The 288,358-nt window shown below is 39.5% G+C and overlaps 1 protein-coding gene across 1 annotated transcript; it reads left to right on the top strand.

The window, feature by feature from the left end:
* The first annotated feature begins 145,063 nt into the window (after window positions 1-145,063).
* On the top strand, window positions 145,064-269,637 carry SPTLC3 (serine palmitoyltransferase long chain base subunit 3). The gene is made up of 12 exons (XM_084889031.1): window positions 145,064-145,466; window positions 168,238-168,423; window positions 187,870-188,024; window positions 188,641-188,789; window positions 209,279-209,403; window positions 211,801-211,894; window positions 221,769-221,874; window positions 232,503-232,722; window positions 240,421-240,547; window positions 263,345-263,480; window positions 268,217-268,346; window positions 269,403-269,637. Exons 1-12 carry the CDS (start codon window positions 145,353-145,355, stop codon window positions 269,514-269,516), a joined length of 1,656 nt encoding a protein of 551 aa, XP_084745157.1. The 5' UTR covers window positions 145,064-145,352; the 3' UTR covers window positions 269,517-269,637.
* Window positions 269,638-288,358: the final 18,721 nt, after the last annotated feature.

The raw sequence follows: 288,358 nt of genomic DNA, 5'->3' as shown, positions 1-288,358 counted from the left end.
GTATATTACTCTGGCCTGGAATTCCTACCATCTACTCACTGCAGGTCCTCCTAGATTTCATTTAAGAAATGTATTTTGAAGCTTGTATTTATTTTATATCCAAATCTCTCCTTTTCAGGCATGGACAAGACTATTTTAAGACTTAACAATTGTCTGGGATTTATATGGTCAAATGGATTAAGCCTGTAGAGAAATCATTTGGCCTTCTTACAAACAAAACAAAACATCTTATTGTTTGTTTCATGCAACAAAAGAGTCTCCCCCCAAAAGATCTCAAAGGGCCCAAATAATTCCTAGAATAATAGTATGAGAGTTCTATAGGCCCAGATGAACACATCTGTATATGCTAAGCTGTCTAAGATAAGCCATTTAAAGTCTCTAAAGATTTAAAGTTTAGAATGTTGGTCACTCACGCTCTGTGTGAGCTGGAGAAAACTGTTTAGCCTCTCTGAATATTAAAGAGGGATAAATAGATTATGAATCACATGGCTAGTATCATAGGGTTATTGTGGTGATTAAATGAAACACAGTGAAATGTTCGAAACATTATCTGTTGCTTGGTTAATATGCACTCTCTATATACACTGCATATTGATTCATTTTCTATACATCATTCAAAATCTAGCTTAGATGAAGCTCCATTGTAAAGACTTTATTCAAATGTCAACTCATATTAAAATCCTTGTTTTCCCCTTTGTATTTATTCAACCAAATTGTCTGAGCCTGAGATAGGCCTAGGGAAACAGATATTAATGCCTGCTCTATGAAGAGATGTAAAATAAATGACATAGTCCAAGATTAATAAGTTCATCATGATGCAGGCTGCCCACTATCATTTGGAGACACTATGGGGATATAGAACAGAGATGAGTCAGAAGGCTTCTTAAGGAGGAGCCATTGAAGCCAGGATGGAAGTGAAAGCAGATATTAGCTACCAGGTAGAAAGAGCCAAGGACTATCTCTGCCTAGCTGAACTCTAACTTAAAATTTTCCCAAACATATTTGTTGGTGCTTCAACTTTATATTGGCCTACGAAATGTTCTAATATGTTCACTTGGCTTGTCTCTCTCCCCAATTAGTTTTTATACTCACATGTCATATTTTTTAAATTTTTCTCTTAAAGCGTAACAGTGTCAGGCAAATATTGGTGCTCAATAAATAGTTGACTAGTTAATTTTAAAAGGCTTTTAAATTATTTATAGTCACTGCCCTTGATTTTTAAGAATTCACAGTGACTTATCATCTAATTGCCACTTTTTAACTATAATTTTTGAACTAGAGCATACATACAGAAAAGAGCACAAAGCGTAAGTGTACAATTCAATGAATTTTCATGAAGTGAACGCGCATGTGAGCAGCACTTATTTCAGAGCATTGCCATCCTCCAGAATCCCTTGTGTTCCTCCAGAATCCATTGCCATCCTCCAGAATCCCTTGTGTTCCCTTCTAATGACCCCATTACTCTGAAATCTAACAACAGGTTTTTTGAAGTTTATATAAAGTAGGTACTCATTTGTGTTTAATTTTCTTTACTTAACATTTTGTTTTTGAGAATCATTCATGTAGGTGCATGTCATTATAGTTTTTTGTGTTTTTTTTTTTTAATTTTGGTTAGCTAGAATTAAATTCCATTAGAATATTCCATTGTGGGATTACCTACTATTTATTCATTTACTCTTGATAGTCATTGGGTATGCTGAGCTAAACATTCTTGTACATATATTTTATAAAGATATTCATTCATTTCTATTGGATATATACCCAGGAGATTTGCTGGGTCATAGGGTATATATGTCCTGTTTTTAGTAGAGATATGCTAAAAAGCTATCCAACTAATTGTATTAAGTTATGCTTTCACCAGCAGTATACTTTATTTTTAAAATATGGTCATCTTAAAAGTCAAAATATATCTTAGATCCACCACATTATTGAGCATAGAAGTTGTGCTCTTAGTGCCAAGTGGTTGTAAGGACACCTGTGCACGTACAGTTATGTGGACTTTTCATACTCAGCTCCTTATCTCCATCAGCCCCACCAACATCTTGGTAATCTTTGGTGCGAAAATGTAGCGGTTTCATAATAGTGAATAATAGTGAAACCCCAAGATGGAATGGGTTTTAAAAAGAGCTATTGCTTTTTTGGTGTGACTCAGAAAGACAAGCTCTTTCTCCATCATCTCTTCCATTTTTTTCTGTTAAGAAGAAAAATGCTTCTTTCTAGAACATGTAAAGATTAAAAGGCAAGCAGTCTAGGAAATCAGAGTCAAATGCATATGTGATATTTCCCCCAACTATGAAGTTGTATCTTCATTCTGTCTCTTCTCCCATCTTCCAACCAGATGCTTCTATTCAACCTCTGTCACCTAGAGCCAGGGAGAACCTTTGTTCCATTCCTCCTCTCTCACCAGCTGTGGCTGCACAGACTTCTGCCTCAGAGTGATGTTTACTGCCATCCTCAGAAACTTTCTGTTGCTGGTAGCCCATGTTGGCTGAATCAACAACACACTTATTTATTAAGTAAGATGCTGAAATTCTGTTGAGAAAAGAACATATTTTGAATTCTGACTTTGTGGCCTTTGAATTTTATAACCAGATACTTGAAAGCTGTATGTTTTTATGGTGCCTTGCACACAGTAGGAGCTAAGGAAGAGCTAATTGAATTGATGTCTTGCCCTTCTCACCTGGGGACCAGGATTACAGCCTAATGGCTTGAGAAAGATGCTGCACATTCCCTCTCTAGAATGTTAGCCTTCTGAGGGTAATGCCCCATGACATCCCTGGCATATAGCATAGGGTCTGGCATAAACAAAGACTCCTTAGATGTACATAAAATATCAATAATAATGGAATTAATGTCAAACAACAGAAAACCATAAAATGGTTCCAATGGCACAGCTAAACTGAAACACAGCTGGTGAGTTGCTTAAATGTTTTTCCATCTTCCAAGATGTTAGCTGGCATGCAGCCTTTGATTCTAATAGGGACACAGGGCTTACCTCCATGTATGTGTTTTTAAATAGAAGAACAGCCAGCAAATAATACACCTATTATACGATTTGCTTCTTAAAATAATATTGTCAGGCATGCTTTTTTGAGCAACATATATGCCAATTAGATAGGCTAGTATAACTCCTTCAAGGAAAAATTTTCCCCAATTAGTTTCTATCTACTATCCAATTGAACCAACTTACTCATACTCCAAAATCACCAACAATCAAATCACAATGGTCTCTTGACATATTTAAAGGTGAAAATATAATCACATATTATTTAATCAAGCTCATTTCAAGTTTATTGCTAAGAAATGTAAGGACTGGCCATTTTCTCCAGGCAGAGTCCAAAGATATCTTGGTCTTGGCTTGTGGGAAAGAAAAGCAAAACACAGAGGCTGCTTATGATGTCATGTCCTGAAAAATAATAAATATGTGCCTTAATTTCAGTTCCCTGGTTTCAACATTCTATTTGAGCTCTTCCCCTTTTTTCACCACCCAGATATTCTGTGAGTGGCATCAGTTGTTTGAACAAAGCCCAGAAGTATTTTTCTCTTTCCAATATTTATTGCTGCACTTGCCCTTTAAGATTACTTCAGATTATAACACCAAAACTGTTACATCTACAGCACTTCGGAATAGATAAAATAATAATAATAATAATAATAATAATAATAATAATAATAATACTTCCCTATGAGAAAACATAGGGACTTCAATCCCAGGTCTCCTTATTAGTTTATCACAAGTCATCAACCACCTATGGCCTATTTTCTGATCTTGTCTTGTAAAGTGATTTTTCCACAATTATTCATTAAGAATATTATCCTATCTAATGAAAGAGTAGTATGCAAATTAAATATCACTCCAAGACACAAGATGGATGCCCCCATGTGGACACAAGATGGCCATCACAAGTGGACAGCAGGGGAGGGCTATTGTGAACAGTTAGGGGTGACCAGGCCAGCAAGAGAGTGCAGTTATGAGGAGACCCAGGCCTACAGGGGAGAGTAGTTGGGGGGCGAGGGGGAACTAGGCCTGAAGGAGAGGGCAGTAATGGGAAATCAGGCAAGCAAGGAGGGCAGTTAGGGGTGACCGGGCTGGCAGAGGAGGACAGTTGGGGGAGACCAGGTCAGCAGGGGAGGGCAGTTGAGGGGACCAGGACTAAAGGGAAGGGCAGTTGGGGGGACCAGGCCTGCAGAGAGGGCAATTAGGGGTGACTGGGCCCACAGAGGAGGTTAGTTAGGGGCAATTGTTAGGAATTGGGGAGCAGTTAGGAATGGATCATACTGGCAAGGGAGTGTTTAGGGTATGATCAGGCTGACAGGCAGAAGAGGTTAGGGGCAATCAGACAGAGGCAGACAAGCAGTTGTGAGCCAGAAGTCCTGGATTGTGAGAGATGTCTGAACGCCCATTTAGGCGTTGACAATGGGCATTTGGACATCCCTCAAGGGGTCCCAGACTGGAGAGGGTGCAGGAACATCTCTCCCCCCTGTGCATGAATTTCTTGCACCGGACCTCTAGTATTATTTATATTTATTCAATGATAGCCTGCCTCCAAAAGTGACAGAAAAACAATATAATTTGTTCTCCTTCCTAAATATTTAAGGGGATAGAAAGATATTCTGCAAAGCGCCTTGAAATTCACAAATGAGGGAGGATAAGAATATCTGCAGAATTTATAAAGTCTGCAGGATACCTCTGATGTTGATGTATTACAATCCCATTCCCAATCTCCCATCTTCAGTGATGCCTTCAATATATTACTGTGCTGGCCTGACACACAACTCACAGTTTTAAACTGACAAACCTAAGAGCATAAATTTTCAGTGCTCTTTGCAAAACAGCAAGGCTGAGGACAGAGAGTGCATTCAGAGTATTATAGCCTGTTCTAATTCATGCCATTGTCACACTTTTCTCTCTCTGATGCTTTGGGGGCATATTTCAAACAAATATCAGTGCTTTGTGTTTATGCCATGTAATATAGAGTATCTGGGCTGTCTGTGGGAGAATATCTGTTTTCCCAATCATCTTGGTTATGGAGACAAATTGGATTTTATTTTGAGTCCAAATATAAGAGCGGCCCCACAAATAATCATTTAAAATCTGTTCGTTAGGGAATTGCTATGGGATTTCCAGCTTATTTATTACTAAAGTAGACTTCAGCCACAGATGGATGCAGTGGGATTGGGGAATACAAGAAAAGGTTGACTGCCTACAACATTTTCCTCTCTCCCCAACACCTCCTTCCCCCCTCCCCAGGCCTATGGGAGTATATGACATTCAACTATTAGGGAAGGTAGGTTAGATAGGACCATCTCTGGAGTTAATTCCCTACTATTGGGTCGGCAGCTAAGTAATTGCGGGTTTCACACATATATGGCTTCAGTTGAATTTTTAGTTTGCAGACGTAGTACAAATGTAAAACACATTTTGTTATTTGATAGTTGGCTATTCAGCTGTTAATCAGTAAAAAAAGTTTTTTGATCTGTTTTGTAGTTTTCGTTTGGCGTTCGTTGAAAAATGGAAAATCAAAAGGAACATTTTCGTCATATTTTGCTTTTTTATTTCCGCAAAGGGAAAACGCATCGCAAGCTCATAAAAAGTTATGTGCTGTTTATGGTGACGAAGCCTTAAAAGAACGGCAGTGTCAAAATTGGTTTGCCAAATTTCGTTCTGGTGATTTTTCACTCAAAGATGAAAAACGCTCTGGTCATCCAGTTGAAGTTGATGACGCCCTAATCAAAGCAATAATCAATTCAGACTGTCACAGTACAACACGTGAGATTGCAGAGAAGCTTCATGTATCACATACATGCATTGAAAATCACTTAAAACAACTTAGCTATGTTCAAAAACTCGATACATGGGTTCCTCACGAACTGAAAGAATCACAGTTAACGCAACGCATTAGCAGCTGCAATTTGCTAAAGAAACGTAATGAAAATGATCCATTTTTAAAACGACTGATAACTGGCTATGAAAAATGGGTTGTTTACAACAATATCAAGTGGAAAAGATCGTGGAGCAGGCCAGGTGAACCAACTCAAACAACATCAAAAGCTGATATTCATCAAAAGAAGGTTTTGTTATCAGTTTGGTGGGATTACAAAGGAATTGTCTACTTTGAACTCTTACCACCCAACCGAACGATCAATTCTGATGTCTACATTGAACAACTAACGAAATTAAACAATGCAGTTGAAGAAAAGCGGCCCGAATTGACAAATCGAAAAGGTGTTGTATTCCATCATGACAATGCAAGGCCACACACATCTTTGGTCACTCGGCAAAAATTAATGGAGCTTGGTTGGGATGTTTTGCCACATCCACCATATAGTCCTGACCTTGCACCATCTGATTACTTTTTGTTTCGATCTTTACAAAACTCCTTGAATGGTAAAAATTTCAATAATGATGATGATGTCAAATCGTACCTGATTCAGTTTTTTGCTAATAAAAACCAGAAGTTTTTTGAACGTGGGATTATGATGCTGCCTGAAAGATGGCAAAAGGTCATTGATCAAAATGGGCAATACATTACAGAATAAAGTTATTTAGTTCCATGAAAAAATTGTCTTTGATTTTCTTTAAAAAATCCGCAATTACTTAGTTGCCGACCCAATATAATGTCAGTCTCCCTGGTAAATTGTGACCTAGTCTTTATGACAATGGCTTAAGTTAGCTGAAAAGCAGCTTTCCTTTAAAGAAGATAGGAAAGGCCAGAGCCTGGGTGAGTAGGTGGGAATGACTCAGTTATTGGACACATAACTGAGTTATAGGACACATCTGAGTTATAGGAGTATAGTAAGTGTGAAAAGTAGAGATAAAAAATACGCGGGTATGTTGCCACCACCTCCCTCCCATGCCACTCCTCTCTAAGCTTTGATGTGCTCAGACTTGTGCCAACAGTCCCAGCTGTCACTACTGACCAGAGGGAGCTGGCAGGTGGTTGAAATTAGGTACCACCTCCAGTCATCGAAAATAGCTCTAGGGATATCAAGAGGGAACTTAAACAAGAAGTTAGACTTAAAAGTGAGCTTTGCTTCTTATTTACTGGGCAATGCTAATAAAAAACATGATCATGATAGTACTAACAGCTACCATTTATCAAATCCTTACCGTGTGCCTGACATTCTGCTGGATGCTTTGCTTAGTGCAGTAAAGTATGGTTATTAAATTGGCAGGCTTTAGAGTCAGACTATCAGAGTTTGAATCTCATCAGAAGAAGGTACCTAGAGATTTCAAGCCTTTTTCTCTCATCTGTAAAATGGAGATATTAACAGTCACCATATTTTGGGTGGTTGCAAAGATAAATAAGATAATGCTTCAAAATCCCTTGACATATTGTCTGGCTTTCAATCAGCATTAGCTTACTCCTGACACGTGATTAGCACTCTATAAAAGATTGCCATGTAGCAAAGTTATGTCTTAAATTATAAATCAGAGCATTTGCTGTTTTTTTTCTCCTTCCCCTCTTTTCCCATAGGTATTTTGACAGCAGAGATTTCTTCCTCAGGCACTGGAAACAGGGACAAGCATTTAACGACCTAAGTGCCTAGTGAATATCCTATTTACCAGAGTTTCCTCTCCCAGAAACAAGGTAAGCCTGGGGCTGCTAGAAAGTCAGAGCAGCATCTGTGCCACTTGAACAGGAAAGAAACTGGGCCAGAGGGATTAGGTGCACTGAAAGTGGGAAATAGAAAAGGAACCTTCCCTGAGGGGCCTGGGACAAAGAGTGGAAGGGATAATGAGGACGGACCTTTTTCATTCCCAAAAGTGTCCCTGCAGGGAGGTTGGGTAACTTGGATTCTGCTTGTGGAAGCTGAGACTAAGCAGCAAGAGCTGTACCATTTCTTCTTCTTCTTTTTTTTTTTTTTTTTTTTTTTTTTTTTTTTAGCTTTCACACAATGGGGCAAGCTGCTCAACCAATGTTGTACAGTGGTTGAATGTCCACCTATGAACCAGGAGGTCATGGTTTGATTCCTGGGTTGTGGGCTTGATCCCCAGATTTTTTTTGTTTTGCTGTTTCTTTTTGTGTGTGTGTGTTTTGTGTGTGTGTGTGTGTGTGTGTTTTGTTGTGTTTTTTTTTTTTTTTATGGGACAAGCAGAACTTTTTATGTTTCATGGGACAGTGATGAACTCTCAGCCATGGATATGGCTATTATCTTATATAATAAAAGCCTAATATGCAAATTGTCCCTTCAACCAGGAGTTCAACCAGGAGTTTTACCAGGTGGTGGGGCAGCCAGGGTAAGGGAGGTGCCCCGGCTGGCAGATGCTAGGGACCATACCCATGCATGAATTTTGTGACTTGGGCCTCTAGTAAGTTATAACTGATAAGAATGTTATCCAATAGAAATATGAGTTTCATACATCATTTGAAGTTTTTCTAATAGCCATATCCAATAAAGTAAAAAAGATACAAGTGGTATTAAATTTAATATTTTATTTAACCCAACATATCCAAATGGTATTATTTCAACATGTAATCAATATGAAGTTATTTGTACCAAGTCCTCAAAATCCAATATATAGGCCAAATTTACAGCACAACTCAATTTGGACAAGCCATATTTTAATTGCTCAATAATCATATGTGCCTAATGGCTGGCCTATTGGACATTTTTACAATCATAATCTCCAAAATCATCCAGAAAGGTTGAAGGAACCATCTCTATTTTTACAGACAAGAGTAATAGGGCATGGAAAAGTAGCATATATTGACGTATATGAATTAATCTTGAAATCCAGCCCTGCCTCTCTCCAACTTCTCTATGATTTTGTCAATATTTATTGATTCCTTGGTTTCTTCATGAAGAAGCAGGAACAACACATGCCTCTCTCAGGGGGTCAATATGAAGACAAGATAATTAAGGAAGCAAAATTCCACATAAATGTTCTACCACCATCACCTCCACATTTTATTTTTCACTCAGGATCTTCTTTGCCTTTTGGAAAATAATCTATAAATGTTAGTACCAATGTAGATGCTTGTTTTGGTGAGAAGATAGCAGCAGTCCTCTGCTTCAAGCCAAGCAGGAAGTGGCCAAGGCCACAGGTAAATGGTAAAGACACTAGGAGTCCAGTGCAGCAGGACTCAAAAAGGCCATTGTCATCCTAAATGGGAAGAAAATTTTCTTTAATAGGAATTCCTTCCTTGTACAGACTGTCCCCAACTTATGGTGGCTCAAGTTAATAAATACCTCAGTGAACATTTAGGGCAGGTATTATGCTGTGGTCACCCAGGCCCAGAAGTTCTGGTAAATATGATGCTCATATTTAGAACATTTCTTCTTTTCTTTCCTGTTGCCCAGAGCTCTTCTCCGGTTTCCAAACAAAAGTCTGCACCAGATATTTTGCACAGATGATGCAATAAACATTAGTTTTATTGCTCCATTTCCTATATCTTATATATAGAAAGGAATGTCAAAACAGCATTTAGAAAGGAGGCCAGCTTCAGCTTTGGGATTTTATAATCTTAACAATACCTCACGATGTTGTAAACACAAATGTCCTGGTGACAATATTTAAGAGAGCTCCCCTCCCTGGGGAAGTCTCTGCAGTGCTAAGACAATCCTCCGGGGTCTAGTTGAGAAGGCCTCCAACAGTGATAAGGCCTTTATATATCAACCAAAGAAGATCCTTGCAAGAAAAAAACTGACAGTGGTGGAATGATATTGAAGAGAATGAACTGACTTGTCCCCCATCTCCTTTTCCCACAATCCTTTCCTCATTCCTGACACTTAGATCATTTCTCCTGCATTGTTATTACTGTAAAATGAAGACAAAGAGAACAAGTTAATGCTCAACCACATGATTAAATTTACCCTGGGATTAAATTTAGCTGGGATTAATGGTGCTCTAACTAGAAATTAAATTTAATTATATAAAAGAATGAGTTACATCTTGCATAAGGGACCACTTAGCTCAGGAAAGTTACATGAGCTGCATGATCTAGGTGTGTTCCTATGTATATAAACATGCTTACTAGATAGATAGATAGATAGATAGATAGATAGATAGATAGATAGATTTCTAAAGATAAAGCTCAAGAGATACTGACATACAAAATAAAAGAATAAAAGCAATTTCAGTCTACATTTTCCTGCCTATTTGATGGGTCATATTGGATTTTTAATACTTTCTTCCCTGATTTTCCTGCTGCTGCTTCACCCCCCTGCTCTATACAAAGAGTCAGATCCTGAATCCTGTTCAAACTTTAGAGCATGTGCTTCCTCGGTTCAAAATAAAAACCTCAAACAAAAGCCCACACCCCTTGCAGGGAGGTCCAGCCCCTCAGGGTCTGTGTGTCTGTTCCCTCCATTCTCCTCCAGTCACTGAGCTTCTGCAACCCAGGGCTCTCCTGCCCATGTGGGCTTCCATACTTGCCGTTCCTTCACTTGCATTTACTCCAATAGCTTTCCCAAGGTTCCTTGCTCACGTCCTTTTTCATCTCATGAATGTACACTAATTACTAAAATTCTGCAGCACACCAAAAACTGTATTACTTTTTTTTTTTTTTTTTTTTTTTTTTTTGCAGATTCGACAAGAAAAAGAAGTATAATTTTGATTCATTCATACTGGATAGCTATAGTTGTGCTGACTGTTGTCATTTTTTTTTTATTTGACAATCTAAGGGGAAAGAGGTCAATGCCTCTGACTAAATAATCAGGTACTGCATGTTTTAAAAACTTTTGAGGCATACCAGTTGAAAATTGATGTCCTACTGATTAACTCAAAAGCCCTCTTTTCAAAAAAGCCTTCCTGCCACTTTTATATAGATTTCAAGTTCTGACACTCCTTCCTCTCCAAATAGATAGATAGTAGGTAGATGATAGATAGATGATAGATGATAGATGATAGATAGATGATAGATAGATAGATAGATAGATAGATAGATAGATAGATAGATAGATAATTTTTGGTCTAACTCCCTAGGCAGGATCAATGCCCTAGAAGGCCATAGTTTAGTGTTTGCTTTCATCGCTATTTTATCTCAGCAAGTAGTAGACTGCCCTCAGTAAATGTCTGTTGAGAGGATACAGTGACATATATTTTCCAGGTAGATGGGCACCCCACCAGTAGTGGGTATCTTCCCTTCCTCTAGGCAAGATTCCCTGGTAGGTGAATTACAATCTGTGGGAGGAGTTTTCTTGAAGCCCAAGATCTTACATCAAATTCAAAGGTAGATTAAGGCTCTGAGAGCCCTAAACACTGTCCCTACCCACGGTAGGATTTTGCCTACCTCTTCTGGTTGCACTCCTAAGTGGAGGTATCCCCTTCAGAGAAATCCTGAGCAGGTACCCTCACACTACCCTGGGCACCTCACCACCATCCCCAGCCAGCCACAGGGAGTGACTTCCAGATGGGGAGATCCACTGTACTTCCAACTTCGAGGATGGGATTGTGTGCTTGGTGCACATTGTTAAAGGAAACTCTCCCTTTTTTCCAAATGCACCAGCTCCCCTCTGGTAAATAATATCTTTTTTGGTTTGATTAAGTTTTAGTCTGGATATTATTACAATGCCTGAATCTCTCTACTCAAGCTCCTTATTGTAATTAGAGTTTAATTCTGGAAAGGCCTATTAACTTAAAACTTTTGGCTCTAGAGAACATTTCCTCTGACTACCAAGACACAAACCTGCCAATAATATTGGTGGGAAGCATGTACAGGGTCAATGAAAATAATAATAATTGAATTTAATCAGTTTCCACCATGAGCCAGAAAGTGCCCTGACACTGTACATGTAGTAACTTATTTAATATAGTAATTCTAACAGATAAGTGCTATTATCTAACCCACTTTACAGACAAGGAAACTGAGGCAAAGACAAATTAGGTGACTCACTAACATTGCCTAGTAATGGATGGCAAATCCATTTTTTGCATTATAAATAATAATGATAACAATTAGTAAAAACAAGAGCAATGGTTAAAATATTTAACAGCCAACATTGTAATATAAATTGCCATATTAATTAATGTATAAATAAAAATATAAAAACAACGTATTTCCTCTATTCCCTAATTTAACTAGCACTTTGTTTCAAGCAGAGAACAGCTGAATGTCCATTTTGACTCTGGAATTACCCACTTCCCTAGGCCCAAAGAACCAACACCTCAGCCCCCATCAGGCATTCCCCATCTACTACTACCTGTCCCTGAGTTGTGACCATTGTGCAGCAGGAGCAGGATTGACGAAGCCCCTACTGTGGTATAGTTTCAATGCATCACTGTATAAAGCTACTACACAAACATAAAAAGGTCTACAAAGATGCACATAAAGCTTGATCACAGTGGTCACTTCTGGAGATTAGGGGAGGTAGACAAAAAAAAAAAAAAGGCATCAGACCCCTCTAAAAACATTTGAAAGCCAATGCTTTTCCTGTATTACTTTTATACATAACTAGAGGCCCAGTGCATAAAATTTGTGTACTCAGGGAGGGAGTCCCTTAGTCTGGATTGCGAGAGGGTGCAGGCCAGGCCCAGGCACCTCACCAGTGCACAACTGGGGCTGGGAACGGATGTGGAAGGTGGCCAGACAAGGAGGGACCGCAGGAGGGCTCCAGGGTATGTCCAGCCTGTCTGGCTCAGTCCCAATCAGCTGGACCCCAGCAGCAAGTTAACCTATCTAACAGTTGGAGTATCTGCTCCCTAGTGGTTAGTGCATGTCATAGTGAGTGGTTGAGCTGCCTTAGCATATCATTAGCATATTATGCTTTGATTGGTTGAATGGCCAACCAGACCAGATGGCAAGACACTTAGCACATTAGACTTTTATTATATAGGATATTTCATAAATAAAAATAGTTGATACATTAAAACTTTCATTAAAATTACTTTTTAAAAGCTAGCTAGTTGGCTGGAGAAAAATCTATTTTCAAAAAGAAATGAATATTCTCTAACACTAAATTCTTCCCCTAGGCCCAAATTTTCTTCCTCTGATTTAAAATACTCTACTACAATGATCTGAATAACAATAGAACTTCAGCTCACAATGTTAGTGTGGAAGATTCTTTGCTGCACACAGTTATTGAATCATTTAGACATATTTTAATGAGCATCTAATATTACCAGGCATGCTGGGAGGGCATGTGGATTGGGAGTGAGCACCGCACACACAGCCCCTGCTCTCTGCATCATGAATAGAGATGGAGATTTTAGAAGTGAGAAGGAAAATTGTTTTCTTTTGCTTTTTTCTTTACTAGGGACTCACAAGCAATGGGATTAATGAATGGTAAGAATTAGGGGAAGGAGACTGACATGAACTCACAGGATGGTGCTGGCAGAGCAAGGATTCTAGACTAATTTAAAGAGCAGTGTGAAGCCACTGGTGACTTTCCAACAGTTAAGCCACTTGATCAGGTTTGTGTTATTTAAAAAACCACTGGCACAAGTGGATTGGAAGTCAGCAACCTACACCAACCCCACCTGGTTTCCTATCATCCAAGGATTAAAATGTAATAAAACACCATCAGATGGGAAATGACTTAATCCCCAACAATGAGGAAATAATGAACAAGGAACAGTTCTCATCTGTAGAGGCAGGTAACAGAGCTCACCATGGGTTTAATGTAAAATCATAGCAGCACCACTCCACCCAACATATTTTTGTTTTAACCAAAAGATAACTCAAAGAAAAGATTGATCCCATTTTAGCTTAGTCTTTGATTTATTCTTTGTAGGGATGTGGCTGATTGTTCCTGAGACCTCAAAGCTCGCCTACTGGCATCTTCAACCTCTACCTGCCTCCTGCAATGCATGTGATTTATCTTCTGCATGTTTTTACAGATGCTAGTCTCTGTGTTTTATTGATGAATCAAATTAGTATGATCTTTAGTAGTGTTATTTACCCACTGCAAGCTCCTGACTCTTTGGGTCTGACATCTAACCTTACATGTCTTTATTTTTAATGCAGTAACTCAGCCCGTTGTCATGTTTTCCCTTTTTATATTGCTGAGTATTCTTATAAAGGATCTCAGAAGACATCAAGCCCAGGATACCTGAATTATTACAAGCCAGGTTTCTAATTGGAGTGTGCTACCCGTGAGATGGAAATAATGTGCTTTTGTCTCACATCTGGCAGATGAAATATTGTGCTTGTTCTATAATAAATGGCAGACTTAAAACTTGAGGCATTTGCAGCTCTGAGGGGCAATAAGTTCTATTTGTTTACCTAAACACAATGCCTGTCTCATTTTCCTCTTTAATAAGAAGTCTATTGAAAAAGCTGCACTGTCTCCCTAAATCAACTACAACTGGAAAGCAGAGTGAATACACATACTTTTGTATTTTATTGCTTATTCCCATTTTCATTTTGCAAGCTTTACAAGAGATGAAAACAATGTAAACCTGAAGGGTCCCGAGTAACCACTGAGGACCTTCCTGTTTCCTAAAGCTGGAGTTTCTAATAAAAGTGTATTTGAGTCTGATCCCAGCATTGTCTTGATGGAGTGCCCACAGTGGTGCCAGGTGACATTCACAGAGGTGGCAGGTTGTCGGTGGTGGCTGAGGTAATGACCAAGACAGAGAAGGTGAGCCCAGGAACAGGACTGGTTACATAATTGATGGGCTCAGTGCAAAATGAAAAGGTGGGGTCCCTTATTTAGAAAATGATGAAGAATCTCAAGAGAGTAAATGAGAGGGCAGGGCGGGGCTAATTCCTGATCCTCCATTTTGTATGTCACTGTGTAACTAGATCATAGCCCTCACCCAACCAACCAGGGTCAGCCAAAACAGTGACATCACCACCCCTCCCCCAGACCCTTATAAAACCCTTTGATCTGTTGAACCTCACTCTCTTCTGCCTAGCCACTGTGTAGATGTAAGTGGGACAGAGCTCAGGCTAGCCTGATTAAACAGCTCTTTTGCTTTTGCATTGGACTCGGCTCCCTAGTGGTTTTGGGGAATCACAAAATTTGGGCATAACATAATAACAGAGCATTAAATCAAGCATGGGGCCTGGTGTGACAAATTGGCACTGCCTGGACATGTAGGACCAAGCTATGGAATTGCCTCGTGCAGGCAGCAGCTCTGCAGTGTCTGAATGGAGGAGTCCTGAGGAGATTCACAAATGGGCTTCCTTAAACAGCCTGGTCAGCCCTAAAGCCTTTATTTATTTTTCTTATTTTTATTTCATTAAAAGGAAGGCAGAACTCAGGAATACATTAAAATATATGCAGGGTCATGATCTAAAGTTATTTCTTTATTTTTAAAATTTTGTCTTTATTGTTGAAAGTATTACAGATGTCCCCCTTTTGTCCCATTGACCCCTTACAGCCTGAACCAGCCTCTCCCCAGGCCTCCACCACACTATTTCTGGGCCTATGGGTTATGCATATATGCATGAAAGTCCTTTGATTAATCTCCCCTCCCCCAACCCCTTCCTTAAGAGATAGATAATAATCAGCCAAATGGCTAAAACTAAGCCATCTGGGGGAAGGGAGCAGGAAGAGGTTGTAAACTGATTTTCTGTTGATATTAAGAATTGGAATAAGGCTTCCCTGGAAACAGCTGGTTGCCATGGTAAAATGATAAAGGGATTTTTTTCTGATTTGGAAACAGGAAAGGGAGGCGAGGGGCTTAGAGGGAACTTAAAGTAAAATAGTTGCCCTTTGACTTCCTGTAAAACAGCAAGAAATGATCTGAGAGGAGGGGTTAGCTGAGGTGTCCTGTTGGGAGCAAGGAAGAATGCAAAGCTAGGAGGAACCTCCAAAATTTGGGACAGGATTATAATCACTGCTTATTGAGCATGGATCCTGCACCAGAGATGTTAGAGACACCTTCCATATATCATCTCATTTCGTCTGCGTTTTTCTCACAGCATGCTAACACGGAGTGTGTTATTCTCCTCATTTTACAGAGGGAGAACCTGAGATTGGAGAGATCATTTGGCTAAGATTGTATTTCATTAAGTAGCAGACTAAAAGGTGTGACTCTTGATAGGAAATGGTCTGTAAAAAAAAGAGCAGAGGGGGCGGCAAGGATGGGGAGAAGGGGCAGGGAGGAAGTGCACAAGATGGGGACATGTTACAGAAATTGTGGATTTCATAGCAATAATACAAGTTTAATAAATAATGAGTGTAATAAATTAGGACAAGATTAAAAGATTAATTGGAGATAGTGCTTTGACATTAGCTTATATGCTTTAACTATTTTTGAATTGATATTTGTGTTTCTTTGTAACGCTTAGAAATGAGTTTTACAAAGTGTTTGTCAAAGCCTCATATATCAGTTTTTCATCAGAAGGAGAACTCTCTACTTTTCTGAAAGATAAAGAAGCAAATGCTTAAATAGCTAGATGAACAGATGTTAAAGATATATCATACTTTTAACCCACAGGTGGCAAAATACGGAGGTGTTCTTATTTTATGGCATATAGTAAATGTCTAATAAATACCAATTGAATGAATGCCCACAAAATGGGGCATGTGATAAAGAAAGGAATAAAAATGTTCCTGTGATAAGAAGATAATTTCCCCCTAATTTGTTAGTACTACGGTAATGCCAATTTGTACTTCAAAATTGATTGTTGTATACTAAGTAAGGGTTGTAAGTATTCACCAAAGATATGTGTTTCTCAACCAGGGTATATTTAAAAACTACCTTGGCCAAAACCGGTTTGGCTCAGTGGTAGATTGTCGGTCTGCGGACTAAAAGGTCCCAGGTTTGATTCCGGTCAGGGGCATGTACCTTGGTTGTGGACACATCCCCAGTGGAAGGTGTGCAAGAGGCAGCTGGTCGGTGTTTCTCTGTCATCGACATTTCTAGCTCTCTCTCTCCCTTCCTCTCTGTAAAAAATCAATAAAAAAATATTTTTAAAAAAACTACCTTGTCATGAGACTTGCATTTTTTGGTAAAGAGAAATTTGGCAACCCTGAATATTCATTGGAAAATGGGTCTTTACAATGGCCCTCTTTCTCCTGCCCCACTGTGCCTTTAAGCTTTCAGGGGAACTCATTATATTATAGTTGACTAAACAGCTCCCCTCAGAATGGTTGGGAATAGATAGCATAGTGCTTTGTCCATGGCACATGCCCAATGGATGTTAAATACTCTCATTTGTAGCCTTACTCTGTACACTGGCCCCTCTCTCCACCATCTCTCTGTCCATAGCTATAGTTTTGCAACTTATTCCCTTGAGTTCTGTTCTCTGGCACTGTCATAGTTGAAAAAGGAATTGTCAAGCTAATTCCCATTCAAGTGTTAATTGTTGACAATAGCATAATGTGTCATCTGCTCAGATATTTCCATATTATCATGGGGGATGGGGGGTGTCTTTGAAATAGCCAAGTGTTACCCGGTACATAATCTATGTTTCATGAACTATATTCAATGAATTGTTTCAACTTAATTCACCAAAAGAATAAATCCCTAATAGTAGGACTTTAGGTACCAATATAAGCAAGTACCAAAGACATTCATAGACAAAGAAATTTTCCAAAAGCAACTCAAGTCCCATGTAGAGCTAACTTCAATCCTGACTCTATGTTAAGCAAAACATCTCTACCCTACATCTGGATGAAATTCCTTCCAGCAAAATTTAACCTTAATCTTTTTCTAAACTGCTCTGTGGTGAATGAGCAAAATACATTGCTTTACTTCACACAAATGTTTTTCATATATTTGAGGTGTAGTAATGGGGAGAAGAGAGTTTAATTTATTACCCAAGTGAATTGTTTACCCACCAGATGTTCTTCTAAGACGTGTATGGAACAATCTAAATATACGAAGCTAATATTGCTTCAAATTAACTTCTATCACATATTTAATTGCTTATGCCTTCACACTAATTAACTGGTAGTAATTATAAAAAATTCCAATCTTCATTATATAATATGTTTCAAGAAAATGTGGGCACTTTGATTCTTTTTATTATTTTATTTATTTTTTAATTCAGGGAAATGAAACAAAAACATACTATACTTGGGTTCCAAAGAGCAACTTTCCAGTTCTGGAGTGAATTTAACCTCTTTTAGCTTTAGTTTCTTTGTTGGCAAGTTGGAGGGATTTAATTATTTAACATTATGTAGCACCTACTCTGGGCCATTCACCAGTCAGAGTACTTTGCAAATGTGAACTCACATAATCCTTATCACAACCTCAGAGGACAGCACTATTAACAGACTTGTTTTGCAGAAGAGGGAACTGAGAAAGAGAAATATTAAATAATGTGCCCAAGGTCATACAGCTGGAAAGTCATAGTTAGAACTTGAACCTGGACAGTCTGGCTCCAGAATTTGGAGCATTGCATTTCAGCGGGCCTCTCATAAGCTGGAATCTTGGGTCATAAAGCAGAAAGGGACTTTGGAGATGAACTGGTCCATATCCTTAACCAAGGCTTAGATTGTATGGGGTACGTGATCTGCATGACACACATAGGCCCTGAAAAACACATGAGGGATAGGGAGGAGGGCTTTTGTTGCATGTTTATGAGCATTTGGGTTCCCCTGGAAACAGTCTGTGAGCTAAGAATGCTGTTTATGTGGGAGGCTATCATAAGTAGATCCCTGGTAGAGAAGGAAAGTAGGAAAATAATACAGGGAAGAGGCCAATTGCTAGTATTGTGCATACCTAAGAGCATGACAAAAAACAAAGAAGAATTTCAAGGATTTATAACGTAATTCAATAAGTCTGTATTAAGTACCTCTATGAACCAGGAACTCCTCCAGGCACTGGGAATACAACAATAAAAAACATACACTGAGTGGCCATATTATTATGATCTCTGAATGCATAATAATATGGCCACTCAGTGTGTATCCTATATAATAAAAAGCTAATATACAAATTGTCCCCTCAACCAGGAGTTCAACCAGCAGGCAGGCCAGCCAACTGTCCACGTCCCCTCCTTCTGGCCATGCTGGCCGGGCCCCACCCATGCATGAATTCATGCACCAGGCCTCATAATATATACTGAGTGGCCAGATTACTATGCTTTCTGAAATCATAATAATCTGGCCACTCAGTGTATATGTATAGGCAAAAGTCCTTGCCCACATGGAACTACATTCTGGTAGAGGGATTTTCCTTTACATTTATGGATAAGTAGTAACATCTCAGTAAAGTATTGGAGTCTTCCCATGATGGTGCTTAATGGTACATGTACAGATGGGAAAGTCCTCACCATAATGAATAACATGCTCTGTTCTTTTTTTTCTTTGCCATTTCTCACAAATGTACCTAATAATGTTGATGGAGCTATTTGGCTGGTAGTAGAAAACTCTGCAAAAGAAAATGTTGGTTTCCCACACTTCTCACAAATCTATTTGGTATCAAAAGGAACCCTCTGCCAGCAATACCTCTATTTATATATTATATAAAAACCTCCTAAAAATACTGAAAGACTGAGCTTCCAATCAGATGGGTCTGAATTAAGGGCACTGGCTTTGGAATAAAGCCAAAGTAATTTGGAGAAAAGGCCATTTTTCCATCCCCCACTCCCTGACACCATTATGCATCCCTCTTCCCTCTCACTGGACACATTTTATTGGTGGGAGCACCAATTAATCACATGTAATTTTCCTTTGTGTGCCGAGTGCAATGTGTACAATTGTTTTACAAAATAGCTAAGATATCGGTTGGATTTTTGTTAGTATAGTAAAATAATCAGTTTGCATTCTCTGAGTATATCATCTACCAGCTAGCAGAAGCCTCCAGAAGCCTGCTGAGAGACAGGGAGAAGACTGTATTCTTGATGCAAAGCCAGCTTTCTTCATTCTTTAAAGCTGCTCAGTCAGCTTTTACAGTGACTTAAATATAGGGCCCATCTATGCCAAGTATTATTTTAAATACCACATTTTGTACCAAAGCCTCAGTCCCAGCGGCTCTCTCCAAACACTGATAACAGAGAAACAAACTCGAATCTACCAGCTTTTTCTAATTATTCTTTCCCATTGTTGCCTATAGCTCTGACACACTTGTCATCACGTTCTTTCTGGGAACTATGAAGTTGCCAAAGGTGTTTTTCTCGAGTTACGGGACACTGAATCCAGTGCTGCTGAAATCTAAAGTTGTATTTATTTCTTAAAACACAAATAATAAGCTTCCATCCTTATCTTCCACCCTTTACTCAACACCTAGAGAAAAAGTTCAAGGATGATTAGGCATCTCACATTTACCTCCACTGATAACAAATGCTTTTGGGACTAAGTAATGCCACATCTGCTTGGCTAACTCTTGATTAAGAGAAAGAAAACCAGAGGGATTCAGAAAAGATGTGCTAGAAAGTGGGAAGCATGCCCAGCCTCAACACGAAAAGTAATTTTGATGAGAGGAGTTTATGAATATGTGGGGGCAGAATCTGGATTTGAAAGTGACATGTTTACTGAGACATGAGATGCTCATGCCTGCTTAAATACGTTAGTGTGATTAGCAATCCTTCCCAAACATTACAAACTCACAAGGCACATGTATTGGCTACAGTGAAACCAAGTCACTGCATCATCAGACTGGATAACATGCAAAGATTATCCTGAGCAGCACAGTATTGTCAGGAAACAGCCAACCTTAGATAAGGGTGAGCAATGGTGCTGCTCAGTTCCCAGGAATCTGGCACTGAGAGGAGAAAATAAATTAAATTGCAGTCCAGGTGGATAATCATTCTGTCGGGTAGCAGGGTGAGCCCCAGAAGCAAGCATGTGCCGTAAGTCTGTGAAGCCCCAGCAGAGATTGGCTATGTTGCACTAAATGCTTCCAATAAGACAGATTTGTGACTCAAGATGGGGGAGGAGAGGACTTCAAGATGTTCACATGTTAGTGGCATTTTAAGCAGTTACCTCACCTGCCTTTGTGCCGGCTTCACACATTGCTCATGCACCACCACCCCCATTAGTGATCCTGCTCTTGGTTCAGCTTCTTTTTCTCAGAAAGTCCATTTACTAGTAAAATTAAGGAAGTTTTCTGAAAAACTGTGTCATATTCAACCATCATTACTTTAAGCAAAAATGGCACACTTAATGATCATCTCTGGTGAGCAGGAGAGTCTAGGCACTGATGATGACTCTTGACTCCAGTTCCTATGACACAAAATGTGGTCCCTGGACCAGCATCTACAAAGCCCCTGGGAGCTCATTTGAAATGTAAGATCTTAGGTCCACCCCAGACCTGCTCAGTCACAAAATGTATTTTAACAAGATCCTCAGTGGATTCACGTGTACAGTGAAGACTCAGAAGCAGTGTTCCAAGTGACATGGGATTGTTGGGCTCCAGAAAAACATCTTCATAAATGTGATGTTGGAAATTGCAGAAAACAAACTTATCTTACTTAATCTTTGATCTTCAGAGACAGACATCCATTTTCTATTGTCTCACTAAATGGCACTATCTCTGAAGAATCTTCTGGATGCAAAAGATAGGGGTAAAAATGAAAAGAATGAATGTAAGATAAAAATCATAAAAAGAGAAAAAATTAAATGGAGGAACATATGAGGTCCCATGAGAAAATGTCCGTGGGCATATGTCTTCCAGAACAGCTGCACCAAAATCGTCATTGGAAAATTGTCTTACCCTTTCTCTTGACCCTACTTTCTACACGAGCATCATTTGAAAGCAAACCCTCTCAAGAGGTAGTAAATGTGACCACCAGCAAGTCCAGGCTCACATACTAACACTTTTGCTGGATCGGCAGAGGAACAAATTTATTTTCCAATTTAAGGGAAAGAACTGGGATTCTCTTTACTAAACCCCAATTGGACAATGTATCCATCTCTGGAGCAATCATTATTAATCTGATTGACCAGGTCAAGTCACATGCATGCCCCTTGAAGAAAGGTCAGTCCCTGTGACCTTTAAGTTTGGAAGATGTGATTTCCAAATAAAAATTCATGTGCTTTACCCAAAAGAGAGAGAATGCATGCCAGGCAGGTAACAACAGCAGATACCCAGTTCTTCAGTGTCTTTCAACTTAATATTTCCATTATAATTTACTGGGATCCAACTCATGACAAGCAAATGGCTGAAAACTTTGAACTACACAAAGATGAATAGTGCTGGTGCTCAGGAGAGACCCCTAATTATTGTGCAAGCTACGTGGAAGCATAAGCCATATGCTATGGGTGTCAGAAGGAGGAACAATTGCTTCTGCTTCAGACACATGGAAAGCCTTTGTAGGCTTCAAGAATGGTGGGATGTCCAATGTATGGAGTCCAAAGAAAAGCAAGAGCTAAGGGTTGGAGACTGTGAGGTTCTCCCTCCTCCCAACTGGTGGGCAGAGTTATGATATTACTGGCATCTGTCACAGAGACATCCCCAAGACATTGAACCACCAATCAGCGTGTGCCAAAGTGTCCTGGAGCCCACCCCTTGCTGTTCCGCCCTGGGTCCAACCCTCTCCTGTTCCTCCCCTTAAAAAGACCCCCAGACCAGCCCACGTGCTGCTTTTGCCTCATGTCCATCTGGAGGAGCCCGGCTGGGTCTGCTCTCCCCTCCCCACTCCTTCAATTCTGATTTCTCTACCTCCATAATGAGTCCCACTCATTACTGGGGAATAAACTTTACTTTAAAGTTTGGTGGTCAGTTTCCTGCACCTCAAACCTTACAGAGACATGTGACAAAATCTTAGAGTTTAAAGAATAAATCAATGGGATATTGGATCCAGATTGCAAAGGGCATCTTTGAATGTGAACTTGCTGATGTTTACTAGTAGATGTCAATTAGAGGAGGGGAATTTGATAAAGCTCTGAAGAAGAAAATGATATCCACAGAAAGTTTAAGATCAGTTTAGTAGAAACATGTGGGATTATTAAAACAGTACATGTGGGATGAAGTTCATGAGTTAGATGAGCCTTCTGACAAATATATATATATATTCTATAACCTAAACACTCACTCAAAATCTAAACTAACTTCAGCTGGCCATAAGTGGATCCAAACAGGAATAGACTACGTAGTTAGCAGTTAAACATGGTTCTCTACTGGAGAAAAACTGGGAGAGTTAGTTAAGTCAGTATTCAATGCCTGCTAGTTGATTGGATCCATTTTATAACAAATCCTCTTTTAAACAACTAAACATCCAGCTGGTGTGGATTATATTTAAATAGAGGCTGACTATATAGTCTTCCTCCTGGAACACAATACAATAACTTTCTTGACCTTAATTTAAAAAAAAAAAAAACTGCACAGGAAGGAAAGGAGGATAAAAGAGCAGAAAGAGGAAGAAAGGAATGAAGGAAGAAAGGAAGAAAAGAAGGAAAAAAACAAAAAGGTGGGCAGAAATGCAAGAAAAAAGCAAGGGAACAGGCAAAGATGAGCAGGAAAGCTACTTAGGCTAGCAGGGTGCTCAGTGATTTCCATGAATTGATTTTCTGACAGAGCCGACTTTAGATAGCTCTTAAACTTGTGAAGTCAGATGTCACTCTAAGTTCAAACCTCCTCTGTGTTTGACCTTGACACTCACAGTTCTGACAGTGGTCTGCAGTATATTTAGAACTTTTCAGAAGGTGACACTGTAGAAAGTACGATTTCACTATAGGTGAGAGTATGTGCGACAGAACTGGAGGGAATGTCTGCCCTTCTGCTGAGGAGGTCTCTCGTAGTGTGTGGTGACACTTCTTTGAGCTGTTACAGGCACTGAGCTTGCTTCTGTCCTCCAGAGGGACCTATTGCCACTCCCAGTGATGAGGGCTCTTTTCTTCCTGTGAGCATCATTCCCGGCCATGCCTGTCCCCCAAACAATCAGTCCTTGGGAGGCTAGGAATCAAGCACAGCCCAGAAATACTGCAGAACAAGGGGGAGCCTGAGAATGAGAGCCACCCATTCTAGAAAGCATTTCCTGGAAGGACTGTCTTATCCGCCCCAGTAATGGACAACCACATCTTCAGAGAGATCCTTTTTTCTTTTCATAACACATGATATATTCACAATATATTCTGGAATCAATACTGCCCTCTGCCATCACTCCATAGATACTGATAAATATGTCTGTGTGTGAGTGTTGTGTGTTGGTCAGATACTTTGATTTCATTCTTGAACTGTTGGACTTGATCTTTCATTTCAATTGAGGAGGAATGGATCTGATTGTGTACATATAGGACCTAACCAACAAAGGAAAACCACTACTTGCCCCCAAAATCTGACTTTCTTGAAACTAACTAAATTTTCTGCAATAATTTTAAATTCTATTCCAAAACATATCCCATTATTTCCTAATGTACTTCTACTTTTGTTTATAACTTCTTTACTATTTTTTTCATCCTAACACCACTGTAATCATGTATGTGTGTGTGTTTGTGGTTTGTAGATCATGTGTTTACATCATGCATGCATGTAGAGTGTATGTATTCATGTATATGTGTTTATACTGTGTTTGAGGGAGAGTGGAATCTGTGTAATTATGGTGTGTGTATTTTAGATTGTAAGTATATATGTAGCATGGATGTGATTGTGTCTGTGTGGTACATGTGTTCAAGGGTGATATATGTGTGCTTTGTGCTTGCAAAACTGTTGGGGGATATATAATCAGTGTGGAGGATATACATATGTGGTGTGGAGTATGTGTAGAATGTGTATCTAAGTGCATTGTGATTGAGAGAGTGTATATGTGAAATTGTGTGTCTATGCACACACTGAGTTCCTTGAGCATTTTCTGAACTAATAAGAAATACTTTAGGAATATAAGAACACATTGTTCTATTTAAAAAATCTGTGTTTCAAGTAGACTTTGCATATTTGTTTTCCCACACAAAGCAATTATTCCGGTTCATAGCCAAAGGCAGCCATCTTGGACTTTTGGGAAATATGCCCAAAATAATATTTCCTAAAAGTAATTTAAAATTGGAATGGACATGCCATTTTTAGGTGTCCAAGGGGATGACAAAAGATAGTTGATGGTGTGTTATTTTAGAGGCAGAGAAACTATTAAAATGTTTCTGACTGTGGCAACAATGAAATACTAATGAACCAAAGGAACAGATGGAAATTGAAAAGCATGTGCAATGTCAAAATCCAAAATACAGTGATTTGTTAAATTACAGGGTTTCTTCTCCCGAGAGAGGAGCTGCAGTTTGCTGATAACTCAACGACAACAGTGATTATTACTGTAACACAGCAACACCATTTTCCGCCTGAAACCTGAAAGAACTAATTAATTATATAGGTTTGTTTACCAGGTTAGAATCAAGCTTTGCTGTCCAGTTTCCAAAAACTGAACTTCCTAAATTGTCAGAAGAAGTGCCTTTTTCTAATTGTCTGCTGACTATTATAAATACTTACAAACACTGCTATCAGTTGCTGTAAGGAAAATGCCTCATAGTAAATTCTGTTTGCTTTTTTTTTTTGACCATTTGGAAAGACTTTTCCTATAGCTCTTAAAATTCTTGACTCACCCAGACTTTTTTAGTGAACTGAAATTTGTCATGTTGAGTTGTTCCTCTAAGTATAATAAGAGCGTCAGAGGGGTGTGTGGCTCCCAAGAAGGGTTTTGTAATAGTACCAGCTGGGTCTACTATGTTAGATAGGCAGTGGGGAAAATATTACTTCTTCTACAGCCAAAGATCCTCATCTGTTTCCTAATAAAGAACTGAGAGTTAGAAGCTTCCTGAGCACAAATAGAAAATAACGTTATGTCCATTAAAAAAGAAAAAAAATTCCCCTTGTGTATTTTTCCCCCAGAAGTAGTTAGGAATTGGAAACAAACAAACAAACAAAATAGTTCAGGAATCCCAATGAAATTGTAAAGGAGCACACATTGGCTTGAGTTTCCCATGGTTCTCAGGGACACTTTCCTGTCCTCCCCACACCTTGTGATTCACCTCTCCTGCCCCTCCACAATTGCTGCATTCCTGATGCTGGGGAAGCCTACCAACCTCATGGCCAGTGAGAGCATGAACTGGTAGAGCCACACTGGGAGGCAGCTTGCTGGTATCTACTATAATTGTAATTGTACACTCTCAATGGCCCATCAAGTGTACTTCTCAGTATCTCCCCTGGAGAAACACCCATGCACACCAGAAAACTGTAGCAGGTGAGCTAATACATCATTGTTTGCAATATGGGACTTCGGAGGGAGCTTTGTTTACCAATAGTGTAAGAGCTAGATGATAGTATATTTAGGTTATGGAATTGTTTACCACACTTACATAAGATGGATTTATATTAGTGACACCAGAAGACTTCCAAAATATAACGCTGAGTTAAAGTAAGTAGAAGAACAAAATGTGGCTATAATATGATAGTATTTTAAAAAAGAGAACTGGCACACATATTCAAAACAATATTATACTTTTATGAATATGAGTATAAATACACAGGGGATGGTCTGAAATGAGTTCTATTGGATGGGTAAAGCAATTATTCTCTAAGAAGATGCTGAGTGTGAAGTTGATAGTCAAGATAAATTTAGTCTCATCTCACTAGTTGTATATTCCTGGAAAAGTTATGTATTCACTCTGCCTTGAATTCTTCAGTTATAATATGGAAATTATTCTTAAAAATGTCTACATAACAGAGTTGTTGTGAGGATTAAATGAGTTAACAATAAAATGGATCATATGTATCAAGCACTTACTGAAGGCCCAGTAAAGCTTTAAGCGCTTTACTCATATTACAAAATTTAATATGAACTAGGTAGAATTATTATGTCCATTTTACAGATCTAGAAACTGAGATACAGTGGGGTTAAGATAAGTTCCCAATAGCTCATAAGTGATAAAGTGAGAGATTGTGAGACAATGACAACCTTCAAAGGGAGGCAGTTAAATTCAGAATGAGAAAGTTTGGGAAAGTATTAAGATATTTCTTGAAACCCATACATTTTTTTTTGTATTGCAGAGAGATAAATTCAGACCCATTTATTATCTTTCTAGAACAAGACTCAGATACTTGATCTTTCATTTTTTTTTCTGATCAAATAAGTAAACAGAAGATGGACAGTTCAGTTAATCAGTTTCTAAATCTTAGGGTGAATTTGATTTCACTTTCTCTCAAAATCACTTCTACAGATCAATCATTGATGGGCAGAATGCAATTTTTCACTATGATAGTTAATTTTATCTGTTTTTTGACTGGCCCACACCGTGCCCAGATACTTTATCAAATAGTATTGTTTGGTTTGGTTTTGGATGGGATAACCATTTGAGTGAGTAGACAATAAAGCAGATTGCCCTCCCAAGTGTGGTGGGCCTCATCCAATCAGTGAAAAGCCTAAAGTTTACAAAATGGCCAACCCTCTGCAAAGAAGAGGAAACTCCTTATGCCTGACTGGGACATGAGGTTTTTTTCCTGCCTTCAAACTTGAACTGCTTTCCCTGGGTTCTGAGCATGCTGCCTTCTGGTCTAGAATTATACCATCCACTTTCCTGAGTCTCCAGCTTGCTGACTTCAGATTTGGGGACTTGTCAAGCTCCATAATCATGTGAGCCAACCCCTTATAGTAAGTAAATACCCTATTGGTTCTGTTACCCTGGAGAATCTTGACTTTGAGTTTGTCCATGTAAATTGCATTGTCCAATGGGGTGTCAGTAGCTGTGCGATGTGAGTCTTTCCAGGTGTTTGAATAGTTTGTTTTGACCTCTTGAACTTGTGCCTTTGTTATGAAAATAACACATTCTGAGTAATCACTATCCTTCCAGCCTAGGCCTCAGAAAGAGATCAGTAGAACAGACTTGAACTTGACCTACAGCCTAAAGCCAAGCCCTGCTGAACCCAATAAAGATCAGCCAAAGTTTAACTAACTGGTTGTCTCATGAGTGACAAAAATGATGTGTCTGTAAGGCACTGATTTTTTATAGTTTGTTGTTTTTGTGTCTGTTATGCAGCATTATTACAGCTACAGATGACAGACACACTCATTATATATAATGCTTTCTCTTACCTTGGGATAGACACTTGGACTCTGCATGAAGTCAATATGAGAAGAGAGCCTCATAGTGCTCTCCTTGTTTATAGCAATCTTTTATCTCAATCACGGATAAGTGCTGATGATCAATCACATAAACTTTCTATAGCCTAGTTCTGCTCCTATTATTCCCTTACTCCAAAATATTCAATGACTTCTTAAGTATAAAATAAGGAACTCTAGCCCTTGCCAGTACCTACTCTCTTATACTTCTGTACATTTTCCTATGCAATTTCCTCTGTGTACAATGTTCTACCCCTCTAACATTTTTATCTCCCCTTATTCAGCTGGTTAAATTTACTAATGATTTGAGATTCTACTAAAGCTTTAATTTCTCTATGAGACCTTCCCTCTTGGGATACCCCATTTTTAACATGCACCTCACCCCTACTCAAAATACAGAATAGAAGAAAAGTTTGCAGTTCTTTGAAAAATAATGCAATAATCTACACTAATAAAATAGAAAAATGCTAATTGAAGGTACCTTCACTACTCCCACAGCCTATCAGAGCAAATATGCAAATTAACCCAACAAATATAATGGTTAATTTGCATAATCAGGCACTGAGCGGCCTGGGTCCCGAGAACATCTTCCAGACCCAGGCTGCTCCTAGCCTGTAGGTCTGTGTTTAGGCCCTGAGCAGCAGGGGTCCCAGAACACCCCCTGGCCATTCTGAGCTTATGAGTACAGGCACCAAGCAGTTGAGGGCAGGTGCGTTCCCACCCAGCGTGCAGCTGCTTGCGAATGCTCCAGCACCAAGCAGCAGTTTGGGTCCATGCCCCAAGCCTGGGGTCTCAGGCTGGAAGTGGCACATGGACCCATGCAGTGATTGGGCCCCCACCCCAGCCTGGGGTCTCAGCCACTGAGTCACACCAGCCAGGCAGATATGGAGGAATCTTAAATGTTTCTTTTTTTTATATAGATTTTATTGATGTTTTACAAAGAGGAAGGGAAAGGGATAGAGAGCCAGAAACATCTATGAGAGATAAATATCAATCAACTGCCTTGTGCACAAAATCTCTGAATTTCTGAATCTCTTCTAAGGTACAAATATCCCATTGCACAATTAAGCCATACAGCCATATGGTATTTTCACAACACAGGTTCATTTTACACTCTTGTCATAGTGTGCTTCAGTGGGGCTTCAGCTCCTCATGGTCACTCAGAGATCCAGAGCATTTGAGCAAAGCAAGTGACTCCCCAGTCCACTTATTTAATCACTATTTTATATTCCCATCTACTCAAACCAGGGTATAGAAAAGGAATTACCAGTAATGAATAATATACAATTTTGCATTTTTTACATTTTTTTATTTAATTCTTATAGTGGTGCTAAAACAGAGGTATTTCCTTGAGGTTAAGTAATGTGCCAGTGTTCATATAACTAAATATATGCTAGAAGCAGGAAATAGCACTTAAGAATTTGAAGGGAAAAAAAACCTTTCCTACAAATCAAAAGTGGTAAGGAAACACCAGCATGTTGAGAACTCGTTAGGAGAGATACCAAATAAAAATATATATACTTCAAAAATATGCTTATATTAACCCTTCCCTTTGAAAGCATTAAAAATACTAATGAAATTTTTATTTGAATTACCAAGAGCTTGTGTATTAAGCATCAAGTAACAAGAATACACAATTGATCTTTATTACTCATAGGTTCTGTATTTGCAAATTCACCTACTCATTAAAATTTATTGTTAACTCCAAAATCAATACCCACAGAATATTCACAGACATGCACAGAGTGGTGAAAAATTGGCGCTGCCTGACACATAACTTTTCAGCCAGGTTAAGTAAAACAACTCTCTGCTTTCTTGTCTCACCTCTCATACTGTAAACAAGTGTCCATTGTCTATTTAGTGTCACATTTTCCACATTTTTGTACTTATTGTTTTGTTTGAAATGGTCCCAGCAAAGTGCTAAAGTGCTGACTAGTGTTTCTAAGTATAAGAAGGCTGTGCTGTCTCTTACAGAGCAAATGTGTGTGCTAGATGAGCTTCGTCCAGGTATGAGTTATAGAGCTGCTAGCTATGACTTCAAGGTTGGTTAATCAATAACATGGTACATCCAGAAAAGAAAAGAGAGGAAATTAGCTAATCTGTATGTGAAGACATTCTAGAAAGCGTTAACATAACATCTGTAGTATGCTATTGAAAAGATAGAAAAGCAGTAAAATTTGTGAATTCATGAGATGATGACCAATAAAAAATATATTGTGGATGGTATTGTTGTGAGGCTGGGAGCTAAGGAATTTATGGTTACGTTTCACAGGGTTAGGATAATGTCAAACTCCAGCTGGTTTGCATCTTTTAAAGAGCTATATGGCATGAAAAATCTTAAATTTGCAGGTTTTTCAGGTTCTGTAGGTCAAGAGGTTATGAAAGAATTTTTTAAAAATTTATTTTTTAAGTCTTATACTAGAAAAATAATTATGTGAAAAAGTGGGTTTTTTTTTTTTATTTGAACGTATTGGGTGACATTGGTTAATAAAACTACACAGGTTTAAGATATACAATTCTACAATACACCATCTGTATATTATATTATGTATTTATCACCCCAACTCAAGTCTCCTTCCATCACTATCTCAGCCACCAACCCTCTTGCCTTTGACAGCTGTCAGACTCTTCTCTATATCCATGGATCTATCTCCACTTTAATTATTATTTTATTTTGTTCAATTGATTCCATGTAAAATTAAATCATATGATAATTGTCTTTCTCTGACTGGCTTATTTCACTTAACATAGTACTCTCCTGGTCCATCCATGCTGTCACAAAAGGTACATTTAGCCTGGCCAGTGTGGCCAAATGGTTGAACCAGGAGCTTAAGGGGGCATGCAGAAGGCAGCTGGTCAGTGATTCTTTCTCATCATTGATGTTTCTATCTCTCTTTTTCTCTCTTTTCTGTTTTCTGAAAACAATAAAAAAGGTACATTTACACAATGGAATACTATTCAGACATCAAAAAAAGGAAATCTCATCTTTTATGAAAGAGAAGGTTTTAACAATGATAAGACTGGCTTATATTACAAGAATGTGTACAAACAAACCTATATAACATGAATGGGGTTCTGGTTAATTAAAATATTGTAACCAGAGCCATGCAGAAATATAATGCTGTATTTTATTTTATTTTTTATTATTTTTTTTAAATATATTTTATTGATTTTTCACAGAGAGGAGGAGAGAGGGATAGAGAGTTAGAAACATCGATGAGAGAGAATCATCGATTAGCTGCCTCTTGCACAACCCCCACTGGGGATGTGCCCGCAACCACGGTACATGCCCTTGACCAGAATCGAACCCGGGACCTTTCAGTACGCAGGCTGACGCTCTACCACTGAGCCAAACCGGTCCCGGCTAATGCTGTATTTTAATACTAGAGGCCTGGTGCACGAAATCTGTGCATTGGGGTGTCCCTCAGGCCAGCCAGCACCCTCTCCAATCTGAGACCTCTTGAGGATGTCTGACCACCCGCCAGGATCAGGCCTAAACGGGTGGTCAGACATTTCTCTCACAATCCAGGACTGCTGGCTCCCAACTGCTCATCTGCCTCTGCCTGATTGCCCCTAACCACTTCTGTCTGCCAGCCTGATCACCCCCTAACCACTCCCCTACCAGCCTGATCGACACCTAACTGCTCCCCAGCTGGCCTGATTGCCTCTAACTGCCCTCTTCTGCTGGCCCGGTTATCCCTAACTGCCCTTCTCTGCTGGCCTGATTGCCCACAACTGCCCTGCCCTATAGGCTCGGTCCCCTACAACTGCCCTCCCCTGATAACCTGGTCTCCTCTAACTGACCTCCCTGCTGGCCTGATTGCCCACAACTGCCCTCCCCTGCAGGCCTGATCCCCTCCAACTGTCCTCCACTGCAGTACTGGCTCCCCCATCCCAAATGCCCTCCCCTTGCTGTACTTGTCTCCCCCAACTGCCTTCCTCTGCTGGCCTGGTCACCCCAAAATGCCCTCCCCTGCTGGCCTTGTCTCCCCTAACTGCCCACAACTGCCCTTACCTATAGCCCTGATACCCCCCTACTGTCCTACCCTGCAGGCCTGTTCTCCTTGAACTGCTCTCCCCTGCAGGCCTTGGCTCCCCCAAACTGTCCTCCACTTCAGGCCTGGTCTCCCCCAACTTCTCTCCCCTGTAGGACTGGTCCCTCCCAACTTTTCTGCCCTGCAGGCCTGCCCCCCTCCCCCGCAACTACCCTTCCCTGTTGACCTGGTCTCCCACAACTGCCCTCCTTTACTGGCCCAGTCACCCCTAACTGCCCTCTCTGCTTGCCTAATAGCCCCCAAATGCCTTCCCTTGTAGGCCTGGTTCCCCAAATGCCTTCCCTGCTGGCCTGGTTCCCCCCCAACCGCCATCCTTTGCTGGCCTGGTCACCCCTAACTGCCCACTACTCCCCTCCCTTGCCAGTCATCTTATGGCAACCATCTTGTGTCCACATAGGGGCAGCCATCTTTGACCACATGGGGACGGTCATCTCTTGTCTTAGAGCAATGGTCAATTTGCATATTACTATTTTATTAGATAGAATTTGCTGATTCAGTGTTTATATTGACTTTATAGAATATAACTACTGTGAAGAATGAGAACCAACTTCGTGTGCACGTGTGTGTGTGTGTGTGTGTGTGTGTGTGTGTGTGTGTGTAAATATCTATTACTAACTGAACGTTATTCCTTAATGAGTTAGGTTCAGTTTAATTTATCTCAAATTATCCAATTGTACATGTTAGCCATATGGTATTTTCACAAGCTATTTTTGTTTTGGCTTGGTTTTAAATCTCTTAATCCTTTGTATTTTCAAATGAGTTTTTTAAATCAGCTAACATGGGAATCATGGCTAATGCTTTAGCTATTTCAGAGGTTTTTGGAGAGTTTGTTTTTAGATATATATAGCACTGACTATATCCTCTATTAGTTATCATAATTGGGACACATACACTCAAGTCTGAGGATGGTAAGAATTTATTATTCTAAATGAGAAATTGGACTTTCTCCTTCTGCAAAAATTTCATGGGACTCTGTCAAAGGGACCTCTTGCAACCTTTCTTGGAATTGTAGTATAGGTATTTTATTAATGCAAAAACTGATAAATAAGTAGGTCTCCTATTATTCACACAGATTCTATTATCTTCTAAGAATCTCAGAATTCTTTTTTTTTTAAATCACCTTGGAATATAAATTCAAAGTTGAAGAGCAATAAAGGAAAAAATAATTTGTACTTCACCTCTGCACAGATTTTCCATCTCCGGGCAACTCTCACTGCAGCTTAGGGGGCAGTACAGCAGTCTGATTGTTCTACTTGATTGCAAATCACAGGACATGTGAGAAGAAGAATCTATCTTGGAAAATATATTATTAAAATATTTTAAATAGGCTTGCACAGAAGCAAGGGAAATCTAACTGGATGGGTAGGAAATGAGGAAAGCTTCTCTTGCAGAGATGCTGGATTGTAATACATGATGGTTGCCATAAATATGCCATTATCCTTGCATGCTTGGTAAGGAGATAGTGGGAGGAAGGTGGATGGACCGGAAATGAGAGCAGCAGTTTCATATGCCAGAATATAAAGCAACAAACAGCCAGCTCTATGTGCTGAGGTGATAGGAGCCAGGATTCGGGTATATAGGATTCTAGGACTGGAGACCTGGGAGTAAACATAGCCTATGTTAATGTAGCTGCCACTGCTGGTACCTCATTTGTATTCTCCTTATCTTATTATACTACTGTTTACCTTCCAACTGTCAGCACCTGCTTCTATTTGCCTGAGAAATCCTCCAGAGCCCACTTGGCATGCACATATGGCAAGCTAGAAGTTATGGGGGGAGAACACAGCCCTACCCCAGCAAACAATGAATGGGGCTGCTTCCATGCATTCAGCTGAAAGACCTCTGAGATGGGTCCCACACTGGTTCCCATAGTTCCAAGTTGGAATTGACCTTCCTAAGATACAGATTCTTACACTTGGTACCACATTTCACTGGCCTCTTTTTCCCCCTGTCTCCCCCTCGCACTCCCCAACCTCATTTCCTAGAAACACTCCCCCCCAAAAAAAGTTAACTAACTACACCCACATCTTTATCTCAGGGTTTGCTTCCAATAAAACCCAAACCAAGAAAGTTGGTTTTCCAGGTTCTAGAATCCTTTAAATTAGTACTTGCAGGGCCCCTATATTCATCGTGATGTCTCATTAGTCACAAATGAAGAAAAGGAGAACCCAAAAACAAGAAATTATTGTCAGTGAGGGAAGCAACTGGTAGGGGACTGTGGTGAGCTACCAGTTAATGTAGGTGACATCATGTTGAACAAAAGAAGCTAGAACCAAGACTACCCAATGAGCTCCAGGTAGTTTTATTTCCTTTGGCAGTGTAACATTGGATTTGCCAAATCCTCTTATAGAAGATCTGGTTTTTAAAGATTGAGAACTAATTCAAACTTTTAAAAATACAAAGCATAGCCAAAACCGGTTTGGCTCAGTGGATAGAACGTCGGCCTGCGGACTGAAGGTTCCAGGTTCGATTCCGATCAGAGGCATGAACATTGGTTGCAGGCACTTCCCCAGCGGGGGGTGAGCAGGAGGTAGCTGATCAATGTTACTCTCTCATCGATGTTTCTGGTTCTCTGTCCCTCTCCCTTTCTCTCTGTGAAAAATCAATAAAATAATTTATTTAAAAAAATACAAAGCATAATACAACAAATTTGGGGAAAAATTTAGGTGGTGAGTATGTGACCCTATAATGTAGCAATTCCACTCCTATAGGGTCGGCAGCTAAGTAATTGCGGGTTTCACACATATATGGCTTCAGTTGAATTTTTAGGTTTGCAGACGTAGTACAAATGTAAAACACATTTTGTTATTTGATAGTTGGCTATTCAGCTGTTAATCAGTAAAAAAAGTTTTTTGATCTGTTTTGTAGTTTTCGTTTGGCGTTCGTTGAAAAATGGAAAATCAAAAGGAACATTTTCGTCATATTTTGCTTTTTTATTTCCGCAAAGGGAAAACGCATCGCAAGCTCATAAAAAGTTATGTGCTGTTTATGGTGACGAAGCCTTAAAAGAACGGCAGTGTCAAAATTGGTTTGCCAAATTTCGTTCTGGTGATTTTTCACTCAAAGATGAAAAACGCTCTGGTCGTCCAGTTGAAGTTGATGACGCCCTAATCAAAGCAATAATCAATTCAGACTGTCACAGTACAACACATGAGATTGCAGAGAAGCTTCATGTATCACATACATGCATTGAAAATCACTTAAAACAACTTGGCTATGTTCAAAAACTCAATACATGGGTTCCTCACAAACTGAAAGAATCACAGTTAACGCAACACATTAGCAGCTGCGATTTGCTAAAGAAACGTAATGAAAATGATCCATTTTTAAAACGACTGATAACTTGCGATGAAAAATGGGTTGTTTACAACAATATCAAGCGGAAAATATCGTGGAGCAGGCCAGGTGAACCAACTCAAACAACATCAAAAGCTGATATTCATCAAAAGAAGGTTTTGTTATCAGTTTGGTAGGATTACAAAGGAATTGTCTACTTTGAACTCTTACCACCCAACCGAACGATCAATTCTGATGTCTACATTGAACAACTAACGAAATTAAACAATGCAGTTGAAGAAAAGCGGCCCGAATTGACAAATCGAAAAGGTGTTGTATTCCATCATGACAATGCAAGGCCACACACATCTTTGGTCACTCGGCAAAAATTAATGGAGCTTGGTTGGGATGTTTTGCCACATCCACCATATAGTCCTGACCTTGCACCATCTGATTACTTTTTGTTTCGATCTTTACAAAACTCCTTGAATGGTAAAAATTTCAATAATGATGATGATGTCAAATCGTACCTGATTCAGTTTTTTGCTAATAAAAACCAGAAGTTTTTTGAACGTGGGATTATGATGCTGCCTGAAAGATGGCAAAAGGTCATTGATCAAAATGGGCAATACATTACAGAATAAAGTTATTTAGTTCCATGAAAAAATTGTCTTTGATTTTCTTTAAAAAATCCGCAATTACTTAGTTGCCGACCCAATACATAGATACTCTAGAGAACTGTATACTTATAAGGAGCAAAATACATATACTAAGCTGTTCATAGAAGCAAACTGGACAGCTTTTGGAGTTGCTCACAACTCCAAACTGGAAAGGACACAAATCCTCATGGGCAGTTGAGTTGATATCTCTGTGTATATCCACGTGATGGAATAACTAGCTATCCAGCAAGAAGAATGAGTGAATCATTGCTATACACCACAATATGAATTCTCTAAAGCATCATGTTGAACAAAAGAAGCTAGAATCAAGACTACCCTCTGTATTGATTCTACTCATATAAGCTATACAAGTACACAAAATTAGTCTATGCTATTGAGAGTCAGAATAAACACTTTTGTATTAAAATCAGCTCCCCACTCATCTGCCACACTGCCAGGATCCTGTGTATGAATATGTGCTTGGGCTTGAATCATTTTTGCTTTTTGTAAGGTGTCTTTCTCCTTTGAAGGGGTGATACCATGGACCTATAAGTGATTATTACTTTAGCATGAAATAGGGAGGGCCTGAGAGCTCCTACTTCTGCTAGGAACTATAGACACAGAAATGAACAAGTCAGAATTCCTGCCCTGTTGACTGGACAACAAGTCCTGAAGTCATACGATAATTTATATAGGTTTGTTAACCCCACCCAAGGATATTTTTCCATTGATTTTTAGAGAGAGTTGATGGGATTCGGAGAGACACACAGAGAGAAACATTGGTGTGAGAAAGACTCATGATTGATTGCCTCCTGCACCTGCCTTGACCAGAGCCCAGGATCGAGCTTGCAACTGAGGTACATGCCCTTGACCTAATTGAACCTACAGTCCTCAGTCCACGGGCTGACACTCTGACCACTAAGCAAACCCTCGAGGGCTATATAGATCTTGATTACTGTCACCCTTAAGCCAACTCCTGAAGAGGGGAACCTGAGATGATTTACTTGTGCCATTCAGTCACCACCTCTGAAATAAAAACTGAGACTTATCCCATGCAAAACATAGGACAGCTACTGTCTTACTTTGGATTCTCCTAGAAATATGTCCTTAAAACAGAGATTTAAATGCATTTAGCTTATTTTGGAGGACATTCTGAAAAACACCGGTAGAAGAGTGAGGAGGAAGAGAGAGAAAGGAAGGCTGAAGGACTAGGGAGCTGGTCTGTTTACATACCCATTTCTGTCAGTAATTAGGTGTGGTCCCAGAAGGCATGAAGACTTTGTAATTGCCTCTGTGACAAGAAAACATTCTAGAGGTCAAAGAGAATTCTCAGAATAAGAAATGTAGAAACTGACCAATGGAAGTCAGGCTAAATGCAATGTTAGGCAGCCAAAATCTAGAGTACATACAGTGGATGATAAGGGTGGAACATTGACAGTATCTTCTACAAGTACCCAAAGATAAGCAGTTCCTTAAATAAAAAATGGGATGCAGGCAATAGAAAAAAAAAAAAGATAAACCAGAAGTCAATCATCAAACAACAAAACAATCATGGTTTAAAACAGCATCCTCCTGTTTGTCTACACTCATTTTTAGACAGCTAGCTTTCCAATCTCATGGTTAATGTTTGAAAGAAAAGTGACTGCAGAATTTGCCTCACTGTGGGATGCCAACCCAAAATAATCTCCTCTTGTGGGAATGTAATCTTCAATGTGCTCCACAATGCCCCTGCAGCTCCTGTGATATTTCCAGCAACTGAGGCCACACTCTCTCACAAGGCAGCCACTTCTGTCTTCAGTAAGTCTTGCTTGCTATATAATGATGGTATTTAAATTAAATCCACATCCTCTCTCTTGCTCTCTGGCCCATCCTCCCTCCTGCACCCATCCTGGACTTGAATCCCAGCTCTGCAGTGTCATCTCAGACATACCCACAAGGGTCTTGGACCAGACACTGGCCACAGCATGGGAGGTGATGGGTGACTTTTTCTTTCATTTAATTTTCAGTTCAATGATTTTCAGATGAGGCCAATGAGACTCAGAAAGGTTAAATAACTTGGCCTGGGTCATACCCTGACAGGTGGGAGAAGTGAGGATAAAATACAGAATATTTGACTCCAATATAATACTTCACTCACAGAGTACCTTTGGGGAAAGTGAGTGAGTGTGTGTGTGTGTGTCCTCTTCCCTTACTCCACTCCCAGTCCCAAGTGCAGCAACCAGTTCTTTCTTTCCTGCAACTATTCCAGACCCCCAACCTCACTGCCTAATGTCATGAGACTAACCTCAAATTAGCAGCACTGATTCCCTCTTTTTCCTTCTATCAAATTACTTCTTTGGGGTCCCAGCCTCCAGATCCTTGTGATATGTCCCCCATAAGGACAATGGATTTTCCTAATGAAACAACAGAGGCCCATGTGATAAATAATTAGGATTCTTCTCCTGGTCATGACTCACCTTCAGAGGATGATGCTTTAATACAAAGGCAGCTAGGATGGGAATGTCTGTCATAGGAGAATTGAGGTTGCTATGGGGATGTGTGGTGCAACCACAATTATATCATCTAAATCTATGTCCACCTCTTAGCCTGTGGCTAGACCTAGCCTGGGTTCCCACATACAGGGAGAATGGTTTATATTAAGAAGCCAAAATGTCACTTCATAGTCAAGACTGCATGCCCTCAGTGCTCTGGGGGACATTTCAGAGCACGTCAGCCACAATGTTTGGGCTTTAGTGTTCTCTGTAGTTATTAGTATCTGTACAACCATAAGCCTACCTGTGTATGCCCCAGAAAGACTTCCTAACTGATCATTTCAGGTCAGTTGTCTCTTTTGAAAATGGCCATCCTTTCTGGAAATCAATGCAGAGTGGAAGAACCAGAGCTATTTCCACTGGCGGGTGATTGTTTTCAGAATAAGAGTAAGAAGTTTTAGTCAGACTGTTGGGTGCTCAGAACCAGGTTTTGTCTTAAATGACTGAGGGGACAGTGGGCAAGAGTATCAAACTCTCAGAGCACCATCTCCCATATATGAGAATGTCACCCCTTCACAGATGTTGTGAAGTTAAGTATTGTAATACCTATCGATGTTTCTTGCATGCTATGAGTGTCAATAAAATTCTTCTTCCATTTCTTGCTACCAAAGTACTCACTATCATTCTAGTGCCCAAAAAAGAAAAATTTGAAATCAATGCATTCTCTCTCTCTCTCTCTCTCTCTCTCTCTCTCTCTCTCTCTCTCTCTCTCTCTCTCTCTCTCTCTCTCTTTTCCCCCCCTCTCTTTCTTTCTCATGTATTTTTTCAAAAAGGTTGTATGATACAGAAATACAAACCTTCCTTGACATCTGCAGCTGGAGACAGCAACGTTTCATCAGGGCAGAGAACTCCCCAGTTTCCTCACCTTGTCCCCTATTAGGTATTAAGCGTTGTTTGTTTTGTGCTGTATCTGCCCATTCATGATCTACCAGGCTCTGCTGCAAAATCTGCCTTCATTCCTGCCAAAAATAATCATTGTCTCTTTCCTTTCTCCCCCATGGACTTTCATATACATGCCTGATACCAATTGAAAACTTATCTTTCCCTCCCCAATCTATTCATCTTAAATTCAATCTCCCACTGTTATGATTTTTCTTCAACATCTGGGTTGTTTAACTTACTTGGTGCCATGGGGGATACAGATGTGCAGCAGATGCCAGACTAAGTGGAAGGAACATTGTGTCAAATGGAAAATGTGTTCAGGTTGTCATGAGGATGGATGGTGCTGTTCTTTTCCTTAAGACCTTGGCCTTGAAACTTTGCTGAAAGTTAAAAAAAAATTAACAGCTTATCGAAGCATAACACACAAGAAGAAGAAAATGTACACATCATAAATATATGGCTTGATGACTTTTCAAAAGCTGAACACACCTGTCTAACCCAGATTTGGAGAATGTTACCAGAACTTCACTCACCTATCATTACCACTTCCCCCAGATATGAACACTATCCTGATTTCTAGAAGCATGAGTTTATTTTTTTTAATTTTATATAAATGAATTCATACAGGATATACTCTTTTCCGTCTGCCTTCATTCCTTACATATTATGTTTGTGAGATTTACTCATACAGCTTCATGTCATAGAAGTCCATGCTTTCTCATTGCTCGGTAGTGGTCCACTGTATAAATATGTCACTATACATTTATCTCTTCTACTGTCCATGAGCATTTGGAAAGTCTCCAAAGTGGGGCTCGTATAGGAAGTTATGCTATTAAAGTTCTTTTAAATCCTTTTGGGTGTACATATGTGTTCTTATACATATCTATCAGTGGAATTTTGGGATCATTGGGTATTCATATATTCAGCTTTAGTTAGTACACCACCAGTTTTCAAAAGTGGTGGGATTATCTTATGCTCCCACCATCACAGTATGTATTTTGGTTGTTCCATATCCTCACCAGCACTGGTATTGTTGGTGATGTATTTTTTTCCTTCATCTTGTTTTTGTATTTGGCCTTCTGCTGGGTGTGTAATTGTTCTTCAATATGGTTTCAATATGGATTTCCCAAATTACGAAGTTAAGCACCTTTCACAGATTTATTGGCCACCTGGGTATGTCCTCTTTTGTAAAATTTCTATTCAAATATTATGTATATATTTTAAATTTTGTTTCTTTTCTTATCAATTCAAAGATTTAAATTTTTTTGTAAGACTAGAATTAAAGGAGTTGGCCACACTTTGGACTTTCCTGCCATGCATCCTAATATATCACTAATGGTGTCTCAAATTGTGAGAAGTTTCTCCAAGCAATTCAATTTTATTCAAAAAACGTGTCCTATAACACTTTCAGAAGCAATATATGGAAAGTCATAAATCTTGTTTGGTTATTTCACTAAGCATCTGTAACTACATGCAAGTCTGGTTTCCCATCTAAAAAAATAAAAATATTGGATCTGAGACCTGCCAATTCTAAGATTTTCTAAAACACTAATAGGGTCTACAGTTTGGAGGGCTGAGGAACACTTGGAAAAAAAGATTATAAACTTAAACAACATCCACAAAATTATAATTTCTACTCTTAAATTAAGAAGACACCAAACATGCTAACCTTAATTTCACAATGTCTTCCATTCTCTTGCATGTCTTAATTTTTATCCGAATTGTGAATCTTCCATGTCAAAGGAGGAGAAATTTTTTAGCGTTAGGCTCTACTTACCCTTCTTATCTCTAGAAGAAATCATTTCATGGAAAACAGGACCCTGGATCAGAATTGACTAGACAATAAATTTTAAAACCCCTTTTTTATTTTATTTCTTTTCTTTCTTGTTTTTGTTTACTAGTAATGTGTGAGAGTGTCTGAAACGGAGATAAGAGAAAATATTTGCTGTCTTCCATGGCCCAAGCATAGACCTTCTCCTGAGACCATCCTATTGCATCTACCCTCCATTCTGTATACTTTTGCATCTACGTACACTCTTCAGCCTTCTAAGGTAAAATGTGTGCTACAAGCCTGAAATCTACATCTCCTTTCTCTCTCTCCTCACTAGCAGCTTAGCCCCCTCTGCCTGATAGTGAACGCTGACCACCAGGTTATATAAAATAATATCAAGTAACATCTTTACAACCACAGGGAAATGGAATATAAGGTACAAAAAGCTCTAAGCAAAGAAAAAAAGATTAATATATTGAACAATGTTAAACATAAAAATGTATGATCATCAAAGACACCATTAGGAGAATGAAAAGGCAAAACCCAAAGTGAGGGAAAATATTTGATATATACATACATAATCAGCAAAGGGCTTGTATCCAGATTACATTTTGAAAATTGTATAAATCAACGAGAAAAAGACAACCTAATAAAAATGGCCTATATAGCTTTAAACAAACACAAAAAACTATAAAAGAGGATAAATAAATTTGTAAACAGGTGCAACATATTTAAATGCATTTTAACACTTCAATGAGATACTAATTATTATTGCACACCATACTGGTTAATATTTAAACATATCATAATATTGAATTCTGGAAAAGGTATTGAACAATATAAAATCTCATATGTTGCTAGTGTGAATGTAATCAGAAGATTCACTTTTTAAAAACTTAGCAATATCTACTAGTTAAAGATACATATAAAACCTGCAACTCAGCACTGGACAACGTGGCTCATTTGGTTGGGTATTGTCCCATACACCAAAGGCTGCAGGTAAGATCCCCAGTAGGGAGCATGCAGGAGGAAGCCAATATTGATATGCTTCCTTCTCACATCAATATTTCTCTCTCACTCTCCAAAAATCAATAAAAATATTTGTTAAAAATATGTGACTCAGTAATTCCAACCTTATGTACATAACCTTCCTTATGTGTACTAAAACACGTGTTAATGCTACAAGGTTTAGATAAATTAATATATATTCATACAGCAGTAATACACATAAAGGACTAATGCTAATCTTACCCAGTGAATGTTGTTTTGATGTACTTTTTACCTATACTTTGAGCCTGAGCTGATTTGAACAATCAATGTTAATCAGCTGTACTGTTAGTATTCTCTTACTCTGCCTCTCAAAGCTCCCACCTACCAAAATAAAATAAACAAATAATAGAGAGAATAATCTAATTGAAAGATTTGGATATTGGGGTCAAGTGTAAGCAAGATGCCTATGCCCAACCCAGCCCAGTGTAACTGGAAGGAGCACAAAACATACATCTTTTTTTCATTGAAAGTTGATACAAAGCATTTTTTTTTTACTGCATCAGTCTGAGAAGTTAAAGTGCACAGCCTGGGAAATAAGGCTTATTCTCAGCCTGCTTCAATGGAAAACAGGACTATCTCGTATGTCTTCTGACAGAAGGACAGCAATTGGGAAGATTATGTCTATTATCAAGGAAAGCAATGAACTTTCCATTTACATTTGAACTTTTATAATCTGATGAGAGAAAGGTGCATTTATCTAGTCTTTTAAAAGGGGAAAGGGAATGCTACAAATCTGTCCATTATACCTGCCGAGAATCTAAAGTGAGGTCAAGACAAAAGCAGATTACTTTTGATAGTGTTAATAAGAGTTTATTGCAAGGCCTGCAAGCCAGATCTCCCTCAGGGATTTCTGAATGGCTTTGGGAGCAGGGCTATTCTTACAATAATGAGAAAAAGCTTATCTCACACCATAGGAAATTTAAAGGATTCCTAGACTTTAAAAGTCTTATGATGCACTTTAGTAGAACTGAAAACCAGGCTGCTACTCATTACAAATGCCTGTCCACTGGGGAGGTGGGATATAGGAGGAACCTTAGGAGGCATGGGCATTCTGCTCCCAATGTAGCATATTAATAACAGCCCCTGAAAGGACCTTCATGTGACTGTGGCTTTTTCCATGACTAAATCACTTTTTTATGAGTATTCACATGCTCATAGTATTACTGCTAGCGAATTAGGTTGAAAGGATCAGATATTGACTCTGATGTTTTTAACTAATAAAAATATATTGGAAAAATATTGCGAGCTCAAAGGATGGGTGGGCGCATTTTGGAGGAGAAATGAGCCAAGAGAGTAACAAAGAACATGAAGCAAGATGCACAGCAATAATTCTTTGTGTCTGGCTGAAACCGGTTTGACTGAAAGGTCCAGGGTTTGATTCTGGTCAAGGGCATGTACCTTGGTTGTGGGCGCAACCCCGGTGGGGGGCGTGCAGGAGGCAGCTGATAGATGACTCTCTCTCATCAATGTTTCTAGCTCTATCTCTCTCCCTTCCTCTCTGTAAAAAAAATGAATAAAACATATATATTTTTTAAAAAGAATAATTCCTTGTGTCTGGAAAACCCTACTCAGGATGCTACCTTTATCATGTGTGACCTACTGTCATCATGGTTTTGGGTCACTGTCTCAAGATTTAAAGTCCTGAAAGAGACCAACTGATTGTCTAACTTGGGATATAGGTAATCTCTATACCCCAAAACAAACTTATATGGGAGACAAAAAAGATGGGTACCTGCATTTCCTCGCCCATAAAGAGTACACACAGGCTCTTACAGAAAGAAATGAATGCTGTATTTATAAGGTGTTTTTTTTTTTTTTTCTTGGTTGTTTTTTGTTTTGTTTTGTTTTTTGGGGGGTTGTTTTCTTTTTTGCTTCAATAATGCAAATAACAAAAAGCATTTGAAAACCTAATGGCTTACAACTGGCATTTATTTTTCTTGCTCCTGGGTCCGCAAGTCAACTAAGATGGCTTTGCCTCAGATGAAAGACTGGCTGGGGTTGCCTTCATGCCATATCTGTGCCCCTGCCTCCATTGCCTCCATCCATCTACTTGACTCCTCAGTTCATGATCCAGGATACCTGCCCCACACTCTTCCCCAGAGGAACTCCTACAGCTGAGGCATGATTCTGGCCAGTGGTGATTGGAATGGAACTGTGAGATTTTCCATATCATCAAGAAGTTCCATACTCACTCCTACATTGATAAAAGGAACAAAATCCTTTAAGATCGCCTGCTTCCCCTCATATTAGAACTAGTGACCTGTTGCAGGAATATTCCTGCAAGATTTCTGGCAGGCTTCCCTCCTGCCACCTCCACATCTCCTGCCCCCCTACCTCTCCCACTGCAACAGGCAGAGCAGGGCCCTGCGGGATGGGCGGGCGGGCCCTGCCTGTCCTGCCCACCCCACCACGCCCACAGCCACCACAGCCACGTCTCAGAGGCCTTGCACGCTGCCACTACCACTGTGCTACTCGCCCTGCACACCCAAACCTCTGCACCCTCCGCTTCCCCGCCCCTTGCCTCCACCCTCGCCCCACCCCACCCCGCAGGTGAAGCCAGTGCTTTCTCTCCAGCAGCTGCAGCTGCCTTGCTTTCCATTTTCCCTCTCTCTTTCTTCTGTGCTGTCTTCAGTCTTTACTCCTCCCTCCCTACATGTATAATATGCAAATTAACCCCCATCTTTATTTGCTTAATTTCCATACTCGTGTTGATTGGTTTGTGGGTATGGTTGGTGGGCATGGCTTGTGGGTGTAGCAGAGTGGTGGTTAATTTGCATATTACTCTATTATTAGGTAGGATAGTTTTATTCATTCTCTTTAATTCAGCATCTGTCTAGAGAATAGTTAATTTTTTTTATTATGGATTTGATGGCTTAAGCCAGTTTTATATATTTTTTATTATGAAGTTAACTGATTAAAATTGTTGTTCTTAATTTTGGATCTTTCCCCTCATTTTCTTTATGAGAAAATCTAGGAATTATAGTTTTAATGCCATAGTAAGTAATATTAAAATAAATGACAAGCCACAGATTGGGGAATTAAAAACACCTAATAATTGGATTGGAGAAATATGAAAGAGCTGGATTCTGTGAACCGGTGCCAGTTGCATTTAAATATCTAATTAAAAGTTATTTGGAGGCACAGAATACACAAGTTGCATTGCAGTCTTCTATGGCTGAGAATGAAGCTTGATAACCAGAAGAAAAATCAGTATTGCATAAAGAAATGGGAATGGATTATAATCTTTAAGCATAGTGCTTCATTTTAATCAAGGCATGTCCAAATCTACATCCCATTACCACTTCATTAAAACACACTGTCCCTGGTGCTGAAACTGGTGTTAGCTGTTGAATAGCAGAGCAATCATGCTTCAAGACAGGAAAGGAGATAGTAATATCCAGATGGAGGTAGGAGCTTTTGTTAGCTGATGTACTATTTATCTAAAGTTGCCTGAGAGCCATGGATGAAGGAAAGGAAGAAGATTTTGTAGTTAGGCAAGTCAAAATTAGAACTGATTTGACAAGAACAAACCTGCCAGTCTGCAAGCTGATTCATACTGAGGGCTATTCATAGCAGAGGGCTATTTAGCACATTGTCAAATGTGACATTTCTAAAAGGCAACAGGAGCATTAACACAAATAGCTAATGAATAGAGACATATTTGGATTGGCTGCATAGAGGTGGTAGGGTGTGTGCTATTAAGCAAAAAGAACTCTATCATCAAATGGAAAACAACAATGACAAAAACCAACAGATAATGTCCAAAGTGAAATTCTAAGATTGGTTTTGTTTTTAGAAACTCATCAATTCTGGTACTCTCAGTTTGTCACTGTCACCATTTTCTCTTAATTTTCTTATCTGTAATATGGGATAACAACTATGCCTGCTTTGTGGCCTCATGAACATTAATTTGATATTATATAGGTTAAGACAGGTAATTAGGATTAAAACAAGGACAACAGTATGCTCTCATAAATGTTAGTTGTTATTGTTAGTGATGTTATTAGTGACAGTTGTTTTTTCACAACTAAGGATGTGGTATCATCATTTGTATAGATATTACCAAATTAAACGTAAATGCTAACTTAGTGTTAGTTAACTGATGTTACTGTTTCTGGAATATAGAATTTCTTTCTCTAAAGGTGTTCCTATGTTTAAGAGGTCAAAATAAGCTCTCTTCTTTCCAACACCTCCCACTTTTTCCTTCCCTCCCATTCTCTTAGCATCATCAGTTTAGTTCATTCCTTTACTTATTTAGGCACTTTTAAAAGCTCTTGTAATGTATTGAGCTTCTTTAATGAACCAGGCATTGTGCTCAATAGATGAAGTTGCTAAGAGATGTCCATCAAGGAGTTCAAACATCCTCTGTCATGAAAGAAAAAAAAACTATTTTAAACAAAACAATCTACACTATATGCTTATATTACCCAAACCACACATGTTACACAGGTTTACTATTTATCTCCATGATAAGATGAAGAAACTGAGACTTACAGGCGAGAGGTTTGCCTCACACTCTGCCTTCAGAACTCAATGCAGATATTGCAATGTGTCCTCACACGCCACTGCAGTGCAGCCCAGTGTCAAGGAGAGGCTGACCTTCTCTTCCCATTTCCCTTTCTCGGGGCTTTATGAAGGAAACAGTTCAGGGAAATTATGTGACTTCAGGACTCATATTACCCAGGGAAGGACCAAATGCCAGCCCCCTTCCCCCCCACCACCACCACCATGAGACACTCTGCCAATAGAGTGTGAACTAAGAAAAATCTCTGCAGTCAAAACAGGGTGAGCACAGCAGATGGATTGCCTCTTATCTTTCGTTCTGCTTCTCTTCCTAATGAATAAATGACTAAATCAATAGATCCCTAGGTCCTGTGAGCCTCTTTTTACTCCAAGCAAGTGTTACTTTTGTTTTTCTTTTCCTTTTTTTTTTTTTCAGCTAACCACCCTAAACAACCAGAGGCCCTTTTCACAGTTTACCATCTAACAAAGCACAGCAGTGGTAATTAAAACAATCTGGGGGCCAGAGAAAGATGGAAGGGAAATCTGTCACCACTGAGACTATCAAGTTAAAAAAAGGAGGAGGAGGAGAGGGTTCTGGGAAATGAAGCAGAAACATTGACAGTTTGTTAGATCTAACCCCAGACTAGCATGCAGTGAAAGAGTGATGCAGAGAGTGTTGCTGGGGGAAATGTCAGCTTTACATGAGAAGCCCCGGAAAAACTCAGAAAAGGTGTCCACAGTTTTTATCTTCTGCCAAGTTCAGAAAGGAGCGGAATTTTTGGTCCATGAGTGGGAATCAGCTATTCTGTATCATTTGCATATACCAGCTTTGGAAAGGAATGACCATGTATATTCACCTATGAGTTTAAAGTCACAGGTTAAAAAAAAAAAAAAGTCAGCCCATATTCAACTTTAAAGTATTTAAAATTTAGATTTAACTTGATTTTAAGAATACAGCAAGTCTTTCTGATTCATGGTTACCCTCCTTTTCCTTTTCTAAGATATTGCACCATCCACCCCCCATTCTACTACTGTATCTGAATCCTTTCACCACTCTGAGTGGGGTAAAATGGTTTAGTAACCCCCCACCTCCAACCTGAATTCGCTAAAGTAAAACCAACAAGAAAAACTCTGAAAAACATCTGACTGTGGCTGGGTTGTTGTTTTTGTTTTGTTTTGTTTTTGTTTGTTTTTTTTATTGATTCCAGAGAGGAAGAAAGAGGAAGAGAGAGATAGAAACATCAATGATGAGAGAGAATCATTGATTGGCTGCCACCTGCTTGCCCCACACGGGGGATCAAGTGTACAACCTAGGCATATGCCCTGTCTGAAAATCAAACTGTGGTCACCTGGCTCATAGGTTGATGTTCAACCACTGAGCCATATATATATATGTATATATATGGTTAGAAGAATATGCACCCAAGAAGTAAACTAAGTAACTATTGTGGGAATGAGAGGTGAAATTGTATATGCTCTTTTCCTATACTTTCTCTAAAGTTTTTGTTTGTTTTACAAAGATAAAAAAAATATAAAAGGGTTTAAAGTTTTCCAAGGAATTACATCTACTTGTGAATGTAGGGTTCATGCATTTAAATTCTACAATCTAGAATAAATACCTTTTGATCATGGTTTCCTCTCCATAACTATTCGCTCTAGGTGATTTAGAAATAATCTGTTGTTACTATTGCCACTACCCAATCTCCAGCCATCCAGTCCAGGCACCAAGCAGTACCAGGCCAGACAATCCTAATTGCATGTTTCAGAGAGATGAGTCCCAACTTCTGACCAGAGAGAAGGAGAACAATCCAAGGAGGAAGAGAGGTTATGACAAAGAGAGAAAGCAGTGAGAAACACGATACAAAATGAAGCAGAGGCAGAGAGAGACAGAGCTGTGAATTAAAGCAATTCAGGAGCAAATCTTGTAATGATAAGAGTCTAATAACTGGGTTTGGTGTGTCCCTAGTTGGGTTTGGATCTACTTTAATGTATCATATTCTTCAACCAAAGTGGCAAGAGATTCTAACATCTTGACCATCATTCTTATTTCTCAAAATAATCATCCTAACCTCCCCACTGATTGTTACTGCAGCAAAACATATGTTCTATATTATAATAGTTGAAAAAACAGTAGTAGTAGAAAAAAGAACATATTTAGTGAGAGCTTGCTGTGTGCTTGCACCGTTCTAAATGATTATCTTAGATTAACTCATTCAGTTATCACAACTCTGCTGTACCCATTTTGCAGAAAAGGAAATTGAGTCACAGAGGTAAGTTAATTGCCTAAAGATCTATAATTAGCACAGGTTGGAGCCAATATTGGAATCAAATTCTGAATAATGGACCATAATTTACCTTTTTAAAATGTAAATATGAGGACTTCATTTTCCAAAAGATAGCTTACACATTCTGTTCCATATTTCTTCTGCTAGATACAACTAAAATTTGTACCTAGATATTCCAAGATGTTATGTACAAAACAAACATAAAAGGTGGAGATAATAATGCAGATAAGCAAACAGTCTCAGAACCCATGAAACAAAATGGGGATAAGTTCCCTGAATCTTACTTTTGTCTCACATATCCCAGACTTGGAGCTGAAGAAGATGGTAACCTGGAAACATCAATGGACACATATATATTTTTTAAAAAGCCCCCCAAAAAGCCTGCATTCTCTAGCCAAAATTCCAGAAAAGGAAGGCTAGCAAGATAGATTTTTTTTTTTTTTGAAAATAAGCACATTTCAGCAGTAAAAAAATCCAGAAAGAAACATAACCCACCCATGGTAGATTGGTAGAGTGAATTAAAAATATTGCCTAGCTATATGCTATCTACTAAAAGCAATAACACTTAATATGCAACAATAAAGATAAATTAAAAAGCAAAATAATAGAAAAAGATATATCATACAAATATTCATTAAAAGAACCCAGGGATGGCTATATTAATATCCATAAAATAGACTTTAGAGAAAAAACTATATATATATGAAAAAAGGAGAGAAACATTATATAATAACAGAGGAGTCAATATACCAAAAAGGATATATAGCAATCTTAAATGTTTATGCACCAAAAAATAAATTTAAAATATATGAAGCAAAAAAAAAAAATGAGACCTGAAAAGATATATCGACAATTTTAGTTTGGAACTAAACTAAATATCCCTCTTTCAACAATTGATAAAACTATGAGACAAAAAATCAGTAAGGTTATAAAATACCTCAACAATACCATCAAACAGAATCTAATTGATATTGTTAAAACAACTCATTCAACATAGCATAATGTAGATTATTTTCAAACACTTATGGAACTTAAGCTAGACCATATTCTAGATCACAAAATAAAACTGAATACAGTATATTCTACCATCTCACAGGAGTCCAACTATAAATCAATACCAGAGAAATAAAAGGAGCATCTTCAAATATTTGGAAACTAACAACACACTTCTAATAATCTATATGTTAAAGAGTAAATCCCAAGGGAAATTTAAAAATACATTTAACTGAATGAAAATTAAAACATAACAAATGAAAAATTGTAAAACACTACTAAAGCATTTTGAAAGAAAAATTTATAACCCTAAACATATATATTAGAAAAGAATGAAAGACTGAAATTACAAACTATACTTCCATCTCCAGCACCAGAAAAAAATAAAAATGAAATACTAATAAACACTAAGTAAACAGAAGAAATAAAATAATAAAAATTATATGAGAAAACAATGTTAAACATAAAAATATAGAACAAATTCAATGAAACAAAAAGCTGGTTCTTTAAAAGATTAATAAATTGACAAACCTCCAGCTAGACCAGTGTTTTTCAACCTTTTTTGGGCAAAGGCACACTTGTTTCATGAAAAAAATCACGAGGCACACCACCATTAGAAAATGTTAAAAAATTTAACTCTGTGCCTATATTGACTATATATAAAGTAATTCTCTTGAATAGGAATCAAATAAACACAAAGAAAGTATTTTATAATTACTTTATTATGAAATATTAAGTAAACAAAATAGTGAAAAATTATAAAATTCTTGTCTTGTCTGCACCTACGGCACACCAGGCAACATCTCGCGGCACACTAGAGCGGTTGAAAAACGCTGAGCTAGACTAAAAAGGAAAAAAAGAAAGAGATACAAAATACCAATATCAAGAATGCTGCAGAAAATATGAATACTAATTCTTTGCAAAACATAAACTGTCATAATCAATGATTGCTAGACACTAGTAAAAGGGAAGGAATTATTGATATACTGAACAATGTAAATTAATTTCCAAAGAATTATGGTAAGTAAAAGAGTTGATCCAAAATGGATACAAACTGTATGATGCCATTTATATGACTTTCTTGAAATGATAAGATTATAGAAATGGAGAACAGGATAATCTTTGTCAACAGTTAAGAAGGGGTGATGACAGGAGGGAATTGGGTGTGTCTATAAATGAACAAAATGAATGATCCTTTGATGATTGAAATATTCTGTATTTTGACTGTGTCAATGTCAAGATTCTGGTTGTGATATTTTACTATTGCTTTACAAGACATTGTCATGGCGAGAAATCTCGGGTAAAGAATATATTGAATCATTGTTTGTTTTCCTTACAAGTATAATGTGCATATACATTTATCTCAAAATAAAGAAGTTTAATTTAAAAAGTCAACATGGGCTTCTTAGTCATAGGCCTGCAGCTAATATTCAAAACATGGAAGCTCAGTTCTAAGCTGTCAGGGAAGCTGCTCTTCTGTAAACTCACTTGGCACATGAAGGACATATTCTGCTATCTGTACATCACCCTCCTCCAGGCTGCCCACACTCTAATCTTCCCTCCAGACCCAGAAAGTTCTGACTCACCACTTTAATTTGATATTTCGCTTATCCTAAATATACACACACATGCCAAGTCATGGACACATACATACAAATGCTAAGTCATCACAATTTCTATTTTTCACTCAAATAAAGTTTGAAATCAGAATTATGACACTGCCAAAAATTGCATAACTACAGCAGCACATATGCCACAGCAGATGGCTCACAAAGTTGTTATCCTCAAAGTTGTTCTGCCTAGCAAACCTATCAGTAAGCATGTTACAAATAAAGGAGAAAAAGAGCAGGTTTGGTTGGGTTATGGAATCTTAGAGAACGGAGGAATAGCATTCCAGAAAGTGACAACTAAGAGCAAATTTTATAGCATCTATCTTATGGGCTGAAAGTAGTAGTTGTTGTTTGGGTTGTTGTTAGCCTGTGTATTGAGGGGAGTAAAAATTACCTCAATCACTATTGAGAATATATAATCGCTATTGAAACCATTTTCTCTTACTTTGTTTTAGAAAATGCTCAAACATTCAAGATCTGATAATAATCAAATGTTCCAATAGCAAATGTCAAAACCATCTCTGAATTCCTGAGCCTGTCATTGTCAGATGCAACGTCAGAATCTGTAGGGACACTTGTTGATTATGAACATTTCCACTTTATTGTATTGTTTTCTTTCCATCTTTAAATTGCTACTTTTCCTATTCTATTTAAGTCCATTGAGTATGAAGTAGACTTAGTAAATGATGTCTTCTAAATACATCATGTATTACTCAGCTATTGCCACAATTATGTTGCATAATCAACCATCTCAAAACCGAGTGGCTTAAAATAGCTAGCATTTCTCATATTCACAGGTCTACAGGTCTGCACCAGGCTAATCTGGGCTTGGCCTAGTCAGGCAGTTCTGTTTCAGGCTGAACATTAGCTGGGCTGTACTTGGGTTTGGGTCTGATCCAGGTGTATCTTGTATTTGTGTACAAGGGAAGGTTTTAATGGTAAATGGCAGAAGAGTAAAAGGTAAGCCAAATCACCTAACCTCACTTAATGCTTCTACTTGCATTACACTGATATTCTATTGGGCAAAGCAAATCACATGAATGATCATGGCATCAATGATGTGGCCACAAATGCCCACAATAGAAAAAAGAGGGAGTATTTGCTGAGGACTAATCTGATATTTCACACACCACTAACTGATTTCTAGCATTTTCTTAAGACAATGAAGATGCTATGGGGCTCTGAAGCTCATTTCACCATACTTAAACGCCTAAGACAACTGGACAAAAATATAATATCAACTGAGAACAATAGTCTGACCTGCATACGATTTAGAGCAGAGTTTCTCAACCTTGGCATGGTTGATATTTTAAACGGTAATTTCTAGCTTGGCAGGTTGGTGGCGGGGGAGGGGCTGTTTTGTGCTTTGTATAATTGTTAGTCACATTCCTGGCTTTTATTTACTAGATACCAGTAGCAATTTCTGGTCATAAAAAAAAAAAAATGTCTCCAAATATTGCCAAATATTCCACTGAAGTCAAAATTGCTAGGGTTTAAAACCACTACTTTAGAGAAATAATCAAATATTCAAGGAATAATAAACATCATCAATTGCCAAATAAAAATGTCAGTATCACATATTTTTACTAAATCAATAAATAAATTTGCACTTGCATCCTTTTATATGGTAGGCATTGGTTAATCATCCACAAATCCTTATAACTACTCTGCCAGGTAGGTACCTTTATTTCATTCAACTGATATTGAAAATTATGCTGCAGCTAGGTGAATTGTTCAAAGACCCAAAGGTAAAAAGAGTAAAAAATTAGACTTTTTTTTTTTAGGTAGACAGATATTTATTATAAGAGCTGCACTGCATTCTGTTTTGAAATTGGTAAGTGTAAACCTCATTGCATTGTGGGCTTTTTTTTGGTATATAACTTGGAAATCATAACCATAGTCTATGCCATAAACATACCAATCACCTCCAAAAGTTTAGTACCGCCATCCTTATTTGCTATCATTTTCTTTATAAGAACATTTAGCATGATACCACTTGTATGAGGAATCTAAAATAGTCAAACTCAGAAACAGAGAGTAGAATGTCATTGCCAGAGACTGAGAGAGGGAAATGAGGAATTATTTGTCAAATGGTACAAAGTTTCATTTATACAAGAGGAATAATATCTAGAGATCTACTGTACAACATAGGGTTAACTGTCAATATTATATACTTGAAAACTTGCTAAGAGTGCATATTTTATAATAAAACTGAGATTCTCCAAATTAAAATCAGCTTAGAATTGTAAAATATATTATTATAGAATTGGTAAGGATTCTTGATTATTGCAATATTTTTATCCTGCTTTATTAGGTATTTATTTTATATAAAAACCTATGATAACCAAAAACTTGATAGAAAAGGAGCCAATATTTATGTAATATTGTAATTGAGGACTCTTTATTATTCACATCATAAACACTGAATTGCTCCAAAAAATTGCTCATCATCTTCAATCACTAAGAATAGCAATTTAAAAAAAAAAAGAATGACAATAAGATAATATGCAAATTATAAAAAGTATTTTTGTTCTTATAAAATGTACCCATAATCATTTGCACCATCAAAAGCATAAATTTTAAATAGAAATAGTGCTAAGTTATTTGTCTTAGTTGATCCTGAAATTATCTAAAAATCAAAATTCCCACACAAGCTATTATTATTCTTTAGAATAAGGCCTCTGGAGGTCCACAGACCTAGCCTTGATTTCTGTTTCTGTCACAATTTACATCCAATCCATAGTGAATCCTATTAAAGATTCCTTCACAACATATTGGTGGTCAAACAATTTTCACTGCTTCCCCACCATCTTAGTTCAGACTAATCTCTCTCCTAGTTAGATCTTATAGTAGACCTAACTGACCCTTTTCCTGCTTCCTATAGACTGTTCTCTATACAGCAGCCAGTGAGCTTTTGGAAGGTTAATAAGCAATAGTTCATCATACTCCTACTTGGAGCCTTTTAATAGGTTCCTACCACATTTGACATAAAATTTAAAGTCCTTTCCAAGACTTACATATCTCTAATAATCTGGTTCACAGCTACATCTCTGCCTCACCTACAGCCTTTCATTCCTCACTCAGTGCTCTACAATCATCCTGATCTCCTTGCTGTTCCTCGGACACATCAAGCAAGCTTCTAAGTAAGAATTATTTGCCTAGAAAGGGCTTTGCTCAAATGCTACCTCTTCAAAGTAGCCTTTCCTCAACACCCTATGTAAAATAAAAAAGAAAAGAAGAGAATAGAAAGGAGAAGAGAAGAGACTAGATGAGAGGAGACGAGACGAGAAAAGAGGAAAGAAAATTTCTAAAATTGTACTCATTTCCTTTTCTTTGTTTTATAGTTGATATCATATTGTCTATGTTGCTGCTTTTTTGTTTATTAACTGTTGTTTTTTTCTAATAGAATGTAAGCTCTACATGAGCAGAAACAATGGTTTGTTTATTGCTCTATCTCCAGGATCAAGGAAAGCATATTGTATATCTTCAACATATATGTGCTGAGTAGATGAATGAATGAAACCTAAATATTAAATAGAGTCTCTAAGTGTTTTGAGAGTTAACTAATGTTCTCCTAAGTATCCCTACTACTCTACCACCACCACCAAAGCTTTATCTATAGATTCTGGAACTCTCCCCAAGACTTCTGAGAATTTCCAAAGCTTTATGTTTTCACTGCTTTCTTTCTTGGTTCATGAATCATCTCATTATCCTATATATGCAATCTTTACCCACTAAAAGTCTTCTCACTTTACTGATGATTTATAGACAACAAAATACATGGTTTTAACAGAGATTTTGTAAAGAGAAACTTTGAAAAGTTTCCTCATTCTTCTTTTTAAAAAGCCTTGAGTTACCACCCCACTGGGGTTTTTAACGAATATGCTATCCTATAGGTTTTTCTAATCCATATCAACCTACCGGTCCCTGCTCTATTCCATCTCTTTTCTTCATGTCATGCTCTCCAGGGTGAAAACAATTTCTTGTCTTCATCGCACATAGAACAATTTAGTCTTTCTTTCTTGCCTTTGATTTTTTCTGTCTTTATGCTTCAGGGTCTCTCCTTCCATCCCAAAAAGCTTTTCAAGGCATTTTCTTAAATAAAGATTCTTTTCTCTTAAAGAATGGTGCTAGCCATGAAAATGATACATCTATTGCTTCTATAACTAGCTCTAATAATCGACATGAACACCAAATATTGACTTCTGAATAAATACTATCTCTCACCCTATACATATGTTAATAATTTGTATACAAATATACATGTGCAGATATATACAAATATTCATGTACATATATAGTATATACATTACATATACTACTGTGATTCATAAAAGAAAAATTATCAAAATATATTATTAAACTCATATGAACTCATGGTAACTCTTGGTTATTGAGTATTTTGTCAATTAGTCAGTTCTAAAATATCATCTTTAATCAGACAGGTGTCTGTAAGGCTTTCTGATGTTAAAAAACGTTTTCTTATATCTGAAAAGATTAATAATTTATTGCCTATATAGTATCTATTTTTCAAATGAAACCTGAAAGAATAAAAAGAAACAAATGAAGCAGGCAATAAGCCATCCTTGTATAATAGATTCTTTTCGTGCTTGTCAAATATTTCTACCTCAGAAATTTCTATAAGGATGGGGAAAACACAAGGATGGCTCATTTATCTAAATCACATGGACACATTATTAAATAAAAAGTTATATCCAAACCAATATTTAGTGAATTATCTAGAAATAAAAATGTTATTATTATCATTTGGTCAACAGACATATGGTCTGACTTACCTGGAAGAAGCAGCCTGATGGAGGGTAGGACTGGAATACCTGAATTACCAGATAGTTGTAGTGATCCGGTGATAAAAGGACCGTTGCCTACCACTTCTCTTGCCCTTGGATGCCTCTGGTAGAATTGTCGTCCAGGCCACCTTGCATTCTTGATTACATTTCTAACAGTTGGAAGCCTTTAATTTGTCATGCTGTTGCATCTATTACACAAGATGGGGCAAAAGTAGGTTTATATTTGTGAGTATGTGAAACACAGATTATTCTCATATTAGTAGTTATTAATTATTGTATTTTAAGTTGTTTTCCATATGATCAACTGCAAATCAATTTTTGCCCCACCCTGTATTATGCTGGGTCTTGGGAAGAGTTGATAGCCATTAACATGTCTCCCAGACCACTGCTACAGTATCCCGGCTCCTGGCATGTTCTATTGAAATACATCAGCAGGTAATTTCCATTTAAATTAATTGTCTAATATAAATTCTGGGCTCTAAGGCCAAGCATACCATGCTAGTGAAATCTTGCCCCATTCTAGGATGACATGATCTCTCTAGTGAGTATAAGAGGCTTGAGATCAGTTCTGCAGTCCTGGGTGAGACATTCCTAACCTATGAACTGCAGCTACAGATGCCAGCTCTGGCCAACTCCAAACACTGCTTATGTTTACGAATAGGGAGAAGGGGTACTGACTTGTTGACCCTAATGACCATATATGACACTTTTCCCTGACTCGGTTATTATTCCCATATGGATCAACAGACTTCCCCTTAGTTGAACATAATCTGAGCCTAAAATGCAAGTGATTGCTAACCATTCCAAGCTTTCCTGGACCTCTTCTAGGATCCTACTTGGAAGTGTTTAAAGACAATCTTCCAAGAGTATGTTTTTCAATACCCTTCTCAGGGAAGTAGATACCAAGATGAAGTTAGAAGTACGAAAGATTTATTGAAGGTAACATCTGTGCAATGTAAAGAGTTAAGGGAAAGTCTTCAGACCATGATGCAGATCTGAAAACAGTGAGGTGAGAAGAGGAGGAAAGATTGTTCAGGAAGTGACTCAGACTGTGGTGCAGTTTGAGAAAGTCTCAGGCAGGCAATGGGGAGCTCCAATGCAAAGAAGGGTCATTAAGGAGTTCAACATTGAGCAGAAAAGCCCAGGTCTTAGTACACCCATGGCGGTCACATACTGGTGAGAGAAGCCCAAGAATAACATGTCCTCAGCTCAGATGCCCCAGCAAATAATGAAAGTGCTACAGCTGGCTACTGGCAGCTGGCTACTTGCCACAAGTTCTTCCTTGAAGAGAGATCTGAGTAGTGTGAATCCATGGTTGTCTCAAGAAGAGACAGAGCAAAACCTTAACTGTAGTCTAATTTCTGGGTAGAGGATAATTGTGCCGATGGGAAAAAAAAATAGAGAGAATTTTTTAAGTATCTAACCTAAGTAATCAACAAGACCCCCTACACCTCAAAAACCCAGCAGATTAGCCTAAATTCTAGTGTCGTTTTTAGACTACAGAGTCACTTATCTTTTGGTTAGTTAGAAAGCATCTTATCCTAGACCCAGGGTCAGCAAATTGCGGCTCGAGAGCCACATGCAGCTCTTTGGCCCCTTGAGTGTGGCTCTTCCACAAAATACCACAGCCTGGGTGAGTCTATTTTGAAAAAGTAGCATTAGAAGAAGTTGAAGTTTAAAAATTTTGGCTCTCAAAAGAAATTTCAATCGTTGTACTATTGATATTTGGTTCTGTTGACTAATGAGTTTGCCAACCACTGGCCTAGACCAACGTACCACACATATATACATCATATCAGTGTGGAGTGGGAACATTCAGTGTCCCACGTATGGGATAGGATGGAAGGTTGTCTAGAACTTTCTGCCACTTAGAACCTATACCAAAAGCTGTGTCTGGGTTCCCTGAGACTCCAGTTTAGGAGAGGGCTTCAAAAAATATTCATGGTTCCTGTTTTCCTGCTTGTGTCATATCTATTCTCCATTGTCTTCTACAGCAATACCAGACACTAGCTTCATGGGCTTACAGATTAAAGTGTAATTTCCTAGCTGAAAAGACAATGGCACACCTATTCACCTTGGGAACAGAAGTGAGCTGAGAAATGAGGTTTAACTTTTTTGATTCCCTGTAGGGTGGCTTCTCAGAAAAGATGGTGGTCACTTCTGGAGCACCTCAAAAACTATTGGCTCAAGGCAACTGATCTTATGGAGGACTGTGGGAGAGCATTTGGTCCTGTCAACTCATTGTATTTATCACCTTTGAAATAGGCTGTTAAAAATCACAGTTGTCAAATTCTCATATATCTGTCACAAGCCAAATAGTCAGGCAAAGTCCACAAATAGCTGACATTTGAACATTTTCTTTCTGGAGGAGAAATAAGTGAAAATTGAATTTTCTTTAAGTTCAACATGAAATCAAATTTAAAAGTAAATATTTTTCTACTAACAAACAGAAAACTATGGAAATTGTTAGCATCATCAGAGTATTTGTTTACAGGGTGATTAAATGGAAAAAAGAGATATAGTTATAAATCATTTTATCTAAAAATTGAAGTAAAAGTTAAAGAACTAAAATGGAGGATTAAAATGTCTAAACACAAATGTCAAAATCTCACAAATTTTACAATCTATGAACTTATTCTCTAAAACAAAGAATCTAAGACTCACCACTCAAATTTATGTAATTTGTATGATTCTTAATAGAATGAATCCACATAGACAAGTGAGAACCTAAGGGGATTAATTTTTTATCACCTGTCACATGGAACCATATAGCAGACGCTAAATTAGAAGTAAAGAAGCATCTTCATCTAAGACTCAGTAGTTGATAAGTGTCAGGCATGGTGTATCATTGCAGGAGATACAGGAAGGACATGGAAAGAGACTGTCTCCATTGATCTGACTGTGGATGTACCCAAGGGAGAGGCATGACATCCCAGTGAGTAACTATCAACTCTCATTTGAAGGTGCCCAAGCACAGAATGCACTCCTATGTCAATATCTAGCTGGAAAGGCCCCTAAATATTTTCTAGTCATGTTGCTTTATTTTACAGAGGAAGCATATGATAATTGAGAGTCTGAAAAGTTGAGCCAAGGTCACACATCTGTTTAGGGACTATGCTATGAGTGAACTGCTTAAGTCACTGCTTGTCAATCTTTCTACACATACATTATATTCACTGACCCCATAAATCTTTATTAAACACTAGAGGCCTGGTACATGAAAATTTATGCATTGAAGGGGGGTTCCTCAGCCCAGCCTGTCCCCTCTCACAGTCCGGGAGTCCTCAGGGATGGGAGGCAACCCAGCAATCAAGGGAAGGCCCCATCACACCTCTGCTGCTGCTATTGCTGGCAGCACAAGCCTCAGCTGGCCCTGGTTCCCTTAGCTTTGGATGGCCCTGGCTCGCTGGGCAGCTGCCATCCAAGGCTTGCCTGTACCTCAGGCCACCCCTGGGTGGCTGGGAGGTTGAGGGGTCTGGGGGACTCTGGAGGCAGGCACTCAGAGCGGCCAGTCCCACCTGGGGGCAGACCCGGCCTTGCCACATGCCTGATGCTGCAGTGAGTCTAAAGGGACTGGTCGCCACTATTTTGTGGCTGTGGACGCCACCATCTTTGAGGGTGTGACAGTCAATTAACATGTTCCCTCCTTATTGCCTATGGATGCCACCATCTTTGTGACAGCATGAGGGTCAATTAGCATATTCCCTCTTTATTAGATAGGATTATGTGTGATTAAGGTAGTAGCTTCCACAAAAATCATTTAACACCATAGGTTCTCATTTTATCAAATACATTAACTAGTCTTTACCAAAGAATCAGTTAAGCAATGGAACTTAACATTAATGAGACTCATTTTTTGATTCATGTCATTTTTCTCCAAATGACACTTCTCTAACCACCTAGTCATGCTTCTGGCAGCATCCCTTCTATGACACACGCCTGTGTTTTCTGCGATAGTTGCTCTTGGCAAACTCTCTCCCTGCTGGCACCTCCTTCTTTTAAAAACACAATAGGCCAGATCCCCTTTCCTCTGTGAAAATAGCTACTTCCCAGCTGGCTTTAAGAAGTCATGATGTTTCAGATTGTGAAATTTCATTCTTGTGCTGCCAGCAGTATCACCAAAGTGATTGTTTGTCATCAGTGCTTGCAGTCACCCCCATTTACGTAGCCACATTTCAACTCTTGGTCCACACTGCTGTGTCTTCCCTGTAAGGCGGACAGAAGTGGATGTGTGGGACAAGCATTTGGTCACAGGGAAGACCCAAGTGGCTGTGATAAGCCCAATATATCACTGCAATTGAATAGTGCTATTTCATTATCAAATATTCTATGGAATCCACTGCTTCCATCATAACATACCTTCATTTTTGTTAAGCATTGCTGCCTCCTCTTAATTACAAATATTTTTGAAAGGGTTAGAATACCAAATTCCTAATTTAGAGAATCAAACTGTGTTCCTCCACAACAGGATGGAGATTTGAATTAAAGACCGGGCAGCCCAAGGAAGATGGAGTGATTACTGTGATGATATCAGATGAACCCAGTCTTATAATGGGGATGTGGATCTTGGCGGGGGAAGACATTCTATGCTGGCAAACGGGCTCTGTGCAGCCTTCTCTGGAGTGATAATAGCCATATCCATCATCATAATCATTAGAGCAGCAGATATTATTGGGTGTTTATGTTCCAGATTCTTAGCTGAGAGCATGATACTGTTGATGCCACAGACAGGTCTCTGAGAATCTTGTGCCTTCACTTTGGTACCCTGCTAGGCTGCCCAAGAATTGTGAGCAGATCTGAGTGTACATATCTTGCTTTCACCTTCAGAGGAAGTGACTGATTCTCCTCTGGTAGAATTGCCAAGATAAAATATAACTGCAAACGTGGTTACTTATTTAGTGGGTATGACTTTATGCCTGCAAGCGCAGGTATACATAAAAGAAATACTGACTTAGACAACACAAGCATGATTCCTACAGCTAAACTGTCTAAGTTTGAATCCTGGTTGTGTGGCTTCAGTTTCTCCACCTATAAAATGGGTTGTAAAATGTCACCTTATAGAGTTTTTATGATGATTAAATGAGTTAATATTTGTAAAGTGATTAGAACCATAGCTGGCATATATCCCCAAATATTAGGGGACTGTATCTATTTAGAGGCCTGGGTTGGTGAGGCATAGGCAAGGATGGCGTCTTTGCACTTAGGTTATTGCAGAGAAGATCTTCCACTTGGTCAGTGAGGCTCTTTAGGCCAATGGCCTTGTTCTCTATGACCCTCACCAGGGACCTGGGAACCTTCCTGCAAGACTACACTGAGCCTGTCTCCTAAATGACCATGTGGCCCAGTATCTCTCCAGAGCTTTGTCACCTTCCAAATGCCCTCTTGGAAGGCTTCTTAATACCTCATCCATTTTTTCCTCCTCTCTTGGTCTTGGATCAAAGAAAACATTTTCTAGTCTAAAGACAGGAGCAAAGCTCTAGCCTTCTTTCTTTTTCTTAGCTTCACGTGTTCAATTTTCCCTAAGACTCAAGGATTTTAGAACACAAAAGCTTGGGAGATCTGAAGGCACTTCTGGTTTTCTGACCTTGCCTTACACATCTCTCCTCTGAGGCAAAATTACCTGTATAACTAGAGGGAAAGAGGGGAGTTCAATGAAAAAATAAAACAGAGGTGACAATTTCCATATAGTATCTCACCCTACCTAAGCAAGAGGATGTTTCTTAATATGTGATTGTGAATACCGGCATCTCGGCAGAAGGCCAGATTCTGCTGCTTACTCACTCCCAAGAACCCCTGACTCTGTCTCCTGCCATCACTATGTTTTTATTCTGCCCCCAGCACTATCCCCCCACCAAGGGTGTCCAGACAAGGAAAGCAGAAGCTGGTGAGCTGCAGATGCTGAGGGACAACGATAGCTAGTGTCCATCCCTGCTAGATGCCAGTGCTTGGTTTCTGCAGACCTGGGGCTCCAACTTCACAAATTAGCTCCTGCCCACTGAGCCACACTGCCATTCACTCTTCCTACCACCAGAAGGCAAGGAGAGGCAATGACAAAAGATACTGACTGGAATTCAAGCAGGTCTGGATGCTACTGCCAACAACTTTGCTTAAAAGAATTACAAGTCAAGTGGCCATTCTTTGACTCAGCCAAGAGTTTGAGTGAACCTAAGGTCTGAGATACATCCCTCTCTCAGGTGTGTGAGAGTGTGTGTGCGTGTGCGTATGCGTGTGTGTGTGTGTGTGTGTGTGTGTGTGTGTGTGTGTGTTTAATATATTTTTATTGATTTCAAAGAGAGGAAGGGAGAGGAAGAGAGATAGAAACATCAATGATGAGAGAGAATCCTTGATCCCCTGCCTCCAGCACGCCCCCTACTGGGGATCAAGCCCACAACTGGGGAATGTGCCCTGATGGGGAATTGAATCTCAACTACGTACTGATCCATGCCAGCAGGGCATGTGTGTAATTGTTTTACAGGTCTGAGCTTGATTCTGAAGGTTAAAGTCCACAGGACATCAGGCAGCTGTAAGGGAAGATGGCTTTAAGGTGGGGAAGAATAAGAATAAAATGGAGCCCACACACATGAACTGGAGGCCAGGAGGATGGACTGAAATCTCCATCCCTCCTTGTCATCTTTGACCTTAGAAATTTGTTGTCCTGTAGAAGCTGAGGCTCACGAGACAGTGAAACAGATGCAGGTCAGTCTGTTTCCTCCCTTAATTAGGTGAGTCTGCAGACTGGAGATGATGGTATGAACCACAATGTGGCAGTCACTTCACTTTCACACTCCACTTATTGGCCAGACCTAGGTGACACATTGTCAAGCCAATACAGACTTAAAGGACTGAGGGCACATGGCAGCCCCAGCAGCAGAACTTCATAAACACAAGGTGTTCAGGTCACAATAGTAAAGAGTAAAATATAGGGACAGGTGTCGTTTGACACCTAATCACCTTCTGGCAGGTCTGAAGTATACCATATAATGCTAAAAAGAGAGTCTAGCGTTGTTTCTAAATTCTTAGCAGTGATTCAGATGATGTTCACTGTATACTTATATAAACTTCATTTCTGTTTTGCTCCAAAGCTGGAAGCTCTTGGAGAAATGCAAAATAAGAAAAGTTTTAGGCGCCTGAGTCACCTGCCAATCTCCTGGCAGATTCCTCTACATCTCCGAGTTGCCACATAGCAGTAGCATTATATTTATGCATACACATAGAGAGACAGAAAAATACACAAACATAAAATAATACTGAGGTCTCAGCAATGCAGCTCATTGGCAGGATTATGCTATCTGCACTGTTTATCTGCATTGGCACCTCAGAGAGAAGATCCCAAAACCACGTGGGCATAGAACCCAGAGATCTTGACTTGACACAGTGGCTGGGACCTGCCGGGAAATATACTACTTACCGGAGATAAACTAAGTGCTTTGGGAAAGAAAGTAATCCTTCTATACCTCTGGAGACAAATTGGAGATAATGAGATAGAAAAAATACAGAAAAGTACAGCAGTCCTAATAAAACAATTGAGAGAGAGAACTGAAGGCACATAGCAGCCCCAGCAGCTGAACCTCATAAACACAATGTGGTCATATATCATATATATATATATATATATGATAGAGAGAGACGCAACGTATGAGGGGGGGGGGGAAGACCTGAAAACCGCATGTTAGTACCAAGTCCTTTGGAGCATATCATAGGGACTCCTAACTCCAGCTTAGAGGATAATTATCCTATATAACAAAAGCCCAGCAACCAAATGGTGGAAAGACCAGAATGATGGTCAAACAGTCGCTATGATGAGCACTGACCAACAGGGGGCAGACGCTTGATGCAGGAGCTGCCCCCTGGTGGTCAGTGCACTCCCACAGCAGGAGCACCACTTGAAGGACCAGGATGTGCAGCACTCCCACAGTGGGCTGATCCCCACAGGCCATGCCCCCCACCAGTGCATGAATCCCGTGCACTGGGACTCTAATCTATATATATAGTCCAGCCTAGAACATAACAAGCTATTTAATAAATATTGCTGACTTGTGCGTTGTTGTTTTTGTTACACAGACTTAAGTATAACATAATGCACTAAACTGAATATCTTAGGTGGAATTTCACCCAGTGGGAGAAGCACCTTGACTACAATCACTGGGCAGTGATCACCAGGGAGGTGGCATGGTAGGGGTGCCCAGCCCTTCCACAAAGATACTGACAGAAACAAATGGCTGGCTTGTCCCTAACATGTGCAGTGGCTAGAAATGTGCGTGGCTCAAGCCAGATGATCAGGGCCCATCAAGACCAGAGCTCTGCCCTGCTATATCAATAGTTCTTTGTTCCCAGGAGAACAAGAAAGGATTCCCATGTTGATTGCATCCTTTGACACTAAACGCTCTAAACTTCGAGGCTCAATGTTTGGTCAGAGCTGCACCTCACTTTCTTATTTTTTTTTTTTCCTATCTTCTTTGCAAACACCTTTTCCTCAATGAAATCAATCCCACTCTGAAAAAAATAAGCAATGACTGACTCTTACCCTGTGTTTACTCTTATTTTTTATTTTTACTTTTTTCTGTGAGTTGTATGACTTTTTCAGTTAAAAAATGATTTCAAAAGACCATCTATCTGCATGTTCCCTTCCACCATTCTTTCTATGGATGTTAGCACGCACTAAACTGCAGAAGCAAGACTTGCAGCAGGCTGGGGAAATCTGCTTTGCTCCAGCCTCTGACTCACTCCTTTTCTGCTACAAACTAGGGCAGTGGATATTGCAGCAGGATTGGCCTCTGTGGCTCTGTTTATTCCGGTGCTGCAAAACCGAGAACTCCTTTAACTCCAGAAGAACCAGAGTGTAGCAAGAAGCTCTGTGTGGCCTCCCTGCTGAGATATTCTCTGAGGTTGGGTAAGAGGAACAGATGTGAAGGCTAAACTTCATTTAGGCCCAGGCTTCCGGCACCTATATAGTAATCCTTTTTCCCAATATATTGAGTACAAAGAAGCAAAATGATATCAGGTAGAAAATTGTATTTCGATGACCTATTCTTTCTTCTGATCCATAAATTTCATATCAGCTAACACTCAGAGGACTCCAAATCCTTCCATAATTTCTTCCTGTGTGTTTGCTCAAGGACTGGGCTCCCAGCTCTGCCCCCTCACTTCTCTGAAGGCAACTGCCCTTCTCACTCATGATCTTTCTATTCATTTAACTCCTTTCTCTTCCAAATCAGTCATGAATCCAGCTCTTTTCTGTGCTCTGGTGTCCAGCTATAGCCCCTCATTAAGATCAATCATAGAGTTAGAAGGACATGAGATGGGGAGGTCAGCATTGGTCACAAAAGGCCAGAAGAGAAAGTGCAGGAAAACGGAAGTGGAGTAAAGTGAGGCAAATCCCCTTTTCAGCTGGCAAAGATATTTTAGGGAAATGGGCTCTAATTTGATGGCGTGAAAGCAAGTTTTGCCTTTCACTATAAAACAAGGCCATCTTCTGAGAGTCATATTAATTGAAATTGATCCCTTTTGAAATAAAGACCTTGTGTAGGCTCATTTATGTATAAATATTTTTAATTAATAGATGCCTTCATCAAACATGAGAAGAATTAAGCACTAACACTCACCAGAGAGCCTGAAATTAGATTGATTATCTGCATCTTAATTTGCTTTTTTGGCACCACTAATTTATTTTTAATAGGTCTGTAATTTAGCTTTATCTATTTCTTATTCTGCTTGGCAGACTCAAATATATGCAGCTCACCAGTCAGTCTCTATAACCTTTAGGCACTGCTGTCTGTACAGTATATTAATTTTTAAATTATCCAACCCAGTGTGAGGAAGAACTTCAATTAATTTCCATAGAGGAGCCAGACTAATACCCCATTTCCCCCCAGTAACAGTGAAATTTCAATGAAGGGGAAGGCCAACTATAAGGTGAAGCTTAATAAACACAGTACATTCTCACTCTTACATTCTAGAATCTGTTGCCTTTGGCATGTTTTCCATTTGAATCAGTGGCACTATATCATCATTGCAGTGAAAATCAATGCTCCTCTGTTGGCACCTGTTATTGGCAGGTTGACTCATGTAATGTTGGCGAAAGAAAGGCAGGGACATGCCAAAAGACTTTTCAGTTCCCCCCCATTTCTGATGATATGCACACTTTACTACTCTGAAAATTTTACCAGAATTTCTTTCAATCAGGAAGCTGGTTTCATTTCAGAATGCCCTTGGTCACCTCATGGGGTATAAGCAAGATCATAAAGTAAAATCCCACACCAAAAAGAGAAGTTAGTTATGTCTCTGAATTGAGAAACAACAGAGGTTTTGTAGTTTTGTTTTTGTTTTTTGTTTTTTTTCTTTTTGCCTTTTTGCTTGATAAGGATATAAGAAAAAAGGTGCCATGGAAGAGACTTATGTAGAGTGAAAACAGAACTGTGAGATTTGCATACGAGGACGCTGCTGACCTATGAGCAGGGACAGCAGTTGCATGAATCCAGATGCAGACCATGATGATCACAGCCCGAGGCAGACTAAGGAAAATGGCAACAGATAGTCAGATTCAATTTATTAAACAGATCCATCAGAATCACTGATGATCTCAAAATCTGCATCATCTTATTAACCAATGTCGCCCCAATAAATTTAACTGAAAAACAATATCAAGGTAAACTACTAAAAATGTAAAAAAATCACTGATGATTGCATTAGGCAAGGCAACAAATCATGGGTGAACCCCTGCACTTCTGACTTGAAGTCATGGGTGGCTGGTTGCTAGTCAGTACTATAATAAGAACAGCAACAATGGGAATGAAGGGCGAGAACCCAACTCTCCATTTTAGACAGTTATATCTCAGATGTCTTTGAGATAGCTAAAGGTAAATAGCATATAGACAGTTTGGTAAGTAAGACTAAAGCCCAAAGGGACTATCTGGCTTAGATAGATAAAAGTGTGTGTTATCATTATAAGATGGTATTTAAAACAAAGAAAATGAATTAGATCACTTAGGGAAAGGGAAAAAAGAGAGAGAAAATATACTGGCCCAGTTCTTAGTCTTTAGAAATCTCAAAATTGGATTGAAGGAAAGAAAGGAACCCCCTGAGGGGAAGGAAGGAAAGACAGCTCTGAGTGGGAGGAACATTCCATTTGGGAGGGGTAATGTGGCTGCAGAGAGGTAATGGGAGACTGTCCCAGGAGGGTGCTAACCTTGTCAGCATTACTGCAAAACCAAATGACACAGGAACACAATGTCAATCTTATCTCAATGAATCTATTAATTTTTGTAAAATCCCTTTGAAGGCATGAGGAGATTGAATGCTGAACTTTGAGGGCAGGACTTGGGCTTCAATAGAAATATGGATCTTTTCTCCATAGAAACAGAAGAGAGAAGATGGATGCTAGCTAGAGGCCCCCAAGTCTCCTCAGACATAGTGTTCCCTGGGCAGCAGCTCTCCGAGCTAGGCAGCTGATAATGAACTCACCTCCACACACCCGAAACACCTGAAGTCCCCTTCACTCTGAACCCCAGTAACACTACATCACTCCGTTTTTCAAAGCAGCAGTGTGTGGCTTGTCTACGAGAATATAAATATTGTGAGGAAATTATCAATGATCAATTCTGCCTTCTGACTAACACAGTATTTAACTTTAATAAGTCTTCAAACTGTGAAGATTGATTTACTCATAGATTTTTGAAAAAAAAATTTCTAAAAAGTTCTTAGCATCGCCAGTATATTCTAAAAGATGGAAGAACCTGGCCCAGAAATTAGTAAAATAAAAAATAAATCCTATCTAATAAAGAGGGAATATGCTAATTGAGCCTCACGCCATTTCAAAATGGTGGTGCCCACAGCCAATAAGGAGGGAATATGCTAATTGACTGCCCCCCCCCACAAAGATGGCAGCAAGACCAGGCCCGCCCTTAAGAAGGCCTGGCCGCTCTGTGCGCCTGCCTCCAGAGTCCCCCAGTCCCCTCAGCCTCCCAGCTGCCCAGGGCTGGCCCAAGGTGCAGGCAAGCCTTGGGTGGCAGCTGCCCAGCCAACACCCAAAATGCAGGCAAGGCTCAGATGTCAGCTACCGAGTCACCCAGAACTGCCTGAGGCTCACGTAACCAGGGCCAGCTGAGGCTTGCATTGCCAGCAGTGGCAGCAGCAGTGGTGTGATGGGGCATCACCTTCCCCTGATCACCAGGTTGCCTTCTGCCCTGAGGACTCCCAGACTGTGAGAGGGAGCAGGCCGGGCTAAGGGACCCATTCTACCCCCCATCCCGTGCCTGAATTTTCATGCACCAGGCCTCTAGTTAATAACCTATAAACATATTGCTTTTCTAATTTAAAAGAAAATCCTCATACAGGTAAAGAAAAATTAAAAGATTTTGTTACACAAAGGCTAGAGCTGCCTGATACAATATTAGTGATTGGGCAAGAGAAAACCTTAAAGCTGAGCTCAGTATTTATTCCCAACTTAAGATCATAAGTTGAGCATGCCAGGAACCAGAGCTCACAATGTTTGCAGAAAATGTACTTTAGAATCCTGGAGTAAACACAAGAATTCAGGGATTGGGTCCTTTTATGCCTGATGCAGAGTAACTAACAATAGCCTTTCATTCTGAACATATCGCCCAGTGTATCCGTCTTAAGAGTGACAGAGTAATCTTGGGATTTATAGGAGAGGTTTACACAAAAATAAATGAGGCCAGAGTTAAGAGGAAGAGAGAAAGAAGGCTACCAAGAGCTAAAGAAAGGCAGAGGTCAGGCAACCAAGTTGAAGCTAGTTTATCAGTCTAGATCAGTGATTCCCAAAGTGGTCTATATCGACCCCCAGGGGTCTATGACAACCTGCAAGGGGTCTACGTCAGCGAAAAAAAAATTTGGGGGTCCATGAAATGAAAATGGGGGTCCACGATAGTGGATCTCAACATACACTGATAGTACCTATTTACTTACATCATATTATCTTATAATATAAAAACATATAAATTATTTATAAAAGTACCTATGAAGTAAAAAATTTATTATATATGTTTATAAAATTGTGTAAGTTGTAGGATAAAAACCTGCACATAATGATATACCAGTATCATCTTGTTACAAGCATACGCGCAGTAAACATTCTTGCCAATTTTTGTCTCAAAGCTTCGCGAACTTGCACCGACTTGTTCAATTCGTCACTCTATAAATATGAATGTGAGAAAAATACGTTCATTCGTTTCCTGAATCTTGAATAGGAAAGTGCTGAGAAAATATTTAAAAAAATATAAACTGGTAGTTTATCATACAAATTATAGTGAATCAGTGTTATTTTGTTTGAAAATGCTGGAGAAAAGTAGGTACATTATTTTTTTATTAAATTTTAACACTAAACTTCACTACAGTTAGAAATTTACAAAAAAATCAATATCAGGTAAGTAGGGGGTCTACCCAAAACCGAAAAACATGGCAAGGGGTCTACGGCACAAACAAGTTTGGGAACCTCTGGTCTAGATTCTCTAGACTCTAGAATAAAATAGAAGAACGTGGCCACCTTGTCCAACTAGACAAAAGAGTCAGGGACATCTGAGTAGTGACCGAGAGGCTACTTCAGTTGCTGACCACAAATCTCACACCTCGTGTTTTCTGTGCAAAGTAACTTGCTGTGCCTCAACTCATCACTTTTCCAAAGTTCATGACCTGATTCCTTGCTTTCTCCAGCCAGAACAAGATGATCTTCTTTTACAGTGACTCCCCCAGATCTAAGATTGCAGGGTCCACATGGCACTTGGGCTCACCTGTGTACTGGAGACCACCTGGCTCTGTCCTACCAGGTGGATTGATGGTTCTGTGGAGTGCCACAGAATCTAGAGATAATACTTGGAATATTAGAGTCCAGAACTTCCCTTCCAGAATATACAAGAGCCCAATCAAACTCAGTCATTTGAAAAAGGAGAAAAAAGAGATTCTCTATGAGTTGGAACAGCTCACTCACATAGCTAGTTAGCTGAAGAACCAATACAACAACTGCTAATGCAGCATAAATCACCATTAAGTATCTCTCCTTTTGTCTCAATTGCTTTACCTGTAAATAGGAATACAATCTACCTCTTTGCTGGGTGGTGGGGAAAAAATAAGCAATGCATGGGAACTAACACAGTGATTGGCTAGATTGGCACCCTTTCTTCTTGGACAAGACACTGTACCTGATGCTACCAGAAACAGCAGGTTAGAGAAAATCAAATGTGCTCTGGTCAGATGGTTCCTTTGTTTGAAGCATCATCCTGTACACCAAGGGGATTGTGGGTTCAATTCCCAGTCAGAGCAATACCTAAGTTTCCAGTTTGATCCCCAGTTGTGGTGCATACAGGAGACAATTCATCAATGTTTCTCCCTCACATGAAAATCTCTCTCTCTCTCTAAAAAAAAAAAAAAAATCAATTAAAACATATCCTCAGGTGAGAATTAAAAAAAAAAAAAATCAACACTTTTTCCAGTTTTAATGATAGTCTAGAGAAGGGAATTTTTACACATGCCTCTTCGTTTTTCATGGGAAACATCATGTTTCTCTATTTCCATCCACAGAATATTAAATAGCTCCGAAGCTCTTTATGCTGCTTCTTAAATACTGCTTTAAAAGATGCCTTACCCTGCACCTGCTCTCTCAATGGCAGTACTCTCAGGGTGGTCAGGAAGTTCTGGGCAAGAGCTCGTGTCCCCAGGCTCTCAGCAGCACCCTCAATATCTCCATAAACTGAGAGTAGAGAGATTGTTCTTCTCCAGAGGAGAACTGAATTCACTTCTCTCTGCAGCTCCCCATGGTTCAGAAAAAATAAATGTTCAGTGATGCTCAATAGCCATATGGACCCACTAGTAGTTTGGATATTTCTATGTGGCCAATTGGGATCACAACAATGTGAGAAATATGCTTCACGTCTATAATTTTGGCAGAAAAATAAATGAAGGAAAGAGCTGGGATAAGCAGAGACTAGGGAAACTTCAGATCTTAAAATCCACATGAGGTACAGAGAGCTGAGTTTCGTCTCGTTCCAGATCATGCCTTTCATATCTTAAATATATAGTTTCCAAAATTGTGGTAATCAAGTTGGCTTTCCTCCAAATCTTGTTAACCATTTCCCCCCTTTTTTAAAAATAAAAAGCCTGTAAACTATAAAATTGATCATTAATATGCTAAAGAGTAAAATATTAATAAATGTGTGTATACCTTAATCCAACTTCAGCTTGTTTTCTATGAGGAACCTCAAAAGGTGTATTATAGGGATTTAAGGACAGAAAATCCTCCAGAGAAAAAAGTTAAAGTAACCCAGTATCAGCTTTGGAAATTGAAAGAAGAAAACGTGGGAGGTTTTACCAAGGTTATTTAAGTTTCGTGGAAGGCATATTAGCTGCAGGTATGTTCTGGTTTTCATCTGACTTGAAAAAGGCTTCGGTTTCAAAAATGAAACTATGCAAATAATGTCAGTCGTTTTGTGTAAATGCTTCAGGCTTTAAATGTTATTGTGGAAAATAAAGTAAAATAAAACAGCTTTAGTATGGCCCCCGCAAGCTTAGCCAGTGGACTGCACATTAAATCTTGAATTACATAGTCCGCCAAGCCCTCCCTAATGAGCCATCCAAGTCTCTGATGTATATAATATGCCTTTTTTAAAATGTAGGAATACATATTCCACCAACGGGTTTGGATAGCTCCTCTGGGTTATTTAAGTTTCAAAGGAGTTCCATCAGTCTCCCAGGTATATAGTTCTATGAATGCCTTAAAAATGAAAATCCAGAAATTAGAAGCTCAAAATACCTTGAAAGGGAGCCATATATTAGCCCCAAACCAGGCCATCAACGGCAAAGTTGATGAGACACCTGCCTCCCTGAATTTCCCATCGTTTGTCAGTTTGAGTCACAACTCTTAAAACAGATGTAACTCTCTCCCTTCCCACCTAATTATACGACTCTTGCTTGCTTTATTTATAATTAGAACCTAGTGACTTCCTCTGACTCTTGCCGCTGCTGCTGTTGCAGGATTCTTCTTGGATGTGGTGATGTGATTGTGCTGAGCTGGAAGGGACAGAATGTTCAAAGCCCCAGGATGGAGGCCCCATGGGCTGTTCCACAAAGAATGTGAAGGCTGCAGCATCCCAGCCTAAGGAAGTTGGTGAATCCAGAAGAGTTGGGTAGAAAAGTGAGAAAAGATCAATTCCGGGGAAGCACAGTAATAGATAATGCACAACTTGGCAAGCAAAAAGGAATCAGGAAGCAGGGGGAGAGGGAATTCTGCAGAAGTAAGATGCAAGGAGAGAAAGAAAGCAGCATTAGCCGGGATCCTTCATTGTGCCAGACACTCCCATTAATCTGTTTTAGTGCCCATTGCAATTTGCTATGTAAATAAACTTGCCATCATTCTTCGGAGAAGGGGACTGGAGTTCAGAGAGGCTTAAAGGAAAACAAAATATCAAGCTTGTAGCAATTGTTTCTCCCTGTGGCTAATGATGGATGCAGCAAAACTGAATTCCAGGGATTGTGAAGACGGGAGGATGTGTCTAGAGAAACCCAGAGGCACGATCCAAGGCACCCTGCCTGCCCATGGCCAGGGAGCTTTCTCGCCTGTAGAAAAGAAAGCCCACTCCATCTGATGTTGTTGGGAGGACTATAAGAGTTAATACATACAACACATGGCACGTGTGCCTGGCACACTGAAAACATTATCTGAGTTGAAACTAATTACAATTATGTGGTTTGTCTAATGATCCATTTCCCCAATTTGCTTGTAGAAGTTTATATTTTGGGCCCATAGCTGTGTGTACATGAAAAAAAAGTGTTTGATGGTGTTTCAAGTTTCTGTAAGCACTACTCATATTTTTTCCCCCAACAGTATAGAAATCATAAATTAAGGTGGGTTGGGTAGGCTTGAGCAGGAACAGCTGGTTAGAAAATTGCAAGTCATGACCCAAGTTTGAAAGGAGTAAGACCTAGAAAGCTGTTAATTCCAAAGGTTGAGGTATAGCATGGCAGTGTATTTTTCATGCCACACAATTTAGATCCATAAAGAGCTGATATAAAGTAAATCTCACGCTGACAAAGGAGCAAGGAGGGAATGAACTCATTCAATCTGATGCTCTCATTTGGCACGAGTGAACCTGGTGGCTCCGAGGAGTCCAGTGTGTCATAGCCTTATCTGCCCCTGCCTTCAAGATCTGAACAACACTAGTTACCCTGTGCCAGTGTTCCCGTGATATGGACGGTCACACTAAAACACACTTAGGTAGGTCACACTGTTCTGTAGTCACTAGTAAGGGCATGTTTTTCATGGTATTAGTCAGTGGACCTGTGATATCTGTGAAAATAGAGATCCTAGCCTCCAGGATCATCCCTCCCAAGATTACTAGGATACGCTGGCAGGGGCACAGAACGCTTCCACCACAGCCTCACAAGACTCAGGCAAGCCCTCACAGGAACACCAGGACACCTGATAATAGGCAGTTCTCTCTCTTCATGCCCAGGTGGCAGCCCTGCTATTGGAGAGTGGCAGTGTGTATTCTGTCAGCTGCTCTTTGTGGAGGTGCCAAGCCCTTTAGACCACCCAGCAATCTGTGAATTGTACCCCTTCAGCCTCCCCTCTATCTTTTCTCACCCCTTTCCATGATTCTCCTCTCTCTAAAGATTTAAGATTGAGATATAAAGAAGAGAAGAAAAGATAAGAGGAATGCTGTTTTTATTTGTGGTTTTTGTTTTTTTATTTGTGTTTTTTTTTCAAATCCTAAGTCCTGGACACAAGCTGGGCACCATTTCTTCAAGTGGCCCTCACCACCTTGACTATCACCTGCCCAAGCTGGAGGCTGGGATCCATTCCATACCTCCCAGAGCTGTGTATTCATCAAGCCACCCCACTGCACCTGGCACTGCAGTGGGCATTATGGGTAATCAGAGAGGCCCAGGACACAGTCACAGCCAGGTTGAGAGACAAGAAAACTCAACTATAATGATTTTCTCTGTGAGGCCATTCTGAAATAATGACAACATTCTGACATGAAGAAGCCCAGGCTGTAAGTACTGTGCTTTAAAGAGAGCAAAGGGAAATGCTTTCCTTACATTAAATCCCATAATGTCAAAGGGATTATTTAACATTCATGCTAATGTTAGTTTGCCTTCCCAGAGCTTTAGCTCTTCTCTTGGACTCACATAGCCGCTGGCTTTGCCTTGCCCATCTGGGCTGAAGGGCCCTGGAGGCATGTCCTTGTTAATACCCCACCCGAAGCATCATTTCCTGGGTTCTGAGAAGTTCACAGGCAACTGATAAAAAAACCTGCCCCAACTACAAGTATTCCCTGATGTTTCAAATCTTTCTCAGGGAGAAGAAAGGAACTTTATGCACATGACTTCAGTTCATAGGGTAGAAATAACAGAGAGAAAAGATGACTCATAAACCCAGAATTTTTAGGAGGATCAGAGAAGGTGGTGGAGATGGAGAAAAGAAGAGGCCAAGACCATTCAGAGAAACTTCATCTAATGGCTAATGTGACTGTCCACTGGCTCCAGGGCACTGACCTGTCCTTCCCCAGCTCCATTTCATCCAGACTTTTGCCCGAGAAGAACTGGTTCAGACTAGCATCTCAGCAGCACTACCAGCACCAGTACCACTCAGGAATGGAGAGATGTTGAGGAAAAGGGAATAAACTGAGATGTCAGCCAGTTTTCCTGGCTTTGTTGTTAGCTTGTTTGTTCTCAGTTTAAATTAATTAAATTCTTTCTCGTTCTTTTTTTTTTTTTTTGTGTGTGTGTGTGTGTGTGTGTGTGTGTGTGTGTGTGTGTGTGGTAGTGGAAGGGGTGGGTGGATATGCAGCTCTCCTCCCAAAATACAGTGTTCTGAAGCACAGCCCGGCCTGTTCTGCTGTTCTGAACTATAAAAGATTGAGTTAATTAACCTTTCATCAGCTGATTACTTTCAACCTTTCGGTTGGCACATTGGGGAAATGTATTAGTGGTTACTAATTAAAGATATTGAATATACCTTTACACTTCTTCAAATTCTAAGACTCCTGGAACTAAGTTGATTAAGAAAAAAGGGGAAATTTTCTGTTAAATTTATTCTTGAAAATAGCTAAGAGAGACTATAAATAAAACCAGAAAAAAAGGAAGGCTGCTACCTTATTCTATAACATACCTTTGTAATTGAAGTTTGGAGCTTGGGATCATTCTGTAAGAATAATAATAGCCTGACCTGTGTGGCTCAATGGTTGAGCATCAGTCAACCTCTGAACCAAAAGGTCATGGTTCAATTCCTGGTCAGGGCACAAGCCCAGAATGGGGACTTGATCCCCACTGGGGATCATGCAGGAGGCAGCCAATCAGAAATTCTCTCTCATCATTGATGTTTTGTCTCTCTCTTCCCCTCCCCTTTCCTTTCTGAAATCAATAAAACATATATTTTTAAAAGAATAATAATAGCTAGGACTTACTGTATGTTTAACATGTACAGGGAAAATAATTCAGCTTCACATGCACCATCTTATTTAACTCTCACAATTATATTGATTGTTTTGAATCCCAATCCCATACTGCATATGGAAAAAATTAGAGTTTAGAAGTCAAGCAGTTAGTACATACCAGTGAGGATCTGTGGGTGCTCTTTATTCAAGGACAATGTGTTTCATTTTATCTTCAGAGTTGAAAGAACCTAGAAAAACACTTGTGGCTCCAACGTGCATCATGTTTTCTCACAATTCCTCTCTGCACAGGTTATTCATAGCTGCACAAAAAAAAAAATCTAAAATATATACTATCTCAATCTAGGACCAGCTTAGCAGGGAACTGTAGTCGAGCTGGTAGCCAAGGACTGCAGTCATTTGAAGGCTTGACTGGGGTTAGCACACTTTCTGCTAAGCTTACTCATGTGATTGCTGGTAGTTCCTTACTCTGTTGACTAGAAACCTCAGCTATATACAGGTTTCTGCATGGCATGAAACCTGTATATCCCCACAGCACATGACCCAAGAGAAACAGAACCCATGATGGAGCAGAAGTCTTTTATTTATTTATTTTTTAAATATATTTTATTGATTTTTTACAGAGAGGAAGGGAGAAGGATAGAGAGTCAGAAACATTGATGAAAGAGAAATATTAATAAGCTGCCTTTTACACACACCCCCACTGGGGATGTGCCTGCAACCAGGTGCATGCTCCCGACCAGAATCAAACCCGGAACCCTTCAGTCTGCAGGTCGACGCTCCGTCCATTGAGCCAAACCGGTTTTGGCAATGGAGCAGAAATCTTATAGTCAAATCTCAAACGAGACATGCTGTCAATTCTATAGTATTCTATAAGTCACACCTATCAGTCCTGGTCCGCTAGAGGAGGAAAATGGACTACATAAGGGTGTGAGTTTCAAGTGGGGCCATCCTGGAGTCTACTTACATTCTTGCCTTTCTACACTGTTCTCTTAGCTAGTATCCCCTTATCTGCTTTGTCTATCTGCCTTATTTCTATTCACCTTCAAAGATGAATTGTGCCACACCAGCACAGCCAAGGGTTTGGTGAGCCTGAGCAGGGGTGACAATGGATGGAGAAATAATAGACAAAGAGAAAAATCTGGGTCTAGGTGGATCTTCTGTGCTTGGCTGAGACCACAGAACAGATCCAGACTGCAAGCTGATGCTTTATTTTATGGTGTGTGGGGGGGGGGGTGTAAACAAGGTAATTTACAATGTTCTTGTAAGTTTCACTTGTTTTGGCAGCACTTGCTGCCCCTCTCTTAGCTATCCAGATAAGATCTAGGGAGCAGTTACAAGATCAAGCTTAATTATGCTTAGAGGGCTGTGCCCTCCAAGCTGGGACTTGTTTGCTACTTGTCCAGCAGGTCAGTCCAAAATTTAACTCTATAACCACTTCCTACAACAAATTCAAATGTAATTTTTTAGAAAGAATTCCATGTTTCTCGTGGTCCAGATGTTTAACACAGTGATGACACTGTACTGCAATTACTTGTTTAGCTCAGGACTCCAGAAAAAAAGGTTTGCACTCAAGGAATTTACTTTGGGAAGTGATTCCAGGCAACTAAGAGTGGGGGCTGGGAAGAATGAAACATAAGAGGAGGGAAAAGCAATCCAGGAGGTAATTATTGAGCTGATCAACATTATAGGCAGTAATTGGGCTTTATCCACAGGGGATCCTCTGAGAGACTGTGGAAAGTGTGCCTACCGTGTTTCCCCGAAAATAAGACATCCTCTGAAAATAAGACCTACTTACAGGTTTCCTTCTGAGTGAAATATAAAACATCCCCCTCCCCCCCGAAAATAAGGCCCCCCTTAGGCTAAACATGAGAGATTTGGTCCACTGATCCTGAAAGAAATGGAGTCACAAGAAATTCACCAGGAAATTCAGGAATTGGATTTTTATGATGATGTTCCAGAAGATGATGATATGATTGTCATTGAATAAATGAGTAAATTCTTGATACTGTAGGATTCACAGTTTGTCTGCTTTGTGTTGACAACTACCGTACTACCGTACCGTATACAGGTAATAAATTTCCTTTATTTTCATTTAACAATAAATGTGTACCATATTCTTCTTTATGGAAAAATAAGACATCCCCTGAAAATAAGACCTAGAACATCTTTGGAAGCAAAAATTAATATAAGACACTGCCTTATTTTCGGGGAAACGGTAGAATTGTCTGCCTACAAAAAAAATAGTATTTACTCTTCAGGTCCTTTCCTTTGATGATCAAAGATAGGTTCAGAGAGTATTGACAATAATGCAAAAAGCAAGAGCTATGAGGTATAACAAGTGTATTGGGTAGAGACTTGTATGCAACAATTGTCTAAAGCAGTGGCTGGAACAAGATGTTGGGATGGGTGGATGTAGATGTCAACATACAGATCCCAGTTAAGGCTAGGAACAGTATCTCATTTGTCTTTGTATCCCAGTGCTTAGAACAAGGTCTAGCATCTGGAAAACCTGTGACATCTTGTGCAAATATCCTGGAAACACTTAATTTTCAACAACTATGTACTAAGTATATACTATGAGGTAGTCACCAAGTAAAATATTAATAATTCTGTTGAAGCGGTTTACAAAATATTTAATAACTAGTAATGCATAGGGATGTCCAATCAAAATGAACACCAGCCCTTCACAAACAGAAATTTACTTTCTTAACCCTGAAAATAGTTATGTAATTGAGACATAAACCAAAAATATTTATACATATGTCCAAATGAAGGGTCTTTTTGGATTTGGGGATGCAATATAAAGAACCGATATGTCTTAGGTACCCACACTACAAGAGAAGCTAAAAGATGTCTTGTTTTGTTTTTAAATATATTTTACTGATTTTTTACAGAGAGTAAGAAAGAGGGATAGAGAGTTAGAAACATCAATGAGAGAGAAACATCCATCAGCTACCTCTTGCACACCCCCTACTGGGGATATGCCCTCAACCAGAGTACTTGCCCTTGACCAGAATTGAACCTGGGACCTTTCGGTTCGCAGGCTGACACTCTATCCACTGAGCCAAACCAGTTTCAGCTAACAAAGTAAACAAATATATGAGATGGAATCTCAGATCCCTAGTAAAGAATGAAGAATAACAGGAAGGGTAAACACGTGGAAAAACAAATAAATACTTTTTAAATTATCATATTATAATAAAATTCCTTTGAAAGTTGATTGATTAATATAAAATAAAAGTGTTTTATAGGGTTTATAACATATAATGGTAAGAATATATGACAACAAGAGAACAGGAGGCAGGAGGGGAGTACATTTAACTCTAAAGCTACATATTCTTACAATGTGCATGAAGAATGTAATATCTAAAAGTAGATTGTAAGCATTTAAAAATGTATATTATAATACAAGTCAGTTGACACAAAAGTAACATCCAGAAATATATAGCTAAGAAAAATTACGAGATAAAGTAAAATGGAATACTGAAAAAATAATTGATTTACCCAAAAGAAGGCAGCAAAGGAGAACTGAAGAAAGGATGTGCAGATAGGCAAAGAGAAAATAAAAATAAATATCAAATGATAGTCATAAACCCACTACAACAATAATTATATTTAATTTAAATAGAAAAAAAACCAAACCATTGAAAGACAGACAGTATTTGACTAGACAAAACAGGAAGATCCAGCTATTTCCTGTCTGAAGAGACCTTTTAAATATAAACATACAAACTGGTTGAAAGTAAAATTAGGGAAAGGGTATTAATATCTTATATAATAAAGAGCTGATATGCTAATTAGACTGGACAGCAGAACGACCATCCAGACAACCTTTCAGACGAACTGGAGCTGCAAGGGCCAGCTGAGGCTGTGAGAGGCTGTGAGGGCCGAGCTCCTTGCATGAATTTCATGCATCAAACCTCTAGTATAAACAATAAGCAAATAAAATCTAGAGTGGCTATATTAATATCAGACAAAGCAAACTTCAAGACAGAAAGTATTATAAGAGACCAAAATAAGGAGATTTTTATAATGTAAAGAAAGAAATTTATCTAAAAGACAATTCTAAATAAGTGATGCATTGAATCAGAGAACTTCCAAACACATGAAATAAAAAATAACATAACTAGTGGAAGAAATAGACATCCACAATAATAGTCAAAGATTCCAAAACTCAGCTCTTCATTTTTGGTAGAATAATCTGGGGAAAATATGTGCAATGCATAAAGGACTTATATCCAGAACACATAAAGAACACTTACAGATCAATAATACAACCAAAAATTTAAATTAAAAATGGGCAAAGGACTTTGACTAAAAGAAGATATAATAATAGCCAATAAGCACCTGGAAAGATGTTCACCATCATTACTCACCAGGGGAATGAAAATTAAAACCATTGTGAGATGCCACTACACATCACTGAAAGGACTAAAATTGAAAAGGCTGGACACACCATATGCTGGCAAGCATGTGAAGACACTGGAACTGCGATCCATTGTTCAACCAAAGTGATATGAATGTCCACTTCGGAAAACAATTTACCCTATAACCCAGTAATTTCATTTCCAGGTATATGCTGAGATTAAATGAAAACATGTCCACACAAAGCAGCTTTATTTAGAATACCCTAAATCAGGAAACAAACCAGCTGTCTATCACCTGGCACATATACTAGTAGAAACAAATTGTGGTATATTGTGGTACTATATCCATTCAATGCAATACTAGTTTGTAATGAAAAGAACAAATTACTTATCACACAACATAAACAAATCTTTAAAAAAACATTATGTTGATCTAAAGAAGCCAGACACAGAGAGATTATACTGTATGGAAACCCAAGAACAGGTAAAACGCAACGATAGTGATAGAAATCAGAGTGCGGTTGCCGAGTGAGTAGGGAAGGTAGAATTGCTGGAAAGGGATATGAAAGGATTTGCTGGAATGATGGGAAATGTCCAATAGCTTGTTTGAGTGGCTGTGGGTAACAATGTCAAAGTTCATTAAGTGCAGTAAGACTGGTAGCATCTATTTGTTTTATTACAAGAAATCATACCTCAGGCCAGAAATAAACAAAAATCCAAGTAAAATTAAGGAACTTGAATGTCTTTATATTATCAAATATTGCTGTAATGATGCCTACTGCCAAACAACCACAAAACTCTGGCTTGCAACAGCAAAAACTTGTTTTTTGCTCACAGGCATGCAGGTTGGCCAATGGTCCTATGGGACTGCCTTCTCTGGAGATTCTAGCAGCTGCCCAGGGCAAGTTTTTCTCACAGTGCTGACAAAATCAGAAAACCAGTGAGTCATGAGGGCCCACTGAGGCTCAACTTACAACTTGCTTCCTGGCATGTCCCTCTCCCATTGGCCAAAACAAATCACATGACCATGCCCACAACCACCCCCAGTGAACCCTGACAAGGGAGGAGAGGTAATGTAAGAGGTGGCACAAAAACCAGGTTTGACAACTAGCCCAGTGCCTACACACCTGACCTTGCTGTTCCCTAGTAGTCTGGAAGCAAGCAACCTTGGCCACAGCTGTGTTTCAGAGGAAAGTTCCAGCACATCTTAACACTCCCACACAGAGAAGTGTGATGAAACCCAAAGAACATGGTGCTTCGCGCAGGTCTGAGATAGAAAGCCTCACTCTGGGTTTTCTGGTGTTTGTTCCACGTTCAGGAGGCTGCCTTCCTCTGCTCTCTGCTCTGAGGGAAGAAATGTGTTATTGGAAAGAAAGACAATGCAGCCACCTAATGGATCCTGGGTGTCATAGGCTCGCTTCTGCTTCCCTGAGAATATCTGAAGTTGATCATAACCCAGGGAGGCACTGTGTCCCTACTTTCAGTGATTAGATTTGAGCTGTCTGCGGGCAATGGGCACCTGGAAGGGTGGGAGGCTGTCCGTTTATGAGCTGTCTTTCACTGAATGTGCTTCAACAACTCTTTGGGCAGCAATATTACCTGACTTGAGTCCACCCCAACAAAAACACCCCAAAAGGCAATTAGACATAACCGTGTTTCAAGAAAAGGAGAGCTAAAACCGGTTTGGCTCAGTGGATAGAGTGTCAGTCTGCAGACTAAAGGGTCCCAGGTTTGATTCTGGTCAAGGGCATGTACCATTGGAGGGTGTGCAGGAGGCAGCTGGTTGATGCCGTTCTCTCATCGATGTTTCTAACTATCCCTCTCCCTTTCTCTCTGTAAAAAAAATCAATAAAAAATAATAAAAATTAAAAAAAAAAAAAAAAAAGAAAAGAAAAGGAGAGAAACTAGACCTTTTTCACCACCTACATCTGATGGAGACCTGGTCTGAAGAGAAGTGTTGCCCATTTCTGCCATGTGTACTCAGATAAACCAACCAGAAAGAAATGTTAGCCTCTGTGTTCTTTTCAGGCATGTCAAACCACTTTCCCCTGAGTGTCTTGGACACACAGTTAGCACAGCAAGAGCCTCTAAATTCGGTCTCTTTCCACAAAACTGTGGTCTGACCCAGGCCAGTGATCTGAGCTTCCCCACTCCTGGCTTCAGGCATTTGTCTACTACTCCAATCAATGGAAGTCCTTTGCTCCCATTCACTCTTCCAGCAAACAATGATCACTCCCCTGCTGTGTGTCAGGAACTCTGCTAGGCCCTAGGGATAAAGCTGTGAATGAGAAAAACAAGGACCCTTCCTTCCAGAGCTTAAAAACAAGTAGACCAGATAGACATTGACAAAGCAGGTGCAGTGTGATGGGAGTAAAGAAGTGGAGTTGCACTGGGGTCTTCAGAGCCTCCTAAGCCCCAGGAAGGACTTCCATTTCCCCCTAGGGCAGAGGGAGCCATTAAGGGCAGCATGATGCCCAGGTGGCTTGGCTACAATTTTTTTTCCTGCAAGCTGCAAGGGAACAGGGCAATGCTTTTCAAATTCTACATCCTTCTGAGAGCTACATCCCACTGAGCCGGGAGGGGTGTGCGTCAAGCTGAAGCACTTTCAGATGCACTTAAATTTTTGCAGTAAGTGGGAAAGTGGAGGGTGCCTGCAGTGCCTGTGACCACACCCCGCAGAGAATGGAACTAGGTTTGGGGGATCTCTAGGCCACTGGCTGAGGTGGGCAGAGATTGCAGAGACCACACACAGGGTACTCTTACACTCCGACCCCTCTGCCAGTACTTTCTGAAGACATCCTTGGGGGTGAAGTGCCTCCTCTTTCCCGCCTCTCCATTGGCCAAGCACTCGCCAAGTCATTTTTTTTTAAAGTCACCTGAGGAGACAGACTGAGGTTCTTGGTTAACACACAGGCTGGCACTCAGCCCACTGTGTGCAGCTAGGAAGTGACTTAAATCCTCGTCTCCCTTTTAGTTTTCCAATTAGTCAAATGGCAGAGCAAACCTGAAAGTCAGAAGTCCAGCTGGCATTCCTGAAGTATCTGGAGAGCCCTGGTTTTATATATATATATATATATATATATATATATATATATATATATATATATATATATATATAAATTAAATTGAAAGTTCTTTCCCACAGAAAATGTAACTGAAAAAAAAAGAAAATTTGTTTAAATCATTCATTCCCCAGAAGGTTTTTCCATGTAGTAGCTCAGAGCCAGGGCTACAAAGAAATTTGGCAACAGAGCATCAGCGGTTCTGGAAGGAAAGGGTTCTGGGTTCCCCGACCCAGAATGTTATCTTTAGAAGAAACTACCATTGGTCAAAGTTTGCAATTGGACAACATATCTTTCTGTCTGTAAACAAACACAGCTTAGACATGTTTCATTCAGCTCCCTACCTAGGAATCAAGCTGCCTGGTGAGATTGAAGAGGAGTGGTTGGGCCTGGCCTGCGCGGCTCAGTGGTTGAGCATCGACCTGTGAACCAGAAGGTCACAGCTTGATTCATGGTCAAGGCACATGCCTGAGTTGCGGTTCGGTCCCCAGTGGGAGCATGTGGGAGGCAGCCAATCAGTGATTCTTCTCATCACTGATGTTTCTTTTTCTCTGTCCCTGTCCCTTCCTCTACAAAATCAATAAAAGTATATTAAATAATTAAAAGAGTGGTTGGGAGCAGTGGTGTGGGGGTCTCGGAAGGGCTTTGGAGCTTGACACCAGATGCAGTGGAATTGATTGAGATGAATTCCCTTTCTCTGCCTGGTGGAAACTATCAAGAGAGGGCATTTGGGGAAATGGTTCCTATAGTTTGTTCTGCCCTGCAGCTTAAAGCCACTGAGGAAAAAGGGGTCTTTGGGAAGAGGCCCATCACACCACCAGGAGGTGACAGAATTTTCCTCCAGGTGGCCTCGGCTGCAGCCTAGGGCTGGGGGCAGGCTCAGCAGCAAAGTCCTGGGGCTCCTGGCTCTGGGCTCCCACTCAGTGCTCAGTGCTCTGCATGGAACAGCCTGGGAGAAGCAGAAAGGAGACAATGTCTGCCAAGGAATGGCCTGAAGTAAATTTCAGTGCCTCTCACTTCTGCATAAAGACTCTAGGCTGGCCACAACTCTTCGTTTATATACAGAGTTTACTGTGATGTCAGAGGAGCTGAACATGAGCGCACCACTCCACACACACACAAACAAATGTGTGTGTATCTGCATCCTCCCTCTTCTTTCTTTCATTGAATATTTAGGAAACTCCTGCACTGTGTGTGTGACAGGCACTTGATCTGGGAGACAAGCTGTTAGTTTGAAGCTGATGGTTGTAACGGGTACAATAAGCTCTCAAATGAACAAGGGTGGAGGGAATGTAAGCCATCTTGAACTGTCTCAGCTGGGTGGGAATCAGTTTGAGAATCCTGCAGGGTCTGTAGTGGGTCTCACAGTCCAAGGTCTGAGTTCAAAGACATGAAACCTTCTTTTTCCCCTCGCCTGTACTTAGTAGATTTGGCCATCCTGAACTTAAGAGAATTCTTTAATGAGCAGAGAAACCAGTGCCCACAGGACCTGCTCCTCCTGTGTGCACTGCTTGGAGGTGCTGGGGCCCCTCATCTGTTGTTCTGGGTAGACCCATGATGGGTTGAGCCCAGGATATATAGAGCTTGTTTCATGATATCATTTAAAAAAAAAAAGTAGAGAAGAGAAGCAACACCATTATTCACAAAAACTCTGTAGAAACTTAATCAATTGTTTATGGATACCAATATTGTATTGAAAATGAGGAAGATGTTTAGATTTGAGAGAACTGGTGTCTAGTACTAACTCTGCCACTCACTGTATTATTGTGGGCAAGGAACTTCACCTCCCTGGGTCTCCTTTTCTCTCAATTATGAAATGAGAAGATTGGACAAGGTGGTCACTGTCTGGCCTTGTGGCTATCAAGAACACCATTCTTGGGTGAGCTGACACCAGCCAAGTTGTCATGGCAATGAAGTTAGCATGCATGACTACCTCTTCCTCACACCAAGACTCAGCAGCCTGAGAGATTGGACATGATGTGGAGGAGAGACTGTTCCATGGCTTGATTGCTGTCTGTTCTACAGGCTGGACCCAAGCCACACAGGTTGCTTTCTGTAAACCCCCCTTAGATACTGTCTGATCATGATGGATGTGCATTCTGATATAAATCAGCACCCCTTTCTTGCCGCCTGCTATGTGCTAGTTCCTAGAACCAGTTGTTGTCCTGGCCTGTTCATATGTGTAAAGTAATTTCCAGTATCTCATAGCATTCACATACTAGTACCTGTGCCTATACCCACCCCCCCACCCCCTTTACCATATATAATCCCTTGGCACCTGCCAAGTGGTGTGGGGACCCATTTCATCTTGCCGTTGCCCATGGTATGCCTCATTAGTAAGCTTCCCTTAATATCGATAATAAACTCTGATAATTGCCAAGCTGGAGTGGCAGCCTCTTTCTTTCCCTGCCTTCCACATAAGGAGGTAAGTTTTCAGTCTCAGGGCTTTTCACTTGGTATGCATGTATGAACACATGGAAATCCACATTCTTTTCTTTCAACATGAAATAGGTGACGAAAAAATAAAGATATAGCCCTAAGCTTAATTTTAAATCCTAAGAACTGGTAAGTCAGTGTTGTAAGTGAATACATTGGCTTTCAAATGGGAAAAAGCCCAAAGTACATCTTATCCCTCATTAGATATAAAATGGAAATGTCTCTGTTCCTTCCAGAATGCAACGGCATTTCATTTCTTAAAGATGCTTTAAAAGAAATATGTTCATTTGGGGGAAAGTTAAGCTTAAGGTTTCCCATAAAGCTGCTACTTTTTAAGACTGGCTAAAACCTCTTATCTGCCGAACCACTTCATTTAGCAAACGTTTTGGCCACTTGCTATATAGCAGACACAGTTAGTTATGCAATAGAAGTACAAAGTCAGATTCTACATATGCCTTTTTTATGGAAACTCACTTTTATTCATTTAGTCTACAACTATATTCCAGCACCGATTAAGTACTAGAAAAAGAACTAGTCCCTGGAGAAACAGGAGTGAATCAGACATGGTCTCTCTCCGGGCAGCTCCGAGGACAGTGGTGTGGAAGGTGGGAAATGGGCTACTCTGACATTGTACAGAGGTTGATTTGTATATGCAGGGATCTGAAAATAAGGAGTGGTCCAGGTGCTGACTCTTCAACAAAGGTGTAAAGGAATCAGAGAGTTGGGGTGTTGGTTGAAGTAAAATCGATGAGAATTCTAGATAAGAAGACAAAGGTGTGAAAGGAAATGTTTCCTTGTTAAATACAAAAAGGCCAAACGTGTCAGCATCTTCAGCATCAGGAATAAAGAAAGACCATATCTACCTAAATTGACAAAACTCAATTTGCAAACATGAAATGATGGTGCGGTAATCTGTCTTCTACCCTTAGGAAGAAGAGGGTGAGGACTTCAGTCTAGGACGTTGGCATCTCTCAAGTTTCAGGTTAATCTCAGCTCAGCCAGGGCCTAACTCCAAGACCTTCGGCAAGCTCTTTAACCTCATCTGTAAAATGAGACAAATAAGAGAATTGCCCTAAAACTCTTGGGAGAATTAAACAATGCAATGATAATAAAAGCAGTACTAAGTTGTCAATAAATACTACAGTTATTTAAAGTTTAATTTGATCACTTATAATGAGTTGTTTTTTTGGTCCCAATGACAAATGTTTGTAGTTCTTAAGTGTGTTGAATGATTATTTCTGAATTGCACAAGCTTATTCTTTACACCAGTGTGTTAAATATGAAGCCGGTTTTATCCATAAAAAAATATGCACACATCCATTTGTAAAATGGATGCTGATCAAAATTCCTGGGCAATTTTATTTTATATAAAGTGTCACCAAAATGAGGAAAACTGGTATCAATCCATTTCTCCTTTCCAAGTGGCGGTGCTTATCAGTAGACATTTTTATTATAAAACACATACCACAATATAAGGCATAGTTCAAAAAAATGATTGTGTGATTTTGGACTTGATGGAGCAATGCATATGTTTGTTTTTTTAACTCCTCATCCACCATTTACTAGTTGTGTGATATAGAGAAAGTTGCCCCATTTCTCTGTGCTTCCTTTTACACATATTTCACATTGTGTGAGATTTTGGGGTTGTTGTGAAATTTAATTAGTTAATTGAGCAATGTACTTAGGACAGTGCCTGACACATACCACAATATAAGATCACAATAAAAGTTAGATAGTATTATTATTATTATTATTACAAATATATTACAAATTCAACCAAAATGGGTTGTGATTAATAAAGACCATTATGAATATTGACTGTGAAACTTTCTGTATTAATTATTGATTTTTATGTAACAAGTCACACCAAAGTTTTGTGGCTTAAAACAAAAACTAATCATTAGCTCTCATGGTGTCTGTGGGAGCACCTCAGCTGAGCAGCTTGTCTCAGGTTTCTCATGAAGTTGCAGTCAGCTGGGGTTATCTCAAACAGATGCAGGCTGGAGCAGCTGGGCTTCCTTGGACAACTCTGTCACTATATGGTCTCTCAAAAAGATCCCACAACCATGGTGCTCAGTGGCCAGATTTCTTACCTGTGGTTCATGGTTCTTAAGTCGAGAGAGAGAGAGAGAGAGAGAGAGAGACAGAGAGAGAGAGAGAGAGAGAGAGAGAGAGAGAGAGAGAGAGAGAGAGAGAGAGAAGAAGAGAGAAAGTGAGCACACCAGGTATGAAAGCCCATCACCTTTCCTGGCCCAACCTCAGAACTTGGGTAACAAGTCCCCCAAACTCAAAAGAGGGACTGACTATCACATTATAAAAAGAGCATGTGAGCCCAGCCGGCATGGCTCAGTATTTAGGTATTGACCTATGAACCTGATGTCATGGTTCTATTTTCTGTCAAGGCACATGTGCTGGTTGCAGGCTTGATCCCCAATAGGGGTTGTGCAGGAGGCAGTCAGTCAATGATTTTCTCTCATCATTGATCTTTCCATCTTTCTCTTCTTCTCACTTCCTTTCTGAAATTAATAAAAATATCCTATATAATAAAAGGCTAATATGCAAATAGACCGAACGCAGAACGACTAATCACTGTGATGCATACTGACCACCAAGGGGCAGATGCTCAATGCAGGAGCTGCCCCCTGGTGGTCATTGCACTCCCACAGGGGGAGCACCACTCAGCAGAAGCCAGGCTTATGGCTGGAGAGCTCAGCAGTGGTGGCAGAAGCCTCTCCCACCTTCATGGCAGCACTAAGGATGTCCCCCAAGGGCTCCTGGAAGGGCACAGGCAGAGCTGAAGGATCAACCCGCCCCCGAGTGCACAAATTTCATGCACTGAGCCTATAGTACTTTAATGAAAACATGTGAGCTCTGGCCACTTTGGCTCAGTGGGTAGAGTGTCAGCTTACAGACTTAATGGTCCTGAGTTAGATTCCAGTCAAGGGCACATGCCTGGATTGTGGGTTTGATCCCTAATAGGGGGTGTGCAGGGGGCAGCCAATCAATTATTATCTCTCATCATTGATGTTTCTATCTCTCTTCCTCTCTGTAAGCAATAAAAATAAACTTTTAAAAAATATGATATAGGAGGTGATAGGTAGTAGATGGATAAGCTAATAGAGCAACCTTTGACATTACAAATCTGCCATATTTTCCTCATTGGCACTGGAGACCCCTCTCCTGGCAACAGCACAAGCTCCTTCATTGAATTGGAAAGGACCCAGAGCTTTTTTACTTTTGAGTTTGGGAGCTTGTAATTCCTTAAAATGAGAGGTATCATGTGGTAGAAGACTCTAGAGACAGCATGCCTATAATTAAATCTCAGTTCTTTGACTTATAACTGGGTGACCCTGGACAAATTATTGAATTGCTTTGTGCCTCAGTTTCCTCATATGTCACATGAGGGTAATAATGATACTCACCCCAAAGAGTAGCTGTGAGAAGAGCTTGGTTGCAGTTCATTAGGGATTCCATAAAGCAGGAGTGAGGGAGCAGAGATTGTGAGGCAGAGCAGGGAGAGAAGCTGCTAAAATATGCATGATTGAGCTGTTACTGTGGTGGCGACGGGGCCTCTGGGGACACAAGAAGAAGCCTCTGAAGTTTCCCTCTGATGGAAGCAGGAGCATTTATACACCAATCCTATATCTGCTTGAGTGTTAGTTGATGGTTGACTGAGGGTCATCAACTCGGCCATTTCCACACTGAGCTTAAGGGCTGGCAGAGCAGCCTTTTCCCACTTCAAAAACAACAACTCTGCAGCAGAAGACTGAAAAGGAGCTGAGCTGGGACCCTGGCAGCAGGCACCAAACCCTTCCATAACTTGCCAACGTCGGGGAACAAGAGTGAACACATGCAATGTATGCCACAAAGATGTTCCAGAGCAGTCTGAGTTGCCCTTTGCTCAGTCTGGAGGGCCTGCAAGCTGCTGGAGGTGCCAGTAGTATGTCACTGAGTAGAGATAGATGCTGACTCAGAGCAAGGCAGATGGAGCCCCCACTTTTGGTCCTAAGGGTGTGGGTGTGGCAATGGCAGTATTTCCTTCTGAGTGTGTCTTAATACATCTAAGACCCAGGAGGGCAGTTCCTGACACACAGTAAGTCCTCAATAAATATTTTTGAATAAATGAAGGAAGGAAGGAATGAACCTTCAAATGCCCCAGTATAAATCTCTGGAGCTTACATGGTGCCTCCCTGCTCCTTCTCCATACCTTAATAAGGAAGGCCCACGTTTATGGTCCAAAATGACAATAAAAACCACTTAAAGACCGCCTAAAAAGTAACTCATTCATAAAAAAAAATCCAGAGTTCAAATAGCAACCTGTTCCTCCAAGCAGAGGATCAGGACTGGGGCTGTCTGTGGCCGCGGAGGGACTCACATCACTCTGCAGTAGAAAGGGTTCCAGGGTCATTGACTGCCTGGACCAGCCTTAACTGCAGTGTTTGGTTCTTTTTTGAGCCACCCTGGAGACCTCTGAAGAACAATTTGCAGGCTGATGCGTGGGGTCAAGTGTAGGACTTTTTTTGCGAGGAGCAAAGCTCAGAGACAATTTGGGACACCATGTGGTTCTGATCTCATCATGCCTGCCCAGTTACTGCAATGTCTGCCCTGCTAGAGGGACCAGAGAAGTCTGATAATGAGCCCAGCTCTGGTGGGGGTATTGCGCTCCCCAAGGTGTTATTGCAGAGTGGTTCTCTGAGGCTCCAAAGAGCTTGTCCACAGAACCAGCAGAAAGAAGCCAACAAAAGGCCTTTGGTTGGTGTGCGCATGTGCAGGGGAAACAGGGAGAGCGCTGAGACTTCAGCTGTGGGACAGGAATTAAATGAATCCTGCAACCGGCAATTGTTGGCAGGCCTGACACTGGTCGGTTATACACAGGCCACACACAACATATTGTCAATCAAACATCCCCAGCACTTGAGAAGAGCAAAACCATAGGTTGACCCAGATACAGAGAAAAACCACCCACGAGCAGAAAGGAGACACTCCTCATTCAAAGCTGAGGAGGTTGGACACTCCAAAGGGATGGCCTTTAAAAACCCGAGTGGTGGCACCACTGTGCTCCTTCCTGGAGGCTCTGGGGAAGAGTGTGTCCAAGCTCCTTCAGGCTGCTGGCTGAACCCGGTTCTTTGTAGTTAGAGGATTAAAGTTCTGTTTCTTTCCTGGCTGTCAGCCAGGCATGTTTTTGCTCCTAGAGGCTTTCCACAAAGGCACCCTACTCTTACCTGGAGAATCTAAGTCACATTAACAGAAAATAGCTGGGACTGTCCTGGCTGGTGTGGCTCCATTGGCTGTGGGTCATCCCAGGTTGGATTCCTGGTCAGGGCATATACCTAGCTGGCTGGTTTGCATGTATAGTAGGCAACCAATCGATGATTCTCTCCTTCTCTCTCCCTCTTCTTTCTTCTCTCTAAAATCAAGTAGCCTGGACTTACAACTCCTGTGTGGACCTTTAAAAAATGGGCTGCTGGCCACGCTATTTCACATCCACCTTAACTTTACTGTTTCAAAGGAAAATGACTTTGAGTTCCCTTTGTGTCCAGACATAATGCTGCTCCCTTACACAGGCATGCTCTGCTTTGAGCCCATCAAATGATGCTTCAGTTACACTTCACCTCAACTCCACCCTCTCCAATGCCCTAGGATAATAGCCTGACTTTATTTCTTAGGTAAGATGTCCTTCCTCATTGCAAGGACTCAGTGATCTGACCTAGTGGGACTAGAGGCTTGTCTTAGGCTGGTGGAACTAGAAAAACTTGGAGTGCTTAATACAGAGCTTGGCACATGGCAATACTTGATTTAATCTCATCTGTAGTAAAATAATAATAATAATAATAATAATAATAATAATACTGTATCAATTATCATTATTACAAGCTCCGTGGGTAAATGAAAGGCACTGATGCTGTGCCAAGGGTAGAAACTGTGAGTAAGCTGATTGAAACAAATCGTCCTGCACCATGTCTACAAAAATCACTGTTACTGCAGAGATCTCCCGAGGGCAAACTTCCAGCTCAGAAATCATGTGACAGCACTTTGGTACTGGCAGAGCTGGTTAGTCATTGGGAAAACATTTGCAGCATGGCCCTACTACTCCTCTGGACTGTAAGTTAGAATAATTAAGCCATGCTTTTAAGAAATTGCTTGTTTTTGTTTTTTGTTGTTGTTAATCTTCCCTCAAAAATATTTTTCCATTGATTTTTACAGAGACTGGAAGGGGAAGAGACAGAGAGAAACATCAATGTGAGAGAGACACATCAATTGGTTGCCTCACCCAGGCATCCCAACCAGGGCTGGGGATCAAGCCTGTAACCAGTATTTACACTTGCCCATAATTGTACCTGGGTTCTTTCAGTCCACAGGCTGACGCTCTATCCACTGAGCCAAACCAGCTTGAGCTAAAATTTCTCTTAAATCATCTGTCTAACTGATGCTAAGTGCAAAAATAAGTTGATCTCTGGTATGTTTCTCACTTTTTCTTGCTAAAAATAAAAAGTTTTATATTTTCAATGATAATTATGGGTAACCATAGCATAATGTAAAAGACTTTGGGAGATCTTTTAGAAACCTGTCAGACACCAATTTTGGGTTCAGTAAGGATCTGGTGAGGGTGGAGCAATCAAGCATCGGCAAGAAGTCCCTCAGAGTATCCACATCTTTCTGGGCCACCTAGACAACATCTCTCTTTTGGGTAATTAATGTTAAGAGAGATAGATTTAAATGCCTTCATCAAACACCCAATTTAAAAGAGCTGAGTCAGTATCTAGCAATGTTGGGTACATAGACTATCAAAAATATTTGTTGAATAAATAAATGGACTCTGATATGTGCTTTAGACAGAATACCACCCTCTAGAATGTAAACATGAAAGTACTACATGGGTATGATAAAGGGCATACACACAACAGTGTAAAAATAATTTGCACATAAATGGACAAAACCTACCGTAGGGTCAAAGAAGAAATAAAAGGTCTGTAAAATTCAGAATACAGATTATTTAGGCTACTTCTAATAGAGTAATATTTGTACTCAAGACAAAGCAACTTGGATCACTTTTATTTGAAAAGTTAATCGCTTCCTGATATAAGGTTCTCCCTCCTCCCAACTGATGGGCGGAGTTATGACATTACTGGCACCTATCACAGAGACATCTCCAAGACATTGAGCCATCAATCAGCGCCTGCCAAAGTGTCCTGGAGCCCACCCCTTCCTGTTCTGCCCTGGGTCCAACCCTCTCCTGTTCCTCCCCTTAAAAAGACCCCCAGACCAGCCACGTGCTGCTGATCCTCCATGTCCAGATGGCAGCCCAGCTGGGCCCATCCCCACTCCCCAACTCCTTCAATTCTGATTTCTCTACCTCCATAATGAATCCCGCTCATTACTGGGGAATAAACTTTACTTTAAAACTCCTTGGTGATCAGTTTCCTGCGCCTCAAACCTTACACCTGGTTCTTAGGTCAACTTCCCAATCTTCTGTAAAGCTATGTTTGTTCACTAGTGGAATTTGGATGCATGAATTTCTGCAGTGTATGACTTCCTTCCAATCTTAACAGAAACTCAAGCTCTATTCAGATTTCTTTGTATGAGCACTTCTGACATTCATTTTACATGTTCTTACTAATTTACGAAATAACTATTATTTATAGAAAATATATAAACACTTGATTCATTAATATGATAACCAGTCTTTCCTGTTACATTTTGCTAAGTTATTTTGAAGCAATATTTAATATACAGTGAAAGACATAAGAAATGCTATAATGAACATCCAATGTAAGAAATAAAACAACCATCCTATTGACATCCCCATCTCTGATTACAGACCCCTTCAGAGGGATCAGCAGTCATAAATGTGGAAACTATTATTTCCATATCTTCTTTAAAATTTTAAAATATTTTTAATTTTTAGTTTTGAAGTAGAAACAATATTGCTTGCATATTTTAGCCTAAGTGTAATTGGTATCAGACTTTGTTTTTCTGAAAGTTGTTTATTTTAAGTCAATGATATATTTTTTAGATTTATCCCTGTTGCTACATGCACTGACTATATAGTATTCCATTATATGAATATACATTTTATTTATCCATTCTTTTATAATAAGTTGTTTCCAAAAATTTTGCTATTATAGGTCTCGTTGGGTGCCAGAAGCCAGTTCCAGCATGTCATAATTGCAAGAGTTTCATCAAAAGGTTGATGGAACTTGGGGACTCAAAAGGGCTGACTCACATATGTTATTGCCTGTTGGAATGGCTAAAGGCATTTCCCCAAACCTGAAAAAGATGTGAATAGATGATAGATGATTGTTTGCTGCCAGACAGCTCAGGGCATCTTAATCTACATGTTATTGCCTCCTACTGGCCAAACACCTGAACAGCCATAGGCTATTCCCCAATCTGAGAATGCCTCTGTACAAAACTCTACCTTTGAAGTGTATATCTCCACCTTGCTTTAAGACAATTTGTTTTAATAAAAAGCAAGGGGTCCTGACAATGAGAACTTAGCTCCTTTATTTAAAGCTTCTCTGACCCCCAAAGCCTTTCAAAATTATCTTTCATCTCTGGACTCTTACTTCCATTACACACAGATCATTTCTCCAGATTGCTGAACCCTTCTTAATGCCAGAATAAGAAGTTTTCTAAGGGGCACTGTTAACAATGATAGTAAAGATACTATTACCATTACTATAATAACTACTACTAATAATAAAAGCTAACTTTTATTAGTCTGTTTGTTATATGTCTAGTAACTTATTTAATCCTATGAATTCTATGAAGTAGCTACATTATTAACTCCATTTTATCAAAAAGAAAAAGATTAGAGGGTGATTGCCAAAACTGGTTTGGCTCAATGGATAGAGTGTTGGTCTGCGGACTGAAAGGTACCAGTTCGATTCCAGTCAAGGGCATGTACATTGGTTGCTTGGTTGCGGGCACATCCCCAGTAGGGGGTGTACAGGACGCAGCTGGTTGATGTTTCTCTTTCATCAATGTTTCTAGCTCTCTATCCCTCTCCCTTCCTCTCTGTAAAAAATCAATAAAATATATATATTTTAAAAAATATTAGAAGGTGATTAATAAATTATAGAATGCAAATTTTCTGCCATATAAAATGCATCAAATTATAGAAGTTTATATCCCTTTCAGATGTATATGCAGTTCCTATTGTTCCATATTCTCAACATAACATGGCACTGTCAGATTTAAAATTTGTTTTCAAATATGTATATAGAGACTGGTAATCTGAAGTATACTCATTGACTGCTTAAAATGTAGATCAAGGAAAATTGAGCCCTGGCCAGTGTTTCTAAATAGTTAGAGCATCAGCCCATGTTCCAAAGGAACTCATGTTCAAACCCCACCACCAATTGGGTGGGGCATTGCAGGAGGTAACCAATCAATATGTCTCGCCAAAACCAGTTTAGCTCAGTGGATAGAGCGTTGGCCTGCGGATTGAAAGGTCTAGGGTTCGATTCCAGTCAAGGGCATGTACCTTGGTTGTGGGCACATCCCCAGGAGGGGGTGTGCAAGAGGCAGCTGATTGATGATTCTCTCTCATTGATGTTTCTAACTCTCTATCCCTCTCTCTTCCTCTCTGTAAAAAAAACAATAAAATATATATTTAAAAATATATATATGTCTCTCACATTGATATCTCCCCTCCCCCCCTAGCTCTGAGAGGCAATGGAAAAAACATCCTCAGGTGAGGATTAACAACAACAACAAAAAAGACTGAGAAAGAGAAAAAGAGAGAGACTGGGAGACAAAGAGATATTTTTTTAAAAAAAATCAGAGTAAAGGAAAATATATTTTAAGACTGAGGAAAGGCATTCAAAGAAGTTAGGAGTTGAAAACTGGGCAAAAGCAACCTACCTAACTGAAACATTAAGCCTAATTGATAGTCTTGCACACATCCATCTGAGCAATAAAGGCCTACACGTGCCAATTCTGCTCTACCCAGTGCTCATTCAGCTGCCAAAGACTATAGGGGGATACCTGAAGGAAAATTCCTTCATCTCTAACTCCCAATTCTTCTGTACTTTTAACATTCTGAATCTTCAATAAATGTTGTGCCCCTAAGCCCCTCTGCTTTCTCCTTTTCTGTTATGAATAATTCATATAGTACAATGCAAATCAATAACACTCTCTTTTAACCTAAAATTATCAAATTTTCACCAGCATTCATTAATTTTCTTTGTCTCTTCTAAGAGGGAAATACATGTATTATGTATGCTTGATCTATCAGACAACACACTCAAACTATGAAAACAAGAAGATTAGAAGTCCTTAGTACAAATAAAACCAAAAAAAGAAATTTTATGAGTCACTAGACTTTGAGAGATGACAGTTCATACTCATTCATTAGTATTAACTCTTTAAGCCCACATGGATTTTCAAGTGGTACCAATTGAAAATTCCACAGTGTGGGAAGAGAGCTTCTCACCACAACTATTACAGATTCTTTCCTCATAAAAGGGCCACAGGTTGCAGAAATGTGGGCATCTTTGAAAGAGGTCTAAGAAAACATGCTTAACTGGATAAAAGGATACCCTTGTTTTACTAAAAACAAATTCAGGCCATAAAAAAGTTAACAAAGACTCTAATAACATAATCCTATCTAATAAAAGAGTAATATGCAAATTAAGCACCACTCTGTCACACCCACAAGCCACTCCCTCCAGCCAATCAGGAGCGAGTATGCAAATAAACCAACCAAGATGGCTATGGCCACAGAGAGGAGTGAGGCTTGAGTTTCCCCAGCAATGGAGGAAGCCAAGTTTCCACACCCTGGCTGACCCAGGCCTACACTTAAGGCTACAAAGTTTCAACTATAGAAGATACATAAATCCCAAAAGATATAGCTGCCACCATGGAGCAAGCAGAAGGCTTGGTTCTGCTCCAGGCTACAAAGTTTGAATTGTAGAAGATAAATAAACCCCAGTTACCAGGGCCTCCGCTTGGGTTGCCAGGGGGCATGGCTGGCCTGCAAACCACCACAGGCCCCTCACTCAGGCTGCCCCATTGCCCAAGGGAACCCCCACCCTGATCCGGGACATCCTTCAGGGCAAACCAGCGGGTCCCCACCCATGCACCAGGCCTCTATCCTATCTAATAAAACAGTAATATGCATATTGACCATCACTCCAACACACAATATGGCTGCCCCCATGTGGTCAAAGATCCTACCCCTATGTGGACACAAGATGGCCACCACAAGATGTAGAACAGTGGGGGGGGCAGTTGGGAGGCACCAGGCCTGCAAGGGAGGGCAGTTGGAGGTGATCAACCCTGCAGGGGAAGGCAGTTAGGGGTGACCAGGCTGACAGAGGAGGGAAGTTGGAGGCAAACAGAATGGCAGGGGAGCAGTTAGACATCAATCAGGCTGGCATGGGAGTGGTTAGGGCACATGTGTCAAACACAAGGCCCGCGGGCCAAATCCAGCCCGCCAGGCCTTGCAATGTGGCCCGCACCGCGCTGTCATCACTGCACTCCGCTGTCAGTTTATGACATTGTCAGTTTATGACTGTTCAGTAAACCATTCGGCCCACGATTTAGGCTGGATTTTAGATTTTGGCCCCTTCTCTGATTGAGTTCGACACCCCTAGGTTAGGGGATTATCAGGTTGGCAGGCAGAAGCAGTTAGGGGAAATCAGGAAGGCAGGCAGATGAGCAGTGGGAGCCAGCAGTCCTGGATTATGAGAGGGATGTCCGACTAAGTGGGCAGTTGGACATCCCTCAAGGGGTCCCAGATTGGAGAGGGTGCAGGCTGGGCTAAGGGACACCTCCCCACCCCCATGCATGAATTTCATGCACCAGGTCTCTAATACTATAATAACTATAAAAATATGCAAAATGTGTTTCCCCAAATAATCCATCTATAAATGCTGATACAACAATGCAGAAACCTGTTCTTAAACTGCTATAGTTTCAAATTTAACGTAGAGAACGTTGGCTGATACTGCTCTAAAATTAAATATCAAGCCAGTTTGGTTTTTTCCCCTTGATGGTATCACTGTCATATTTTGGAAGTTTTCCAGTTTCACTGATTATTTCACTTTTTTAGCAAAAGCACAGGAAGTCAAGTCAAGCTGGCTGACATCTTAAGTGAAAGCTTTCCACATCTGTACTCAAGAACATCTGGAGAATTCCTAAAAACCTTCCATTTCAGAACCTCCTGATGTAGTGAACATCCAATAGACAGGAGGAAGTGAGTTGTCTTTTAAGTTAGGAAATATAATCCTAATTGAAAGGTGTTTTGGGGGTAATTAGGAGTTTTAGGGGTAAGACAGGCAGGTTTAGGAAATTTTAAAAAATTAAGGGATTCATGGAAAAAGCACAGGGCTACAGAGCTGCAAAAGGTTACATTTCCATAGAATAAGGAGACTGAGAGCTGCAGAAGGGTGTACATTTACAGAATAAAGGAATGGAAGCCCCTCATTCAAAGAGAGAAGACAAAAACCCAGAGGGAATAGGGAGACAATGAGGGGGGAGGAGCGGGGAGCCTCTATGTCCTTTGTGAGGTTTGACTTTTGAGCTCTGGAATTGCTATAGTGACCAAATCAGAAGGGGTTAGCGACCAATCAGAGGGAATATCAAGGCACACAGGTCTGCAGCCTTTATAAACTATAGGAAAAAGGAACTCAGTGGGACTCTTTCCCCCTCCCCACGTGTCAGTCTGTGCTTGTTTCTCAATAAATTTCCACCTTTCACCTGCTGTCTCATTCTTCAATTCCACTGGACAAGAGCCCCGGAACCATCCTGCCCAGGGCAACACCACACGTTTCCAGTCCAAATTTCCTGTATCATAAGGACCAACACCTTGGTGTTTCACTGTGTCCCTCAGTAACAGTACTCGATAGAGAATTTTCCCATTGGAAGTCAAGGGCAATTTTTATCGGATGCCTTTTTCAGAAGAACAAATCTCTGGGTCTCAGATCATGCAGTGGCTGCTTTGGTAGCTGTTGTGGAAATTATTTGTACCTGCTGGTGATAAAGCCAGAGGGATTGAGTTGGAGAAAAATATAGAAATGTTTAGAAATGCTTAAAGAATGTCTAAAAACGTTAGGAAGGTTTTAAAATAGTTGAGTTAACTTTTCTTGAAACTTAAAAGTGTGATATTAAGGACACATTCCCCACTGCCCTGAAGCGTGTGTACTCCAGAGATAAGGATTTGAACTTCAATTACTGACTCAGAGTGACTTGTCAAGATAACCATTTGCGTGAGTGATGTACTCTCCCTAGATAACCACCTGTAGCCCCTCACCCTGTTTGAGATTAACATGTGTGCATTGACGTGATTCATTGATAGTCACCTGAACTGCTGCGGCTGCTGAACAGGCTTTAAAAATAGATCCTGGACAGCTAACGATGCTCACCTGTGGAAACAGCCACAAAGGGACATCCTTTTGTCAGTCTGGCAAGCGGAGCAGCTCCACACTCCTCTTCTTGCCAGACGGAAGAAGAACAGTAGATACCACCTGATCTTGGGAAGGAACACGAGCCGCCTGCATCTGGGCCAGACCAGCCAAGATGCCTGACCCTAAAGGACAGCAACACTAGGATCCCCAATTAAGCCTATACCCACAACATCAGGAACTTGTTTGAATAATAAGTGCTGTGTGATTTGCAATTGCATATGTTTCATGTAGTGTAATTCCTCTGTTAATTAAATTTTTTGAATATGCTTAAAATTTAAATTTGAAGCCTCTGGTCTTTTTGGTCCTAAGCCTGCCCTTGGACCTGCTTGCGTAGAGTCCCAACTCCTGTGCGGTTAAAGTTTACCCAAAGGGACAGCTTAAACACCCCAGATCCTTTCCCAGGATCTACTTGGGCCAGATTGTATGAGTTCCTTGAAGTAAATAGTCATCTCAGCTTCTAATAAAGTAGAATCCAAAACTGGAAGTCATTCTCAAATTTGAGGCACCCTGTTATTAAAGAGGACACAATGTCTGAAGGAATCGATCTTACTAACATCAAGGCTAATGAAAATAAGATGTTAGAGATTTTAAGATTTTTGAGAGCTTTGATCATTAGTGTTTTAGGATGCCATTAGTATTTTATTTTCCTTGAGATTTATGGATGATAAAATAAATTTTGAGTAAACAGCAACATTTACAGAGTTCTTAGTAATAATAATACCAGTGAAATATGTATTTCCACAAAGATGAGATAGAATTCCTCAAGTCGGGAATGCAAAACCAAGAAATAGTTTCCCCCTGTCATTATTGCCATAGCTTTCCAGAACTAAAAACCTGAACCATCACCATGTCCCATCTTTACAGTCTTATTGTGTTACCAGCAGGTGAGACATGAAAAAAAAAAAAAATCCCCAGCAATACCCTCATGCTCTTGTGCATAATAGGAAGCCTTTTTACAAAACTCTACTTTCATTATGCCTTCTTATAAATTTAGATAACAGAAAAACATCTCCATTTCTCCGATTCACCGTCTTGTAGTGGTAAGGACATCTTTTTATTTTATAAAATCATAAAATAACCTAAAAATCATACATAAATCAGAATAAAATTTATTTATTTTTGTCTGCTGACAGGTCTGGGTGAGGGCAATTAATTAAGCCATCTGGAAATATTTAATTTCTGAATAAAGCTTAGATTCAAGTTTCTGATAGCATACCCAGACTCATAATTATTAGTTTTTCTTTTGAAGTATGAACCATATAAAACGAGAGTTATCCCATTTAGAAGGTCCATACTGGTCATAGACAGTTTCCAAAATGATGTTAATTATTAGGTTCTCTTTTTTTTAGCTGTAGAAAGGCAGGTGGTTAAATTTAGAGTAATACAGCAATGGATGAAGACATATGAAGGAGAAAGCTGGGAGCCATGGCTTCCATTCAGATGTTGTTCAGGTGGTCCTTTGGTATCAAGTCCTTGAGAAGCATCCCATGGGACATGTGTCAACGGGCCTTCAAAACAGAAGGGGCTTCCAGCAGATACAGAAAATCAACATGTTCCATTGCCTTTAACATCTCAGGGAGAAAAAGAGAAATTAATAAAACCCATTCCTCTACCATTGGATCAAGATTATATTAACTTAAAAGACCAAACTATAACGACAGACATGTGAGTTCTTAAAGAGCTGGTCTCTGCCTCCACCTGAAGCACCCTCCTGAGACAATAGCTGTATGTGCAGTACTCAGCACCTGCTCACACCTCATGGGCAGCCTTTGAGGGTGAGTGGCTAAGACTTCCCTTCTGCTGTCCAAGCACTGTGGTACAGGGACAGTGGCTCTTTGAAGCCAAAGGCTGACTCTAGATTGGTGGCATGCGCTTGGTAGCACAGTAATGGCCAACTGCTGCTTGTGGTTCTTTGAGGACTGTGCTTCTTGGCAATTTTCTATTGTGTTTTGGTAATTGGAAGTATTAAGTTCATAACTGTCTTGACTAGAATTTTGTTGCATTAAAACTTCAGTACCTATAAAAAAAAAAAAAAAAGATGAAATGTGTTTCTCCTAAAAAAAAAAAAAAAAAAAAAAAAAAAAAAAAAAAAAAATTCTATGGAAAGCTGTAAGAATTGGCCAATGGAATTTGGACTGTCAGTATTGGATTTTGTTATTTCTGGAAACCCTAAAGTTGTGCTTTTTCAACAACTGAGCATTGACACATTCTAGTAAAAAGTGTGCATTTTTTAAATTTTCCATGGATACTTTTTTTTTTTTATATTGCAACTTATTTCAAATATAGCAATGAAATTTAATATATGTTTTAAGAACTTTTTTGTTTTAAAAATTAATGGGTTTATATATTTTCTCTACTTGAGTACTGAAAATTATTTTAGAGCCAAAGAAGTTACTGATGGTTGTGTGAAATGCTCACTTGAACTGCATCCAGGACATGAGGGTAGGCTTTTGCTTCATTTCCTCTTGGTGCCTGGAGCAAAAGCTTCAGAGCCAGGCACCACTGGTAGGCATCTGAATAATTCATCACCGAGAAATCTCTGATGGGTATGTATGCTACATTTTCCAGTGCAAAGATCCAGGGGTGGGTGATGTAGCAGTCAAATCACAGCATGGCTTGGCTTGCCTGTGATACCTGACTCCAAGGCTTGCCATAATTGGGTTGTATTAGGAGCAGTAAATATATATCCTATTCAATTGTTTTCCCATGGAAATGGTCCTTTGTTTTTTGCAATACTGATAAAGCAAATATTAGGTCTGGTAATAGTCTATTAATGCTTAGAACTAATTGATGATTCCCATCATCGATGTTTCTCTCCTTCTTTCCTCTCTCTAAAATCAATGAAAATTTATTTAAAAATACGTATTTCTAGCCAAAACCAGTTTGGCTCAGTGGATACTGATCGATGTTTCACTCTCATTGATATTTCTAACTCTCTATCCCTCTCTCTTTCTCTCTGTAAAAAATTAATAAAATATATTTTTTAAAAATATATATTTCTATTAATACATTGTATTTCTCTAGAATTAACCTAGAAGATAAACTCTCTTTTGGGTTTATTAGGCTTTGTGGTTTTATTTTTTTGTTTATTTTTAAAAATGGGACTGCTATTTGACCCATTGATCCCATTTTTAGGAATATATCCTAAGAAATCCAAAACACCAACTAAAAAGAATATATGCACTCTTATATTCATAGCAGCACATTTTACAATAGCTAAGATCTGGAAACAGCCCAGTTGCCCATCAGTTGATGAATGGATAAAAAAGCTGTGGTACATTTACACCATGGAATACTATGCAGCTATAAAAATGAAGCATTTCTTACCTTTTGAGACAGCATAGAAGGACCTGGAGAGTATTATGCTAAGTGAAATAAGCCAGTCAGAGAAAGACAAGTATTACATGACCTCACTCATATGTGGAATCTAATGAACAAAATAAACTGATGAATAAAATATTATAGATCCAGAGACATAGAAGCATGGAACACACTGTCAAACCTCAGAGGGAAGGCTGGGGTGGGTGGGAAGAGCTCAATCAAAGAACTTGAAAGTATATATGCATAACCCATGGACATAGACAATAGTGTGGTGACGGCCTGATGCAGTGGCACAGGCAGGCTAGAAGGGGTCAATGGGGAAAAAAAGGGGGACATGTAGCACTTCCAACAATAAAGATTTTTTTTTTAAAGAAATAAAATAAAAAATAAATATCAAGTTTGGATGACAGAAACTGTCATAATTTTGAATTAATTAAAAACATTTTAACAAAATTATTCCTATTTTCTTTTATCTTGTAGGGTAAAAGAACAAAATTATTATTCTGAATTTTGGAAGGGCAAAATAAAGACTGATAACTACAGGAGACAAGATTATATATCATAACTACTTAAAACAAGAAATAATATTAAATATTGTAAAAACACAATTAAAATCATAATTATAATTTAAAATAAATTAAGAAAAAATAAGAAATTTATAAAAAACTGATTAAAGTGTAAAAATGTACTATGGTTTACTAGAATAACTGTTTCAAAGAAACTCCACAATCTAAACATAAAATTGTTGTCATTTATTCAAATTGTTCCGTTATATTATTTATGTAATAATTTGGATATAGCATTTATTCTTTCACATTCTATATAATAAAACCCTAATATGCAATTGACCGATGGTGGAACGACCTGTCACTATGATGCATACTGACCACCAGAGGGCAGATACTCAAGGCAGGAGCTGGAGCTGCCCCCTGGTGGTCAGTGTGCTCCTACAGGGGGAGCATTGCTCAGCCAAAAGGGGGCTCACTGCTGGTGAGAGCAACAGCCATGGCAGGAGCTTCTTCCACCTCTGTTGCAGGCATGCAGTAAGGAACGAGGGGTCCTGGACTGCAAGAGGATGTCCAACAGCAGGGTTAAGCTGGATCCCTGGGAGTGGTCCTAAGCCAGCAGTTGGGCATCCCCTGAGAGGTCCTGGAATAGGAGAGGGTACAGCCTGGGCTGAGGTAACCCGCCCCTATCACAGTGCACAAATATATATAACATTCACAGATATATAAATAGGTAATAATTTAAGCTTGAGCCTAGAGCTTTAAAATATAATAAATTATCAGTATATTAAACAATTTATATATCATATTAAATTTGCACAATGAATAAACGGTTTGAAAATTTTAAAGAAAATAACCATGTATTTTTCTTTAAACATATTTATATTTATTATATCTCATATCATTAAATATTTGTATGAAAATGATCTTTATTCAAAGTAAACTATTTTTCCAGACATACACAAAAAAATTAGGTAACAAAAAAACCTAGAATTGCTTCTATATTTTTCTCTATCTAAACACAAATTTTAACAACTGAAGTAGATGTATACACACATAAAAACATACATATTTATTTTTATTTGTACACTTTGGGTGAGATAGATGCCATACAAAGATAATTACATATTTTGTTGTTAATCTATTGCAATTCAAAACAGAATACAGTCATGTTTATTAGTGTTTTGTGTTTGCTTTTTACTTAGAAATGTTCCAGGTTTTCAAAACTTATTAATTGGCTCATTTGTCTAAAATCTTACAGCAAGATAAGAATTGGGAACTTAAAATTTACTTAATACATCAAATCTTTATGATTATAAGAATTTAATAAAATTAAAACTTTTAAAAATACATCATCATTTCAGTTATCATTTCATTTTATTATGCATATACATAAACTTAAGTTTATAAATATAATTTAAAATTTTAAACCAGTTATGGAAATAGTGTTTAACTTACATAATTCATAAATCTAATATAGGAAATTTATTAAGTTTAAATAATGGGAAATTTCACACTGGTCTTTATCAAACAAAAATACTATCCTGACATATTTATATGGTAAACTGAGTTTTAAGCACTAAACCACAACCAAATCATTCATTTTACCTTCTACCAAATGCTATTGTTTCTTAGTTCAGAACTATAGGATAACAAGGGCTTATTAAGAAATCATGCTAAAGTGTCCCTAAGAAAAACACCACTTAACTAAATTTAAATAAGTTTTAAACATAGTTTTATTTTTTTACTTAGCCTTTGGTGTATCCCAGAGAATGTTACATATGAACTTGAAAATGTTTGTATTCTGCAGACATTGAATGGAGTATTGAATTTTTTATTACTCCTTTCAATTCTAACAGTGTTTGCTTCATGTGTTACTAGGGTATGTATTTGATATGTATACTTTTATACTTGTTATATCTTCCTAATGTGTTAAAAATTTATCGTTGTGATGTCCTCTTTGTCTGTAGTAATAATTTTTATATCTTTAAGTATTACATAAGTCCCCCTTTTTCCTTCTATCCAATATAACTATTTCATCTCTCTTACAGTTATTATTTTCATATCTTTTTGTTTTTTATTTTCAATCTCTGCATCTTTAAATTTAAGGCGTCCCTCTTGTAAACATCATATAGTCCAATCATGCTTTCACATCCAGTCTGACCATCTTACCCTTATGATTGGAGTATTTAGATAATTTAACATTTAATGTTCTATGATTGTATTTATGTCTGTCATTTTTCATTTGCTTTCTACATGTACCCTGTAAATTTTATTCTTCATATTTATTGACTGTTTTCAATGGTATCAAATATTTTTCATCTAACATTTTAATTCCTGCTTGGTCTTACTTTTACTATTTTTAAGTTGCTGCTCTAGGATTTAAAATATAACTCTTTTATCACAGTCTACTTCATATTAACATTATTTCAGCTCTATTAAAATATCAAAAAATGATCCAATGTAGCTCCATTTATTCTAATTGTGCTATTAGTGTCATTGATATTTCATTGATATGTATTATGATCACAATAGTCAAGTGTATTATTATTTTTAAAGACACCAAGAAACAAGAAATACACCTAGATGTCTGTCTATCCACATAGCAACTATTTCTGAAAGTCTTTATTTCTTCTTTTGACGGCCGTCTGTTATCTTTTGCTTCCAGCCTGAAAAAATTTATTTTGTATTTCTTATTAGGCATGTCTGGAAGCAATGTATTTCCAATCATTGTTTATCTGAGAATGTCTTTATTTTGCCTTCATTTCTTGAGTGTTTCTGGATGAAATTGTTGGTACCTAAATTTTTTGTTTGTTTCTATCAGCACTTGGAATATGTCATTCTATTGCCTTTTGGCCTTCAACAGATTTGATGAGCTGTCAGCCTTTAAGGTATTGTTGCTCCCCTGTACTTAATGAGGGTGTTTTTTTCTTGCTGCTTTCAAGATTTTCTTGTTTGGGCTTTCAAAAGTTTGGCTACAAAGTGTTAAGTGTTGACTTTTTGTATTTATTTTACCTGGAGTTTGTTGAACTTATTGGGTGTTTATGTACTATGTTTTGCAATATTTTGGAAGTTTACAGCCTGATTTCTTCAAACACTTTTTCTTCCTTTTTATTACTCCGTTTCTTTCTGACTATACTCATTTGATGTTGCCCCACAAGTCTCTGTAGCTCAGTTAATTTTTCTTATCAGGCTTATGCAAGTCTGTTTCTTAAAAATAAATAAATAAATAAATAAATAAATAAAAAAACTTCTTATAAACACACAGGGCACTAGGTAAGTAGAGGAATCATGTGAGCTGGTATTAAGCCAGAAAACAAATTCAGTGAGGAACAATACAAATCTGATCAGATAAAGAAGTACCAGAGGACCTTCAAATAGAAACAAATAAACAAAACACAAAAGAGCCTTATTGGATATTACAGTCTGTTGTATATCAACTTTCCACTCAACTATAGGCAAGTTAGTATTATACCTCAACAGGTAGGCATACAGATCTCATATGCACATTCTTACTGGGTCCAGGATTCTAGTCGAAGGCAATAAAGACTTCAGCTGAACTTTTGTGAACTTTCATTTTTATCAGTGCCTTACAGGCAAAGACCTTCAGGAAGACACACAAAATGTAATGCCTGTCTTATAAATTTATTAAAACCCGCATCATAGTAATAAAGTATTAGTAAAGACTTATAGGAGTTGGACTTGTGTGAGGAATTTCTGGAGAGGATTCAAAGCAGCAGCGCTTTGCTCTGCTTTGGATGCTATCAGTAAGTGGGAACACCTTCATGATTAACGATCTTTATAAATCTTACCCAGCAGGTTATGGGACAGTGAAGCTGAAGCTGTGATTGGTTTTTAAAAAAACAGCAGTTATTTATAGTCCAACCAGGAGAGAAAAATCACCATTTCTGTGGTTTGAGCAACTCTCATGTTTTCGTCTCTATTCAGAATGATTACAGAGTGCTCATCTTCTCTTAATCCATCATTATCACAGAGTGGCATTCATATTCTGTTTATGGAACACCACTGCCTAGCTGTGAATACCCCACTAGATCCTGGCATCAACACAGGTAATAGTACCAGACCAGTTCTGAACAGCTGTTCTCTTTCTGAATGTAAAAACTCAGGAATGACACTTTAGGGCTATGGCCTTTCAAGATGCTGAGATGGAAGTCCATCAGGTTCCCATAGGTGAGGACAGGGTTTAAACAAACTATGTAAGGATGGGCATCCTCTGGTTGATGAGATCATGCTGCTATTTGTAGGAAAAACTTGATGTTAGAGACACCAATGTGAAAAACATCACTCCTTGTCCTAAAAATGTCTAGGCAGTTTTGGGGCTGTGAGATCATCAATTTGCTAAAGACTTTCGGTTACTTACTAGGACCAGTTGTAGGCTCTTCCTCCGGTAAAAGCCCAACCTTCCTTTTCCAGAAGAGGAAAATCTCACAAGGCTGTGGGTGGTCAGATGCAAGGTTATCTCGCTGGTGAGGAAGCAGCCTGAGAGATTATGTGGTTCACTTTAGGATTGCAAGAGGTACTTAACGCATGTTCTTCTTTCTCTTTTCTCTTTCTGCTGTACCTTGCTCTATTACAAGTATTTTCCCAATTGGGGGAAGATTTTAGCTCAAATTCACTTAACACCTCCAAGGACATTGAAACGTATGTAATACTTCCAAAACCGTATCAAAATAACAATAAAATATAAGAAATGAGTTGCAACTACGAAGGTATCTGTCTACTAGTATGATGATAGTATGAAGATGACTAAAGCTCCTCTTTAATTTCTGTCACCTGAAGTTAATTGTAGATAGTTTACTGCTCTGGAAAGCAGCCTGACGTCTCCCTTCTGGCACAGCTGCCACTGTATTTAGGGCATTTTCCCAGTGTGTGGATTTTTGACCCACTTTCTTTAGAAAAAGCATACGACGTGAATGAACACTTTTGCAAACACTCCTCTCAAATGTGTGAAGAAGGGTGGCATCCTTATTTCTCTAGAAGTGACTTTTGCTTCTCACAAGTGCCATCTGCTGGTTTGTATGTGCATGTCCTTAGGAATGTGCATGGATGTTTGGAACCATTCAAACTTTCAAGCAAACTTTTTTGCTCAATAATAACATACATAACATATGCGCAAAGATTTTAAGTGTGCAGTTGCATGGATTTTTCACACATATGCACATCCATGGAGTGAGCACCAGATCAAAAACTAGAACACCCCAGAACCACCCTCTGCCAGCCCCTGCTACTAAACCTGGAGTGTGGGTAATGGGTAAATTTCAATCTGGTAACCTCAGTCTGATTCAATATTTTAAACTGTGCATAGAATTGTTCCCTATGTAAAATGTGTCCGTCTGCCTGCTCTGTCCTCAGCAAGAGGGCATCTTAGTACAGAGGGGATGGCATAGAGGTATTCTCATGAGTTGGAGGCAGAAGGGTCTCAGATCTATGTCTAGAGTCCTCACTGGTTCTGGGACAAAAGTCTATACTCACCCTTCTGTCTGCTGATGGCCCCTGAAGCCCTCAGATAGTGCTGGCTGAGCAGTGCCCAGTTTCTTCCCCTGCTGGCAGGGCTCCCATTAGCATCTCAGTTGTGGATGCTGTTCTGAATCCCTCCCATTATACAGTCATGATCCTGGTCCATACAGTTCCAGATGGCACTTTATTCTCTGCTATAATGACCATACTTCCAATTATCTCTCTTCCCGAAGGGGCATGAGAGAGCACCTGGTTCCATTCTTGTAGCACAGGAACTGAGGGCAGCTTGGGGGCACCCGCTTTGAAGGCCTCTCCTGTGTCTGAGTACATTGCACAGCCTTTATCACCGTGAAGGCTTCCTTTCCCAGGGTCATACATGGGAACGAGGTCTTAAAAGGGATGCTGATGGCCTGTGTCCCCTGAAGGAGCACCACTGCCTCACTATGATGAAAGTGGCCAGCCGCAGGCTCTATCCAGTGTGCCCAGGGAAGCAGACCACAGCCCAGCACTCTTGGGCTACCTAAGACCTATCAGTAAGAACTTGAGAAAAGGCAGTCACCTAACTAGAAATAAGAAGTTCAGCAATTGTATGTTCCTGCCCCTGTATCCTTTTCTCTCCCTTTCCTTAAAGCAAACTTGTTTTTTAATGCAATAATCTTCAGGCTTTCCTTTCTTCAAAATTACATGCTAGGAGAGTAACCCTCTATCTGGACTGGTCTTTTCTCCATGGTGCATCCACTTACCCCTTCTCTAGTGTCACAGATGGAAGGGATATGGAAGAACATCTATGATCTGAGTCTCCAGATCCCACTCCTGATCCATTCTATAGGACCTAAAGGGATTTTTAGGTGGTCCTTTCTGTCTTAATTAAGCCTGGCTCTCAAAACTCTTTTTCAGAAACAGTAGCAACAGTTTTCCATTTCTTTTTTAATTTTTGCTATAATAATTCTTATCTCCCCACCCTTCCAATCCCCCATGGCACCCATCTGCTCAGGGCTACTGGTCCTTTAGGATGATGAAGACCATATATACAGAGCATAAAATTATCGCTAAATTAACACAGAAATATATATATATATATATATATATATATATATATATATATATGTGTGTGTGTGTGTGTGTGTGTGTGTGTGTATATATATATATATATATATATATATATATATTGAAAGAACTTTAATTTACTAACTCCAGGAATATTGTGTTAAAAGGGCTTGAAATAACAGGGCAGGCACTGGTGTTCATGTAATTCTTTATGGTCTATAAGACGCTTCCCCCTAAATTACCTCACTATCCTTAGTCAGTGCAGCATGTATTGCTGCCCTCATCTGGAGGCCTAGGGATTTAAACGCTTTGCCATCAGCCTATAGTGATGTGGTGGCAGACAAACAAACCTATTTTAAAATATATCTTTCATGGAGTTTTGAAGGTAAAAGTTGAAATTAGGGGCCAGGATAGACACTCTTGATTTTGAGAAGAACCCTCTTTCTGAGCCACTTTTGTCAGGAAATGTATCCATGACAGGGGCCCGTTATTCTCCCGGGAGCTCTGAACATGGCAACACTATTTCATTTCAAAAGCTTCACTATGTTCTCTTTAAAATGTGACCAGCACGATAGTGGGCAGGCTCTTCACTGCACAATGATGGGGATTCAGGCTTTGCCTCCTCAGACAGAAGCAGGAGGACATTGAAACTTGAACTCTTTCTGGTGCAAAGCATAGGCCCCTGTTACATGGCATCATGTGAGGAACCATGGCCAGCAGAGATGTTAAAAGAATACAGCAGCTGATAAATTCCAGGAAAGTAGAGTTGGAGGTATATTCTGTTTCTCTGTGCAAGGCCGTTCCCTAATGTTACTTACTCTCAAGTGTCAGGAAAGTCTATTTAATTCATAGCCCATTTGTAAGACCCGATTGGACATCTTTGTCTACATTCTTTGGCAAAACAGACCTACCGGATCCAGCCGGTACTGCAGGTCCTGAAGATCGGGCTAGGAGGCTCAGGAAAAGAAAGAAAAGAAAAAAGAAAAGGACAGGAACAGTGGGGCTTCAGGAGGGCTGGAATGCTCGATGGCACTGCAGCAGCAAGTTTATTAAAGGTGCAAACTCTTTTATACCCTAAAGCTGGGCATTCCTCCAAATGGCCTCCCCTCAGGGCATGATGGCTACGTGCCAGTTCCTTAAGATCTACGCAGGGAGATAGCTGCCTGGGAAAGTTCATCCAGCTGTACTCTGCTATGTTAATTCAAGGACATGTTTGCAGATTCCAATTTTGCACGCACAGCAGAACGAAGGACACTGTTGCTTGCCACGTCCCCAAGTGACCGGACTCCTGGGGGAGAGCAGGCAGGGCTACCTACCCTTGCTCCATCCCCCGATTCTCAGGTCGGCAGGGGACTCGGCTCCCAACACAGACCAGAGAAAATAACTACAGCGTGAAAAGGGGTCAGAGATCTGCAGGAGGAGAGTAAGGGAGTGAAGGAACTGAGCCTGAGCTTGGAGTGGGAAATGCTGAGGGGTGCAGATGGGCTTGAGGGACATTCTAGCACTCCTCCGGGTCTCAGCACCTCACAGTATCCACAGGGCAATCAGTTTACAGTAAAGGAAAGGTGGCCTCTCATGTACTGGAAATTAATTGGACAGAATTCATATTTATGGATAACTATTACCTGTGAGATTTGCATTAGCCAACAATAAATTATTATAGCTAAGTATTATCTTTCTCATAGATGCCATTTAAGTGCAATGAAAGAATATTATCATACAATCAAAACAACCAATTTATCTTTATTGTTTTCTATTCCCAGGGCCATCTCTCTTCCCAGCCGTTCTCCAGTCTGCGGGAATCATTTCGTAGTGAGGCACCTATTTCACATCCAACCAGAAGATGTCAGCCCAAGCTCACGTCTTGGCACTTTTCTGGACCACGGAGTAACTCTTCTTTCTTCTCTCTCATGGTAAGTTTGAGGTGCTTACAACCCTCAGGGTCAGGTACAGTGACCACAGTGGCTCTTCATGGATGAGACCCATGGCCTCTGTGGCTCTGAGCAGATGAATAATCTTTGGATTGTGGGCACTGAATAAATAACAATTGATTGCCTGGAGCTCTAGTCACTTTCAAAAGAGCCTCTGCTAACAGCAGTTTGCACAGTCTCCGGAAGAGCCACCTTTCCTGTCCACAACAGTCCCTAAACCTGGTGGGGGGGGTGGAGACAACCAGCATTTCCTGTACAAGAACAGGAAACAGGTGGCCTGTCCCACACAGAGAGGACACCACGTACCTATGTCCCAGGAGGTGCATGAAGGCAACTCCAGGTCAGGCTCAGCCACATGGCGATGCCTCAGGGGATGAAAATGACTCTCACTTGCAAACTGTCTTCCCCAATGTGTCAGCAGAACTTCATGGGTGTAAGAAGCCTGAGGTGGCTCTAAGAATCACATGCTTGCCACAAAGCAAAGAAGGTAAAGGGGGCCTTGGGTTGCCTTTCTTTCCACATGGGTTTTTGTGAAAGCTGAAATAACTTATTCCAGATGCCTCCCAGCAGGTATAGCCTGTCCCTGAAAAGGTCCCCATGACAGGTATATATTGGTTGGACCCATGATGCCCTGGGGCATGACACTGCCCCACACTTGAACAAAAATTGGGGTTTCATTATCAAGGCTATTGGGGAGACAGCTCACAGAATCTGCTTCACAGTATAAAAAGCTGATTTAAAAAGGACCTGCCAAAAAATCCATATAAGAATATCACTCATTCTTAGTAAATCAACATTAAACATATATGCTATCCAGGTATCTTATCATAGTGAAATATTTTAAGCTTTATGTATTGTAGCTCTACTGACTACTTGCAAATATAGTTTGTGAATATTGTATTATTTTGAATGCCTTTAGGGCAGTTCATTAAGTCTCAATAAAGGTTTTCTCTTTCCCCCACTATTATTTTCCTTGGAGCTCTGCTGGGCCTCCCCATCCTGTCCCTTAGGGACCTCTGGGTCAGAGTTCATAACTTTCTAGTCACTTTCAATTGCCAAGGTTCTAGTCATTTCAAAACTTTAAATATCTATTTCAGTTTCATCTCTCCCCTTCTCCAAGCACAGGCTCCACCTTCACAATGTGGAGAATGGATGAGTTTGTGGTCTACCTGTTCCTTTCCTCTACTCCAGCACGTGGAGGCTGGTCAATGGGAAGACATCGTCGTCTTCTGGAGGCCCTCTTGGTGCTCTTTCTTCTAGCTCCCAAGTCCTCTGCAGTTGGGTGAAAATAAAGGCGCCAAATAAAAGCCTTTTGACTGGGCAAGTTTGTCACCATTTCACTGTTGTGGTGGTTGCTTCTAAGTTACCACAGTCCACCAACCCCTCCAAGTGAAAGAGACATTCAAATGCTGGCTCTCTCCCAAGTTGCGTGCACAAATCTTTCAAAAGGCTTATTGGTGAAGTGGCTCACTTCAAACTCTTTCTACTCCTCTGACCTCCCTTTCCTACAAACTTCTTCCTGGTAGGCAATCTTTATGTCCATGTTCAGTGGAGAACTGACAAGATGACAAATAGCTGGTTCTTTTCTGTAATACTGTATACAACTCCGCATTACAGTCATGGGTGTGCAAACATCTCCACTGCTGGTCCTTGCTCTCTCCATCCTACCTCCTTGCCTTTCTTACTCTCTTTGTTTAGCCAGCTTGCCTAGGGATGTTTCCATCTTGGAAAGAGACCCAGCCTTTCCCTTCTTCAGGCACCATCAGTCTCCCGGAGAGAGTCTCTTAAAGATCCCATCACCTGGCTTTGGAGATGGGAAAGCAAATTCATTATGAATATTTACTTCACCAGGCTGACACCCACACTTCCTGTGCATCCCCCAACTCCCTCAATGTTTTTACAAAGGTTGGGAAGTGACACTGGCTGAACTTCATGGATAGTAGGGACAATGTCTCTACTTGGTAAGCCTGCGATAAGGCCTGATCCCTGCACTTTGCAGTTCTTTTTATTTATTTATTTATTTTTTTTTTTTTTCCGGTTGATCTCTCTCTTTTTTTTTTTTTTTTTGTAGTTCTTTTTAAAAGTGGTCACATAATTCACTTTACCCTTAAGTTTAGTTCATTGTATTCATGGTGAATGTCCTCTTCAAATCTTTTAAAATTAATATAGAAAATAATTATTACAAATAATTTAAATTTTGATATGCAGATCGTTATGCTGTATTCAAGATAAAAAGAAAACTCTAACATGTTTTCAGTACTTTATTTCATCTAATTCAAGACAATAAAATATCATCCTCACTTGATAAATGACTTATTTACAATCTTATAGCTGGTAAATGGGACAGAAATACAGGTCTGTCTGATTCTGAAGCCCAAATTTTATAATTATATTGCTTTTTATACAAATAGTACTTGTTAAGTGGGTGGGTCTTACAATCTCTCTAACGAGTTTTAAATTACTGACACCAAAGTAAAATCCAATTAAAAAGGAAGGGCCACCACCAGGCACTCACCATTCCCATTTAAAACCCACTCGGTGAAGAGTTATTGAGAGTCCACTGAACGGAAAAGAAATGGAGTATAACCTCACCTTCAAACTAGCTTGCAAATAAGAAGGAGCCTGAAAGCACACTGGAAATAGAAATAATAAAAGGTGAAAGTGAATCATCCTAAAACAAAGGCAAAAATCAAAATTTAAAGGGACTTTGAAGTCCAGTCTTATGTTTGGGGAAGTGGATGTCGTAGAAAGTTACAGTCAGAGCTGAGTCCCGGAAATGGGCAGGCCATAGAGATGAGTAATACCAGGGAGTTCTTGGAGGATAGGAAACAGCAGGGAGGAAAGCTAAGAAGCAAGAAATCATCTAGCAGGTTAGGTTTGGGGAAGAGTCAGCTAAAGCCAGTTTTGCTGGAAGGTAAATTGGATGGAATCTATAGATTAGAGATTGGGAGATAACATTAAAATTCAAGTAAAGGTGAGGTCACAGAGAGCTTTCAGTGTCAGGTTAAGGTAGTGCCTGGGACACCATTGAAAGTATTGGAGCTGAGTCTTATTTCCCTGGAGTTGAGTCTTAAGGACAGTAAGTCTAGAAACCCAATTAGGATCAATCAAATGAGGAGACACAGAAAGAGTAAAACCAGAAGAACAGCCAGGAAACTATTACAGCTGTCCTGGGTTGCATTATAAGAGCAAATACTACCAACGATGTGGAAAAGGTAGAACCCTTGTACACTGCCATTTGCAGTATAAAGTGGAACAATCACTTTTCAAAGGTTGGCAATTTTTTATAAAGTTTAATTTTATTTTATGACCCAGCAATTTTATTCCTAGGCACTACCCAAGATAAATGAAAGCACACATCCTCCCAAAAAGTTGTATAAGAATATTTCCAACATCCTCACACAAAATATAGAAAAACTGGAAATAACTCAAATGCCCATCTATAAAAAATTAGATAAACAAATTCAGCATGTTTATATAATGGAATCCCACTTAAAAATAAAAAGGAATGAACTACTGACAATCTATGGCAATAAAATCAAACACTACTGGTAGATGCTGGGGGAAGGAAGTAAGAGAGAATGGACTAGAAAGCTGCTTGAAGGAACTTCCTGGATGGTGCAAATGTTCTGCATATTATTTTTGGTGGTTACACATATAATTATCCAAAACTCATCAATTCAATACTTAATGCTTCTGCATTACATTTGATGTTAATTTTATCTCAGTTAAAAAAATATTTTAGGGTTCTGAAAATGTACCATCCATTCAACTTTCCTGCAAACAAAACCTAACAAATTAAAACACTTAAAAACGTTACCTGAGGAATCAATCTAAATAAAATGGTAGAAATAGTGGTTAAAAAAAACCTAGAGAGGGAGCAATAAACCCAATAAAAACCTACAGTAAGGTGAAATTATATGCTTAGGTTTTTAAATTAATTTAATCATTTTGTAAGAGATAATGAATGTTATCAAACTAATGCTTTAATAAGAGCTTATATCTCAAATCTAAATTATGGCCAAAAATTCTCAGAATTCAGTTGGAAAAGATAAAATAGTGGAGTGTTTTTAAAAATCTGTAATTAAAAGCCCCAAAGCATGTTGCACAAAAAAAAGTATTATGCTCAAATACAATATTTATACATTTAAAGCTATTCATTGTAAACTCTTACTAAGAATATTTTTTCAACGAAATTCATGATTCATGAAATTTTATTTGGAATTAAAACTGATTTGCTGCATTCATTTCTCACACTGAGAACTGATATAGTGCTTACTGAAGTGTGTCTTCTCTGTTGGGTAGATAGAGCTCATGTTAAAAAGGCAGCATATAGCTTTCTGTACTTAGTTTAGGAAGCAAATTCAAATTACTATTCATCTCTCACCCAGATAAGCTCTAAGAAGTGTATACTTAACATTACCTGTTTGAAGAGTCAGAAATACATTTCCTGTTTAAAAGCAAGATAGAAATCTGTAGAACTGTCATTCTGGTGACTTGCTTGGGGAGCAAAAGTAAGTTAAATTGAAAGTCCATTTAAGAAGGAAAATATAGCCATCACCATGTGAAACTCCTGTACCTCTCTCAAGAAGAAAAGATAAGCTGTTACCTAGAGATGAATTTCCATGACAAGCAGGTGATAGGTCTGTGTAGAAATCAGATATAGATTAAAGAGTGATATGCTGAATGCAAACTCTTGAAATATAGTTTGGTCCCCACTCTGGATACCTGTTAAATATCTGGGCTTCGACTACTCTAAGAGACTGGAACTAAGGGGAATGGTTCTTAACGAACAAGTGGTTGAATAAATAGAGGTAAATCTCTACAAGGAAATATTAGACATTTTATAAGTAGAGTTCATTGGATACATATTGACATTGCATGGTGTAAATATATTAAATGAGAAAAAGCAAATTTCAGAATAATGTGTATTGTATTCATCTGACATAATTAAAGCCTAATATGCAAATTGGCCAAGTGGTAGAACAACCTACCGGTGGTAGCAGGGGCAGGGGTCGCTGGTGAACGCCCTGGTGCCGCCCCCGATTGCCTTGCAGGTCGCCTCGAAGGCAGGTGACAGCAGGGGCCCCATAATCACCCTGCTGGTCATCCCACAGAGAGAGGCGACTGGCAGTGGTGGCAGGGCATGGGGATAGCAAGCAGGTGGCGCCAGACAGGCCAAGGCGGGTGCCAGTGGGGGGCCTCCCAACTGCCCTGCTGGTTGCCCCACAGTTCAACCCTGATTGCCAGCCAAGCCTAGGGACCCCTCCCACGCACACATTTCATGCATCAGGCCTCTAGTTTTTGTATAAACAAATCACTAGGGATAATATCCCAATAAAAGATTGAAAACAAATCCTCATATCTGATTGTGAGAAAAATAGCTTAGGGCATCCTATCCTATATAATAAAAAGGTAACTTGCAAATTGACCATCACTCCAACACAAGATGGTCGTCCCCATGTGGACACAAGATGGCTAACAGGGGAGGGCAGTTGTGGGCGATCAGGCTAGCAGGGGAGGGCAGATATGGGCAATCGATGGCAGGGGAGCAGTTAGGTGTTGATCAGGCTGGCAGGGGAATGGTTAGGGGGTGATCAGGCTGACAGGCAGAAGCAGTTAGGGGCAATCAGGCAGCAGTCCTGGATTATGAGAGGGATATTTGACTGCCCACCTGACTGGGCCTAAATGGGCAGTTTGACATCCCTCGAGGAGTCCTGGATTGCAGAGGGTGCAGGATGGGCTGAGGGACACATCCCCCATGCATCAACTTCATGCACTGGGCCTCTAGCCCTATATAATAAAAAGCTAATATGCAAATCAACTGAACAGCAGAATGACTGGTCACTGACGTGCACTGACCACCACTCAGTTGAGTTGCATATTAGGGTTTTATTATATAGTACTTTATATAAAGTCATGTACCTGTTTTGAGGGGGTGTCCCTCAGCCTGGCCTGCACCTTCTCCAATCTGGGACCCCTCAGGGGATGTCCAACTATCTTTGGATGTCCAAGACGGTAGTCAGACATCCCTCTCACAATCTGGGACTGCTGGTTCCTAACCACTTGACTGCTTGCCAGCCTGATCACCCCCAAACTTCTCCCCTGCTGGCCTGATTGATGCCTAAATGATCCCTCGCAGGTCCAATTTCCCCCAACTGTCCTCCCCTGCTGGCCCCATTGTCCACAAATGCCCACTTCTGCTGGCCCCATCACCCACAACTACCCTCCCTCCACCAGGACCTGCCTCCTACACGCTGCATGGAGCCCCAGGACTTCCAGGCCTCAACCTCACAGAGCAGCTGCTGGGCCCCGCCTCTGTTGTGCGGCTGTCTTTGTGGTGGCCATCTTGTGACGATGTCACACGCCAGGGCCACCTAGGATTTTATTAGTATAGATTCTGTTTCATGAGTGCACAAATGCCTCTTTAAGTGACATTGCATTATGAAAGTGCATAGTGCATAGGTTCAATGCAATGTTGTTTGCTAAACTGATTTCCAAAGTTGTGCCATAACACTAAAGTCAGCAGTGAATGAATATTCTAGTTCCTCTTTATCTTAATGATCATTTGATATTATCAAATATTTAAAATATTATCAAAATGGTAGTTGCAATTGTGTCTTTTGTTTTTAATTTGTATATATTCTTACAATGAATTTGAACATCATTTTCTTCTGTATTGTGATTTTTTTTTTTTTTTTTTTTTTTTTTACTGTGGGTGAAATTTTATCAGTGAAAGTTTCTTAATGTGTTTGAATTTGAGGTTTTGCAGAAAGGATATGCATTTTAATCTGCCAGGTGTCTAAGAGAATTATCAAAAAGGTGTCACTTAAATGATTTAATTTAAATTCTCCAGATGATAAAGGCAGTGTGGACTATAACCTATGTGAGAGCTGGGTTAGAGTGTCAGCCTTGGAAGAAAGGGACACAAGTTCAATTTCAGGTCAAGGGCATATACCTGGGTTGCAGATTTGATCTTTAGCCCAAATGGAAGTGGCAACCAATTGATGTGTCTCACTCACATCTCTCTCTCTCTCTCTCTCTCTCTCTCTCTCTCTCTCTCTCTCTTCCCTTTCTCCCCACCCTTCCACTCTCTCTAAAAAAAAAAAAAAAAAAAAAAAAAAGTCAATGGAGAAAATATTCAACAATGAAGATTAGCAACAACAAGAAAGATTCAGGTTTGATTCCCAGTCAGGGTTGGGGCATGAATGGGAGTCAACTTATCCATGTTTCTCTCTCAATACCTCTCTCTCTCTCTCTCTCTCTCTCTCTCTCTCTTTTATATCAATAAAAATATATCCTCAGATAGGGATTAAAAAAAAAGAAAGACCTGTTTCATTAATGCCCCCTTCTTCAGAGTGAGATTTTTTCATAGTTCACCACCCCCACCACCACCCCCCACCACCCCCACCCCATCCTCGCCCAGGGATATAGCCCTTAAGAATCCCAGAATTATCAGGAGAGTTCTGAACAGATTTCTACTGTAGAGAGGCCTAAGATTTTCCTCCCGTGCCCTCTCCCTCATAAAACCAAATCAGTTCAAGTTCCTCAAGTTTCTTTAAAAAATTCTAAAGAAGTTCCAGCTGTGGCATTAATCTAACTCTTGGAGTTGTTTTGTTTTGTTTTGTTTTTAATTCATTCACCATTTTTATTGTTGCATTATATCAAATATAATCTAGCAAGTTACCAATCCCACTTCTTTTTTTTAATATATTTGTATTGATTTCAGAGCAGAAGGGAAAGGAAGAGAGAGCTAGAAGCATCAATGATGAGTGAGAATCGGCTGCCCCCTGCACTCTCCCAAGTAGGGATCAAGCCCACAATCTGGGCATGTGCCCTGACTGGGAATCAAACCTTGACCTCCTAGTTCATAGGTCAGCACTCAACCATTGAACCATACCAGTCAGGCCTCACTTCTCTAATCTTTACCAAATAGAACAGTGCTGTCCAATAGAACTTACTGTGATTGTGGAAATAGTCCATATTTCCACTGGCCAATTTGGAAGCCACTAATCACATGTAGCTATTGAGAACTTGAAATGTGATTCATGCAATAAAAGAAGTAAATTTTTATTTTCACTTAATTGTAATTGTTTAAATTTTAAGTTTAGATAGCCACTTGTGAGTAGCAACTATCATATCAGACAGTAGAGAAATAGACCATTACTCATCCATACATAAATGCTCTTATGAGATATAAGTATTAGAATTTTATATGAACCAGGAGGTGGAATTTTTGGCTACATGATTGAGAATGCCATAGCCAAAGGGGAAAAAAAATAATATAAAAGGAAGTTATAAGGGTCAATGGGGGGGGAAATGGGGTACATCTGTATAACATTCAACTATAAGAACACATTTTTGTAAGAAAAGAAAGTTTCAAAGAGAGCCAGTCTTCCTTCTCAAAGTAAATTTCTGGCCTAATTTTTTTTTTTATCTGAAATTTTATCTGTTGATGTTTCTTAATGTATTTTAATCTGAGGTTTTACAGAAAGGATATGCATTTTCATCTGCTGTTTTCAAACCTGCAACCCAGGTACGTGTCCTAAACTTCTGGTAGAATTTTGGATCTGTGGCATCCACCTGACTACATCACAGAATTAGTGTCGTTTATGGGATTGCACAATTCAAAAATATAAACAGCACAGGAAATGGCAGGAGGCACTCCCCAAAGGTTTCATTAGGACAGATCTTATCTCAGCTGCAATGACCTGGCCTACCAGCCCTAATGAGTGAGCTACCTCTGACTCAGACTGGCTTCTTGAATTCATGCCAAGGCTAGGGCATGGTCACAGCTGGGTACTCACCATGCAGCTTCTTGTTTTTGTTATTTGTGGCACCGAACCTTCCCTTTCAACTTCAGAGAATCAGCACTAGGCCCATCCTAGAGGGACCACACCCAGCATTATTTCTACTAGACACACAAAATGTACATAGCTTTGTAAGACTGCGATGAATATTTAAACCATTCTTCTCTTCAGAATTACAAAGGATAGCCATAGTTCTGTGAGGAGCACTCAGCTTAGGGTCAGGAGAAATGGATTCTTGCCCGAGCTCTGCTCTTAGTCAGCAGTGCTCTTCCTGTGCAACCACACAACTGTTGTGGGCCTCAGTTTCTCCAGCTGCAAAAGGAAATGGTTTTACTATATCAAAATAAACTGATTCAACTTAGAACCAGAGCCCAGATCATTGTGTAAACTTTCACAGCTTGGAAAACCTTGAAAACAGCCATTCCTATTTTTGCTTGTTTTTTATTAAATACTAGAGGCCCAATGCATAGAATTCATGCACAGGGATAGGCCCCCACCCACGCAGCAGCCACCTCTGCCTCAGCACCCCTTCCCTTTGGAGCTTAACCCGAAAGGTTGTCCAGAAGAACATCCAGTCTAATTAGCATATTAAACTTTTATTATTATAGTTTCACACATAAAAATCCCTTATCACAGACTAATTGAAAAGGTTCAGTTACACAGGACTGACCCATGTGAACAGCTAGGTCCTAGCTGCTAGAAGATTGAGCCTCATAATGGGTCATCTCAGGAGAAGGAAAACCAACCTGGTAACAGGTGTCTGGATGATGTTGGAGACTTTGAGGACACAGCTCTGTGTCCAGATTGTATAATTTGTCACAGTAAATCTTGAGACTCCTCAATGACACAGAGAAATCCTGTGCATCTTTAGAGTTTCTTACAAAGTAGAAGTTATAGGATAAAGTTATTTTTAAGTAGGATGTTAGTTTTATTTTTAAATAATGTGCATTAATATATAATAATAAATTTATTAGTTAGAAAAATATAATAAATATACCATAGAGTGTCCAAAAGTCTGGAAACACAGAATAAATAGTATATTTATTGTACACAATACATATGGGGAAATTGAGTCTCAGAAAGGCTGAGAGATCAGTAAGCAGCAGATTCAGATCTAGAATTCAAACCCATAGTTTCCACCTCCAAACTCTGTGCTTGTCTCATATTAGGTATTAGCACCTCAAATCAAAACTAATTCCCTGACACATTTGTATATATTTTCTTTTTGAAAACTTATAAATAACAGTCCAAAGCACTAGCCAACCCACCGTGACTGTAATTGGGTAGAATGATGAAGGTACTTTTATATATGATGGAAGACTATAAATAAGCTTTGGTTACTTCAACACACACACACACACGCAAATATCTTTTCATTATTATTCTTTAAATTTTTTCTGAAAATGCCTGTATATTTTTCAAATGAACACTTTTTTTTTACCTTGAAGCCCATTCTGTATATAACTTGGCTTTGTTTTATGACATTGAATATATATGCACATCAGTGTCCTCAGATTAAAATAGAGAACTAATTGCAGGGTGCTGTCAAGTCTAACCTGTTTATGCAGCATAGGGCATGATACCCTAGCAGCTACGCTGAAATAGACTTAAAGAATCTTCAAATGTTTGGGATGCATGAAAGTTTATAATAGGCTAGTTTCAACGTGGTCACATTGCAGATGAAGAAACTGAGGCTTGTTCATTCAACGCACCTTTGTTGAACACTGATTGTGTGTCTTCCACAGGGTTACTAAGTGAAAGAAGAATCAGCCAAAAGAAGCCAAATGATTGCTCAAGGTCACTCACAGCTCCATGCCACAGCTGGAGTAAGGATAATTGGGGCAATGGGGATCAAAGAACACTTAGGATTTAAATGAGATCACTCAGATCTGACATTATTTCTGAAGGTGTTAATGGTAAGAAGTTCAGTGTTTGCAACCTCATTTAGTATCAAGCCAAGGAAGTCTGGGGATTTTTTTTTTTTTAATATTAAGATCAGAGCACTTCAAACAAGTATTTTGAAAAGTATAGAGCAATGCTGCCTATATTGGAGGAATATGGCCTCACACATATAAACGAAAAACAGAGGAGTTTAGGTGTGAAATGTCACACCCTCTTGCTCTAATTCAAGACACCACACCAAGGGAGTTACTAAGCCAGGGAGGTTTGGGACCTTAGATAGAAAAAAATAACAACAGGTTAGTGTTCAGAAGTGCCATCCCTTTTTTCCTGTGCTATTGAGTAGGGGAGATTGCTTCTGGAACCCCCAGTCACCTTCATTCACAGGGTGAGGTCTAGGACAATTAGCTTAACCTCTCTGGATGCAATTTTATATTCACAAAATAAAATTAAAAATCTATCTTCTGCCTTTCTCTCCTTCATAGAACTATTATATCATCATATAAAGTAGAAATTATAATATGGATATATTTCTATTTTATTACAGTTAGTCTCATTTAAAAAAAAAAAAAAGAAATTGTCACTTAAAACTTACATGGGTTTTGGACTTGCATGGGTCCTGGTAAGTAACATCAGTGAGATGGCGAATAAGAAGTCCCAGGCCTGATCACCTATAGAAACAAATTTCATAGTGATAAGTAGCTTTATGAGAGGTCTAGCTCATATTGAGAGGTCATGGTATTCAAGATGAGCACACTGTTAGAGAGTAATTAGAAAAAAAGTTAAGATAATAAATCTTGGGGATACAGAGAAATTGGAACTCTAGTAGACTGTTGGTATGAATATAAAATAGTGAAACTTCTGTGGAAAACACTATGGACAATCCTCAAAATTTTAAAAATGGAAATTTTGTATGACCCAACAATCTCACTTCTTCATAATTATTCAGAAGACAACGTACTTAGTACCCAAAGCAATCTATAGATTCAATGTAATCTCTATTAAAATACCAACAGCATATTTCACAGACCTAGAAAAAAATATACCGAAAAAGGTATATGGAAATTAAAAAGACCCCCAAATAGCCATAGCAATCTTGAGAAAAAATAGCAAAGTTGGAGGTATCAAAATGTTGGATATCAAACTATACTGCAAAGCCATTGAAGTAAAAACAGCCTGATACTGGCACAAGAACAGGTATATAGATCAATAAAAGAAAACAGAGTGCCCAGAAACTGGCCCACATCTTTATGTTCAATTAATATTTTTTAAATATATTTTATTTATTTTTTTAAAAGAGAGGAAGGGAGAGAGATAGAGAGCTAGAAACGTTGATGAGAGAGAAACATCCACCAGCTGCCTCTTGCACACCCCCTACTGGGGATGTGCCCACAACTAAGGTACATGCCTTTGACCAGAATCAAACCTGAGACCTTTCAGTCCATAGGCCAACACTCTATCCATTGAGCCAAACCGGTTTCGGCTTAAGGTTCTTGATCAGACAATATTTTGGCAAGAGGAACATGTGAATCTTGGGTCCAATGCCTACAATAATCCCTGAGGATTAGATACCCAATTTCTATGCATCCAAGAAGCATTTCCTCTGATATCTTTATGGCTCCGTCACTACTTGCTAGATAACTAAGAGCTCTTATCCTACCTGTCACCAGGAAGCAGTTCATTCTGGGGGTGGGGGGGGGGGGGTGGGGGGGGTGCAAGGCTGATTTGGAGGACATGAACAGGGTTGAGAACTGGGGAAACCAGCAGCTATAACTGGAAGGTGCTCAACTTTCTGAGCTTACCCATTCTATATAACAAAAGGCCAATATGCAAATCGATTGAACAGAGGAAAGACTGGTCACTATGACTCATACTGACCACCAGGGGTCAGACTCTCAATGCAGGGGCTGCACTTGGTGGTCAGTGCCCTCCCACAAGCGGAGTGCTGCTCAGCCAGAAGCTGAGCAGTGGATGGACAGGAAGTGTCCTGGACTGCAAGAAGGTGCAGGTCAGGCTGAGGAACAGTCCCCAGTGCACAAATTTCATGCACAGGGCCTCTAGTTAAAATTAAACAAAGGAAGGGGTGACAACACTTCCCCAACAAATGTGAAGCTCAGATATTTATAGATGTCAGAAATCAAGAATATATTCTCACTCTTTCATTTCATCCCACAAAATGTTCTTGGGAGATAAAATATTCAATAGAATATTTTATTTAGCGAAAATGTTAAAAGATGCTGTCAATCTACTTTACTAAAAAAAAAAATAAAAAATAAAAAAAAAAAATTACAAACTAGCCTGGTCAGGGGTTGGTTGGAGTGTTGTCCCATAGACCAAAATGTTGCAGGTTCAATTCCCAGTCAGGACACATGCCTAGGTGCACCCAGAAGGCAACTGATGGGTGTTTCCCTCACACATTCATGTTTCTCTCTCTCTTTTCCTTCTTGTCTCTCTAATATCAGTCAACATATCCTCAGGTGAGGCTAAAACATCACAAATTACAAAATCATTCTCATAAGCACACAAAATGAGTATTCTATAAAACAATACTTATAATTATTTTTACTTTTATTTTAGAAGTGTTTGAATTCTCCATGAAGCTGCAGAAAAGGAATCATTTGGAAGATAAATTTATGCCAATTGGTACTAGATGAAATAGCCTCATAAGCCATAATTCTATAATTTATTTTATCAGAGAAGTTATTGATCAATATTCAACTGCAAGTGTTTTAGAAAAGTCATTGACTTTTAAAATATTTTTTATTAAATTCCTTTTCAGAAATCACACAAAAGTGCCCATTCAAACTCACTGATGTAAAACTACATTTTAAGAAGTTAATATTCATCCCTTTACTTCCCCTGGTAGCCAAAGAATAATTTCATATATTTCTCTATGCCCCACAACTGTGTAGGATACTTTATAAAGTTTTTATAAAACAAGTTTGTATTGCTCATATTAGTATTTCTTTTTTTCTCATTTAGCAATCTTAGAGATAGTTCCAAAAAATTCCTTCTCATAGTTGCAAAATGTTTCATTTATGGACATACTACAATTTGCCCAGTCACTATACAGCTAATGGACATTCAGGTTGTGCCCAGGATGGTTGGTGTTTGCATATTTGTTTTTCTACTAAAAACAAGGTTGTGAGCAATTTTTTTATATTTGTACAGATATCTTTGAGTCCTAGTGCTTTAATTTACATAGGATAAATTCCTAGATCTACCCTATGGAAGATTTTGGGATCAAAGGGCACATGCTTTTTTATTTCAGCAGTTACTGCCTTTGTTTTCCAAAGGTTGGGGCAATTTTACACCCACCATCAATGTATGCAAATGCTCATTTTTTTTGAATCATTGGCAATATTGGAGGTTGCTGTACTTGAACAAAGTTTTTCATTCTCATAACTGTCAGTTGACTTATGATTTTTTAAAATAGTTCATAATGTTTATTTCTTTGTCCTCTAAAAGTCCTGCCTTTTCTGTCATAAAATGTTCAGCCTATATAATAAAGATGTAACATACAAATTGAGCATCACTCCAACACACAAGATGGCGGTGTGAACCAGCCTTGCAGGGGAGGGCAGTTGGAAGGGACAAGGCCTGCAGGGGAGAGCAGTTAGGGGTGACCAGGCCAGCAAGGGAGGGCAGTTGGGCGAAACAGGCCTGCATGGGAGGACAGTTAGGGGCAACCAACCCAGCAGGGAAAGGGCAGTTTGGGGCAATCAGGCCAGCAGGGGAGCAGGTTAAGTGTTGATCAGACTGGCAGAGGAGTGGTTAGAAGTGACCAGGCAGGCAGGCAGAAGCAGTTAGTGGCAATTAGGCAGGCAAGCGGTTGGGAGCCAGCAGTCCTGGATATGTCCAACTGCCCAGGCCTAAATGAGCATTCAGATATGTCTCGAGGAGTCCCAGATTGGAGAGGGTGCAGGCTGGGCTGAAGGACACACACACCCGTGCATGAATTTTGTGCACCAGGCCTCTAGTTTTAAATAAAAAAGCTTACATGTTCTTATTTTGCCCATCAGATTTTTATTACAGTAACAATTTTACAACATAACAGATATGGAAAGCAACCAACATCCCTTCATAAATATTTTCCAGCTCTTGTCCATACACATTTGAGTTTTATAAAGATATGGTCTAGCAAAGTGCAATTTGGCACTTTAAACTTTTACTGGATATTTCAAGATAAATATTTTCCTTGTTGTTATGGAGTCTTCTCATTTTAACAACTGCTTAATGTTTCATGGTTAGTAAAGAAACTAATTCATGATTCATCTATTATTAAATGTCTTAGTTACTTTGTAGTTTAATAATTACAGATAACTCTAAAATTATTCATAAATACAAAATCATTATATTTTAAGAAGATTTTCCTTGGATAAATTACCAGGAACAGAATGGAATAAATGTGTTGATGAATCTTGAGACATATTGTAAAGTTATTTTCCAAAAGTGTGGAAAATAATTTATGCAGGCACAAGCAAAGAGTAATATTTCTGTATGACATTTAAAGATCTCTAAATAAAAAAAAAGACCCAGCAGTCTTTATTTTTAATGAGTCACTGAGGGTTTTGTTTGTTGGTTTATATTAACATTTTAAACATTATTATATTATATTATATTATATTATATTATATTATATTATATTATATTATATTATATTAAATTAAACAATGGTAATCCTTGGGGAAGGTAATGACTAGAAGAGAGAGCAAATGGGGTTCTGTGGTCCTGTATGTTCTGTTTCTTAATTTGGGAATTAGTCCGATGAGATCATCTTGTTAAAAACGAGGATAGCAGGACACTTAGGATTTCAGCACTTTTTTTCTGTTCGGTATGCATCAATAAATGTGCAAGAACTACATTTTGGGGATTTCAAGAGAATGTCTGTCACATTGCAGAGGGACACGTGAATAAACTGGATCTTTTGCCAAGCAGCACTCTGGATTGGAATTGGGTATCTGTATATGCTCATACATTCGCTACAATCCATCAAAGATGTTTCAAAAACACCAAGGGTATTAGAAAATGGCTTCAAGTCCCAGATGACCAAACATTCTTTGTCTTCTGAACTTTAGCAGCAGTCTGACTGTGGTGTCTTAAGAGAAAATTAGATGTATCAATCTGGAGCTGCTTCTCAAAATAAACTTTGAGAAACTTACATGGTGAAAAAACTCAGGGGGATTATATGTCTGGCCTGAGGCACTCAGCTAACTAACTAGTGGCAGAACTACAACCAAGCCCAGGTCTCCAGTTTACAGTAACAGGGGTTTTTATCCATGGTAGCAGGTTGCTTTCTGTGTGAAATTAGCATCGGACAAAATAGCTGTTGATTCAAGTCCTTCAGCAGATTCCCAGAGGGACTGGTTTCCATTCCCTGATCCTGTTTTTAGTCCTCTCCTGAGGTGTTTCTAGCCTTGATTTTCTGTTACCTCCCCACACGTACTTTCATCCTGGGAAAAATATGTACTTTTATGCTTTGCACCTGTGCCTCCTTCACCTATAAGATACCCCTGTGTTCCATTTTTTAAATGTATATTGTCTCACTTAAAACATTCCACACTACAATCTCATAAAGTAGGTTTTACAAGTGTGCCCAAGAGCACACAGATACTAAATGTGCACCCAGTTCTGTTAATTGCAAAGCCCATGTCTGAATTACTCCTCCCAGCTGCCTCTGTTCCTGCATTCACAGCTACCATCAGTCTGAACAGTCACATACCAGCTCACACAGGCAGTATCTCATGTGTCCTTCCTTACAACCCTGTGAGCTCAGAATTACTATTGTCCCCATTTACAGAAGAATAAACTGAAGATCAGAAAGTGTGACCTGCCCAAGGTCACACCATGATTATAGTCCATACCGTATAATTTTGTCCCTGATTCTATATTTCTTTTAGTTAACTACATAAATATTTATTGGGGATTTAATTGAAGAACATTAGATTAGATACTCTGAGAAGTAAATAGGTTGCTTATAAAGTACTTCCTGTGTTAGATATATATCTTGTACCTAGTTTATAATATCCTAAATAGAACAGAGCTCATCCTACTTATCAACTTCCCACACGGCTTGGATCAGCCTGTAGCCCAGAATCAGTAAGCATGTATGCATTACTAGACTGATTATCTTACTAGTAGGACAGTGATTTTTTAACCAGTGTGCTGCAATATTTTTTAAAACATGCAATACCTGACTATTGGGTCAGGGGCACTGACCTATTTTTCCTTAGAATGTCAAATAAAAAAATTACAACAGCCAATGCAACAATAGCTATCTGGTGTGAATGGCCTGTCTTGAACCATAAATATATAGGTCACATAATAGAGTCGCATCTTATTGGTCAAATCACATAATAAGCTTGCATATTATTGGTACCAGAAATCCTTAAATACAAGTATAGGTAACTGAATTTTGGAGCCAAAGGGTAGGTAATCACTATTATTTTTTTATAAATCGACCAAAATTACATCTATACTTTGTCAAATTAAGCAAAAAATATATTTATGCTGTGCTGCAGAATTTTGGTAATTAGTTTATGTGTTCCATGAAGTGAAAACAGTTGAAAATTGCTGCCTTAGAATCTTCTCATCCTCGCTGCCAAGACAACCAGATGCCAATCAACTACTAAACATTCTCATCTCATGATTGATTGCAGGGTCATTCATCTCCTGGTCATACAGTACATATTTATCTTATTGTGGGGGGGGGGGGGGAGGTCCATTTAAGATTTTTTTATTTAAACAAGCACTAGGTAACAAGTGAGAATTCCTACCTCCCCCAAACATATGGAAAATCATTGACTTGTTTGTCATTAGAAATCCTTCCCTAAAATTACAGTAAATATATCAAGTTCTGGGGAAAGAGTACAATTAATTTTTAAGAATTAACAATTCAGCTGAAACCAGTTTGGCTCAGTGGATAGAGCGTCGGTCTGCGGACTGAAAGGTCCCAGGTTCGATTCCGGTCAGGGGCATGTACATTGGTTGCGAGCACATCCCTAATGGGGAGTGTGCAGGAGGCAGCTGGTCGATGATTCTCTCTCATCAATGTTTCTGGCTCTCTATCTCTCTCCCTTCCTCTCTGTAAAAGATCAATAAAATATATTAAAAAAAGAATTAACTATTCAAAAATTCTTTGAAATCTTACTTAATAATAAGTGCAATGGCACCAAATGGACAAGTGAAAAAGAAAAATAACCCAATCAAACCATCAAAATTAAAAAACTTTGTGCTTCAAAGGATACCATCAGCAAAAGTAAAAAAAAAACACAAAAAAACAAAACAAAACAAAACAAAAAAAACACACAGGAATGTAAAGAACAGCATAGGGCAGTGTTTTTCAACCTTTTTTGGGCAAAGGCACACTTGTTTCATGAAAAAAATCACGAGAAAATGTTAAAAAATTTAACTCTGTGCCTATATTGACTATATATAAAATAATTCTCTTGAATAGGAATCAAATAAACACAAAGAAAGTATTTTATAATTACTTTATTATGAAATATTAAGTAAACAAAATAGTGAAAAATTATAAAATTCTTGTCTTGTCTGCACCTACGGCACACCAGGCAACATCTGTGCCGCGGAACAGCGGTTGAAAAACGCTGGCATAGGGAATATAGTCAATAATATTGTAATAACTATATATGGTGCCAGAGGGTATTAGATTTATCAGGGTGGTCACTTAGTGACTTACATGATGTCAATCACTGGGTGGTACACTGGAAAGTAATATAATATTATAGTCAACTTTAACTGGAAAAAGAAATCACTCCCTCCCTACACACACACAAAGAAAGTAAAAAGATAACCTACAAAATGGGAGAAAATATTTGCAAATCATGTATAAGAGAATTGAATCTAGAATATAGATACTTGAATAAAGAATTCCTAAAACTTAATAATAAAAACACAGTACAATTTAAAAATTGGCAAAGGTTTAAAAAAAAAAAAAAAGAAATCCATTGTCACAGACAACAGCATAGTGACTGCCGAAGGTTGGAAGGGGGAGGAGTAGATAGAGGAGGGTATGGGGAGGAAAAATGGTGATGGAAAGAGACTTGACTTTGGGTGATGAGCACACACTACAGCATACAGATGATGTGTTGTAGAACTGTGCACCTGAAACTTGTATAATTTTATTAAACAGAGTCACTCAAATTCAATAAAAAGAAAAAAATGTGGGAAAAGAAACCTAGATATAATCAATAAGAACATGAAAGAAAAGATGTGCATTAGCCCTGGTCGGGTGGCTCAGATGATAGGAGCATTGTCCCATGCACCAAAAGTTGCAGGTTTGATTCCCACTCAGGGCACATATCTAGGTATTGGGTTTTATCTCCATTTCAGAGAGCATATGAGAGGCAACTGATCAATGTTTCTCTCTCTTTTCCTCTCTAAAATCGATTAAATATACTCTTGGGTCAGGGTGAAAGGGAAAAAAAAGGGAGGGAGGGAGAGAAGGAGGGACAGAAGGTGCACAATATCATTTGCTATCAGGGAAATGCAAATCAAAATCATAATAAGATACTACCTCATACCTATTACAATAGCTATAGTAAAAACAACAGATAATTGAAGTTTTAATGAGGATTGCATATATCGATGCCCTTATACATTGCTGTTTGCAATGTAAAATGATGCAGCCACCTTCTAAAACAGTCTGGTAGTTCTTCAAATGTTAATCATAAAGTTAACAGATAGCCCAGCAATTCCTATGTACATATCCAAGAAAAAGAAAAGATGTATTTTTCACATAAAAATTTTTACACAAATGTTCATAGATGCATTAGTCATAATAACCAAAAAGTGGGAATAATCTAGATATCCATCAACTGAGGAATGGATAAACAAAAATGTGGTACAATAGATATATTATTCAGTCATAAAAGGGAATAGAGTGAAAGAAACCACTCACAAAAAGACACAGTGTGTGATTCCACTGATATAAAATGTCCAACAAGTCTACAACGGTAAAACTGAAGAGAAAAAAGATAGATTAGTAGTTATCTAGCTAGGGGCAAATTGGGGGAGGACAAACGGAGAAAATAAAGAATGACTGCTAATGAGTATGTAGTTTCCTTTTAGGGTACTTAAATTTTCTAAAATTGATTGTGGTGCTGGCTATACAACTCTGTGAGTATAGTGAAAACTATTGAATTGTATGTAAATTACGTATTAATAACTTAATTAAAAATAATAAGGATCAGCCTGAACCAGTTTGGCTCAGTGGATAAAGCATCAGCTGCAGACTCAAGGGTCCCAGGTTTGATTCCAGCCAAGGGCATGTATTTTGGTTGCAGGCACATCCCCAGTAGGGGGTGTGCAGGAGGCAGCTGATTGATGTTTCTCTTTCATTAATGTTTCTACCTCTATCCTTCTTCCTTCTTCTTTGTAAAAAATCAATCAAATATATTTTTAAAAATAAAAATAATAAGGATCAGTCTTGAAAATTTCAAAAGCAGAAGGAAATATTTGATGGCATACTCCTGTGTTCAAAACAAGCTTAGTTGTAACTGACATACAGCTTCCTTTTGGTCTGTTTCTGTGAAATTTTCCATAAGTTATTATATATGTATGATTGCTTCATGCTCATCATCATGCAAACATGGCAAGAACTAAAAACCAACTAATGGGAAATGAGGTAAGGAAACGGTGGCAGGTTCCCAGAACTGGAAAAACTGGTTAAATATAGATCTGGCATGTCTCCAGCTAGTTTCCTGCACTAGTTCACTCACAGAAAGAAAAAGTGCAGCCATTGGGAAGAGAAGACAATGTGATTAAACGTGTCAACCAGTATCTTCAGAAGATTGAACACATTCTGGACAACAAGCAGTTTTGACTCAACAGTCAAAACCTATTTAGCATGCAACCCTCTCTTCCCCACTTCTATTCAATGTAGACTGAATTCATCACAAGATGTGTGTGTGTGTGTGTGTGTGTGTGTGTGTGTGTGTGTCTGTATGTATCTATGTATGTGTGTCTATAGGTATGCATGTCAAAGGAAGTTTATGGGGAGAAATGAACTTAACTATGATAGTAGTACTAACAATTTGAAGATTCTATGCAATGAAAGTTATCTATCTATATATATAAAGAGCCAGGCTCCGTCACATCCAAAATGACCAAAGGCTCGACCTAATACCCAGGCTGCATGTGCAGCAGACTCTGGTGGGTGAGGGCTGTGGCACTGGGGTCAGGGGGAGTCAGGGCCGGCACTCACACTCACTCATAACCGAGCGTGTACACACACACACACACACACACACACACACACACACACAGAGACATACACAGTGCCCACCAGCTCATAGTCTTTCTCCCTTTCTTTCCCTCCCTCCCAGCAGCTCTCAGCGTCTCTCTCAGAATGAGGCCCCAGGAGAGACTGGGATGGAGAGGTGGAAACAAAATAGACTGGGCCTGAAGAGGCCTGGATGGAAGGGAGGGCAGGCAGAGGGTGGAGTTGCTCCCACTGACCCCACCCCCTCCCAGTCAGGAAAGAGGAAGAGGAAGAGAGGGAGGCAAGAAGGCCTGAAAGACTGCTGAGAAAAACAAAGAGAGACAGAGACTGGGAGAGACTGGGATGGAGAGATGGAAACAAAACAAACTGGGCCTGATGAGGCCTGGACTGCGGGAGCCAGGAACTGAAATGTTTCACCAACGCCTCCCCAACTCATGAGTGGTGCTCAGAAATGAGCATGGGAGCCAAAGCCACAGGCAGGAATGGAGAAGGGTGCCCTCCCCTCTGGAGACTCCCAGTATCTTCGAACTGTCTCCTAAAGGTGTCCCAAATACCTCTTCCTCTCAGTGCCAAGGCAGAAGTGAGTCTTGGGTCGCCACAGCACCCATTGCGCAGGACTCTCTGCAGGGGCACTAGGAGAGACATTTCTCAGCACTTACACTCCTTCCAACCACACATGCACAGACACACAGAGTGCCCACCAGCTCACAGCCTTTTCTCCCTTTGTTTCCCTCCTCTCAGCTTGCTCTCCGAGCCTCTCTCAGTATGAGGCCCCAGGCCAGGCAGAGGGTGGAACTGCCCCCCACTTACCCCACCCCCTCCAAGCCTGAAAAGAGGAAGATGGAGAGAGGGAGGCAGGGAGGCCTGAAGGACTGCTGAGAAAAACAAAGTGAGAAAGAGATTGGGAGAGACTGTGTTGGAGAGATGGAAACAAAATAGCAATATTAAAATAGTCTGGGAGGATGAGGCAATGGGCAGACTTGTTGGGATCTCTGATTGCTAGCCTGGCAGGGAGGGAACAGAATATCTCCTTTTCTTCCCCAAGTGGCACAAATAAAGCAGAGAGAAATCTATTAGAATAAGAAATCTACTAGGAAAAAGCTGGAAAGAATAATGTGAAAATACTCAATAGCATATGTCAATGACCAAAAACATTGTCATTCTCCAAGCCCAATGTCCCATTAGCATCCTAATTCCATTAATTTACCATTAACTGGACCAGACCACCTGATGGAATGGGGTGGGGTTTCTTCAAAATTAAAATTAAATTCTAAGAAAAAAGTCATTGTTTGTTTTGTTTTGTTTTTGCACAGCTGAATTGTAGGCTGAGATTGATGTATGCTATATTTATAATTGCTATGCTTAGGGAGATTCAGACCCAATGCTTGTCATCTCCTGGAATCCACAATACTTAACCCCTTATTGTTATTGTCAAAAAGGCTCATCCATCAGCTCCTTGAAAGCTTAGAAAATTTATCTATCCCAAGGCACCAGAATCACCTTAGGACTTACCTCCAGGGTTAGGCCACTCCACGATGGATTTACCCTGCAAATATCTGGAATCAGATGGGCTTTATAAACCATACCATGCCCACCTAACAGGGATATATAATGACGCAGTCACACTTGAGCCCAAATGAACTGCCTCTCAAAGTGAGAGACAGTCTACATAAATGAATCTATACTTCAACCTCACCTAGAGGAGAGTTAATGTATTTTCAGTTCTGGAAATATCAATAGGATGGTGATAAAGAAAATCAAGCCCAGAGGACTTCCTGCCAAGATGCTGGATGTGCTGGTCTACTTCCACAACCACATCAAAATGGCAACTAAATTATAGAACAACCACATGCTTGAGAACCACATGAAGACTAACTGAATAGAACTCCTATAAGTAAAGATATAAAGAAGCCACAAGGCTGTTAAAAAACAAGACAAAAAATTAAGCCCCTAGTATTAATACTTACCTATCAAGTTTAGATATAATCTATGTGTGCAAATGAGATGAAGAATCTATAATGTTTAATATACTTTCACATAGCAGTCTTATAATTTTAAATATATGTAAGAAAATATTAATTAGTTTATAGACAATATTGAGATATCAGAGAAAATTTGATTTATCATATACATTTATTTAAATTTATTAAATATACATGGGTCAATTTTGTGCTTGACAATGTTTTGCTTATTGGGACTAGAAGTTCCCACAGTAGCCATTTGAAGTGATTTAAAAAAAATAAAATATATTCAAATATTTTTATGTTTTACATTTTAAAGGAATTTAATTAACTACATTTTAAATGTTTTAAGGCAATTCATTAACTTAGTTTATAAATGGCACTGCTTTGTTTAAGGAGAATTTAGCCTACTCCACTTATGTTAATCAATTAACAATCACAAAAGTAGTTGTTCTTAGTTCACATAGAAAGTATAACAAGGTTTATAGATAGTACTTAACTAGGTTGTCTATTTGTAATTTAATATGCCAAATATTAATTTAAATTCCACCAAAGTAAATCACCGTTTCTTTGAACAAATAACCCCTCAAGGAAACAAACTATTTTTTCCCAGAAATAACAGTGTGTGTTGTTTTTTTAATTAATAAAGTCAGTTAGCTGCCCCAAAATATAGTGGCTTTGAGAATAGTAGGGTAACTACTTCTTAAAAGTACCCAGTTCTATGCACTCAGTGGCCAGATTTATTATGATCTCTGAATGCATAATTATCTGGCCATTCAGTGTGTGTATATATATATATATATATATATATATATATATATATATATATATATATGATATATGGCCCAGTGCGTGAATTCATGCATGGGTGGTTGGCCAGTCTGCCTGCTGGTCAAACTCCTGGTCAAGAGGACAATTTACATATTAGCCTTTTATTATATAGGATTACATAGGATTAGCCTTTTATTATATAGGTTATACACTGAGTGGCCAGATTATTATGCATTCAGAGATCGTAATAATCTGGCCACTCAGTGTATTTGAGTCTGAATCCTGGACTTAAAAAAATGATGTTAAGTTTCATAAGCAAAGAGTTACAGTTAGGACATCCACAGGGAGGATGTAACGCTGTTCTTTGCTTGGGGGCATTCAGAGGATAATTGCTACTCTGAGGACTTGAGTGGACACTATTCCCTGGAAGAAAAGCAGAAATGTTATATTGTTGCTGACCTTGGGGTAGTAGTCATTGACAACATGTTTTTTGTTCTGAAAGAAAGAAAAAACCTTGACATCTGACATCTGTAATGTTGGTATCTGGCCTTCTATGAGAATTTTCCAGACTGATTTTTAGAAAATTTTAAGTACTTCCCTGTAGAAGGATCTCAGACTATTAAATCCCAGCAGATATTGAGATGTGGCTAGATATTTGCTTCGTATTTAATAGATGACAGGATTTTAATGAATCAGGAAGGCAAAATAATTTGTTTTTATTTGTTACTTGACCACTTCAAGGAAATACCCCAAACTATAGCAGGTTCTGTTATCTTTCTTCTTTATTACGGTCTTAGGGAAAAGGAACCTGCTCTGGACTCAGAAATCCTAACATCCATGGCCTACTTCTATCACACATTCTTGTGGCTTTGGAAAAGTCACTTACCTTGTTGGAACTTTAGTTTTTGCATCATCATTACCTTCCATTATGTAAGGGAAGGATAATTCACCCAATAGACTTCTAGAGATTGTATAATTTTGACCTTAGATTTTGCTTATTTCCTCCCTTTTCTGTCAACTTTCTATCTCCTAGTGGTTCCCAAAGCTTTTGCAAAACACAGTAGTAAGCCTCTAAGATTCTCTTTCTTTCTTTTTTTTTAATTTAATATACTTTATTGATTTTTACAGAGAGGAAGAGAGAGGGATAGAGAGCTAGAAACATCGATGAGAGAGAAGCATCAATCAGCTGCCTCCTGCACACCCCCTACCGGGGATGTGCCCGCAACCAATGTACATGCCCTTGACCAGAATTGAACCTGGGACCTTTCAGTCCACAGACCTAAACTCTATCCACTGAGCCAAACCAGTTTCAGCATAAGCTTCTCTTTCTTACCTGCCCCTAGAAGCTGGCATCTGGAGAAAAAAGGTAGTACTTTCAGGGAATACAAGGCCATCGTTAACTAATATGGTCTTTGTCCTTAATCCACTAAAGGACAGATTTATTTTTACCTTCCATAATGAGAGATCTTGGGAAGGAGTGATGCAGGTGCTGTGAACTTGTAGTTTTGTGAGGGTGAAGACTACCTGTGTCTTGTTCATTGTTGTAATGAAGAGCCTAGCAAATAACCTAGCATATCATAGTTATTTAAACATTTGTTGAGCTTAATGGTTGATCTGAAATACACTTAGGTATTCAGAGACACTAAAGTCATACTCAATATGTAGTCTGTGTTTTACTATTGATTAATGTCTTAGCTTATTCTGGTTATATAACAAAGAACCATAAACTGGATAGCTCATAAACAACAGAATTTATTCCTCATAATTATGAAGACTGAGAAGCCCAAAATCAAGGTGAAACAGGAATTTTTTAGGAGTGAAAAACAGAGGTTTCAGGAAATTTTAGAAATTAAGGGGACCATGAAAGCACAGGGCTACAGAGCAGCAGATGGTTGTATATTTCCATAGAATAGGGAAGCTCAAAATCTGCAACAGGTACATTTCCATAGAATGAGGGAGCTGGGAACAGCAAAAGGTCTATATTTACAAAATAAAGATAAGGAAGCCCTTCATCCAAAAGGAGAGGAAGAAAGCCTAAAGGTAATTTTAAAAAAAAACAACAACAATAAGGAAGGAGGGGAGAGAGAGCTTTACATGCCCCATGTGAGGTTCAACCTTTAAGCCCAGGAGTTACTATAGTAACCAGTCTAAGGGAATAGTGACCAATCAGAGGGAATATCAAGGCACCAGGATCTGCAGCCTTTATAAGCCAGAGGGAAAGGGAAGTCAATGGGACCCTTTTCCCCTCTCCATGTGATGGTCCATTCTGTAGGAATCTTTCCCCCTCCCCACGTGGGAGTCTGTACTTATTCTTCAATAAATCTCCACCTTTGCTATAGCATCTTCTGTCCGTGGATTTATTCTTCAACTCCGATGGACAAAGAATCTGGGCTCCAGTTCAAAAATTCTGTATCAAAGGCAACAGAAGACTTGATGTCTAGTGAGGACCCTCTTCCTAGGGCACATGTGTCAAACACAAGGCCCGTGGGCCAAATCCAAATCCAGCCCGCCAGGCCTTACAATGTGGCCCGCACCGCGCTGTCATCACTGCACTCCGCTGTCAGTTTATGACATTGTCAGTTTATGACTGTTCAGTAAACCATTCGGCCCGCGATTTAGGCTGGATTTTAGATTTTGGCCCCTTCTCTGATTGAGTTCGACACCCCTATCCTAAGGGATTACCTCACATGGTTGAAAGGACAAGGGAGCTACGTGGGCATCCTAAATAATAAAAGGCTAATAGGCAAGTCAACTGAACTGTGGAACAACTGGTTGCTATGACACGCACTGACCAGCAGGGAACAGATGCTCAAGGCAGGAACTGCTCCTTGGTGGTCAGTGCACCAGAAGCCGGAGTTCTCAGCTGGCAAGTGTAGCAGCAGTGGTGGGAAGCACTAAGGATGTCCAACTCCAGGCAGTCAGACATCCCCCAAGGACTCCTGGACTGTGAGAGAGTGCATGTCGGGCTGAGGGGACTCCCCCACTCCCCAGTGTGCATGAATTTTTTTTTTAGAAGAGCACTAATCCCATCATGGGGCTCCACCTTTATGACCTAATTTCCTTGCAACAACTCATCTCCTAATAGCATTTCCTCAGGAGTTAGGATTTCAACATATGAATTTTGAGGGGGACACACGTTCAGACTATAAGCAATTAATATTCTTACACACAAAGCTACCACTCCCTGAAACAGACCTCTACACTTACTTTCACTGGAAGTGATACAAAATAATGAGCCACCATTGATTATGCATATCTTCTGTATCTATGCCAAATTATTAGGGTGTTCAGATGATTTTGTGCACACAGCAATTCACATATCCCAAGTAGAACAGTTTCAACAGTGAGAATACGTGGTATGCATTTTCTGGAGGTCTATGTGTGGTGATCTTATTGTGGCAAATGGCCCAAGAGAATGACAGCCAGCACCTAGAGGAATTGAGAAAGTAAAACCTTTATTTGCGCAGCACTGCTAGTTCGGGGGACTTTGATCCTGAGAGGGCAGGGCGGGGCAAGGATGAGCTCCCGACTCCACCCCGCAGGGCGGAGTTATCCCTAGCCCTCAAAACCCCTGGACTGGGAGAAATTCGCTCTCTTCCGCCATGCTGCCGGCGTTGGTGGGAAGGGCCCATGCTAGCATGGTGAAGGCTCTTTTGTTTATTGCATCGGACTTGGCTCCCTGGTGGTCCTTGGGGGATCACGAAGTCTGGGCATAACATTGGGGGCTCGTCCGGGATCCCCACCCAGGACCATGAGGGACCCCAATCCGGAGAGTCTGACTGGCCGCGGTAGGTGTGTGAGCGCTCTGGAGGGACGTAAAACCCCTCATGGAATTGGTGCCCGAAAACGCCTGGTGGACGCACCATGAAGGCCACGGGCAGGAGGATCAGAAGACGTTCTGACCTCCCTGGAGGGCCCTAGAGGGACCCTCATGGGGAGAGGAATGAATCCTCTCCAGGACGAGGTGAGCGGCGTGAGCCGTTGCCTCACCTGCGGAAAGTGAGCCTTTCCCAGGTCTGAGTTTGGTATCTGTGGGCGACATGGCGCCCCAGGATGAAGCCGGTGAAGTGTGGCCGGCGTGGTGGTGCGGGGCCCCCTGGCGGCGTTGGGTCGGAGGGGGTGCTCCCGCGGGGCTCAGTCTGCGCGTTGGAGTGCGGCTGGGCAGTGGTGGCCTGGCTCGGGGAGCAGGCACCTGGGTTAATTTGCTGGCTGCCCGGAGAAGGGGAAGTGGAGCCGGGAAGCCGCTGGGGCGACCCGCGCTTTCTCTCTGGGGGCCGCCTGAGTAGCGTGGCTGGGGCTGCAGTGGCAGCAGCCTCGCTCCGGGGGCCTGGGCTCTGGTGGCCTGGGCCGGCATGGAGGCATCTGGTCCCTGGCGACATCGGGTACTGGAGAAGAGCTCAAGGGCGAATCTCTGTGCTCAGTAAAGTGGAAAGGCCAGTTCAAAACGAGTGCGCATAGTTTTGGGCTGTGCTTAAAACTTTTCTGTGTACAGAATGAGGTTTAAAAATGGTGAAGATAACCGAGAGATAAATTAAAACTAATTTCCCAAGTCATTGTAAGCAGCTTTTGAAATTCCCAGCCTTGAGGCAGAAACTAGACGATAATGGCGGAGAGTCTTCAGGTAAAGAATGTGTTCATTTGCATTTGAATGCTGCTCCAGCAGCAGGTGATTGGTGGTGTAGTAGCCCAGATGGCCTTGCTTACAATGGTTCCTCTTCCTTGTCATTAGTATCAACTAAGCAGAGTCAAATAGCTACTTAAGTATGAATTGTGATTGACCTATGATTTCCTGACATTGTCTTAAATCCTAGTAAACTGCCTCTGGTGTGGAGAGGTCTAGGGGAGGCCAGAGAGCACAAGACTATTAGCTCTCCTACAAAGAGATTATTCAGTGCTTTGTTTGAACTTCAGAAAAAAAATTTTGAGATCTGAAAAAAAACCTATATGATTAGATCTATTGCTGAAACTTTACCCTAAATGAGCAGGATGTGTTAGAACTGTAATGTTATATTTGACTTGCCAGCTTTAAAAGCTCAAAGTATAAATTGAATTAGGAAAAATTAATTGCAGTAACTAAATGCCTAGAATATGGCAGACTAAACTATATTATATGTGTTAAGAATAAGCAGTAATGATCAAAGATCTCAAGGGTTAATTTATTCTCATTTGTCAGATGAAAAAGTATGTAATGCTTACACTTAAAAAATTATTTTAAGTCAGTTTTTCTGAAGTAATGTTTAATGTAACATGAAACTTTTATATTTGATTTGTTTTGTTTTGCTTTTCTCACATGCCATTGTTGTTGAATTTGGGCTTGTACCTGCATCTTGTATTTTGTTTAAACTTTGGGAATCATTTTTACTTTCAGTCATGTGTATCTACTTTATAGATTTAAGTAGACTTCATCACAAAGGTTTATAATTTATTTAGAATTGTGTTAAAACAATGTGAAAACAATTATTTGTATAATTTAACCCCCTGCGACTGCTTGGACAATTTTCACCGATGTTCTGCGGGGGGGGGGGGGGGGGGGGGGGGGAGTAGAGGGGGCTTAGAAATGCAGATAGATCTGTATCTGTAGGAAAAATGTGGCATTTTGAGTTTCAAGAGGCTGGGAGCCTGGGAACAGGTACTGGACCTGCTCCCTCCTCCCTTGCCTTTTCTTTAAAACTTGAGGCATAGTTATGTATTTTTGGAAGATAAAATTTTTATAAAAATTATAAAGATTATGTCCTGGCAAGTTAGCTAGGCGAGGCAAGCCTGTTAGTTTCCTGATGGGCATTGGGGCACCCTATTTAATCTTGAGAGAGCCAATAGGACCCGTACATCAGCCCAGAAAGCCACCGGACAAACTGCCTGTTTTCCTTGGACATCAAGAAGGACTGTGGTCCTCGGAAGGAACACGTACTGGGGGAATGCAGCTGTTGAACTGGTCCAAAGTGGAACAATGGATCTTTGAGGAGCTAAAGAAGGCTCTCATCTCAGCAGCTGCCCTAGCCTTGCCGGACGACGCAGAGCTCTTCCACCTCTACGTGAGTGAGGTAAGAAACATTGCCAAAGGGAGTTCTCACTCAGACTCTAGGTCCCTGGAAGAGACCTGTTGCCTATCTGTCTAAGAGACTAGACCCTGTGGCAGCAGGGTGGCCAGCGTTCTCCCAGGCAGTGGCCACCACAGCATTGCTGGTGAAGGAGATATAAGACTGGCCATCAACCCTGCCGGCCTGCTTCCAGATAATGATGAGAGAACCCATTCATGACTGCACAGAGATAACAAACGACAAGGTACTGTTCACGAATGGGAGCAGTTACGCTCAGGATGGGACCTGATATGCAAGGGCAGTGGTAGTCACCTTGGACCACACCATTTGGGCACAGTTCCAGAACTTTTGGCCTTAATCCAGGCCCTTTGATGGAGACACTGTGCCATCCACAGAGGAAAGAGGGTTACCAACTGCAGCCAGAAGGAATTGGCTGAACAGAAGCAAGCCACTGAAGGACCAGATGGTTGATGGACCCTCCAGATGACAAGACTATTGGTCCCAGAGGCTCTAGGTCAGAGTTGCCCGGTGACACCAGGTTAAGTGTCACCAACTTCTGAACTTCTGTGAGGCAAAGTTGCTAGAAGTACTGTCTGTGCACAGGTAAATGCTAAGCAAGGTAAGGGGATCCCCCCTGGGAATTCAGGTCCCAGGGAACCTCCCCAGGAGAGCATTGGTAGGTGGATTTCAGAGATTAAACCACCAGCATTAAGGTCTAGTTTTTATAGACACTTCAGATTAGGTTGAGGTATACCCCACTGTCAGATAACAGCCCCACCTTGGTAGCTAAGGTATCTCAGAGTATGGCAATAGCCTTAGGACAGGTAGGGCGACTCGGGAGGAAGGGGGTTTAACTAAATGTGTCTTAAAATCGGTGAAAATTGGACCAACCCCCTGTCCTTTGCCCTCTTGAGGGCCAGGTATACCCCTTACTGGGACAAGTTTCCCCTTTTTGGGAGGGGATCATGTATGGTAACCATTTTCTTGCTCAAGTCCTTACAGGCTCTGCAGTTTGCTTGTTCCAGATGCACTGCCAGTGCCCACCGCAGACCCTGTAGCCCCGGAACTCAATGTGGATAAAGAAATTCACTGCCCAAGGACTCAAAGGGATGCTGCACTGTTATCCTGAGCACGCCTACTGCTATTGAAGTAAATGGCACCCAGACCTGACTACATGACTCCCAGCTCCTGCATGGCCTGGATCCTGGCAACTACAGGCCAGGAGGAGAACTGATACCTGCAGGAGGGGAACTGGACTTCAGTGAGGACAATACTGATGGGAACTGTGGTACTAAGAGTCTTGTTAACTGTATTTGTTGTTTATGCTGAAAGGAAGTAGGCTGAGTCAATGATTTGACTAGGCACATTAGACAAGGGGGGAATGAGAGGGCAGGGCGGGGCAAGGATGAGCTCCCGACTCCACCCCGCAGGGCGGAGTTATCCCTAGCCCTCAAAACCCCTGGACTGGGAGAAATTCGCTCTCTTCCGCCATGCTGCCGGCGTTGGTGGGAAGGGCCCATGCTAGCATGGTGAAGGCTCTTTTGTTTATTGCATCGGACTTGGCTCCCTGGTGGTCCTTGGGGGATCACGAAGTCTGGGCATAACAATCCAAAGCCTGAACTGACAATATGGGGAGATTATGTATAGAATATATAAATATATTATAAATATATATAATAAATAAATATATTTATTTTTCCCCTTGTGATAGGTCCCTCGGGGTGGGCTTTGCAGCTCTGCCCAAGTCAGTTAGAATGGGGTTTATAAGATTACTGTTTAATTAGATACTGAACCAGGCTGCAAGCACCAACGTTGCCCCACTATTTTCCTTCTCAATCTAACCTTGACAAATTGGAATTAGAAGAAAAAAAAGTGTTTTTTTGAGATGTTTTTTCTGTGTATGTTTTTTATCTCTTTATAAAAATAAAATAAAGAAGGAAAGAACAGGCAGAGGGAAAGTAAGACAAAAAGGAATATCAGAAGATGGGAGAGAAAAAGAAGAAAATAAAAAGAAGAGACTAGAAACATCTAATGTTCAGTATTTAGTTTTATCTCAAAATTCTTATTTAATTTTTTTTTCTACAGGTCAGTAGAGCTCAGGCAAAATAACTGTCTTCAACTTGTCTTCCTAAGTAAGCTGAGACTCCAGCCAGTCTAACATTATCAGTGCCCTCTCCTACCCTTTCATCTCTCTTTTGCATAAATCTGCGAGAAAAGAAGCCAACAACACAGGTTTAGCTCCCAACTCTCAGTGCAATGGCCATGGAAGAGAAAGACCAAAAAAAGTAGTTCTGCTCTGATGACAATGGTTAGAAGAGATGCAATAAAAATTCTGAGCTTGAGACACAAAGGGAATTCACTTGGTATTAACTACATCTCATGATTTGGCTCAAATTCTTATTCCTTCAGCTCTCCAAGGGATGGAAAACACAGCACCCCTCAAATGCAAATCATAGTTAGGAAAAGAATGATCACCACCTCCATCAGCCACCTCTTCCTGTAGGGGAAGCTGACGCTATCCAAAGCTGAGGACCAGGAAACCAGGCTTTGACAACAGGGGCCATTCCTGTCCTTTTGTTTTTGTTTTCTCTGTTTTGGTTCATTGACCCAATAAATTGGTTTCTATGCTAAGTGTCTGATGGTGAAGAAACCTTGATTCAGGCCCTGGCCAGTGTGGCTTGCTTGGGTGGGTGTCCTCTCATGCACCTGCACACGGAAAAGGTGCCAGTTTGATTCCTCATCAGGGCGCATGCCCAGGCTACAGACTTGATTCCTGATAAGGGGCATGCAGGAGGCAGTCTATCTATGTGTCACTCTCTCACTCCCTCTCCCTTTCTCTTTCTTTCTAAAAACCAATAAACAGCCGAAAAAGATTTGTCTCAGTGGTAGAGCATCAGTCTGTGGACTGAAAGGTCCCAGGTTCGATTCCTGTCAAGGGCATGTACATTGGTAGCAGGCACATCCCGGGTGGGGATGTGCAGGAGGCAGCTGGTTGATGTTTCTCTCTCATCGATATTTCTAGCTCTCTATCCCTCTCCCTTCCTCTCTGTAAAAAATCAATAAAATATATATTTTTAAAAATAAATAAAAACCAATAAACACGCTGGAGAGGAGGAATAAGGAGGAGGAGGAGGAGGTGGAAGAGGAGGAGGAGGAGGAGGAGGAGTAGGAGGAGGAGGAAGAGGAGGAGAAGCAGCCTTGATTCAGGAGAACCATGCAAGTGGGCTTGGAAGGACTTACCAGGCTTTAAATGATTAACATCATCCAACATACCATATCTCTGCAATGCCACTTGATAGAAGAGCACAGAGCTCTGTGACCGATGATGCATTGAGAGATTAAGAGTTAATAAGTAAACCAGAAGTGTTAGGGACTCCATCTGCCTCACAACACCCGTGTCCATAACAAAGCCAAACTAGTGTTTTCTTTTCCTACTACCCCACCAGGCATTAGCCTGCAGAAATGTTTTATCTCATTTTATAGGTGGAGAAAATGAGGCAGAAAGAGGGGGAAAATGATCTCTCTAAGGCCACATGGTAAAGGTAATGCAGCCATGATAAAAAAAAAAAAAAAATGGCAAAAAAACAAAACAAAAAACACCAAACATGACTTAGTACCTTTCATTATATCATTGGTTTTAACATTAGGTGAGTTCTGATTTTTTTGTGTGTGCCATTTTTTTATTATGGTAAAATAGGCATCGCATAAAATTTACCATTTTAACTATTTTAAAGTGTACAGTTCAGTGGCATTAAGTAAATACATTCACATTGCTATGCAACCAAAACCACCATCTATTGCCAAAACTCTTTCTGTCTCCAGCTCAAACTCTGTGCCCAGTAACTGGTAACTTCCTATTCTCTCTTCCTCCAGCTCCTGGCAATCCCTGAGTCTTATTTTACAGCAAAAAGAAATGTTGACTTTGAACTTGATTTACAACTAAAAACAAAAATGTAATTAGATGCCAGCGGGAAAGTGGGGGAAAGACCTCCATTCAGAAGTGATTGTATACAGGCAGAAGACTCCACGTGAGTGGTGTGTGTGTGTGTGTCTTTAAAAGATTTCCTCCTCCCAGCCCGCCCCCTCGCAGTTTGCCACTTGGTTTTGCAGTCTCCTGATTTCCTCAGTCCACAAGAGGAGCCAACGTGGGCAATGGCCTCTGCAGTTTCAGGAGCTAGTTAGTGGCAGGGGAAGCCCGTTCGGAGTTGAGGAGTGGGAAAGTATCCCGTATGCTTTTAGTTTCAAACATCTGCCCCAAAGAGACTGTTGCTCTTCTTCTGGAAAAGCCTGATTGGTAGGATTCCTCCCAAGGCTCAGCCCGACGTGCTGTATGCCATCCCCTCTCCAACTTCGACCCTGAAGCTTGCCAAGAACCCCCGGAGGAAAACCCGCTGGCTTCCATCCTTTGCCACAAATGGCCAATTCTGGAGGAGGCGCCGTCTGCAATGGGAATCTTTACAGTCACAAGAAACAGGACGGCTCACAGAATGGAAACTGCATGAAGAATGGCCTCGTGAAGGAAGTCCAGGTAAGAGGGGATCCTTGCCCGGCTCAGAATGGCCAGGACATGTGACTATTTCTCTGTAAGGCTGTTTGCTGTTTGAAGACGTCCTAACTGAGAGTCCCTCTTAAGAAGTGTTAGGTGTTTTGATTCTGCCCTTCAGCTAATTTCAAGTGTTTGGCTATGGAACAGCTTAGGTGTGGGGTAAGGAGAGAATTTCTTCTCTAGGCAGGAGAGGACATACATAGTCCCAAGAGCAATTGAAAGCCTGAAAATACAAACATACCTACTAGACTTCTTTTTTCTCTCACACATTTCAGGGGCAGACTTGTGAAGCCTCAAACTTGCAACTAAATTTCAGTCCACCAGGAAATCATGACAGGCTACATTCACCAGGCTTCAGAAAACATTTTTTTTTTTAATTGAGGTAGTGGAAGTAAACTAAAAGTTGCCGAGATGAGGTGGTATAGATGGGCATTTTCCCCAGTACACCAGAAATGCTCCCGGTCCACCACGCAGTACCTTTAGCCCAGCTTACTCTCCGGTGAAAGAGGAATTACCGGTATTTATGATATTTAGTGGTTCATTGTCACGGCTTACAGTTTGATTTGGGGCCAGAGTCTTTCTTTGCAACTTGCCGGCACAGCATTCCTTTGGAAGACACTTCAGAGAGTGTGGCTTATTGTTACATGCGGCACAGGGAACCAAACAGCCTTTTGTTTTCCCATTTGAAACATATTTTGGCTCTTGATGTAATACAATGTTTGATGGGACTAAACTGCAGAGGAGGAAAGAAGAAAATAGAGAAATATTGTCAGCTTATTCAAAGGGGGGGGGGGGCTGTGAGGTACTTGTAAAAAGGCAGTTCCCCTCTTCCCACATGCTGTCCTGCCTCATGCTCTGAGGAGGAGTAGGGATGAGCTCATCTTGCCTCCAAAGTAAAATAGCCAGACAGGTAGCTTCACTGTTGGGAAATGAGAATCTGGGCAGGGAACCTGTGCAGTTCTTTATCACTCATCCATCCCCGGGGAGCCAGCATCCACCCAGGGGAAAGGTCAGACTGTCGTAAGATCACAGGACAGGTTGGGCTTGCTGGGAGCCAGGCCACCACTGAAATCTGTGCGTACGGTTGGAAGAGGTGAAGGGGTGATGAGGTGGGGGCGTGCTCTGGAGCATGGCTGTATGTGAATATGCTGTGGTCCCCTCTTTACAAAAGGCGACACCCCAGCCTTAGAACTAGAGTCTAATGAAAGCCTTGGGCCTAGCCTATCCCAGATGAGAATGAGTGCTAGTCAACAGCATTGTTGGCAGCTGCTTCGTGCCAGTTCCTTTTGCCTCAGTGTATTCTCATAACAATACTGTTATATGAATACTATTAGCTATGTCTGTATAGAGGAGGAAATTGAGGCCCTGAGAACATAGCTTCCCAAGATCACCTATCTATAAGAAAACTGGAGCATATACTCCAAACCATCCACTTTCGCCCAACTTCTTTTTTTTTTTTTTTTAATTTAAATTCTTTATTGTTTAAAGTATTACATATGTCTCTTTTTCTCCCCTTGATCTCTCCCCTCCAACTTCTTTTTGGTATCAGGACCCTATGGTAGTATGCACATCCCACAAAAGGCCTAAAACCCCTATTTTAAGGTTGATTATAACATATTCCAATAACATTTGAGAAAAGAAAAGAGATAATGCTTTCATTGTGACCACAAATAATCAAGAATACCATGCTCTAACTCCTAACACATTGGCCTCTAGTGAAAAACCTTGGGAAGTAACCAAGAAAATAATAATTATGTATTGTATAATCTCTAACATGTACTGCATTCTTTCTAAGTGCCAGACATTCTAACTACTTTGCATTCATTATCTCACACATTCCTACAGGGTAGATACAATTATTGAGACCAATTTTAAGGGTGAGGAAACAAAGCTTTAGTAAGTTAACCAGTGTCATCAGCAGAAGCATAAAATCAGTTTGGAAACCTGGTTTTCCCAATGCTAAAACCCAAGTTGGTATTTCTTAGTCCATGCTGCTTCTCTAAATACAAGATGTTAGTAAGAGTGAGATTCATACCTACTTCCACAGAGAAGGGGTGAATTAAACTCAGCCCTAAAGGGCAGAGAAAGTGTGAGTTAAAGGTATTGTGTTTGTTTTGCGTGGGTGTTTTACTGTTATTAATGAAAATTTGAGCTTATTAATGCGAATGACACCAAACTGTCACATACCAGAGCCTTTAATATGCAACATTGTCCATTCACAGCACATTAGAATATTCACACACAGCCAAATACACACTGCATTCATGTACAGGCCACCACCCATTCTTTACTTTAAAAAACTCCAAGTTAAAGAAAACCAATGCCATGTAACCCTGAATCATATGGATTTATACTGAGCCCCAGATGGAGCTCTCCAGGTAATCTGCCTTTCAGAAGCATTCTTCCACAGTATATGGTCACCCTGAATAGGCATTTCACTTAGTGCAGCATTTCCTAGTAATAGGAATATCTTAGATATGCAATGCTGGAGGTAAATGATACTTGCAAATGATTTGATATGTTTTCCATTGAAAGGTAAAATCTATTGTACTCCCCTTCAGTGTGGGTTGGACCTAATGCCTTACTTGTCCGATAGAATGTGATAGAAGGCATTATCTGGGGACTTCTGAGACTAACGTTAAAAGAATCCTGTTCGCTTGAATCCAATCCTTTCAAAACATTCACTTTTAAAACCTAGCCACCATGTTTGAAGGAAGCCCAAGTAGCCCAGAGGAGAAACTCAAGTAGAGAGAACCCAAGTATCCTTGCTGTACCACTAGCTGTGATGCAGCACCAATTTGTAAACTGTATACGTGAGCTATCTTGGAAATGGATCCTCCAGCCTGGGATCTATCAGCTCCAATTGATACCTCATGGAATATATAGATAAGTTGTCCCTGCTGAGTCCTGCTCATATTACAGATTCCTGAGCAAATAAATGATTGCTGTTTTAAGTGTGGCAGTGGTTTGTTAAGCAGCAATAAATAAATGAACATATGAATATTCTTGTTTTTAAATACCTAGAAAATTAATTCTGCAATCTCATCATATCCATTTTATCTATCTATTTATCTATCTATCCATCTATCTATTTTCCTTCACAATTTGTGTGCATTTTTGTTTTTTGTTATGATGAAGAACATAACATACAACTTTCCATCTTTCCCCCCCATTATACAGTATTACTCCGTATTAGTTTCAGATGCACAACATAATGGTTAGACAATCATATACTTTACCAAGTGGTCTCCCCAATATTTTAAGGAACCTCCTTGGCCCATACATAGCTATTACAATATTATTTTTCCCTCCATTGACCTCTCTCAAGCTACTCCCACCCCTACCCCCAGCACATGCCCTCACCCCCCTAATGACTATGTCTATTGGTAATGCTTATATGTGTGCATACAAGTCCTTTGGCTGATTTTTAACCCCCTAACCCCCTGCCTTCCCTCTGAGATTTGACAGTTCAATGATTCTCTGTCTTTGGATCTATTTGTATTCATTGGTTTATGTTGTTCATTATATTCCACAGATGAGTGAGATCATGTGGTTTTATGTTTCTCTGAATCATATCCATTTTTAGTGCTGGCATTTACATTTTGAGGATAGAGTTTTTTTGTGGCCATCTATTTGCTTTCAGTTTATTTTGTGTTTTGGCTTAAGGACTGATTGGTTTAGCCAAATACAATAAACTCAAATATTACTAATGCAAAAGTGCAATCATCTGAATGATGCCAAATCTGAAGTGTAATTATTCAACCTGTGGCAACCTGCAATTTACTACCTATGAATAAATAGCTATCTCAGGAAAGTGTGTCTTAAGGTGAAGAAGTTTTCTTAATTAAAATACATGTGTTAATTATATTTAATATTTATCAATTATAAGTTAATGTTATCTATTTACTAAAATTTCTTTTAAAAAAAACCTTCCTTGGAAACACTGTTAGAGGTGGATTGATGTCAACCTAAATACTTGCAAGGAATTTATTACATTTATTTTGACATACACTGAATATAATTTTTCTACTAAGTGTTGTCACCTTTGTCCCAATTGGTCTGAACTAATATAGTTTTACCATAATTCTAAAATATCCAACCTGTAAATTAATGTGTGAAGGAGCTGCTGCCAACCTATTAGAAACCAAGACATTGGCCAGATAATTCAAAATTTAGGTGAAACATTTGGGGGTGGGATAGAAAAAACAAAACACCTATACGCACAACTCAGAGAAGAATTAAAAATAGCTCTCTTTTATCCATCCATCACAGTACCATCTGAATCCTGCTCTACTCATTACTTTTGTCACATTGAAGACCATTTGATTACAGCAGAGACTGAGGGTGGCAGGGTCTGGTATGGAGCAGTAGGAAGTGGTAAGAATGTATTCACCTAACAAAGCTCTTTGTCTCCAAGAAGCAGAACAAGTCCCGTGTTGACAGATCTTAGGATTTTCAAAAGAAGTTGCAAATCCAAATGAGGTGGGAGGCAGAGAGAATCTCCTCGGTTTTAAATATTGGCATCTAACCTTTAAAAATTCAAATAATGTGGATTTCAAGGAAATATTGCTTCCAGCCACAAATCTGTAATCTTTGAACTATAGATAAATAGAGTGAGAAAAATAAGAGGTCATAAATAGAGTGCTGTTTTCTCGTACACATTTAAGAAGAATGGTTCCAGAAATTTGGCTCTTCTTAATTTAGATTTACTTCATACTTTGGAAAAACAATCTATAATAATAAAAGCATAATTATTATGCAAATTGACCCAATGGTGAACAACAGAATGAACATCCGAATGACCATCCAGATGACCATGTATGACACCCACTGGCACCAGGCCAGCCAAGGCGGGTGCAATGCGATAGGTTGGGGGCCCAGCCATCAACCCATGATCCCTCTGCAGAGGGAGGCCCTGCCCACTTGCTGGTAGGATGCAGCAGGTGGGCAGGCCTCCCTCTGTAGGCTACCCTGCAGCTATCCATCACAGAGCCCTGGTTGGGTGGGCGGAACCTATGTCTTTGGGATGATTGATCACAGGGCTCCAGACTGTGAGAGTGCACAGACTGGGCTGAGGAGACCTACCCCTCCTCCCCCCGCTTCCCCTAGTGCACAAATTTCATGTAATGGGCCTCTAGTAGATAATATAAAAATATATGTTCCTTTCCCTGAGTTGTTATATTAACCCTTGATCCTGGAATGTGCAAGTTTGAGGAACAATTATAACTGATTTCAAATACTAGATCCCCCTGACTAACCCCTATTTTAAATATTAAGTACCAAAGTGTTCATTAAAATGTCATAGAACTGACAATATTTTATTAATCAAACTTCATCTCTCAGACTTCACAGGAAGTGACACAGAAATCTTTTGTTAGACAATGCATCACAAAGCTTGGTCACCACTGTTGCTCTCTATATACCGTATGACGGCCTTCAAAGTTGCCCAAGGAAAAGGCTGTGTGCAAATCATAATTAGTCTGTCAAGTTATACTTGATTGTTCTTTGTCAAGTGGGCCTTACCCATTTAAAGTCAAGGATCCTTTGAGAAGCTGAAGGATACTTAAAAAAAAAAAAGAAAAATATATATATATATAAAATTAATTTTTTACAGAGAGGAAGAGAGAGGGATAGAGAGTTAGAAACATCGATGAGAGAGAATCATTGATCAGCTGCCTCTTGCACACTCCCTACTGGGGATGTGCCGGCAACCAAGGTACATGCTCTTGACCGGAATCGAACCTGGGACCTTTCAGTCTGCAGACCAATGCTCTATCCACTCAGCCAAACCAGTTTCAGCTGAAGGATACTTTTTATGGAAAAATGAATGGGTTCATAATCATAAAATTTTCCATGTAGAGAGTTCATATATTCCCTGAGTTTCTCAGATCCCCTGGTTAAGAGCCTCAGCTGTGGAATGCCTTCATTAATTAGGCTACATCTGCTCTCACAACCTAACTAGAAAAACCAGCAAGTCAACCTCTCCAGAGGAGATGGGAAGATATTCATAAATTGATTTACCAACAAGAGAAAACCACAAAGAAACCAAAGTGCCTCAAGCAATATGTGCAATAAGTGTCATTCATTTATTTAAAATTTTGTATTAGAAGGGGAAGTAGGGGAAAGTGAGGGTAAGGGAAAGAGATCAACCAAAGGACTTGTATGCATGTATATAAGCCTAACCACAGACAATAGGGGGGTGAGGGCATGAGTGGGGGGGTTTGGGAAGGTAATGGGGTGATGAGGACAAATATGTAATGCCTCAATCAATAAAGAAATTAAAATGCAAAAACAGTTATATTAGAATTTTGCATTCTACTTTATAATACATTTATATTTTTTCTTATAAAATTAATATTATGTCCTCCCTTAAAACTCCTAAGTAAAAATGAACTCCCAGAAAGATATTTCTTTCCAACCCCAGAACCACTCAGGATTTCCCAGGGAACCACTTAAGGAAGAATGATATTAGGAAGAACCACTCACTTTGAATTCATATATAACTAGGTTTGAGATCCAGCTCTGCCCCTTACTAGCTGTGTCACAGTGAACAGGTAACCTTATGTCTCTGATCCATATCTAACAAGGCAATGGTGAATATGAAATGAGATAGCATATGTAGGGGTCCTAATAACTATCAAGTATAGAGTAGATATTTAACAAATGACAACTGTTATCTATTAAGATTATTCTGCAGCCATCTCGTTCTCCACTATTATAATAGCATACAGTACAATGCCTGGCATATAACAGGTACTCAATAAATTACAGTCTTAAACCCTTGACTCTTCTCATTCAATGATGGCTTTTCAGTTCTCATTTTACTTGACCTGTCAGCGGAATTTGACACAGATAATCACTCCCTTTTCCTTAAAGTACTTTCTTCTCTTGGATTTCAGAATATGACACTTCCATTTCACTAGCTATTCCTTCGCAGTTTTGATTTCTGGTACCTCCTCTTTTCCTTGACTTTTAAATAATAGAGTGACCTAAGGCTTAGTCCTTGTATCTTTATTCTTTTCTAACTGCATATCTACCATGATCATCTGATCTTGTCTCATCTCTCTACGTATATGTGACATCTCTAATTTTATATGTCCAACTTTATAGCTCCCAATAACTACTCACTATCTCTTATTCCCTTACAGTTACCTCATCTCAGTAAATGACAACTCTATCCTTTCAGTGGCTCAAACCAAAAACTTGAGCATCATTCATGACTTTTCTGTTTCATTTTACATTTAGTCAGCAAATCCATGATCCTGCCTTCACATTGTATCCAGAATCTATTACCCACCTTACCCACAGCAACCACTCTATCTCACCCACCATGCTCTCTCACCTGAATTGCTGCAGGAGCCTCATCTCCCTCTGCCCCAGTTATATATCAATGCATCACAAGCCATCACAACACACAGTGGCATTGAACAACAATCATTTTATTATGCTCATGGATTCTGCTGGTCAGAAGTTTAGAAAGAGACACAGTGGGGACTGTTCCTTCCTATTCCCATGATATCTTGGGCCCTGGCTAGGATTTCTCAGTGACATGAGTCTGGAATAGCTGGGTTAGGAAGATTTGCCTCCAAGGTGGCTTCCTCATTCCCATACCTGTCACCCAGACTGAGATGGCTGAAGAACAGAACAAGCTGGAACTGTGGATTAAATTTCCACATGAGTCCTCTCTACAAGGGAGGACTTGAAGAGAGTTTTATAGTAAATGAAGAAGTCCCAAAGCCTTTTATAACCTGGCCTCAGAGGATAGCTTCATTGTCACCTTACTTTATAGGTTGAAGCTGTCAAAAACAATCCCATCAGATTCAAGGGGAATAGACCAACCCCCTTCTCAGTGGGAAGAGTCTCTCCTCAAACTTCTTATTGTGAATATTTGCAAATTTACAGAAGAATTAAATGAGTTCTAAATGAGTACTCATATAACTACCTTCTAAATTCTATATTTTATTATATTTGTTTTATCTCATGTCTATCCATCTATCTATCCCTTTCTCCATTTATCAATTCATAGAATTTATGCATTTCAAAGAAAGTTGTAGAATCAATACTCTTTACTCCTAAACTTTTCCATATGCATATCATTAATTAGACTTCAATTTTGTTTAAAATTTCTTTTTTCTTCTTTTGAGGAAAAATTTACATCTAATGAAATGCACAAATCTGAAGTATACCATTCAATGAATTTTTACCTATACTACCTTTTGATTGTTCTTATTAGGAAGCACTTCATAATATAGTTTTGATTGCAGAAAGATATTATAAAACTGTTCATTTAATATTGGAGAGTTTAATAGTTTAATTTCTGGCAAAAGAATCAAATACTATGCAAATTAACATCAAGTGAGGTAAAGAAATGACTCAGGGGAAGGCTAACTCACTAGAGTTTTCCTGTTGTACACATTTAATTCTAAAAGATCAAGAGCTATTTTCCTTTTTGGTTTTTAGTGTAATCCAGCTAGCAGTAGGGAACTTGGTTTAGAAGTCCTTACAATTCTGCTCTATCCAGTCTTCTTACACATGGAGAAATAAAGCTCAGCAAAGCTAAGTGACTACGTTCAAAGTCACACCGCTGGGATACTCCCTTAGTCTCTTGTCACCCAGACCAAGGCCCTTTCTGAGAAGCTGAAGTTTTTTGGGAACCTCCAAGCCCATAAAGCAAATAGCCAGGGACCACATATTTGAAGACTCTGCATAGTATCTGCTGTTGTAAATTCTTTGGTCTTAATTTCAAAATTGATATCACAAAATTGCATTTGTTTCATGTAAGATCTAAAGGCATCATCTTTTTTATTTCCCAAAATAAAAGTCATATGTACAGAGCTCCCTTTTTTTGTATATCTTAGGACAACTTGTCAGAGAAATTAATGGGCAGTGATACTCAAATAGGTGCCATCACTTTTCCAAGATCTCAAAATGGACAATCCAGGGCGAGACACACCTCTGTCCACCGCCAGTTTCTAGCACCTTCATACAACACTCCCTTCACATCCTAGAACTAAAAACAAATATAGGAGCCCTTGGCACTAACATGTTTTGCCAACACTTGCAAATAACTTGGGATACCTGGGAAAAATCCACAACTGATGTACCTCATGAATTGGTTTGTTGGTTTATGCAAAAGAGACTGGCATTTTCCATAAGGGGCTATGTGTTCCATGGTCAGTTCTTAGCAAGACTACTGAATCAGGTACCTGTAAACAGAAACAGATAGAAGTACTATACATGTTGACCTGAGAAAATGATTCAAAGACTGAAATGAATAGGTCATAAACATCGGGGGGTTTTGTTGTTGTTGTTGTTGTTGTTGTTGTTGTTAAGTGTATGGCTTAAACTACGATGGCTTAAAAGAATGTCTGGGCCCTAGCCAGCTTGGCTTAGTGGATAGAGCGTCAGCCTGTGCACTGAAGGGTCCCAGGTTTGATTCCAGCCTAGGGCACATGCCTGCGTTGCAGGCTTGATCCTCAGTAGGGGACATGCAGAAGGTGGCCAACCAATGATTCTCTAGCATCACTGATGTTTCTATGTCCTTAATTCTCCCTTCTGCTCTGAAATCAATAAATATATTGGGAGGGGAAAAAAAAAAAAGAATGCCTGGATCCTCTAAACTGGTTGATTCAGAAGTATAAATAAAAACTAGTCAAGATTAGTCTTGCTCTGGGAGAAGTTACTTTTTTTCTTCATTATGTGCCACATGATAAGAAAAATTAATCTGCTAATTATAATATGACTATGAATATTTTCAGATTTTTTTGGAAGCCAAGAAATAAATTGTTATGCGATTAGGTTGTTTGGAAATAGGATGCTTGGTTTTCCAAGGAGCAAAAGCTTCTTAATAGAAAATAAAATGATGTTCTATCTTCCATGAAAGCAATAAATTTCAGCAATTTGTATACAGTCAGGTAAACATTATTTCTTTATGGACACATTCTGTTTTGAAAGGCAAACAAAAGATAAATAAGGTTATACGTTCTTTGGCTGCTCATAAAGGTGTGTGCTTTTATAGGGTGGCAGGCAGGAAGGACTGGGGAGAGAAGCAAGAATAGTTATGTGTAGCCGGTCTCAGTGGTTGAGTGTCGGCCTTTGAACCAGGAGGTCATGGTTTATTCCTGGTTAGGGCATATACCTAGATTGTGGGCGCAATCCCCAGTGTGGGGCATGCAGGAGGCAGCTGATCAACGATTCTTCCTCATCACTGATGTTTCTTTCTCTCTCTCTCTCTCTCTCTCTCTCTCTCTTCTTTGAAGTCAATACTACAAATAGATTAAAAAAAAAAAAGAAGTATGTGCAAAATCCTAATAAACACAAAGGAGGAACAATAACCAAATCCTTAGCCAGTTCCTCTCTTTCTGAGTAGAAAAACTTTCTTTTTCTTTGTGTTGTTGAATGGCAGGCACTGTTTGGTCTAGCTTCAGGGAGTAGGAAGTTTTGGGTGGGGTTCAGGATCTTTGAGGTGCAAAAAGAAATAGTTTCAATTTGACTTTATGAGAAAAATGATTGTTTGCAATTCAAATCTAATCCACTGAGTTCAGCCAAGCGACACTCAGAACCACACTTTGTGGGCTTCCAGGAACCCCACCCTTGTTATAACTCACCTATGAGTCATTAGCTGTATTGTCAAAACATGCCTCAGATGTTGGTTCATTTTCTTGCAGTTTAGGAGGCTCTTCCCTTGTGATTTTTGGTTGTTGACTCAAAATTTCAAAATCGGCTGAACACATTAGCTTCATCAAATCTCCTACAATGGATATAGTAGAGACTTTAAAATCACCAACTATACAACCATGAGTCACTGTAAAACACTGAATGAGGAAGACACAGTCTCCACACAGCCTTGCGAAGGCCCTTTGAAAACACATATCTGATCAGAATTTTAAACCGCCATGGGTTTAAAACTCATCAGTGGCTTCCCTTATTAGGATCAGGGCTGCAATCCAAAACTTGGTTTATAAACTCTGCATAAGCTCCTACCCTGTACTAGTAGTTGATAGCTACTTCATATCAGATGGCACTCTAGGTACTAGAGTACTAGCAATGGACAACAGGAAGGGAGTCCCTTCCTGGAACTGACATTCAGCCACGCCTGTCCCCTCACACCTTTCCTGCAGGTCCTCGGGCTATTTCTGCTGCTGGGAACAATGTGCCTGGTAAACTCCTAAGATTATTCCAATCTCATTTTAACTATTGTACCATCTTCTTTAGGGAGGCCTTTTGTCTTTTCCTGAACTAGGTCAGATCTCTGTGCTATCCACTTCACAGCACCTTTACTTGTGCATCACTTTCTTTTTTGTAAGTATATGTTTGTATCTGTATTTCCATCTAGACCAGGGGTTGGCAAACTTTTTCTGTAAAGGACCAGATAGTAAATATTTTTAGCTCTGTAGGCTGTGTAATCTCTGTCACAACTATTTAACTCTGCCGTTAATAGTGTGAAAGCATCCATAGATAATAGATAAACAAAAGGATACATCTGTGTTCCAGTAAAACTTTATTTACAAAAGTAGGTGGTGAGCAAGATCTGGCCTATGCACCACAATTTGCTGACCTGTCAACAGAACCTCCTATGGTGATGAAAATGCTATATATCTGTCCCAGTAATATAGCCGTAATATAGCCATCAGCCTTATGTGGTTATTAAACAGTTAAAATATAGCTAGTGCTATATTTTAGAATGAGGATCTAAACATCTACATTAATTTAATTTCAATTATTTAAGTTTAAAGATAAAGGCCATTGTGGCTGGTGGTTACTGTATTGAATAGCGTACATATAGCCCATGATTGTCATGAGGACAGGAGTTGTGTCCCTCTTAGTCACCACTGTGTCACCTGGACCTAACACAGCCACTGGCATGGAGTAAGTGTTCAAGATGTGTTTGTTGTATGAATGAACAAATGTATACATATGGAATGACTTACCAAACTTCTTGTTTGTCTTTTTACCACTGTGATCTATTTGATTATATATTGCCATCGGATACTTCTTTCTGTTTAGTCCCAAAAGGTTTTTATATCTTTGCATACACATTTTATCTCCCCATTATCCTGTGAACTCCATGAGGATGGGAACTACAGAGAGACTACCTGAATGTTCCTTCCAGCGCCCAGCACAGGTCCATGCACATGGTAGTCAGCCTTCCCATGAAGTGTTTGCTTCCACAAATACCCACCTGGAAAGGAGAAAGATTCAGCCCCTGGCTATTTGATTTCTGAAATATGTTCCAATCTGTCGTGTTTCAGAGATCTAACTTCAAGCCTTCCTGCTTTAGCTGAGGTGCTGTGGAGTTGAGAAATTCAACTTAATACTGCCTTTTCCTGCTTTATAATCTTGGGGAAGTTGCTTAATGCCCTATGTCTCTTTTATTAAGTGAGGGTAATTCTAATTCTATTGCAGCTATTCACCACCTACTTCTTAGGAGTATTACCTAAATAAATAAGATCATGGCCACAAAAGCTTTGAGCACCTCAGAGATAAGCACTGTTTTCAGATGCCACATTATAACTGATCAGGGAGATAGTAGGTGGTAATTATTCTCAGTGACATTAAACCCCTGGTGCATTGTTTTCTCTGATTTATCAGAATAACTTACTAAAAGCTCTGTGATCCTCCTGTGAGTCAGCTGATGCAAATAAGATCAGAATAATGCAGTTGCTGCAGGGTGGTGAGTCAGCCACTTTGTTCCATAGTTAAATTATGTCTAATTGACTTTAGAGCCTCCACCCTCATTGTCAACCCCGGTAGAACCCTAGGATCCTAAAATCTCTCTATTCTGCATTTCTCCAGCAGTTCTGGTAAGCGGGCATCCCAAAAAAGGCACACTGTTCTTTCACCACTATCTGAAACAGAAAGCCTGGCTTACTCTGCCACAGAGGGCCTATTTCATTACAGTGGGCTTTATACATCTCATCTCCAAGTAGGTAACACATGAGGTCCAGCCAGAGGTCCATGTAAGGTTCTGTTCCTCTTGTTTTATCCCACTAGCGTTGGTCCTCCTGGCCTAGAAGGCCCACACCTCCTCTCCCAACCTTTCCCAATTTTGGCTTTCTCTCTCTCTCATTCATTTGTTCATTCATTCATTTCTACAGCAGATAGTCATTGGCACTCTGCTGGGGACTCTGTTAGACCCCTTCAAGCAAATTTGCCCTTTCTGTGAATCCTTCACTTCTCATGGTGGGTGTGACCTGTGGAAGCCTGTGCCTCTCCTTATGGGCTGTTCTGACTTATTAATTTGTCAGGTGGTGAAGAGAAGAGCCAAGACAGTTGGAAACCAACTTAACCTCTCAGGAACTGAACTTGTTTACTGATAGAAAGAAAGAGTTGGAGTAGCTAATATATAAAGAACAAGTCCCCGTACAGTTCCTCGTTTCTCTCTCTCTCTCTCTCTCTCTCTCTCTCTCTCTCTCTCTCTCTCTCTCTCTGGCTCTCTCGTTCTCTTTGTCTCTTTCTGACTTATGTGGTCACTAAAACTTAAATCTTGTAATATTCTTTTTTTTCCCCATTAGTACTGCCTAACATGCAAAGATGCTCAATAATTCAATAGTTTAACCTCAAATTTAGTTAATTGTCTGGCATAAGTTTCCCTAGATACAAATTTGAATTTTGGTCAGCCCAGACATGTCCTGATTCATTTCTTTGGGAAGGTAACATCGTTCCCATATTTCTTTCAAATGCATCTAAGTGAGAGTTAGAAATAAAATATTTTTTACAAAATTCCTATAGTATGTATTCATTAAAGTAATATTAGATGACGTAATAAAAAAAAGGCACCAAATATTTGTTTACTTCTCACTCATATTAAGTTTAATTGGAAGTTGAAGGGGGAGGTGCTCCACACGGTTATTCAGGGAACTAGACTAACAAAAGCTCTGCAATCCTTCATCTGTGGCTTCCAATGTCTCATTGGCCATGAGCATTTAGATGGCAACAGGGGAAAGAGAAAGTGATGGGTCATGAGAGAGGCTTTTATGGACCAGGCATGGACAGGGCACATTTCTCTTCTACCCCTTTCACATTGGTAGAACTCAGTAGGTTGACCACATCTGTCTGCTAGATTATTGGGAAATGTAGTCCATCTGAGAAAAAGAGAGAAGGAAAATGGGTTTGAAGAACAGCCAGTCTTTGCCCCACTGGACAACAGCGTGAAAATATTTGAAATATTTTAAAGGCCCGTGTGAGAGATAATGAAAGCTATTATTTCTGCAAGTGATCCTTTATTTTCTGTCCTTTTAATCAAATGACTTGTCTTTTTAAAATATCATTGTAATACAATGTGGTGAGTGTAATGACAGTGTTGTGCAGTGAGAACCTCTAGCCTGGATTTTTTAGAACATAAAGTCAGTGCTGGGTCTCAAACAGTGAATGTTAGGCAGGCAAATAATATAAGTAACTTTATGCTGAAAACCAACACATGCAAAATAAAGTTTAGTCATGGCATAGGTAAGTTTATATGAAAGGTGATAAATACATTTGATGCATGTTCTGGGTTTCCAAAGTTATGTGGAATTTTACTTCAACATTTTAATAATATTCAATGAGCTGAGTCAATCACAAATATTTATTTAGAACCTACCATTGGAAGCTGTGTGTTGACATGGAGATACAGTGATGAACAAGAAAGATATCTCCTCTGGCTCTCACATTCTAGATCCATGGTTGGCAAACTGGCTCGAGAGCCACATGCAGCTTTTTGGCCCCGTGAGTGTGGCTTTTCCACAAAATACCACAGCCTGTGTGAGTCTATTTTGAATAAGTGGCATTGGAAGTTTAAGCTTCAAATATTTGGCTCTCAAAAGAAATTTCAAATGTTGTACTGTTGATATTTGGCTCTGTTGACTAATGAGTTTGCCGACCACTGTTCTAGATCATGTACACTGTGAAGAACAACCAAAAGGTGCAGAGCTAGGTAGCCTTTCCAAAACCCTTTTGTTGGTGACCACCTCTAGGAAGCACTGGGAAAGCTGTTATAAATGATGTATGGATGTTAGAGCTAGAGATAAAGCTATTTAGCAATTTTAGATTTGGGGAGTCAGGATGGAGTAAAAAGACCATGCAGAAAATGATTGCAGTGGTCCAAGAGAAAGGTTGATCAACATCTCCTTGGATGCTCTGAGTCTGTCTTGGCAATCTTTCTATGCATTCTTTCTATGCATTCCTACTGCCCATATCCTTCATACTTCCCATCTTTTTGGTCAACTGTCTTCTCATTTATGAAAGCTCCCTATGTCTTCCATCAAGTGTTAAATGCATCTTCCTCCCAATTTCCATAGTACCCTGAACATCTCTCTGATACCATTTGTCAGCTGTAGTCTATCTGAGAACATCCTGTCTCCCAGCAGAGCATTAGCTAACACAGACACTCAGTAAGGCTTGGTTTAGTGCTGAAACAGGAATAACAGAACACACACACACACACACACACACACACACACACACACACACAAACATTAGGTAGACACGATGCTGGACTTTTTAAAAAATATATATTTTATTGATTTTCCACAGAGTGAAAGGGAGAGGGATAGAAAGCTAGAAACATTGATGAGAGAGAAACATCGACCAGCTGCCTCCCGCACACCCCCCACCGGGTATGTGCCCGCAACCAATGTGCATGCCCTTGACCGGAATCGAACCCGGGACTCCTCTGTCCTCATCCACTGAGCAAAACCGGCTTTGGCACGATGCTGGACTTTTAAGGCAATATTACAAATATAAATTTTAATTGAAGTCATGTATAACAATTGAGTTAACTGAGCCACTTGGTTTATTCTACTCCAAGTATCCTACTGGAATCTCCTAGGTAAGAGGTTTCCACTTGGAGGTCAAACATAATATTCTAGTGTCTGCCCATAGGTTAATGATTTAATTACATCAGGAGTGAAATATCTGAGTTTCATAGAGCATAACATAAGAATGAGGTTAAAACACTCATTTTTTTTTTTATATCCCCGGACAATTGTAAGACATTAAATACTTTTCAAATAAGGTAGAATTGTGTACTCTCATCATTCTTGTACCACTTCACTTCCATGAGCTTTGGTGTAGCACTATTTGTATGGTTTCAACCATTATCTAATGACATTCCAAAGTATTTTAGAAGGTATAGAAATGGTAACTTTGAAACCGATAAGACACAGAAACATTTTAGAGTAAAAGTGGAGGATTTTATTGAGGAAAGAGCTGCTTTAAATTTTACCTACCATTAAGGATAATTGTGTGTGTGTGTGTGTGTGTGTGTGTGTGTGTGTGTGTGTTCATGTGTAAATCTTGATTGACACATAGTTGGATCATTTGCCTATATTTTTATTAGATTGCTTTTTATTATTGAACTGTGTGTTCTTTTTTATATATTCTATACTAAACCCTTATCAGATAGATGATTTGCAAATATTTTATCTAATACTGTCAGTTATTTTTTTAATAGTATCCTTTGAAGCACAAAAACTTCTAAATTGGATGAAGTACAGCTTATATGTTTTGTCATTTGTGCTTTTGGTTTCACATCTGAGAAGGTTTTGCCTAACTTAAGGTCGGAAACATTTACTCCTATACTTTCCTCTGAGAGTTTTATAGTTTTAGCTTTCACACTGAGGTCTGTTATCTATTTTGAGTTAATTTTTGTGTATGCTGTAAAGAAGGGGTTTAGCATCACTTGTTCAAGTTTTTTTGTCTGAGTCCCCATATACAATGACCTTTCTCAAGGTCAGTATCTCAACCCCCACCACTCTGTCCTCTTTAACCTCCCATTTCTCCCTCATCTCTCACACTTGCTCTTTCCTATTGGATCTCCATTTGCCCATTTCTCCCTATGTGTAAGCATTGGCCAAGGCTCTATATATATTCTGTCTCTTCTTTTCCAAATAGTTTTCTAAAAGTAACATCATCCATTCTAACAGTTTCATCTATCACCTCTATTCCAGTTTAATGAAAATCATAACAATTAATGGTTGCTCATTGTATGGCAGGTACTTTGCATATGTTATCTGAATAAATTTTCAAAACAATCCTTATTAGCTCCATTTTACTTTGAGGCATTTAAGGGCAAGGTCATAGAGTCAGCAAATGAAAGTGTCTGAATTTGAACCCAGGCAGTCTCTCTTCTCTGCAAGCACTCTCCACCTTTATGCTCTTCCTCTCCATCAAGACTGGCCTCAAATTCCACTTTTTTCAGGAGGCTAGTCCTGACCATCTAATGTGATAATGGTCCTCCATTTGTGTCATTCTGATGACTTTTACTTTTTGCTCTATGTTATGGTCATTTACACTCACTCCCCTCCTTTCCTCCCCTCCCTCAAAGACCATTATCTTATCAATTCTTGGAAACAGGGACTGGATTTATTGATTACATATCCCCATTAATATTATCCTAGGACAGTGCAAAATAGGCAGCCGGTAAAAGACCTGCTAATTTGAATGGAAGAGTAATTTGTAAAGTGGGTCCTCCCAGCATGCCCCAACACTGTTTATTTCCACATGTGACAGGAATGCAGGAAGTAAACCAACCCAGGGTGTCACAGTGTCCCAAATGACCTGGCTCTCTGGGCTAGGTGGCTCAGGATCTCTCCTTTTTCAGGTAAAATAGTAAAGAAGGTAGAACAAAGAAAGAAAATGCATTACTCATAACCATGCTGTGTCTGCCTTAGCCAACAACACATTAAGCAAAATTGTATGCTTCATCTGCTATAATAGGGCCAATTCTCATATTTCAAAATAACTGTCCAACCCTAGTCTAAGAAATCCTTCCCATGAGGCATGACTAACTTCAATTTTAAGTAAAAGAATGTGGTAAATGAGTCACTTTTCATCTGTTCAGAAAGAGCTGTATATTTCCAGATAACCTTATTCTCTGTAAAGGTATCTCATTTCCACCCTGCCAATAAAATTACATTAAATTTAAAAATATATAAAGTTATATGAGAGAGAATAAAGTAGATATTGATTTGGGCTGTTGGCTAGTGTTGAAAGTTTCTTCTTTGTGTTATAGCTATCTTAGACTACAAGTCAGAGGGGGAAAATAGTTACAAGGTCCCAGACTGAGCACTCAACTGAGGGTTTTTGTTTGCATGTATGTAGAGCCTTAAGTTTAATCAGAACGTTCCCATGGATTTTCGGGGAGTTGCTCTGCTTGTTTTGGCCACAGATGGAGTTCAGAAATGGACATGGGCCAGGAAAGGACAAAGGGAAAATCTTCTGCTGATTCTCACAGGATGGCCTTGAATGAAATGCACTCATGTAACTCAGCAATTCTCTCATTTTGTGGGCAGGCTAACTCAGGTTTCTGAAGTCACATTGGGTATCTTTGACTCATGCTTCTTCCTTCATGGTGTCCTTTAAAGAAATAAGTCCCCAAATCCTATCCCAAGCCCACTGCTTTTCTTTCTTTATAATGGGCGCTTTACCACATTCAACCATGGCTTAAACTGTGCCTCACAGTGGCTGACTCGCAGACCCTCTATATCAGCCAGAGCCTTTCTCTTCTCCTGCATCCCTGACTGCCCGGCAAGCAGTCCCACTTCTGACTGCAATCTCCACCTCCAACTTAGCATGTCCCAGACATACCCATTGCCTCACCCCTATAAGCGGCCCTCCTGATTCCTTCTTCCTATCAACAATACTTTAATGTCCCTGGCAGATACTTTTCATTTTATTCTTCCTTGAAATCATACCTAATCAGTCACACAAGGTCATCAAATCTTTCTTCATGAAGATCTCAGTCCTTTGTGCTAGAGTCTAGACATATCCAGGAAAGAAGAAAGCCAACTGTGTGTCCCCATGTTGTGGAAAGAGTCAGGAAGTGGATCTTTGTGTATGTGTGTATTCTATTTTTTATTTATTTATTTAACTCTTAAAATCTTTATTGTTGGAAGTATTACATATGTCCCCTTATTTTCTCCATTGACCTCTTCTAGTCCACCCTCGCCTCCTGCCCCACACCCCCAGACCTTCACCACACTATTGTCTGTGTCCATGGGTTATGCATATATGCATACAAGTTATTTGGTTGATCTCTCCCCACCCACCCACCCTAATGAACAAAATAATACTGAAGACCAATGCAATCCAAAGTCAAGCACAGAACAGAGCTCTGAGGAGAGCCAAAAGTTGGCACTGGAGTAGTAAGTCATCCACCAGACCTACAGAACTGATGTGAGGTCATAATGAAAGGGAAGTCAAGAAGTCAGGAGCAGGAACCATGCCTGTCTTGGTTATCATTGAATCCCCAGAACCTAGCTCATTGCTGGCTCACAGTAGGCACTCAATAAATGTCCTATATTCCCAAATGTAAGGTGTTTGTTATAATCTTTTATTCTACCTTTTTTTTTAAAATATATATTTTATTGATTTTTCATAGAGAGGAAGAGAGAGGATAGAGAGTTAGAAACATCGATCAGCTGCCTCCTGAACCCCTCCCCAACTGGGGATATGCCCGCAACCAAGGTACATGCCCTTGACTGGAATCGAACCTGGGACCTTTCAGTCTACAGGCTGACGCTCTATCCACTGAGCCAAACTGGTGCCAACTCATTCCACCTTTTATTCAAGACCTCATATTAAGCAACACTCTCTCACTTGTGTTATTTTAAACCACCAAGTAGCATTTGGGGGTGACACATCAGGCAAAAGCAATATTCATCAATGTCAGTTTGAGGTGGCTAGAGAAGGAACCTGATATACTGAATAAATAAGGAGGAAATGCATTTTTTATTGATTTTTTTTTTTTTTTCAGAGAGGAAGGGAGAGGGATAAAGAGTCAGAAACATCAATGAGAGAGAAACATCGATCAGCTGTCTCCTGCACACCTCCTGTTGAGGATGTGCCTGTAACCAAGGTACATGCCTTGACCAGAATCAAACCTGGGGCCTTTCAGTCCACAGGCGATACTCTATCCACTGAGCCAAACGGGTTAGCACGGGTGGAGGCAATATATTTTAATAAGATTTTGTGAGGTTTTGACTTAACACAAGTGTTAAAATTATAAAAATGTTTTTTTAAAAAAACTGTTTTTAAAAACAAGTAATGTAGAGATAAAAAATTGTTATCTACCAGGTAGATTTTTTTTTTTTTTTGTTAATCCTCTCCCCTAGGGTATTTTTTCCCATTGCTTTTCTGAAAAAGTGGAAGGGAGGGGGAGAGGGTGAAGGAGAAAGAAACATCAATGTCACCAAGGACTTACTGCCTCCCTCACACGTCCTGACTGGGGACATGGGAGCAAACTTGCAATCCAGATAGGTGTCCTGACCAGGAATAGAACCTGTGACCCTTCAGTGCCAGGGCTGGATAGATTAGTTTTGATAGTCATATATTTTGTGTCTTGGTGAGTAAGTCACAGAATCAAATAATACTGTATATCAAATATTAGAGAGGAAACAAAGATGATAAGCTTTAGAAAATTGTTGGTGAAATAAAACATACTTGTAATGGTGATAAAGAATACATAAGTAGCAAAACCAGTATTTCTAATTTACATGATTTTATATAATATATTTTTCTAAATATGCATGTATATGATAAATTAATGCACTAAATACCAGTAGACATTTGACAGTTTCTTGAAATGACTAAAATTTATATATTCAAGCACTCAAAAAGATTCCCCATTTTCCAATGAGATAATGCATAAGAAATGTTGTTGAATGAAATAATGACTGAAGGTATAATTAATATTTAAAGAAAAACTTATTTAAGTAGTAGTATTAATAACTTATTCACAAATTCACTGAGTAAACATTGACTGAGCTATTTGGGTGCAAATCAATTAAGCAAGCCTCAGAATGGTTTGGTACCAAAATCTGCTTTCCACTGGAATGCTGACACCTAAAACAAAAGAGAGAAATATTTTAGCTTTATATTATGAAAAAAAAATAAACACATAGAAATGTAAAATATTTAACAAACATCCATACCTCTAAATGCAAGTTATTAACATTTTTCCAAAAATTGCTTCATTTATATATTTTATTTTTGATGGATCATTTGAAAGAAAATTGCAACTGTGATAACACTTAAACCATATTTCTTAATATTTTAGCATGCATCTAGAAAGATGAAAACATCCTTCTACATAATTATAATACTGTCATTCCAACTAAAATTTATAACTCCTTAATAAGATACATTTCCAGTTAATTTTTGGATTTCTACAGTTGTTCAAAATATTTTTTATCAGTGTTTTGGTTATTTTACAAAAACAAACAAGTGATTTAATGAAACACCACAACTGCTTTTGTTGTCTTTTTTAAGACTTCTCCCTACTTTTTTTTCTCTTTTTTCCCACTTGACTCAAGTATAATTGACAAATAAAAACTGTATATTTGAGGCATACAACATAATTTTACATAAGCATATGTTGTGAAATTATCATGATCAAACTAATTAACACATCCCTCACCTTACCTAGTTACCAAATTGTGTGTGTGTGTGTGGTAATAACACTTTAGATCTACTCTCTTAGCAAATTTCAAATATGCTATACAGTATTATTAACTGTAGTCACCATGCTATACATACTTAAAACTTATTCATACTATTGCTGAAGTTTTGTATCTTTTGACCAACATCTCACCATTTCCTCACCACCAGGCCATTCTTTGCTTCTGAGAACTCATCTTTTCTAGATTCCACATGTAATTGAGATCATATAGTATTTGTCTTTTTTTGTCTGGCTTATTTTTCTTAGCATCATGTCCTCCAGGTTCATCATGGCAGGATTTTCTTATCTTTTTGAGGCAACTTCATATTGTTTTCCCTAATGGTTACACCAATTTATATCCCCACTAATAATACACAGGGTTCCCTTTTTCTCCACACCTTTGCCAACACTTGCTATATCTTATTGTTTTTATGACAGCCAACTTAACAGGCGTGAGGTGATAATATCATTATTCCAGTTGCATTATTCAATACTCTGTTAATTTGCATTATTCAATGCAGTATTGATTTGCATTTCCCTCATGGTTAGGGATGTTGAGCACCTTTTCATATACCTGTTGGCCATTTATATGTCTTCTTTGGGAAAACGTCTGTCTATTCTGGTCCTTCATCCATTTTTAAATTGGATTATTTAGATTTTTTAAGTTGTATGTGTTTCTTATGTATTTTGGACATTAACCTCTTATCAGATATACGGTTTGCAAATATTTTCTCCCATTCAGAGAGCTTTTGTTGATTGTTTTCTTTGCTGTGAGAAGCTCTCTAGTTTGATATAGTCTCATTTTATATATTTTTTTGCTATTAAAGACCAAGCCAATTGTCATACAGAAAGTGCCACATTGTGATTATCTCATTGTTTCCTCATGAAGCAAGTTATCATATTCCTCTAGCCTGATATTTTCTTATGAAATGGAAGTTAGATATAAGAGCTTGACTAAATTTAGCTTAAATGTTCCATTGGTATATTGAATACTACAACATAATGAGAGCACAGAGTGGCTAATTGCTCCAACATCTGTGATGTAATTTTATGTGGTTTAAGGTGGTAACCAGGTATGTCATTTTGGAACCCAAGGGTGATATATTGTCATCTTGTAAAAACCTAATTCCTCATTAACTGTTCACTTAATGGAGTTAACATCTGTTGAGAATGTTTACCTTAACCAATTGCTTCAGTAGGGGATTGTAGAATAAAATGTACATTTCTGATTACCTCTTCAGTGACCAATTTTCAAAAAGGTTGAAGTCCAAAATTTTAAGATCATACTTTATTGTAATGGGAGAGTACTAACATTCGATTTTATTCTGTTTTCAGCAAAATGGGGAGCCACATTTTTATGAGAAGCCGATTGTTGAATCCTTTGAGGAAGCACCTCTTCATGTTATGGTTTTCACTTACATGGGATATGGAATTGGAACTCTATTTGGCTATCTCAGAGACTTTTTGAGAAACTCGGGAATAGAGAAATGCAATGCAGCTATAGAGCGAGAAGAACAAAAAGTATGTATGCACATCTCCCTGGATCTTTGTCAATGCTATTCTTCTCTAAAATGTTCTCACCAGTAGTGATGCATGTGCAGGTACTATAAAGAGTGAGGAGCTCAGGAACTCCTCAGGGTAGATGCTATTTATTTCCACCCCTAGACCTCATCCCTGTGTGTTCATGGACTTGTTTTATACAAATATTTATTAACTATCATTCACCAGATACTAAAATAAAAGTTTTTTTACACACACTATCATATTTAACTTTTATAACAACCCATGAGATATTAAAATACCATTTAGAGACTTAAAAAAAAACATAAGAGCAAGACACATGTATGGGACTATATTCTGGTCTTCTAGTTGCAAGATGAGTATTATTTGTGTTTAATCCTAGAATACAAAAGTGTATCTAAATAAAGTGTGAGATTTTTATTTCATCTAGATCAGGGCTTCTTAATGTTGATACTATTGATATTTTAGACTGGATAATTCTTTCTTGTGGGATGCTGCATGTTCATCGTAGAATCTTTAATAGCATTCCTAGCCTCTAACCATTAGATGCCATTAGCACTCTCCCACATACTTGTGACAATCAAAAATGCCTCCAGACATTGCCAAATATCTCATGGACTTAAAAATCACTTCTGATCTAAATACTTTCTATAGTTAGCCTATAAAAGTCTACATCATCCTCTTTTCACATCGAGTTAACAGGGCAGCCTGGAAAACATTCAAATATATTCAAAGAGTCTGCATTTTGTTAACATGATTTCCAGACTGGTTAAAATTATTTATGATATCATGAACCTTTTTTTCCTAAAAATTGCTTTGTAATACTGAGTGTGGTCATAAATTATTTGACATGATGGAGCTTTAAACATATCTAAATAAAGAAGATAGGTGAGGCATGAATTTCAATGTAATGAGGGAACCTCAAATCCTGTCACTTAGCAACCAGTACCTATAGTAAGATAAACACTTATTACAGTAATGCTTCCATGAACAAATCTCATAGGCATTTTTTTTTTCTTTTTGGAATTGCCTTAAGTCAAGTGTATCACCTTCAATAGAAAATAAGGCCCAGAGTTATTATTATAATTCCTCCTACTTTTAGCAACTATCAGGCAATGGGTGCTATTATACTATAGAGAGAAGAAAAGACAGTTCCTGCCATCAGATAATTTGAAGCCTGGTATGCAGAAACAAACTCATAAGCAAAGCATATGACAAAAGTGATGATAGGGAGGAGTGTGATGTGGGATTCGGAATTTGTGTTCTGTGATTCATTTAGGAAGTCAGAAAGCCATGATGCTGGGGCTTGAATGGGGAGCAGGAATTTGCCTAGTGACCAAGGGCACAAAGAAAGACATTCTCAGAAAAGGGCACTGCCTGTGTCAAGGTATTCATTAACTTATTAATCAAATCAGATTCTCTTTGAGCATGCATGTTTGCAAGCCACCATGCTACAATCAGGGATATAAGAATAACCAGGGCAGATACAATTCTTGCCTTTAGAGAGCTAACCAATAAAAAATTGCAATAGAACTTGATAAGAATACTATAGAGTTAAAAAGAGGATGTCAAGAGAACCAAAAAGAAAAAAAACATGGAACCCAAACTTGGTGGTCAGTGAAGGCTTATGGAAGGAAGAGAAAATTAAATTGAGATGTGATGACTCAAAAATAAGTAATAAAGCAAAGGATAAGGCAAGATGGAACAGAAAGAGGTCCAGCAGTAAGAGAAAGCATTGTATATTCGAGGAACCAAGGAATTCAATGACTGCAGTTCTGTGAGAGTGGGAGTATGTGGGGAGAAGATTGAGAGGCAAGTAGGGGCCAGACCATAATGGGTTTTTATAAGCCATGGATATTTATTATAAGAACAATGGGAAGGCATTGAAGGATTTCAGGCAAAGAAATGCATATTTTCGGATTAGAAAGATTCTGTTCACTACCCTATGAAACAGGGATTGCAGGAGGATAACATAGAGACCAAACAAATCAGTTAAAAGACTGATAGAAATCCAGGTTTAAAAAAAATCTAGGTGAGAACTTGGGCTGGGACCAAGGTAGTGATAACCCAGCTGGTGAGATAAGATCAAGAGATATTTAAGAAGATAGCAGGGATTATTGGTTTGACCTGAGAAATTAGAGATGGACAGATCAAAGACCACACACAGGCTTATGATTTGGGGAGATGAGGAGACTAGAAAGTGGTTTAATTCACTGAAATGAGGGATAGAGGAAAAAAGATCCAGAGGAGGGGAAAAGTGATCAAATCATCCTTTGACAAGTTGGGTTTGAAAAATTGGCAGCTAAAGATAGAACTCTAGACTTCCCGAGAAACGTCTCAGATGGATATTGTGGCATCTTCTGCATATCTTGAGCATATCACCATTAATAAAACCCAAAGAAGTAGATGAGGTCTCCCAAGGAATAGCTTGGGGGGGGGGGGGACAGAGAGAGGGAGAGAGAGAGAGAGAGAGAGAGAGAGAGAGAGAGAGAGAGAGAGAGAGAGAGAGAGAGTAAGAAGAGAACAAAGAACTTCAGAGAGTTTTAAAGATGTCAGAGATGGAATTCCAATTCTAGACTAGAAGCAAAGTGACTCTAGAAAACCCATAATGGTTTAGGAAAGAAATAATTTGTGTTTGAATTGAGGAAGAAAAGAGAACTAATTTGAGAGGTAGTATCAAAAAGTCTTAAAATTATATAGAAAATAATATAGAGGGAGGAATGTCAAATTTCTACTTTGGTCAGACATGAGGTCGATAGTGGCATACCCATCACAACAAAATGGTCTTGTTTTTGCCTTAAAAAAGAGGTCACAGACACAGTTTTGAGGTATAAAGATTTTTAAATGGTAAAGGATGTTGAAGCAGTTAAATCAAACAGGGAACAATCCACCATGCTCCCAGAGAAAGATGAGGTTTCTCAGGTCCTAGCAGAGCTGATAATGAACTTGGGAATAGGAAGGAGGGAGCAAGTTATTTTTAGCCACTCTTAGCAGGATCCTCGCAGCCCCTCCCTGACACCAGCTGGTCTATTCTAGAAGCTCTTACCACAAATCTGCCTGCTCCCTGAGTATAAGTAGCATGCACACTAATTCAGTACATTACAGAATATTTGCTGAAAGGTGTCAGTCAAGTCTAAATTTCTCAGGGTGGCATCCCTTGGCAGGTTTGGGCTTCAGATCTGCCATCTATCTTCTAACCTGTTCCAATATTTTAGCATTATCAACGCTGAGGGGCTTGTTTGGTTTCCCTAAAGCACTTCTTACTTTCAAGCAGAACACATTTATATATATGCAAGTTGGTTCTCAGCATAGACAACTCTAAGGTGGTTGAGGGCAAGAAGGTTATAGAGATATGCTCCTGGGATCAAGAGCTGTACACTTGGGAGGGAGTGAAGGGGAAGAAAGATGGTGAAGGTGATTTGTGATGCATTCAGGGAGCTCTTGAGATGGGAGAGCCCTTCAGAAGTGTTGAGACAGGGGGTTGAGCCTTCAATGATGATAGATGAGGACTACCTCCAGAAAGGGATTTGACCTTGAGTGGGGCAGCTCCCTTCTTTGAGCTGCCAGCCTCCAACACTCTGAGCATTGGCAAAGGAAGAGATGCTTTAGTCCAAAACAATGGGATAGGCACAGGGCACAGCAGCCTGTGTCTAACACTCCTCACTATTGCTGAAAGAACTGCTTGAAACACCTCTGGGGGAATAAGAGGGTGGGAAGGCATTGCATTCAGTAAAACAGTATGTTGTATTTCTTTTTTTTTCTTTTTTTAATATATTTTATTGAGTTTTTACAGAGAGGAAGAGAGAGGGATAGAGAGTTAGAAACATCAATGAGTGAGAATCATCGATCAGCTGCCTCTTGCACACTTCCTACTGGGGATGTGCCCGCAACCAAGGTACATGCCCTTGACCGGAATCGAACCTGGGACCTTTCAGTCCGCAGGCTGACACTCTATCCACTGAGCCAAACCGTTTTTCGGCTGTTGTATTATTTTACAAAATAAATAATGTCCTACCCATTTTTTTTTTAAAATATATTTTTATTGATTTTTTCACAGAGAAGAAGGGAGAGGGATAGAGAGCTAAAAACATCGATGAGAGAGAATCATCGATCAGCTGCCTCCTGCACATCCCCCACCAGGGATGTGCCCGCAACCAATGTACATGCCCTTGACTGGAATCGAACCTGGGACCTTTCAGTCCGCAGACCGATGCTCTATCCTCTGAGCCAAACCGGTCTCGGCTGTCCTACCCATTTGATCTCTGTGAAGTTGAAAGCATCATCAGTCAATTGACTCTCCTTCATAGATATTCCTTTTATGTGACACCCTTTTTAATATGTGTTCTTTCCTTTTGAGCCCGGTTAGATTTAGAGGCTTGCAGAGTAACAGGCCCTAATTAACGGCAATGGCTGCAATCAGTATGTACATTTTTATGGGACTTAGTCACTAGATACTCTATCTCCAGGCTGACCTTTATCCTTTTAATATTGCCCCTAGTCCTGCACTTCTGACAGTAACCTTGCTCTGTGAAAATAAGCGATCCGAGGCACATTTTGAAATCTTTGGCTGGAAGCATGGAATGTGCTGCTTTTCAATGACCATTGGTTCTTTTAGCAGAAATGAGCATTATTCTATTCTAAAAGCTGGGTCACTAGGAGTGCAGAATAGATTGCCCCATAAGACAAACAAGCCATTCATAAAATGACATCAGGAAAGAAAGCACTTCCATGAAGTGATGGTGGACAAGAGTTATTCTTGTTTTAAAAATATCACAAATGGCTGCTGTGGCTTCTGATTACACTCTTAGACTCTTAATTTTCAAATTTTGATCTTATTTTTAATAACATTGTATATATTTAAAGTGTACGAATGGTCAAACTAATGGGCTTGTCCTTTCCCTCACTTTTTGTTAATCAAATATAAGCACTTTTTAATTCAATTTCTCTATTTTCTCTCACAGAGATGACTTCTGTCATAACAAGCCATCCATTCAAACTAAACTGTTGCCCAAATTTAGACTCTCTTTTATTTTTCTCCTTTTTGATTTCTAGCCCAAATTCTCTGAAGTTTATTCTAAAACATGAAAGCTCTAATTCATTAGTATAAACCAAGTGAAAAGAATAGAAAAATAAAAATCTCTTTTCAAGAGAACACTAAAAATGTCACAGGCCCAGGACACCTGGTACCTCCCATAGACTCCATCAACAATCAGAAGACACTGGCAAGGAAAAGAACAATACAAACAGATATATGGTTTAAATATGTTTTCTTAAATCCTTCTTTCAACTTTTAATTTTGTAGAAACATTGTCTATTTTTTTAAAATAAAAGGTAACTTTAGAGTTGAATTGTAATTTATTAAAGATCTCTCTGGGTTAATTACTTTCTTAATGAGGTAATGGCCCAACTTCTCAAAAACAAGAAGATGTAAGCAAATATAATCAAGTAAATGTCAAGCATCATCAGAGACTGTAATATCTTCATGCATAGCCACATTTATCCATCTTTATAGTTGCTATCATGTTCATCAAGACTCCTTCTAATGACACCAGACTGTTACAGAACATTTTAATTGCAATTTTGTATTCACATTAGATCCAGATAGTCCCCCAGTGCCCCTACAAGTAAATTCCAGACATTTCTTGCCCATCTGCGGAGACTTTTACATCCACATGGGAGAAAGAGGGCTCAGCAAGTTGTAGCTATAGGAATGTTTAAGACACGTCTCCAAATGTTTATATGAATTAAAACTTGTTTTGCACCCTGATGCAGTAGCCTGCTTCTCCCAGAGAGACTTTCTTCTGAGTAATTTGAAGTACAGGGTCCAATAAGATCACTGAGTATGAGATATGATTTTGTCCAAAACAAACAGATGACCCAAGCACTGGTCTTCCTGTTTGAACCTAGGTGGGTCTAAACTCAGCTTTATTGGGGCTTCTTTGGGAACTTAACATGCTTGCCAGCAGCTAGGTAGGATGGTAATATCAGACCAGTTATTAGCCTTGGCTGCACATTGCGATCACTTGTGAAGCTTTAAAAGGTACTAATATGTGAGATTTACCTCCAGATATTTAGATTTAATTGTTTTGTGGTGAACCCTGGTTGATGGAGCTCATAAAAGCTTCCCAGGTGATTCTTCAGTGCAGTCTAAGTTAGAAACCAATATGTACAGCAGTGATTCTCAAACTTTCCTGTGTATTCAAATGGTCTGGAGATCATGTATATTCTCCTTTAATAGCTTTGGGATGGGGCCAAGATTCTGCATCTCTAACAAGCTTCCAGGTAATAACAGTTCTGCTGGTACAAGGAGCATAAGTTGACCCTTCTCAAAGGTATCACGTGAGAGCTTATTACAAATAGAGAATTTTAGGCCCAGTGCAGAAATTCTAAAGCTAAATCTTTATTTCACCATGACCCTCAAGTGATGTGGACACATGTTAAAATGTGACAATGTAAGAAGCATTGCTATTCTAGAGGTTCTCAATTTGAAATTCAGTTATCACCTGTGTTCAGGTATAAATAGTGTTCTAAGACTCAATATTCATATAGGAGTATTCCCCAACACCAACAAACAATTCTTGGACCAGGATGTCTAAGAATTGGGCTAAATTATGACACTATCTACCCAGAAATAGAATGAGAAATGGAAATATATTCTACAGGGTGTCTCTCATCTCTCTCTCTGCTCTCTCTCTCTCTCTCTCTCTCTCTCTCTCTCTCTCTCTCTCATGCCTTTCACAAGTTTAATTTGTGTTTCTTAATGGCTCTATATTGAGGGTTCCAACATCCCCTCCTTGGACTTCAGACTCTAGTTTCAAGTCAATGTTATCACTTGTATTTCTGACCAACTGCTATACATTGAAGGTTCCTAAACCCCCTTCTTCAGTTTGATTTATTTGCTAGAGTGGCTCACAGAACACAGAGAACATTTTACCTACTAGACCACCAGTTTTTTACAAAAGGATATAACTCAAAAACAAACAAATAGAAGAGATTCATAGGTCAAGGTGTATAAGAAAAATGTCAGAGACCTTCCATGCCCTCTCCAGTGCATTACACTCTAAGCACCTCCATGTGTTCACCAACCCAGAAGCTTTTTGAATCCCATCCTTTTGAGATTTTATGGGGCTTCATGACATGGCTATAATTGATTAAATGATCTGCCATTGGCAAGTGATTGTAGCTTCAGGCCCTCTCTCCTCCCCAAAAGTTGGACTGAAATTCTATAATTTAGATGGTTTGGTCCAATGCTTAGATGCTTTCCAAAGGTCACCTCATTAATAATATCTCTTATTCAGTCCTGTCCCTGGAGCCTGGGATCCCCTGATTTTAAGCTTTTTCATTTTCTTCCTCCTATCCAGCTTAAATTTCATAGACATTGATACACCCTCAACTGGATTCACTCACCATGCTGATGGGTATCCCTTTAAATTCAGGATCACAAGCTTCAACATGGGCCTTAGTGCTCCTTTCCAGTCACATTATATTACCTTCCTACATTTAGTCACTAGCTCTTCTAGATGACTGTCCCATACTTTATTCTTTCCTTCAAAACTTCCAACACTTTTCTCCCTCCTAACTTTCAGTTATAATCTTGTTCCCTATTTCATTGAGAAAATAGAAGGTCAGAATATGCTTCCTCAGCCACTAACATGTACCTGTGCTCACATATTTGATCTCCCCACTACCTGTCATAACTACAGAGTAGATGTCTGGGCTTCTGTCCAGGCCAAACCTTTTACCTGCACACTAGAGGCCAGTCATGAGCCATCACTATGGGTTAACATTTCCAAAACTGTGTACTTGATATTCCCTTTTAGCCTTCTCCCTCTTATAGTCTTTCCCTGAGCAGTAAATGGCAACTCCATCAGTCCACATATTCTGGCTCAAAACCTCAATCATTCTTGACTCCTCTTTCTTATATCCAAAATAAAATCTGTGTGTAAATACTGTTGGTATTTTGTTCAAAATATGTTGTTCTACTATTTCTTACTACCCCCGATGCCATTAGCTTTGTCCTAACAACCACCTTCTCTTGCCTAACTGTATCCTGCTTCCACACTCCACATCTCAGTCTCTTCTCAATTAACAATGAACATGATTTCTTTAAAACCTATGTAAGATCATACACCATTGTTGGGCAAAACCCTTTAATGTCTTCTCTTCTCAGTCAGAGTAAGAGCCAGAGCTAGGCAAGCCCCTATGGAACACAGCTCCTTCTAAGTCTCAGCCTTCATCTCTTCTACTCCTAGGTGTTCTCATTCTACCTCAAATGCCATGATCTCACTTTTCCTCAAGAAGAGCTTACGTGTACCTACCTCATGAAGTTTTAATGCCTCCTCTCTGCTTGGCATGATCCTCACTCAGCACAACTCATCCCCACACTTCTTTGACTTACATATCACTAAGAAATCAACAGCTTTAAATATAGTAGGAATCACTGGCCAGTGAAATCCTCAATTTCACTGGCCAGTGATTTGCATAGTGGCAAATACTTTCTGGCTGCTTCTAAAAAGCAAATGCACTTCACAAGGGATGAATATGTTTTCACAATTGCAACTAGCAGAAGATCGTGTCCTATAGTTTAGCAAAACAACTCCAAAATCAAAGTTTTACAATATTTTGTAAAATAAGATCACCAGTAAATATAAAATTAAATCACAGCCTCCCCACTGTGAATACTTAGATATATATATAGATATATATATATTCAAATATATACATACATATGCCCATGTATACACACACACAAAGATAATTTCTAATGTGTCTTTAAATGTTAGTCAGATCATTTTTTAGTTCTTTTACAATATAGAACTCTCTACTTTTCTTTGCAAGGAGGCATCTGTCCTAATAGGCAGGGTTGATTGATCTCAATAAGATAGAGCTTTGTTAATGTATACCAACTAATAATAAGCCAATGTGAGGAATGGGTGGGTCATCACCAGCCCTAACAAAGAGCCCTTCCTCAAACTCATGTTTGTTTGTTGTTACTTTTGTAATCTATAATAAAAGTATAATATGCAAATAGACTAAATAGCTGAACAAGCAGAATGACCATCTAGACAACCACGCTATGACACACACTGGTGCCAGGCCAGCAAGGCAGGTGCAATGTGATTGGTCCAGGGGCCCTGTCATTACAGCCACGGGCCAGTAGAGTGATCAATTGGGGGGGGGGGGGCACTGTGATTGCTCCAAAAAGGGAGGCCCAGGCAACCCTCTGTGGGGCAATTAATCGGGGAGCTCCAAGGAACTGGGGAACCGAGGGTGTGTGGTAGTGGACTCGGCAGCACCAGGCCAAGGCAAGTGTGGGTGGGGGGTGGGGTCGAGAAGCCAGGCCTGAGAGGCTGGCAACTGGGGGAAGGAAGGCCTACTTTTGCAGGAATTTTATGCATTGGGCCCCTAGTTATGAAAATAATTATCAAAAGCAGGCTCTTTATTCATCTTTTCTGTCCTTTTTGTGCACTTAATTATACATATATTCATTTGTACTTATTACATCCTTTCCTTAATTTAAATGAGATCATATCATACATGTGTGTGATTCTCTTTTCTAAATCTAACTATATGTCTGGATATCTTTACAAGCCAGTTCGGGATTTCATCATTCCTTTCAATAGTTGCACAATGGTGTTCTGTAATATGAGTGTACTAGAGGCCCAATGCATGATATTCTTGCAAGAGTAGATCTTCCTTCTCCTGGCTGCCAGCACTGGCTTCCCTCTGGCACCTGGAACCCATGCTTCTGTCAGGCTGCTGGAAAAGACCCAGGCTTCCCTCCAGCCATCGTCAGACACCTGGAAACCGGGCTTCCCTTGCAGCCCCGGCTTCATCTGGAAGGTCATCCAAAAGGACATCTAGTCTAATTAGCATATTATGCTTTAATTATAGACTAGAGGCCCAGTGCATAAAATTCATGCATGAGGGAACAGGGAGTCCCCTCAGACCAACCTGGATCTTCTCCAACCTAGGACCTCTCAGGGGATGTCCGACTGCAAGTTTCAGCCCAGCCCGATCCTAGGGACATCCCTCTCACAACCCAAGACCGCTGGCTCCTAACTGCTCACCTGCCTGCCTGCCTGATTGCCCCCAACTGTCCCCACTGCTGGCCTGGTTGCCCCCAACTGCCCCCCCCCTACTACTGGCCTGGTCACCCTAATTGCTCCTCTCCCCACTGACCTGGTCACCCCTTAGTACCCACCTCTACCATCCTGGTCACCCCTCACTGCCCCCCTCCGCTGGCCTAGTCACCCCTCACTGCCCCCCCCTGTTAGCCAGGTTGCCCCATGCAGCTGCTGGTCAGTCGTTTGGTTGTCCCTCACTAACTCCCCTTCCAGCCTGGTTGCCCTATGTAGCCTGCTGTTCTATTGTTACTGTGAGGGTGTTGTGACAAATTTGCATATTTCCCTTTTATTAGTATAGACTAGAGGCCTGGGGCATGAAAATTCTTGTGCACTGGAAGGTTCTCTTAGCCTGGCCTGCCCCCTCTCACAGCCTGGGAGCCCTCAGGGGATGTCCTACTGACAGCTTAGGCCTGCTACCCCGGAGAGCAGGCCTAAGCTGCAGGAGATGACCAGACTGATCAGGGGAAGACACTACCTCCATCACCCTGCTGCTGCTGTCAATGCTGGCCACAGTGGCTGCGAGGCCTGAGCCCTGGGCCTCACAGCTGCCAGGACCCATGGCTGCCTGAGCCCACAGCTGCCTGAAACCCAAGCCTCCCAGCCAGCAGGGCTCAAGGCTGCTTGAGCCCACTGCTGCCTGAGCCCTGGGCCTTGCAACTGCTGTGGCTTTGTCCAGATGGACATCTGGATGGACATCTATAAGATGTCTGCTCTAATTAGCATATTACCCTTTTATTAGTATAGATGATCATTTATATTACCATATTTAATTGTTGTAAATAATTATATAATGAATAGACATACATTTATTTGAAGATAATTCCTAAAAATGGCTTTCTGCATCTAAATAATGTACATTTAACTTCTGAGAGATTGGCAAATTTCCTGTCAAGAAGTTTGCATAGCTGAACTCCAGTCAGCAGTACCTGAGAGGTCTTGCTTCCTTGCCAGTACTTGATATGTTGACATCATCAACATTTTTATTTTTATTTTTGCCAATCAGATAGGTGTACATATTTTTATTCTTGACTTAATTTGCATTTTCTGATTAAGAATGAGATGGAGCCTCTTTTGATATGGTTATTAGACATTTATGCTTATTCCTCTAGATTGCCTATTCCTATCCTTTGTTTATAATTTTATTAAATTATTTTTCTTATTGATTTAGAGCAGTTCCTTTTATATATCCTTATGTTAATAATTTGTCTGTTAAATGTATTTTAAAGATTTATCTAATTCTGCTTCTTGGCTTTCAACTTATTCTATTCTATATTTAGCCATACATACTGTTTTAATTTTTATGTGATATGCATCAAACATTTCTTTTATGTTTTCTTTGTTATTATTATTATTATGCTGTTATTTTTTTCTTTGAGGAGGGAAAGTTAATCATGTTTAGGAAAGCACTTTTTAATCTCAAAATTACAACACATTTTTCTTTAGTTTATTTGGTACTTTTATGATTTGGGGTGTTAATATATTTAATCCAAAAATTCATCTAAAATTTATTTCTATGTGCTGTGTGAGGTAGGATGATTATTTTTTAAAGATATATTTTAAATCTTCTCAATTAAATAGATGGCTAATTTTTACCCATCGATTTGAAATATTAATCTGCCTATTTTTTAGATAAATATACAAGTTTTAGGTAATTCTTAAAGATTTTCTCTCTGTGTAGACTTTAGAATTAGTTTGTCAGGTACTGCATTTTAAGAAAAAAACTTATTTTAATTAGCAATACATTAAACTTATAGGTTAATTTTGGAAAATTTGATATTTTAATAATATTTGGTCTTCTCTTTCAGAAACATGATACATCTCTCTATTTATTTAGATATTTTAATGTTCTTTATTAATATTTTATAATTTTCTTTATTCTAAAGTTCTATCATTTCCCCTTTTTCTATTATTTGATTATGATTTTTTCATGGTGGTGCTTTTTTAATACGACCTTTTTCCTCTATCCTATGTTCTAATTAGTTATTGATGATGTATAGGAAAGCCAATGATATTTTCATATTAATTTCAAATGTTACCAACTAAATAAGTTCTCTTCTTAGTTGTCACAGTTTCTCAGATAGTTGTATTGCAATTTCTTTTTCCTTTTATCTACATTTATTCACAGAGTTCTGTGACAGTAGTAAACATGTATTTTCATTGAATTCTCAGGCACCTATGAAATAGGAATTGTTATTCCCATTTTACCCATGAGAAAACTGAGCCTATGGGGGTTTAATAACTGGCCTCAGGTTACACAAGTAGTAAGTGGCAGAGCCAGATTCACATCTGTATCTTTAACCTCGTTCAGATTCACATAGCTGTATCTTTAACCTAGTTCACTCCACCTTTGCACCAGCTACTCTGTCAGATGCTGTGCTTTTTAACATATTACTAATCATCTTCACCACAGGTAGGCAGTATTATCTCCACATTATGAAGAGAAAATTAACATCAGATAATTTAATTGACCTATTCAAGATCATGTAGCAAATTAAAAAAATGGAGCTGAAACTTAGATCAAATTTTTCCATTGACACAAATTGTTTTAAAAATAACTGTTTTCAGGGCTAACCTCAAAGGCCCATTTGGTTAAAGATCAATGTCCTAGTAGAGCCCACAGGATTTGGGAAGGACAAATGAGGTCTTTCTCTACATTCAGGGGACAGAACTAGACATGGGTAAACTCTGAGATGGGATTGCAATTCCTTGTAAGTTTTAAATGTGTGCCATGAAAAACTATAAACTGTCCTATAGGTTCACTACAACAAAATTCTTCATTATGTTATTTGAATCTTTTTGACTTATTTTTTGTCAACTCAAGCTTACAATATCTGAGAAATGTATGTTAATAGAGCAAATTTCCTGAGGGAACAGCAGAACCCTGGGGAAAGGCTTTGTGAATGCTCTTCTTGTGCTACTTGTTAGACCCAGTCATCTCCTGAGTTGGTCCATTCCAGAGGAAAACAAATAGAATCTAAAGGTTTTAATGGCTGGTAACTGTTCCCAAGCCATGATCTTTTCTGTCACTTTACTCTCCAGTCTCGTGACAATGGCATCACTTTTGGGGTGAAATTTTTATTATCTATAAGATAGAATGCTCATAACCACATACTGGGGCAATCTACAGCATGTGAATTTTAAGGATGGTTGGGTTCCTATACTTGTCACATTTGTAAGATGAAAAATATCATTCCAAGTGCATTTTCTCTCAAATAGTTAACAAACCTGATATAGGTTTTATTATGACTTAAAGCTACAAGGTTATGATAATCAGTTATACCTTTTTATGCTCTAACAGGGAAATGGACATGTTTTGAAAGAAAAGGAGATTGTGCAATTCCAGGAAATTTTTCTAAACTATTTCCTCCTTGATTTAATTACATTTTACAGAGTGTTTACTGTCCTGCAGATTACACTCTATCCCCAAACGTTATTTGTCTTTCTATTTCCATTTTTTTAAATTTCTTATTTGAAATACATCAGATAAACTCATTCCATCTAGAGAAAAGAGACAAGTAGGTCCTTAAGTAATATTTCTGGACTCTGAATAAAATTATGGTTTTAGATTTTATGAAATCTTGGTTAAGAGAGAACTGAATAGTTGATTTAGAAAAAGTTATTGGTTTTAGGTAGAAAATAACCAAAATATTATGTCTTCAAAATTAAGATAAAATTAATTTCAGACATGGAACCACAAGATGCATAGACACCAGGGCAGAGGGAACATGGAAGTCATAGAGTTCAAATACCCATTTGACAAGTGAGGAAAATCAGATCCAGCAAAGGGACCTTAACTCATGTCAACCTCCCATTTCACCCACTCTTCTGGCAGTCACTTCAGGGAGACCTCAGGCTAGCACATGCCCCAGATTGTCCAAGTTTCCCTCTAAAACACCAGCATTGATGGAAAACACGACCAACAATATATAAGTCAGACCAACAGATTGTCAGACCATGGAGGACTGTCCACTCACCATAAGGAACTTGGCTTTAACTTGAAAAAACAACTTGGGGCTTTTCATCATTGATGCTTTATGAAGTTATGCCATCATGCAGCCTGAGGGAAGGTTGGAAAGTACTAAGTCCACTACATTTATATATAATTTACTTCAAAGAGGATGGGAGAGGGCGAGAGAGATAGAAACATCAATGATGAGAGAAAATCATTGATAGATTACCTCCTGCAAGACTAAGACTGGGGATCAAGCCTGCAATCCAGTCTTGTGCCCTGATCTGGAATCAAACTGTAATCTCCCGATGCTCAACCACTGAACCACACTGGCTGAGATTTCTTCTTTTTTCCTTTTCCTCCTCTTTCATTTCTCCTCCTTTCAATCTTGTAACTCCTATTAGATCTTCTGAATTTGTTCTTCATATCTCTTGGCTTTTTCTTTTTTTTTTCTGTCCTTTGTCATTAGACCCTGAAAAACGTAGTCAGCTTATTATTCTAGCTTATTAATTTGCTCTTCAATAGTGTCCATTATACTTTAAAATATTTTATTTTTTTAAAGAACACATTATTTTGTTTTGTCTCTCTAAAAATATATTATATAGTTAAATATATATATATATATATATATATATATATATATAATTATCCTTCTGTTTTCTCTATTGCCTTTTCTCTAGATTAATTATTAAATTTTGTGCCTCTTATTGTGCTAGTTTTCCTTAAATAGTAGTGGCATTTTGCTTTATGCTCCTTTTTGCATCTAGAATCCTTACTTTCCCACATTGTCCCCTATCATGAGTGACTGTAGAGGGAAATAGAATGAATTGCCAGGAACAGTAGCATGTATTGCTGTGTGGGCTCCCCACATTGGGACATTGCTCTTCTGTTCAGCCCTTGTTTCCCACCACAGTGCTTTGTCCTATGGATAATATCTCTGCTTCTTACTTACTAACCCAACAAAAGGAGGACAAAGAGAGCCAGCTTTTCAGTTGTTCACCCTGAGTATCAACTTCTTACAGGTATTGACTCTCAGCTTGACACTCTGCTACATGTCACTTATGTCCACACAAGTCTTTTCTGCGAATGTTTTAGAGCTATAGATCCCTGGGGTCTTCCTTCTCCATCGATCAGGTCTTAATTCATTTTCTATCTTTTGTGATCCTTTAATATTCTTGACTTATGATACTCTTAGACTGCTTTCTGGAATTTATAGATTCATTTTGTTCTGAGATTGCCATTTTTTGTCATTTCATAGGACTTATAGATGAGTGGTAGAATACGTACAAGTACTAAGTTCACTATGTTTATTCAACCTCCCTCTAATTTCTGAATAAGAAAAATTAAATTTATTCATTTTTCTTTTGTGTTTCTCATATTTCTAAGGACTGTTCATAATACAGTTATTCTTTTCAACAAAAAAGAAAACACAAATATTTTATTATTATTATGAGCTCAACCCTGGTAAAAGAACAAGCTGTTTTCCAAAAGGACATCCTATATAATAAAGAGTGAATATGCCAATTGACCCTCAGCTGTCACAAAGATGGAGGTGCCCACAGCCAATAAGGAGGGAATATGCTACTTGACTGCCATGCCCTCAAAGATGGCAGTGCCCACAGCCACAAGATGGCAGTGCCCAGTCCCCTCAGCCTCATTGGGGCAGTAGGCATGCTGCAAGGCTGAGCCTCCCCCCAAGCAGGCACAGCCTTGCCATGTGCCTGCCTCCAGAGTTCCCCAGTCCCTTCAGCCCCCCAGCCCCCCAGGGCCAGCCTGAGGCACAGGTAACCAGGGACTATCGAGGCTTGCACTGCCAACAGTGGCAGCAGTAGAGGTGTGATGGGGGCATCAACTTCCCCTGATCACCTGGTCACCTTCTGTGCTTGAGGGCTCCTAGACTGAATAAGAGGGGGCAGGCCGGGCTGAGGGATGCCCCCTCCAGTGCATGAATTTTCATGCAATGGGCTTCTAGTCTTATATAATAAAGAGGTAATATGCAAATTGACCATCACTCCAACACATAAGATGGCCACCCTCTTGTGGTCAAAGATGGCCACCCCCATGTGGACACAAGATGGGCTGGCAGGGGCAGTTGTGAGCAATCAGGCCAGCAAGGAAGGGCAGTTGGGAAGTACCAGGCCTGCAAGGGAGGGCAGTTAGGGGTGACCAGGTCAGCAGAGGAGTAAAGTTGGGGGTGACCAAGCCTGCAGGGAAGGGCAGTTGAGGGAGACCCAGGCCTGCAGGGGAGAGAAGTTGGGTGGGGACCAGGCCTGCAGAGGAGGGCAAATAGGGGTGACCAGGCCTATTGCCTGGACAGTTAGGGACAAACAGGCTGGCAGGGGAGCAGTTAGGCATCAATCAGGGTGTTAGGGGAGTGGTTAGAGGGTGATCATGCTGGCAGGCAGAAGTGGTTAGGGGCAATCAGGCAGGCCCCTAGTAGGATCGGGACTAAACGGGCAGTTGGACATCCCTCAAGGGGTCCCAGATTGAAGAGGATGCTGGCTGGGCTCAGGGACACACAACTCCCTGCATGAATTTCATGCCCTGGGCCTCTAGTAATGATATAAAAGTGAATTTTAGGTGAGAACAGAAGTGTCAATGTAGGAACAAATGACTAGTGGTGCCTGATTTTTCTGTCTTGACAAATTCATGATTCTATTTGATACTGAATGAAAATGCAGTTAAATAAAATAAGAATGGATATGCTTCCAAATTTGGTGGTTTGTTTTTTGTTTTTTTTAGTTTTTTTAATGGACCTCTGCATATATTCTCTTTGATTCCTTATAAACACCCTAGTCCTGCAGCATGGTTTATCAAAAAGAGTGCTGGTTTTAGAACAAAGTTCAATTCCCAATTTTTTTACTCAAATTTTCTGCCTTTCTATTAATTTATCTATAAAACTTAGATAGAAATATCTATAACACTTAAAAAAGATGGAAAAAGAAAGATTGTCATATTGCAGAAAAAAAACACAACAATCCATATTTGTAACTGCATTTTTAGGTTTTGCTGAATCCTCCTGTAGCCTACCCCTAAAATGATTGTGTCCTTAGAGCCTGGGGTTTACTCTCCCATTATTTGTGTCAGAAAAAAAAAATGAACAGTGAGTAGGTCAAGTGACAAATTAAATCGACAGGTAGATAAAAATATTCACATACTATTGCAATGCTCTCCTATTGCAACTCTTGTTTTTGCAATATCCAGTCAGGTTTCATTTTCTGGTCTAGTTAAAAGGCTGTGGGAGGCTTACCTAAGACTAGAGGACATTGACCTTTGCAAGGTATTAACTGCTCCTGAAGAAACCTCACTGATGCTCAAAGGAATGGGGTGGGGTGACAGCACACCCATGCAGTGGTAGGACTCACAGGTGAGGAGGAGGCAACGAACAAGCAAGGTAGTTCTTTCATGGACCGTATCTTGAATTATAAATAGATTCCCAAGCTCAATTGGCCTTCTCAGGAACATGTAGATTGCTGAACTTGATTTTCAGATTTAGTTTAGTGCTCATATCATCCACAAAGAAATGACTCTCTGTGTGTGTGTGTGTGGGGGGGGGGGGGGAGAAAGCTGGGGGCCATCCTTTTGACCAAGAAGTTTCAGATACCTAATTAGTAAAAGCTTATTTTTAATGTAAAGGTCATTTTCTATCAGAACATTTTCTCCACAATTCCTGTATTTTGCCTTCAGAGTATTTATCCCAATTAAGAGCTAGCTGCTGGTTTTCTTACCAGCGGAAATTTTTTACCTCTGAGTCAGAAACCAGAAAGTTTTGGCAGGATGGAGTATTTTCCCACCTTACCTCAGGGATGGATATCTTTATAAGGCATCAATAATGAGAAGCCCCAAGTTGTTTTCTTGAGTCAATGCCAAGTTCCTTATGGTGAATGGACAGTACTCCATGGTTTGGCAGTCTGTTGGCCTTACTTTTCCATATTGGTGGTCATGTTTCCATCCTTGCTGGTGTTTTAGAGGGAATCTTGGACAGGCTGGGGCAAGTGCCAGCCTGAGGTCACCCTGAAGTGACTGCTGGGAGAGTGGGTGAGGTGAGAGGTTGACCTCAGTTCAGATCCCTTTGTTGGATCTGATTTTCCTTACTTGTCAAATGGGCATTTGAACTCTATGACTTCCATGTCCCCTCTGCCCTAATATCTATGCATCTTATGGTTCCATGTCTGAAATTAATTTTATCTTAATTTTGAAGACATAATATTTTGGTTATTTTCTACCTAAAACCAACTGTTTTTCTAAATCAACTATTCAGTTCTCTCCTAAACCAATGGGTAATTTTATCTTGAATAAGATTTATCATAAAATCTAAAACCATAATTTTATTCAGAGTCCAGAAATATAACTTAAGGACCTACTTGTCTCTTTTCTCTAGATGGAATGAGTTTATCGGATGTATTTCAAATAAGAAATTTTAAAAAATGGAAATAGAAAGACAAATAACGTTTGGGGATAGAGTGTTATCTGCAGGATAGTAAACACTCTGTAAAATGTTATTAAATCGAGGAGGAAATAGTTTAGAAAAAATTTCCTGGAATTGCACAAAATCCCCCTTTCTTTCAAAACATGTCCATTTCCCTGTTAGAGCATAAAAAGGTATAACTGATTATCATAACCTTGTAGCCTTAAATCATAGTAAAACCTACATCAGGATTGTTAACTATTTGAGAGAAAATGCACTTGGAATGATATTTTTCAACTTACAAATGTGACAAGTATAGGAACCCAACCATCCTTCAAATTCACATGCAATAGATTGCCCAGCATGTGGTTATGAGCATTCTATCTTATAGATAATAAAAATTTCACCCCAAAAGTGATGGCATTGTCACTAGAGACCAGAGGGTAAAGTGACAGAAAAGATCATGGCTTGGGTGCAGTCACCAGCCATTAAAACCTTTAGGTTATATTTGTTTTCCCCTGGAATGGACCAACTTAGGAGATGACTGGGTCTAACCAATAGCACAAGAAGAACGTCCACAAAGCCTTTCCCCAGGGTTCTGCTGTTCCCTCAGGAAAGGAGAACAAATAATTTAAAGAGTAGGAGGATGAGGAAACCCACTCCTAATTATTCATTGTCTCCACACATTTTGGGACTTGTTTTATATCATTCTATAAGCTTTGTTGCCTTTATTTGCTTTTTTTTTTTCTTCACCTTCCCCACTAAAGTATAAATTATTTTGGTATAAAATTCTTACAATTATTTATGGGCCCTGCTTGTCCCCTTACCCACAAACCCTTTCTCAGAAAATATTTGCGAATGAAATATTTGAATGGATCTTCTAGGTCTTCTCTTAGTCTTCAATTGCAAATGAGATAGAAAATGAAGAGGGCCAAAGATAAACTTCTGCCTCTCTTATACAGGATTTTGTGCCACTGTATCAAAACTTTGAGAATTTCTACACACGAAACATTTACATGAGAATCAGAGACAACTGGAACCGGCCCATTTGCAGTGCCCCAGGGCCTCTGTTTGACGTGGTGGAGAGGGTGTCGGATGACTACAACTGGACATTTCGGTGAGGCCATCACCTGGAGGGGCTTGGTTGAAAGGAAATCCTTTCGTGGGCACCAGATTACAGATCTGAAAAACCACAGCAAGAAAGCAATTGGTCTTCCATCATTCAGCCTTTTGCAAGCCCTCACATCCCAGTAGGGGAAGTCACAGTGATTCTGCTTCCAAGGGTAGCATGTTTATATTGCAGTTAAGTAAGATCTGTGTCAGAAGGTGCAGGATACACAGAGCCAGACAGCAAGGAAAAGCCCTTCTCAGCTGTATTGACAAATTATATCCTCTACTTCTTGCTGAAGTGATGACCGTAGCTTTTTTTCTCATTGAGAAAGTTTTTGCTGCACTTTAAACCAGGGCACAGGTGTCATGAAAGCGAGTGCCTGAGGAAAATCAGGACTATGTAATATTGCATGGCTTTGACACCTTTTTGTAATACTCTACCCAGCTGCAATATGGGGATACTTTCCTCTAAGGACAACCCATTTTGTGGTGGCAACCATGCAAGTCTAAAAATATATGTATCATTTGGACCAGAAAGAGATTTCTTTGTGAGTCTTGTATGGGGCACTATGATTATATTAAATGGCAATGCCCTTTGTACTCACCTGCCTTTCTCCCTGCAGCTTCACTGGAAGAATCATCAAAGATGTCATCAACATGGGCTCCTATAACTTCCTTGGCTTGGCAGTCAGGTACGATGAATCTATGAGGACAGTGAAGGAGGTTTTAGAGGAGTATGGCGTAGGTGTGGCCAGTACCAGACATGAAATGGGTATGTATGTTCACCATTTTGAAATTTTGTCTAGTTGGGTTTCAGATTCCCTGTGGCTACTTCTCAAATGTAGATCTTATTTAGACTGTGTGACTCAAAAAGCTGGTATATAATGCAAGAGGGGAAAGGTATATGAAGGTCTTCATGGAAATTTCAAACACTATGCTCTTGTCAAGTAGATTTTAGTTATTCAGAATAAAAATTTGATCTTTCCTGACCATTATTATCTAAAATAGCAACTATTATCTCTTTTGCTTGGCCCCTTTTGGGTTCTTTCTCCCACCTTTTTCTTTTTTAAAATATATTTTATTGATGTTTTACAGAGAGGAAGGGAGAGGGATTGAGAGTCAGAAACATCAATGAGAGAGAAACATCAATTAGCTGTCTCCTGCACATCCCCCACCAGGGATGTGCCTGCAACCAAGGTACATACCCCTGATGGGAATCGAACCTGGGACCCTTCAGTCCACAGGCCTACGCTCTATCCACTGAGCCAAACCAGTTAGGGCATTCTTTTTCTTTTTTAAACAGCTTTATTGAGGTATAATTGATATAAAAAAAAACTTTACTTATTTAATATATACAATGTAATGAATTCAGACATATGCATGCACCCATGAAGCTATCACCACAATCAAGTAATAAATATATCTATCACCTGAGAAAGTTTCTTTGTGCCCCCCCCCCTTTTTTGTGGTAAGAACACTTATCATGAGATCTACCCTTTTAATAAATTCTTGGGTGCGCAATATAGTATTGTTGACAGTAGGCACTAAATTATACAGAGGATATTTAGAATTTATTCACTTATCAAACTGAAACTTTATGCCCATTGGAAAATAACTTCTCATTTGGATTTAGCTCTTTCTTCCAGTTTTCTGAATGATGTCCACACTGAACTTGATTTGTATATTGCCTGTCTGCAACCACAACATAAACTTCATTAACGAAGGAATTGGCCTGTTGACTATTGTGTTGAATGAATGAATGAATGAATGAATGAATGGGCTAGGTGGAACAGACTGATTATTTATTTCTTTTTTAGCTATAACATTCTCTGTTATTCAGAGGAGTGACATCAGTGAGAAGGAAACTATTACTCCACTTCAGGGAGGAAGAGTGATACAAACTTTCTCCTAGAGAGTACTTTGCTATTCCTGGTACTTCATTTGCTTATACACCATCTCATTTTTTCTTCACAGAAAGCCTGTGCTGTGGTAGGCTGTGGTAGTTTGTGTTATTCCCACATTCTAGAGCACTGGTCGGCAAACCGTGGCTCATGAGCCACATTCGGCTCTTTGGCCCCTTGAGTGTGGCTCTTCCACAAAATACCATGGCCTGGGCGGGTCTATTTTGAAGAGGTGGCATTAGATGACGTTTACATTTTAAAAATTTGGCTCTCAAAAGAAATTTCAGTCGTTGTGCCTTTGATATTTGGCTCTGTTGACTAATGAGTTTGCTGAACACTGTTGTAGAGGAACAAACTAAGATCATAGTGACTAAGTGATGGGCCCCTGGTGGCTTATTAATCACAGTTACTCCCAGTGTAGCTCAGCGATTTCTACAATGGCAGTTTCCCATCCAGGGTAATTATGCAGGGCCTGTCTGAGAATCAGGAGTAAATATGCTAAAAAGAGATTTACCATTCATGAATAATGAGTCACAACTTAGATAACCAGTTGACCGAAGGGCTTTAAAAACATGTAATTATTCAGTTCTGTGCAATAAATAACAACTCAAATTGAACAAAGTAAATTTTTATCCAAATTACCAATAAATACTTAAGTAAAGCTCCAGAATTTATAACTGGTTGCCCAAATTTTTTTAAGAAAGACATCGTACTTATCTTTATTTGAGGCATGATGGCTAGAGGTATGAAAAGCAGGGTATCAAAAGGTTCCACTCCACTTAGAATGCGGTTGCCCACCTGCCTTATTTGGCATGGAGCAGATACTGGAAAAAGACCCTGGTCATAAGGGACAGGAGTCAGTAACTTTGCAGATGTTTCTTTTGGTGCTAGTGATACTCAACACCAAGATTATTAATGGACCCAAAAGAAAACAAATACCAGAATATGATGACCCCCCCTCAGCTCACAGAGACAAAACATTCCCCCATCACAGCCCTCAGAAGCTGAAGAATGAGAGCTTGATAGGAGCAATGGTTTGCCCCAAGTGGAAGCCACATGTGGAATCTGGGTCCCTGACTGTGGCCTTTTAATGTTTACCGACTTTATTGAGCTCTCCAGCTCAAACTCTAGAAAGAAGATTTTAATGGTTTTCAAATAAACTGTGAGACAGAAAAATAAAACCACCCATAATAATTTTAGACAAATAAAAGACCTGAAAACAAGGACATAAATAATCCAAAATAAATGAGTAAACGGGTACATTTAAAATAGTTCTGCAATATAAATAGTAACCTTAACATAACATGCAAGAAGTAGTAACATAATTTTGAATGCCACTTATTTCAAGAAACACAAGTAACTTTTGGAAACTTTATGCTATATAGTCTTAAGAGAATGTTTAATAATGTAATGGATAAACAGTAAAAACTAGGAAATACAAAGACTTAATTTTAGTAACCAATAGCTTCTTAAGGAACCAAAAGTAAAAGTTTCAGAATGTTTAATCCCTTAAGAATAGGACAGAGAACCCAGAAATTGACCCAATTAATATGCTCAATTAATATTTGACACAGGAGGCAAGAACATACAATGGAGTCAAGACAATCTCTTTAACAAATGCTGTTGAGAAAATTGGACAGATACATACCGCCCCCCCCCCAAAAAAAGAAAGAAACTAGACCACCAACTTACACCATACACAAATGTAAACTCAAAATGGAAAAAGGTCTTAAACATAAGATGGGAAACCATAAAAATATTAGAGGAATCCGCAGGTAGAGAAATCTCATATTTATGCCAAAGCAATATTTTTACCAGTACAGCTCCTAGAGCAATGAAAACTAAAGAGAAAATGAACAAATGGGACTACATCAAAGTAAAAAGCTTTTGTACAGCAAAAGAAATCATCAACAAAACAACAAGAAAGCCCACTGCATGGGAGAACATATTTGCCAATGTTATTACCGATAAGGGTTTAATCTTCAACATTTAGGTGTACTGGTTAATAATGGCAGATTTTGTAATCAAAGAAAACATGATAATTTTAAGAGAAACATCAAAAGTGCTTTATTCAAAGTAATGTCCATTGCTAGCTACACATTTCCCTCATCTTTCAGGTAATAAGTGGTTATCGTCCCAATAGAACTTTTCTTGTTTTGAGGCAAACCATTCAGAGATCCAATTTTCCACTTCTTTATATGTTTTGAAGTGCTGCTCAGAAAGTGCATGTGCCATAGATTGAAACAAGTGGAAATCTGAAGGAGCAAGGTCTGGTGAATACAGCTGGTGGGTTAATACTTCCCAGCAAGATCTTTTAACATGTCTTTAACTGGTTTTGAAGTGTGTGATGGTGCATCATCATGAAGCAAAATACTTTGCTTTGTCCTCTGGCACATTCTGGCCATTTCACGATCAAAGTGTGGTTCAAATTGATTATTTGTTGTCAGTAGCAATCAGTATTAACAGTTTCACCTGATTTTAGAAGCTCATAATACACCACCAAATGCAGAGCATTGTCTTTCTGAAGTGATTTGGCCTTGCAGTCGATGTTGATGGTTGACCTGTATTAACCCATGATTTTGTGCATTTGGGATTCTCAAAACAAATCCATTTTTCATCACCAGCCACAATTTGATGCAAAAAAAAAAAACAAAAACAAAACAAAAACAAAAAAACTTTCTTTCATACCATTGAAGCAACATTTTACTGATGACTTTTTGGTTTTTCCATTTGTCTTTTGTTCAGTTAATGTGGCACCCATTTTCCTTTCTTTAAAATCTTTCCCATTGCTTGTAAATTATCAGAAATTGTTTGCTGAGCAATGTTTAATCATTCTGCACGTTGTTTTTTAGTTTCACATGCATTTTAATCCCATAATGCTTCTAATTGTTGGTCTTCAAACTTTTTAAGTTGACCTGGACATTCTTTGTCTTTCACATCAAAATCATCAATTTTAAAGCATTTAAACCAGCATTCACAAATATCTTGAGATAAAGCATGTTCACCATAAGCTTCCCAAATTATTCAGCAGCACTCTTCTTAAAAATAAAGTAATGAATTAAAACTTCTCGCAAATGTTTTTTTTTGCATGAAATTCTACATTTTTAAGTATGAAAATATCTTTGATATTAACACCTCCATAAAATTAGACATATGAAGTTTTGAAGCTTGTTGTCAATACAACAAAATAGCATCATATCGAATCACATATATATCAACATATGTGTAACTATTATCTATTGAAAAAATCTGAGGGAACTCATACAACTTAATGAAGAAAAACAACCCAATAAAAAAGTGGGCAACATGCCGAAACCGGTTTGGCTCAGTGGATAGAGCTTCGGTCTGCGGACTGAGGGTTGGATTCCGGTCAGGGGCATATGCGTTGGTTGCGGGCACATCCCCGGTAGGGGGTGTGCAAGAGGCAGCTGGTCGATGTTTCTCTCATTGACGTTTCTGGCTCTCTATCCCTCTCCCTTCCTCTCTGTAAGAAAAATCAATAAAAAAATATATTTAAAAAAAAAAAAGTGGGCAACAGACCTAAGAAGATACTTTTTTTAAAGAGTGCATAAGGAAGGCCAAGAGTCATACAAACACATTAGTCAAAGTCACTAATCATCTGAGAGATGCAAATCAAAACAACAATGAGGTACCATCTCACACATGTCAGAATGGCTCTCATCAACAAATGACAAGTGCTGAGGAAAATGAGGAGAAAAAGGAATCCTCATCCACTGCTGGTGGGAATGCAGACAGGTGCAGCCACTGTGGAGAACAGTAGGGAGTTTCCTCATAAAAGAAAAATGGAACTCCCATTTGACCCAGTAATCCCACTTCTAGGAATATATCTCAAGATACTAGAAACACCAATCAGAAAGGATATATGAACCCCTATGTTCATAGCAGCACAATTTACCATAGCTAAGATTTAGAAACAGCCTAAGTGTCCATCAGCAGATGAGTGGATTAAAACCTGTGATACATTTACACAATGGAATACTATGCTGCTATAAAAAAGAAAGAATTCTTATCATTTGCAACAGCATGGATGGAACTGGAGAGCATTATGCTAAACAAAATAAGCCAGTCAAAGAAAGTTAAATACCACATGATCTCACTCATTTGTGGAATATAATGAACAATATAAACTGATGAACAAAAACAGATCCAGAGACAGAGAGGCATTGAATAGACCATCAAACATCAGAGGGAAGGCAGTGGACAGTGGGGGAGGGGTGTAAGAGATCAACCAAAGGACATGTAGGCATGCATATAAGCCTAACCAATGGATACCAGGTGGGTGAGGGCATGAGTGGGAAGGAGGAGGCAATCAAAGGATAAGGACACATATGTAATACCTTAATCAATATATCCATCCCAGCCTTTTAATAATAGTTTCCAATGTCATTGGGGCAGGGGAGAACCCTGAAATTATATTACAAAATAGAAAAATTAAGCAAAATGAATATCAAGAGAAAGTATTTAAAACATAATAAAAGAAGACCACACACATTATTTTGACCAAAAATGTGTAACTAGAACATATTTGGTTACTGAAAGAAAACAGCTGAGATTTGCCTAAAAACCTAAACTGAACAATGTGTTGTAATAAAAAAACAAATACAATTAAAGTTATCCCAAAGGATAAAAGTAGAAAGATAGATCACAGCCAGGCACCTGGTTCTCATCTCCCTGCTGCAACCACCACGAAAATACCTCAGTGTCCAAGAGAGAGGTCGATTTAGTTGAAGGAGCAGCAAAGAAGGAGTCTAGTGTGCAGCCCGAACCCACACCTGCAAATGCTCAAACTAAGCCCAAAATATAGCTGGAAACAGTTACTCTTCAGACAGATACTGCAGAACTGCAAATGCTGTTTTTAAGAAGCAAAATGATGTGCTGATATTAATTTTTGTGTACAACTAAAAAAATTGTGAAATAAATAACTAAGGGAGGCTTTGACTTGCTTATGGATCAGTTTAACAATCCACAGGCTGATGGGATTGGGGAAGGGGGTTATGCATTTTTTATATTCTGAACAGTAGGCAGAGTGAGATAGCAATTTAGAGTCATAATCAAGCATTTAAAATGTTTGACATTTTAAATTTACCTCTTCTATACTCCTGTTGTTTTCTATTAGCATGCTCCCTGGTCTAGGCTGTCTGCTTCAAATTGTGCCACATGGGATAACTTTGGTAATTACAGCATAGTTTTTCATAATAACTTTGTTAATGTGCTGTGGAAGATTATAAATCTTTGAAGTGTGTGTGTATAAGAGAGAGAGAGAGAGAGAGAGAGACTATGTCCTAGATGAGAATGACTTGGTACTTTCTCAAATGAATATGTAAATTGAACACAATCCCAATAACATGAATGGACAAGGTGGGGGGAGTCTAAACTGAAAGTCCAGAGACATACACAATGTGGCACACTCATTTCTGAATAATAAGAACAATATTTCAAATCAGTTAGAAAAGAATCATAATTGCTATTGTGATCACTTGGCAATCATATAAGGAAATAAGTTCATATAAGGAAATGAGTTAGATTTCTACCTCACACTTTACATCTAGGTAAATTACATTTAGATAAATCGCAAATGTATTTGGAATTGAAATGTAAAAACAAAGAACAGCCATCACCAGAAAACACTATATAAATAAAATTGAAACTGAATGAATGGATGAAGTGACAAATGAGTGAAAAATGAACAGAATAAAGCTATTCAGACAATGCAAATACAAAACGCATTTGTGTGTGTTCCTTATGAGTACCTGGTTAGAAATGTCAGACTGTAGCCCCCTTGATGTGAGCAACACCCTTTCTTTGCCTGTTTGAATTGCTACAACTAAATACCACAGACTGGGCTTATAAACAACAGAAGTTCACAGTCTTGGGGGCTAAAAGTGCAAGTGAAAGTTCCAGCGTGGTTGGGTGAGGGCCCTCTTCTGTGCTGCAAACTTCTCCTGGTATCCTCACGTGTAAGTGATGTGTGGCTCTCTGGGTCCTCTTTTATACAGGCACAAATTCTACTTATCTACTTATCTTCATCCTCATGACCTACTCACCTCACACAGGTTCTGCCTCCTAATATTATCACTTTATTAGGTCTGAAGACTTTATTAAATGTTCAACCTATGAATTTTGGGGGAGTGGAAAAGACAGAAACATTCAGAGCATAAAAGCCTCTTCTCTAGCTTGTTACTTGTAATCACCTCCTCAGTTCTACATCCCATAATGACCTCCAATATTTTCCACCAGAGCTCACCTTACTTGGCAGAATGCCCTCTTAGGCAGAGGGACCCATTGTAAATGACCTTCAGGTCCACTCCATACCACTCATGCCACCCTGGACCATGAAAAACACGCCCTACTCCCTTTTAGAGGAAGGCCAGCTTGCTTCCGATCAACAGCTATCCACAAGTGTTTGCCCTTCAGATTTCTCAAGCCTAATCAGCCAGTATTTTACTCTAGGGCACCAGAGAGAGCACTCCCAGAGAACTTTTTTTTTTTTTTTTTTGATTTTTTACAGAGAGGAAGGAAGGGAGATAGAGAGCCAGAAACGTCGATGAGAGAGAAACACCGACCAGCTGCCTCTTGCACACCCCCTACCGGGGATGTGCCTGCAACCAACGCACATGCCCCTAACCGGAATCGAACCTGGGACCCCTCAGTCCGCAGACCCACGCTCTACCACTGAGCCAAACTGGTTTCGGCTCACTACCAGAGAACTTAAAGGGAAAGATTCAACAAAAGGAAACAGTCAAAATTCTTCACATAAAAACAATGTCAACTAAGTTAAAAGTCACAGAATAAAATTGGATAAAGTTATTCCCAGTGTATAAGACAAAGTATTAAAGTTCTTAATAGGTAAAGACTTAAAAATCAAAAGAATAGATAATTCCAATTTAAGAAGTGGGCCAATATTTTGACAAAGTTCAATACAGGCAAAACTGCACAATCAGAATAGTATGATGTTTCCCAACCTTTTTTTTTTTTTTTTTAATCTCCTCCTCCCATGGTATTTTCATACCACAGATAAGTACAAATCTGTTTATGTAGTACATGGATATTTGTGCTTTATGCATATATAGAACAAGATATCCTCCCTCCAAAAACTAATTTTCAACTCTTTGGGAACAATAACACCAGTGTTGAGAATGCACGGAATAGCCGTTACTTTGAGGGGAGGTGAAATGGTAACCAGGAGGGGCACAAAGGAACTTCGCAGTTGCTTTTCATATTGTTTTTTATCTTGTTGCAGTTATATGTATATGTTCACTTTATAAAATTTCAAAAGTTCTATACTTACCATGGATTTTTCTCTTGAGACTCGGCTACCACTTTTCACCTAATTAGGAAAAGTTAAATAATACAATAATATTTTATAGTTTCAAACAAGTGAAGAAAAGTCCATTGTTCTAAACTGCTTTTGGAGTAAATTGGAGAGCAATATTAAAATGTATCAACAGCAAGGTATTTAACTCAGCAGTTCCATTTTGAGAAATGTTGCCTTAAAATTTTAAATAACTAGCTAGGGAAGACATAAGGTATATGTCTTCCTCGTCCTCACTTTTCTTATCTTTAATATGGAAAATACATTGTTAAAAGAATAAAACAGTATATAAATGATGGGCCCATTTAAAAAAATACATTTTACATGAATATATGCATTGATATGGATGATTATATTTTATTTTGTATTATTTGTTAATTTTCCACAATGAACTCCTATTTTGAGGGTTAATTATTGTCTTAAAAGTCAACAGGAGCCTAAAATGAGGCACAGTCTTACAAAAAGAGTTCTGGCATTTCCAAAATGTTGCCACTAAATCAGACTGACCACATTTTTCAGTCTATTGGAGGGACTCTACCCCAGGCTGTGTGGATTCTTTAGTGTGTACAATGAACTCAGAGTCTAAGGGACGTGTCTAGAAATAAATGATAAAGATTTATTCAAGAGTCTTAGGGTTTTCAAATCAGAAATGCAACTAGACAACACTCAGTGTTCTGAAGAAGAGAGAAAAGCTAAGCATTCTTATAATAATAATAATAATAATAATAATAATAATAATGTGCATTCTTGAGAAGCATCAACCCCACATTCTTAGCCTCTGGATTGCTTTGAGATGATAACCCTGTAGATAACTAGTGGTCCATTAGGGTATCAGGTGGTCTGAATAGGTGACCATTCTTTCCTTAGTACTTCAGGGTAATCAGGATTATCTAGAGGTTTGATGTAGTTCCAGGCATTGACCCAGGACTGGAAAGGTCAAAAGTTTAAGTTCCCAGGATCCTTAAAACAGGAATAGAATTGTATGCTCAAGCCTCAACCTACTTGATTGTAGTAATTTAGCAGTTTGGCTGTAGTGACTCCATTTGTGGTTCTCAAACTTTAACATCAGCATCCCTTGAAGGTCATGGAAAAACACAGTTTGTTGTACCACCTACAGAGTTTCTGATTCAGTTGGTTTGGAATAGGATCCACAATTTTGTATTCCGAATGAGTTGCCAGGTGACATGCTGCTTTGGGGAACACACTTTGGGAACCACTGGAAACTATCCAGCATGGCTAACTTTCTTAACCAAATCAGTCTAAAATTTTTCAAAATGTATTTTACTTTGTGTGAGATGAACACCATATATGCTTAGGAAATTGAGTCTATCAATAAAAACTGAGAAGTAGGTAATAGAACCCTAGAAAATCAGTGAAGACAGTTGGTTTTGATATCTGAACATAGGCACCTGACACACATTGCTGGTCTTGAACCCAGGAAAGGTTAAACTCAGGCAGACCAGAGAGAAGCTTTGTTTTCTTTCTTTCCCCTGCTCCACATTTATTGTCTAAGAGTATGCAGAAGATATGTAGTAGTAGTATATAAGTTGAATACATATACTCCTTAAGCTCTTTGTGCTGTCATAGTTTGACCAGCAACTATTAGTAAGATGTTCACTTCTATGCTGAAGCCGGTTTAGCTCAATGGATAGAGCGTTGGTCTATGGACTGAAAGGTCCCAGGTTCGATTCCGGTCAAGGGCATGTACATTGGTTGCGGGCACGTCCCCGATGGGGGTTGTGCAAGAGGCAGCTGGTCGATGATTCTCTCTCATCGATGTTTCTAGCTCTCTATCTCTCTCCCTTCCTCTCTGTAAAAAATAAATAAAATATATTAAAAAAAAAGAAAAAAGAAAAAGAAGTTCACTTCTAGGAAAACAAATGCATGGAATGCCACAAGATTTAACTCAATGCCAATGAAAGCTCACCTCTACTTGTAGATTTCTCTTCCTTGGGGAAGGAAAGCCTTGTGTTTGATTAATCTTATTAGGGAAACCTGAATAGTATGCATACCTTAAAACTGCTTATTTGAGAACATTCCTTCAAATTATAATTGCAATTTCAAGAAGTAGCCTTCAAATAGTTTCACCGTAAAAACATCATAAAGGACATATTGATTAAGAATCAATGTAACTGAATAAAATAGGAAATTATTTTCCTTTCTTGAGTTCCAGCTGTGATTTTCATGTTAAGTGTAATGGGCAAATTTGCTGAAATGTCTCCTTTTTTTTTCACCGTTTGAGAACATTATCTGTAATCATTAAATGGTTTGTCTGCCTCTTTATCTTTCAGACAAGTTCTCTGTTATCATTTAATTCAAACTATTAAAGCTGTTGTATGTTTTTTTCTCTCAAATATTTGTAGCTAGATTCAAGAAATGTGCAGTCTTGCTAACCTGAACCAACCTGAACTAAGGGCCAGCATGAATTTGCAAAATGTTGACCTTAAAGCTATTTCAAATAAATATCGTCCTTATGTCTTTCAAATTCTTATGGGAATGAGCATTTTCTAGGAAATTGTTACCAAGTAAAGATCTTGTGTTCTTTTAAAAAACAAATTTAATTAGCATGGTTTTATGCAAATCAATGCTATAAACATGCTCTGAAACAGTAGGTTCAATTAAATAGGCTATAAGCATCCTCAATTAGTTTTACCTTCTTAATTCACAAAGCAAAATCATTCTTTATAAATAGTGCCAATTCCTCTCAGACCAAATTATTGTAAAACCCAATTAATAAAATGTTATTGCTTTTCTCTCAAGCCTTTTTATTTTCATTTGAGAATAATTGTAAGAGGAGAGGGACTCTCAGAGGAATTGCTTATGAGTAGGAAAATGAAAGTGTGTCTTGGTTTCTGAAAGCCTTTTGGAAATTTCCTAATACCTGTTATAGTTTTAACAAGGAAATAGCCCTACTCTTGACAGTGACAGAAATTACAGCCCAGCCAAATTTCAACTAGCAGGGATGTTTTTGCAAATGTGGAAATTGGCCCTGTAGGTTCAACAAAGCCAAGGAAGCATAACAACTCAACAAGCTATGTCAATAATTTTCACAAGTATACTTACGGTCCCAGCAAGGTAATACCTGGGATGATTGAGCAAAATTAGAACTCATACAATTTTAGAATTTGTAGGTTATCTAATTTTAGAATTTATAGATTATCTTCCCTCCGCCCTCACAAATACCATATACATGAAGTCTAGAGATTTTTAATGACTTGCCTATCAGTGTTCGTACAGTCACTAGGTTGAGAAGTCAAGACTAGACACTAGTTATCCTGAGTCTCACAGACGAGCACTATGCCATATTGTTCATAGCTATCAATAGAGACCAACTACTTCAGGGTTCATCAAACTGCCCCGTTTTCATACTGACTGCAAGTTACAAATAACTTTTAGTGTTAAGTAGCTTAAGAATAAAAATAAGAATAATATTTTGTAACATGTGAAATTTTGTGGAATTCAAATGTTAGTATCCATAAATAAAGTTTTATTGGAACACAATCACAACCGTTATTTTGTGGATTATCTATGGCTGCTTTGATTTTATTGATTTTTTTAAAATACATTTTTATTGATTGTTTTTAGAGAGAGAGGAAGAGAGAGGGAGGGAGAGAAAAACATCTATTTTTGCAGGTCTCCCACCAGGGGATCCAGCCCCCAGCTGGGGTATGTGCCCTGACCTGGAATGGAATAGGCAACCTTTTGGTGTATGGAACATCACCCACCCAACTGAGCCACACGAGCCAGGGCTGGTTGCTTTGACTTTATAATGGCAGAATTGAATCATTGCAACAGAAACCACATGGCCCACAAAGCCCAAATTATTTTGTGTCTGGCCCTCTATAAAATGTCTGCTGATATAGACAAGTACTCGCTATCATAGCAACTTGGGAAGAAAAACATCTATATATTTAATACCATTGTCCAGATTTCTAAATCTATTGCATATCTAAATTTTAGTTTCCTTTACTTTATTTAGATTGAAAATCCTATCCCATGCAAATATACTAAAGATATAGATGAACTTTCATTGACATAGACATCTGGGTATATCCTTGAAAGCCACTGATAACAACTTGAGGAAAACCAAGGACATTGTCAATGTCTACTGCTAGCTTCACACATTCAGGTGATTAACTGTGGAAATGGGAGCATTTGGGATGGCAAAAATACTACTTGACAGAAATGTGATACCCATTTATTCCATACCCTCTTGATAAAGCCATTTTTTAAAATCATTTTGGCATTTGTATTTCTTTTAATACGCAGGACATAACCTAGATACAACTTTTCACCTGGTGGTGACTAGCAGAATTAAGAAGATTTGAGTTGCAGAATCAAGGAATGTATCTAGGCTTTTATTTTTTTCCCCTACTCCTTCAGGGCAAAAACCTGTTTATATTTTCTTAAACTCTATATCATCTAAACACCCTATGTATTGAGAGTTACTTAATAATCCAAGAAGGAATAGGATAAGTTCCAGAAGTAAAAAGTGAGGATTGAAAGACTAAACAGGAGCCTATAAATTAATTTCCATCCATGCTACCAGGTAGAACTTATCCATTTCATCATGCACCATGTCCGGACTTAATTCTCTGCTCTTTCATGGAAGTAAAATAGAGAATGGAATCACAACTGAGACAAGGTCCCTATTGTTTAATCTCACTTCCTTTTATAAAGGAGTGAACCAGAGTCCAAAAAATATCAATAACTTCTCCAAGGTCACATAGCTAATGAATGAAAAGGCCAGGTGGGTCACAAACTCAGGTGTGAAAGAAGTGTTCAAGTTGTTGTTTTAATCAAGTTAAAATTAACTATAAGCCTGAATCTAGCTATTCTATTTTTAGACCATATTGGGGCTCCCATTCATCAAGAGAGAGCAAAGATTCTAGAATGTTAAGAAGCTCCCAGACATCAAGGATGTCTCCCTGGTCTTTGCTCCCCTGTTGAGAGGCCCACTGTTTCAGTGAACACAATCCATGTGATCCAGCAGTCAGGTACTTTTGTCCCATGGTGAGGGCTGAGGAGTGGCTGGTGAGGATGGAAAGTCCAATGTCCAGCATTCAAGCTACTCTAATGCACCTTGCAGCTGTCCCCAGGCAGCTACCACCAGAAATGCACATGTATCCACTGATCCCAGACTTGATCACATCCCCCTTACCTTCTCTGTTTCTCACATACTATAATTGCAATCCTTTGAGTATACTTAATATAACTTTTTCAATTAATGTAAGCTTTTTCCAAAAATAGGAAAGAAACAATTTTTACTTTGGCCCCTATATCAAGAATTTCTCCAGAAACACAGGGCTACATAGTTACTGGCTACCAACTAAATAAACTTGAGAGAGAAAAAAATCAGTTTATGGAGAACGTGCATAAGTTATTTCAAATTAGCCTATGATGTTCCTAGCAACAAATCTTTACATCTTTAGAAGCATACAGATGCTTAGCACCCCTTAGGCCAGAGTTTGGAAAATGACATGGAATAGTGATGAAGAATTTATTCTCTAGAGTCAGACATGCTGAATCTAAATCATGGCTCTAGCTTTACTAATTGTGTACAATCGGGATAATGGCAGAACTACTCTTAAAAAGTTGTGTGACAACTAACAAATCTTGAAATATTTCAACATGGTATGTTGACATATCATTAAGTATGTAGCCTGAACTTATTATCTGTATCCTATAAGCAACTGATATCACTTCTGTATGTTTCCATATATAACATACATATAGAAAATACATATTTATAAAAAATTTATACATATTTATAAAAAATTTATACATATTTATAAAAAATTACATACATATGTAATTTTTATAAAAGTGTGTGTGTGTGTGTGTGTGTGTGTGAGAGAGAGAGAGAGAGAGAGAGAGAGAGAGAGAGAGAGAGAGAGAGATTTAATGAAATATAGTAAAATAACATTTGAGGAATTTGAGTGAAAAGTATCTAGAGATTATTGGTACTGTTCTTACAATTTTTTTGTAGGTCTGAAATTACATCAGAAATTTATCCTTCTAAAAAATAGAAGGATAAAAACATGAATTTATTGTGTATGGTGTCAGAGGTGAGGTAGATGTCATCATTTGGTCTACTAAAAATTATTCTAGTATTAGGATTATTTATGATAGGAAGGATCATAATGATTACATATCCTTGCCTCACTTAAGGTTTTTGTTTGTATCAGATTCTAATGATCTACTAATGCTTTAAACTGGCAAGGGGTGGCAAATGGTTTGCTTAAAATGAAGCCTGATAGGTGGACAGATAAAAACTGTCTCTTCTATTTTAACAGGACAGAAGGACTTTTAACCCAGCAGAAGCTGTCTATGTGCAGCATGAAAGTATGTTCTAGATCTACTGTAGACATCACATGTGGATTTTTTTTCCCATTTGTTCTGCATGTCTACAGGAAAACAAACCTACTAACGAGGTATCATAGCTCTATAACCCCCATTAGACTGGGCACAGAGGAATAAGGAAGAAAGCAGAGCATTCTGAGAGTTTTGGGGTGAAGAGCTGGATGGTAGAACGTTTTTGGTAGAAGGACTGATGTTGGTTTTAATGCAGGAATCACCAGTTCAAGCAAAGTGGTTCAGAGGCATGATCATTACAGCACAACAGGCACAGCCAGATGAGCCAGCTGGCAGGTTTCCATGATAAATAATAGCCTGCTCCTAGGTCAAATCTAAGGGACAACCTGCAAACAGGACACTCTAGACAAAAAGTGACCACAACCACAGTGTGAAAAACAGTCCTCCCATGTGCCACTCAGGAAGAATGGGTGATTGTGAAATGAGATAGTAACACCCACACTATTATTGATCAATGTCAATATGAAGGCCAGCAGTCTATATGTTATACCTGAATTGTTTTAGTCAATAAATGTCAGTAAAAATCCAGGAGCAGTGTATCATCTATAAATACAATAGAGGTATTTTTTTTCCTGAATCTGATTTTTTATTGATTTGCCTGATAGTTGCAAACCCAGTATTTGGCCCATGAAATAATGCTAAGAGAGCTGGCAAGAGGATACACATACATAATAAATACAGCTTGTATTTATTCTTTTATTCAGTATCCAATTGGATAATTGAATGTTCAGGATGAGAATAAGTGTCCATATATGCAAAACAAAGCAATTGCCACTACCAATTTATAACTGTTATTGATCTCCAGGGACTAAAGCTAAAGTTTGAGAGAGAAAAGGAAGTAAAAATTATTGTGAATTTATCTTTACCTTCATTTAGGACAATAGATGTGTTATCAGTGGGGAGCGGTCCTCATCCTCACCTGTTACTAGTGGGAGTGGGATTTTTGCAATATCCAGAGAAAACGAATTTTCAGAAACTCTCATGAAAGGATGAAATCTTGCAGAAAGCTTTATTTCTGTGAAATTAAACTCCTGAAATCCCTGGTCCCATTTTCCTTTGTCCCACTGTAGAAGTGTAGCTATAGCTTCAATGGAGCTAGAATCAAAGCCGGTGTCCAGAAATTTTGTTCCACATTAGAGCAGTGTTCAGTCCAGCATCAGGCTAGCTTAGTTTGTGTTCCCAGTTGCAGTTCATCCATTCATTGCTGTGGGATCCACGTGCCACATGGCTACGTGGCTATGGAGAGAACCTGGACAGGAGCAAAGCCAAAGGAGCCAGAGAGCAAGAGCAAGAGAGCAAACTCCTTTGTTTAGGAGATTATGTATTCCCACATTTTCAGTGGTCCTATCCATTCTGGCCAATAGTTTCTGCTCCAAGGTTTGACTGACAGGCACCTTCCCTGTGTCACCCCAACTTTACTGTGCATGTTCCCATCTCCCCTTGGTTGGACCCCTTCTCCCAGTGATCTGCAGGGAAGGGGCAGGTGATTACCTGCAGAGAGAATACCCAAATGGCTATGCTTATAATGTCTGGCTTTCCCCTTTGCTTCTTTCCTAATTAGCTCTTTTCCTAGCTAATTATAATGCTATCAGCTGTGTTTTCTTGGGATTGAAAATTCTCATATTAATATACAGACAAAAAATAATTGAATATAATTTCTAGAAGTACTCAGGTACTCAACTACCTACTATAATTTGGCATGGCTCAGACTCCTCAATTCAATAAAAGTGCATGGACTGAATATTTGTGGAAAGCAAACTAGTTAAGTTTCTAGTTACTCCTTTTTTTAAAAAAAATATATTTTATTGATTTTTTTACAGAGAGGAAGGGAGAGAGATAGAGAGCTAGAAACGTCGATGAGAGAGAAACATCGACCAGCTGCCTCTTGCACACCCCCTACCGAGGATGTGCCCGCAACCAATGTACATGCCCCTGACCGGAATCGAACCTGGGACCTTTCAGTCCGCAGACTGAAGCTCTACCACTGAGCCAAACCGGTTTTGGCTAGTTACTCTTTTGTTTTCCCAAGGTATTCCTACACTTTTATTTATTGAATATGAAGAACAGGAAGAGGAAATTAGCAGTCAATCAATGCAAATAAGCCACACTTTTTATTATTTCTTAACAAACTCTACCCCACCTCAGACCAACCCAGGCTAACTTTGAAAGGCATGACTTCTTGAATAAGAAAATGGCCAACCATTCTGGGAATCTTTCAAATCTGTTTATGAAATTTGAGCTATGAACACTAAACAAAGAAATTCTATGGTAATTGGGAATTGTTGTTTCAACACATGAAGGTAAGCCTGTAGATTCACAACCACTCATAACTTAGGTGTGAGGCATCTGGTTATAGAAATTTGTATATTTAAACATTACTTGATTAACCATGTCACCACTGGCTTGCTTCTGGAGGCCACATAAAGACACTGCATTTCCTCTCATCTCCATGTTGGCAATTTCTCAGGATGTCTTTAGATACACTCATTTCTCATTAGTTGGTTGTTTGGTTGCTTAAAACACATCCTACATTATTCTAAAAAGTTTTAGTGAGGCAACTATAATACATAAACCCCTGAAATGTCAGATTTGGGAAAGATAAAGGTGGAGTTCACAAAGATTCGCTATGAACTCCTACTCATCCAGTTCTGGGTGACTGGACCAGGTCATGGCTGTCCCCTCACCCTCTAGGCAGGAAAATGTCTTGGGGAAAGTTCTGAAGTTAGCAAGGTTTTGTTAACCACCTCAATGCTGGAGGCCTTTTCAGATATGGGCTATTGGTATTAAATAAAAAGAGAAACAGTATTTTCAAGCTGGTGCTCACTGCCCAGCCATCTTGTTGCCCTAGATTACATGGTTCTTGACCTTCCCTGCACCATCACCTCCTCTAGGTTCAGTTCTATCTTCATTCTCCATCAAGACAGCTTGCAATTCTTCCAGTACTATGTGTCAGTGCTTCACTAGGCACCGTGGCTGCCAAGAGGAACATTTCAAACACAGTATCTGTATCTGGAGGGCTCTTACTGTAACAAAGAAGATGGCCCTGTGGACATCCTCAGTTCAATTGAAAGGCTATAAGCATATTCGGAAGCTTATGCAATCTTTGAAGAGAAAATGACCAAGTTTACCTGGGGAAGCTGAGAATGGAATCCCAGAAAAGAGGTCATGTTGGGTGGATCTCAAAGAGTGAGTGGGAGCTGGAAGAAAATAGATGTGGAGGAAAGAGCACTCCCCATGAGAGGAAAACCTACAACAGTGCCTATCCCAGCCTCTCTGGAAACTGCAAGTCCATTCAGCTGTTTTGTGAGAAAACTGGAACCAGAACTCAAGTCTTCCTGTGGTCTCTTCACTACTTATTCCTGGGGCCATTGTTTTTGGGATGCAGTCTCTGTTAGGTAAAAATAAATCTGACAAATGATTATGTGACTGCATTTTTTTCTTTAAATTTTTGTTTCTCGTTTTACTTAATATATCTTTGATGATGAAAAGGTTTTAAATTACAATTTAAAGTTTTAATGTTTTCCCTCAAATCTTGAGCAAAATTGACTGCTGAAATACGTGTTTTATTATGGTTTCTGACAATTGAAAAACAGATGAATTCTGCTTTGAAAAGAAAGACCACCAGTTATCTGTTAGATGATAGTGTGACTTCTCATAAAAGATAAAGATTGGACATCTAACGTCAGCTTCCATATTAAATGCAAAGTAAAACTTTGAACCATTCAGTGCTTTCTAAAGTTAAATGCTTCCCCATTTTAGCACAATAAGCAAGATAATTTACCAATTTAAATAAAAGTCTAATATCACATTATGTTTCCTAAAATATGTTAATCATTAGGTTAAAAGAAGTATGTTTATAATAATTCTGAATATCCTCACAATATAGCTCTAACTTAAATTTAAGTTAAATCTGGCTTCTACATCTCAAGGATGCAAATTGCAGAATCTCTCCACTTGTCCATTTTTTTCTGTTCTGTAAAGTGTATCATCTAGTGCAGTACTGCCTAATAAAAATATAATGCAAGACACCTATAATTTAAATTTTATAGTAAACATTTTAAAACATTAAAAAGGTGTTTTTTTAAAAAAAAAAACAACCAGGTAAACTCAACTTTATATTTTTTCACCCAATATATCCAACATATGACTTAAATATGTAATCAATATAAAAATATTAATAAGCCATTTTACATTACTTTTATTGTTGAGCTAAGCCCTAAAAATTATGTAAATTTTACCCTTATAGCACATCTCAATTCAGACATTACATTTTCATCGAGTAAAGTGAAATAAGTAGAATGTAACCCTATCAAAATATGAAGTTGTGTTGAGTAGTAAATATTTTATATTGCTTCAGTTTAAAAATTTAAATTAAGTTAAATGAAATTTAAAATTCAATTTCTCTATTGCACTAACTACTTGTAGCCAGAGGCTACCATATGGGACCGTGCAGATCTAGAAGTTCAAGTGGTGACAAAAAGAAAAACATGGGAGCAATGGGTTTGCTCTCAGTAAGACATGAAGGGGATTATGTAGAGAAAGGGGTCAGAAAGTAAGCATATAAAAGATACCAAAGTGGTAAAAATGTGAACTTTGGAGTTTGACTAGATTACCTCTGTTGCTTTTTTTCTATGACCTCTTTTTTACACTTTAGCTTTCTTATCTGTAAAGTAATAATACCTGGATTCCTGGGCTATTAAGATTAAATGAGATAACCTAAATAGCAAGCTTTGAAATCTAGCACATTCCAGAGGTTCAATAAATTATAACTAGATTTATTAGTATTTATGGAATCTGCCAAAACTGGTTTGGCTCAGTGGATAGAGCGTCAGCCTTTGGACTCAAGGGACCCGGGTTCGATTCCGGTCAAGGGCATGTACCTTGGTTGTGGGCACATCCCCCGTAGGAAGTGTGCAAGAGGCAGCTGATTGATGATTCTCTCTCACCGATGATTCTAACTCTCTATCCCTCTTTCTTCCTCTCTGTAAAAAATCAATAAAATATATATTTTTAAAAATTATTTATGGAATCTGTTTACATGTGAGTATGGGGAACCTCTGAGGGGTTAACATTTAATCAGTTATTTGTGAGATGTAGGGTATGGAGAGAAAGAAATTGTGGAATAAATTTTTTGTAGTTTTTATTGCATCATAAGGTATTTATATAGAAAGTATACCAATCACAAGGATTTAGCTCAATGGATTTTCACAAAGCAAGCATACATGTAACTAGCACCCAGATCTAGAAATAAAAACTTGCTTCTCATGCTCCCAGTAAAAGAAACCACCACCCTGACTTCCAACATAATAGGTTGGTTTTATCTGTTTGTAAATTTTATATAAATGGGCTAATACAATCTTTGAGTATATAAGTATCTGACTTATTTCACTCAATCACTAATTTGTGAGATTTTTTTAAGTTGTGTTGTACAGTAATTTGTTCTTTCTCATTGCAGTGTTGAATCTGATTATATAGATACTCCCATGATGCATCTATTCATTCTGTATGGGGTCTACATAGTAAATAAACCTGCTATGCATCACCAAAATATATAGATAAATGTTGTTGATGGGTATATACTGGAATTTGAGTTTTAATTATTAGACTTTTTGTGAAAGAGAAGACTCACTCATCCTACTATTTTGTGTGCAGGAACCTTGGATAAGCATAAAGAGTTGGAGGACCTTGTGGCTCAGTTCCTGAAGGTAGAAGCAGCCATGGTATTTGGGATGGGATTTGCAACTAACTCAATGAATATTCCTGCATTAGTTGGAAAGGTGAGAATTTGTTAACATAATTGTCTCCTGCTGTATTTTTCCTAAAAATTAAAACTGAGAAGGCCCTTTGTTAGAGATGTAGCTCAGAAGTTCCTTTTCTGATGAAAAGCCTAATGGCTGTCCAACTTTTAAAATAAATGTACTAGCTTAGTCCAGCAAATCTCTTCATTGTTATAGTCTGGTTATAGAATGGCAGCCCCAGGTGTGAGTCAAATTTCATCTTTCATGCAAAATGAGTTTATTTCTTAGCAAAATCAATTAAATTTGTAGGCTCCCAACTCATCATCTATAATGTAGACAATACTTGTTAAGTATTTACTTGAACAAAACGTTTTGCTTGTACCATTCATTCATTTATTCATTCTCTCAATAAATACCTGATTGAGAATCTTCTATGTCCTGTTGTGAGGCAAGATACAAGACATACAAAGATGAACAAGACTTGTGCCTTGTAAATTTATGTGATTTACATTCTAATGGAGAAAAAACACACCAAATAAAGTAGGATGACTTAACACAGAGAATGCATGTATATACATGGGGAAGGACAAAAAGTTGCTTCAAACTCTTCTTGAAAAAGCTCAAAGTGGGTGAAATGAGAATATTTTACTTATCTGTTAAGATAAGTTATTTCCTTAAGATTAGGAAGAGGAAACAACATGGGTAAAGGCTTAGATTGGGAAGAACTAGAGTATAGGGTAGTGGATGGAGAAGGGACCATAGATGATGGCAGATGCCAAATTGCAAGTCTTGCAGTGTAAATCATGTGCAAGTTTTGAAATTCTTCCTGAGAAAAAATGGGGAGTAGGTTGGTTCATTTTAAGTAAAATCAAGTGCCATAACCAAATGTACGTTTTTTAAGAAATCTGACTCATGACAACTAAATTAATGTATAGCCTTTGATTGGATTATGTATTTAAAAAAAATAGAAGAAAAGATATCTGTAAAAGACATAATACAATGTTAGGACAGTTGGGGAAACATCATTTTGAGCTATATATTTCATAATATATAAAAGTTTAATTTCTTGGGTGTGATGATTACATTGTGATTTTGCAGGAGAATGCTCTTATTCTTAATAAAAACATGCTAAAGAACTTCAGGGAGAGGTATCATGAGGTTTACAAGTAACTAAATTGTTCACCTAAGAAATAATAAATGCACACACATGTCTGGAGTATAGAGTATAGGAATGTGATGACACTTGCCTCAAAAACTCAAAATATGTTACGTATGAGGTTTCCAAAATATAAGGAAGAACCCCCAGATTCTGATTGGCTATGGAAGACAAATGGCCACCATAGTTTGTCTCTACATTTTGGGTATGGTTGCACAATTTCAAAATTTATAATATTTTCTTTTAAAAGGAAACCTAAATTTATAAATTGTAATTTATAAGTAGTAAGTTAGATTGGGCTTTTCCACAGGCCTCAGACTGAATTGCCATTCATACTTTTCCAAATGCAATGTTTTTATTTTTATTTTTATTTTTTAAAATATATTTTATTGATTTTTGTTTTTTTTTTACAGAGAGGAAGGGAGAGAGCTAGAGAGCTAGAAATGTCGATGAGAGAGAAACATCAACCAGCTGCCTCTTGCACACCCCCTATTGGGGATGTTCCCGCAACTAATGTACATGCCCTTGACCGGAATCGAACCTGGGACCTTTCAGTCTGCAGACCGATGCTCTACCACTGAGCCAAACCGGCTTTGGCCAAATGCAATGTTTTTAACTGTCAAGCAGTGATGCTCTTATTGCATGAATGTCAGTACAGTGAAGAATGAGAAAGAAAAGATCCTGCCTTTCCAAAGGAAACACCAAAACTGTCCCAATTAATCTAGCATGGAATTGAAGGGCTCCAGCAAGTCCCCAACCCACCCAAAAGTGTATCAGTTTTCCTGTCAAACATCAATTCTTTATACAACAGCTGTTGCTGAACCAAGATCTTAAATGACCTTTTCTGCTGAAAATTAAGTGTAAGTGACTCAAGGATGTAATCCCTTAAAACACATGTGTCAAACACAAGGCCCGCGGGCCAAATCCAGCCCGCCAGGCCTTGCAATGTGGCCCGCACCGCGCTGTCATCACTGCACTCCGCTGTCAGTTTATGACATTGTCAGTTTATGACTGTTCAGTAAACCATTCGGCCCGCGATTTAGGCTGGATTTTAGATTTTGGCCCCTTCTCTGATTGAGTTCGACACCCCTACCTTAAAACAACCCCCAACTCCATCAGCCAATTCTGAATAGTATTTATTCATAAAGACACTAGATTTAAAACTGAAGTGGGTGCACGAGTCTATATTTCAAGTCTCAAAATACCTTACTGTTCCCACATGTTGTTTCTCCTTAACTTTATTTATTGACCTGTGTCATATGTGTGTTTTTTGTAAACAGGGATGCCTCATTTTAAGTGATGAGTTAAACCACGCATCTCTTGTGCTTGGGGCCCGACTCTCAGGTGCAACCATAAGGATCTTCAAACACAACAGTGAGTATCAATATATTTATCCAGCATGTACCACTTGTTTCTAGAAGGACGTAAAAATGATTGATGGGGCTTTGTCCTTGCTCTTCAAACCTGGAGCTTAGCCTAACGAAACACAATTGTGTTTATATTCACTACTGGCTTGTTAACCTCTGCTGACCCAGAACAAATGGTTGTAGTGCACTAAATACTCGGATTGTTAAGTGCAACCCAAACACATTAGTGTCACTGTTATTAGTGGCCTTGCAATATGGCCTCTGAAGACATGACTGATCTCTTAGAACTACCATTTAATTATCAGGAGTATTACAACTCTTCCTTTTCTATTACTCTGCCTTGGGAAATTTGAAGACTGTTTAAGTTGTATGTTATAATCAGGTAAAAAGTCATCTTCCTTAGCAAAATGCTTCTTTTCACCATCCTCATTCACTACAGACTCAGACAACCTCTCCCCACCACACACACACACACACACATACACGTGCACACACACATGCACACATGCACACACACACATGCACACAGTTTATTCAACTTGATTGAAATGCTCTTTCAGGCTCTGAGTTGTGTGGTTGGATGAGGAGGGAGAGGCAGAGACTATTTATTCTTACAAACCGATGGGGCAGCCTAGGAAATATCTAAAAGGAGGGACACCTGTGTTCTATTGTCCAGCTGTGTCCCCGACTTGTTATATCACCTTATTAAGTCCTTTAATCATTCATGTACTCAGTTTTCTCAGCTGGAAAATAAGGGTGTTGAACTATCTAGTGTACAAGGATCCCCCTGGTTCAGTTTCTGATTCTATTTCATTATTATGATCAGAATTTTCCTTTCTTTCATTGTGTGCACATGTGCATACACATACACACACACACACACAAACACACACATACACCCACACGCACTCTTGTTTCCTCTCTCTTCCTTTTCCCCACCTTTCTCTCCTGCTTCCCCCTCCTCTCTACTGTTTCCTTTTCCTCCTCCTTGACACTACCCTCCATGCTCCAAGGAAATAACAAAGACTAAAGTGAGGAGGAGAAAAGTGATAGAGAACTGAGGGAGAATTGTTCCAGTTGTTTTGTTCATCTCACAGAAATATCAAACCAAAGAACAACTGCCACATGCGAAGAAAAGCAATAGAATGTAAGAGTTCTAAAGTGAATCTCCTTTATAACTTGCAGTTTTTCTAATGAAAAATCTCCTGCTTTCACTGAGTAGGATGAGGTCTGGCTAAGCCTTTCCTGAACCACCTTCAGCAGTTGTGTGTTATGAGTACTCTGGGGTCCAGTTCAGAACCAGATCCTCTGGAAGAACTAGGCTTGAAGATCCTCCAACCTAGCCCAATTATGATAGCCAAATCCATGTTAATTCAAAAATCTTGTCTCCATTTCTTTATTTTGCATCAAACAGTCAATGTTGGCTAGTCAATGATAAGCCAAGTTACATTCCTCCAGTTCTGTTTCATTTACCATTGATTGTCACATCCAGACTCAAATTATGTTGACAGTTTTGAAAATTCATTATTTGAGTATACAACTTTTAGGAGTTCAAGAAATAAATTTATTAAGAGACCACAGAGTCCTAGCCAATTTGGCTCAGTGGATAGAACATTTAAGGGTTGCAGGTCAAGAATACTTTCCTCAGTTGCAGACTCGATTCCTGGCCCTGTCAGGGGTGTGTGGGAGGCAACCAGTTGATGTGTCTTTCACATCAATGTTTCTCCCTCTTTGTGTCTCTCCCCCTCACTTCTTCTCTCTCTAAAAATCAATGGAAAAATATCCTCGGATGAGGATTAACAAAAGAGAGAGAAAGAGAGAGACAACAGAAAATGTGGTTTAGTATTAGCACAATTATACCCTTTTGATTCTTTGGCATGACGAGTGATTAGTGATCAGAGATTTTCTCTACTTTGGGAAAGATAAAGAACAGCTGGCAAGTATTTGATTGTAGTTCTATCCATATATATGGTTAAATGTAACAATCTTGTATAACCCCCTTCTGCATTGTCTCAAGATTGGTTTGCATGCTTAAAAGAATACAGTAGAAGAGATGACACGTCACTCTTAAGATTATGTTCTAAAGATATTGTAGGCTTCTGCATCTCAGGTCACTTATGAGGACATTCAGGCAATCAAGAACCATGGAAGGAGGACATCTTGACTGATTTTCTGCCAACATCTTTACTGCAGCCTCACATATATTATAGGCCAGAATACCCAGCTAAGATTCGCAAATTCCTAATTTGCAAATCTACCAGATAATGTTTGTTGGTTTAAGCCTCTAAGTTCTGGGATAATTTGTTACATAACAATAGATAACATATATCTTCTCTGGCCAATATTGCTGGTGTAGAAGCTAAACACCCAAGCATGACTTTCTACTTCTCTTTCTTTGAATCTAGAATGAATAGTTCATTCTAAAATGAATGGCTCAGCAGAACCTGAGTTCTTTAACCCAACTTTATTCTCATGGTCATTGGCAAAAAAAGTCAAAGTTAGAAGACAAGCAATTCTTGGTCAACATGAGGACAAAAAAACTCAAGAACCTGCAACACATAGGTCAAGGAGGAAAATAAGATTTGTCTGCTGCTTCTTAAGATAGTTTCCCATGGCCAAAGAATGTCAGGCTTTGCCTATCATGTTATAGACCCTCTTTTTGGGGGAATGGGGCAAAGTTGGTTTGAAGTGCTTCTTTTCCTATTGGCTAATGCTGAAATATGGGGTAATCATCACCCACATTCCAGTTCCATAAAGAGTCATCAAAAAGTTTGCTCCTATCCTTGGATATATGGAGTGGATGCCAACAATGTGAACATGTCATTGAAGATTTTTCCATATTTTTGTTCAAACACAAATATGAAATACAAATGATTTAGCTGAAACCATATAATGGGAACAATTTTAGACAGAGCCCTATGAAACAACTTTATTTTAAATATTCAAATAAAATGATGCAGTTCAGCCTCAAATGAGTCCATTCATTACAGCTACTTAGAAATTGCTCTTGTGTTGGTTCATTTCTCCCAGGAGCTGACCCTGAGACAAGGGTTTGGGTGCCAATCACTTATTCAGGAAGTGATCCCAGGAAGCACCAGCAGGTGAGCAGAGAATGGTGACAGAGAAGGAAAGGCAGCCAGTCCTTGGCATGTTTTCAAGCAAGTTACCCCAATAGACAAGTGGAGCTCAGTCCTACTAGGAAACTATGAGAGGCTGCGTAGACCTGCTTCAGTGTTATTCATTCTCAGTGGGGAAGGAAGCTGGGGCGTTTATTCACCAATTCACACTTGAAACCTGTCCCTACTCAGCCTGAGTTTGTTCCCACAGCCTGAAAAAAATTCTTGGACCAAGAATGGCCTATCTATGCAATAAGGAGCTGGCTGAGGGATATAGGCAGGGTATGTACAGCATATGCAAATGCTCTACTCTAGCTACTGCCAGGACATATGTGGGACCCAGAGGGCTGTGAGTCTTTGTGTAAAAATCAGCCTATGGTTTATCCTGTTATTAGCCTGAATTTCAACCCAGATTGCTTACGTTGGCTTCTGAATTCCTCTGGCTCAGTGCTAAGAATATCTCCTTGGGTTTTCTACTGTGGGAAGCTTCAGTGAAATAGTCGGTCTTTCATTTGTTGTGACTCATTGGATGGCACAAAACAGGCTCTCCAGCACTGCACACCCTAAGCGAAGGCATCAGCTCCAACCAGGCAGCAAGTTTGACCTCCACTAGGATTTTAGTGTATTTGAGAAAATTGGGGCATTTGTTTGCCTTTGGTAAACACATCCCCTGGACTGACACCCTGAGCATGCCAGGACCTCAAATCCTTGTATAAGGTTTAACCCTCTAGAAAGTTATATCTTCTGTTAGAAATTTGGATATATCAAGACAGAGTGATCCCCCCCCCTTCCCCCTGAATCTGCTCACTTTACTGGTAATTATATATAATCTGGATTCCAGAGCAAGGTTTCTCAGACTTTCCTGTACAGAGGAGTCACTCGGGGTCTTGTTAAAATGCAGACTCTGTAGATCTTGGGTGGAGCCTGAGTTTCTGAATTTCTGACAAGTTTCCAGGTGACGCCAATGCTGTTGGTGCAGGACCACACAGGAAACAGAGAGGCTGTAGACCATCTCTGTCCTCAAGTGAGCCACAAAGGGCTTTTTTAGCTAGCCTTGGAGAGGAGAAGCAGTATTTTCAGCTAGGGGAGTTGCCATGAGGTCAATGGGCTGAGCAGGCCAAGAATTTGGAATGTTTACAGGGGGAAAGTGGAGAAGAAGAAGTGAGACTCTACCTAGAGGCATTTGATGGCCAAGAGAAGGAAGAACAAAGAGTGCAGTGTTACTGAGAATATTCTGAGTTCTACCTCATCTGCTCAAGGAAGGCTCATGAGGGCTATTTAAATTGAAGGTCAGACTTACAGAAATCACTTTGACTACTTTATAAGCCATTATCTTGAGTCAGAGCAGTTGGTTTCAAAGAATATAGCCAACATTCATTCCAGTTGTCCTTGCTGGCACCTTGACCCAAGATTCAGTATCCCAGAACTAACCTCTGAGCTTTCCTGTTGTTTCCTGAGTTACATCTCACCTTCCTGTATTGACCCCATTCACTTAGAGATCCCATCTCAGTACTTTGATTCTCAGGCCCCTTCCTGAGAATCAAAGCCTTCCTTACATGCTGCCTTGGGCCTTAGTGCATGGGGCACACTGTGCACATGCTTCCTGCTCTGCTTGTTCTTCATCCCATTTCCCCAAGTCAGATTTGCAGATATGAACCCTCCCCCCTCCCCAAGGTACACAGACCCTGCCCTAGTACCTGTCTTACTCTCCAACCCAGTCCAGGTCCTTGCTCCCAGCTGCCTTTTGCACTCTTCCAAGAAAAGCATTTGCTTCATTGACCTAACAAAGGCCATGCAACACCTGCCCACATATTTATAGAGCCATCATCGGGGAAACCAGAACTGCACAGTATTTGCCCAATTTTGCAAAATTTAAAGCACCAAATTTTCAATGCATTAGAGTCCTCGATGATCTTGTGAAAAAGAGATTTTATAAATGTGACTTTGAGGAAAACATTTGCTGTGCTTGCCAAAGCTGGCCATTATTATAATGTTTTTAATCAAAGGCTAAATAAGGGGCGGTCTTAAGAGTAAAAATTTATTTCTTTATCATTGTTCACTTATTTAAGTACCTATTTCTTAATATATCACATTTGGGTTCAATATTGAAGGATGAAACTGGATATCTCTGAAGAAATAAAAGGAATGGGAGAAAAGATGGGGACCAAGGAATTTTTAAAAATAACAGGTAGCCTTTCTTCATCATCCAACCATAATTTTACTGAAGCAATAGCTGCTGAGTGCTTATCATTTGCAGACATGAGTGTATTTTTGGCGTTCAGCCCATGGAATAGAGAACCAGAGGGTTTATCTAACTGCAGCTAGGGGTAGGGTTTGTGTAGCTTTGAATGACGATGGATGGACCACCAACCAGATGGGGCAGCATATGAAAAGTGGAAGCTCACATTCATGCCAACTAGGACCAGGGGTCCTGGATTCAGGGAGGAAAAGGGCATTGAGGGATGGGCAGTGAAGGAAGTGCTTATGTTTCAACACAAGCTCAATTGCATAAGAGAAGAGGAAGGAGGAAGCCTTGGCAGAAGAAACAGTGCCTTCCCTGTACAGCGAAGAAAGAACAAAGCCAAATATCCAGTTCTTATCTTCTGGAAGACACTCTTCAAACTACACCCAACCTTTCTGCTTAGAAGATTGTGGCTAGCTTCTTTGTTTCTTTGTGCCCTCTTTACACAGGATCTTATCTGCAGCTTTCCCAGATCACAGAGGCTTGGAATTTGGGACAGATCCAAGAACAAAGTCTCAGAGTCTAGTTGTCACCCAAGACTGGTTCTAGATATTGGCACAGAGTTGGAGTACTCCAATATTTAGTAATTCAGGAGTACAGTACCCATGCCTGGCTATTCACTGGATACCAGAATGTGGTCTCATGCTTTCATTTTTGATAGCTATACATTTAGTAGCCTCCCAGCCAGCTGGCTCCTCTCAGCCCTTCACAAACCAAGGGAAACAGCCTTGGTGAGACAGACTTAGTGACCAATAATGTCTAAGGCATTGTCAAGTTTGTGGTGATTACAAATCCGCAGTGTGTGATTATAACTTTATAACCACGTTGCACAATAGAGCTGTGTATGTGCACCTTGATGGCATCAAATTTATTCTTATATTTTCCGAATCTCAGAGTTTTCTTTATACCCTGATAAGAAAGTGGTGGTTTCTTTGGATTTGGGATTTGTTTTTGTTTTGGAGATTTGTAGTTGTTGGTTTTATAAACCTTCTGGCAGTAGTTTGCTCATCTGGAAAAACAGACACCTAATCACTCTTCCCTACTTCTCAGAGCCGCCATGAGGATTAACATAATGCAAGCATAAGTGCTCTAATAAACATCAGTGTTTAAAAATCTCTTACAGATGTTAGTATGGGGCTTGCTAAAACAATAGAATCTCATAAGGCCTGCAGAACATAAGCATCAACCTCCAGAATTTTCTGAGTCTGTGAGCCACAGGTTGGAGGATGATAGAGCAAGACCTTAAGAATTAGAGAAACCACCCAGATGCTAACTTGGGTCCAGAAGCCCATGCTAAGTGAAGTCATCCCTTTCTCTGTCTTGTTTCTGTGATTAAAAGAGGTCAGTGTGTTTGTCCCCTGCAGGGGAAAATGGCTGATTGCTTTTCCCTCTGCTCAAGGATTCCAGGGTGTGGACACGAGGGGTTCTGTGAAATTCCACCAAAAGCCTCTCCCCATGGAACTCTCCATTCACACTGAGCACAGGAGGCCCCTGCCAAGGGCCGGGACTCATCTGCCTTCCATCTGCAAAACACATAAATCACACCCCAGCCACAAAAAGGCTTGTTTTCAGGTCCCACTTGTTATTTAAAAAAAGGAGAGAAAGTTCTCTTTTCTTTAGCAGAATCCATTTTAAATTTAATCCTGAACTAAGTTATGTCTTTTTGATTGCATAAATCATACAAAAATCTACTTATGTCCAGATTTTGAAAACCTTAGATTATCCATTTTTATTTTTTTAAATATGTTTTTATTGATTTCAGAGAAGAATGGAGAGGGAGAGAGAGAAACATCAATTATGAGATAGAATCATTGATTGTCTGACTCCTGAACGCTCCCCACTGGGGATCAAGCCACAATTCGGGAATGTGCCCTGCTCAGGAATCTAACCGTGACCTGCTGCTTCAAACATTGAGCCACACCACGTGGTCTGAATATTCACTTTTAAATGACTGCTAAGTTTGTTCTCTTGGGTATGTTTTTATTACTTTGGTATTGGATCCATATTCATCGTGTTATTTCTGTACAAAACTTATAAATTTCAAGTCCCAGAAGAAAAAACACTAAGCAGGAGTACTCATATTCATCATCTCTTCATTCCTTTCAGAGACTAACAATCTTGTGATAGATTATAGAAAATGGGATTGGTTCCCCCAATTACCTGGATTCCTTCAACATCCTAACAGCAAAGCAAAAGTGAAAACAAGATGTCAGTGCAGGGGAAGGTTTATTATCCCTGAAATCCTCAAAATGAGAAAGCTGCTTTTGGTTTCTTTGGCTGCCATCTAGTGGTGAATGACATAGTGCCAATAAAACATTACATCTGTGAAGACGGACTCTTCAAAGCAAAAGCAAAAACACAGTTAATTAAGTAAATATTATTGCAAACATGAGGCTTTTTGAATAAGTCATAGTTATTTCTAAAATGTCACTTGCTTTCCTGTTTTCTGGTCTATATTCTATCCCATGAAGAGGCAAAGGATTCCATGTTCATTCATGGATTTAATACTAATACTGTGCACCAGGACAAGGGCTATAAGAATGAATAAAATAATGTCCCTGCCTTCTGTGGAGGAGAGCCATGAAACCAAATAATAAGAAGCATGATGAGTTCTTTTTAAAAAGAATAAATGGGCCACCAAAAAGAAAGAAAATCTGTATTATGGGCCAACTCATAAATTCTGTTTTATGAGTTGAAGTTGAGTGGTATGAGTGGGAGTTCTTCAGACAGACAAGAGGGAAAAGCATAAAGAGGAGTTAGAAGCTAGGTGTTGGGGAATGCTGAGAGACGATATCAGGGAGCTAGGCAAGGGCAAGGTCAGAAAGGGCCTTTGAGGCTGCATTCAGTAACTCCAGTAGTCCTTCTACCCATGGTTTCACTTCTACCCATGGTTTCACTTCCGCAGCTTCAGTTACCCTCAGTCTACCATGACCTGAAATATTAAATGGAAAACTCCAAAAATGAACAATTTATAAGTTTTAAGTTGTATGCCATTCTGAATGTGCTTAGCTCAAATGTACTTGAGCAATTAAAAAATACCTTATATAACTAGTTCCCCGACCCCCTCCACAATTTTATCTCAAAGGAATACCTTGTGGCCTCATTGCGGGTGGCCCGGTTGCTGTGTGGAAAAGTAAGTGCACCAGCTGATGCATTCACCCAGCTGTGGGGGGAACCTGAAAGCAGAGATCCAACCACAGACTGGGGACTAAAAGACAAAGTTGAGGGTTCTCCATTGAGATAAAAAATCTCAGCTAACTAGAGCCTGGGCCAGTGATAAGCTGGTGAATACCTGCCTCTTGAGAGCTTGTGTGCAGTGGCGAAAACCAATGTTGACTGTGCTCTGTTAGATTTATTTTTGCCAGCTTTCTCTTTGTGAACATTTTAAATGGAATCTCTAATGCCTAGTGACAGTCAGATCAGCAGTTCCATAGCATCCCTATCTTTTCCAATTAACCTTGGATTCTAGGTCTAATGTACTTTCGGCTCAGATCCTCAAAAAGGGAGAGCTTAGTGAGGGCAAAGAAATATTTAGTAATATAATGAGTGTAAAAATACATGCACATAAACCTAGCCTTTTTCTCTCTCTAGGATTCGCAGGTTAAACACACACACACACACACACACACACACACACACACACACACAGCTGGGTTGGTAGGCAAATCTTTCCCAAAGGTCTGTCAACCAAAGCCCAGTCACCTACATATGATTGCAGACAAATGAAAAGCCACTACTTATTATATTTGACATCCAAAATTAACAAGAAAAATCTAGCAGACATTCATCCTTCCTCCTTCTATGTCACTGTGGAGAGTGATAAGGAGGGATAGCGGCTCTGACAGAAAAGGTAGTGATTACAAATGTGGGTCAGGTACAGGACTTCCTTGGGTTCAAATCCTGGCTCTCCTCTTTATGATCATAGACCTCAGGCAATTTAGCAGACCTCTCCATGCCTCAGTTTTCTTCACAAAAAAAATGCAGATACCTCCTCCTTAGTCTCCTTGAGAGGAGTAAATGAGTTATGACCAAGAATGTGCTTCGGAGGAATGCAGGTAAGGCTCAGTAATTGTCAGCTATTATTAATGTGTTCAGAAGTCTCCAAATATTTTGCAAAGAAAGGCTGGTTGTCCCACTGCCTTCAAGTGTTGACAACTCTGAAGTTGGAGGCTCCCGGAGCATAGGAAGTAAGAAAGCATACATATAAATGATGCATTTAATGTAGAATTTCCTTCTCTGAAAGGAGAATCTCTTAAGAGCTTTTGAAGTCATGTGCCTCCAGTAGAGGTTTATTCTGCCTGCTATGAAAATCCAACTGGTCACCTGTCAGACTCCAATTGTATTAAAAAGAGGACCCCTTTACCTTACCCTCTGCTCCCCAGGTGTTCTCTGATTCCAACTTTGTTTTCTGAAAATTCAGGTCTCAGCCTGAGCCTAAAAAATCTGCCACCTCCCCAAAAATGATGAGGAGGAAGAAAAAAAAATTCCTCTGGTGACTCAGTTTTTTTTTGTATTATTTAAAGACATGCAAAGCCTAGAGAAGCTCCTGAGAGATGCTGTAATCTATGGCCAGCCTCGAACCCGCAGAGCTTGGAAAAAGATCCTCATCATGGTGGAGGGCGTCTACAGGTATGTAAATAACTGGAGACATCTCAACACTAAGAAGCCCACAGCAAGCTGACAAATGGGGAAAGGCTGACCTCCGCCAGCAAGAGGGAACAATGGGTGAGATTTAGATATGATGGAGGGGTCTGAACTAAGCTATGAATGTGAGCTCTCAAGCCTTGGGTCACCTGTCTCTTTAATGAATATACATATGGCAGAGCACCTTGTCAGCTGGCAAGCTTGTGAAGGCTTCTTCAGAAATATCCTCACTGGGCATTGCTGATTTGCATTGATTCTTTCTTCTACCTGTAGCTGCCCATAGTTTCAAAAGCCTTTGGGGACTGGGTGATTCAACAGCAGAATGCTCTTTGCCTTTACAACTCTAGTAGATATTGCCCATGGGCACATGGGTGTCCTTACCTGGACATGCAGTCAACCTCCAGTTGTTTGCTGATCTTGGCCAGTAGTTGGTATCGGAATACAAAGGGCCTGCTCATTTCCCTCAACCTGAACTGCAGGTCTCCGTAGAGAGCCAGGGGATGCAGAGGGAGAATGGTCTTGCCTCTAGCTGAGTTTTCTGCCCCCTTTTGAGCAAAGCAGACAAAACACCCCATTAAAGCCTTTCAGAGTTGCACTTCTATATTACAGCATGTGGTTGAGTTTTCCTCATTCCCTGACTGGATTGGTTATCATTACTGAAATGGAAATTTCCTCCAAGCTCTCCTTCTGTTAGATACCCTTGTCCAAGAATCAAGGAAACATTATCTCAAAGTTGCTCACTCCTAAATCAATCCTCAAACAATCTTGTAGAGGCATGGAGGAAGATGTTTCCTATGATATAATTATAGGAAAGTGAAAAATATAAAAAGGAAGAGAATGAGAGCTTAACTTCCCAACAAGGATGAATGTGGCCACAGAGGAGACTTGGGAACAGAAGCAGCAGGTTTTTTCATCCAGCTAATCTAATTGGTCCCGGAGTGCATGTTGTTCCTCTTATATAAATAAATGACAACCAGCAGGCGAAATGTGTCTACATCTATTTGGGGGGGGGGGGGGGGAAGAAGTGCTTCCTCCAAAATTTAAAATTATCATCGTCCTAGTATCATGTTTTCCCCTCTAGTATTTACTGCCCCAATAGCTGGTGTTCTGGGGGCCCCCAGTGCTGCTGTGGGGTTACAAAGTTGGCCTTTCAAGTTTCTAATAGGCCACTCTCTGCATCACCTACCAGGACTCTTCAGATGTGTCCTGTTTATGAAATCTCTGGGATCACCTTAGACCAGCGTTCTCAACCAGGATGATTTCTTACCCACAACTCTCCCCCATCCCAGGCACATTTGCCAATTTTCAGCCATCACAAATGCAGACTGCACTGGCATCTAGTGGGAAAAAGGCCAGGGATGCTGTTGAACAGCTTACAATGCGCAGAACAGTCTCCTACAACAAAGGGTTATGAAGATTCAATGTCAACAGGGCTGAAGTGGGGATACCCTGCTGTAGAATAATTGAACTATTCACCGGCTCTGAACTTGCTACTTTCAGGAAACATGCTCACATTGCCTTGGGTAATCATAACCGCAAGCATAGACCTTTCTTCCTATGAGATTAGTGCCAGCTGCCAGCCTGGAGGGGAGCCCTTATCTAAACACTTGTCACAGGGCCTGGGATAGTGGGAGGACCTATCAGCTGAGGAAGAGCAGACTGGGCATCTCCACCAACCAGAGCAAACAGAATCCAACTGAAAATAAATAGACCTTGACTCCACTACAGGAAAGTTGCATTTGAAGCACTTTGATCATGGCTGAAATTAAGTGGGCCACCAGCATTTTTACTCTCAGATATTCCCATCTGTAACAAGAGAAATCACTCCAACAGCAGGACCTGTTCATGGCTACCCTGGGTCTCGTCCTACCGTGACCTTAGGACAGGAGAGCTGGTGTGGATTTCTGGCTCTCAGCCAACCCAGCACTAAACCGCAACTTCAGCTTCTCTAGTAATGATTTACCGTTAAGTGAGCCATTGCTGCATAACAGACCACACCAAAATGGAACGGCTTACGCAACAGTGAGCTGTTATTTCCCATGCTCCTGTGGACTGTTTGGACCAGCTGAGCAGTTCTCCTTCTGCTCTGCATGGTGTAGGTTAGGAGTCATTCGTTATGCTGGGTGGTCAGCTGGGGCTGGGATATCCAAACAACCTCACTCCCACATTTGGGCTCTTGGTATTGGCTGTTGACTGAGGTGCCTGGTTCTCTGCCCTTCCCTGGGGTCCTTTTGCTATATGTAGGCTCATCTCACTCAGCTGGAGCTTCCTCACAGCATGGCGGCTGAGTTCCAGGAGAAGGAAAGCAGAAGCTGCCAGTCTTTTGAGGGCAGAACTTGGAGCTGGCGCGGTATCACTTCTGCCGCACGCATTTGGTTCAAGCATATTGCAAAGCCAGCTCAGATTCAAAGGAAGGGAAAATAGAGCGGCTTCTTGATGACAGGACTGGCTTATGTGTCCAGGGATGGGAAGATGTGTAAGCAGTCAGCTTTGGTGGGGATCTACCCCAAGGACTCCATGAACCTGGCATGTGACTTGCCATCACAGAGAGGTTCCTTTAATCTCACCAGAAATATTGTATTTAAATAAGACTATGAACTAAAAGGCTTCATTCATAGATAAGTAGAGCACCTCTTAGACAGTCCTTAGTGCCTCCTGGGGCCTCAGTTTCCTCAATTGTAAAAAAAAGAAAAGAAAAGAAAAGACTTGCCTAGAATAGAGTTCTGGAACATATGAATGTTCTCATTTGATGCGGCCACCAAAAATGAAATTATTTCCCACAGGGAAATATTTCCAAAAGGTTAGGGTTATGAATGTGCAATCAATAGTTTACAAAATGCACTGCCACTATTAACACATACCTTACTGATATCTATAGGAAGCCTCCTTTGAACTTTCACTCCCAGATTTTATCTCTTGCTTGTGGCCTCTCACCACGGGAAAAGTCCTCCCACCACAGGGAGCTTACCAAAATCAGTGTTTTCTTAAGTTTGAAAGAGAGCAGTTAACCAACTCAGAAAGTTTCAGGCAGATAACAGGTAGAAAAAGCTAGATACCAAGGCCAAGAAGTCAGTAAACTCAACAAAAACAGTTGTGATCATAATAACATCAATAATAATAGTCATGTCATCAATCATCTACACGTTATTCTTTACATATAGAATATAAAAGGGTCAGGATTTGCAGAGAGGCCTGGGACCTGGATTCAAATCTTGTTGCTGCCTACCGCTGAGTTCCCTTCATAAGGTTCTTTTTTTCTTCTTCTTTTTTATATTTTTATTGCTTTCAGAGAGGAAGGGAGAGAAAGAGATATATAGAAACATCAATAATGAGAGAGAATCATTGATTGGCTGCCCCATGAACACTCCCTACTGGGGATCAAACCCACAATCCAGGCATGTGCCATTGACTGGAATCAAACCTGGGACCATTCGGTCCACAGGCCAATGCTCTATCCACTGAGCAAAACCAGCCAAGGCCATGGTGTTCTTTTTTTTTTTTTTTAATATATTTTATTGATTTTTTTACAGAGAGGAAGAGAGAGATAGAGAGTTAGAAACATCGATGAGAGAGAATCATCGATCAGCTGCCTCTTGCACACCCCCTACTGGGGTTGTGCCCGCAACCAAGGTACATGCCCTTGTCCGGAATTGAACCCGGGACCTTTCAGTCCGCAGGCCGATGCTCTATCCACTGAGCCAAACCAGTCCCGGCCATGGTGTTCTTTTTTAAGTGTTAAATGAGGTCCTATAAACTTGAGCTTGCCAAAGTCCTGCCCACAGTAAGCCTGCAATCAAGGGTAGCTTCTTTCATCATTAAATTTATTTTCAGTTGAGGAAGTTACAACTTGGAAAATAACCATCTGTGTAGCGAAGTTGTTTGCTCTTCACCCATCTTGAGGAGGGATGTCAGAGGAAGGAACCCACATTGATCATATTTCTTCTCCTTGCTAAAAATTTCCCATATGCCATCTTGAGTAAGCCTCCCCAGGTCTCTTGAGGTTATTATGAGGATGAAGACATTGAGGCTCCCAGGCCAGGACAACTTGCCCCAGGGCAGATAACTGAGATGAAACAGAGCTGGGATTCAAACCAGGTGGCCCTGCTGGGACAGAGGCCCAATGTAAACAGGAGAGTCAGCTAATGTGTCCACATCTAATGAAGTAAACATGGAAACTACAAGGTCATCCATTTGACTTTCAGCCTTTACCTATCAAGGACTTAGGTTCTTTATCTCTAAAATAGGAAAATTGAAACTCCAAGTCAAAAGTTCCATGACTCCATAATTTAGGGTTTAAAAGTACAATAGTGATATTTAAGTATCCTGATTTGTATTTTCCTTTAAGTATTGTTTTAAAATCACACTCTTCTAATTTTGTGCCTTTGAGAAGTCTAGTTTTTGAATTATTGCGGTTTGGAAATCTCAAGATTACTAAAAAATATACAAAATAAGGAGAGAGGGGTCCTTAAAGAACTGAGATATAAACTAGCGTAGCTGTAACACACACTTTCAAAATAAAATTAACCAAGAAATAATATCTAACCCTTCAAAAAAAAACGCATATATAAAGAAATGTTAAAGTTTAAGTGCCATTTTCTCTAAAGATATAAGCCATTCTTCTCCTCAAATGTAGATTTAAGGATTGAGAACTGTGGTAATCTCTAACCTATGCCTCTATCATTGAAATAAATAAAGACAGAGAAAAACACTAGTTACTCTATTTTCAATTACTGTTAGCTCTTTTTTCTCTCTCTTTCCACCTTCCTTTCTTCTATTGGGTTAATTTTTGGGGCCCACCAAAGAGATTTTTCCACCATGTAAGTTGGCAAACTACCAGTTTAATTCCCAATCCTGCCAGTGGGTAATATGGTTTATATGGGGAGGAGAAGGTGGTGAGAGGGAGATTTCCAAAAGGAGTCTTCTCACTTAGCTAATACACTATGTAATAGAAAAGATATAAAGAAATTATTCACTGGCTTGCTGGTTTAAGAATAACTCAAATTCCTACACAGAGCTTCAAATTAACTGGTGGAATTATCTTACCTGCAGTATATTTTAGTTGATTTTCTTCTATTGAAGTAAAAAGAAAACACAACTTTCCATTCAGGAAGAAAGAATAAACACTCTTCATGTTTTCTACTTCGTTTTGACAGCAATTCACAGGAATAGCATAGATACCTTTTATGCATGCACCAAACTCAATATCCCTCTATAGGAAACGGTTCAATTCAAATGGGGTCACAATGAGAAAATGAAAACTTAGTGCGAGTGAATATAACTCTTTATAAAGGCTGAGTTCTCCTTAGACTCAAGTGTGCCCTGCATTAACTCCAGAAATCAGCGGTATCGTAGAGTCATTAATCTTACAGGGAGAAATATAAACCAGGTGGGCAGACTCCTAACATCAGCTAGACCAGCCCCAGCGAAGGATGGCTAATTAGCTGCACCCAGTGTCTGCAAACTGTTCAACATTAACTCTGGCTCCTGCCAAATTCAGTTCCAGAACAAAGAATGGTTATTTGTGACATGTCAAGTTTTTTAGTATATTTGTGTTACCAACTTAAAACAGTTTAAAGATGAGAAGTAAATTCTAGCATTTTGAAGGCATAGAGCCATTTATTATATATGACACCCATAAGCCTTTTTCCTAAAGATGCAACACAGAGCATTGTCAAGGGCTCCCGCTTTCTCAAGGGAGGCCTCATCAAGCCATGTTCTCCTAGGCTCTTCCTAAGAACAGGAACAACCCAGTGAGCATGCATTCATATGTCAGACACATTACCAGCATTATTTATCATCATTCTTATAAAAAAGGTATAAGGAGGGTCCTGTCGTCATGCTTATTTTACATACTAGAGGCCCTGTGCACAGGGGAGGAAGTATGTTTATCAGCCCAGTCTGTACCTCTCCAATCTGGGACATCCCTCTCACAATCCAGGACTGCTGGCTCCTAACCGCTTGCCTACCTGCCTGCCTGATTGCCCCTAACCGCTTCTTCCTGCCAGCCTGATCACCACCTAACCATTCCCCTGCCAACCTGATCAATGCCTAACTACTCCCCTGTCAGCTCAATTGTCCCTAACTGCCTAATCCTGCAGGCCTGGTCACCTCTAACTGCCCTACCCTGCAGGCCTGATCACCCCCAATTGCCCTATTTTGCGGGCCTGATCCCTCCCAACTGTGCTCCCTTGCAGGGCTGGGACTCCCCCCCCCCCCCCCACTGTCCTCCCTGGCAGGCCTGTTTCCCCCCAACTGTCCTCCCCTGCAGGTCTGATCACCCCCAACTGCCCTCTTCTGCTGATCCAGTCACCCCTAACTGCTCTCTTCTGCTGGCTGATCACCCACAACTGCCCTCTCCTGCAGACCATCTTGTGGTGGCCATCTTGTGACCACATGGAGTCAGCCATCTTTGACCACATGGGGGTGGCCATCTTGTGTGTTGAGTGATGGTCAATTTGCATATTACTCTTTTATTAGATAGGATGAGAAAACTGAGGCACAGAACATCATATAAGTCTGCCCACATCCTTAATTCACAAGTTATATGGCTACAACCTAAACTTAGGTTATCAGATGGCTATACCTCCCCCTCCTCAATGGAAACAACTTTAGCAAGCAATTGATCTAAGATATTGGAATTAACTTACAAACTTATGTAAGAGAAGATGGCTCTGTTTGGTCCTCATTTCATTCAAATCTGAAAATAGCCATTCAGAACAAAGCACAAATGAAATAAGCTGAACTTTGTTAAAATTAACCTGTTAACCGGGGAGTTCCCTTTTTAATTACACAACGTACAACGGGCGCATACGTACTCTTTCACTAGGATGTGTCAGTACGTCACACCCAGCGGACGTAATTTTATATTTTTATTTTTTATTTATACTTAATTAAAATAAATGAAATATATATTTTTTTTGTTTATTTATATATAAAGCACAAAGGAAAATACAAAATTACAAACAAATAGAAAAGAATACCAACAAAAAAATGGAAACATAGAATTAAAAAATTATAAATTTTACAAACAATTATAAAGATTACAGCCGAAGCCGGTTTGGCTCAGTGGTAGAGCGTCGGTCTGCGAACTGAAAGGTCCCAGGTTCGATTTCGGCCAAGGGCATGTACATTGGTTGCGGGCACATCTCATGTAGGGGGTGTGCAAGAGGCAGCTGGTCGATGTTTCTCTCTCATCGATGTTTCTAGCTCTCTATCTCTCTCCCTTCATCTCTGTAAGAAAATCAATAAAATATATTTTTTTTAAAAAAAGATTACAAAAAATATATACTGTCCCTCTCAGGGCGCAACATATATTTCAAGGACGTATTCATATGTCCTACCCATTCCCGATAGTGTTTATGTTTGATGTATTTATAGGTCCCGCTCGGTTAACAGGTTAAGAACCTCAGCTTTGCAAAAGACAGTGTCAGGAGAATTAAAATACAAGCCACAGACTGGAGAGATAGCTGCAAAAGATATAGCTGATGAAGGACTGTTATCTAAAATATAAACAAACTCAAAGTTCAACAACTTGATTAAAAATGAGCCAACAAACACCTCACAAAAGAAGATATACATATACAAATACAAGTATGAAAAGATGCTCCACATATGTCATCAGAGAATTGCAAACTGAAACAACAATGAGATACCTACACACCTATTAGAATAGCCAGAATCTGGAGCATTAACAGCATGAAATGCAGACAAGGATGTGTCACAACAGGAACTCTTGTTCATTGCTGGTGGTACTGCAAAATGTGCAGCTACTTTGGGAGACAGCTTGGTAATTTCCTACAAAACTAAACATACTCTGATCTACAACCCAAAAATCATGCTCCTTTGCATTTACCCCAAAGAGTTGTAAATGTGTGTCTACACAAAACCCTGCACATAAATTTTTATAGCATCTTTATTCATAATGATCAAAACTTGGAAGCAACCAAAGTGCCATTCAGTCTGTGAAGGGATAAACAAACTCTGGTACATCCAGACATCAAATATTACTCAGTCTTAAAAAGAAATGAGCTATCAAGCCATGAAAAGCTGTGTGTGTGTGTTGGGGGGAAGGGGGAGAGACTAAATGCGCATTACTAAGTGAACGAAGCTAATCCAGAAAGATTACATAGTGTATGATTCCAACTATATGACATTCAAGAAAAGACAAAATATGGAGACAATAAAAAGATTAGCGGTTACTATGGCTTGGGGTTGGGTAAGGGGTAAATAGGCAGAGCACAGTGGACTTCTAGAGCAGTGAAAATAATCTGTATGATATAATGGTGACACATGTCATTATATATACATTTGTTCAAACCCATAGAATGTACAACACCAAGAGTGAACCCTAATGTAAACTATAGACTTTGGGTGATAATGTGTCAATGTAGGTCCATCAATTAAAACAAATGTACCACTCTGGTGAGGGATGTTAACAATGGGGGAAGTTATGCCTACGTGTGAGTGTACACCGTGGAGTATATGAGAAATCTCTGTATCTCCCACTCAATTTTGCTGTGAACCTAAAACTGCTCTAAAAAAAAAATAAATAAATAAATAAATAAATGAAGTCCTTTAAACACACACACTCCCTCCAAACCAACACCATTGGCCTGGGTAATCATACAACCAGCTGGACTGTTTTGATTGAATTGACCTAACACTTAAGTTTATTTTTAAAAAATGTATTAACTTTAATAAATAAACTAATCAGGAAGAAAGGAAAAGTTCAACTCTCTGTTTGCGTCAGTTGATTAGCTCTTGAACAGAATTGACGGGTTGCTTGAATTGTTTGACAAACCCCTTTGTGTGGTGAGGGTGCGAGTCTGTGTGTTTTCATAGAACTTCTGTCAGTGCAGTCCAAACTGTGTGTGGTGGGGACACAGCTTCCCAGTGTTCTGAGCGCTGATTCAAGTCTTTTACATCCCCGAGTTCCAGAGGTGCCATGTAAATATAAGTTACAATTTTACTTACGTATTCACTTCATATTTTTCCCATCGCTGGAGAACTTGAAGTGTTTTTGCAATTTGCAATACCATGAAGCCTTCAGCACGTAGGGCTTAAAACAAAACAGTTTATCTACAGCAGTGGTTCTTCAAGTGTTGTCTCAGTGAGCAATATGGGCCTCTTCTGGGAGCTTGGTAGAAACGCATATTCTCATCCCATTCCAGACCTATTAAGTTAGAAACGCTGAGGATGGGCCCAGAGATCAGTGTTTTGATAAACCACTCAGGGGATTCTCATGCTCACTGCAGATTGAGAACCGTGGCCCTAAAAGAAAAGAAAGAGGGGACACCACCAGATGCCTCAAATGAACCCCTGACTTCCAGTGAGTACAGTCTCCGGCATCCTCAGTTCTGGGTTCTACCATTTCAATTACATGTGGTAAACCACAGTCCAAAAATATTAATGGAAAATTCCAGGAATAAACAATTCATATGTTTTAAATTGCACACTATTCTGAGTAGCATGATAAAATGTCTCCATTCCACACAGGATGTGAATTAGCCCTTTGTCCTGAGTATCCCACACTTGTGTACACTTTCCGACTATCAGCCACTTACTGTAGTAGTCATCTCAGTCTTTGGACCAGCTATCAAAGAGAGAGCCCACATTCACATAACTGTTATTTCAGCATATTGTTATAATTGTTCCATTTTATTATTCGTTATTATTGCTACTCTCTTACTATGCTTATTTGTTTGTTTTTTAAAATATATATTTTTATTTCAGAGATGAAAGGAGAAGGAGAGAAAGAGATAGAAACATCAATGATGAGAGAATATTTGATAGGCAGCCTCCTGCACACCCCACACTGGGGATAGAACAAGTAACCTGTGCCCTGATGTGGAATCAAACCATAACCTCCTGGTTCATAGGTTGATTGATGCTCTACCACTGAGCTATGCCTGCTTGGCTTACTGTGCTAGTTCATAAATTAAACTTTATCCTAGATATGTGTATAGGAAAAATATTATATATTGGGTTCAGATTACCCTCAGTTTCAAGCATCCACTGGGGTCTTAGAATGTAGCCCCAAGGATAAGTGGGGATGACTGTATGAAGAGATCCTAAGACCTTTCTATTGTGCTTTAATTAATACTATGTGCCCTAAATAAAGTTACTTTGTGAGTTTTTATTCCTTCTTTCAATCTTTGGCAGTTCAAGCACTGAGTTTAGGTCAGATAGAGCTGGCCAAATAGACAGTGGCAGATTGATAAGGATGGATCACATAGAGCAATTTAATTTAAACTAGCAAAATGCCCCAAACCTATATTGGTGAGTCCAATTAAACTAGTAGTCTTTACAAATAAATTGATCAACAATGCTGTGAGCTGCTTGTTGACTTGGGAATTAGCTATAACAACTCAAAGCACTTAAACCCACTGCATGTCAATTACTTTTTCATATAAAATTCTGCCAGATTAGCCTTATAAGATTGAGAAGGCTGTCTCAGCCAAACAAGATATCCCTTAAGAAGAAAGGAGTGGCACATCCCTGTCATCCCCGACTGGCATCAGGGTGGGCTAACTAAGAAATACTGAAAGGGAAACTGAGGCAGAGCTTACCAGGAGGGTACACACGAGTGACGAGCATTTCTCCTTATGCCCTAGCATGGAAGGTTCCATTGTGAATCTGCCCCAGATCGTGGCTCTAAAGAAGAAATACAAGGCTTACCTCTACATTGATGAAGCTCACAGTATTGGGTCTGTGGGCCCGACTGGCCGGGGAGTAGCGGAATTCTTTGGAATGGACCCTCAAGATGTCGATGTGCTTATGGGCACATTCACCAAAAGCTTTGGAGCCTCGGGAGGTTACATAGCTGGAAGGAAGGTAAGAGAGGGACTTCTTGTGTCCCTGTAACCTTGAACAATTTGGGGACGCTGTCTGAGGGCTTCTCTGGGTTCCCCACACCTCACTTGATCACGACAGGAGTTCCACAGCCAAGAAGCACCCAGAATGTCAAGGAGCTCACCCCCTGACAGTGCAGAGGAGCGTGCGATGAGTAATCAGATTAGAATACAACAGCCACCCTATCTGTGTACACAGGCCAAGATAGTGCTAAGCAGAGGATGGTTAACTGCAGGAAAGAATTCTTAGAATGAATGTCTGTTTTGCAGACAAATGATGGGGGATTGTGTTTCTATATACCCAACCTCAGGAATGATAAGGGAGTGCTATAAAACTGTAAGTAGTGTGTTTGGGGGCATGAAAATACAAGCAACCATGGGCAAAGGTCAGATATTCAGAACCCTGTGCCACAGTGGTTTTAATCAAAACAGTCGCAAGATCAGAAACATGCTTTTTATGGGTTTTCTCTGTATAATAGCTATGTCTCACAGTTTTGGAGAAGTGGTAATCAAATCTTGTCATCTTCTATTATCTATATACCTGAAAAATTCTGATCTGATGTGATTAGACTCCATTCACTCTAGTGCCAGTGTCATCAAGAGGGTTGCCATTATAAACCAGTAAATGTTTAAATGAAATTTGAAAGAAGAGGGAAGCAGAAAAAGAAAGTGAGATATTCAAACCTGAGGTTGAGGGATAGAGGAGACAGTTGCCTGCTGCATTATTATTAGAGTTTTATACAAATCCTGATAGCTCTGTCATATAGGTCTACGCCTGCGCCGAAGAGACTGCATGGCAGTGGTGTTGGCTCTGCCCAAGAGGGCACAGCGGGCCCCACACCAATGCATACAAGTGACATCAACAGCTTATCTAAAATTCCTAGTTCCTTGATCATTGTAATCAGCAGGAACAAAGACTCCTGGTAAACCAATTAGACAAACAGGGAGGACAGCTGGAAACTGCGGTCATTGAACCCTGAGGTTTAAAACAACTGATTTCATTGCAGTCCTGCCATGAGCTGCACAAATGCTTCAGATGTTCAGCGTTTTCAGTGGTCTTCCCCCTTCACTAAGCACTACTTTCTTTCCAAGCTCAAAGCATTGTTTTCCATCCTGTGGGAATTAGCCGGGTGATGCTAGAAACCTAGGGTGTGCCCAGGAACCTAGCAAACTCGGCTACATCTGGAGCAGGGTGAAATGCTCCCTCCCTGGAGCGTGGAAGCAGTGGGACCAGAGGGTCTCGGAAACCCTAACTGCCTTCTCTGGCTCCAGGGCTTCGTGAGCCTGTGGTTTTGTGATTACTTTAGCAGCAGTTCTGAGCTACAGAAATTTTAACCATGCTTAACTCTTTTTTCCTTGATCCAAAGGCACCTGAATAAACGGATGCTTAGTGTGTCCTTGAAATATTGTCAAATGTGTTAGATGTCACATTTCCCCCCTTAGAGTTCCTTCCTCTGATATCAGGTTAAACAAATGCTTAGGATTATCCTGAAGTAAGGACCAGCTCACAGTTTTATTTCACACTTTCCATTCCGAAGTCAGTAGACTTATTTTAAAGGTTTATTTGCTCTTGTCTATGTAGCTTCTCTTCATTTGGGGGTACATACTGAGCAATTGTGAAAACTACTATCATTTACTTAATCAGTACGCAGAAAATGTATGCCTATCTGTTCACTTTCTTGCTTTTTAGAATACTCATTCTGTGCATACTTAGGTCCAGAAGACTGCATCATTCTTCCTCCTGTTCCTTCTCCTCTTCCCCTCCCTCTCTCTTCTCCTTCATGTTGCCCTGCAGGCTCTGAATTGACCACTAGATGGCAGCAAGAATTAGGGAGTGTTTGGCCGAGATCCATTACAGCCTATGCATAGAGACCTTCTTCTGCCCCAATCAGCAAAGGCCAGTTTTCAAGACCTGAAGGGTGAGCAGGAGATAGAAGGCCACCTGAGAAAGTGTCTGATGATTTAAAAATCAATCAGGTACACACCTGTCTGAGATGGTTTTGGTGAGACTGGAATAAACCCAGATAAATTATGGTTTCCTTCCAACCAAATGAGGTAAAGGAACTTTTATATCTGCTTCTCTGTACCTTTTTTTTTTTTTTTTAATATATTTTATTGATTTTTTACAGAGAGGAAGAGAGAGGGATAGAGAGTTAGAAACACTGATGAGAGAATCATCGATCAGCTGCCTCTTGCACACCCCCTACTGGGGATGTACCTGCAACCAAGGTACATGCCCTTGACCGGAATCGAACCTGGGACCTTCCAGTCGGCAGGCTGACGCTCTATCCACTGAGCCAAACAGGTTTCAGCTCTGTACCTTTTTTAAAGTTATGTTAATTTTAAATTATGTACAGTTTCGATTTAAATGAAATTTTTATTCCTCTGGACTTTTAATAAATTTGCAGCGAGTTTTTACTTGGTATTTGTTTTAAACTATGTTTTTTAACTAATTATTAGTTACTAATAGGACATAGAGATGAGCAAATACTAATGCTTTTGCTTGAGAAAAAAAATCTTGCTACTTATCTATTTAAATAATTAGAGTACAGTTTTCAGAGTTTCACCATATAACTTTTCATGGATAATTTTCAGTATATGTCTCAATTTGATGGGTATTTCAAAATAATCCAGGATTCTAAACCAATGGGTACAAAAACAACAAAATTAACCATAAAAAGTGTTCACACTCACTTTTATGAGGATGTCACACTTGTATGAAACCTTGATAATTTCAAATTTACTATGTTCATATGGTTCTTAGTAAAATCTTGTGATTTGAAAATAATTGTTTGGATTTAAAAATCTAGAAAAAGATTGAATGCCAATGTTAGGGTTAGTCACAGAGGAATATTCATAACAGTTACTAGGAGACTAGAAATCTTGGTAAAGTTTGTCAAGGTGAGAACTATGTGCATTAGCAACCAGATGCCTCACTTAAGAAAAAAATATTTGGAAACAAGGGGGGTGGAAATGGTTTGCTCCTACGATGGTACCTCAGAGAGTAGAGATCTTATCTTGGCTTCTGTCTTCCTGTCACAAAGTGTGCTACAAATTTATCTCTGTTTCCTGGAGTGCACTGCCCTGGTCTCAACCTTCTCTCCCGCTTCAGAGAAACTACTGAAAAAAAGGTCTCTTAAAGTTCAGCAAGATTTTGCAATTTTGCTCACTTTGAGTTGGGAACTGCTCTAGATGATCTGTGAACAACTCAACTTGGAGGATTCTGTCCTTTTAAGACTTTTGAGGTGAAATGTCAGGTAATTGTCTTCACCTGTCAGAGCTCCATACCTTGAACAGCTTTTTTAAAGAATGCCTGTAATGATGGGGCTAGGTTTCTTATTTTTTAATTTGTATTGATCCAGTTGCTGGGGAGATGGGTTGACACTGCAAATCCAGTTTGGGGAGTTCACGTTTTTCTCAGGCGTGATCTTGAGTTCTCTTGCATGCCTGGTGCTGACCCCTATCTTTCATAGCCTCCGCAGACTGACCAGAGGCTTGCAAATGAATGAAGCAAAGGTAGCCTTCATGATTGATAGGTTGCAGGGCTGGAATTCTGGAGGAGGGCAGTGGGAACAGGCAGCCACGTATGGAGAGAGCATCAGCCCCAGAAGCCTGTGTGCCAGACGAAGGCAGGCCCCTTGCAGAAGCCAGCTCTGCCCTGTGTGCTCAGCCCTGGCTGCATTTAACAGCTCTTTGAAGTAAATGGGGGTCATGGAATGAACACCAAGATGTTTATTCTAAGAGTCTCCTGTCTGATTTTCTCAGAAAAGCCACCCTTGTCCTTGAACTCCAAGCCTATGGGTAGAGAAAATAATCAGGGTTTTGAACGTACAAATGGACATAGAAACTTCGGTCTAAGAAGACCTCTAACCCACCCTGAAGGAAGACACAACCCAGACCCGCCTTGCAAAAAAGACCAAAGCCAACTCTTAATTCATGGCTCGTGGCACCCAATGGGGGAATGCTAGGAGGGAATTAAAAAAAAAAAGAAATACAGAAAACAAGGCTTTCCTTGATGCTTTGCAGAAGTTACTCAAAGAACCTCACTTTCTAAACCACCTAAGCAAATTAGCCCCTGTCCATACACTCAGACTCTGATAGAAAGTGGACTCCATCTCGGAGAAAGAAGATTATGGGCAAGATAGGCTTAATGTTAAAATGATGTGATATTGCATTGAGGAGGCATTTATTCTAACAGAATGCATCTGATCTTATGACATTTCTCGATTTTCTAAGAAACATTGAGGGTTGGGGACTTTGAGAAGAGCCCTTGAGGGATCAAAGGCACCTTTGTTTTGTTTCTTTGTCTGATCTTTGTCAGTAGTGCCCCAAGGCTAAGAGAGTATCACTATAGTTTTGTGTGTGTGAGTGTGTGTGTGTGTGTGTGTGTGTGTGTGTGTGTGTGTTTCTGTAGGATGCTGTTTAATTTCCCTGTATATCCTTCAGGGACCCTCACCTTCCTTCCTCAATCCTTAAAAGGCCCACGCTCTCCATTAGACCATCAGTATTTACCAGACCCCTGCTAAGTAGCCACCTCTATGGATTTTCAGAGAAGTGTATAACTCTGTTCCCTGCTCTCAAGGAGGTTTTAGTCTTTTTGGAGAAATAAGATTAATATATGTGAAACATTTGATACTGATGCAGTTCAATCTAATGTTCGGCTCTAGAAACACTTGAATATATAAGGAATTATAACATCCTCTCCAAAAAAGAGGGAATATCCCTGTGGACTAGGAAAAAGGGAAAGTGAAGGTGATCTCTGTGCCCTCCTGGTCCCTCCTCCCCAGTCTGGAGAGGTAGTACAGTGTGGTGTTAGCTCTAGAGTCAGACACTTTCGGTCTAAAACCTTGCTATCCAACCACTCTTTGGTTGAATTCTTTTCTGATCCTTTCTAAGACTCAGCAATCCCATTCTGTAAAATGGAGATGAAAACAGTACCTATCTCATAGAGCTTTTATGAAGCTAAAATGCGTTAACACATGTAAAGTTTGTAAAATGGAACCTCAGCCAGCCAATGAGTTTCATCTATGATTATATCATAGCCCTTGAACATTACTCTCTGCAAAATAAGGGAGCTGGAATAAAAGGACTCCAAGGAGTTTTTATATTTTGGTCCCCTCCTTCCACCTCATGCTCCCATTTCTAAAAATCTCTAAATTGGCAATCTATTAATACTTGCTAACAGCATCAGGTATTCACTATGTATCAGATCTACTCTAAGCACCATATGTGTATTAACTAATTTAATTCTTATAATGACTCTGAAGTAAACATAACTATTTTCTCATTTTTCAGAGAAAGAAGTGAAGGCACAGAGGGGTTTAGTAATTTGGTCACAAATCAGTAAGTGCCAGAGCTAGGGCTTGAACCTGAGCAATCAGAGCCTGTGCTGTAACTCCAAGGTCATATCTTCTCTCAAGGAGACAACCCCCCATCACCTTTTTTGGAAGCACTAGCTTCTCTCTCTACTCCCAATCAACTCCTCCATTGTTTGCTGAATAAGATGCCATCTGTATTCCTAGTTTTAGCATATGCCCATACTTTTCCTACCATTTTCTCCTCTTCTGCCTATATCCAAATCTACCCATCCTTCAAGACTGGACCATCTCCCTGAAACAGACCTTTCCTGACTCAGGTCCCTGGGAGCACCCATCATCCTGTCGCCTGCACCCTCCAAGGTCTCGGCATCAGCATCCGACATCCTGCTGGGTGGCCTCAGCTCTCAACAGAGAAAGGAAACCCCAGCTGCTGCTCAAAAATAAGCCCTGAGCACAGAGCAGGTGCAGCTGCTCTGGGAAATGGTTCTCTCTCTCTCTCTCTCTTCTCTTTCTCTCTCTCTTTCTCTCTCTCTCAACCTTGCCACCATCCTCCAAAATGAACTTCACAAATGCCTGTGGCCAGTGCCTTAGGTCAGGCCATCATCATGCACATAACTCTTCAAATAAGGTGAAAGCCAACCAAGCTGTTTTTATGAGATTCACTAAACAAAAGAATAGACAGAATCGAAATTTAATTTTAAGATAAGTGGATAATACCTGCCAAGAACTAGTTTTTATACCTGTCTTCTCTTCTTGGACCCCCACATCCAGAATATAGCCCAGACCAAAAAGGTAGGGGCAGAAGGAGGGAGAGAAAAGAGGGGAAAAAATGAAGGAAGGAGGGAGGAAACAAAAAACGAGATTTAAAAAAAATTAAGTAAAGAATTTGAAATTAAAAGAAGAGGTCAGACTCAGAGTAGAAGGAAGGAGAAAGAGACCAAAAAAGGAATGAAAAAAAAAGTGTGAAATGGAGGAGAAGAGAGAGAGGAATTTGGGAAGAATGATGTATGAAGAGGGGACTTAGAATGAAGGACATATGAAGGATGCAGGAAGGACAGAATGGAGATACCAGTTCCCCTTCCCTGGGCTGGGTAGAGGCATCATATTACCATATTCAGTTATAAGGCAGGTCACTCTCTTTCCTGAAGATGAGCTATGAATGTTTACAATGCTTGTGAACAACCATGGCACCAGACCCCAAGTGAGACAGAAAAGTGGAGGATGGTGCACACTTCAAGGTTCAGAGGTGGACATGGATGTGGCCAATATAGGGGAGGTTCTGAAGAGATGAGCCTGCCAAAAGCACAGCTCCCCCCAGTTCACCTACATGAGGGAACAATTGATAAGACATCTCAGTGGGATTCTAAACTGTCTTGTTATCTTAGAAGAGAAGGTGGCTGATCCTTTACAGACCCCATTGCTAATACACAGAGCCGTCATCAGCCCATTAGCTTTTCTGCAGAACACCCTGAAGGTCCCAGGCAAGGAGCCAGTACAGGTGGGAAGATAGATGGTCTTCCCAGCTGAAACTGAACCAGCTCCAGATGCCAGCTCTGTGGCCCTCTTATGACGTTAGGAGCTTCTTCAGGCTCTCAGCAGACTTCCCTGGAACCTTAGGTTTGGCCTTAGGAGTCAATCATTCCTCCCACTGAGGATCAGCATTCTATAGTGAGTCAACACTCTAAATAGTGTTGCACTGAAGTTTCAGTCATTTCCTACCACCCAAGGCATAACCAGAGTTTATCTGGTTCTGATCTATACTGTGGTTTAATTTCACACTTCTCCCTTCTGCCACTCTATCCCCCATTCAAGTTTTCTTTTGTTCTATATTTGTCTTTTTTTTTTTTTTTCCAAAACGTAATTTCACCTTCTCGCTGGAACTTTCCCTACCTACTCCAGCTAGCAATAACTCCCTCTCTTTTCACTGCAGTCTATAGCTCTGTTGCATATATTAGTTTATTTCTTGTTACTTTTCCTACCATTACTTTTCTATAGGCACAATGTAATGTAGTATGCACAATGGCAAGATCACATCCTATATTCTTTAGACACTCCTGAATACCAAGCCAGTGCTTGGACATACTAAATATTCAACAAATGTTTGGGAAATCATTTCTCTTACACATCTGGTTTAGCTTTACAGACCTTAACTCCAAAGTTGTTGCCTTTATTGTATACCTTCTAAGGTTTTGAGGGAGAAACTAAGAAGAGCTATAAAAAAAAAGTTTGGTAATGCCTATTAAAAATCGGAACACATTCAAGAATCAGATGTCTCATGCTATGATGAATGGGGTTGATGTGACTTTCATCACCAACCCTGAGACTTACTTGTTTTCTTTTTGAATTTACCTCCTTTATTAAAGGACCTTGTGGATTATTTACGGGTTCACTCACACAGTGCTGTTTATGCTACCTCCATGAGCCCCCCAATAGCAGAGCAAATCATCAGATCAATGAAATTCATCATGGGACTGGATGGGACCACACAAGGTAAGTGGGCCTGCGGTGAGCATGGCTCCCATGAAATCCTTTCTAGACCTCTCTTTGTGTCCTTTTGCATCATCAATTTTCCTCTCCTGTAATATATACCTTCGACTTAATATAACTCAATTTATAAGTCAAGCCATGTGTACATAAATAGTATCTGATACACATTATACATAGTACACATATGTACTAGAACGGCTATAAGTGCACAAAAAAGGAATACTTTTTAAAAGCAATTAAAACTTTTCTGATTTGCTTCTTAAAGTGATCAGCAAATTTGGATAATATTGTGTATTAGTTGTGTTTAAAATTAAGCAAATAATTTTTAACAAACAAACGTGTTTGCCTGTGCTTTCTGAGGGCTATTAGTTAATTAATATTCTTTTTTCTTTAATCTTTCTACCCATCTTCCTTTTGTTCTTTCTTTCTGCCTTTCTTTCATGGGAAAGGAAATGCAACATTTGGTCATGGACAAACCAGCACACAATGAAAACTTTCCAGTTATTTCTTTGAAATTGGGTCACCATAGCCAAAGTGTGTCACTTTGCTCAACCCAAATGAGCTTAATCTTCTTTTTGAAATACTGTTTCATCAAAAATTCTTAGAGATCTCTTTCTACCTTTCAGATATAATTTATAGATCTTTACTGCATATCATAGTGCAAATAATAGTGGTGAATTAGTCATTTCTTGCTGCCAGATATCTGGAAAATGCATTCATGGAAGTAGCAAATTATACGGGACCAGAACTGGCCACTGAGCTAAACATCTATGTTTCCTACCCCACCTCCCAGCTGATGTGCAGTCCTATTATTTAGTTCAGCATTACAAGCCTACTATTTCAGTGGAAGCCTACAGAACTCCATCATTCTTCAATTTTATCAAAGCAGCAGAATAGCCACATACAAATTTTACCTAGAAGCCTACTATATAAAATCTATTAGAACAGGATTGGTCTGTTCTAATCTCCAAACTGGTGGCCCCTGAGACCTTTATACTGAGTCCTAGTGATCCCCCAGGCCACTAGTTTGAAAACTCCCAAGATAGACTTTTTTCACAAAACCGGGAAAATGACTCTCAAAGTGATATTGTTCCTCCCCCTTGTAAAAGACAGCTATTGATTGAGCTCTAGGATCCCTTCCAGTCTTGTCTTTTGGATTTTATTACTCCATATCTTATTGAGCAGTCTGAGTAAAAAGGAAATGAAAACCCATTCTAGGGAAGCCACATGGTGTGATGGTTAAGGGCATAAGCAACTCCTTGGCTTTGACACCTAGAATACTACTTACTCACTGTGTGGCCTTAGGCAAATGACTTAACTTTTCTGTTTAACCCTGAGCAAGTTACTTCTCTATGCTTCATTTCCTTTGGCTGTAAAATAAGGGAAATATTATTGATGCATTATGGTTTTTGTGAGATATGTAAAATACTTCAAATTACGTCTGAAAACAATCATATAGTAAGCATTATATAATTGCTCGCTATGTTATTTGCTGTTATTCTTGAGGTGTTCAAGAATTCAGACCATATTTCAAGGGTCCTGGATTAGTCAGGCTAAGTTATGCTGCCATAACAAGTAAGCCTTGAAATTCCCAGTTGTTTAACAAAACCAAAGTTTATTTCTTGTTTGTACCACATATATTACAAATCAGACAATTCTCTGCAAAGTTTGCCTCCATAAGGGCAGGGATTCACTCTGCTGATAGCTTGAGGCTTGGCCATCTCAGCATATGGCCTCCTTGGGCACCATGGTGGAGAGAAAGAGAGCATCAGCCTGGAAGTGACACTAATCACTTTGCTTGCAGTCCACTGGCCCAAACTAGTCACATGGCCACTCACATTTGGGGAGCGTAGTATATTAAGGGATTTGGATATGACATGGATACGCAGACATATTTCAGTCTTTTAAAACTGAAGCTAGAAGTACAGCTCCTCCATTCCCACATGAGTTCAAACGATGGGTACAAAACTGCCCTGGCACCACTGGTTTCTCATATGACACTTAATGATCTTGAACTTCACCCACTTCTTCATGGAAAACAATGATTTGAGATTTATGCTGACGAGTAAGTTAAGTGAATTGTCTTACAATGAACAGAATTATCCTTTGTCTTATTTTACAGGTGAATAACTAGAAAAAAATTATTCTCAAAATTTGCATATTTCTTAAGCCTTTTGTGTGTATGTTGTCATGTACCCAACTTGACAGTCATTTTCTTCTTTCCTCTGGATTGCTTTACCCCTTCATCCCGAACAGAGCTAGCTGTGTGTAGCTAATCATAGTTGAAGATCTGCAGAAAAATTACATTAAAGACATAACGATTTCTCCTTTGATAGTTGTCTATCAGCAGTTTTTACTCGTTTGCAGTGGGAGATAGTTCCCTTGTTTTCTTTTTATGTTTTTTGTTTGTTTGTTTGTTTGTTTGTTTTTTCTCTCTCTTTGCCTTAAAATTATAATTATTTGGTTATTACTTTTAACCTCTCAGTTCAAGTTCCTCACCTCACTCCTCTCACAAGAGAGAAATAAGTAACAGAGACTTGTGTGAATTGCTAATTTTCTTAGAACTGAGACAGGAGAACCGGGGAGAAAGAGAGGACAGCTTCTTTTCAAAAAAAATGAACAAAGGAAAGTAATAGGAAAGAAAATTGACAGTCATCAGCCGAGTTTCAGCTGGTTCTCCCTGACACGTCTTTTGAAGAATTCAAAGGCGCAGCTGAATGATCATGTTGGCCTCATTTACGACAATGCCTGCTTTAAATAAAATGAGCAGGACAGGTTGGGGATAGTGCGTTTAACTCGCCCCTTTCTGCTGAGACAGACAGACTCTCAGGGTAAAGTCACCCAACGCTCAAAGGGAAGTCCTATGTCACACCGGAACTGCCTTACAGGACAGGATCTAAGAAAGAGGGCCTGGCTCCAAGCCTTCATCCCCAGCCCACTCCCCTGCTCCTGTGATTGGAGCCTTTCAAGGCTTTGTTTCGGGTGGAGTTTGGGGGAGCGTTGGCCAGATCTCTTCCTTGATGAATGTCTTCACTTTAATCTGCAATGCAAAGCCATGCGCTTCAAAGAAAGGCGAGCTACAGGAATAAGGTCAGTATTCCTTTGAAGCCAAGGTTCAAAGATGAAATAGAAGTCCCAGTGAAATGACAGTGTTTATGCACAAACAGCCACCTCCGCCCTGCAGCCTGGCTGCTGGTGGAGTTAATGCACACAGGCTGGGGGGCTGCGGGCCTGTGGGCCTGTCGCTCGCGTGCGTCCCACATGCACGGAGACTCGATTCATCTCCTGGCCTGTCACTCCCTGCAGCACAAGGAGCCCAAAGTGAAGATCTGGTTTCTCCATCCTAATGGATGTTGGGTGGTCCACCAGCCAAACCAATGCTACAACCCTTTTGAGAGCTAGAAATGTGTCTTGAATTAATTCGGTGTTCCTCTGAGTGTCAAAGTCTGTGCTCAACTTCATAAATATGATGTGACTCAACTTCCATCTCACCAGCTTACTCGGTTTTAGTGCCAGTATCTATGCTAAACAGGATCGTGGGGATGTTCACCTCAGAGGAGTGGGAGTTTGGAATCAGTTCTACATAAGCTGTGGCCACTGAGTTGGGGCCACAGTGATGGGGCACCTTCAATGCTTGGCATTACTTTTAAAGAGGTCGAGAAAGATTGCAGCTCATTCATTTTCTTTATCTACACCAGTGTTTTCCCCCACTAGGATGTAAACTTCAGGAATAAAGGCATTTGTCTATTTTATTCATTATACTTAGAACAGTGCCATTGCAGGTACTCAAATATTTGTTGAAAGCTAGAATCATTCTGTATTTGCCTCTTAACTCAGCAAATAAACTGCCCTTATCTCCTTCACATCCCTGTATTTGATTCTCTCCCTTTACACCTTCTAAAATCACTGGGCCCTCTTCTCAACCATGAACTTATTCATTTCCTTCTAAAGAATCTTCCCATATTCCTTCTCCCTCTTCAAACAGCCACTGAGTTGCATTTCTTCCATTGCTGGATGTAAAGCTTGAAAATATGGCCTGTTCTGCCCTCTCTCCCCTTCTCCCTGCTCAGTGTTCAGCACCCTCACCTGTCTTCTGCCCACTCCCAGGCCTGATTCCACAAATATTCTCTTGGCCCACCTACCCAACTGGCACTTCTCCAACCAGATTTGATGGACCCCTCTGCCTAGTTCTCTTTATTTGAAAACAGTCTTCTCTTCATTGTGGAAATTTTCTTTTCTTTTAATGTTCTGTCTGTCTCCCCCCCCCTTTTTTTTTGGTGGTGGTGGTGGGGATTAGGCCCCTTCCCTTTCTGCATTTGCCAGAATGTCCTCTTTTGTTCTCTTTACATTTCCTTTGCACAACTATGCACCTCTTTTTATTTTCTTTATGTAGAAGCATGGTTCTCAAACTTGAGCATGTGTCCAAGCCATCTGGAGGGATGGTGAAATGCTCACCCTGCCCCAATAGCCTCTGATTCAGAAATTCTTGTCGCAACTCTCATAAGCTTCCAGGTGGTGCTGATCTTGTGGGTCAGGAACCACCACTTTGATAACCACTGCCATATAATGACCTCATAATCAGTCATCCTGTCCCTCCATCAGGCACCAATGGATTGTATATTTCTCATTGCTAGAAACCATCATCATATCACCAGGGATTAACACAGTGCTTGACACATAGTAGGCCTTCAGTACATATTTTCAAGTTGAGTTAAAAGGAAATATTCTTAGCTCCAATTGTGCATTGCCATGATTGGGTGCTAATAAAATATCTGTTAGGACAATCTTTTCATCAAAAGACTGCAGCAGGATCTCTAGGCACTTAATATTGGCCATATCAGCAACTGGACTTCCTCACCAAGATCAGCTATTCTTTGGACTTCTTGCCTATGTTCATGTCTAGTTTTGCTCCTGACATTTGCATGCTAATTAAATGCTATGGATGTCAGAAAAAGTTACTTATGTGTTCCCAATCATCTGAAGTGATGGGACTACATAATATTGTAGAAGAGAGAAAATGTCCAAATACTTTTGTATAGCAATGGTTCTCAAAGTGTGTTCTCTGGACCAGCAGCAGCAGCATCGCCTGGGAACTTAGGAGAACTGCAGCAGGCATTCCTGAATCAGAAGCTCTAAGGGCAGGGCAGCAATCCGTTTTCACCTTCTCTGCAGGTGACTCTGATATGGGCTCAAGTTTTGGAAGCAATTTTCTATGTAAAGCAGGGGTTGGGAATGTCTGGCCTGCAGGCTGTATAAGGCCTTGAAATCATTTGGCCTTGCCCTGCCAAGGCATTAGGGGTGAGTTAATTAAATGTTTGACCAAATATAGCAGGATAATTTTTAAGTTGATACTTTTGTATGACCCATGTATGAGGTTATAAATACCCAAATGGCTCTTGGCAGAAGAAAGATTCCCCACCCTGGATGCAAAGGAAGGAAACAGGTGAGGGTATTGTGCAGCAGGGAAGTAGAGTGAACAGAGGATGGAATTTTGACAAATGCAGACATGGATAGATGACCTAGAAGGATAGGAGGAAGAAGAACAGTCAAAAATAATAGAAAACCCAGAAAAAAAAGCATGAAACACATTTTAATCTACTTATTTAAACCCCTCTGTTTCCTCAACACTGTTCACTTATTTGCTGCAACCACCTTACCTGTTCCTCCCATGCCTGTGACAGCTCAGGTATCAGGAATAGCCAAGAGCTTTTTGCCCTCAGAAAGAATATATGCCTCATAACAGCCCCCACCCCCTTTCACCCTGTGCCTTCATGTAACTTTTTGAAGTATTTGAAGCTATTAAGAGTTCATGGTCACAACAAGGGTTATATTATTTGATTTGATAGTAGGCATCTGGTAGATATATACCATTTCTGTAATAATTCATGTCTCTTGGTTTGGACAGAGTACTATCCATTGAGTTAAATTACTTATCAGTACATCTTCAATAAGAGGAATCCAGTGGGTGAGAAAGGAGGTCCTCAATGGACAGCACTGTTAAGTTTAAATTATGACAAGTTAAGTTACATTCAATTATGACAACTTTATAACTGAGAAAGAATGTCTTTTCTTCCAATATGTACTGGAGTCTGCTTAATTTACACTATAATTATCACCCTCCCGTTGGCTACTCACTCTCCAGCTATAATGGTACAATTTGATAACACAGTGTTGAAATGATATTGGCACTTTTCTAAGAAAAGGTGATCTGCTCACCTGATGCCGCTACTCTTGTTACACTTGCAGTTTCATATTCCTTAAGCATCTTAGACACTATCAATCAAACTTAGATTTTTATCCACATAATTACCTCAATTCCCCGCTTTCAATCTGAAGAAAAAGCTTACTAAGCCTGTCAAGAGTGTGGACACCCAGCTTTTGGTGAACTCTAGAAAGAAGGTCAGTAAGAGAAGGATGAGGAAACTGAGGCTGAAAATAAGTACCTGCTTCCATGTGCCAACACAAGTGATCCTTCCTCAAGCAGAGCTTCCTTTGCCTTTAGAAAACTAAAAATGTGACCGCCCCAGCATCTGAGGAGAAGTATTAAATAGACACACTCCCCAACAGGGGACTTCCTCACAGTAAATCTTTCTGGGGTTTTAATTTCTTGCTTGACTTGGGAAGTGTTCAGAACATTCTGTCTGTGAAGAAGGTGTTACCTCGGCCCTAGGAATCTGTTTGCATATCACATGCTGCCTTTGGCAGGTCCAGGGAATGAAGGCTCGATTAATGGGATTACCTTTCCCTCTGAATATCTGGCTCTGGGAGGAAGACTATATTCCTGAACTGGGGAAGAGATATCCTTTAAATCAACATTATGGTGTCACTATTGTATGGTGAAACTGACTATTCTAAAGTTAAAATGGAATATTTCCTTCTTTCATTGCAAAATCCCTGATTCTGTTAACTGGGAAATCTGAGGAGCTAAAAGATGGCTGCAGTTTTATACAAAAAGGAACTAGCAATGGAGAAAGGGCATGTGTTCTGTTAGTTGAAAGAGTCCAGATCCGGTTCAAAAGCACAGATAAATAAAAAATTATCACAGATAAAGTTTTTCTTAGCCCCACAAAGAAAGAGATATTTTTTTTACAAAATAGAAACAAAAAAGCAAAAAACAATGCAGCCTTCTCTGATTTTCCAGTGGTGTCATCCCCCCTCATATCTGACCCCTTGGCCACCACAAGACCTTCCTTGCTGCTGATATTGGAGCTTATCTCTCAGAACAGGCCCGGAGTGAAACGTGGGGCCCAAATGATATATGGACTCAGAACATCTTGGAATGGGGGTTCATGCTGGAGTGGTCCTCCTAGCTCCTGTGACCAACCCAGCAGGACCTTCCCTAACCACACTTTGTAAAATATCCCCATCTTCTTTGTGGGTTACTCAATCTGCTCCCTTATGTCAACCATGTATTCTTCATAGCACTTTAGCACTGCCTGAAATTATGTACCTGTCTCCTCAGTTACTGTCTGCCTCCCCAGGAGAAAGCAAATGCCATGAGGGCAGAAACACTGTCCTCAACCTCAAGCAGTACCTGTTAGCTGAGTGAAAGACCTATTCAGTATAAGCTTTGGTCATATCCCACAAACTACTCAGCAGGCATTGATACCTCTAGTATGTAGCCTCGTGGGGTTTCTCTGTCTGGAAGGCCCTATCTCTCTCCAGGACCCACTATACCTATTGTTTATTTTTTGAGCCCCTGTTCAGCCTTCTAAGCCCTATCTCAATGGCTACAGTCAGATCATAAACCTTGCCTTCTCAGTCTCATGCAATCTATCGCTTTTATAATGATAGTCAACACATCCTACTCTGGTCCTTCAAATAGATAGTGATTAGTTAATTGTGCCTTAAGAATCAGATATGTGAATGAATGAATATTGAGTGACCATATTTGGTGTTTGAAGCAGATTACTGGGTAAAACTTAGAATCTAATTATTATCTACAATTAAAAGTATCATTTTTTAGCATTTACCTATAGAATTATTTTGTTTTAAATACTTGAGTTATAATCACTTCCTCAGTGGATGCATGCATAGGCCAAAATCTAAAGTTCCTTTTCTATTCTTTTGATAACTGACATTCTTTTGGTAGCTTTGTTTAGATACCATCTAATATAGAGGTGAGTAAAGAGATAATTCAAGCCAATGATGCTCAAATAGCAGAAGCAAAAATGGAGTTTTTCCTTTCTGACCCAAGCTGTTAGCCAAATCCTTCACTTCAGTTTCCTATGGAGACACCATCTAAAGCTCAAAGGTGCATTTGACTTCTCTTATACACAGTAATCAGCAAATACTGGGCAACCAGCTAATCTTCTGTGGCCAAGTTGAAGTGCATTTCTAAAATAGAAGACAGTAGCTTCATTCTTAAGTATACAAAAATTACATTTTCCACAGAGTATTCTGGGGGGTCTGCCTTCCATCCTCTTCTCCATGCTAATGATGATTTGCACTTAGGATTTACTTCAATTAAGAAACTTCATGTTTTCATGACATTACTTGGCGACAAGTAATAAGAGGTTGAGAAACTAAAACTCACACCAAAAAAATGTAGAGTTTTCCTTTACACCATATAGTTGATGAAGATTTTGACTCCTTGAACATTATATGGTACCTTTCTTTATAAGGCGATATTACTTAAGGTAAATCAGTGAATTACTCTAACAGACAAACCCCATCATATCAATGGCATAACATAATAGAAATTTAGTTTTTGCTCATACCAAATGCAAAATGGGTGTTCCTGTTGAGCAGCTTTCTCTTCCAGGGACCCAGCCTCCTTCCCTCTTGTGGCTCCTCCAGCTTAAATATATGACTTCCAAGATTGCCATCAACATTTGGAGACTAGAGGGTCATGTGTGTGGTGTTTTTAGGAGCCATATCTAGAAAGGCACATTTTATTTCTGTCCACATTCTATTGGCCATAACTCAGTCACATGTCCTTGCCTAACCACAAAGAAGCCTAGGAAATGAAGCTAACTGTCTGTCTTGGCCAAGGAAATGGGTTCAGTGAATAGCTAGCCAGATTTTGCTTCAATACTTAACCTCAGTCCAGCACATTCTTTCCCCCGACTATCAGATGGCTGTATACTGTAGGAAGGCATTGTATATTTTAGACAGTTTCTCAATGTTTCTTTATTGACTTAGTAAATAAACTCTTGACCTGGAATGGAATAAAAGTAGCTAAAGACAAAAGAAAAACAAAGTCCAAACGACTGATAATGAATCTCTTTCCCTTTTATAGGGACTCTCAGGGCTTCTTGTCTGGCTTTTACTACAGCCACTTCTGCTTCTTTTTCACAAAACCTAGTCTCAGGCCATGGCAGGGATTGAGATCATTATCATTATGTTGCTAAATTCCCCAATGCTGTGTACTATTTGAAGGGAGAAAATGAACCCTGGGCATAATGCTGCCCCAGAAGAAATTAAAATAACATAAAGTTGGAACAGTTCTGGAAGTCAGGCCAAAACAGGAGAGAATGTATATTTTGGAAATAGTAACACACTCTCAGACATTCAGGACATATTTTTGGAAGAGGGGGTGTCATGAGACAGAAAATTATAAATTGCATCATTATCAGAAAATTGTAAATTGCACTTTAAAACATGCAATTTAAAAACACAGACATATAGGCTAGTTCTTTGAATTGGATGGGTTTATTTTGAGTCACCCTAACTTTCCTGTTCAGCCACACTTTGGTTCAAAATTTTGGGTCCATGAACTAAAAGAAGGCTAACAGGCTTGAACAAGGATAGAACCTCTGATGTTCATCACCTCGGCACCCAGCACTTGACTTGCCAAGGTAACCAGTCACAAGAGAAGACTGAACTGAGAGCCCTAGCAGAGAAAAAATCAGTTACTCTGTGTCAAGATTAAATTCATATGAAAATATGCCCCTGACCAACATCACTTGAAACGCTTCATCTACTCTGGGAAGCACTAACACTGTGTTTCTGTTGTTATGTCCACAAGGGAAAGTTCATTCCACACAATTCATCCTATACCATATCCAAGATTTAAAAGGCTCTTTTTCAAAGGCTTAAATTTATTTTGTTTGTTCAACTATTAGAAGAAGTTGTATAAAATGGCAGTGTCTTTTAAGTAACGTTATTAATTTATGAACCTCCATCATATTTCTTGCCTTTCCCCTCTACAGAGGAAATACAAGATAAAGAGAAGGAAAGTGAGACTTAGAATACATTCACACTGGAAAATATGGTCCTGCCTCGTTTTTAAATCATCTCATGTGGATTATTTCATTCTTCCTGGTCATTTGTGAACTTTTATCATGAGATTGGCAGGTGAGGTACTGACCCTGCCTCTAACCCAACATGGACTTGAAGAAAGTGGCACCAGCGCCTTCCAGCTGTGACCTTGGACCTTTGCTCTGGTCCCTGAAACAGGGCACACATATTTTTGCACTTGAGTTGATAGGTTTAAAAAACAGAAGTGACTAACTGGGAAGATTTAGGGCTTTGAGAGAGGAAAGAAAGGAGTATACCGGGTGACAGCAATTCACTCTCAAGAGTGGAATTTTCTCCCTTTCCTACTGTTTGTATTTGACACAAGATACATTCACAGGCTTCTCTCATAAGATGTTGCTTTTCTTCAGCTGCTTGGGGGCTGCACACTACACTTACCCATCTGCAGCATCAAACTTATCTTGTACTACTCTTGCTAATCACTCTTTATCTGAAATTCTGTCTCTTCCTCCAAAAGAAGAAGAGACAGTGAAAACCATAAAGGGCTGCTGATTGGGGTGATAAAACTATGATAATTAGTTTTAAAAGGTCTTCTCATATTTCTCAGCCTCAACCTTGGTGGAGAGTTCAATGAATACAAAATTGGCTTCCTACCATTTATTTTCTCCCCACGAACCCAGCAAGTATTATTAGTTCTATTCCTCTGAAGTCTCTCAATGAATGTGAGAGGAGTCAGCAGAGAATCCGCCCCCCCCCCCCAACCTCCCCAATGCACTATTTGAGGCCCTGGCACTGAAGGTCCTTGGCATTGTTGAGGGCAGAACTAGCTGCTGCTTCCTAAATATATTTGCTACTTGGTTACCAGCTGGAGACACAGAAATAGGCAGAGAGAGAGAGACAGGGCACGGAGAGCTGCATTTTCTAAATGGTTTCAGGCCACTGGCATTTCAGCAATAGCTAATACAAAACAGATGGCGGGTGCTACGGTCCGCTGGCCTTCAACTCGGGGCTGCCTCCGTCCATGATTAATCACCTGTGCTGGGGGTTAAAAAAGTTCTACCTGGTCTTTGTGTGCTTGCGGACCTAAGGCTGCACTTAGCAAGCCACGTGACAGGCCTTGCCTCTCTGCCCTATGGCTGCTTATGCGCCTGGAAAATGACTTAGGTTTATCCCATAAATGCAGAATTCACCAGCAAACGGAACTCTGGCTAGGAAAGGGGAGTTTGTGCAGAAATCACTTGCAAATGCTCTGCAACCTTCTGCCCCTTTGTTGACTCACCTTAACAGTTAGCCCAGGGTAGAAGTGTAGGGCAGCTCAGTAAATTCTGCACTTGCTTTGAGGCCATTAAAAAAAAAATGTCCCTAGCAAGAGTGTGAGGAGAATCTGTTTGTCTTTTTGTCTTTTATATTACAATGGGGCAGGAGGATAGTGTGGCCACTTCCTACCACCATCCTACAAACAAGATATCCTTTTACACCCCGGGCCCTAGGAAAGCTTCCTCTTTACTGTTGCTACCTCTGCATAGACAGGCTCTGGGATGGGGAGTGGGCGGGGAGGGGGGGGGAGGGAGTGGTGATGGAGCACACATGGAATTCCATGTTGGTTCAGCACAACTGGGGAAGGAGCGAACCTGATGCCAGCTGTAGCATCTCGGAGGGTGAAGGGAAGCCGCTGTTCCTCATTGATCTTTGTTTTCCCCACCACGGGTTCATTTTCAGCTAAGCAGCAAAAGCCCCAAGTGCAGCAGGGGCCGTACCCCAGCCTCCCTTTTGTCTGGAGAAGCTCGTGGAGAGAACCAGCTACCCCAGCAGCCACAGCTGGGGAGGATTAAGCAGGTGGATTTGTGCCTGGAGAAGCCCAGCATGTGTTCTGGGCTGGACTGAATGTATTTGGTTTCTATCTTGGTATAACAGAGATATAAGCACAGTGTCTTGGGTTCAAAATCAGCTCGGCCATTTGCGACAAGGTGCTTCATCCTTCTGTATCTCAGGTTATTCACATACTAAGCGGCTGAAACAATGCCCGTTTATTATCTCATGGTCTTGGGTCAGAGTCTAGGCACATTTGGTTCTCTCAGGCTCCTAGGGAAGGCTCGAACTCCTTCCACCTTGCAGCCAGCAATAGAGATTCTTTTTCAGGTTAGACACCCCTCTTTCTTCTTGAATCTCTTTTCTTGGGGGAGATCCCAGCCCCTACTAAGGGCTTGCCTGGTTAGGTCTTAAGTACTGGTTAATTAGACTCAATTTTATTTTACATTTGTAAAATAGGAGACTATTGTAGTTATATTTCCAGGGATTTTATGCCTCAACTTGAATACTGAGAATGAAAATTATTTGGTGAATACTTAATCCTGGGAGATAAAAATATGTCTGAAGACCTGTCCCAGACACCAAAAAAGACTTAGGAGGGCACAGGGTCACCAGATGGGCTGCAGGTGCCACAGGTCATTTCCATTGATCACCGGGGGGCCAGCGGGAGAGGGCAAAGCCAAGTCATTCAGGCTAGTCTTTTAGTTCAAACGAGTTTGGTTTTCAATATTTTTGAACAATGGCTTTTTTTTCCCAAATGAAATATACATGGAAGTCCATTCTATAAAATATATATATAGTTTTTCAATTTTACAACACATATAGAGCTTAGTGTGGGGCAGACAATCTTCTAACTATTTACTTAATATCTAATCTCACTAACAGTATGTAATGGACTTTATTATGATGACTAGGGGCCCAATACACAAATTTGTGCACCTTGAAAGGAACTGTGGGGCCACAGGCAGTGATAGGCCCAGGGACAGGTTTTGGCCCAGTCTTTGCACCTCCGCCTAGCAACTCCTGCTATGGCTCCTGGTCCCCTGTCTGCCAGCAGCCCCCCTCCTGCTGCCACCACTCCCACGTGTTGATGGTGCTGACCTTACACCGGCTGGCAGCACGGAACAATTGGGGCCATCGCCAGCAGCGGGTGTGAGCAGGGCCAATGTGAGCAGTGGGTGTGAGTGGGGCCGGCACTGGCAGCAGGTGCAAGTGATAGCTGGTAGCCCCAATCGCCCCTCAGGAGCAGGGGGAGGTAGAAAAGCCCTGAGAGGTGATCAGGGCCGGCAGCTGCCGCTCGCACCCACTGACCACAGCTAGTGATCAGAGCTGGTGCGCAGCACCAGCATCAGGTGTGAGCAGGGCCCAGCAGGTGTGAGTGGGGCCGGTACTAACAGCAGGTGCAAGTTCCACCAGAGGTTCACCCCAATGATAGCAACTGGTGCCTTGCCTTGGTCTGGCACCCCCACTCACCTGCTCCATCATCCCACCATTGCTAATACCTGCCATGTTCCATGCTCTGCCACCTACTGCTGATGTCCACCATGTTCTGCGCGCATCCCCTGGTGGTCAGGGCACATCATAGTGACCAGTAGTTCAGCTGTTCATTTTCTTTGCATATTAGCCTTTTATTATATAGGATGATTGGCATTGGTCCCATTGCACATGTGAATAACCTGAGATACAGAAGGATGAAGCACCTTGTCGCAAATGGCCGAGCCCAAGACACTGTGCTTATAGTCCCTGAGCACTTGGTCTTGATGCTGCTGTTGCCATGGGGACAGCTTGGGGAGTGGAGTGGTCTGATCTCCAATTTATTGAGCCTCTCCTTCAATTTTTGCTCCCATTCCCCTCGCCGATCTTTCCCCAGTGCACCTCCCAGAAAACCCTTTGAAAACCAGAAATTTGAATCATGTAGGGCCATTGTAGGCAGCTGCCTTGGATGGGGCTTCCTGGTGGCCACTTTTGTTTGCGTCATTTCTCAGATGCCCCCCATAACCCAGTTACTCAATGCAGAGCCTGTCTATTGCTTCTTCTTTTGTTTTTCTTGCCACAAATAAGAACAGTTGCTGCCACCCAGACTTTTGCTGCCACCATGGCTTCCTACCTTGACTTGCCACCTTCAGGTTTTCCTCATCCGAATCCATGCTCTATCCACAATGAGCTTTTTCTCTTCCTAACCCTCTCAGAACATGGCATTTCCCACTCCTGATGCTGCCATCGCTCCCTATGACTCACCAGAACCTTCCAGCCCTTAGGGTGGAATTCACAGATCCCAGTGGTTTGACTTCACTGATCTTTCTCAGTTATATTCCAAACATTCTAGGTAAGTTAGTGACACTCAACCCACAGCTTCCAAAATTACATGCACAAGATGTTGACCCATCACCTCTAGGTCTTTGCTCTAAACTTTGAGAGCATGTCTTCCATGGGTCATTCAGTTCTCTACCTTTCTTTATATAATAATTACATGATTTTTTCCTAGTCTATAGACTAGACTGTCTACAGTATACGCTACTTGAAAATAGTAGATACCTTTGCCTTTTAATCCACCATTGATCACAACAGTTGCTTAATAGCAAACTCCCCAAAATCTAGGAAACAGATGGAGCAGCTATTGTGATCATTCCCATTTAACATATTAGTAAATCGAGGCTCAGAGATCATGAGTGGCTTGTTCATCTTCATAGAAAAAAATAAAAATTTAATGCACAGACGGAAAGCAAAATACTGAGACTAAATTGTTCTCTGGTGTCTTCAATTAAGATCAGCCTTATTATCTTTATAGACTCAAAACCCCAGAGTATAATTTGTGACTTGGAGCAGTGGTTCTTCCCTGGGATGCACACTGCAGTTACCCAGAGAGTTTTTCCAAAAAAAATATAATAATTTAATATTATTAAATGAAATAATAGTATCATTTTTGGAGCAGAATCTCTACAGAGAGGGCCTTACTGTGTGTATTTGAGAAAGAAAGAAAAAACCCCGAAAGACTCTGTGTGTCCTTCTGCTTAAGAATCGCTGATTTACAAGGTTCCCGGAAGGACCCTAGCCTTCCAAATTACCCCATTTAGTGTGTAACAATTAGTGACTTTTGAAGATGACTGCTTTCTATTTAATGCAAGCCAACATTCAATCATTATTCTTCCTGAAAGTATGCATGAAATACTTACATGTGAAAAGCCTGCTAACTTCATCTGTATCTGTCTCATGGCTCTTGTTCTCAAGTGTGAATCATCTGATACCTGCCCTGTCTACTAGTAACTAGTGGGTCATTTTCTCTGTAAACAGTCTCGGAAGTTTTTCATCTTCTTCGCCACCTTGACAGCTGGCCGGGCTCATGTGCATAGTGAGTGCTTTTCATTTGTGAAATGCATGAACCCATGATTCATGGAATTCACACCTCATCAGGAATGAGTTTTCCAGCTTCTTCCCAAAGAGCGGGCTTTGATAGACTCAGAGGCACAGCCAGTTTCCAGGTCATCTGGGTAACACATTAATGATCTTCCAGCCTCAGTTTCCTCACCTGTTCAGGGGGCTCAAAAACACTGCTTGGGCCAAAACCGGTTTGGCTCAATGGATAGAGCGTCGGCTTGGGGACTGAAGGGACCCGGGTTCGGTTCCTGTCAAGGGCATGTACCTTAGTTGCTGGCATATCCCCAGTAGGGGGTGTGCAAGAGGCAGCTGATCGATGACTCTCTCTCATCGGTGTTTCTAATTCTCTATCTCTCTCCCTTCCTCTCTGTACAAAATCAATAAAATATATTTAAAAAAAAAAAAAAACACTGCTTGGCTCATAGTAGGTGCACAAGAGATGTCCATTTTACCATCCTTGTGGATTAACCCCTGCTGGTATGGGTAAGCAGTGGGTGGATGGGGAGATGGAGGTGGCAAGGTCTTCCTGGGGACCTTGAAATCAGGCCATGCAGACAGCCACTGCCCTTGATGTCCGGCCTGCCTGCTCCTGCACGCATTCCACAGGGTAGGACTGAGCAGCTTGGAGAGTCCTTGGAACATGTGTATGTGACTATAAAACCTGCCATAACCTTGGAATCCGGACATCAAAAGGGAGTGCTCCAGTGCCTGATTAAAAAAAAATAAAAAGTGCTCTCCTCTCAGCAAACCACTCCAAACGCTGTTTTCTCCATCCTACTGCGAAGCTTGTCATTGCTAATGTGATTCTTATGATTCTTGCCGCTCTGTAGCCTCTTGATCTTTCCTGAGCTCTCTCTGCCCCTGAGTGTGTTGGAAACGAAATGCCCCGTCTAGTGTCCAGAGCTTAAAATAATAGACGCTGGGTTCCTGCTGCCACGTTGAAACTTTACTCCAAGGTCTCTCGCAAACTCCCCTCCGCCTCCTGCCTCCTCTCCATGTGGGGAGAAGGAAGACTGACTGGGCAGACAAAGAAGGGGGAAGACGCAGGAAGATCTGGCATTCTTTGAACGCTGCAGGCATTCTCTGATATCAGTTTGGATTTTTGGTGAGACGTGTTTTATGGAAAGATTCTTCCCATCTCTGAAGAAAAGGACCTCATTTTCCAAGCAACACTGCTGAGGCGTGTGCTTGAGGCCATTGGGCCAGGGGTGGTATGCGAAGTAATGTAAGGGGAGCGAGCAGTGTGTGTTTCTGCATGTGCGTTTTGAAGGCTGGAAAATAATACAGTAAGTCACGCCGTGGCATCTGGGCATATTCATGTTTCCTCTGTTCAGAAGTCAGCTTGCAACGTCTGCAGAAAATAGAGAGAGGCACTGGTGTTGGCTCGCAAGCTCCGCAAACCAGCCTCTTTCACTTAGTGTCACCGGGGGAAATGCCTGTCTCTCTTTTTTGCATGCTGATGGTTCCACCGAAAAGAAATTTTCCTCCTTTAGCTTTTGACAGGTTTTTCTGGGAGTCGCCACTGTCCGCAATTCCTTCTGGCCCTCTGAGACTGAGTTGTCTCAAACATATTTTTGGAAAGGCCACAGACGATTGTTTTTATTAGAGGACGGCGGGGCTTTGTAGTGGGATGCTTTGTGTTTTATTTGTTTTCCTTCCCCTGCCCCAGCTGTTTTTGTTTTAACAGCATTGGAGGGAAGGTGAAGGTATGTGTGGCCTCTGTTAACCTACCCATCTCTCAAGCCGACAGAGCTAGAAATCTGAATGGATGGAACGGCAACATGCAGGTCATCTGCCAGGATGGGTTCATCCCTGATTTCATCCACCCTCACCAGAGGGGTGAGGTTTGACACTGGGGTCGACCTCCAGTTGAGTGAGCACTTTGGAGCAGATAGCTGTCAGAGAAGCAGGTCACTCCCGTGATATGTCCTATCTGAGAGCCCAAGCACTCAGTAACGGCTGGGATGTCACCGTGCCAAATGAGAAACTATGACATAAGCCCATCTTTTACTTTCCGTCTCCAACCAAAGAGCGTGTCTCAGCCAGGACACAATCGGGCACCTAACTCTGTCCTGCATCATGCCCTGCATCATCAGAGTCTCCTCGGCTGTAACTTGTAAAAACCAAAACTTATGCATAATTTCGTCCCAAAAGAATCTCATTTATATGGTGTGTGGTACAGGCTGAGTATTGGATTTTGCCAAGCTCTCCAGATGATTCTGAGGTGGCACCCACGCTGCTGAGAACCACTGCCCTGCGGAAAGGAAGGGAAAAATATGCCAGACACAGTAGTAAGCACTTTTCCTGCATTAACCCCTTTATTTCTCTCAATGTTCCTGGGAGATAAGCTTATTTATCTCTATTTTACAGGTAAAACTGAGGTTTTTAAGGCCTTAGATTGTCCAGGTACAGTTTGATTCTTAGACCATTTAATTTTAAAGCCTATCTTTTTCCACTCAACAGCCTCTTCGGAGAACCCAGAATAAAGCTCTTGGATAAACTCTCCAGAACCTTACATAAGAGATCAGCTCATTCACTTACTTATCTGCTCAGGGACCTTCACTGTCTCCTACAGAATAGATGGAAGAAGGATCAGAAATGAGAGATGGATTTTGCATGTTGAGAAGGGAATGTGGCTGCAAAGGCCAGTCTCCATGTCATCGTGGCATGGCTGTCCCAGCAGGAAAGCCCAAGTGCTAAGTGTACCTTCTACTTTTACAAAGCACTCTTCCAGCAAGGATCTCAAAGCACGATGTAATTAATAAAATCACCCACATCCTGTCTAGATGAGTAGCATTTTATATGGACAAATTCCTCTCTGCCCCCAGGCCCTCCAGGAGTAGGAGAATGTTTCCAATTTTAAAGAGTGAGCAATAGAGTAATTGAAAGGAGCTGTATCTTGGCCAACTCAAAAGACCTCAAAGGCATTTATAGTGACCTAGATGAGAAAACATGGTGACCACAAAGTGTGTCATAATGGCTTGTAATCCATGCTGTGCTAAATGGTTCAAAGATAGGAGACAGGGCAAGGATAAAACATTCAGTTCTTAAGAATCAACTACCCCTGGGACTGATATTCTGATCTGTTTGGTCAACTCTCCAAAGGATCTAGAAGCAGTAAAGTGATGACATTAGCTGATGATTCAGTTACTTGGGTTAATCAAGGCAGAGGGGACAGACGGGGCCAATTAAGTAGCTGGGCAGCCCCATGATAGATGAATCATTATGGGCAAGTGCAAAGATAATGCCATTGGGAAAAGCAATTTAAGTCATTCATGCACTTCCAGGGCAGGAAATCCTTCTAGTCTTTGAGGGGGATCATTTAAGAATCATCAGACCCAGCCTGATGAAGTCATCTATTCATTGTGCAACTAACGATCAACAAAAGAGCTGAATGCACCAGGGGACAGGCCATATGGAATACATTTGGGTGACTGGGATGTATATCTGTGCCTTCATTTCAATCACCTTCTCTAAAGCACGTCTTACTCCATCCCTCTTTTCTTTTTCTTTCCTGTCCACAATCCCCCCCCCCTGCTTTTTATGTTCTAATACACAGAGTGGATGTATGGATGACATTTTTAAAATATAAAGACGAATATTCTCATTTCTAATTTCTTTTCTTCACATAGGTGTCTCTGTACACATAACGAGTTTCCAAGGGATGCTCAGCATGCCACAAAACAAGTTTTTAAGTACCAAGGAAATTATGTCTATAAAATTTATACAAATTTTTCTATACCTCTCTTAACCCCTTGCTTGAATTAAAGTTCCAATCTGGAACTTTGGGAAAGAAAGCTTATCATTTTTTTTGGTGGGGGGCGGGCAGGGAGAAGGTGAGTGGGAAAATAGAAACATATATTAAAGTAAATCATACTTGCAACTACTTGTTTTTAAAAACCAAAGTCTCAAACAGGAACTTGGTAGTAAAGGTTATCAAATATGGCCATGTTGATAAAGCCAACGAACACTATTTTATCTCTTGATTTATCTTCTTCCTCCTCAATGGCTATTTATCTACCTTTTAAGTTCATCCTTCTCTTCCCAACCATTTAATGTTGAGTTTTTTAATCTCTGTACTTTTTTTAGATGATCTATCCAGAGTTTCAGCCTTATCATGCCTGGTTCTCAACCACTCTTTTCTATAAACTGTAGGACCATTGCCCCTGTTCTCTTTCCTGTGCCTAAAATGCTCTCCTCTGTTTGGCGTTTTGTTTTATTTTGTGTTTGTTTGTTTGTTTGTTTTTTGCCAGGTTAACATTTTTCATCCTTCAGCTCTCAGCTCACTAATTACGCATTGGCTTCCTCAGACTTGGTACAATCTGACACAGGTTCCCATAATATCAGATAGCATTTTTTACAGGACTCATCAGAGTTGCCATTTTACATCCATTTATGATGATTTGATTGTCTCTTTCCCACTAGATTATAAGCTCTTCCCTTTTTCTATTTCTTTTTTTTTTTTCCTGTTTCTAACTTTTCCCTGTCCACTTCTCTTCATGGTTTACCATAGTTTTTACTTATCAGTGGCTTCCTCTGTCTTATAGATTCTGATAAGCTTTTTTCTCTCTGTCTCTCAATATCTAGTCTTACTACCAATTATTGGTTCCCTCTAAATTTTCACATTCACACTTTATATGGAGCAAGAGGATTTTATTGGTATAATTGATATTTATTATCTCTATGGAAAAGTTCCTATGATCAATTTATGGATCCTTGCCCAATATCCAAATGTACTGCCCTTGGATAAAGGATGTCTTGCATCCATTAACCATGGCCAGTGTGATAGGGCTAGGAGATCAGCTTTTTTTTTTTATAATAACATGCTTACTGAGAGCTGGCAGACTTGAGAAGGGATCTCCTTTGAGAACTGGGAGTAGGTGAAAGATAATAACAAAAAACAAGAAGGATCAATTGGCATATTCAACATCATTCTCCTTGGTTGGTGTTGCACTCAATTAAATCTCCATTACTCGGCATATATTGTTAATGTCACAGAGGTCAAATAGATATGGGTCTGGTGAGCAAAGAAAAATTCTGAAAAGCAAATCTGATGTATTTGGGGAGTGGTACAACCTAGTTTAAAAATTTTATATGTTTGGATAAAGAAAATGTCATTTGAGCGCCGTCTACTTTTGGCTCACCCTGACTTTTCAGGATTAAGCCTTCAGATCCCTGATCCAAAGTGAAGGGGGTCTGCCAGCCCTTCTCTGTGGTGGGGTCCAGACTTGATATCCTACCTCATCCCAACACAACATGAACCTGTCTAGAGCTTCAACCTTTCAACTGCCTCTACTGAAAAAATGATAGAACAATGATCCTAACAGCTGGCAGAGATAAATTTTATTGAGCTTCAGGAAAAGAAAAAGCTACTATTATCTAGCCAGACATTATTCATTGCTGCTCTTGGGGAGAGTGCCATAATACAGGGGTTAACGACACAGAATCCAGAACCTAATTGCCTGGGTTTAAATTATGATTCTGCTGCCTACTAACTGTATGAACTTGGGTAAATTACTTGGTTTTTTCATGTATAACATGAGATGATAGCATTTATATCAACAGAGTTTTTAAAGGACTAAATAAATTATTAAATATCAAGTGCTTATAACAGTAGAGATAATATATATTTGTGAGCTACAATTACTGTTGTTGATACTGTTATTGTCCTTTACAGGTAACCTCATCCAATTAGTGGCCTCCTATATTTCTCAGGACACATTTGGTGATAGGTATTAGAAATTCAGCTTAAAGTAACCTATGTAAGAAAAAGAAATGTATTGGTTCACACAACAGGGCCAGTCCAGGGAATGGACTCACTTAGGCATGAATGAACCCTAGAGTTTTGATGATTCTACCAGGCCTCTTGCAGACTTGATTTTTAGCTTTCTTCTGGGTCAGCAGCATTTTCAAGCAGGTTTCCTCCATATGGTGAGAGAAGTAGCTTGAGAATGACCTAATTCTTACACTTCTTAGGTAGATCTGAAAGACTGCTAGGCCCAGGATGTGTTCCATCATGAACCAATAATCAGGAAAATGAAGTATTCCTATTGGCCAGGGCTTGATCACATGCTACACTTGTAGCAAATGGAAAGGTGGGATGAACTACCTGAATATCATGGTCCCCTGGAGGAAGAATGCTGAGCAGGAGATGTTCACTGCTTAGCCTATTGCCAAGATACAATCTAGGGCCATCTCTCTAAGGAGAAACTAGAGGACATGTTTAGTAAACATTTTACCCATTTTATATCTGGAGAACTACAGACAATCAGGAGAAATGTTCAAAATATTGAATAACTGGTAGAGCAACAACTCTGATCAGTTTGAATGGACATCTGAACGGAAGACAGCAGTAGCAGCACATTCCTGCTGAATAGTAACCTTGCATCAAATGTGAACATTGGACTGATTTTTAGGGGGAGTTAAACACTCAGTCCTTTTCAACCTTTCTATTGATGATTTACTGACTAGTTGTGGTTGATTTACTGACTTTCCTGAGTAGAGGCAGAACTGGAGTAGACAAATGTCTTCAGAACTCCTTATGCACTTTAATTCCATGGTTGTCTCATTTGTGCAACCTTCCCACTGGACACATGCTGAGGACAGAGGATAAACTTCAGAGCAAAAACACCAATAACCTGGAAATGGACACATGTACCTTGGCTTGACCTTCTGTTTGGAGTTAACACTGTTGTTTTTTTCTGCTTGGGGAAAGCGGAGGTCTCCCCTTTCCTCTATTACTCTACAACCATCAAATTCCTCACAAAATATCCTGGTTTCAGCTGGACCTGTCTTGTCCAGGAAAGTGCTACCCCTTCAAACTCAGGTGGGATGACATGTTCTTTAATTAAAGACTTAGATGAGGGGAAATTTAATGGATTAGCTCAGCTTGGCTTAAAAGCCCCCATCAACAACTAGTATGATAATACGTGTGTGTGTGTGTGTGTGTGTGTGTGTGTGTGTGTGTGAGAGAGAGAGAGAGAGAGAGAGAGAGAGAGAGAGAGAGAGAGAGAGAGAAAGACAGAAAGATTTCTTAAGTTAATGTTTTTAAAGTAGTTACAGCAGAGTTCATACACAATGGGTACCTAGTAAATGATAATTCATCTCATTCCTTCTTGCTAGAACCTTCCCCGCCACTGCACCCCACTGTAATCCTACAGCCTAGCCTACCTTTAGTTGCTAGTAGTACCTGGAAGTACCATTGCCCTTTGATCCTGCCTTCCAGGCTCAGGGCAGTTCTCAGGCATTAGTGCCCACACCTACTTACCAGGATATATGTTCCCACCCTACTTCCACCTCCTCCCAACTAATGCTGCAGGTCTGCAGAAAGACTTAGGAATGCTTGCCAAGCCCATCTGACCTTTGCTTCCCTCTTCCTGGTGGTAATTGATGGATTTCATGCCTGTCTCCTTTCAGGGTTAAAGAGAGTACGGCAACTTGCAAAAAACACAAGATACTTCAGACAGAGACTGCACGAAATGGGATTCATTATCTATGGCAATGAGGAATCTCCCGTGGTCCCCCTGCTCCTTTACATGCCTGGTAAAGTAGCGTGAGTATCCAACAGACTCTCAGAGTAATGCATAATCACCCCAAGGTGATCTAAGATGGTGCTTTTGACACTGAAGCTCTAGCAATGTAGGCCTTGATCATGCACTTTTGACAGGTTTCGAGTTCAGAATTCACTTGTGGAGCTGCTCAGAAGCCACCTGGCCCATCAGCAGTGTCTTTTCACAATGGCTGAGGTCCACCATTTCCACGCTCTATGAATTTAGGGGAATCGCCTATCCCTCCTAAGGCTCCACAGTAAATGAAGCCTCCTCCTACCCTAAGATCTTTGTCAAAGAGAAATTCTGCAGACCCTTTCTCCTAATATTAAAAACAGCATTACCAGGTCCTGTGCTTTCTCCCATTGAACACTTGGGGCCATCCTCAGAAGAAGGCAGCCTTGCTTTAAGTGTGGGGAAACTGAGGCGGAGAGCAGGTAACAACTTGCTCAATGTCGTACTTGTCAGACAGTAGTAAAACCAAGAGGTCAATCCAAACTGAGGCTTGCTTCAAAGCTCATGCTCTTAACACCAAATTTCAATGCCTCTCCTGCTTATTTGGAGTTGTTTTCCATTTATCCCTTGTGATGGGTAGGAATGAGTTAATAGATGGGTTCTTCGGAGTATACTTTTGTGTCATTTTACCACAGTAAAATCCCAAGCAGTTAAAACATATGTGTGATTTGTTTCGTGTGCCACAGATTTGCCATCACTCAGCCTTTTGTTCACAGATCTGGGTCAGGATTGCATTGCCTGGAAGGGCAAGAAGACAGTATACCATGGAAAGGTCACACTGGGTACTGCTCTGTGCTAATGGTGATTCAAAGTAGCAGATCATCCAAAGCCCTTTACCCTCTGACTTTAAAAGGCACAAAAGAAAACCTACCTTTATTCAGAGTAATTGGGGAAATGGTGACTTCTGAAAGAAAGACTTTATATTGAGTTCATGTGAATCTAATATTTTATCATTAACTCAAATAAAGACACCAAATATCAACTTACTTTATTATTAGAGTGTGATGTGCACAACCCTGGCAGGTGGCAGTAGAGGGTGTGCTGGAGAGTTCCAACTTTGACAATAAAAGCCATAATTAAAATCTCAACAGGTTAGGAAATGAATCAATCCAATGAGAAGAGTCCATGAAGAGTAAAAGCAAATGCATTTAAATTCAAGAACTCAGCTCTACAATAACAGAAAGAGAGTGTCTGCTCCTTTATATGCCAGGAATCCTGACTGGACATAGTAAATGTGGCATTAAAAATAGAACTAAGAGGAAGTTAGTAAAAGTTATGCTCTATGGTGTAGTGAGATATTTGGAATGAAAAAGAATTTTGACTCTGCCTCTTCCTAACTGGGGAAATCTTGGACAAGTTACCCAACCTTTTGAAACCATAGCTTTTTCATTTTTGAAATGAGCTATAATAGTACCTATTTCATAAGGCTATTGTGAAAGTTAAACAAGATGAGGTCTGTCGGCATTTGGCATTGCCTCTTATCTAGAAGCTACTCAGTGTTAACTATTATTATTAACTAGTAGCCCTGTGCACGAATCCATGTGCCAGTAGCTCTCTGCCAACCTCCTGTAGCTCTCTGCAGCCCTCTTGTAGTTTCGCTGCCCACCCTCCTGCAGATCTGTGATCTAATCATTCTGAGGTCAGTTGTTAAGCCTCAGGGCCTAATGGATAATTAGCATATTCCTCTTATTATAAAGAATAGTATTTATAATATGTATAAAGCACTTAATATAGTGTTTAGTGTACTGTAAGCACTCAGTTCGTGGTAACCATTATTATTACTATTACTACTTCTAATTTTGCTACAATGATGATTACTACTAGTTTTAGCTGAATGCAAGATTGAGTTACCATGGTTGCATGTCTCTCCAAAATAATTATTGCAGTCTTTAGTTACATTAATAAAAGTAGAACTCCTGGGGGAAATAGTAGGTAAAGATACTGTGATACTCTGCATCAATTATGCTATCTTAAACCTGGAGGATATGTCAAACTCTCTAGTGTCTTCCAACTTAAGATGGTTTTCAATGAGGAGCTAATGTTGCTGAATGCCAATTGTGTGCTCCTAAGGCTCTTAGACCCAGTAGTCATCCATTGAGGGGAAGACACTTAGCCCTGATTTACAAATGAGGACACCAAGACTCACAAAAGTCAGCTGCTTTCTAAGGGCCACTCAGATTGTAGGTAGTAAAGCATAGAATTCAAAACCAGTTCCATTGGCCTCCTTCACCAGAGCTCTTTTCGTGCATAGCACAGCCTCTCAAGCTTTAGTACACAGGGGAAAATGCACATCTCACTAAAGCAATTCGGGGTATAAGTTCAACCCTCTTTAATACCATCTTTGGAGAATCCAAAGGCATCAATCGTTACAATGGAAACCGAAAGTCAACTTGTTTGGGTTGTTTAAAAAAACTTAGAACAGGTTAGTTACAAAAGGTCATATCATCTATTGCTAGCAGGAATTGCTAGCAAGAGCTTGCCCTCCTGCCTGGCCTGATTTCTATCTCTTCTGTTTCTTCAATCAAGAGTTTATATGTAGATTATGAGACTGGGAGTTAATTGTATGGTATAAGCCAGTGTATTAGCACTTCTTTCATTAGCTCATTTTAAAATCTTTGATTTCATTTAAAAACTGCAGAATGAAAATAAAATCTCCAGCCAAGAGGAACTTTTGAAAAGAGTCCGCTTGCAACTCTACCACTGGAATCTGCTAAGAAGTTCAATAGACTGTGATTGCACTTATAAAACATGCATTTAAGTAATCAAGAATCTATAGAATTTACTATTTGGTACAGGGCTTACATTTTCCTTTTATGGCCCTTGTCACACAGGTGGAAGATGATGGGACACAAGCTGCCCTGATGCTGCAGGCAACACATGCTAATGCTTATTATTATTATTATTATTATTACATAATTTCATTTCTTTAAGCCTACGCCAGCTCTCATTTCCTTTGGGGAGTACAAACCCAGAGGCTCATTATAGAAAATGTTCAGCACAATTATATGCATTGCCTGAAAGAGGTGGAGTTTAGAAGTGTAAGATTTAAGCTTAAAAGTGCTCCAGGGAGGCCTCGGATTAACCTTAATGAATCAACAGTCATAGAGTTTGCTTTGCATTCTTTGGCAAAACTCGCTTCCTCTGATACAAAGAGAAACTCAGACAGTGAAAATGCTCCTTTGGGAGTCCGGACAACTGGCCTGAGATCATGGGTCAGGTGGTTTGTACTCCAGCAATAAAAGCACTTGACTTGATTCTCAGACAATTACGAGCTCTCATCCTGTGTAGCTCCATGGGCAGCCTTCCATAGGGTGATCAAGAAGCAGAAAGAACAGCCTCTGTTTGCAAGCTTTCTCAGTTACAAAGCTTCATCTCCTTGTAGCCTTCCCAGGCCCAATCAAAGGGCGGATCTTGCCTGATCCCAGTCAGGGAGCCAGAGAGGCTGTGTGTCTGGTAGGTCTTATAATCTCCATCACTTCGTTTGATAACGTGCATGAGGCAACCAAAAGGCAGACAGCCCAAGGGCGAGAGGAATGAATAAATGAGCAGGCTTGCTCTCAGCCTGGTTCAAGAATTCTTCCTGAGTTATGACTGGAAGGTTTCTGTGATGCTGTCACAGAATAAGACACCAGCAACCTCTTAATGCTAAGAACAGAATTAGGCATTTACCTCACTCAGTAAGAGGATAGATTCACCTGGGGCATATCTTTTTGTCTGACCTTGGCTCTGACACAAAAAATTTACAGTCTATGACAGCCTGATATTCTAGAATTGTTACTGAGATTAGCTCTGGAAAAGAAAGAGATGAGAAGCAGTAAAGGGGAAAGAATAAAAAATTCAAGAGGTTTTGCCCTGCATCAGGAAGCTTTGCAGTTGTGAGACTATTGCCCTATAACCAGCAAGCCTCCATATGCATGTACATTTCTTTCCCTGTCTTCCTCCCGTCCCACTTCCCTTTTAACCAGTTAATGAATTTAGTCTCCCTGGACTCTTCTTTCACACATAAAGAAATGAGGAGACCCTTGCTATTTCCTGGTTTAATTGAAAATAAAATATTTGGCTCTGGGGTGAGAATATGGCTTGAGGTTGGCTCTTGCAGACCTTCTGACTTTGGTCTTCAAATTACAGTGATTAAATAAAGGTTTCTTGAAATGTTCATAATATATCATTCACATTATGTTTTTAAAACATATAGGTGTGCATTTAATATAAAGTGTCCCAAAAATGCATACATAACACTTTGAATAATTATAAAGACAATGTTTATTAAAATACATTTCATTTTTCAAAATTGAGCTATCAGCTGTTACACGTGTATACATTTTTTGGTGGGGGGGACAATATCATGTATATTCGTTCTTTATGTAATTGCACTGTGTTAGTTGTTTAGTTTTCATTCCTTGGATTCCTACAGACAAAAGATTTAACATCAGTGCAGACTTGTTAAATCAAGGTCACGTCCATCAGCATTTCTGTTCAATGTCAGAGACTCAGCACTCAAGATTATTCAATGAGTGTGCCAGGATCCATAATATACACACTCTGGTGCCATCAAGTGACTGAACCATTTCTTTGTGAATTGTGTTTGGCAGATGCTTAATACCTTCAATCATTTCCTATTAATTGTTTGTTTTTTAAGAAAAAGTCAATTAGTCATATTCCCTCTTTTTTATACAGTACAATGTTGTCTTCTCCCAGTAAACTTCCCTTTTTGTCTTTTCTTTAGGGCCTTTGCAAGGCACCTGCTAAAAAGAAAGATTGGGGTAGTGGTCGTTGGATTTCCAGCTACTCCCTTAGCGGAAGCCAGGGCACGGTTCTGCGTTTCAGCAGCACATACCCGAGAGATGTTAGACACGGTGAGTATAGCACAGGCCATGGGATGTCAGTACCGGTACCTTGGATTCTGAGCATGTTCTTTTATTGAACTAGCTTAGAGTTCCCTGGGTCTCTCTTGGGAGATTTAGGAAAATAACATTAATAACACTCACTGCTAAAAACAACACTGTCCACCAATGTGATCAACTCAGTATACAGAAAAGGAAATCAGTTTAGTGAAGACTTGAGTCAAGTAAGTGTTTTGGTTTTTATAGAAAAGACTGACTGAGTAGCCAAATGTTGTGCTATTTACTCTAATTCTAAATGCAAAAGCTAATCTAACATGTTTTTTCAGCATCATCTGCCTGCATCACGACATTTTTCATAGCCACAAAATTCATCATAATAACATATAACCCAACTAGGCAACACCTTGGAAAACTAATAGCAAAGATAGCCATTTGCAGGAAGTGTTAATGATTTTAAAAACCACATTTCATGGTCCTTTGATTTAAATCTTTATGTGGATGAAGAATATCAGAGAACTAAGCCATCTCAGTCAGTTTGGAGTTGATGGAACATTCTTATAATGTCAATGCAATTTGGCAAACTATTGAGTGTCTACTATGTGAAAAACCCTGAAGTAAAAAGTCAGAGAGAAGACACTAAAAAATAAGCAAAGAATGATAATACTAGATAGAATCAGTTCATCTTGGAAAGGAAATTTAGGTGATTGCAGGAGCGTGAAGGCGGAAACTTTATCTTTTTCTTCCACAAGTTTACCTATAAATCATTAAACTTTAAAATAAAGCTAAAGGGTAGCATGGGTCAGATACTTTTATTCTTTTCTTCATACCACCAAAATAAGTGAAACGCTCATCATGTGGAGTTAGACAAAGAGTGTGAAATAAAGTGAATTAGCACCTAACATTCCTCTAGGGATGCCTTATACACCATACCTTAAGGACTTGGATTTTTCTTCATTTCTTTAAAATCAAAGAAGCTGGGAAAAGAAGCGTGTAGCTCTCTGTGAAGCACTGGAGAGCAGAGCCACTCGGAGGTTCAAAGATGACTAATGGAAGGCGATCTCTTTACAGGTGTTGGAAGCCCTAGATGAGATGGGTGATCTCCTGAACCTGAAATATTCCCGGAACAAGAAGTCAGCACGCCCTGAACTCTATGATGAAACAAGCTTTGAACTCGATGATTAAGTTTCCAGGTCCTGAATGGCACCTAAAGACTTTGCCAGAAAATTTTTATCTTTGCCTCAAAAAGAATATAAGTGCATTTCTCTCCCTTTCTAAGGACAATTTGGTTTTCGAACCAGCTTAGTTGAACTGAGGGAGACGTTATTGTGTTCTTAATGTCTCCATCTCAGGACCGTAGAGACAAAAATACGGTTTCAGATTTATGTTTCTCTTCTCCCAAGTAACCTGCTACACACACACACACACACACACACACACACACACACACACACATTTCTTATAATGTTTGTAATGGCAATAAGCCTGTGCTTTAGCTGCTACTGTGCAGCCTCTTTAGTCCAGACCCTTTCAGGAATTCCAACCAAAGGAGTGGGTTTTGATTTTTAATTCCATAGATCTCACTGTGTGTTTACTTATTCCATCTCTGGATGGGTCAAGATGGTAGTCAGTAGCAGACCTCCTTGTTCTCACATGAAAGCACCAGCTAGAACTCCTGTATCACAGGAAGTTCCAGGCAGGAAGGTAAAGAAATGTTGCTTCTACCATTTGCCACATTTGGACTTTCTCCAAGGACAAGTGTCAAAAGCCATCGTTAGCGTTTTGAGGGAGAGAGCAGAACTGGCCAGCAACTTCTAGAGACGACTTTGAAGGAAACTTTCCTTTTCCTCTTCCTGGTCTCCTACAGTTTTACAGCTGAGCTTTTAAGGTTTGGAAAATTCGAGATGTGTGTTTCATAAGGAAAGGGGGTAGACAGCAAGCACAAGCCAATTTTAGGCCTAAACTAAAACCATGAAGTTAGAAGCATTTGAACATTTTTGGTGCCATGTAGAGTGAATGTTTAGCATGTGTAGTCTCTGTAACTTTAAGGAATTGGGTTGACATTTTCCTATTGAATTTTGAGTTAATAGTGAGATTCCATTTTCTTGAGAGTTGACTGCTATGACTACACTTGAAGAATTGGTTTAAAAACATCTAAAACCAAATATTCAACTTTTTCAAGACTGACACACACACACACCCCAATTAGGCCTATTAACATTAAATACTTCTGTCATCTGCCAAATGCACTTCAATTTGGTGCAAAGTGAACTTGTGTGCTATTGGCAACTAACTGTAATTTACTTTCTCTCTCTCTCTCTCTCTCTCTCTCTCTCTCTCTCTCTCTCTCTCTCTCTCTCTCTCTCTCCCTCCCTTCCTCCCTCCCTCCCTCCCGTTCTTTCCTTCTCTCACTGTGTGTCTCTGAACACAAACTCTTCTGGAATAGCACCCCTTCGCTAATTGGATCTAGTTGGTATGGAAAAAGCCAGTGGAAAACCTTATCTTTAACAAGCTCCCAGATGGTGCACAGATTTGGAAACTCTAAAGAGCAGTGGTGACCTTTTAGCAAAGCTTCTGTAATAGTTTGAATGAGTTACAGAACATTCCACTCCATCAAATGACACTATAAACAAATCACTTCAAGAGAGGCTTGACTTTGTGTGACACACATGGACCCAAGCTTTCATGCTGTGCACTGAGATAGAAACTCAACCCCAAGCACCGGTGTTGGAGGGAGCAACATGACCTGATGTTCAAAACCTGTTAAAGGAGAAAGGAGATCTGCATGGAAACTTTTAGGAAATTATAACCCCTAGTAGGTACAACAATTTAAAAGTGGATCATGAATATTTTTAAGTAGTATAATATTCCTCATGAACAATTTTTATGTATAATTAAGTTAGGAGGAGAGGAAGCAGGTTCTGAAATGCTGTTGCCCCATCTAATGACTGAATTTGATAACTAAATTTCAGTTCTTCTCCATGAGCCAGTAAAGCATTACTTGTGCAAGGAAAATAGATGTTGAGTAAATGTACAGCGAGAAAAAAAAAAAAGACACGTAGGTCTTTTCTTTTAAAAATGTGCATTTAAATGAAATTGATCCTAGTTAGTTTTCCAAAATGCATAAATGTCCTCAGTCCTGTAAAAGAAGCAGGAGACAAAGAGGGCGGCAGCATGTCTGGGCCTCCCTAAGGTATAGCAAGCAATAAACCCCTCCCATTCTGGGTGCCTGTGATCTAACACCCACCCTTTGAGTTTTAAGCCTCCAGAGGGGTGTCTCCTTGAGCAGGAATTACTCTCATAATTACTTGCATGGAGGCTCTTGAGTCAACTTATGATAGGAAATTAATTACTTGGCCAGTTGGCATGGGAGGCAGGAGGAGATTACTCTCTCTTCATCAAGATCCAAGAGTTCTGGGGCAATTTATTACTTTCTCGTGTACAAGATAAAAGGCCTATCTCTGTCAGGGTCTAGTTTGAATATACACTTATAAGAGCAACTGTAAGCCAAGTGGAATGCTTCCCGAGCAGCACATTAGGAGGGATCCAGGTCCCACTGGTCTGGCAATATAAGAGTGTGCATATATATAATGAGATTGGTTAAGAGGGCGATTGTGAATACTGAGAGATTTTCTTCTGCTGCTAGGTTAATAAGACCATGATTTTAATTCAGTAGGGATTACTGAGTTTCCATAAGTTTAGCAGAGCCAAAAATGTCTCTTTGGTTGATTTTGAGGGAAAGAGAATTTCTAAAAGAACTATAATGTTATTTATGTATCTCCAACTTTCTCATTTACACACACACACACACGCACACTCACACTCACACTCACACTCACACACACATTTACTTTTCCCTTACAGAGCAAATGAGAGTAGAGAGATGAAAGGTAGAAAGATGAAAATCTGATTCGTTGATAGATAGATGGAAGGTGTTGTCCTAAAAATGATCTTCAGGGAAGCACAAAATACAGGATCCAGACTGATATTTGTAAGAAAGATTATTTCCATAATGAAATGACATGGACACATGTCTAATCTTATCATGGGACTTCAGTATCATGAATGTTTGGCTGGAATGCACTTCAGCAAGTTTTGATCTGAGAACTGCAGGTTTCAGAATTTACTTAAAAACTTGATAAAATGCAGATCCTGGAGTCCCGGCATTCTACTGAATCAAAATAGTGAGAGATAGTAATCTACATTGTCATCAGCCTTCCCAAGGGATTCTAATTCATGTCATAATTTGAGAATAATTATTGTAGCTTTTGTTTTGATAGACCAGTTGGCTCTAATAACGTAACAGAAGCTTTGTTCTGACTCTTTGTTTATAATTAAGAGTATTTATACTACTAAAGTAAAGTCAATTATTCCAACTTTTCCTACTCAATTGGATATTTCACTCCTATTTTCCAGGTATCTTCATTTCCTACAACAAGGAATCTAATATTGAAAAATATTCACTTGAATATTCATTTGAATAAATTATTCCTTCTTGAATGCTTCTCTGTATCCTTTCCTACAAAATGTTAATTTTCCTTTCATCACTTTGTTCCATTGAATGTGGTATCTTGTTTCTTTATTTTTCTTCTACCCCTTTAAAAAACCTTCAACCTTTGATTATTTATTTATTCCAACAACAGCTCTTGAATAGGGTGAATCTAACAGTTCTTCAAATATGAATGCTCCTCTCTATTTTTTCTTCAGAGACAACAAATAGAAGTGGGTTGCTCTGACCTAAAACTCTGATGATAAAATCTTAACTCTTAAATATATCTTTTATTTACAGCAATGTTAACAATTGTATTTTGAGCTTATCTAGTGATTTCTTGTCAATTTTACTGGTCTCAGTAAGAACAACATATTTGAAGTCTGTTTTCTCAGGCCCTTTGCAGCTGTGTATTGTTTAGGAAATTAAAAGGCATCTGTATTTTAAATGTTTCTAAGCAATTTTTGTGGAATGTTGTCTTACAGTGTTGTGTGTGTGTGTGTGTGTGTGTGTGTGTGTGTGTGTGTTTCACTGAAACCTCTGAGGTGACCAATTTCATTTCATTCTGTTTGTGAAATGTTAGTTTATTTAATAAACAAAATATCAAAATTGATGATACAAAAATAATTGGTGGTTTATGTTAATTTAGTGGGTTCTAAAAAAAAACAGATTGAGGTAGAAATTTGCATTTAAGAATTTCATTGAGGAAAATTGGCAAGAGTGGCTGGTGCTAGCTTGCATTTTGTCACAAGAACCAATTGTACTCATCTCTTTCCAATTTTGAATTCAATGACATCACTTTGGTAGCTTAAAATTGGCCATGCTGCAAATATTTACACCATGGAAATTGGCAAACATTACTAATTAGGGATCTGAAGAGCCAGCTGTTAAACATTTACCAGCACACCACTGAGACCACATACAATGGGACAATATCTAGGTTGGAGAGAGTGAACAGGATTGGAAAAATAAGAAGTCAAATTATGATGCTATAACAAAGGCCTTAGATAATTCCATGGAAGCAATGCAACTGGCTTGGTTGTTTAGAGTTATTGTGAAATTGCAAAATGAGAGAGCCAGGAGCTTTATGTGTGCCAGCCAACTTCTCTTCCCCACCATCAACTAGTAACAGGATGCAAGCTAGGTGTGGGGAAGGAAACCACTTTAGGCAAGACTATTCAGCCGAAGGCAATTCTTGTAAAGGAATTCTGCTTTGAGCTGACAGCAGTCCAACTGTTTAAAAAATATTTCTAGTCTATCTACTTAAAAATGGTTTTATAATGGAAATTTTTAAACATACAGTAACATAGAGAATAGTATAATGAGCCACCATGCACCTATCACCAGCTTCAAATATTATCAATCCATAGCCAGTTCTTTTTATCTACTTCCCCCACCCATTTCACTCCCATTTCCACCAAATAACTTGGAAGCAAGTCCCAGATATAATAAGATTCCATCGGTAGATATTGCACTGAGTCTTTCTAAAAGGTAGAGATGTCTTAACTTGTTCCTTAATTGGTTTCCACTTCATTACAAAATAAGTCTTCAGGATAACAAAGGCATTCAAAAAGAGTCAGATGTTAATCTTTTCTTTATCTTATACCCTGCATATAAATTTTATGGATCAAGACTAAGAATTCTTTCTAAAGTAGGTATGTGGCGTCTTTAAAAAATAACAAGTAAATTATTTTTGGACACTTATCTTGTGCCAGACACTGTCTTAAGTACTCTGACACCCACTACCTTCTGGACACTCTTGGAGCGATTAATAATGGACTCATGTTGGAAGGCAACAGTGTTAATGTTCTCATGGGATTGCAGAGAATAAAGAGGACTTCCAAGGCTCTGACAGATTATTGCTTTTTTTCTGAGAATGTCCTCTCCTTTATCAAAGTCAATTTCTTAGAAAAGTTATTTTAGCTAACTTTATAGATTAGCAAAGGTAATTCAAGCAGGAATAAGAGAATACGTGAAACCAGCTTACCCATTTTGAAAAGTTTGATGCCTTTGACAGTTAAGGTTATAAGGGAGAATGTGGGTGGGTGGGAAGAGATCAACCAAAGAACTTGTATGCATTCTCATTGCATCCCTTCAAATGAGAAGCTACAATCTGAGGGTTGCCAGCCAACTGCTCTGAAAAGTTATCACAGATACAAATCAATAAAATATCCAACATCAGGAGGTCAGAGTAGAAGCAAGAGGGAATTTTTTTTTTTCTGTGGCATGGAACAGTGTTCCCTTTTATTCAGCCCAGATGCTAATTTTTATATCAAAAATATTGATTGAAGGAGCTAGTGATTTTGGCTCTGACCCAAGTTTATTCAGGATCTTTCTTAATTAGGTTTGGGTCGGCTGCAATGCCCACGGCCAGGGTTAGGTCTGGCTCCAATCACCACATCGTGCTCTCTACTTCATCCCCGTCCAAGGAATAAGGCAAGGAAATTGCTGCTTCTTTGTTTCTCTAGCCCATAAGTATGTTTTTTTCCAGATTTGAAGCATGCATGGAGCAAATGTGTAAGGAAGACCGACAGAAGTGGAATGGCTTCACTGTGATGAGATGAATCCAGCTTCAACCTGGCTGATCCCCTGCATGAATCAGGCTCTGTGTGAAAAATGAATGGGTAGCAATGTGAGATCATGGAAAAAGATCTTGGCATCTTTTGAATGAAAATTTTTCACCAGTCTGAGGCAGCCAATCAGTCTATGAGTTTTTTAAAAAGGAAAAATAATCTCTCTTGCCAATAATACATGATTTCCCCATAATGTATTTATTTTGTAAAAATAGTAAAGTCATGCAAGTATTTTAATAATGTCCATACCAACTACATATACTTTATACCAGTCTTTGAAAAAATCTCTGTACACGTAAGGTATCAATAAGTTAAAGTCACTCAATATAGACACCTATGACAAGTTGGATTCTCTTTTATATATAAAACTAGAGGCCCAATGCACGAAATCTGTGCAAGGGGCTTGGCCCTTGGCCACCTCTGCCTTGGCCCCTGCAGCTTTGTTCGGAAGGTAGTCTGGAAGGACATCCAGTCTAATGAGCATATAATGCTTTTATTATTATAGTTAGTGTCTTCACATTAAAAATATAAGTTAGTTACCCTAAAACAGTTTCAACTAAATATTTATGAAGCATTTTTAACTAAAAAATACAACACTTAGGTAAAACTTCAAAATGTGTATGTGTATTTATAAGATATTTTATTAATATTTCAACTCTGGAACAACCAAATATTAATGATTTCTGTATAGATAAGTCTTTAAATCCTATAAATAGTCATTATTACAGGCACATTATAATCAAAACTAAAATATTTTATTAAACTGGGTTTATTTCTAACAAGGTTAACACTCTTAAAAATTACGTTTTAACTGTGCATTTATTATTTATAACATCCAAGTAGAGCAGAAACAAGCCAGTTATTTAAATTAATCATCATGAAGCTCAATTGTGAATAAGAATGAAAGATCAGGAATACCAGATATTTGAAAAAAACCAGCAACACCAAAACGAATGGCCAAGATAAAAAACAGAAAAGCTTTCACCAACAAAAACAGATAATCATAAAAAAGAAAACTTCTTAAATATTCTAATTATTATTCTTGTTGATCAACCTGATTGTATGAAGGTATGACATTTACAAAACAAGAATATGTTGATATAAGAAGAAACCAGAGTTCATTAAATTTAAATGTTTAATATTTAAATGTTTGATGAAAATAAATCAACAGAAAGCAACAATTTAAAACATGACAGAAAATTTAAGAGATATGGAAGGCACAAGCAGGAGGACCATTATTCATCTAATAAAAATGTGAGGGAGGGAAATAATCAGAAAAAAGTGAAAACAGTGGGGGGAAAAACACCAAGGAATAATAGAAGTATTATTGCCTTGAAGCTAAAATAGAATGGAAGGTGGAAATGATCCAGTAAGTGCTAATAAAAATAGATTTTATTTTTTTAATTATTTTTCAATTACAGTTAACATTCAATATTGGTTTCATGGGTACAGATTAGTGGTTAGACATTTATATAACTTACTAACTAATCCCCCCATAAGTCTAGTATCCATCTGACATCACACATAGTTCTTATAATATTATTGACTATAATTCTTGGGCTGTACTTTACTTCCTCATAACTATTTTGTAACTGCCAATTTGTACTTAATCCCTTCACCTAAAAATAGATTTCACCTAAATGCATCTTCCTGAAACTTTGTTACACCAAAGATAAAGAGAAGAACTCAGCTGGAAAAAGAACAAAACAATCTCACCTACAAAGGTAAAAGTAACAAATTTTATTTCTTAATATTATAAACGTGTTCTCCATTAAGTTCATTCCAATTTTTATACCCTTCATCAGTGTATAAAATATTCATTTCCCCAATCTGTGCCAATGCTGAGTATTACCATTTTTATAATTTTTATCAATCTGATAGAAAATAAAATGGGGTTTTAAAAAAATCTTTATTGTTGAAAGTAATACATATTGTATATCCCCTTTTCTCCCCATTGACCCCTTCTACCCGATCCCTGCCCCCGACTCCAGGCCTTCACTACATCAGTATCTGTGTCCATGGGTTATGAATATATGCATACAAGTTCTTTGGTTGATCTCTTCCCACCTACCCACCCACCCTCCCTCCTCCACTTTCCCTCTGAGATTTGACAGTCTATTTCCTGCTTCTAGGTCTTTAGATCTATTTTGTTAATCAGATTATTTTATTCTCTAGATTCCATAGGTGAGTAAGATCATGTGATACTTATCTTTCTCTGACTGGCTTATTTCACTTAGCATAATACTACCAGATTTCTCCATGACGTCTCAAAGAATAAGAGATTCCTCCTTTTTACTGCTGCATAGTATTTCATGATGTAAATGTATCAGAGCTTTCTTATCTGCTGATGAGCACTAGGGCTGTTTCCATATCTTTGCTATTATAAATTGTGTTGCTATGAACATAGGAGTGCATAAATCTTTCTGATTGGTGTTTCGGATTTCTTAGGATATATTCCTAGAAATGGGACCAAGAAAATAGGTTTTAATTAATGTCTGCTTTCCATTTACTAGTTATGTATTTTTTTTTTTTATGTGTTAAGTGGCTGTTGTATTGGTCTTTTGCACATTTTTTGTTTGTATCCCCTGCCACTTCTTTTTCTATCATGAATGTCTATTAGCATTACTGGATACTGAAAGCAATGCCTTCAAATTTAGAGAGAAAATAGTTTTGAATCTAAAATCTTATATCCAGAAAAATTTATCTAATCAAGGGAGGGTGAAATTGGGACTTGTTTTTTACATGAAAGATTCAGTAGGCTTATTTTCCCAGTACCTCTCTTTAAAAATTACCAACCTCCCTGGTCAGTGTGGCTCATTTGGTTGAAGTGTCCTTCATCCCAAGCACCAGAGAGCCATGAGTTTAATTCCCCATCAGGGCACATATCTGTATTGTAGGTTTGATCCCTGGTCTCATGTATAGGAGATACCTAAAGGATATATATCTCTCAGAGATTATTTATATATATATATATATATATATATATATATATATATATATATCCTCTCCTCTCCTCTCTTCTTTCTCTTCTCCTCTCCTCTCCTCCCTCTCTAAAACCAATTTTAAAAAATCACTTGATCAAGACCCCAATAAACACATCCAAACAATATGAAGACATGGCATCTAGGAAAGCACAGAATTAATCCAGGAATACAATGCAGAGAAATTCCAGTAGATTAAACTTTTACAACAAAAAGTGATGGGCTGGGTTTTGCTCCTTAAGTGAAAATTAGCGCCTTCCTCCATATGTTATTTCAAGGACCTGGCCCCATTTCCCGCTGAACTTTCCCCAAGCCCTAGGACTTTGTCATTTTGTGCATAATTGAAGTTTCAGAGTTTAACCTGTGAGAAAGGAAATGAGTATGGAGGAGACCCACATCTTACTCCTGTCTGATGATTGACATAACTCTGACTCTGGACATGTTCTGATGAGGATGGCAGGCCCTGACTCAGTGATCTAAAGGAAGTATCTAGAGATTTATAAGTAGAATGGCTGCAGATTATACTCTAATGCCTCAGTTCCTAGAGATCCTCCCCCACACTGCTCCAACCCAACCCACTTATTCCCATCAGATAGATGAGGCTTTATAAGCTCTATCCATGCTCCTCAGAGAGCCCAGAGTGTGACCCCACCGCCGGCTGGTCAAATATGTTGCTTATCCCAACTCTCAATCTCATCACCTCATCACAGGAGGCATTCACCTGAATCCTCAGAAAAGGTGCTTGCAAGGTGGCTGTCAGATTTGAATGCTGTCAGCTAGGGCACCTTGGAAAAGACTTGGGCTGAGCCAGACTGGAGGAGGGGGCGCCACGGAGATGGGTGTTCGAATACATGCGGCTCTCTGGCAGTGGCCAATGAGAACTTTGGGCATGCTGAGTCTGGCCCATATGCTCTTCAGGATATAAAAGGAGAGGTGATAGGTTTCTCGCCTCTGTGATCTTCACTCTGCCTCTCAGATTGTCACACCTCACATCAGGACCCTCCTGGGTTTCATTAGTGATGGGGAAAGCCAGCCAACTGGGGATTAGTATAGGTTTGTTTGGGGTTGACTCTTAAAATTCCACTTTCACAGGATAATAGCCTGGGGTCAACTCTTCAGTGAAATGATGGAGAAGAGAAACTATGGTGCATTTTATGGCTTGTTTATCCATCTGCATCTTCCCTGGTGCATGTTCCTGGAGTCTCTCCCCTCCTGGGTTATGATCTCTCGGGGTTTTGCAGCTTGTTCAAAGCTCCTCCTCAGTGACTGTGTAAGGACTAGGGGAGGCAGCCACTAAAAATAACAGCATGCACAGCGCTCATTCATGCCCCGCCCCATGTAGTGGCTTCCTTCCTTCCACCCAGCCTTAAACATGAATGTAACTGAGTGGTGTGAAAATAAAATGTCTATGTAGTAGGTCCTCACTAGACAAAAGTAAGAATGTGGGGACATACTTATAGAAAACCCTGTTCATCAGAATTCCATGACCATTCCTACTCAGGTCACTTGGATTTATACTTCCAAAGGTTGTAAGGAGACAGATGTTCTATTACAAAAATCAAGCACCAGAAACTAACATTTAACAGTGAACATCATACTTTGAAACTTGATTTTTCTGCTTCTGAAAAATATAAATTAAAAGTTTTCATTAAAAGATGCTTAAAATGAGATAGACAAGTTGAACACATATTTAGTTAACCAAAGAGCTAAGAAGTTATTTAAAGCTGCCTTGTGTTATTCTGTTCCTAAATTAAATTCTTAAGATATTCCAATGCTTTCAACATTGTTCATTATCTACTAGTGACCTGGTGCACAAAATTGGTGCACATTAAAAGGGAATTATTTAGAGGAAATATTTTAATATTGCTATTTGCCCTTTCTCTATGATACAATAGAAGTGTCAGAGATGAAAGAAAATTAGTAAAATGTTATATGAAAATTTTCCTCCTGTCAGTTTGGGGCACTCCATGGGAACCAGTGTCAGGTCTCTGTCCACCCATGTGTGCCTCGAAATTGTGTGAGACCTAGACCCAGCTGGCCCCACCCTTGTCAAGCCCCACTGGATGGGAGGTGTAACCTCAGGTCCCTGCTGATTGCTCATTAAGGCTAGTTATGGGAACTCAACCTCTGCTGTGGGCACAGCCACCTTGTGCTATAGGATCCCTGCCTCTGCTGTGGGTGCAGCCATCTTGTGTTACAGAATTCCTGCCTCCACTGTGGGTGCAGCCATCTTGTTATGGTGTAATGGTCAATTTGCATATTCCCTCTTTATTAGATAGGATGAGATATAGTATGTGTGAGCTACATTATAATGTACATGCCTCTTAAATATGAAATCTTCCTTTGAAAATTTTCACTAAAAAAATACTTAAGGGCTTTAGTTGCTGGCAACATTAAGGCCTAAATAACCAGAAAATCTCTTACAGCAAAGCAGAAATACTAAGGAAAATGCAAGATCTTTTTTAAATACAGATCTGATCCTGGAAGAAAATTAGGAAAGTCTCCAGGGATAAAAAATAAAAAGGAACATAAATCATCACCTGCAACTACTGAAACTGCTAAGCTGAAACTCTGGTGGGCCTATGGGTGTTTTCTGGAATCAGTAACATAGAGATTTGTGTCCATTTGGGAACATAGATGAGAACTTGAGCCAGTGAGAACAAACTACCCAAAATAAATGATGGGATGACAATTATATTTTCTGTCTACTAGGTGAAGAGAAAAAATGGTCTACTTTGAGAATTTATAACCATTGAATTTGGTGGCCTCATGAATTTGGCATTCACATTTATACCCGAGTTCTCATGTCAAGAAATAAATGTGTTCTGAGCTGATAATTCCCATTGTGTGCCTGGCTGAAACTATTAGAAAATTCCTCTGAAGGGATATATTCTTATATCAGGAGCCCCACTGAGGTTTCACAGAAGATTCTCTGTTCAAAATTACAAAACTCATGGAGAAACGATCCACTCTGAACAAGAACAGAAGTCAGTATCAGAAACAATGACAACAGATGCCTTTGGATAAACACCATAAAAATCATGCTTAAATGATTAAAGGCATAAAAATGAACAGAGAATATGAGAAAGTGGGGACATATGTCAAAATATGATCATTGAAAATAAAAATCTCAAAAGATGGGTTAAACGACAGCTTAGACATAGCTTAAAAGAAAATTAGTGAACTTTATGAAAAAATTGTTAAGAATGCAGCTCAGAGAGATAAAGAGATACAAAATTTGAAAAAGATTTTAAGGACAAATTAAGAAAACCACAAAGGTTTAGCAATAGGATCAGAGTATTGTTTGTAAAATCTAAATATTGGAATAACATAAATAGGAGATTTATTTAATTTCAATGTCTTACTTTTTAAGATTTTTGTTTAAGATTTACTTACACTTAATTAACTCTGGTTAAATGAAACTAAAATTTATTTATTTATATTGGAAGTATAAATATTTTTACAAAACTAATTAAGTACTTAAACACATAAAACATATAAATCTATGAAAATATCTCAAAAACTATATCCAATTTTCTCTGGATAGGAATTATGTGTGTGTATATATGTGTGTGTGATCTTCATAATTAAATAATATAAATTTAATTTGGAAGAAAAATAACACATACTAGACAAACTCGGAACATTACTCTGAGATCAACAATTGTTCTTTGGTTCTGCCTTGATATGAAATCCCCACTAGCTGGAAGCTGAGCCCTAAAGGAATTGATCAGGGTTGCTTACAAGGTATGGCTTTGCACTGAGAGACAAAAGAGTGGAGAGGCTTCTTGAAAAGTCTTCTGGTCCATTCCAATTAAATATGGATCTCAGATAAGTAGTGTTTATCACTCAAGGTCAACATCTGAATTGTTCAGGGGCCCCTAGTCACCATGTCCTTTTCCCCTTATATTATAGTTATCCATCTGTAGGAACCTGCTACAAGTTTTTAGGACACCCAGCCAACTGCCTGACAGCAAGCATGGCAGGACCTTATTCTGTCTTATAGAATGAATTTGTTGATGTCTCCAGCACCACCATATACCAAACTCCCCCATGCTACAGAGTTTGTGCTCTATGCCACATGACTAGCCATTCTTGGTATTCAGGGAGAAAGCCTGACCTTCTCTCCTTAATCATCATCACTCAGCCTTTGGTTTGGGTCCCTCACCCCATTCTGAATCCTGATTCCAAGTGTTGACAGTCACTCATGAGAGCTAGATACTCCCAAGAGAGAAATCAGGGGAAGGTGGTGATTTCAAGGGCACATTCTGCCTTGCACTATATGTTTATTGTTTTGGTTGTCACATCATTATAGCTGTATTGTGATAACAATTACATATCATAAGATACAAACACTACCAATATGCTATCAGCCCAACATTTTCAAACAAAGCAATATCTTGCATTAAAGCCAGATAAAAAGATCTATGTTAGATGAAATCCCTGTCAACTGCCAAGCCCTAGTCTAGGTACGTAGCCCAGGTACCTAATAGATACCATAGCAGCACCAACGGGGTGGTTGAGAGGACTTTTCTAAGCTCCACCAGCCTTTCCCCAGTCAAGAATGTGTTCTCAATCTTCTGCAAACACCATGCTTTCCCTTCCACTCTGATATCTGTTCTAAGTTTCCTCAATACAGAGATTCTAGAAGGGCCACTGAACATATGTTAACTCATTTGCTTCTTACAATAATATCTGAGTACTGCATCACTATTTCTGTGTTAAAGATGAGGAAATAGACTAAAAGGAGCAAGAACCTTGCCAGTGGGAATACATGGCATGGAACACCAAGCCATGAGACTCGACACAGTCTACCCGCCCCCCCCCCCCCCCCACCAAGGGCCAAGCTCTCTTAAATTGCCTTTCTAGATCAAGATTCATTGAGTAATAGATATGTTCAGCTCTGAACTAAATATTGAGAAAGGAAAGTAAAACCACTTCTCTCCTGACCTGCAAGGTGCTCACTCACAGTAACAAGCGTTTATTGAAGACCAGCTGAACCCACAGCAATGTGCAATGAAAGGAGTCACTGCATCCTCAGGCTCACTTTAGGTCTGCAGTTGAGTACTTTCTTATGCTCTCAGCCCTCCCTTGAGGCTGCCTGCAGCTCAGTGGACGTTTTCCTGCACACTGACAGTTGCCTCCTGCAAGCACCTGCATCCCTTTGTCTAAGGCCGTGGTCAGCAAACTGCAGTTGGCAAGCCACATGCAGCTCTTTGGCCCCTGAGTGTGGCTCTTCCACAAAATACCACAGCCTGGGTGAGTCTATTTTGAAGAAATGGCATTAAAAGAAGTTTAATTTTTAAAAATTTGGCTCTCAAAAGAAATTTCAATCGTTGTACTATTGATATTTAGCTCTGTTGACTAATGAGTTTGCCAACCACTGGCCTAAGGGTTTTCTCTGGACTCCATAGTCGTCCCCAGTTCACACAAACCAAGAGTTGATACCCCAAGAGCAAAGGGAGTTGGCAGACGAGCTCTTCAACTTATTTGCTATATGGGAGCATAATTTGAAGGTTTGTGTTACACAGTCTTTCAGTATTATAGAACTCCAGCTGCCCACAGTGGTAACCTGCGTATCAATAAATTCTTTTTATTATTATATTTTCTCTTTTATTGAATGTGTTGGAGTGACACTGGTTAACAAAATTATACAGGTTTCAGATGCACAATTCCACAACACATCATCTGTACACTGTACTGAGTGCTCACCACCCCAACTGAAGTCTCTGTCCCTCTATCTCCCTTTTATCCTCCTCCACCTTCTACCGTCCCTCATCCCTTGCCCTGCCCATGCATTTGTTTGTTTTTTCTCTCTCTTCTGTTTTCTTATCAATAAATTCTTTATTGGCTGCCTTCACTTCCCTGTCTTTCTTCCCCATTCTTTCACCATGCTTCTAGAATCATCTCCCATATAAACTACTGGACAAATTCTTTTTCCTGAGTCTGCTGTCAGGTAAACCCAAGAAAAAGGACACCTCTCCCTTTCATCACAAACATTTCATCTTATAGCCTATATCTTACTAGAGTCATGAGAATTTTCCCAGGCAGTGAAGACATTGTTATAACTTTCTCCAAAAAATCAAACATAACCTTTCCATAGGACCATCTTGCCAAATAAATCACCAACTAAAGAAGTGCCACTCTAGATCAGCTGAATTGCAGCTAACTCAGAGGCATGAGAAATAAATTCATATAGTTATAAACAACTGAGTTGTCACTCCAACAAATGGGAAGACCTAATCATTTTAAATAATTGAATGGTAATAACTAAAAAAAAAACCACAAAAGATTTGGGAAGAATTTTTCCTCAAACATGAAACATGAAAGAAATATAAATATAAATATAAATATAAATATAAATATAAATATAAATATAAATATAAATATAAATATAAATATAAATATAAATATAAATATAAATATAAATATAAATATAAATATAAATATAAATATAAATATAAATAATATAAATATAAATATAAATATAAATATAAATATAAATATAAATATAAATATAAATATAAATATAAATATAAATATAAATATAAATATAAATATAAATATAAATATAAATATAAATATAAATATAAATATAAATATAAATATAAATAAATATATATATATATTTAAAAAGTAATAATATCACAAAAGAATCAATAAGTTAAGAAATGGAACAATAAATAATCTCACACAAATAAATACATTTAAATATTGAATTTGAACAATAATGAAAAGAAACATAAAGTATATCTGTAGTAAGACACTACGTCCAACTTTCTACCTATTAAATATATGAATGATAAAAATTGAATTTTGAGGTAACTAGCTAACTGCTCTTAAAACAGAAGCCAAGCACTCTGCAATGATCACTATCTCCCATCTCTCACCTCCTCCAGCTCCAATGCCATGTATCTGCCTGGAAAGTTCCCTTCCTCCTCCTCCTCTCTTCTACTCCCAGCTCTTCACTGCATCTTTCTTTTAGTTGACACAAATGCATAAACTATGGCTTGACAGGAAAACTTGTCCACATTATTTAAACTATTTTATCTCCATTTATTAATTTTTATTTGAGCACATCTAGCTGATTTTATGTAACATAAATATATACATGGTTCCACTCTCTTTGTTTCTTTATAACAATGGAATCCCCTCTAAAATTTAAATATAGAATGCCATTTTATTGGCCACCTGCTATGAGTCTTAGATTACTTTCTTATAGATTATTAGCTCAAAAACTCATGGTAATGAATAGCAAGGTAGCTATAAATAAACTCATTTTATAAATAAATTAAAAAATGATACTCAAAGGGAAAGCATGGGAGCTTAGGGTTCTTGTCTGACTTGTAAAGAACATGCAAGTTGTCACTCTGATCCTTACAATAATAAATGGATGAACAAACTGAAAATTAATGACTTTTCTTGGACCCAACAGAGAACTGAGGTAAAGGACCAATGGCCCCTTTGAAATCTGGAAAGATAGGGGATCCAGGAACTTACAGTCAAGACCTGCTTGCCTGGTACAGAAGCTGCCTGAGTCATAAAGGAATAAGAACATTAAAATGGTAATTTTGATGAAGTGCTAGAGGCTAAGGGTGGACTAGCATGAGAGTAAGAAATTTCTGAGGAGCCCAGGCTTGATAGGTGGGTGCCAAACTTTCATGGGGTTTACCTCCAGGAGCTCCACCAGGTTCTCACAGTGAAGATATGAGAAAGATCCCCTCCCAGCTCTGACCAGAAAAGGGAGAAATAACCCTTGTAAAAAATATACTCAGAACATTTTCCACTGCATGAAACTATTCTCCAGGTTGGGGGGGCGGGGAGGCAGATCCTATACCATCTGGGAAAGGGGTATTGCTTCCACACCAGTCCCTTCTAGCTTCCTTGTTTCATCTACTGGGGCAGGAGACACAGTCAACAGGGAACTGGGTTCCAAGGAAATAGATTGCAAATGCTGCAGCCAGGGGAGGAAGTAGAGAGCACAGCAGAAAATAGCTATACCACTAGTACAACACTTGTGAAGGTCACAGCCCAAAGGCATAGGTTCACTAAAACATTGAGATTTAATTGAAAGACTATAAAACACTTTCCCTCCCCAACATCTTATCACCACCCTGCAGTACAACAGTGGGTTATAGCTGAGAGTCAAAATAGACTCTCCCTGAGAATAAATGCCTAGGGTAATCCAAAGTTAAGACAAAAACAAGGACACCAGAGGAATCCTAAACTTCTTGCACCTGTAGCTACTGTAAGCCTTAAAGAAAGTTAAATTCCTAACCAAACAAGCATCTAACCTCACACTAAAGGCTTATTTACCATAGCTCTTTATTACCCAATAAAACATTTAAAATAAAAAACACAGTCCAAAGAAACAAAGTAACCATCAGAAGCAGATTCAGATGTGACACAGATGTTTTTGTTTATAAATAAAAAACACTGTAACACAAATGAAAAATGCCTTTGATGAGTTCATCAGTAGACTTGAAATGACTGAGGAAAGAATCAGTGACCTTGAAGAAAGGTCAATAGAAACTTCCTAGAGAAGAACATCAAGAACTGTAGATGTTCAGATGTACAATTTTGAAAGGTAACATATAACTAATTGAACTTTCAGAAGAAGAAAGAAACGGTAAAGCAGAAGACATATTTGAAGTAATAATGGCTGAGAACTTTCCAAAAATAATGACAGACAATAAAACACCACAGATCCAGGAATCTTGGAGAACACTAAAATAATTTCAAAAGACAAGAAAAAAGTCTTAAAAGAAGCTGGAGAGGGTGGGAATACCTTGCCAACAGAACAAGAATAAGAATTCAGGTGGACTTATCATCAGAAACCATACAAGCAAAGAAGGATGTAGTGAAAAATATCTGAAGAGCTGAAACGAAAAAATATGCCATCAACTTAGAATTCTATGTCCAGTGAAAGTTTCTTTCAAAGATGAAAGATAAATAAAGATTCTCCCTGACCAAAACAAAAACCAGAGAATTCATTGCCAGTAGACCTGCTCTATAAGAAATATTAAGACATTCTTCAGGCAGAAGAAAAATAATAAAGGTAAGAAATCTGAATCTACATAGAGACCAGAAAAGTGTCAGGAAGAATAAATAGGGGTAAAATAAATGTTTCATAAATTAGTTTAAATAACTATTTAAAAGAAATAATAGTGCCGAAACCGGTTTGGCTCAGTGGTAGAGCATCGGTCTGCGGACTGAAAGGTCCCGGGTTTGATTCTGGTCAAGGGCATGTACCTTGGTTGCGGGCACATCCCTGGTAGGGAGTGTGCAGGAAGCAGCTGGTTGATGTTTCTCTCTCATCGACGTTTCTAGCTCTCTATCTCTCTCCCTTCATCTCTGTAAAAAAATCAATAAAATATATTTTTAAACAGAAAGAAATAATAGTAACAATATATTACAGTGAGTATAGGATAAGTGGTATAAATGGCAGCAGTGTCAGAGGGATAGGAGAGATGAATTGGTAATATTCTGCTAAAAGGTCCCTGGATTTCATGTGAAGTGTTATTATGTTATTTGAAGATGGATTTAGATTTTTTTTCAATTTCAAAAAAATAAAATAAAAGGTATTTTACACTCTAGGGAAACCACTAAAAAATATTATATATAATCCATAAGCTAAAAGAGGATTTAAAGTAAAACAATCATATAAAATGTTCAGTTGAAGGCAGAGAATGAAGAAAAAGGAGAAATGAGGCAAAGAACAATAGTATGAGAAGAAAGCAATTACTAACATGGCAGGCATGTATCCAATTATATAAATAATCACTTTAGATGTACAGTAGATGATCTAAAAACACCAATTAAGAGCCCAGAGATGCTCCCAAGATGATTTTTCTGCTTAACTAGAGCAGCTGGGTGGTTTCTAGTCTTTTTTTTTTTTTTTTTTTAAGCATTCAATCACTGACATGTTTCAGATACGAGTTTCTCCTGACTTAAGTTACATCCATCAAAACATAAAAAAATCAC

This window comes from Pipistrellus hanaki (genome assembly GCF_964339955.1).
Source record: "Pipistrellus hanaki genome assembly, chromosome: 6".
Classification (NCBI taxonomy): domain Eukaryota; kingdom Metazoa; phylum Chordata; class Mammalia; order Chiroptera; family Vespertilionidae; genus Pipistrellus; species Pipistrellus hanaki.
Note: the sequence above shows the minus strand (reverse complement) of the source record. Positions and strands in the feature narration are given on the sequence as shown.

Coding starts and splice junctions, on each gene's coding strand:
- SPTLC3 (XM_084889031.1), top strand. CDS start 145,353: ATGGCCAATTCTGGAGGAGGCGCCGTCTGCAATGGGAATCTTTACAGT. Junction 209,404..211,800: donor TTCCTGCATTAGTTGGAAAG/GTGAGAATTTGT, acceptor TTTTGTAAACAG/GGATGCCTCATTTTAAGTGA. Junction 268,347..269,402: donor CCCGAGAGATGTTAGACACG/GTGAGTATAGCA, acceptor ATCTCTTTACAG/GTGTTGGAAGCCCTAGATGA.